The 285,352-nt window shown below is 51.9% G+C and overlaps 2 protein-coding genes and 3 long non-coding RNA genes across 9 annotated transcripts; 2 read left to right on the top strand and 3 right to left on the bottom strand.

The window, feature by feature from the left end:
* Positions 1 to 7,135: 7,135 nt before the first annotated feature.
* LOC106781429 (uncharacterized) lies at positions 7,136 to 8,348 on the bottom strand. The gene is made up of 2 exons (XR_001378039.3): positions 8,198 to 8,348; positions 7,136 to 7,954 (listed from the first exon to the last, which is right to left on the bottom strand). It is a non-coding gene; the product is annotated as an uncharacterized lncRNA (long non-coding RNA).
* A 34,604-nt stretch (positions 8,349 to 42,952) lies between these two features.
* Positions 42,953 to 45,532, top strand: LOC111776038 (uncharacterized). Its single transcript, XR_002812077.2, has 3 exons — positions 42,953 to 43,094; positions 43,435 to 43,663; positions 45,373 to 45,532. It is a non-coding gene; the product is annotated as an uncharacterized lncRNA (long non-coding RNA).
* Positions 45,533 to 74,778: 29,246 nt separating this feature from the next.
* On the top strand, positions 74,779 to 120,202 carry SYT13 (synaptotagmin 13). Its single transcript, XM_023653925.2, has 6 exons — positions 74,779 to 76,999; positions 105,655 to 105,877; positions 108,446 to 108,580; positions 110,324 to 110,625; positions 114,841 to 114,970; positions 116,625 to 120,202. The coding sequence occupies exons 1-6, from the start codon at positions 76,817 to 76,819 to the stop codon at positions 116,927 to 116,929; spliced, it is 1,278 nt and encodes a 425-aa protein (XP_023509693.1). The 5' UTR covers positions 74,779 to 76,816; the 3' UTR covers positions 116,930 to 120,202.
* A 4,755-nt stretch (positions 120,203 to 124,957) lies between these two features.
* Positions 124,958 to 205,763, bottom strand: PRDM11 (PR/SET domain 11). Of its 5 annotated transcripts, none has more exons than XM_023653923.2 (8): positions 205,547 to 205,763; positions 177,468 to 177,592; positions 177,046 to 177,149; positions 176,195 to 176,457; positions 154,492 to 154,559; positions 139,482 to 139,669; positions 134,972 to 135,598; positions 124,958 to 133,847 (listed from the first exon to the last, which is right to left on the bottom strand). In XM_023653923.2, exons 2-8 carry the CDS (start codon positions 177,584 to 177,586, stop codon positions 131,683 to 131,685), a joined length of 3,534 nt encoding a protein of 1,177 aa, XP_023509691.1. In that variant the 5' UTR covers positions 177,587 to 177,592; positions 205,547 to 205,763; the 3' UTR covers positions 124,958 to 131,682. The 5 variants fall into 5 exon arrangements, with proteins under 5 accessions (XP_023509691.1, XP_070085445.1, XP_005598114.1 ...); XM_070229344.1 differs by lacking the exon at positions 205,547 to 205,763 and adding an exon at positions 198,077 to 198,380; XM_005598057.4 differs by lacking the exon at positions 205,547 to 205,763 and adding an exon at positions 178,196 to 178,725.
* A 62,467-nt stretch (positions 205,764 to 268,230) lies between these two features.
* Positions 268,231 to 269,784, bottom strand: LOC111776037 (uncharacterized). The gene is made up of 2 exons (XR_002812076.2): positions 269,624 to 269,784; positions 268,231 to 269,056 (listed from the first exon to the last, which is right to left on the bottom strand). It is a non-coding gene; the product is annotated as an uncharacterized lncRNA (long non-coding RNA).
* Positions 269,785 to 285,352: the final 15,568 nt, after the last annotated feature.

Below are 285,352 nucleotides of genomic sequence, written 5' to 3'. Positions count from 1 at the left end.
TTATGCGATGATGTTAAGTAAAAAAAAGAGAGAGAAAATTATATGTGAAAACTATATGAAAGTATACATAGAAAACACTAGAAGGAAACACACCAACATGTTAACAGTGGTTTCTCTGGGGGGTAGAAGCAGTGTTATTTTCTTCCGCATCTCTTTTACTTTTCTGGAATTAATAGATTTTTCTACGAGGAGCCTGTATTATTTTTATAGTGGAGTAAGTGAAATCACCTTAAACTACACACGAAAGCTGGAACTGAGTCCACTTAGGCTATTTCTAGGATCATGGGATGGTGTGTCTGAGGCGGGATGGGTGTGGATAAGGCCAGAAATTTTCTCTTTGGTGGGGCGTGATGGAGAAAACCCCCTCACTCTTTGGCATCTTGAAGAGTGTGGGCCATATAACATGGCACCTTCTGCAGAACAACGAGCACACAAAGAAAGCTTAACAGCACCAAACAGATGACGCTGTCAATTCACTCAACAGTGAGTGAGCACGTATGTCGCACCAGGCACTGGGGGAGTGAGCACCCTTGCATTCTAGTTTACCGAACATAAGACTACACCTTGTCCCCATCATCATATACGACTTACATCACGTTGACACCTTGATTTTCCCTCTCTTGGTCTCAGAAAGGTGAACAAAAAGGAAAATGATCAAGCTGAGATCTGCCATGGATGTCGGGCAAGAACATATTGGAAGCAGCCCCAGGACCTTTGCCTGACTCTGCTAAGACTGTGTGTTCCACCTTAGAGCCAGCTCTGGGGAAAGATGCCGCCAGGCAGTTATCAAACTTAGGTTTGCAATTTCTGCTGTCTGAGAGTTCTTGACTGATGGGCACTCTCGGCACAAATGTTTATTGAATACCTACTATGTGTCGGTGCTGTTCTAGAAGCTGGGGGTAATGCACTTGACCAAACAAGGTCCTTGCACTGACGGCACTTGCATTCTAGCACAGGAAGAGGCAACAGATAACATGTAAACTAATAGGAGCCCCAGGTCACGGTCACTTCCATGGAAAAGATCAATAAAACACACTAAGGGAATGGATGACAAAAGGCTCTTTTCCTAGACAGAGAATTAAGAAAAGTCCTCCCTGAGGAGGTGATACTGAGCAGAGACCTGGTTGAGCGACACGAATATCTAGAGTAGTGTTCTACGTTGAAAGAACAGGTGCAAAGGTCCTGAGGCAGGAGTGTGGCAAGAAAACCAATGTGCCTGGAGCACTGTGAGCAAGGAGGACAGTGGACGGAGACCAAAGTCAAGGATGTAGCCGGGAACCAGATCAGGCAGGGCCTGTGAGGACACGGTAAGGGCTTCAGATTCTATTCTAAGGGTAATAAGAGGCCACTGGCTGGTTTTGAGATGGAGAGTAAAGCGATCTGATTTAGGTTTAAAAAGATGACTCTGACTACCATGTAGGGGTAAGATGAACAAGAATTCTGGCTAGAAAGCTGCTGCAGAAATCCACTACAGATAATGGTGGAGACGGCCAGAAGTAGGAGATTCAAGACAGATTCTGAAGATGGACTTCACACGGTGTGGGGATAGACAGAACGTGAGGCAAGAGCCAAAAAAACAAAGGTGTTGAGGAAAATTTCAAGAGAAACTGAGAAGATGGTGGTGCTATTTAATGATATGGGGAACCTGAGGGGGTGTGGCTGTTTTGTGTTGTTTTAAGGGCATGTAACAGACACTACTGGTGCCCAGCCCACCCCACCTCAGGCCTCTCCACATTAACACCCACGGGTTGACTTAACCGCCAGCATCTGCATCTCGGCCTGAGAGCTTTCTCCCAGCTCACCTCCTGGGAGCAGCCCCATCAGTGATGCTCAGAAGCTGGTGTATAAATACCCCAGCTCCCTCCCCCGGGTGGGATGAAACGCTGGATAATTCTGACATGTGACCTCCACCACTGTTCCCCAGGGTTCACCCGCGGGAGCAAGCTCCAGCCCCCATGGTAGTGGCTGGCTTGGTAATATCCTTTTCCTGCTTCTCACTCATTCTCCCCAATTCCCTTCTAACTCCCAAATAAATTACCTGCACTTGAATCCTTGACGCTGGGTCTGGTCTGGGGGAGTCCAAATTAACACAGGAAAACAAGAACATCTCCCTGCTCCTTATAGCCCACTGTCCCTCACAGCCACAGCTATTCTCACCGTGTCGTCCTTCTCGTTGCCTCTGCCGGGACAACACTAGCAGAGTCAAGATGATCGGTCATACAGGGTAGGGACAAAGCGGAGGAATTCTAATAAGCCAGATTGCCGATGGGTTTCCCCATCCTCCTCCCGGGCCTCTTAATGACCAGTTTGCCTTTTCTTTTCCAACCACTGAGTGCAGCTACCCCATCAAAACCAAGAAGGAATAGAAAGAGCAAAGATCAGAGAGCATCCAGGGAGATGTCAGAAGGGAGGAGGCAGGGGAATGACGGACCTTTCCTGTCCCCGCCTTCACTGGACAGGTCAGCAAATGCCCTGCGACACGAAGGCCACAGACTATCGGCAGCAGCACCAAATGCCATTTATTAAGCATTGAACTCACATCGAAAGCCAGGGGCAGGGTGACCTGACCTGCCGTGTGCCCTATCTCTCAGGGCAGGAAGCCCGCTTGTGTCTGCGGGAGCATTTTCTGTGTCACAAATGATTCAGAATCCTCACTTTCCACTTTCCTTCTGTTGACATGGATTGACTGCGAGGGAGAGACGGCTGAAAAAAAAAAACTGCACAAAGACCCTTTGGTTTGAGCAGAAAAAGCTTGCCACAAATGACCTGCTGTCGGCGTCTATCAGGCACGGTGTAAACACGATCGTCCTTTCTACAGACAAGAAGACAAGGGGCACACGGTCCCGTCGGCGGCCAGGATGCTGGAGTCTGTACGCTGTCATCTGGAGCATCCTGGAGGGCAGCTTCAGGCTCTGGAATCAGGCAGGTCTGGGATCCAGCTCCAGCTTAGAGAGTCAAGCCTCTTCCCCGGCCTCCTGTGCGGCAGCACGGGCTCGTCTCCAACACGTGTCTACGCTTCTGTATCCTCAGCGCTTATCGCAGTGCTTGGCGCGGAGTAGGAGAGCAGGCTTGGGGCCATGGAAACAGCACATGCTTCTGAGTTGGACAGGCCTGGGTTCAAGTCCCAGCCCTGCCACTCGCCTCTGAGCAACTTCCTTCCTCGAGCTTCAGGACCCTTATCTGTAAAATGGGTAAGACGACCCATTTTAAAGTGTCGTATAACTGAGATAACAGATGTGGAGCCTGGTCCGGTGCCTGGCAAACTGCGGACACTTGAAACGTGTTCTCCTTTTTGAATAAGCATTTGCTGAATGAACTCGCGGATAAAAAGCACTCCGTCCCATTCACAACGCGTGTGCCCTCCCCGACACGTAACAGAAACGTGCCATATCGGCACATTTTCCTCTCTGGGTCTCATGATGCGGCAGCAGTTCTCTCATCGCAGCAGAGGTTTCTCCAGCTCTGACTTCGTGCAGCATTATCACAAGCTCTGATCTGTTCTTGGAACGGGCACCGAACAAAACCCACAGCTGGCCCCACCTCCATCCCAACACACACACAGGAGGAACACTGGTTACAAATAACGCCGAGGGCGTCTCACAGCATCTCTCCCGGAACGTGTATTAATTACAAATGGAATTCTCCACTTTCCAGTGAAAAGCTTGACAGACACCACCTTAACCAAGTGATTTAGGTTATCATTTGCAGTAAGAATACATATCAGCACTGTGTGCCCCCACACATGGTGCACGAGCACATCGTTTCTGGGGTTTTCTTGCAGAAACCTCAAAACCCCAGTCTAACCATGAGAAAATATCAGACAAATCCAAATCGAGGGACCATCTACAAAATAACTGACCAGTATCTTCAAAAGTGTCAAAGCTGCAGGGGGCAGCCTGGTGGCGCAGTGGTTAAGTTCGTGCACTCCGCTTCAGCAGCCCGGGGTTCCCAGGTTCGGATCCTGGGCGTGGACCTAGGTACAGTATATCAAGCCACACTGTGGCAGGCGTCCCACATGTAAAGTAGGGGAAGACGGGCATGGATGTTAGCTCAGGGCCAGTCTTCCTCAGAAAAAAGAGGAGGATTGGTGGCAGATGTTCACTCAGGGCTAATCTTCCTCAAAAAAAAAAAAAAAGTGTCAAGGCTGTGAAAGGCAAGGAAATAATGATGGGCTGTCCCAGACTGGAGGAGACTAAGGAGACACGGAAACTAAATGCAATGTGGGGCCCTGGATCAGATCCAAACAAAGTTCACAGTTCAGTTTAAAAAAAAAACGTCAAGGGCAGCCTCACAGGGGAAAAGGATTGACAAAAGTCCAAGCAAAGGGCACAGGGAAGAGAGAGGGCTAAACCTGGGAACCTGACTGACCAGTGGGGGACGAGAAAGATTTATGAACGGACTGAAGTCTAAGCTCCTTTTTTTACCTTTTTTTTTAACCTGAGTACCAAAAGCAGAGTCACTCTCTCCTCTGTATCCCTCCAGTCCAACCCAGAGTAAGAGAATAAATCGGAGCAGCGTTTCACAGCAGCATAACTTGCTCCTACATTTTCATCCATTTTCAATATAAATATTAGATGACATAAAACGGTCAAGTGCTTTTTGGACAAAATATGTCAATTAGGTGGAATTGCCAAATTGGGACATAGCCTTAGGCTCATCTAAAAAACATGGTCCTGGCCCCTCAGGGAGGAGGGGACCCCACATGCAGTGGGGGTGGGGGGCCGGCCTGGTGCCGCAGTGGTTAAGTTCGCGCGTTCTGTTTCAGCAGCCCGGGGTTTGTGAATTCGGATCCCAGGCGTGGACCTACACACTGCTCATCAAGCCATGCTGTGGCGGCGTCCCACGTACAAAATAGAGGAAGACTGGCACAGATGTTAGCTCAGGGCCAATCTTCCTCAAGCAGAACAAAGAGGAAGACTGGCAGTGGATGTTAGCTCAGGGCCAAAAAACAAAGTTTGAGTTTTAAAATTACACAGCTGTCCAAGTAAGGTTTTCACTTTCTATTTGAGGAAAACTGGGGCCGTGGAGGGAAAGTTGCTGAGGCTCAGCCACGGGGGGTTTAACAGAATGACGGCAGGATGCTGTGCTGCCTTCCCCCAGCTGGTAGCATCCACTGCAGCCTTACTGTCCTGGCCGAGAATGACACCAGCTCACGCGTACCATGGCCCCACCTAGACCTCTGAATCAGAGCCTTTTGACACGGAAGCTTCAGCATCTCTCCAGGAAGTGTTCTGTAAGACTCAGGTAGAGAGCAAACACTCGGAGACACCGTTCTTCCGGCTGGACTGTGCGCGAGTGCCTGTGTGCGGGCGCAGGCCTGTGTTAGCTTCAGGGTTTCCAGACGTATCTGTAGAGTTGTACGGGATCATTTCCATTTTCCTTCACTGTCCCCTTGCCCCTGAACCCAAATGTTTCTCTTGCCTCTCTCCATTCCGTGTCCTTGCCCACGTCTCGTGTTTTAAGGTCCACTCTATGTGGTATTCGGTCCCCTGATCTTCCCCAGCCTTCCTGTTTCATCTTGAGATGAGGTGGTAACAGCCTTGGTGCCGACAGGATCCATTCGTTCACGGAATCATCCACTCATGCATTGGGACCATGTGGGGCCCTGGGGTCACGTAGCACACAAGGCAAGAGCTTCACTTTCATTGAGTTTACATATTAGCAGGGGGGGATGGTCAATAACCAAAGAAAGAAAGATACAAGAAAACAGCCATAATGAGGAGTGTTGTGATGAAACTGAACAAGGGTGGCGTGATAGGGCGTAATAAGGGGTGACTTTAGCCTGGGTGGTCAGCCAAGGAGGGACCCATTTGAGGAGGTGACATTTAAGCTTAGACCTAAACATGGGAGATCCAGCTCTGCCAACATTTGAGGGAAGAAAGCTTCCAGGCCAAGGGAAGAATCAGTGCAAGGGCCCTGAGGCAGGTCCAAACCTGGCAGATGGAAGACAGACAGACAGACAGTGTGGTGCCTCATAGTGAGTGGAGGGGAAGAGAGTGGTCCCAGAGGAATCCAGATCATGTAAGGTCTTGAAGGGTTCAGCAATTAGTGTAGAAAGACAATGAGTGGTTCTAGATAGAGTAAAAGAATCTAACTTACGTTTTAACCAATATTTTGGCTGTTGTGTGGAGAACGGACTGGAGTGGGGAGGGTGGAAATGGGTCACGAGATTACAAGTGGGGGGCCCAGACTAAGAGGGTGCTGCAGTTCACAGGTGAAGGATGACAGAGGCTGGGCTGGGGCAGTAGAGGTGAGAACAGGAGCTGGATTTGGGGAGAAAAGCTAATAGAACTTGTTGAAGGACAAGCTGCGGGGAATGAGAGAAAGAGGGACCAACATTGCTCCTGGGGTTTTGCCTTGAGCACACAGGCGAATGGTGGCGCCACTGGAAATAAGAACCCTAGGAGAGGAAGAGGTTGGGGCAGGAAATGGAGTTTTATTTTAGACATGTTAAGTTTGAGATATTAGTTAATGAAGTGACAGAAGCCCCCGTCTCATACTTTATATGTATCATCACACAAAGGACTATGAGATCCCAGACGTTGACTTCCTTTTCAATTCCTTGTTAGCCAGGAACAAAGAATAAAACATTCAGTCTTTCATAAAACACTTTTATGCTCAGAGGTTTGGTGGCGCAGCCACGTCTTTCCTGGGAGGCATAAGTAACCCATCAGTCACCGTGTCACACCGAGCAATTGTTCAGGGGGCAGACTAATTAAAAATGTAATCCATGATTTTCATCTTAATCTCTTTTTCCCATTATCTTTGATCAATGCTCACAAATACGATTTAGGAGAACTTTTCATTTAGATAAACGACTGAGTGGGGTACCTAATTAGTCTGTTTGTTATGAACCAATTGATAACTAAAATTATATGCTAATGATTAAAATCACATGCTAGGGGCTGGCCCCGTGGCTGAGTGGTTAAGTTCGCGCACTCCGCTGCAGGCGGCCCAGTGTTTCGTTAGTTCGAATCCTGGGCGTGGACATGGCACTGCTCATCAGACCACGCTGAGGCAGCGTCCCACATGCCACAACTAGAAAAACCCACAATGAAGAATACACAACTATGTACCGGGGGGCTTTGGGGAGAAAAAGGAAAAAATAAAATCTTTAAAAAAAAAAATCACACGCTAATTTTTAAAGCATTTTTATTAGCACAAAAGCTATGTTCCTGTTATCGAACGAAATGCCCTTTCTATGCGACACAAAACAGTTGTTCAAACCTGCTTCTCTCGACTTTCAGAAGTCAAGCTGCAGGGTGCTGTGTAGGTGACAGGGCGGCTGAGAAACGCCTGGTCACGCTCGCTCCACACTGTAACACAAGCCACAGTGAACGCTGTGCCAACAGGAAGATTCCATGAACTTCCCAGCTACCTGGGGGGCTTCTGCTGCACCCCCACAAAAAACAAAACAAAACAAAAAACAGACAAACAAGAAAAGGATCAGGCCAGAAACCACATAAAACAACTAAGCAAAACAATGTGGGGACATGAGGACTGGTTTGAGGAAGGGCGAGCTCTGCAGCCTGTTCCAGTGCCAAGGTGGCCACTGACGGTTATGGCTCTGGTCACCGGGCAAGCCAGGGGATATTCATTTGATGACCATCTTTCCTATCATCTCTGGCAAATTTTCCACTGCTTTCAAGTCCCACAGCGCCTCTTAGGATGCCAAAATCCTCAAGTTGCTTCAGGTACAAGAGATCGTCATGTTTGACCACCCGTCGACGACTCTGGTCTCCTGTAGCCTTTGCTGCCCCTTTATCAGTGCTTCCTCCACTTGAGTTTTCACTGCCATTTCAATAGAAGGGTGAGAAGCGTGAAGAATGGTGCCTGCCATCCATGAAAACCAATCAAGACTTCTTCCCACGCCGGACGTGGTCTCAGAAACAGGAGGGCAGGTTCCCAGACAGCAGGTGGGGGGATGGGGGGCCCAGTCAATGAATGAACACACCTTACACGAGAACAAAAGGGTCTCAGACCGCCTAGGCCCTCCGCACACACACACTTTCCGGCGGGGAAGTCCTGGCTGCGGAGCATCCCTGTGTCCGCCCACACGCTGCACGCGCCCCTTCCAACAGCCCAGTGACAACCGGGGGGGAGGGCAGACTCGACCTGCCTCCCGGCCACCTTCCCCCCGCGTCCCTCCCCGGGACACCCCTGCACCTGGAGCCGCCCACCCCCGGCCCCCTCTCACCGCCAAGCCGCCGGCGGCAGAGCCTCGGAGCCGCTCGCTCCGCGCCCCCCGGAGCAGAGGCGAGACTCGCGGAGAGCAAAGCAGCAGAGGAGGAAGGACGCTTAGCTTCCAAAGCGCTCCACGGCAACCGGAGAGGAAGTGACGTGTCCCCGAACCGGAAGCGGAAGTCGGGAGAGGGCGCAGGTCGCCGCCATGTTGTGTGTGGCGGATGGGGACGGTGGCCCAGAGCCTCCCATCCCTGAAGAGAAGGTCAAAGCGCGCTCTCGCTCTCGTTTTCTGGTTCTCAAGTTCCGACGAGTGTGGACTGACCTCGCTCGTCCCCAGGCTCGGTCTGTGCGCCAGAACCCAGGGACAGCGCTGCCCTGGCGCTCTTCCTCCTGACCTCAGACCTCCTAGGGGTGGACACCGGAGGAGTGACCGCGCTGCACCCGCGAGGGTGTGAAGCGGAGCACGCCGATTGCCCAGGCCCAGCTGGTCTGGGGGAGGCTTGGATGCTGGGTCGGCCTTGGGCCGGGGCTGCGGCATGAGCAGAGGAGGGGGTGTAGAGAGAGCTGGGGGGTGGGCTGGGGGACCGGGCGTGTGCAGGGGGCAGGGTCGGGGCCTGCCCGGCGTCTGGGCGGAGAGCCGGGTGAACGGGGATCCGCGGCGGGAAGGGATCCAGGAGCAGCCGCAGATCCGCGGGACCCGTGGGGTTTTGGACCCGTGGAGCCTGTGAGGGTCTCCCGTGGGGAAGCTTGGCGGGGGACGGGCCTGTTCAGATTGGAGGGGAGAGCCTGAGCCCAAGCTCGTGCGTGGGGATGGGGAGGGAGCAGAAGCCCGGGAGAGCTGGCCTGGAGGAGAGAATGCCATGCGGGAAAGAGGCCCAGGGTGGCTCCAGAGCTCCTCTCCTTCAAGGAGAGGACGAGGAGGGGCAGGTGGGCTTAGGGGAAAAGCCAGGAGAATATGGACTTCAGGAGGCCAGGGAGGAGAGCTCCTAGAAGGGTGTCAACCGGGTCAGTCTTGCGGAGAAACTAGAGAGGTGAAGGCTGAGCGGCGCCGTGACTAAGGAAGCGTTGCCATCAGCTGGAGCAGGTTCCCTGGGATGGAGGGCAGAGGCCAGCTGGGGGTGAGCTGAGGAGTAGGTGAGGACGATAGTGAGAAGATGGAGACAAACGAGCATAAACAGGCCTTCCAAGTAGGTGCCTATGAGGAAATGAGAAGATTATTGAAAGAAGGATGTTAGTGTGTTTTAATTATTATCTTTTAAAGATTAGAGAGACATAAGCTTGTTTAAATATTGATGAGGAGGAGCCAGGGCTTTTCAGTGTTCATCAGCGCATGGCCAAATTGGCCCATGCCCTGGCATAGTTTATGAGGACAGTTCTTAAGGAGGCAGGACGGGAGGAGACGGGGTACAGAGAGCACAGGTGGAGGGGCTGTCCTCAGCTAGTAACCCTGGGAAAGGAAGATGGGAGGGGGGCAGGCACAGGTCGATTTGTCAGATCTGTGCTGCTGAGCAGGTTGTGCATTTCACAAATCCAAAGGGTACTATTGATTGCAGTGTCATCCTAATTTTGAATAGTAACCATGACTGTTTCCTGGCAGATGGTAATAAGGAGCCTTGAGGGAAAGGCCTTCTTTTTAATTCACACAAAGTGGCCCTAGCAGACGTGGGTAGCAGAAGTTTGGTGCTGAAAGTTGAGGTACTTTCTGTCTCATGGTGTGTATTCTGCCTGGGAAAAGGAGGTGAATTTATTGAAAGAGGGGAACGGAGTCTCTGAGGCTTGTGCACAGTGGAGAAGGTGTGCATGGTTGTTGCAGTGGGGAAAAGGCAGAGAAGAACAGGCAGATTGTAGTCATGGAGATCCCAGATAAGTGAGGTCTGTATGGGCAATTGATGAAATTATCACTGTTCACATTATCTCATTTTCTTGCATTTCTAGCAAACAGAGGTAGCTTTTCGCCCATGGTGTAATGTTTTGGCAGGCAGTGTGGGATGGTCTAAACCTTGCTGATCTTCTCGTTTCTTACTGCAAACTTGTTTTCAGTTTTTTCTGATGGAGGCTGGGATGCTGCCCCGATTTCACATGGAAATGATTTTTGCGAAACTGGAGCCAGAGCCCAGCATTTAAAAAATGCATCAGGGCTTCTGCTTCAAGGAAAATGGAGCAGATGTACTTTCCCCTCTTTTTCCCACAAAGTACCACTAGAAACCCTAGACATTATACATAAAACAAATATGAGAAGACTCTGGAAGGTGAAGACACAATGACCAGAACCTTGGGGCCCAAGGAGCAGCATGGTGACAAGCTACCTGGGTTTTCTTTTTGCCTCTGGTATCCCAGATTTGGAGCTGAAGAAGCCTATGACCCCAAAATGTTAAGGGATACAGACTAAAAAAAGAAGAAACCCTGAGAAAAGCCTGCTCTGTAGCTAAAGGACCAGGAAAGGGACAGCCTGGGGAGGTGGAAAATGTTTTGACAACAGCTGCTCTACTCCATTGAAACACCACAAATCAAACAAACAAAAAACAATGCCACAGTCATGCATGCTGCTGACGTGTATCTAAATCATGTAAAGGAAATATACAAGACAATTATAATTGAGAGAGGGTAAAAGGGATGTAAAAGATGGGAAGATTTCCCCACTTAAACTGATAAAATGATGACACCAGTAGAATGTGATATGTGTATATAAAATGTAATACCTAGAGCAACCATTAAGACTATACAGAGACACTCAGGACTATACGTAAACACTATAGGTAAATCAAAATGGAATTATAAAAAAATATTCAAGTAACTCACTGAAAGGCAACAGAAATGAAAAACAGAGAACAAACAGAAAGCAACAAATAAAATGGCAGACTTAAGCCCTAACATGTCAATAATTACATTAAATGTAAATGGTCTAACTACACCGACTAAAACACATAGATTGGCAGAGTGGATTAAAAAACACGACCTAACTATATGCTGTCTGTAAGAAACTCACTTCAAATATAACAGTCTGGGCCAATTAAAAGTAAAATGATGGATAAAAGATATATCGTGCAAACAGTTAAAAGGAAGCAGGAGTGGTTATATTAACATCAGATAAAGTACATTTCAGAAGAAAGAAAATTACCAGAGATAGAGAAGGATACAGCAAAAAGGTCAAACTACCATTGCAATCTTAAATGTGTGTGCACCAAAACAGAGCTGCAAAATCCGTGGAGAAAAACTGAAACTGAAAAGAGAAATAGACAAATCCACAATTGTAGACGTCAACATACACCTCTAAACAATCAATAGGACAGCTAGACAATCAGCAAGGATATAGAACAACTCAACCACACCTTCAACTAACAATCTAGTTAGCATTTATAGAACACTCAACAGCAGCAGGATGTACTTTTTTTCAAATGCCCATGGGACAGGTACCAAAATAGACCATATCCTTGCCTATAAAACAAACTTCAACACATTTTAAAAAATTAAAATCATACAGAGTATGTTTTCTGGCCACAAAGGAATCAAACTAGAGATCAGTAGCAGAAAGATGACAGCAAAATCCCCAAACACTTGGAAACTAAGCAACACACTTCTAAATAATCCATGAGTCAAAGAGGAAGTCTCAAGGGGGGAAGAAAAGAATACATTGAACTGGAACTGGATGGAAATGAAAGTAAACATCAAAATTTGTGGGACACAGCTAAGCAGTATTGAGGGAAATTTATAGCACTAACTGTATACATTAAAAAGAGGAAAACTAGGGGGCTGGCCCCATGGCCGAGTGGTTAAGTTCGCATGCTCTGCTTTGGTGGCCAAGGGTTTCACCAGTTTGGATCCTGGGCACGGACGTGGCACCACTCATCAGGCCATGCTGAGGCGTCATCCCACATGCCACAGCTAGAAGGACCCACAACTAAAAATACACAACTATGTACCTGGAGGCTTTGGGAGAAAAAGGAAAAATAAAATCTTAAAAAAAAAAAAAAAGAGGAAAACTCTCCAGTCAATGATCTAAGCTCTCACCCCAAGAACCTAGAAAAAGAAGAGCAAAACCAGCCCATCGCAGGTAAAAAGAAGGAAATAAGGAGGAGCAAAAATTGATGAAGTACAAAACAGAAAAACAATAGAGAAAACAAACTTTAAAAAGCTGATTCTTTGAAAAGGTTTTTTGTTTGTTTGTTTTTAATGAACAACCCTCTAGCAAGATTGACAAAAGGCAGAGAGAGACAAAGAGAGAGAAGTTACAAATTCCCAATAGCAGAAATGAAAGAGGATATTACGACAGCTTCTGCAGACATAGAAGAGGTAATAGGGAAATACTACAAACACGACTACACACATAAATTTGACAACTTAAATGAAATGACCAGATTCCACAAGAAACACAAACTACCACAGCTCACACAATATGAAATAGATCATTTGAATGCCCTGTAACTATTAAGGAAATTGAATTTGTAATTTTAAATCTCGCAACAAGGAAATCTCCAGGCCCAAATGGTTCCACTGGAGAAGTCTAACCAAAACACAAACTTTTCCAGAAAATAGAAGAGGAGGGAACGCTTCCCAATTCATTTTGTGACTCTGCTATTGCTCTAATACCAAACCCAGACAAATAAAATACAAAAAGAACACCACAGACCAACCACGCTCATGGATATACAGGCAAAAATTCTTCAAGAAATAGTAGCAACTGGAGTTCAGCAATATGCGAGAAGAGTTGTATCCCACGACCAAGTGGGGCTTATTCCAGGGGTGCAAGCCTGGTTCAATATCGGAAAATCAATGGAATCTAACATATCGACAGGCTAAAGAAGAAAAGTCACACCAATCAATGTGGAAAAAACACTTGACAAAACTCAATAGCCATTCATGATAAAAACTCTCAGGAAAATAGGAATAGAGTGAATCTTCTTCCACTTGACAAACGCCATCTACAAAATCCTACAGCTAACATTGTACTTAATGGTGAAAGACTGAATGCTGTCCCTTCAGGTCAGAACAAGGCAAGCATGGCCACTCTCATCCCTCTTATTCAGCATAGTGCTGGAAGTTCTAGCCAGTGGAACGGGGCACAAAGAGGAAGCAAAAGGTACACAGATCAGAAAGGATGAAATACAGCTGTCACTATTTGCAGATGACATGATTGTCTACATAGAAAATCCCAAGGAATCTACAAAGAAAAGCCCTCTTAGAATTGATAAGTGAGTTCTGCAAGGTCAAAGGATACAAGGTAAACATACAAAACTCAACTGTAACTATATAGCAGCAATGAACACTTGGACGTTGAAATTAAAAATGTGATACTACTTGTAATCACTCAAAAAATATGACATACTTAGGTGTAAATCTAACAAAACCTGGAGGATTTTTACGCTGGAAACTACGAAATGCTGAAAGAAATCAAAGAAAATCCAAATAAATGGCAAGGCATATCACACTCATGGGTTGGAAGATTCGACCTGATACTAAAGAATCAGTTCTTCCCTAAATCGATAGACAGCTGTAACACAATTTCTATCAAAATGCCAGAAAGATTGTTTTGTAGATATGGACAAGGTTATTCTAAAAATTATATGAAGAAACAAACTAGAATAGCTGAAACAATTTTGAAAAAACATCAGTTTACTTGATTTGAAGACCATACTATCAAAACTGTGTGATACTGGCAGAGGGATAGACACCGAGATACCCAGAAATTAGCTCACACAAATATGCTTGACTGATTTTTCAGAGGTACAAAAGCATGTCAGTGGGAGCATAGCCTTTTCAACAAGTAATGCTGGAATAATTGGTCATCCATATGCAAAAAACCCCACAAAGAAAACCCAGGAAAAACACAAACAAAAACAAAACAAGACCAAAAAACCCTCAATTTAAGTCTCACACAAACATGAACTCAAAATGGATCATCAACTTAAATGTAAAACATAAAACTATAAAACTTTTAGGAAAAGATAGGAGAAAATCTTCAGGATCTAGGGTTTGGGAAAGAGTTCTTAGACTTGATACCAAAAGCCTGATCTATAAAAGGAAAAGTCCATAAATTGAACTTTGTCAAACTTAACTTTTTCTCTGCAAAAGACCCTGCAAAGAGGATGGAAACACAAGCTACAGACTGGGAGAAAATATTTGCAAAACCACATATCTGATAACTAGTATCTGGAATATATAAAGAAATCTCAAAATGGAACAGTAAAAAGAAAAAAATCCAACTAGAAAATAGGCAAAAGCAATGAGGAGACATTTCACCAGAGAGGATATACAGATGGCATGAGAAAAAAAATATTCAATGTCATTAACCATTAGGAAGGTGGAAATGAAAACTACAATGGTATAATCCTACACGTCTAGCAGAATGGTTAAAATAAAAAAGTGACAACTCCAAGTGTTGACGAGGATGCAGAGAAGCTGGGTCACTCGTCATGGCTGGTGGAATGTGAGATGGCACAGCAACTCCGGAAAACAGTTTAGCAGTTTCTTTAAAACCTAAACATGCAGCTCTCATAGGACCCAGTAACCACTCTCGGGTGTATGTCCCAGATCATTGAAAACTCATGTTCACACAAAAACCCGTCATGACTGTTTATAGTGTCTCTATTAGAAATAGCCCAAAACAGCCCAGACATCCTTTGACATATAGTTAAGCAAAGTGGGAATGGGTGGGGGATACATTCAAAGACCCCCAGTTGATGCCTGGAACTGTGGATAGAACCCTATATATACTATATTTTTTCCTACACATACATACCTATGATAAAGTTTAATTTATAAATTTGGCACAGAAAAAGACTAACAATAACTAATAATAAAGCTGGCTTTGGGGTCCTTATGAGGTAAAATAAGGGTTCCTTGAACACAAGCACTGCGGTACGGCCACAGTCGATCTGAGAACAGAGACGGCTGCTGAGTGACGAACAGGTGGGTGGTGTCCACAGCTGAGGACATGCTGAGGAAGGGGTCACTCACGTCCGGGTGGAGTGGAGCAGGGTGGATGAGATTTCATCACGCTACTCAGAATGGTATGTAATTTATAACTTACAAATTGCTTTCTCTTGGAATTTTCCATTTACTATTTTTGGACCTGGGTTGACTGCGAGTAACAAACTGCCGAAAGCAAAACCATGGATAAGGGGAGACCACTGTACATCCACACTGGGGAATACTAGTTATCCATAAAAAAGACCAAACTAGTGATACATGCCACAACCTGGAGGAACTCCAGAGAATTATGCCAAGTGGAAAAGCCAATCCCAAAAGGTTACATTCTGTGTGATTCCACTTGTCTAACATCTTCAAAATGACAAAAGTTAAAGAAATGGAGAACAGATCAGTGGTTGCTTGGGGTTAAGGAGGGTAAGGGTGGAATGGAAGTGGGTGTGTGGCTTTAAAGGGCAGCATAAGGGATCCTTGTGTTGACGGAAATGTTCTGTATCCTAACTGCATTGATGTCAGCATCCTGGTTGTGATATTGTACTATAATTTTGCAAGGTGTTATCACTGGGGGAAATTGAACACAGAGTACAGTGGATATCTTTGCATTATTTCTTAAAACTGTGTGAGAATCTATAATTATCCCAAAATAAAAATAAAGAGTTTAATTTTTAAAAGTGCATCATTGCCTTGCACACAGCGTGGCCTGGCGGTGTTGGGAACCACAGCTGGTATAGAATATGGGATTAATTTTGGCCTTAAGGTGGGGTGAAGGCACCGGCTCCGAGTCAGGCTCCCTGGGTTAAAATCCTGATTGTCATGCTCACCAGAGTGAGCCTGAGCGTCCTCATCTCTAAAATGGGGATTTTAATAACTCTTTAGTAATACCTCTAGGCTGATCGTGGGGAATGAATTAGTTAATACATTTAAAGTACTTAAAAGAGGGCCCGACTATAAGTGCTGGCTATTTTTATTATTTTACCATTGATCTCTTAGGAAGCTGGGACTGAGCACATGTAAATAGATCTCTATTCTCAGAACAAGGGTGAATGAAGTTCAACCTTGGCCTTTTGAGCATCTTATAGAGCTACAGTGATTAAGGCAGTGTGGTATTTGCATAGATATACACAAATAGATGAATGGAAAGAAGAGTGAATCCAGAAATAGACCCACACATATTTAGTGAATTCACAAAGATTACAAAGCAATTGAAAGGGAGAAGGTGTGATGTTTAACAAAAGGTGTTGGAACAATTGGACAACCATATGCACAAAAGAAAAAGAAAGAAAGAGAGAAAAACATTGACCCTTACCTCAACTATATGCAAAACTTCATTCAAAAAGAATCATAGGCCAAAATATAAGGGCTAAGATTGTAAAACTTCTAGAAGGAAACACAGGAGAAAGTTTTAGTGGCTTTGGGCTTGGTTATTATTTCTTAAATGCAACGCAAAAAGTATGAACGATCTTTAAAAGCCAATAAATTGTAGTTCATTAAAATCATTTGCTCTTCAGAAAACACTATTAACGAAATGAAAAATCAAGCCACAGATTGGGAGACAATAATTGCAGAACAAGGGACTGATAAGTAACTTCTTTCTAAAACATATAAAGAACTCTTACAACTCAATAATATTATTAAGACAAGTAACCCAATAAAAAAAGGGGGGCAAAATATTTGAACAGACACTTCACTAAAGAAGATATATGAATGGCAAATAAATACTTGCCAAGATGCTCAATATTTTTATTTGTTAGGGAAATGCAAATTAAAACCACAACGAGATATGACCACATACCCCCCAGCATGGCTAAAATTAAAATGACTGACCATACCAAGTGTTAGAAAAGATGTGGAACAATTAGAACTCTCACCCATTGCTGGTGGGGTTGTAAAATGGTACATTCCCAAAGATACAAAATGGAAAACATTTTGGCAGTGTCTTGAAAAGTTGAACACACACCTATCATTTAACCCAGCCATTCCATTCCTAGGTGTTTACTCAAGAAAAATGAAAGCGTGTGTCCACACAAAGACTTGTATGCAAATGTTGACAGCAGCTTTGTTTCAGTGGCTGAAAACTGGAAACGACCCAAATGACAGTCAACAGGCGAATGGATAAACCAATGATAGCACATCCATGCAAGGGAATACTACTCAGTCATAAAAAGGAATGGACTGTTGATTCACCCACCCACATGGATGGATCTCGAAATAGCTATGCTGAGTGAAAGAACCCAAAGAAAAAAAAAAAAGGGCACACCACATGATTCTACTTATATAAAATTCTGGAAACCTCAAACTAATCAATCATGACAGAAATCAGATCAGTGATCACACTGAATGGGGATGGGGAAAGGCAGGATGGAGAGATTACAAAGGGGCATGAGGGAAGTTTGGGGAGGATGTGCTCATTATCTTGAATGTGGTGATGGTTACATGAGCATATATATATATATATACGTCAAAACTTCTCAAATTGTGCATTTTTAACTGTTCAGTTTATTAAATGTCACTTAAATAAACCCACCCCTGAGCTTCATCAAATCTTAACCTTTGCCACATGTATTTGTTGTAGATTTTGCCCCTCAGCTGTACGCCTCCCAAATCTATTCTCCATTTCCCAGATGTAAGAACTAGGAAATTGAATTTAGTGCTTATCATTCTTATGCATGATTTTCTATTTTTCTACGTAAGTCTTTATCTATAAACATTATATAATATTGTTTTGCACCAGTTAACATTTTCCATAAATGGAATACCTATCATTCTATAACTTGCTCTGTTCAACATTAGATTTATGAATAAATATTTAACTTTAACAAAATGTTAAGGCCAACATCATCGTGACCATTTTACAGATGGAGAAACTGAGTTTCCCTGTGATCTGGCAAGTTGCCTAAGGTGAGTGATGAAGCCAGGATTGAACAGGGTCTGACGCGCGTCAAAGCCAGAGTTTCAGAAAATGACCACAGATCCCCTAAGGGCGGGCGCTTCCCTCGGGGCTCCCTGGCTTGTGCTTCCTGGTGTGGCTGGGAGCGGTGCCCTTCGGGGCTCTTTGTCCTTCTGGACCTCTCTGGGTTCCCGGGCCTTAAGATGGGGTGCCTCTTCTTGTCCTAATAGAAGTCCTTAACCTCTGTCATGCAGGGACCCCTCGGCAGCCTGATGAAGCCTGTGGCCACCTCAGGATAATACCTTTAAATGCTTACAATACATACAATTACAGTTACATAGAAATACTACTTTCAAAATATATATATTTTTAATTGTGATGGAGTAATACGCATGCTTCTTAACTCCTTAAGTTTGTTCTAGCAGTGGATTTACTAACCAAGTTCCAAGTCCAGATGAGCGTCGACTTTATTGCAGCATATGTGCAACAACTATAAAATGATATGAAAATATCTGTGATTTCTATTCACGACAATAGGGACCGATAATATTGCTATGATTTGTTGCCTACTTTCCAAACTAAAGTGCTCAATTTCGAAGTTAGTGAACATAAATACATATCTTTTTCCCCATCCAAGTTCACAGACCCCTTGAATTCCCTCCGTGAACGTGTTAGGGTCTGTGGCCCCCAGGATCAAAGTCCGTGAGAGCAGAATCGTGGAAGCAGCTGGGAGGCAGGCAGACAGAAAGCTGCTCCCAGGGCCCCGAGTTTCGTGTTAACGACAATCGACAATCGTCTCTCCATTTCCCTGATCAAGAGCCGTGGCGGGGCCTCCTGCCCTGCTCAGCATGCCTGGAACTTCAAAACCAGCTGCCTCGCAAGAAGCACGCTTCCCTCTTAGGTTTAGGGCACAGCGTGCTATCAAAGGCCTGAGCCAAGCTTTGCAAATTTCCCAGTTTTCAGTGATCTGGTCTAATTCTGTGGGCCATTTGTTACAGACATATTTTTTCCAAAGAAAATTATTTTATGATTTCATGAGAAAGCAACCAACCCCCCCCACCCCAGCAGATTCCTGCCTGCTTTTCCAGAGCCCGTAGCAGGGCCCCCCTTGCCCCGCCGCCGGCCTCGAAGCAAGCCCAGCAGTTTGCGAGGAGCCCACGGGGTCCGCTTTGAAAAGATCAGGCGCCGCCTTCTGTCATTTGTGAGTCTCCCCACGTCTGCGGTCCTGCTCTGGGTCCCCCGAAGCTCAATTAACTGCTGACGATCCCTCCCCGCATGGCAGGGCCCTGGGCTCCCTCTCTCTGCCTCATTATTTTATACATTTTGAAATGCTGGCTTTTTAAGTTCAAGATCAATTTTATGCTTTTTTGGAGAGGAAGAGGGGAGCACGCTTGCTCTTGGTAGGAAAATTAGAGAACACAGGTAAGGGAAAAAAACCCTCAGCGTGGTTGTACCAATTTCTACTCCACCTACGGTATATGAGAATTCCAGCTCCACACCTTAAGCATTCGGTACTTTTTGTCACTTTCATTTCAGCCATTATCTTTAAATTAGCGTTTTATGTGTTTATCGGTCATTTGGACACCCCATTTTTTAAATGCTTATTCAAATCTTTCAAACATTTTTCTATTAAGTTGTATTTCTCTTTCTTATTGATTTGCAGGAATTTGCTGTAATATCTTGGATAAATAACCATATAATAATATTCTTTATGAATATTCCTCGATAATATTCTTCAATATGAAGTGCAAATATCTTTTCCAAATCTGTGGTTTGCCTTTTCGCTCTCTTAACAGCATCTTTTAATGAGCAAAAGGTCTTAATTGAAATAAAGTCCAATTTACTTTTTTCCTCTGTGGTTGACGCCATTGTTAAGATTTTTCTGGAAAGAATTTGGGCAGCCTTGCTGAAATTAAGATGCATCAATGCAGTGTCTGTCCTGCGTAGCCCGTCCTGTGCAGGCCTGTGTACACAGGAGAGGCCTGTGTGTTGCAGGAAAGCACAATGGTTAGAGTAGCATTGCCCATTAATAACAGAATGCAGGCCACGTGTAATTTACACTTTTTCGTAGCCACATTTAAGAAAACCTTGTTTTTTTTTTTTTTTTTTTTTTTTAAAGATTTTATTTTTTCCTTTTTCTCCCCAAAGCCCCCCGGTACATAGTTGTGTATTCTTCGTTGTGGGTCCTTCTAGTTGTGGCATGTGGGACGCTGCCTCAGCGTGGTCTGATGAGCAGTGCCATGTCCGCGCCCAGGATTCGAACTAACGAAACACTGGGCCGCCTGCAGCGGAGCGCGCGAACTTAACCACTCGGCCACGGGGCCAGCCCCAGAAAACCTTGTTTTAAAAGCAAGTGAAATTAACTTTTTTTGATGGCATACCTTACTTAATCCAGTATTCTGGAACCTGGGTCTTTTCAATATTTAAAAATCTTCCCTGCTTTAGTTTTTCAGTGTAAATTTTAGTCACACTGGGCACATTACACGTGCTACCATAATGGACAACTCAGGTTTAGGGGTTGATGTGATCTCTGGAGGCCAATGACCCAGGTCCCAATAAGGCTGTGTCACTTAATGACAATAGCTGACGTTGGTGGGCCCTCGCTCCATACCAGGCTCTGTCCTAAGACGATACTGAGTGCTTAAGACACACCAAGTACTGCATCTGCATTATCTCATTTGATCCTCCCCAAACCTCAGGAGGGAGGTAATAGTCTTACCACTCGTGCTGGTTAATTTTACGTGTGAATCTGGCTAGCCTATAAGGCCCAGGTGCTTGGTGTAGATGCTGCTGTGAAGGTATTTTTAGATGTGTTTAACATTTAAATCAATAGAGTAAAGCAGATTACCTTCCATAATGTGGGTGGTCTTCATCTAATCAGGTGATGGCCTTCAGAGAAAAGATTGAAGTCCCCCAAAAAGGAGGGCATCCTGCCTCCAGACGGCCTTTTGGCTCAAGGCTGAAACATGGGCTCCTGCTGGAATTTCCAGGCTGCCAGCCAGTCCTGCAACTTTTGCATTTTCTAGTCCCCACAATCACATGAATCAATTCCTTAAAGTGAAATCTCTCCCCCCGACCTCTATCCACACATATAAGATATAAACATAGGATATATCTTATTGGTTCTGTTTCTTTGGAGAACCCTAATAAGCCACCCACCCTAATTACCCTCAGTGGGGAAACTGAGGCAGCCTTGCTCCACAGTCAATACTCTTAACCCCTCTGCCACTTTCAGCCATTTGGAAAACTGCTTACCATCTCCAGTTTTCCATTTTTCCATTGGCAAACAAAGATGAGTAATACTACCCGCCCAGTAGGGTTGTTGTGCAGACTGTTCAAGATAATACACCACAACTGGCACATGGCAAGTGCTCAATAAAAATTGTTTTTCTTTTTCTTTTTCTTTTTTTTTTTTTTTGCTGAGGAAGATTCACCCTGAGCTAACATCTGCTGCCAACCTTCTCTTTTTGTATGTGAGCCACTGGCACAGCATGGCCACTGACAGACGAGCGGTGTAGGTCCACACCCAGGAACCAAACCCGGGCCACTGAAGCAGAGTGTGCCAAGCGTAACCACTAGGCCACTGGGGCTGACCCTAAAAGTTGTTATTTACTGATGCCTTCCATCTTAAAGCTCTGAGCAGAGCTTACTACTGGTTGCACTGTAGACATCACAGAATTAAAAGGAAGGACAAAGTTGAGAAAAGTATATTTATTAGACATATTGATGATCTTTTTTACAGGCACTTTGAGAATAAATTTTTGCCATGCTCATGTCAATGAAAATCACCATTTTTCAGGGAGTCCCTAGGTGTGCCCAGCACCTGAATTCCACCATCTATCGAAATCCTCACATTAACCCTACGGGCAGGCGTCGTGGTCGTTCCCAGTTTACAGATAAGAAACTGAGGCTCCCAGCGATGGGGAAACTCACCCAGCTTCTGAGTGACAATCTCTCAGGGCAATAATTTCCACGCCCTTCATATCATCAGCCATCGGGTTCTTTGTTTTCTTTAATAATCCTTTACAAAGCAGCGTGTCAGTGAATTAAAATTAACATCAGGTCCTTGTGGGGAAATTGAAAACTTGCTTATTCCTTTCTCCCTCATTTGTATCTGCCGCCGGGTGCACACGTTTGTAATTCAGCTTTGAGGCTGTCACATAATCTTATAATGTTTTTTTCTTTGCAATTTTGTGCAGGTAATCCGAAAGAGGATTTTTCATATTATTGTATATGATCAAAATTGAATGTAGCTTGTAAAAAATTGAATTGTTAATAAACTGTGAGAGCCTTGTGTTCTTTGAAAAATACTTGTTGTTAAATGAAAAGAGACTTCAGAATGTCAAAACGTTTCATTTTGTTTGTTTTCCCCCCTTTATTCTTGTATTCTTCCCATACATTTCCAATTGCTGTAATCCGCAGATTAATTTTAATGTATTTCTTTGAGTTATGTTAATAAATGTCAGGTTTTAGAGAAAGATTATTTTTGCATGTTTTAATACATTTTTCTCCTTCATCCTCCTTTCTTTGATGTCAGGGCTGGGTAAATCCACTTTAAGATGACTTTCATTTATGAAGCTTAACACAGAAACCATCGTAAGGCTGAACCAAACGTCCTTCTGTTTTTCAATGATTATTTTTTTCTGTCAAAAGGAACCAAGCCCTCTACTCTGAGGCTTTGTAAAAAATGAGCCTAAAAAATAGAAATCAAAGCTTAGAGGGCGAGCTCATCTAAAGTGCCCCTTTATCTTTGCACGTACCCTTCTGTGAAGTGCTTGCCGTGGGCGAGGGGCGTCAGAGGTGGAAGGGAGTGTGTTTTCTCGAGCGCTAATTCTGCTGTGCTTTTTCTGAGGTTGGACATTGCAATAGTTCTTTCCTGTGTGGTCTTCAGCCTCTGAGCCCTGGTACTTTTATGCAAATGATTTTTGCCCAACTTAGTTACATTGGGCTGTTTTAAATAATTTAGACTCTGATTTATAATAGAATAGATACCTTCATAACGGGACCGTTAGTACCCATATTTCAATGAAAGTGCCGTGTAACGACCTATGTATTATTAAATGGCACACTCCCCGAGATACTGCCCCTCTTCCTTTTCACAATCTCTTACCTTTCTCTCATTTTTAGGAGCAAGTCTTTGCTCGGTCTCTGAGCTCCCAGAAAGTACAGCAGACCTGAAGATGGAGGACTCGGGGTTTATTATGCTCCAATTACAATCTGTGCACATTCATTAAGCTCCTGCTACGTGCAAGGCTTTGTTCTGGACCCTTTGCATAAAGATCAGCAGGGTCCCCTTAAATATCCATCTCCAGGGTATAATTTACTACTACTTCTCTGAGGTTAGTTAAGCAATGTACATCAAAGGCTTAAAAATGAGTGTATCGTTTGATCAGTTAACTCCATCTTTAGAAATGGAACTTAGGCAAGTAAATGAGGATGTGGGTAAATATGCAGCCCAAATGATGTCCATCCCTGTAGTTTAGAAAGTGAGAATTGGGAAGCAGCTTAAATGTCCGATAGCAAGGGACTGACCAATTAAATTACCTGTACGCCCATGCAGTGGGATATATTATACAGCCATTAAAAATGAGATTGTAGGGGCCGGCCCCATGGCCAAGTGGTTAAGTTCTCGAGCTCTGCTTCGGCAGCCCAGGGTTTCACTGGTTCGAATCCTGGGCGCAGATTATGGCACTGCTCATCAGGCCACGCTGAGGCGGCGTCCCTCATGCCACAACTAGAAGGACCCACAACTAAAATATACAACTAGGTACTGGGGGTCTTTAGGGAGAAAAAGCAGAAAAAAGAAAAAGATTGGCAACAGATGTTAGCTCAGGTGCCAATCTAAAAAAAAAGAATGAGATTGTAGATTATTGACATGGAAGGACATTAATTATGTTTTTCCACACGAGGAAAGGAAAGGTTATAGTGGGTATGTAGTGTGGGGTTCCATCGATGTCCATGGAAATATGAATATATTGCGCCCACAGGGAGAGGCCGGACGGCTGTGGAGCAAGTCTAAGAAGCGACTATCACTGCGGGGGAGAATAGCGGGTGCATTTTTATTTTCTTCTCTTTGTTATCTGCACTTTCTAACTTTTCTCCAGAAAAGAGGTGTTGCTTTTGAAATCAGAAAATTCTATAGAAGTTATTTTTAAATGGAAAATAAATTCAAGTCCATCCATGGGCCGTTATGGGGCAGCATGCTGCATGGGAGGATGGACTCGGGCCGACACTGTGTTCCCGGAGCAAAGCTGCCTGGGCTTTGCTGTGACCCTCTGGCCTCTGTCTTCTGGCCCTTCCTGCCCTGCCCGTGGCTTTATCTCCTGGCTTCAGAGAGCCGTACCCTCCTCCTTGCTCAGTGCACATGACAGCACAGCCGGCTCGACACCGGCTCAGACAAATCTGAGTTTGGTTTTCCTCCTGCAACAGGAAGTCTAGCACCTCGGTGTCTGACTCTGGCCTCCTGGACCTGGTCTTAGGGAACTTCCACTAGGCAGGATGTAAGATGAAAGGCCCCCTGGACCTTAGGGACTCCGAGCCCACAGGGGACACAGCCAACGTCCCATATCAGGTCTTGGCTCTCCGTCACCTGCAGGGCAACACGACTGTGGGCCCGGCCACGTGACTTTCTTCGGTCAGCGGACAAGACATGACACTAATTAGTAGACACGACATGATCACGCCCTTGAACTGTGCCCCTGTGATTGCCACGAGGAGAATGCCCCAGGTAGCCACCGGCCCTTCACTTGGGTGACACACGCAGAGTAGGCCACTCACACCAAGCAGCCACTGGCCCAAGGAAGATGAAAGACATATGGAGGGAGAAGATCGGAACCCAACCTGCCACCTGGACAAACTGGAGCCTGGAGCCAGGAGTCCAGTGCAGCCCAGCCAAGTGGCAGCTGACCTATAGACCATTAGTATGAGAATAAAGGATCTGGGTTGTAAGCCACTGAGTTTGGGGATGGTTGTTATGCAGCATTGATGTAGAAATAGCTGACTTATACAGTCTCTTTTCTTCCTTTCTCTTTTCCTTCCAAAAATATTTGAGCAGTGGCTATCTGCTAGGACCCGTGCTAGAGGATGGAAATACTGTAACAGTGCTCAGATCATCTGGTTTCACTAGCACCTGCATAATAGATTATATCACTGTCATCTGTGTTCTACAGATGAAGAAATACTGCACAGAGAAGTTAAGTTACCAGCATGAGGCCACAGAGCCAGTGAGTGGCAGGAAACCTGGCTCTGGAATCCCTGGTCACACCCATTCTACTCCTGGCCTCTCGTGGTCACTCTGAGTCAGCAACACCCTTGGGGAAGGACTCCCAGCCTGTATGCTGGCTGTGATGGTGGAAGGAGAAATATCCATAAAGATGGCTGTCAGGGAGCAGCTCCCTCCATTCCCCTCCATCTGTCCCCAAGTTCTCAGAGGAGATTGGTCTTTATCAACATGATTATATAGGCACAGGGGTTGGCAAAATGCCTCCTATCCACCTGCCATCTGTTTTTGTATGGTCCGCAAGCTAAAAATGGTTTTTACAATTTTTTTTGGTGTGGAAGATTGGTCCTGAGCTAACATTGGTGCCCACCTTCCTCTATTTTGTATATGGGACACAGCCACAGCATGGCTCGATGAGCAGTGCTAGGTCTGCGCCCAGAATCTGAACCTGCAAACCCTGGGCTGCCGAAGCAGAGCATGAGAACGTAACCACTGGGCCGGCCCTGGTTTTTACATTTTTAAATGGTTGGAAAACAATCAAAGGAAGCATAATTTTTTGACACATGAAAATCATATGAAATCCACATTTTTCTTTTCTTGTTTTTGTTTTGACTGGTTTTAAGTTTATAGAAAAATTGAGCAGAAAGTACAGAGTTTCTGTGTACCCCTTTCCTTCCACCACTCTCAAGTTTCTCCCGTCATTATTATCCCTTCTTAGTCGGGTACAGTTGCTGCCGTGGGTGAGCCAGTCCTGGCACTTTACTGTTAGCTAAAGTCTGCAGTTCTCACGAGCGCTCACTCTTGGTGTTGCACGACCGATGGGTTTGGACAAATGTCTAATGACAGGGACCCACGATTGCAGCATCACACCGAGTAGTTTCACTGCCCGAAAAATCAGAGCCTCCACTCACACATCCCTCTCTCTTCCCCCTAAAGTCCTGGCATCCATGGACCTTTTTCCTGTCTCCATAGTTTTGTCTTTTCTAGAATATCATGTAGATGGAATTATGCGGTAGGTCGAATTTTCAGATTGCCTTCTTTCACTGAGTAATCTGCATCTAAGCTTCCTCCATGTATTTTCATGGCTTGATAGCTTATCTCTTCATATTGCTGAATATCGTTCCATTGTCTGGAGGGACCACAGCTTGTCTATCCTTTCACCTATGGAGGGACATGTGGGTTGTTTCCACTTTTTGGCAATTATGAATAAGGCTGCGATAAACATTTGTGTGGGCATAAATTTTCAACTCCTTTGGGTAAATACCAAGGGGTGCATTTGCTGGATCCTATGGTAAAAGTATGTTTAGTTTTGTTAGAAACTGCCAAACTCTCTTTCCAAAGTGGCTGTACCATTTTGCATCCCCACCAGCAACGACTGAGAGTTCCTGTTGCTCCCCGTCCTCACCAGCGTTTGGTGATGTCAGTCTTTTGGGTTTTAGACACCATGGTCAGTTGACAGTGGTATCTCACTGTTGTTTTAATTTCCACTTCCATGATGACGTGTGGTGCTGAGCATCTTTTCCTGTGCTCCTCTGCCATCTGTGCATCCTCTTTAATGGAGCATCTGTCTAGATCTTCTGCTGATTTTTAAATAGGATTGTTTGTTCTCTTACTGTTGAGTTTTAAGAGTTCTTTGAATATTTTAGATACCAGTTCCTTCATCAGACATATTTTGCAAATATTTTCTCCCCATCTGTGGCTTATCTTTTTGTTCTCTTAACAGTGAAACACAAATTTTCACGTCCATAAATAAAATTTTATTGGAAAACTTACATGCTGATTCGTTTACACGTTGTCTATGTCTCATTTCACACTGCGTCAGCTCAGTTGCGACAGAGCCCGGCAGCCCGAAACCCTAAAATATTTTATTTAGATCAGAAACGTTTGTCGACCCCTGATTTAGGGTATCAGTTCCATTCCCTCCTCGCGAGCCTGTCATTCCCAGAAAGGCAACTCTCACGGCAACGATTATTGGAGTCCCTGACTTGAAATGCGTCAAATTCCGCCCAACTGACCACGTTCCTTTTATTTGTTTTTTTGTACATTTACTCTTTCATAGCTTGGTTTTGACTCCAGAAGCCCTCGCTGGAGGCCCTGTGAGGGGAGAGCGTGTGTCAGGCAGGCTGAGCTGTCCCGCCTCGGGGTGGTGCACATCCGTTCTCCATCTCCCCGGTGGGCGCAGCCCAGCGCCTCTCGCTGTCTGTGTCCTGCCATGTAACCACATCTTCCGGGCACACAGAGTCGATCTCCCCCTGGAGGCGAATCCTTATTCCTACAGGGACATCAACCCTGGGGGCAGGAATGCCTGTCCGCCCCTCCCTCCCAAAGGAGTTCCCACTGTCCCCACCTCCCAACCTGCCCCGGGGGCTCACTTTTGTGTATGGGGTTCATTTCCCTCCTGGATTTGGAGGGTCGCCCCCTGCAGCTTCCTGTCACTCCATTCTCTCCTCCTGACAGCAGGAGTTAATTCCAGCACGGTGGTGTCACATCGCTGAAGCCCGCTCCCTGTCATTTCCATTTTTCAGTTTCCACGCAGCTGCCAGTCTGATTTCTCCCCCTCCATATCTCTTGCCTTTTGATTTTTTCATGCCTTAAACATTTGGTCTTATTTTTTTTTTCCTTTTCCAATAAGTGAAAAGAATGTAAATCTAGAAAAATGTAGGCAGACGTATGCTCTTTTTCTTACTAAGTTTTCCCTCTTTAGCTATAGTAGTGTGACAACAAGTGAAGAGAAACAGACAGACTTACATATTCTGTCTGGCCTCCCCTCTCCTGCCAGTTACTTTTGACGGCTTGGCATCGGATGGAAATCAGTTTCTTCCCAACTTGCATCTCCTGCCTCCCGCAGAGCAGGGAGCTAGGAGGGCCCCAGCCTGCCTGGTTCCTGGGTGTTAATAAAAATAATAGTTGATATGATTATAATTTGTTGAGCACTTACTCAGGGCCGGCACTTTGCTCAGGGCCTTTCCATTTAGATGCATTAAGAGGAAGACAAGCTTCGCGGCTCTCTGCCCCGCTCGGCCTTTCCTTACCGGAGCTGAAATGGGTGCTTGATCAGCCTAGACTTTGAAATCAGGTGGCGTGAGTTCAGATCCTGGCTCTACTACCCACCAGCTGGTGACCTTGGGAGAGTCACCTCACCTTTCTGAACCTCAGTTTCCCCATCCATAGATGAGGATTCATAATAACACATCTCATGGGGCGGCTCTAAGGATCGCATCCCTTGACGTGGGTGGAGCTATATGCTGTGCCAGCACGTGGTGAGCATGCCGTGAGGCAGGTATTCATTAGCAGGTGGCTGCAGTGGGCCAGCCTGTGCCCATCTGGCCGGTGGTGAGTGCTCTCCATCCCTTTGGTCCTTGCCCAGCCTGCTGGGCACGGCAGCATCCTAGTGAGAGAAGAGAGATCCACTAACTAAAGCCAACACACACGTGCACACACACACACACGCATGCACACACGCATGCACACACACACACAGAGCTCTTGTACAAGAAGTGCATTTGGGTTAATTCCTAAGTGTTGCCTTTTCTGTAAAACTGGTCCAGTTGTCCCAGGGGCTAACCAGAGGTTGAAGCCAAATATGTGGACGTCGTCTTTGGTCCCCTCTTTTCTGCATGTCCCCCCCTCAGCAGCCCAACAGCAACTCTTTCAGTCCTTTCCTTTACTCCTTCCCTTAGAATGTATCCAGAATCCGTCCACATCTCGCCATCTTCATCCTCTGAGTCCAGCCCACTCCCATCACTCACTCAGCTTCTTACAGATGCCTCCTCCCTGCTCCCATGCTCTCTCCTCCTCTTATAATTAGCAATTAGAATGATCTTCTTAAAATGCAAATCACTTCTCTACTTAAAAACTGCAAGCTTTAAGAGAACAATGCACAGCTTCCAAGCGGCCTAAAAGGGTCTCAGAGGACCTATTCTGATCTTCTTCCCCCACTGTTTTCAGCATTTGATATATGGCCTTCTTTCTTATCCTTGACCATGACCAAGCTCATTCCTGCCTCAGGGCCTTTGCACCTGTTGTCTGTCCTTCCATTTGGGGACCTCAACTTGACCCCTCTCTTCTGGAGGGATTCCTCTTGGCATTTAGGTCCCAGTGAAGTACCCACCAGGCCTTCCTGGACATCCTACTCAGTGTAGCACCACCACCTCCCCACTCTGTCTTGTAGTCTCTTTTTGCCTTCTGCAAGGCATTGTCACCGCCAAAAACAAATAAGCAATTGACTTATGCTTGTGTTCACTGCTCATCTCCCCACTGGAATGCAAGCCATCTGTCTGTCCACGGCTGCTTTCCCGTGCCCGCAGAGCGCCTGCCCCCGGTGAATGTTGCAGAGAAATTCAGTGAAGAAATTCTTGAATACATTTTGAAAAAGCCAGGCCTTTTCATGTGAGGAGCAAACCTTTTAAAGCTACACAAAGTTAAGCGTCTGGAGGACTCAGCATGGATTCTGTAGTATAAAGCACGGAGTGGGAAAGGACGTTCAATGGCAAAAGGGCAACGGTCCTGCTCAAAAGGAGGCAGGAGCTCAAACTGAGGAGGTGTGTGGAGGAGGATCAGAGGGTGCCGGGGACTGCGACAGGCCAGGGTGGGGGAAGGCTGGAGACTCCAGAGCAGAGGAGACCTGCACCCCCTGCCCAGACGGAGCCTCAGCGGGCACTGTGCCCGGTGAAGTCCCCCAATGACAGAGATGCCTCCCTCCCCAGACCCTGGCCCTAGAGTGGCAGGGACGAGGGTCTGAGGTCTGAGAGGGTTCCAGGACCCCAAGGAGGGACACAAACAGGCAGCTGGCTGAGGAAGCTGGAGAGGCCTGGCGACAGGGGGGAGGGGATGTGGAGTGATATTTGGGGACCTGACAAAGGGAGCAGAGCGGCAGCCGGTGTCAGCGCAGTGAACGCAGAAGAATGACATGTCAGGGATCAGCACACAGGCCAGGCCGACTCCACCAGCCCTGGATGCCCCGTGGGATGGGACGGGATGAGGAGGGGAAACGGGCGCCCCCAGGCCACTGATGCCAGGAGGGCACGTCCGAGGGGAAAGGGGAAGAAGCCTTCACTGACTGGGCTTGAGCCCAGCTGACCTTGACGGTTTGCCTCCGAATGGCAAGGTCAAGTTTCCATCCTCCGGGAGAGGGGCTTTGAGAGTTCAGTTCCGCGGGTGAGAAGCCGACGGCCTCTTAAACTCATGCTTGCTGAACCAGGGCAGAGGTGTCATTCTCTCGGTAGAATATTCAGATAATACAGACCGTTCGCTGATGTCCGGAGAGGCTTTGCCACATGCCTGGCGCTGGTCTAACGTTTTGCACGTGGTTCAGGGAAGGGTCGTTAGTCTCAGGCAACAGAATCCACATGAGCAAGTTGGCGCCGAAGACAGTTATAAACTTTACGTATTAGGTCCCTCATGGGCTCTCTGACACAACCAAAGGATGAAGCCCGAATGCTGCCCAGCCCCAGACAGTCCTGGACAAGCCTTGGTTCCAGAGAGCCCTAAAAATGCCCCCATTCACCGCAAGACCAGCAGACGCCCTCTGCGGCTGCCACCTGCCAGACACCACCCTGGTGTTTGCAGCTGAACGTGCAAAATTCCTCCGCGTTTTCCCAGAAGGCTCAAGGCCTCTGCCTTGGCGCTTTCCAGAAAGTCCGGTCTCCCAGCCTGCAGCTGCCTTCTTGCTTTGCTCGCTTCCACATCTGAGTCCTGAGGCAGTGCCACTGATCAGGCAAACCAGGTCACGTGCCTGTACCCTGGCGGCAAAGCAGTCTGACAAATCGGGTTCCCAGCTTTGATGGTACCGGAAGGCAGCCTGGAAGGGGATGGAATAGGTGCTGAGTCGGCCACGCAGACGCTAAAATTTCCGTTTTCCAAAGGAAGAAATCAAGGTGCAGAGGACTTGCATCTTTTGATTCTCTTTGGTTCTTGATGGTCAGGGATGAGCCCCGTGCCTCCTGTTGGCGGAACTTGGACCCCGTCCCTCTTTTCCCTTAGCACATGAAAGACCTCAGGTACGGACGTTCGGACGGCATGCTCCGTCAAGAAACCCACCCCAAATCCAAGACGAGGTCATAGTTCAAGGACAGTCCTCCTTCCCAGGAGCACTGGGGCCTGCCGTCTCTCTTCTGCGTTTTCTCTCTAAGCCCCTGTCTGCCTTCTGGATGGAGGGGGCGCCTTAGGACTTAGCTCCTCTCTTGGGGCCTCTGACCCCGTTTTTTATTTGCTGCGTGAGTTCTTTCAGCTTTCTTCCCATTTCTGCGATGTCTTCCTTTGCGTCTGTATGTGCAATTCCCGATCTTTGTAACAACAAGGAGCCTTTGGTTTCAGCTTGAAGTCCTCAGGAAATGGCTTCTCGATTCACCTGTGAAATGTTCCCATTTGACGCTTGAAGCCACGCTTCCTCATCCACCAGCTCTAGAGAGCTGTAGCATCTTGCAGGATGCCTTTCCACAGACACACTTCAGGAGGTTGGCCCTTCTTGCAGAGGCCGCGCTGGCTTCAGGCTAACCATCCTGGGGAACTCGCCATCTGTTTTGACTCAGCCACAAGCAGGCTCGCCTGTGACCGCGCCCTGGGAAATGTTCCCATCTCCGGTCTACAACTCAACCTTCTCATACATGGGGGTGGAGGTGGGGCCTAAATTAAGGATTGGTGTCAAGAAACAACATTAATAGCAATGTCTTCAACCAAGCAAAATGCAAAGAAGGGAAGATTGAAAAATCTTAAATGAAGAAAATCACTCACAAATACATCCTGAGCCCAGAGTGTGGATTCAAGTCAACAGAGAGTATTCAAATGTAAGTTCTAAAATGGGTCGTGCAGCTGGAAACTAGCGATGCCCAGATCCCCTCCTCTCAGGAGAGGTGGGTCCTTAGCAGCCTCCTTGGGCTAAGGCAGTTTTATCCCTTCTGAGTGATTGGTCCAGAGTTTGTCATGTGACCTAGTTCTGGCCAATGGGATGGGGGAGCCTCCTGTAGGGCCTCTGGCAAATATCTTCTTCCCGGATAAAGGAGCCATGGCAGGAGAAAGCCTTTCTCCCTGCTCCTTACTTCCTGTCTTGAATGTAGATTGTGACTCACGGAACTGAGGCCGCCATCTTGTGACCAGGAGGAAAGACCAAGAGAACTGCAGGGACCCAGACCCAGAACCCTGTCATCTTGAGCTGTGAGTCCTGCGAGATAATGAAATATCTTTATTGGTTAAGTCAGGCGTTGGCAAACTTTTTCTGTCCATGGCCAGATAGTAAATGTTTCCAGCTTTCCAAGTCAACCGCTCGACCCTGCCATTATAGTGTGAAAGCAGCAACAGACACGCAAATGATGGTGTGTGGCAGGGTTCCGATAGAAATTGATTTATAGACACCGAAATGTGAATTTTGTATAATTTTCACATCACAAAATATTATTTCTTTTGATTTGTTTCAACTGTTCAGACTGTAAAAATTATTTTTAGCTCACTGGCTGCACAAAAGCAGGTGGCAAGCTGAGTTTGGCCCGTGGGCTGTACTTTGCTGGCCCCTGGGTGAAGTCACTGCCAATGGGTTTTCAGTTACTGGAAGCCAAGTGCCTTCTAGATGATTCTGCCATCCAACCTTCCCTTTCACAGATGACAAAGCTGAGGTCCAGAAGACGACACACATCCTCTGTGAGTCAGGGCTAATAAATCTGGATCCCAAAGCTCTTGATCACAGTCCAGGATTTTCCCAGGATACAGCACGGCTTCCTACACCTTCACACGCCATTTATGCTGCTTTCTCCTGGGCTGTGGCTCGTTGCCTTATGTATGTGATTGCATTTCACTCACACCAAATACGTCGAGGGCCAAGAGGGCGCTCACCTTCGCTGAGGACCTACCCCATGCCAGGCACTTTGGGTCATTTAATCCCACAAGTGTGAGGCAGATATTGTTATACTCACGTCACAGAGGAGGAAACAGAGGTTCCGAGAGGGCTGCCCGGTGCCCAGGTTCAGAGCCCCTCCCGCCGCATCGCACCTGCTCCCACGCTCCAGGGCCCAGCGCCGGGGGCACCCTAATGAAGAAGACGTGGACCATTTTCTTCGGCCGCTGAATATGTCCAAGGAGACCCTGGCGGAGCACGCAGACAGTTCTTTTCCTTTCCGAAGTTTTATTCTGCTAAAGACAGCCGCTTTCTCCCGGTTCTCGGTGGAGCTGGGACGAGACCAGGGGAAACGATGAGGGGACATTCACCGTCTTGGCCGCTAGAGGGCAGCAAGAGGCCGCGTCCGAGAAGCCGCTCCAGGCCTTCGCTCCCCGGTTCCTTGAGTCCAGTCACAAGTTCATGGGAAACGGGGGGAGAAGATGCTTCAGCCTTTTGCTCCCAAATCCTCATTTTTATGATGGAAAAAATGGGATCCCACAGGGGTCAGGTTGCTGCCCTGGGATCAGACGTCGGTTATCATGAAGTCAGCAAGTCTTAATTGACTGTTCCTTAGGCGGCACGTTGCTCCACCCGCGCGCTCAGGCCGCCGCGGTCCAGCAGTGGGCGGGGCTGGCCGTCCAGCGAGCATGTGGACGAGAAGTCATCGAATCAACCAAATTATCAGAGATTGTGGGGACGGGCCTGGCGGGGAGGGTCGGGAGCCAGAGCTGCGCGGAGGAGGCATTTCCATCTGAAGATGAAAAGCAGCCGGGCTTTCAAGGAGCTGGGGGACGGGAATTCCAGGGACAGGGGCTGCGACAGGGCGAGGGCCTGACGTGCTGGGAACTGGGAGTCCAGCAGGGTGGCCGTGTGACCGGGTGGAGCTGGGGAAGGAAGGAGAGGGGACAATTCAGTGATGTGATGATGACGTGGACTGAACATTGCCTGGGACGAAGCACGGTGTGGGGTGCCTTCTCTCACTGCATCGCCACCACCATCTATGGCCTGCACGCTATGATTATCCCCATTTTACAGCCTCCGAGGGGTTAAGCCACTTGGCCAAGGCCGCACAGCCTGGAAGGGGCCTGGCTGGGATTTGAACCGGGGTCTGCCTGACCCCAGCACCCACGCTCATCCTCACCGTCCCAAACAAAGGCAGAGGAAGACTGGAACTGAGGTCCTGTCTCCCGGCCGGGACTCTCCCCGTGACCTTCTCTTCCCCTTGCCTTTTAGGAAAGCATCCTTTCTCCTCAGCTCCTGGGCATGGGGCAGGGGGTAAGGCAGAAGTCAAATGATAGAAAGAAAAAACTTTTCTAGAAAGAGTTTATCAAAGGGCAGGAGGAACATCCCCCAGACACACATCAGTGTTGTCCCCTTTCACAAACAGTGCTCACCAGAGCTCAGCTCTCTGACCACAAAGACAGACTCCTGGGAGCCAGAGAAAGGATGCTTCCAGCTCCAGAACACGCCTCCAGCCTAGAGGAGTGAGACAGCTGGTTTTGAAACTGGGCCAATGTCCCAGGGCTCCCGGGACGTGTATAAATTGTGCCACTACGTGACACACCCCAGAGCAGATCCACCTTGCGGAGGGAGTTCCCTTCTGACTCTTGGTGAACGAGGAAGGACCTGAACCACAGGCCTGTCTTTGACGGCTCAGGCCCGCGCGGTGTCGGCTGGGGGCGGGCTTCAAGAGGAGGGAAGCTGCTGGGCAGACCTGGGCCTCCTGCCCCAGCCCTGGCTCCCAGCCTCCTGCCCGCCCCAGGCCCTGGCAACACCAGCCCGGGGGCCGGTTCACCTCTTCGGCCTCATCTCCAGCTGTCTAAACTCTTCCAACCTTCAAGGCCCAGCCGCGTCGGCCCAAAGCTGCCGCCAACAGCTTCTCCGGAGCTCACGATGTCTTTTTGCCCTGCGCTCGTTCTCTCCTATAATCTCTTAGCGTCTGTTCCGCAGGACAAAGACACAGCAGTTGGAGTTAGGAAATCCAGGCCCGAGTCCCTGGTCCCACACTGGCAGGCCCTGTGACCTCGGGCATGTCACCACACATCCCCCAGGTACTCTCAGCCAGGCCCGGGCCAGCTCAGAGGAGCGATGGTGAACAGTCCCTACGCTCGAGAGCTCCCATTCCAATGTTTGCATCTGGAAAACAGGCACTGTAGCAGCCACCCCTCCAGCCGGCTGAGAGCAGGGAGCAAGAACAAGGCGTGAGGGGCCGCTTGTGCGCTCGAACGCGCCGGCCGAGTTCTGTTCCCTAATAATTCCTCCACGGACGCCTCGTCTTCCCCGTCTGCACACGGGGGTATGAAGGCAGATTTATCTCAGCCCTTTCTAGCAGCCAGCAGAGCGCGAGGCAGCGCAGGCAGCAGCCAGGAGCTTGGTCTCCCGGCCATTCTGTCTGATTTGCATCTTGGTGCTGTCTTTTCCCACCTTTGGGACCCTGGACAAGTTATTCAGCTCTGTGCCTCAGTTTCCTCATCTACAAAATGGGAGACGACAGCGCCTATCTCCCTTTCATGTCCTAGGGCTGCTCTAACACGTTAAGTATGCTCTCGCGGTTCTGGAGCCCAGGAGTCCCAGCTCGAGGTCTCGGCAGGCGGGCCGTGCTCCCTCCGAAGGCTGGAGAGGAGAATCCTTCCCTGTCTTTCCAGCTCCTGGTGGTTCCAGGCACTCCTTGGCTTGGGCCGCATGGCTCCCATCTCTGCCCTGTCTTCACGGGGCTTCTCCTCCGTCTGTCTCTCCTCCGTGTGTCTTCTCTAAGGACTCCTGGCTTTGGCTGGAGGGCCCATCCGGATAACCCAGGATGGTCTTGAGATCCTTAATTCCACCCGCAAAGGTCCTTTTCCCAAACATGGTCATATTCACAGGCTCTGGAGATTAGCACGCGGACGTCTTTTGGGGTCACCAGTCACCCCACGACAGTCGACTCAAGAGGACGCGTTCCAGGCTCAGTGCACAGCTGGGATCGTTGTGAGCACTCGGCTGATAGGAGCTACTGCCATTCTGCATCCAGAGGCTGTGTGTGAGGTTCAGCTGTGGAGACGCCCCCGACCAGCCTCACTGGGTCACAGGGAACAGAACCCGAAGAGTAGAATGATCGGGCACCCTTTCTCCCCAGTCTCCAGGGCTGGCAGCCTGACTTGCCAGGCTGCATTTTCCAACTTGACCAAACTCGCTTTAGCCTTGAGACTCCGCCATTCTCTCTGTTCTAAACCAGCTTTTTGCAGAAACCACCAATTATTGCAAAGTCTGCATTTTGCTTCACTACAATTAGGGGACCCCTGGCCGGGGGCTGAGGAGAACAAGTCATGAAACAGCCCCATGCAGGAGGGGAGAAACGGCCAGCAAAGGCGGTCTCGATGGGGCATCATCTTGTTTAGTCTCAGGTGGAAGCCAGTTTGGCCTCATCAGGTGATGCCAGGGGCACATCTGGTCAAAGGAAGAGTAGAAAAAAAAAAAAAAAAGGAATAGGCTGGGCCTGAGTTGGGCGGGAGGCCTGTGGAGGGGAGTCTGGGGCTCTGACTCTGCCAGGGTGCGGTGGAAAAAGAAAGGACAGCTACACTGGTCCCAACCCTGATGGGCCATGTGACCGCCAGAGCCTCAGTGCTCTCAGCTGTCAAACGGGATCATGGCAGGAAGCACCCCACAGGGACTGAGTGCCGGGTGGAGACACAGGCCGTGCTAAGTGGCGCCCTGTTATTGTTATTCCAGGACCAGACGAAGACCAGTGCGGGACAGAGGTGCTTCTGAGGTGGCTGGCTCGGTTCCAGGCCAGTGGAAGGACCCAAGCTCAGAGCCAGACCTGCTGTGACCTGGGGTGGAGGTGAAGCAGAAGGGGTGCCCTCAGAGAATGCAGAAGGCACAGGGGCCCTGTGCCGGCAGAGAGGGTGAGTCTTTGAGCCCATAAAGCCCCTTCTGGCCCAGAACGAATTTGAAGACTGGATGTAACAACAGAAAAGTAATATTTCATGACTGTTGTGTGATCATAGTTTCACCCCTAGAGACCCCACAGCAATAGCTAGTGGTTCCAGAAACTTCCAGGTCATTGCTGGAAGTGCTGTTCAGGTAGTGACGTCCCTATGGTGTCATTGTCTTGGTGGAGCTGGGGTTCACCCTGTGATGAAGCACATTGACCCCGAACTCCCCAGCTCTGCACAAAACTGCACGGCAGAGAGCAAGGTCCACACCCGCCTCCTCACGCCAGCTTCTGGACCCCCATCCTCCGAGACCAACCTCGGCAGATCCGGGCCTAGAGGAAGCTGTTTGCTCATCTGACTGAAGGGAGAATCTTGAGTTAAGAAGAAGTATAATTTTAGCAAGTCCTTCTTTTGTTCCAGGGTTCAGAGTGACTGGGGGAGTTCTCTTTTCTGGAAAACTGCCCACTGGCCCTGGTGTAATTATTTTCTTTGAAAGTCGAGAATCACAGACCACCCTCATAATCACCCCTTAGCTCTCTGCACCTGCAGAACATCCAGCACAAAGAGAATATCGTGAACCAACCAGGGAGAAAAGAAGACCATTACACAATAAAGACCATTAGGCAACCTGTCCACAACCTAATGGAAGTCAGAAGACAGTAGAACCGTGTCTTAAAATGGCTGGGAGAACCCATCAATCCAGGGTTCTACAATCGTTCAAGCAAAAAGCAAAGAGAACACTTGCTACTAACAGACTCCCCAAACAAAAGAATGCAGATACTTTCACTTCCTCCTTTCCATTTTGGATGCCTTTTATTTCTTTTTCTTGACGAATTGCTCTGGCTAGGATTTCCAGTACAATATTGAATAGCAGTGGTGAGAGCGAGCATCCTTTTCTTGTACCTGATCTTAAGGGGAAAACTCGCAGTCTTTCACTGTGGAATATGATGTTGGCTGTGAGTTTTTCATAAATGCCCTTCATCGGGTTGAGGAATTCCATTCCTAGTTGTTGAGTGTTTTTATTACAAAAGTTGTGTTGGATTTTATCAAATCCTTTTCGGCATTAATTCACGTGGTTTTCCCCTTCATTCTATTAATGTGCTGTATGTATTACATTGACTGGTTTTCGTATGTTGAACCATCCTTGAATTGCTGGGATAAATCGCATGTAGTCATGGTGTACATTCCTTTAACATGCTATTGGATTTGGTTTGCTGTTTTGTTGAGGATTTTTGCATCTCTATTCATAAAGGCCGTTGATTGGTAGTTTCTTTTCTCGTATGTTTTTGTCTGCCTTTGATATCAGGATAATGTTGGCCTCGTGCAATGAGTTAAAAAGGCTCCCTCCTTTTCTACTTTTTGGGAAGACTTGTACACTGAAAATGAAACAAACACTGCTGACAGATATTAAAGGAGATTGAAATAAATGGAAAGACATCTTGTGTTCATGGATGGGAAGACTTGATATCGTTAAGATGGTAATAATCCCAAGTGATCCACAGATTCAATGCAATCCCTGTGGAAATCCCACTTGCTCTCTTGGCAGAACTGGAAAAGCTCATCCTAAGATTCATATGGAATTGTGAGGGCCCCCAAACAGTCAAACAATTTTGACGGAGAACAAAGTTGGAGGACTCACACTTCTTGGTTGCAAAACTTACTACAAAGCTACATTAATAAATGCAGTGTGGGACTGACAGAAGGATCAACATAGAGATGTAATGGAATAGAACAGAGGCTCTATAAATAAACTAATGCACATATGGTGAATTTATTTTCCATGAGGGTGCTAAGACTATTCAATGAGGGAAAGAATGGTGGTTTCAACAAATGATGCTGTAACAACTGGACAACTGGATATCCCCATGCAAAAGTGAGGTTGGACTCCTGCCTCACACCATATACACAAATGAACTCAAAACGATCAAACCTAACTATAAGAGCTAAAACGATAAAACTCTTGGAAGAAAACAAAGGAGTAAATTTTCACAGCCTTTTACTTTGCAATAGTTTCTTAGATACGACACCAAAAGCATAAGTAACAAAAGGAAAAATAAATTGAACTTTATCGGAATTAAGAACTTTTTGTGCATCAAAGAACACTATCAAGACAGTGAAAAGACAACCTCCAGAATGGGAGAAATATTTAAAAATCATATATCGGAGAGGATTTAACAACCAGAGTATAAGAATCCTTACAACTCAACCAAAAAAGACAACCTAATTAAGAAATGGGCAAAGGCCTTGAACATACGTTTCTCCAAACAAGATCTACAGAGGGCCAACAAGCACATGGAAAGATGCACGTCATTGGTTATTCAGGAAATGTAAGTCAAAACCACAATAAGATATCACTTTATACCCACTAGGATGGCTAAAATCAACAAAACAGAAAACAGTAAGTACTGGGGAGGATGTGGCAAAATGGGAACCCTCATATGTCGCTGGTTGGGTTATTAAATGGCACAGCCACTGTGGAAGGTAGGTTAGCAGCCCCTCACTAAGTGAAACACAGGCTTGCCATATGACTCAGCAGTCTCCCCGCAGGTGTGTACCCCACAAGAATTAACAGGTGTGCAAACAAAACCTGTACACAAATTTCACAGCGGCACTATTCGCAATAGCAAAAAGCTGGAGACAACCCAAACATGCATCAACTGATGAATGAATGCAATTATGGGATTATTCGGACAATGGAAAATCACTCAACCATAAGAAGGAATGGAGTGCTGACACAGGCTACACCATGGATGAACCCTGAAGACATCACGCTAAGTGAGAGACGCCAAACACTAACAGTCATGTATTTTATAATTCCCTTTATATGAAGTATGCAGACTAGGCAAATCCATGGAGATGGAAAGCAGATTATTGGAGTCAGGTGCTGGGTTGGGGGGAGGGGAGGAATAAGGAGTGACTGCTTACTGGGTGTAGAGTTTCCTTTTAGGGAAAAGCAAATGTTCTGGAACTAGGCAGTTGTGATGGCCGCACACGCTGTGAATGTACTAATGCCACTGAACTCTACACTCTAAAATGGTTAAAAGGGGAAAAATTTGTTATATTTATGTAACCACCCCCAAAAATGTTTCCAATAATTGAATCGAGCACTTAAAAGAGCTTTCCTTTAATGTATCCATCCGTGTTGACATAACTGGTTCATGTCTTTCAGTGGAATTACGTGCCTTTGAAATAAAAGCAAAATGGTTTCGAAACCATGTCCAAGTTGAGTAAATTCACTACCTCTTGTGTCAACTCCATAGAATTAACACTGAATTCCAAGAACTATTGCATACTCTAAATTTACCAACACCAATAGAGTACACTTCAGATTTTTCTTGTGCAACCTTCCACACCCCTCCAGCTGTACGGTCTCAGAGAGGTCGGACTGGGTGAGTCAGTCTTGGGGTTGGTCTACTGGATTTTCTCACTCTGTCATGCCTGTGAGTGTCTTTATATTAGTTTTCTCTTTTGTCTTTCTTGCAATGACGGTACTATGAAAAAATGAAGTATTTTAAAAATAAGACAAAGGAAGGAACCCAGGATGGTGGGAGGTGTTCATGCTCCGTCCGTGACCTTGGCCATTTTTTAGAAGCCAAAGCAGGTCCTCTTAAGAGCTGAAGCTGCATCCTGAACTTCTCTAAGCCCAAGTTTCTGGGATGTTGTAAACTTATATCCCAAATAGGGCACAAATGGAAGACACCGTTCTCGTATGAGAAGAAAATAACTGTGTATGAGAAAATGCGTCCTTCGCACTGAGAAACAGAGACGACTCTGTGCGATAGCAGGAGACTAGCAGATTTCCTCTAAGTGAATTAACACTGTTTTCTTGGAACCCTTCCACCTGGGAGAGGACGGAGAGCTTTCTGGCTGAGGAGAGGGAACACCCCTCGGAAGACCGAGGCCAGGCTGCATTGGGAAAGGTTGGGAGTTGGAGGGCTACGAGTTTGCTGAACTCCTGTGATCGCAGAGGGTGAGCCCCGCAGACTTTCCAGCCGCGTCTCCACCCAGTACCATTGCAGGTACTGAATTTCAGTCAAGATGAGAGCTTGTACCTCCTTCTGGGCTCTAGAGAAAGACCACTCCACTGGCCCGGATCTGGGGGGCAGGAGAGGGTGGTCGGAGTGGGCGAGAGGACTGAAGGTGGCCCTGGGCTGGCGCGGGCCTGAAGTAGGGCTGTAATCGGCACAGGGTTCCAGACAAGGGCGGGGGCTGGGCCTCGGGCTGAGGCAGAGGCTGGGGCCGAAGACCCTTTAGCCTGAAATCGCATGATGAAGAATCAGGGAAGATTCTGGTGGGGAACCGCTCCCAGAAACCATGACAGTAGCCACCAGGGACCCACTGTGCAGAGAGCGGAGGCCCCAGGAGAGCGGGTCCGTTCTGTTGCCAATGGTCCCATGAGGTCGTGGGATTAGGGAGCAGCTGAGGACACTGCAGCTTCTCTGGTTTGCCCTCGGTGTTCCAGAAGCATTAAAAGGACTCACTGTTGTCCAGCTCGTCTGCGAGTGACTCTGAGGTAGTCCCAGAATTCAGTCTGTAGTCTGGCCTCAGTGTTTTGGGAAAATGGTCCTGCCCTTTTTCCTTTCTTCCCCCACATCTGAAAATCCACTCTCTTTGCGACTCGTGTCTTCTGGACATCAGGTCTCAGCTGCCTGGTTCCAGAGGCTCCCCAAAGAGAGGCCTCTCAGGGACAGAGAGAAAGAAGCGTGCGGGAAGGTACAAGGAATGTGTCCTTGGCAGATGCCCGCCACCAGGAGAAGGCCAACATGGGCACATGTTTTAAAATGTGCCAGAGATCAGACACATGGACACGAAAAGGACTGTTATTAAGGAAGGAGTTTTATCCTCACAGATCCCGAGAAACAGGAGGCCCGGCACACCGCGTGGGGCCCCATGGGAAAGAACCAGCATTGGTCAGGAGCCAGAGGAGCGAGAGGAAAGCGTGGGCGAGAGCCTTGGTTGCTTTCATGGGAAAGGATGGGTGAGGCTGGGTAATCAGGCCAAGCAGGTTTAAGATTGACTAGTTTGAATATTTCCAGCCGGCTCCAGGGTATAGGGGCCGTCCCCCGTTGTCTGGTACCCGGCCCTCAGGGAGTCAGGACGGGGGAATATCGGCTCCTCCCGTGAGAGCTCCATAAAGGAGGTTGGCAGGCGTGGGCTCTGGATTGGGGGGTCTGCCTATGAAGGTCGCCCTCCCAGGCAAGAGATTTGCTGTCTCTAAGAATTGGGTAGCCCTCGGAGGGGCAGTCTTTCCCTTCAACGAGGCCCCAGGTGCCAGAGCATCAAGAATCCAGAAAATAAGAAACTATAATTAATAACGGCAGACGTGAGAGGTCCCTGCTGGGATTGTGGGACGGAGGGGCCAGCCTGGGGGGCTGTTTGGGGCTGGGCTCCCGGGGACAGTGTGCGGAAGGGTGGAGTCGGGTCTGCCTGAGTGGGACAAAGTGGGGTCTCGTGGTGGGGAGCAGAGAGGGTTGGGGGTGGGCGATGACAGGGAAATGAATCAGGCAGATTCAGCCTGCGCAACCCCAGCTGTTTCCAGGCAAGCTCTGCACAGTGGAGCCCGGGTGGGACCAGATGAAGGCAGGAACAAAGGCGGCTTATGGGAGGCCCAGAATGTCCCTTTCACATTGGACCCTGGGAGCCCCAGGAATTAGCACAAACAGTGAAATGGTCCACGATGGTAACAGTAAGGCTCGCGTGTGCAGCGCCGTGTCATTTACAAAATGCTGGCACAGGCAGCACCCCCGGGAGCCTCACAACTTCCGGTGAGGGATGCAGACCGGATGCCGTCTCTCATGGGGTGTCCCGGAGTGGTCCTCCAGCATCCACCTCTGCGGCTCACAGCGCCACCCAGTGGTCAGACCCGTGGCCCGGCTCCATGGCTCCCTCGGGCCCCTGGCTGGGCAGAGCCCGGAATCTAAGGTGCTCTTCCCGTGAGCCCCTCCTCTGGGGCGTTGCTAGGACGTCTGATCAGAGGCGTTCGGAGGCCCAGCACTGGCCCCAGATCAGCCCCAACGCCAAGGGAAGGCTGTGCCCTGGGACACCTGAGATGCAAAGATGACTGATGCACACGGTTCACTGACGACCATCCGACTGTTCCGAGTAAGGGTCCCAGACTCTCTCGGGAGCCCGATCCACGGCTACTGACTCACCCCATCTGAGTTTCTACCCTGTGTCTCTCTGCCAGCCTCAGTCTGTGAGCCATGGATGGAAGCCCCGGTCCCTCCTCCAACCCCCGCCCCACCCTGCCTGTTCCCAGCAGGATGCTGGTTAGTCTTTCCTGAGAGTTCTGGCCCCAGGCAGCTCTCTACCCCCAGTAACCGCCTTAGAAAGGCAGGGAGAGAAGCATCACGCAGTCTTCCTGGGACTGGGCCTTGCCTTTCCTTACCTGATCTGTGTTTCCAGTTTTCTTCCACATTAATAGAAATGGATTCCTCTTTAGGAAATGGAGAAACCAGAAGGAAGAGCCTGGCCCCACAGGAAGCAGAAGACAGACCTGATCCTCCAAGAAGCCAGGCTTGAGCTCCGCCAGGGGCCACTCACCCCATTCAGGAGAAGAGAGAGATTCGCCCATCAAGCGGGTGCAGCTGGCCGCTGAGACGCGGCGCCTAGGAGCTGAGTTCCGGGCCCGCATCGCATCGCATCGCAGAGTCATGGCGCCGTCACAGAAGGTTCTGAAGCGTGGGGGGGAGGACACAGAGAGGATGTGAACCCTCTGCCCGAGCCCCACCATCCAGCCTCGCAGATCCCCCACCTTTCCTCAGCTTGGTATCTCCCTCCATTCTTCTCTGGACTGCCCTATTTTGCAAAGTCATCAGAATATTCTCATTTATTTCACATATAACCGAGATATTAACTATGTCCACCTTTCAACCCGCCGGGCCTCAGACAGGATGGTCTGTTTAATTGAGAGAGCCCCAGATTCAGGGCCAGGATTCCAGAACTGGCCTCCAGTCAACACGGAACCTGGAGCAGCAGTCTTTCCTTGCTCTGAGGCTCAGATCTTTCCTCTATGAATGAGAAGTTTGGACTGGATTGGGGTCTCCCAAACTGGGTCCCGTGGAACACTATATCCCAAGAAGATGGTGAAATTTGGGCCCATGGCGGAGGGGGTGGATTTCAGGGTCAAATACGGAAATTCTGACTGTGGCCCCCTCTTTGCAGTTCGAATGCACATTAGGGTGCCAAGACCCCTCAAAGATCCACAGCGAAGAAATCTCTTCAATTTTCTTCAATTTGGCATTTCCAAACGTTACTGATCACAGAACATTCTCATCCCTTTTTTTCTGAAAATCAATTAAGATCTTCAGGAATATAATCTTTGATAAATTAGTTGGGGAAATTATGAATGAGGTGATTGCTAAATTCGCTTTAAGCTATCAATGTGTCATATTTTTGGAAAATAGGAGTCCTAAATTAGGAGACACTATCTAAGTTAAAAATGAAATCATTGGGGCTGGCCCCATGGCAGAGTGGTTAAGTGCGCGCGCTCTGCTGCGGCAGCCCAAGGTTCGGATCCTGGGCGCGGTCATGGCACTGCTCGTCAGGCCACGTTGAGGCAGCGTCCCACATGCCACAGCTAGAAGGACCCACAACTAAGATATACAACTATGTACGGGGGTGGGGTTTGGGGAGATAAAGTAGAACAAAAAAAAAAAAAGATTGGCAACAGTTATTAGCTCAGGTGCCAATCTTTAAAAAAAAAAATGAACTCATCAGGGCCAGCCCGATGGTGCAGCAGTTAAGTGCAAACGTTCTGCTTGGGCGGCTGGGGGTTTGCAGGTTCGGATCCCGGGTGCAGACATGGCACCACTTATCAAGCCATGCTGTGGTAGGCGTCCCACATATAAAGTAGAGGAAGATGTGCACGGATGTTAGCTCAGGGCCAGTCTGGAGGATTGGCGGCAGATGTTAGCTCAGGGCTAATCTTCCTCAAAAATAAAGAAAGAAAGAAAAAATAAAAAAAGTGAACTCCTAAGACAAGGGGGCCACTTGGTCGAGCACAATAAACATTGGTGCAGCCCACAGCAGACTCCTCCAGCAGGTGGAAGAAGAAATCCTGCCCAGATGGGAGCACATAGACCAGCTGCCTCGTCCCAGCCCTTCCCCTGGGATCCTGGCCCACAGCCGTGTCCTCTTCTCAGGCAGGAAGGTAAACGAGAGAGAAAGAGCTGCCTTTGTTCCTGCCCAGGGCCCAGAAGGTCCCCTCCTTTCATCTTCATGAGAACATTGTCATAAAAGGCCTCTCCTTTATTTCAAAGCTGATGTTACAGTGCTGACCGCAGCGGGTGTGTTCCTAATTGCGTTTCTGTTTCCCCTTGAGAGGATTGTTTCACACTGACGTGTGAAATAGACTCAGTTCTTCCCTTTCCCCCCTCAGCATCCTGTGTTGCTGATTTCGTTGGTTCCTTCGTTCTCCAAGGAGATGTTATACCTGCCAGGGGCTGGACCTGAGGACTCAGCGGGAACCACAGAGGCCACCCTCACTGCTCTGTGTGTGCTCATGGCTCCTCAAATACACTGTAATTCACTGGGGCAAAGCCTGGGTCTGCCTCTCTGATGTCTGATGGGCCCACAACAGTGACATATGAAGACGGATGCTTGCACACACTGGGGACCCCCCACATAGCTGCTGGGTGGGTGAGAGAAAGAACGAACGATCGACCGCACCCAGCAGGCAGGTGGTCAGGCTTTGAGATGAAGCTGTGCCCCAAGAGGGGGCAAAGCGGATCTTTCATTCCATAGAAAGTGGGTTTTTCACTGCTCCGCATTTACAAACACAGGCATTCAAACAAGAAAACGTGGGCCTGAGAATGGATCCAAATCTTTGGGAATGAATTCTCAGAGGCCCACATCACCTTGTGAGCATGTTCCGAAGAACATCAGGGCTGAAACCTCTGCCCACTCTCACTGGTGATCTCAGGCCCGCAACTTCTTTTCTCCGACCTTCTCTTTCTCAGCCTAGAATGGGGATTTCATTAATTCTTTCACAGAGATCGTCGTGAGAATTAAATGAAATGATGTGCAGAGGAGTCAGCATGTTACATGTACAGAAGCATATTGATTCTGCAATTTCAACTATGTATGTGTGGCAAAACAAATTTTAAAGGAAGGCATGGAAAGGAAAGTGCTTCCCTGGGGCCGGCCTGGTGGCGTAGTGGTTAAGTTCCCACGCTCCACTTTAGCGGCCCAGGGTTCACAGGTTCAGATCCTGGGCAAGGACCTAGCACCTCTCGTCAAGCCACGCTGTGGCAGCATCCCACATAAAATAGAGGAAGGTTGGCACAGATGTTAGCTCAGGGCCAATCTTCCTCACAAAAAAAGAAGAGAAAAGAAAAGAAAAATTGCTTCCTAAATTAATGTAAATATAAGGCAAAAATATAATAATAGAATTCTTCTTTGGGGCAGGAAAAATAATTTAAAATTCAGATAGAAGAATAAATATTCAAGACCTGCCACGAAAAAGTTTGAAAAGTAATAGTGGAGGAAATTGCCTTAGGAAATATTAGGTCTGAACTTGAGTCTAAAGGTAAAAAGAAGTATGGTTTTGGCACCGAAATACACAAATATGTCATTAGCCAAGAACAGAGAGTCAAAAAAGAGACTCAAGCCTATGTGAGAGCGTAAAGTCGGATAAAGGCGACATTTCGGTTCAGTGGGTTGACTGGTTTATTTACTAAGAGGGGCCAGCGTAATTAACTCTGCGCCTGGGCTGAATTAAGTAAAGTCCTTTCTGTACACTGTCTACAATAATAAATTCCAGATGGATTAAAAACTTCACAACAACTAAAACTTTGAAAAATTAAAAAAAAATGTAGGTGCTGGGAAATGTCTTATCAGGTAAGGTTTGAGGCCCGGAAGCCGTGAAGAAAAGGGTGGACAGATTTAATTTCCTAAGTGTTCGATTTTTCTCTATAAATAATGATACCACAAATAAAGTCGAAAGACAAAGACGATGAGGACACAGAGACTGCCAGGACGTGTTTATAACACATATACCAGATAAAAGGGTAATTTGTAGAGGTTTCCTACAAATTGTAGGAAAATAAATAGCTCAGTTAAGAAACAGAGGAAGAAGAGACTTCCATTTTCAGATGTTTTAGAATAAGTATTCAGAGGAACCCTTCTCAGTACACAAAGATTTAAAAATGCTTGAGAGTATAAGTAAAATATATATATGTTTTTGGAGGAAGGCTGGCCCTGAGCTAACATCCGTGCCCATCTTCCTCTACTTTATATGTGGGACGCCTGCCACAGCAGTGCTTAATAAGCAGTGTGTAGGTCCACGCCCAGGATCCGAACCAGTGAACCCTGGGCTGCTGAAGCAGAGCACACGAACTTAACTGCTACACCACTGGGCTGGCCCCTACAAGTGAAACATTTTTAAAAGCATGACTGAGCTGGCAGTGAAGTCAGAGAAACAATGAGAGGGCAAGAACTACAAGAAAATGCTAGCCAGACGGTAAGCATGTGCTGGAGTCAGTGTTTGCTCAAGGGATCATCAAAAAATGAAAGAGAGAACTGCCATATGATCCAGCAATCCTACTTCTGGGAAAACATCCAAAGGAACAGAAACCAGGATCTCAAAGAGATATCTACACTCCGTGTTCATTGCAGCCTTATTCACAACAGCCAAGACCTGGAAACACCTGAATGTCTACAGATGGATGAAGAGATAAAGAAAATATGGTATATACGTACAATGGAGTATTATTCAGCCATAAAAAAGAGGGAAGTCCTGCCATTTACAACAACCTGGATGAACCTGGAGCACGCTATTCTACGTGAAATAAGCAAGACTCAGAAGGACGATGAATACATGATACCACATAGACGAGGAATCGAAAATAGTGAAACTCACAGAAACAGGGTAGAATGGTGGTTGCCAGCGGCTGGTGGGCGGGAGAAACGCATGTATTACCCAAAGGGTACTATGTTTCAGTTACACAAGATGAATGGTCCTGGAGAACTCCCACACAGCTTAGTGCTTCCAGCTAGCAATATTGTACACTGAAAAATTTGCTGAGAGGGTGGATCTCATCAGAAAGAAAAAAATAATATTAAATGAAGAGGGTGGGAGGAAACTTTCGGAGGTGGTGGGTGTGTTTGCGCATTGATTGTGGTGACGGTTTCACAGATGTCTACTTATCGCCGAGCTCATCAAGTTTTAGACGTTAAATACGTGCGGCTTTTCGTCAGTTATACCTCAATAAAGCAGTTTTAGAAAATAAAATTTAAATCATTTTTGAATGGAAGATGACACAATATGCATATTTGAGCCAGCTAAAAACTCATGTGACTAGGCATCAAAGATTGCATGTCAGAAAAAATATACTTTATGACAAGAAGCATTATCAGAGAAAAGGATGTCGCCTAAGGATGATACGAGGAAGGTACTGCGGTCCTAAGTCTGCATGTCCCCAGTATCAGAACTTTAAAATGTAGAAAGCACAAACTGATAGAGCTTAAAAAATAAAAGATGGGCGGGCCTGGTGGTGCAGTGGTTGAGTTCATGCACTCCACTTCTGTGGCCCCGGGGTTCGCTGGTTCAGGCCCTGGGGGCAGCCATATGCACCGCTTATCAAGCCATGCTGTGGCAGGCATCCCACGTATAAAGTAGAGGAAGATGGGCACAGATGTTAGCTCAGGGCCAGTCTTCCTCAGCAAAAAAGAGGAGGATTGATGGCAGATATTAGCTCAGGGCTAATCTTCCTCAAACAGAATAAAATAAAGGTACAAATCCAAATTCATAGCAGGAGACTTTAATGTAACCTGCTTGGTTGCTGACAGAAAGTAAGGAAAAAAATCAAGACTATAGAAGATCTAAAAAAACCACAACAAACTTGACCCAATTAATATATAGAGAACACTGCAACTGATGATGGCTGAATCCACACGTTTTTCAAGTGCATGTGGAATATTTACCATATACTGGTCCCTTAAAAAAAGCCTCTATTCATTGCAGCATTCTTCACAATTGCCAAGGTTGGAAACAACACAAGTGCCCTTCAATGGATGAATGGATAAAGAAGATGTGGTATATAAATACAAGGGAATACTACTCAGCCATGAAGATGAAATCTTGCCATTTGCAGCAACGTGGATGGACCTGGAGGGTATTAGGCTAAGGCAAATAAGTCAGATGGAAAAAGGCAAATACCGTATGATTTCACTCTTATGTGGAAGATAAACAAACAAACAGATACAGAGAACAGATTAGTGGTTACCAGAGGGGAAGGGGGTGGGGGGACGGCAAAAGGGGTGAAGGAGCATGTGTTTGCGGTGATGGATGGAAACTAGACTTTTGGTGTTGAACACAATGTGTCTATACAGAAGACGGAATAGAATGATGTCACTTGAAATTTATGCAATGTTATAAACCCATGTTATCTCAATAAAATAAATAAATAAAAATAAAATTTTTTAAAAGCTTCAAAAATGTGGAAAGCTTGGAATTATTGAGTACATTCTCTGATAATTGTAGAGTTAAGCTACTCATCAAGAACAAAAAGATAACTAGAAGATTGCCAGTTGCCTGGCAATTAAAGAATACACTTTTTAAAATCCATAGGTCAAAAAAGAAATTACAAAGGAAATTAGAAAACACTTTGAAATGAATGGTGTGATGGTTAGTTTTATACGTCAACTTCCCTGGGCCATGGTGCCCAGATATTTGGTCAAACATGGTTCTGGATGTTTCTGTGAGGACTTTTTTGGGATGAAATTTCCATTTGAATTAGTGGATTTTGAGTAAAGCAAGTTTCTCTCCATAATGTGGGTTCATTGCGGCATTATAATGAGACCTCATTGTGTGGGTCTTACCCAATCAGTTGAAGGCTTTGACAGAACAAAAACTGACCTCCCCCCAGCAAGAGGGAATTCTGCCCGCAAACAGTCTTAGGACTCGAACCACAACATCCTCTCTTCCCTGGGTCTCTGTAATCACTGAGCCAATTCCTTACAATAAATCCTATATATATATACACACACACACGCATATACATATACATGCGTGCATACACACACATCCCATCAATTCTGTTTCTCTGGAGAAGCCTGGCTAACACAAATGGCAATAAAGATAAGGCATGTAAAGTGTGTGAGGGAGAGCCAGAGAAATGCTTACAGGAAAATGGATAGCCTTCAATACGTATATTAGAAATGAGAGTGACATCAGTGATCTAAGTTCCTGCCTCAAGAAGACAGACAAAACAGCTCATTAAACCAACGGAAGTAGGAAGGAAATAAAGAGAAAACCAGAAATCAATGCAATAGAAAGTACATGAATCGATTAAGCCCAAAGCTGGTTCTTTGAAAAGATTTATAAAATATATAAACATCTAGTAAAACTGATCAAGAACAAAGAGAGAAAACACGAATGACTGATGGAAGACACGCAAAGGAAGATGTCATTACAGATTTCACAGACCTTAAAGATACATAAGAAGACATTATAAGCAATTTTACTTGAATCAATTTTTAAGATTTTGATGAAATGGATATTTCTATTAAAAAAAATAAACTTGCCAAAGGACTGAAGGAACAAGCAGAAAATTTGAATTGTCCTATATCTCTTGAGTAAACGGAATCTGTTCATTAAAATATTCCCAGAAAGATAAATACTGGCCCAAATGGCTTCCTGGGAGACTTCTTTCATACATTTAGGAAGAAATAACACCAATCTTACATAATTTCTTCCAGAGAATAGAAAAAGAAGGGACATTTCCCACCTCATTTTATGAGAACAGCAAAACTTGGATACCAAAACCTGGAAAGGATGTTATGGAAAAAAAGAAGAAAAAAATCCCCAATTAATCCCTTTTTATAAACATACATACAAAAATCTTAAAATGTTAAACAATCAAATACAGCAACATATAAAAAGGACAACACGTCATAGATAAGAGAGGTTGATTCCAGGTATGCAAGGTTGCTTTGACATATAAAAGTTGATCACTATAATCCGCCACATCGATGGATCAAAGGAAAAAAATCATATGTCCACCTGATAGGTGCATTAAAAACCATTTGATAAAAGTTAATAACCATTCATAATAAAAAATAAAACTCTTAGCAAAAGAGGATTGGAAAGGAACTTCCGTGATCCGATAAAGCATAGGTACAGAAAACCTACAGACAAGGTTATGCTTAATGGTTAATTATTGAAAGCTGTCCCCTCGGAGGTCGGGTTTAAGACCAGGGTGTCTGCTGAAACAGTCACTTTTATTCAACATCGCACTGTGTTCAACATTATGCTAATGATATAAGGCAAGGAAACAAAATAAATGAGACAAATAACGGAGAGGAAGAAATCAAGCTGTCATTATGTGTGAAGGATACGATTGCATATGGAGCTAATTCTAAAGAATCTCTAGATAAACTATTCGAATTAATAAGTAAGTTTAGCAAGATCACTGGATTCAAAGCCAATAGGAAAACTCAATTATAGTCCTATGTACCCACAGCTACACAAAGAAGACAAAAATTTTAAAGTGAAAACTTTTACAGGAGCGCCCCAGAGCATCAAATACCTAGGAATAAATATAATAAGAGAGGTGCAAGGCCTTCTCATTGAAATCCATAAAACACTGTTGAAATGAAAAAAAAATCTAAATATTGCAAAGATGTCAATTTTTCCCAACTTGATCCACAGACATGTGAGAAGATGCTGAACTCCATGAGTTCTCAGGGAACGCATGAGAAAAGCACAATGAGGGACGATAGCTCACTTATCAGAACGACCGACATTAAAAAGAGACAATACCCACTGGAACGACCAGAACATTTATACTTTGCTCGGGGGAGAATAAATTGGTAGAACTACTTTGGAAAACTGGCAATTGCTACTGAAGCTGCACGTGGACCTATCCAAAGACCCACAGTTCCCTTCCAGTGTCACCAAGGGCGTATATGTACATGTCACCAAGGGTCATGTACAAGGATATCATTAGCAGCTCTATGAATGAAAGCAAAATATAAAACTGCCCCAGGGCCCACCATTAAAATGGGAAAGTTGTGGAGGATTCATTACGGAATATCACACAGCAATAAGAATCAGTGAACCCTTGCTATGCGCAATGGCATGGAGGATGCTCATGGCAAGACGCTCGGTGAAAGAAGCCAAATGAAGAACCGGGCAAAACTGTTCTAGATTTGGGGAGACTGAAGAGAGGTAACAGCCAAATGCAGTGGATGAAATTGGATTGAATTCCAGATTTTTTAAAGAGCGGTATAATATGTTTTGAGGATAATTGGAGAAGTTTGAATATGCACAGTGTGTTGGATGAAGTTATCGAATTAACATCGATGGTCTCAGGTGTGGAATAGTGCTGAGGCTGTACAGGAAAATGACCTATTCTTGGCAGATGCGTGCTGAAGTGTTTAGGGGTGAACACCATGATGTTCGCAGCTAACTATGGAGTGTTTTGGTCAAAAGGAAGAGAGAGAGAGAGAGAGAGTGTGTGTGTGTGTTTATATACAGAGAGATGGAACTGGTGTGGCAAAATGTTAACATGGTGACACGATGGCACGTGGCTCCTCACTGGGTTATTCTTTTAACTCTTCTAGGAGCTTGAATTTTTTCTAAAGAAAATAAAAGGAAAAATGAATGTAATGCCTACCAATTACAGAAAATGTGTAGTATAAAACATAAAGAGAGAAAAAAGGAATAGAAAACCCAAATTGGCTTTTTATGATTATAACCTGAAAAGAAATTACATCAGTGGAGAAGACTAACTATTTTCTCTGTCTTTATTCAATATTGACTTGGAGATCCTAGTTACGCAGTAATAAAAGAAAAAGAAATGAAATAGAGATGAACAGGAAGAAACAAAATTATCTACGGAGAAAACCCCAGAGAATCTACAGACAGGTTATTAGAACAAAGGGAGTTTGGCCATGATTGCTGGATGTAAGATCAATAAGAAAAAAATAAAATGAATTTCTAAATCCTAGCACCATAGAGCTAGAAAAAGTAATTTTAAAAAGATTCCATTTATAATAGCAACATAAATAAGTAAGCAAAAAATAAATTTTGCAAAAGATTTCCAAGTTGCTTTATGTAGCAACAGCAAGACTTTATTAAAAAAACATTTAAGAAGGCTGCAATAATGGAGAGAGAAGTCACGTTCATTGATGGCAAGATTCAAGATCATAAATATGTCAATTTCCTCCAAGTTAATTTCTCAATTCAATTCAATTTCAATCAAAATCTCCAAAACCTTTTTCATCGTACTCAACAAATGGATTCTAAAAATATATATATGGAAGAGTGAGAACAGCCAAGGCAATTTTGAAGTTAGTGGCGTTTGTCCTAGCAAGTATTCAGACTTACTATGATGTCAATTTAATTAAGACAGTGTGGTGTGGTGCAAGGATAGAAGCACGGATCAATGGGACAGAAGAACAGTGAGGCCAGAAGCATATATGGAAGCTTTACATTCCCACATGAATATGGAAACTTTATGCTCGCCAGAGGCAACATCGCAAATCAATACGAAAGTCAATCAGTTGATATCTTAACGGAAAAAATAAAATTAGATGTCCACCTTCAACCAAACACATACATAGATCTCAGGTGGATTAATGACTTAAATGTGAAAAAAAAAAGAGTTTAAATCTTCTGGAATAAAAAAGAGGAGAATATCTTTATTACTTCAGAGCCGGAAAGATTTTCTTAGACAAAACACAAAACATATGAGCCATGAAAGAAAAAAATTTATGTAAATGACTATTTTAACATTAAAAATGTTTGTGTACCAAAAGTCACCATAGACTTTACTGGTTACTAATTGAGAAAGGAGGTGATTACTAACTGAGAAAGGAGGTGATTACTAATTGAGAAAGGAGGTGATCACTAACTGAGAAAGGAGGTGATCACTAATTGAGAAAGGAGGTGATTACTAACTGAGAAAGGAGGTGATCACTAACTGAGAAAGGAGGTGATCACTAATTGAGAAAGGAGGTGATCACTAACTGAGAAAGGAGGTGATCACTAACTGAGAAAGGAGGGCTGCCGTATGGATGGCAGACACAGAGTCAGGATCAGTGATATATAAATAACTCCTATGAAGCAGTAAGGAAAATACGAATTAAACCTCACTGTGAGTTTCCGTTTTACTCCCATTATTGATAAAAATGAAGAGTGAGACAACACCAAGTGGTGGCAAAGATGAAGAGCAAAGGAAATTCATTCACTGCTGGTGGGGCCACCTCACACCGCGCTTCTCAGTAACTCAAGTAACTTGCGGACATCTTACGACACTGCCGTCCTCTCTTGGGCACATTCTAGAGAAACCCTTGTGCAGAAGGAAGACACACGTGAATGCTCAATTCCACGTTATTTGTTATACCAAAAATTGGAAACAACTTCCCTGCTCATCACAGGAGAACAAATAACTACTTATGATATATTCGAGCAAGCACAACTTACACACCAACGAAAATAAATGAACCAAAGCTGTGTGTACAACATGGATGAATCTCACAGACATAAAACTGGGGAATAGACTGAGTTAATAAAAAGTGCATACAATATAATCATATTCATATAGAATTTAAAAATATGAAAAACACTGCAAATGGTTTATGGATACTCACATATTTAGCAAAGATACAAAAACACGCATGGCAGTGATAATCATCAAATTCCAGACTTTCTAGATTATCTCTAGAGAGAAGGAATGCGAGAGCAGACAGCTTTAAGCGCTTTCTGTGATGGTTTCGCTCTTATCCTGGGGGAAGGAACACAGACGCTCATTATGTCATCCTCAGTGTGATTTTTCGCCATGTCAAAATTTTTCCTGATAAAAAATACGAGGAAGATAAAATAAGACACAAAACCTGATAGAAAATGAGCAAAGCTACTTGTAAATGCCAGAGAGTCGGCCCACCATGAAGGGCGTGGAAAGGATGCTGCTGGGGGCTGGTGCCCCCTGAGGCAGGGCGGGGCCCTGGAAAGGAGAATGAAGCACACACTTTCCATCTGGTTTAGGGGTCTGATGCCCACGACGGTGGTTGGCGAGAGCCCTGGGAATGTGGGAAACTCGTCCTACATCGCAAAGCTCAGACATCGGCCAGAAGTCCTGGAAGGTTTGAGGTCCTTTCCTGGCCCGTTCCAGCTACAGGGAACCTCACCAGTCATTTTATTCATAATTATGACAAATATTTATTGGCTACTCACTCTGTGCCCAAGAAAGTGGAGAAACAATAGCAAGTGAAATGGACACAGATCCTACCATCAGGATGGAAGGCTGGAAGGGAAAGTGGCCTTAATCTAATGATCGCAGAAATAAAAATGTGTTTCCAAATTGCGGTAAGTTCTATGAAGGAAAGTCACGGGGCACCATGAGAAGAACGCGAAGTCACCCAGATCTAGTTTGGGGGTCAGGAAAGTTTGCCGAGGGAGGGACATTAGAGCTGAGATGTGACAGTTGAGGAGGCGTTAACCCAGCAGAGAGCAGGGTGAATGACCCCAGGCAGAGGGCTCCAGGCAGGAGAGAGCGCCCTGGAGATGCTGGGGGAAGGTGGGGGGCCTGCAACACCCCACAAAAGGGGCAGAGGTGAGAGGAAGCTGGGGTGGAGAGAGAGCAAGACGGTGCCAGACCTCCTAGGACGCGTAGAGATCTTGAGCCCAAAAGCAATGAAAAGACATTAAACCATTGACGTAATCAGATTTGCATCTTTTAAGTTCACGCTGTTGACAACACCAAGGGCTGCCCAGGATGCCGAGCTCCTGGAGTCCTCCTCCAGGGATGGCAGGAGTGCAAAACGGGACAGCCACTCTGGAAAACAGCATGGCGGTTTCATATAAAGTTAAACATAGACTTCCCATATGACCCAAGAGAAATGAAAGCTCGTGTTTACACAAAAACCTGTACAGGAGTGTTTTATCCACAATCATGAAGAACTGAAAACAACCCAAATGTCCTTCAACCGGGGAATGGATAGTGAATCTGTGGTGCGTTGTACAAGAAATAAAACAAAGGAACAATCCTGCTGTCTGCGACAACACGGATAGTCACAGAGGCCTTTTGCTAAATGAAAGAAGCCAGAGGCAAAGGGTCTCATTCTGTAGGAGTCCATCCATGTGACATCCTGGAAAAGGCAAAACTACAGGTCAGGAAATAGACTGGTGGTTGCCAGGGGCTGGGGATGGGGGAAAGGGTTGAGTATGAATCAGCATGGGACGGGGGGTGGGGGGCATTTGACGGAGATGGTCTCTGTCTTCTTTTTTTTTTTAAAGATTTTATTTTTTTCCTTTTTCTCCCCAAAGCCCCCCCCCCCCCCCCGGTACATAGTTGTATATTCTTCGTTGTGGGTCCTTCTAGTTGTGGCATGTGGGACGCTGCCTCAGCGTGGTTTGATGAGCAGTGCGATGTCCCCGCCCAGGATTTGAACCAATGGCACACTGGGCCGCCTTCAGCGGAGCGCGCGAGCTTAACCACTCGGCCACAGGGCCAGCCCGGGGATGGTCTCTGTCTTGATCGTGATAATGGCTACACGATTTTATGCATTTATCAAAACTTATAGAATTATACGCTAAAAAGGATGAATTTTACTGTAAGCAAAGTGCGCCTCTGGCTGCCCTCGGGAAGTGATGGGAGAAACTTCTGGTCGACATGGTGGCCGGAACTCCCGCTGGAGCTCCCTCCCGCTCCAAACACAGAATGCTGGATTCCCACCTCCGGGGGCTGCAGAGTTGAACTCGAGTCCAGAAAGGGAAAGCGTCAGGTGCTGGCGTGAAAGGAGGTCCCGGAAGTTGGGAGGTTAGCAGGAGCTGAGGCTGCGGGGCTCACCGGGCATCTACAGCCCCCAGCCGTTCTCACTGCCGGCGCCAGCCCTGCAGAAGCTACCGGTGTTATTTAAGCCCACCTGAGAGGCAGAGGTTTAAGTGGTCCTAGCGTCACTCTGGGATCTATGCTTGGGGAAAGCGTGTGTGCAAAGAAAGCCTGTCCCGAGCAGCTCGCCATCCTGTTGGGACAGGCCGTATGGACTCCTTGGTGAGGGGCCACGAGGTACCCTCCACGTGCGTCACATCCAGGTAGCAGGAACAACCACCCATCAGTTCCCAAGACTCACAAACGCAGCTTACCGGTTTGGGTGTGTGACATGCTCTTTTTCACAAGGACAGGAGATGTCCTGGGATGACCACCTGCCTGTCTGTAGATGTAAGCTTTCCATCTACCCGCCTCAGCCGGGTAAAAAGTCCATCCATCGCCAGCATGAGGATGGCGAGCCAGAGAAAGAGAATGACAGAGAATGAATTCATTTATTTGCTACTGTTGGCTCTAGAGCATACGTGAGGCCCCTCGGGTACCCCTAGGAGGGCCCCTTGGGTGGCCTCAGAGTGAAACCAAAAGGCTGGGGGCTCTCTTGAGCAGGGCTTTTGCACCAAGTGGAGCAGGCTTTGCGCTTCAGCACCGCTCCCAGACACCATCCCTGCGCTCCACGATGGGGGCGGTGACCCCAGAGCCGTGCAGGGAGGTGATCCTGCGTCTCACGGAGCAGATGATGGAGTCAGGGCTCGTGGTTCCTTTGGACTGGGTGTGACCTGGGGCAGGACAGACTAACCACCGAGGACCACTGCAGTCTCATTGCTGTGAAAACTCTGAGGCTTTTACGGTAGACGGCAATAGATCTACCCCCAGGCCCCGTCCTGCCCTCACTGCCGTTGCCCGTAAGGTCTCTAGAATGACAGGGCGGATGCAGGGAGCAGGGCAGTGCACCCATCAGCAGAGCATGACGTAGTCAGGAGGGCAGGACTGCACTCCACCCAGGACCCCTAGATGCTGAGAGCTGAAAGGGGCTCACAGCGCGTCTAGGCCAACCTCCCCCCGCAGAAGTCCCCTGGCAGCATCCTCCAGAGGCGCTTGGAGGACTCGCCTAGTGCTTTGGGCCCCTCTTGTCTCACAAGGACTTGCAGCCTTTCCTTTGTGTTCACCTCTGTCACCGCTCCACGTGTCTCTCACGAAGAGACCAATCACCACGCTCGGCCTCCCTCAGGCCCCTGTGATTGGTCCAAGGGGCGGGCACACCACCCAAACTGGCCAATCAGGCACCTTGCCTAGGATTTCCTACATGGATGTTGGAAAAGAGAACTTTCTTTCGTGGTAAATCACTGGCTTCAGGACGGGCCTCCAGAGCTGCCGGAGGATTTTGAAGGAATGGGAAGTCGAGATGAAATAGGGAGAGACCAAGAGAAAGGATCTTGGTTCTGCCTGAATCCTCCTGTCCAACAGACCCTCAGGGTAATTCTGCTCCAGCCGTTCCTTGAATCCGGGGGGTGAGTAACAGTTTTCCTGTTTTGCTGAAACTACGTTCAGATGGGTTTCTTTCCCTTGTCTGTTAAAATGACAGGGAACTCACTGCTCACAAAGCAGAACACTGTCCTGTGGGATGGTGCGCAGGTTGTGGGAAATTTCCTCCTCAGGCTGGAATGAGCCAGAATCAGCCTCCCCCATGACTTCCTCCCAATCCCGAATGGGACAAGTATCCTCCTGCACTTGGGAAGGGCCTGCAGACGTCAGACTGCCACGCTGGTGGACAGTGACCTTGCAGGTCCCTCTGGCTTGTCTGGACCCTCCGCCACCTCTTCTTGCATTATAGCCCAGTTCTCAGGGCTCCCCATAGACTGGGCTTCCACTGCCTGCCTGTCATTTCTGTTCCAATACGGCCTGGCACCACGTGTGCAAAAAGACACTGTTGGGAGGTCTCTGTTGGTGTGCTCACACCAGCAGTCCCCTTTAAGAGGCGCCGCCGGAGAATTGCACATCTGCCGCCCCATTCCCCACTGCGACCACGTCTGGTTATCACCAAGATTGGTATTCCCAGCCACCATGTTTTTGAGCGCTAACCATGCTCCAAGCCACATGCTAAGAGCTTGTCATACATTATCTCCCTTGATCCTGACATCAATCTTGAGAAGTAAACACTATTCATCCATTCTACAGTTGAGGAAACTGAGGCTCAGAGAAAAGCCTCTGGCTGGGACTCCCAGTGTTAGTAAAACTTGGAGCTCGGCTTGACCCCAGTCCGCCTGACTCCCAGCCCGAGCTCCAACAGCTCCGCTGGACTGTGAGCGGCCGTGGGTGGGAGCCGCTTGCACCCAGTTCCTGGGCCAGTTTCTCCGGGCCAGGAGACGGGGCAAATACTTACCTTGGCCAGATGATGGCGCTCACAGCTCTGAGCTCTTGAAAAGAAAGATGCTTCATAACCTAACATTAGCTCAAACGTGAACAAATAAAGACCAGCCTCGTTGGTCACAGTTTATTCCTAGAGAAGACTCTAGAGGGAAACTCTCCAACTTCCTCCTTGACGGGCAGGGAATCTGAGGCCCTAAAGAGAGAGTGGCTTGCCCAAGGTCATGCGGAGACTCCCGGCTCCATGTCCAGTGTGCCCTCCACTGCACACCTGCTTTATCGCTACTGTAGCCCCAGAGAAGTATATTCCAGGAAATGAACAGTATTCAAGTCAGCTGTCTGTCTGAGAAACCCAGCGGGTTCTCTCTGGCTCAGGCTCCTTCTTGTTTCTACTCTGTCTATGTGTTTCTCCATCTCTTTCTTCCTCAAGAGGCACTGAGCACCCAGCCCAGGCCAGGCACCGTGTTAGGGGTCTGGAGGTACAGGGATGAATAAGACATGCTTGATGCCCTTAGGGTGCCCTCTGCCCAGCAGAGGAAGACGGGGAAGCCACAATGAGCACCTACGCCAGTCCCCTTGTTTGAGGTAGGGGGCCAGCTTCCCCTCTGTTGGGAAAGCTCAAAATACAATAGAGTCCCGTGGAGGCCATGGAAGCTGCAGGGGGGAGGGGAATGTGTGCAGGGACCCAGGGCCTGCCACAGGGGGCTTCCCGGACCTTCCATCCTAAAGGGGATTCCCAGAGTGAGGCCGAGGGGCGCAGCCTGAGCAAGGCCAAGTCAACGCGTGAGGCTTTACCGGGATTGTGGCTCCTACTATCCTTTGCCTGAGATGGGCCCACCTGAGCCTTGTAGGGTGAGGCGAGGGGCTTGATACTCCACTTTCAAGGCCAGATCCCCTGGGCCCTGGAGACCCCTGGCTCCAGCACTGAGCCCCGGCCTGTCCCAGGGGGCAAGGCTGCCACTCCAGCTGGTCAGTGGAGAAGCCTGTCAAGGCCACAACGGGGGAGCTGGTGAGAGGAGCCAGCAGGGGAGAATGGAGGGAGGCAAATGCTGTCCAGAAGGCCTTTGCTTTGTGCTCGTTAACCAGCCTCACAGGCACTGGGAGTGGGGCTGCGGCCCATGGGGTGTTTACAGGCTGCAGTAAACTGCTATTTTATGGCTGGGGGTGCAGGCAGGAAATTGAGGCTTTATGGCTCAATAAACATCAATAACAAACTCAGTTAGAAACTCCGCTTCCATTGGCCCAAAGCGCTAAACAAACACGCAGTGAGAAAGTCGTCCGTCCCACCCCTCTCCTGGAGAGTTGGCCCAAATGCTCTGACCTCAGCCGTCTTCCCCACAGTGGGGGAGGGAATCAGTTTAATTTGGTCTAGTTAGTTTTTGCTTTCCAAAGGAACAAGATGCAGCAATTCTGTTGCCTAGAAAAAAATTTTTTTAAAAACCTATCCGACCAAGGCTTTGAATGAAAGGATGAATCATTATGACATCAATTGCTTACATTTTATGGCATTTTACAGATTTTAAAGGGTGATGGCACTCAGTCTCTCACTGGCCCTCATCCCAGTCCTCCCGGGAGGCAGGAATCATCAGCCTCCTTATGAGATGAGGAAACTGAGCGTCACAGGGAGGGACTTGCTGAAGGTCATTAGGTAATTGGTTAGTTATGTTACTTGGGACTCTTTCTGTTACAAGTAACAGACATTTTTTTCTAACTGGATAAGACAAAGAAAGAAAATGAGTGGCTCGTGCAACCAAACATTGGGCTCGCTTCAGGCATAGCTGAATCCAGGAACTGGCTCCTCTGTGGGCTTGTGGCTCAGGCAGACCCCCTCTATATAACGGCCTCTGGCAAGTACAGATTTGCATTATTCTTACATTCTTACATTCTTTTCCCCTGTGGTTCCAACAGAAGTCCCAGAACTGAGTCTCTTTGGACCAAGTGCCAATCTGGAACCAACCATGGTGGCCAGGAGGGTGGAACAGGCTGACTGCCAGGCTGGTGCTGTGGCCACTCACAAAGCTGGTGAGCTCTGTGACCTGGCATTCGGAGTCTCCCAGTGGAAAGACGAGCTCCTTGCCCCAAGACCACCGAGACCAGGTTCACCAGTCAATAAGTTATGTAGATGGCTCTCCATCCACTTCTTATCGCTTCGTCCTAAAAAATGAGTGAGCCCCCAGGGAAAAAAGAGAAAAATTTGCAACACGGAAGAGAAAGCACAAGATAAATAAATGGTAGAACTGACACTGAAGGAAATGAAGGTAATTCGGGTAACAGGCAGGAGTTTTCAAAACTTCTGAAGAAGCTTCGAGAAGATGTTGCAACCAAGAAAACCGAGAATCACTGTGAAGGTAGAACAAAGAGTGTTTGAAAAGTAAAAGAGGATTGCCAGAATTAAAGATTCGGTGAAAAGGTTGCAATTCAAAGTCAGGGGAATCTCCCAGAAGGTGGAACAAAAGAGACAAAGAGATGGGAAATACGAGAAAAGTAAGATATGAAAGGTTGATCCAGGAGGTGCAACATCTGACCAACAGCAGTTCCAGAAACAGAACTGGAGAAGGAAGGGTCAAAGGACACGAGCATTTAGGCTGAAAGGGCCCACAGCACACCTGCCACAACGAGCGGAAAGAGACCCACACACACCGCAGTGAAACTTCCAAACACCGAGTATTCAGAGTAGATGTTGGAAACTTCCAGAAAAACAGAGAAGGTTTCTATCAAAAGAATGAAAGGCTGGCATCAGACACACTGGACAGTAGGGAAAAAATGGAGCACCTTTAAAATTGTGAGAGAATGTAATTTTCAATCTAGAATTCCATGTCCAAGTGGCCAATAGAGTTTAATAGAGTCTGAAGGTCAGAAAATGACATTCTCTGATTTGCCTGGACTCAGACTGTTTTTCCCACACACACATTTTTCTGAGAAAGTTGCTTGAGGATGTGCTCCAGCAAATAGTCCTCTTTCTTGGACTAAACAAAGGAAGAGAACAATGTGGTGCACAACCCAAGAGAATGATTGAGAGAAGCTCCGGGATTCCAGCTGTCAGGGTTGGTAGGGAGAGCAAGTAGTGCAGCTGGAAAGAAAGAGATGGAAGATTCCAAGAGGAAGATAGCTGGAAAAATAGAGATTTGAAAGATTTTATACATTCGGAGGATCCGGCACCACATAAAGGAAATTACAAGCAGTCCGTGCACAGTGGAGGTAAGACAATGAGCCATGCAGGAACGCAAGGAATATAAACCCCGGAGAGGTGTCAGCTAAAAGGGAAGAGAATGAGCTCAGAGTCAGACTGTCTGACCTTGAACTCCAGCTCCGAGACTCACCAGCTGAGAGACCTTACATGACACCTCTGTGCCTCTGTTTGCTCATCCATATAATGGGGATGATAATAATACATCATAGGACTATTTAAAAAAATTACATGAACTAATACACATAAAGTAATTAGCGCAGTGTCTGTCACATAGAAAAAAACCTCGGTAAATTTTTGCCATTATCATTGTGGACTTTCCTGGAAGAATCTACTTATGAATACATCCAAGCAATCAAAAGAAATGAAAACAAAAAACACAGAACTGGAGAAACTATGGTGATCCTGGTGTCCATTTAATTGGTTAAGGTCGTCTTAATGACCTTAACACATTCAAAATATAAAAGTGTTCAGACAGAATAGAGGTTTGTTCCTGGATCACGTAAATTCCAGAATAGTTGCTTCCTGGCTGGTGGGCAGCTCTCCTCTGATTGGTGATTCCGGGCTCCTGGTGTCTGCCTGGCTGGTGGGCAGCTCTCCTCTGATTGGTGATTCCGGGCTCCTGGTGTCTGCCACCTGTGGCCCCTCAGAGGTCAGTACGGACGTCCAGATGTGCTGGGTTCTCACGCCTCCAGACAAAGGGACAGGAAGGAGCATGGAGCCACTCGCCGTGGCTTTCACGGGCTAGGCCGGCAAGTGGTACCCAGCCTTCTGTCCATCAACCAGAGCTCAGGAGCATCCGATGGCAAAGGACGGTGGGGAGTGCAGTCCACCGCGTGCGGGAAGAAAGGATGAGGATTTGCTGAACAACTTCTGTCACAAAAGCCCTTCTCGTGTTGGAACAGAATGTCAATGCTATAAACTTGAACAAAGTAAAAATAATAATATTCAGAAGTGGTGAGGGAAGGTGGGAGCATTAGCAAGGGTCCTAAATTCCTCCTCTTTCTTGCTGGACATTAATCTATCCTGCTTCGAATTGCAAAATGGAGTTAGGGACTCTAATCCCCTAATTTTGCCACACTCTGTTTTCTAACCTTAAAACAATCTTTCAAATTAATATCTTACGGAGAAGAGCAATTATCTGCAATTCAGAAATTCATTTAGTATAACCTCAATTTCTTTTTCTTCTGTTAAATTCAAGTGAAATTAAATTTAGCACTTAAAAATTATTTAAATGTGTACGTATCTTGACCCCAAGCTTACTTCCCACGTCCCAGAGCCTGAAGGCACCAACTCAGACCTGCACCGCTGGAAAAGCTCGAGTGAGACCCCGTTACCAGCACGGAAATCCCTCAGCCATCGCCTGGCTGGACGGTGCTCTGGGCCCCACTTCCAAGGCCTCTCCATCAGCCGCGATGACCGGACTTGTGAGAAGGCTCACGAAGGTGTGGTGTCCAAGGACAGCACCCCTCGTCTCTGCCTTGCGCCCTCACAGTGTTCTGGGTGTCACTGCTCCCGGAGAAGGAGCAGAGAATGAGAGCAGGAGACGTGGGGTCTGGGAGGACCCAGGCCTCTGCCTGCCTGGATCCACGAAAGGGATCCTGGGCCGGAGTGAGGAGGTTGCGGGAATTTGCTGATGTGGATTCTCTTCTTCTCAAACTTGCAGAAGTGCTGGGAGGCAGCACCTCCAGGGGCCGGAAGTGACGAAAGAAAACGGAACCAGGGGAACTGCTGGAATCAGCAGACTCTGGGGGTGGGGGGTGGTTGCTGTACGTGCGTTGCAAAGCAACCCTAGCGCCACCTCGGGCCCCGGACCATGACGATTCGAACTGCTGATGACACAGCAGCCTGGCTGATGTCTCCCGGGGGCAGGCTGTCCAGAGGGCTCCCATGGACCCTGCTTCTGGGAGACACTGAGGGGAATCTCAGCTCTTGATGGCTGCTGCGTGAGAGTTTCCTGGTGGCTTTCCTGGAACGAGATGCTCGGTGAGGACTGCACGAACCTTCGATCCACCATCCAGCCCGCAGAGACACCCTGCCTCACGTGACTCACCCTAGCCCATCCCCTACCCCCAAACCAGGCTCAGGACCCTTTCTCCCAGGTTTGATGATGACTCAGGGAGAGGAACAGGTCCGAAGCCAAAGCGTAACTCACCCGGCTCCACAGACATCTCTCCCACCCCGAGAACCTCGATTGTCACTCATTCACGTCAACCATCCCTTCGGCAAGTACTCACCGAGGACCAAGTGCTCTGCCAGGGTCTGGGGACGCAGCAGTGAACAGAGGCAGCCGCCCCTCCCTCACGGGCCTTATATTCTGACCAGGACAGGGTTTCTCTACCTTGCCACTATCGACATGGGGGTGGGTAGTTTTTCTTGGCGAGTGAGGACTGCGCTGTGCCTTGTAGGGTGTTGAGCAGCATCTCTACCCTTTACCAATTAGACGCCAGGAGCAAATTCCCCTCTCCCAGTGGTGACCACCAGAAACATCTCCAGCATTGCCAAGTGTCCCCTGTAGGGCAAATTGGTCCCAGTTGAGAACCACGGGACTTAGGAGACACAGACACAGAGACATGACCCCCCACAAACACACGCCTCTACAATACATTTAGCATGAGGCTCCCCATAGAGAGGGTCTCAGACAAGCTCTAGGTCCCCGTACTTGCCATCAGGACTCCAGCTACCCAGAGCTAACGTTATTTTGTTGCCAGGCACTATACATAGATTACCTAACCTATTCCTTACAACATGACAATCCCAATAGTGACCATCCTCACCCATGTTACAGATGAGGAAACTGAGGCTTAAAAGAAGTTAAGTAACCAGCCACAGCCGTTAGGTGGAGTAGCCGAGATTTGAACGCAGGCAGCCTGACTCCAGACCTGACCCTCGTAACAATCACGCACTCTGTAAACAGCAGCGTGTTGGCCTGACCTGCAGCCCTAGGATGCTCAGAAGCTGCAAGGAGGGTCTGGCCCTGTGGCCGAGTGGTTGAGTTTGCAAGCTCCACTTTAGCAGCCCGAGGTTTGGTAGTTTGGATCCTGGGAACCGACCTACACACCTCTCATCAAACCAGGTTGAGGTGGGGTCCCATGTACAAAATAGAGGAAGATTGGCACAGATGTTAGCTCAGCAACAATCTTCCTCAAGCAAAACGGGGAAGATCAGCAACAGGTGTTAGCTCAGGGCCAATCTTCCTCACCAAAAAAAAAAAAAAAAAAAAAGAAAAGAAAAAACCTATGGTGGACAAGAATGCAAAATGACATCATTTTTTATGATAAAATTATAAAGACTTCCAAGAAAATGTGTGTTTACTGTTACCATTTCAGGGCCTTACTAGGTATGGTGGGAAAACTGGAGAAACTCTGATTAATAATAATAATGACAACAATAATTATAACAACTAGTATTGATGAGACCCTTCACATGCAGGGGCTGCCCTTTACTTTGTTAACTCATTTAATCCTTACAAAAGCCCATTAAATATGTGCAGGGTTTGTAAAATACCAATTATACCTCAATAAAGCTGAAAAAAAAAAGAAAAGAAATGAGGATTAAGAAATTGTGCAGTGCCCAACAGGTGCACATTTCTCATTACTGAGTAATTGTAGTTAGTTAACTATAAAGTAAAATATGATTTTTCTTTTAAAAAAAAGGCCCTATGGGGTTGATTGAGGCAATCTGGGGCCCGGAGAGGGGAAATGACTTTGCCAGAGGTCCCGCAGTGAGGCTGACCGGCAGAGACCCGGCTGGTTCAGGTTCCCGCTGCATAGCTCTCAGCCTCTGAGTTCAGCGGGAGGAGTTCCCAGGGAGCAGGTGATGGATGGATGGAGGCACACCGAGATGCCCAGCGTTGAGCCTAGGGCGGTAGCAGCTGCCGGCACTGGAGGGAGGGCAAAGCTTTTGGGATGGGGTGTGAGGTGGGTCACTGACCCCCCAGGTCAGTGGAGGGAGTCTCGTCCTTGATTCACTCCTGAATCCAGGTGACTTTCTTTGGGGGCAGGTAGGAAAAGGCTGGAGAGAGATGCAGACAGCTAGAGGATGGTGCGCAAAGAGCAGAGGGACGTAGAAAGTTGGTGGGATGTACGGAGACAACAAAAAACCCCAGGCCCTGCTCTGCCCTCAAGGCACGGCCAAGTTACCGGGTTTCTCAAACTGTGGCCCATGGACCACCCACAGCGGCACCACCGAGGAGCTTGTTGGAAAATGTGTATTTCCCATGTTAATTTAAATCAGAAAAACTCTTCATTTAGTTGTTAAAGTGAGAAATCTAACAGAGTCATGGGCGCTTTTTTCCCAGATTATATATGTGGGAGAAGAAGAAAGGTCAGCAGTCTTATCCTGACTCAACAGAGCATCTTACAAGTATTTATGCTCTGTACAAATACAGCGATGTCCGTTACAACATCACCCCTGGAGAAATGGCCGGTCCAATTGGAAGTTTCTGCTTGAAGGTTCTTTTCGCAGGACACGGCGACCATCTCACGTCTCAGGAGTTTGACCAGATCCTTTTGTTCACTTTACACTTCTGTGGGTAGATTTATGTCAACAGGAAACAGAATACGCTGGCAATAGGGTCACAGCTATTGACATGCTCTGGTTATCTATTGCTGTGAAACGAACCACCCCACAACTTAGTGGCTTAAAAGGATACTTTATACTCTTTCTCCCGCCTCTGTGGCTGACTGGGCTCAGGGGGCAGATCTTACTTAGAGTCTCTCAGATGGTTACATTCAGATGGCAGCCGTGGCTGGTGTCACCTGAAGGCTTGTCCGGGCTGGACACCCCACGAGGCTCACTCATGCAGCCACTGGTGTGGGCTGTCGGCTGGGAGCTGAGCCGGGCTGTCAACCGGAGTTTCCATGCATAGCTTCTCCAGGCGCTTTGGTCTGCCCAGAACCTGGGTGCTGGGTTCCTAGAGGGAGCAGCACACGTTCCGAGAGGCCCTGGCAGAAGCTGAGAGGTTTCCCATGACTTCGTCTTGGAAGTCTCAGCACGTCATTTCTATTGTCAAGCAAATCACCAAGCCAGCCTACATCAAAAGTGAGGAGGTGAGGCTCCCCCTCTCAAAGCGGGGGGCTGCGTGCACTTACAGGGAGGGGAGGCATTGGTGGTCATCTCTGGAGATTATCCACCACATGCCACCAGCCTCCACGTTACACGGAAACCAAGACCGATATGCTCACGACCTCAATTTGACATCGTATGAAATCAGATTATTCGCAAAAGAAAGACCTTGCTCCCGCTGTAGCTATAAAAAAGAGGGGACATCACCTTCATTCATTTCTGAGATACTTTTGTTAATTATGAACGTTCACATTTTGAGGGCGAGACCTGGAATGTAATTAACCAGTGTTGTAAGTAATCAATAAACGACTCTCAGTTCTTGACAGAAATGGAGCAGAGGGTGAAAGAGACTTTACTTACAAGCAGAGACATAAGGCACAGATCTCATTAATCTTTAATGCCAGGCCACCAGGGACCCCGAACCAGCCTCGCCAGAGGTGGGGCCCAGAAATTGGCATTTTGTAGTTTTTATTCATGGCACTAATTCTTCTCTTCCTATTCGGAATCACTTCCAAGCCTGTCGATACCAGATTGGCGCTGGCTTTGCCTCCAGAGCTCCTCAAATTCACCAACTTGATTCGCCCCCAAGATTTCTTCTTCAACTGATTTTGCCTCCTTCAAAACATCTCCCCAATTCCTCCTGCTCCTCCTAGAAGCCCCCCCTGATTTGAGTGTGGAGAAAGGAGATTCTGTCTCATGAGGACCTCTCCAGCCCTTCACTAACCAGCCAAGAAATAACCATGAAAGGTTTGGGGTGGCGGAGACCCTGGAGGGAGCCTTGGGCTTGGAGTCAGAGGGTCTGGGAGCCAGCTCAGCCTGGCGGCAATGTTGGTCGGTGTGAGCTGGGCAAAGCTGTGCTCCTCTCTGGACCTCGGGGTCCCCACCTGTGAAATGAGGGTGTCGACCACCATCCGGGGCTCCACAGGGAGAGACTTTGAAGCTCCTCAGAGGTTCACGGTGTGTAAGGTGGGCAGAGGGGGCCTTGGCGATGGGGGGGGCTCCAGCGCATTCTTCTCCCCACTCCCTCTGCCCCGAGCATCTTGGCTTTTGTTCCCAAGTCCAATTTCCACATAAAGCTGGGGGTGGGAAGATGTGTTTCAATGACAACAACAACAAACGTTTCTCCTGGACCCTACGACCCCTGGTTTTCTCTTCAAGCCTTACATTTCAAAACAATGGTACTAGTCCCCAAAGTCCAGCACTAACACCTTGCCAGGCATGGGAGTGAGCCCCTCATGCCCATTATATCACTTAATTCTGTCCAATGATGGATGTCAAAATGGAGCCTCCCCAAGATAAAGTGCTTTACCAGAGGCCACCCAGCCCATTCACCAGGGGAACCCGGGGTCACCCCGGGGTCGGCTCGTGCCTCAGCGCTCCGACTTGGTCACTGCAAGGATCTCCTTTCCACCCCTCCTGACCACATAGACCAGGGTGTCGAGGGGCTCCGGCCACGGTCCTCCCACTCTCCCCAGCCCTGGAGCCGTTTCAACAGTGCCAGGGTTCTCCAGGGCCTCCCTTGGGTGGGAATGGAGGGTGACAGTGACGGGGGAACTTACAAAGGGGCTGTGCACCGGGGTGCAGCAAACCTCAGGTCGGGTTGAGGCCCCCAGGGCAGGGCTGGGGGACAGGAACAAGGCGCCTGTCTGTCCACTCCACATAATTATTATGGTGCCACTCTGTGCCAGGCACTGTTCTAGAACTGGAGACACATCAGTGGGTGACAGGGACCCAGATCCCTGCCTTCCTAGGGCCGGATCCCAAAAGGGAGACTCAGGCCATCAACGAGCAAACCAGATAGGCAACGAAAAGTATATGGACTATTAAATAGTGTTGAAAATAAGGTAGGAAAGGAGAACAGGGCGCGAGGAGCTGAAGGGCGGAGGGCTGGTCATTTTCCGTAAGGTGGGCAGAGGCGGCCTCGCAGGAAGGGGATGCAGGGAGAAAGACGGGGAGGGTAGGGTCCACTTCCCAGTGCGTCCTCTAGGTGGCAGCATCCTCCCATCCACTGGGCAGGCAGGGGGTCCTCCCCCAGCAGGAGAGGAAGATCCCCAGGGAAGTTGGCTTAAGGGGCACCACGGGAACCAGGCTGTTTTGGTCCATCTATAAATACTGACTACAAATGGAGAATCCTAGAAAACAATGCTCGAGGAAGCCTTGAGGTGTGAGCATTGTTCTGTTTCTTTATCTACGTGCTGGCTAGATAGGTGTGTCCACCTTGTAAAAATCCACTAAGTTATAATCTGGGCACTTATTGCCCATAGGTTGCACTTCAATAAAAAGTTAAAAATGACACACACACCCCTTAAGCATTTTCTTTTCACCTAAATCATAGTTTTCATTATTTTGCCCACCTCTTGCTGACAAGAGCTCTGTGCCGTCTTTCCTAGAGTTTATGAAATACATTATTACAGACGAAGTGCTTGGAGCCGTGCCTGACGTGAAGGACGCTCTTCACAAACGTCCACACCACCTCCTTCTGTCCACACCACCGTGCGCCACCTGCGTTCTCAGTCTCTCTTCACGCGGAGGAAGAACTCAGAGACGCTTGCGAGCAATCTGATGGCAGAATCCGAGAATTGTGTGACTTCTCCCAACTTTTCACAGATAACTCGCTCATATCTATTTTAACGGACCCTCTCAAAGCAACTGGCCTTTATGAGTCTTTCCAAAATATACTCGTTAGTTTTCACAGAACCAGCTCTCCTTCACACTTCTACTCATTGACATGTTCATTAATTAAAGTGGGTAATTCAATAATGAGGTCAACTGGCATAAAAAGATTCGGAGACAAACACAACTAACCCTAACAAAACTAACTACTACTCATAACTAACCCTAACCCCAAGTGAGCACACAGCTCAACCGGAAGGGGAGAAGGGCGGAGGGCATGGAGAGAGGGGCCCGCTGGCCTCGAGGCTTCATTGGGCTGTGGGCACCAGGCAGTAAGCTCTCCAGAAGGAGTGGAGAGCTCAGGCCAGGCTGGAAAGTTGACTCAGTGGAGGTTGGGTCGGAGAGGTCCTACGTCCCCCTCTTAAGTGTCAGGGTGTGCAAGACTGATCCTTACACGGTTGTTAATGGGCTGGCATTCCCAGCAGGCACTGCCGGAAGTGCAGGGTAGGGTGTCTTTGGGAACCTGGAATAATAATAAAGCCGCTTATTGTTGGACTTCTGCGTCCCGGGCCCTAGCTCGGTGCCTTGCGCACCCTCACAGTACCCCTGTGCGGGCCGGAATATCGTTAGCATTTGAAGCTGTTCATTTCTTAGCTCTCCATGGGTAACAAACACTCCAGAGCTTGGGGGCTTAAAATGACCCATGATTTTAATTTAGTTCGTAACTCTGTGGTTGGCAATTTGGGGGTCTCTGCTCAGCGGCTCTTCCAGTTTTAGCTGGAGGCTTGATCGTGTCTGGGGCGAGCTGCCAGCCGTGCTCAGCTCAGCTGCTGGAAATTGGCTAGCTGTAGGCTGGGGTGATGGAGACGGGGCCCACTTGATCGCTCGTCCTCCAGCAGGCTGGCCTGAGCTTCTTCACGTGGTGGCTGGGCACGAGTCCACGGGAGAGAGCGGAAGCATCGGGTGTCTTCCTCAGCATCACATCCCCCAAAGTCTACCAGCCAGATCAAGTCGCAAGACCAGCCCAGACTGAGGAGGGAAGCAACAGACCCCCAGCTCTTTGCAGAGTCATATTGCAAAGGGGGTGAAGGCAGGAAGGGGGATCATTGCAGCCATCTTTGCAAACAACATACACACCCTTTGTACAAAGGAAGAAACTAAAGCTCAGGCAGGTTAATCTCTCCAGGGTCACCCGGCAAATAAGCACCAAAGCTAGGATGACACATACCTGGGGGGCTTGGATACCCACCCCTCTCCCCGGGCTGAGCTGCTTTATTAAGAAATTAAAGGGTCTGGAGCAAATGGGATCATTTTAATTCTTCGTTAGCATAAGCTGAGCATCCTCTGTTAGCTACACAGCACGGTGCTGTGGGTCATCCTCACATCTCCACGAAGTAGAGGTGATCGTCTGCATTTGACAGATGGGGAAATTGAGGCTCCGAAAAATTAAGGTCGCTTGCCAATAGATCACCCAGCCTCACACACATAAAGGCAAGGGATTTGAACCTATTTCTTAACTGATTTCAAGTCCAATATCCAGTTGTGCCAAAGACTCCTTATCTGGGGTCCATGAACTTCTAGAAGGCGTCACACGGTCCTTGAACAATTTAGCGTTACGTACAAAATTCCTTATATATTGCATTCAAGCGTTTTTCTGAAAAAGGAAATAGCTTTTGTTAGATTCTCAGAGGGGTCTATGCCCCCCACAAAGTTAGGCACCAGGTCCCTCCACAAGTGCTGATCTTGCCCCCACCAGGCAGGTGAACCCTCTAGACAAACGCCCATCACCTTTGTATGTTCCGGAAACCCAGAGAGAAAGGAGCCTTTAGACTGGCTCTGAGAGAAACTGGATGGAATGGAGGCGCTCTGCCTGTGAGAATCAGAACGTGTTCCTTCATCTCATCTCGGCTGAGATGGAATCAGGCGTTTGAAAGAACACTGGTTTGTTGAAAAGGACCCACCAGGGCAGGTGGCGATCATAAAGGATGCTGCCATTTGCTCAACTCCAAAATATTATTCTATCTTTCACACACTTGGATTTCTGATTCGGGGGCCCCCAGACCCAACCCCATTCTCCTTTCTGCCATAAGACGTGGCCCCAGAATTGCTCAGAGTCCTGGGAGTGGGCCTCACTCCTGGGCCTCGACTGAGCCCCTTACCCTTGTGCCCCCCCATCAGTGTCTCCACTCTCCGGGGTCTGCATCTCCCTGTGGCGCCCAGATCGCACCCCCTCATCCCAGGCAGGTTCCTCCTGCACAGCCCCCCTTTGGCAGGGCCCAGGCCTTAGGGAACCTCCAGTTCGCAGAGGTCCAGCTTGGAGAACCACAAAGTCATGAAACGAGAGAGTTAACAGCACAGACCAAAAAGAGGGCGCCAGCAGAGAGAGAAGGTGACCTGCCGATCACACCTGCCCTCTGCTCGTGCCATCAACAATTTCAGCCTGCCATACGACGACATGTGTCTTCAAGGAAGCTTGGCATCCCTCTCTCAGATGCCTGCAGTAACATCTTCCCTCGTCCGCCAGGGTCCACTTTGTCCCTCTCCGATCTGTTCTCAATACAGCAGCCAAAAGGGTCTTTTCAAAACACAGATCTGATCACATCGTGCTCCCCAGGCGAAACACAGCCAGGGGCCCTCCATTTCGGCCTGCAGGCCCTGTCGTTGGCCCTGCCTCTCCCTTCGGGCTCATCTTACACGGAGCTTCTCCCAGCCGTGTGCTGGAGCCGGCTCCTACCAGCTCAGAGAGCCAATAGGTAAATATTCAGGATTTGTTGGCACCTGGAAACCAACCTTGGTGGGAGTATTTATACCAGAGAAGTCAACGAATGCCAGAAATCAACTTTTTTTCCTCTGGGGAGCTGGTTGACCAGCACTCTGCTGTCCCATGCCCACGGTCTGGCTCCATCACAGGGCCCTTCCGTACTGTTTCTCGGCCTAGAACATTCTTCCTTGTCTGTTGAGTTAACTTTACTCTTTCAGACCTCAATTCAACTGCAGCTTCATCTGGGAAGGCTTCCTCAGGACCTCAGAATAAGTCAACTCCCAACCTGGCACGGCTCCTCCCCAGCTCGTGTCACAGTTGTAATTTCACATGCCTTTGTGTGATGAACGATGGCTGCCCATCTGCCCCACGGGAGTGTGAACTCCACAACGAGAAGGACCAAGCCTGGTTCTGCTCACTGTCTTTGTTCCATCACCCAGCATAGTGCCTGGCACGTGGCAGAAACTCAGACAGTGTGATGAATTAATGACACAGTTAGAAAAATACGCACAAGACAAGAAGTCCTAAGCTTTGGCTTCGGTGGCGGGCTTCTTCTGCTCATGTGAGTCCACCATCGCGTCTGTATTTCCAAGTCTCCTTCATTGTTGGATTTGTCTTGTTACCAAATTCTGGCCAAGGCACTGGGGTGACAGTTACGTACTCTGTCTCCAGCCATAGCCTCTGAAATGTCACAAGTGGTCTTCATTCAATGCTCTCTCTCTTCCCCATCTGCGTGGCTGGCAACCAAGGACTGGCAAGACAGAAAAAGGCCTGATTTCTGAGTCACCAACTGGACACGAGTCCCCTGATCCTCCTTGAACTGTGGGAGGAGCAAGATCCACTTTTATTGAGTTAATCTCTGAGATTTTGAGGTGATTTGTTACTGCAGCAGAACCTAACATGCCCTGAGTTAAAACACCTTCCCAGCTCTCTCATGCACCCTTCCTCCCCTCTACTTTTGGCAAACCACCATCTCTCTGTGCCTCAGTTTCCCTATTGGTCAAATGAAAGGATTTCACAAGGTAATCTCCGAAATCCTTCCAATGTTAAAATTGGGTTGTTCTGCTTATATATTTGTTTCTCTCCAGCACTACGTGCAGACACTAAATATTGGCTCAACAAGAGAATCTGCCATATTTGAAATTCTTTCTGCCAGATAAAAGCATTTTAAAACCTGAGAAATTCGGAGTGGTTACTCAGAATATTTAAACAACACCCAACATCGAACGAGTAAAATATCCATCAAAACATGATGACGACGTTTCATCAAGAGGCTGGGGACGCTTCAGAGATCTACCCCGCAGCCTTCCAGAAGCTCCCCGAAGCACCCTGCTTTGTCCGCCCACAGCCGTCCGGCAGCCCCAGCATTTCCAGGTTTTTGCAGGCATCATCCTCAGACTGTCTCAACTAGTCCACTTGGCTGATTGTCACCCGCCTTTCTCCATAGAGATGATCTCGTTTTCCAAAGGAACTCAGTAATGCCTTTTCTTAGAGAGTTGTCGTTCAAGGCTACTGCCTGGATAACAGTAACCAAAAAAGCAAAAAGGCAAAAGTCGCATCTTTGATGAGACGTAGCCAGGGTGACCCAGAGTGCTGATGACCCAACGGGGTTTCAGATCTCCTGAGGTCCCTCCCAGCTCTGCCATGGGTACACTGTGTGTGACAGAGGCAAGAGGCAAGCTGTTCTCGGGCTGGGGTCCCTCTTCCTGTTAAGAAGGAAGGTCCCTGCAGCTGCTGCCATCCCAGTAACCATGGTAACAACGGGCCACATGACAGATGTCTGATCCCCATCAGACAATGCCCGACATTAAGCGTTCTTTGTCCTTCCCCTCACCCCCACCCCAGACCCCATTAGGTGACATCGAGGGTCTCCCTAGGGAGCAGCTCAGGCATGGGGATCTGGACTGACAGCACTAATTAAACCTCTTATTTCCCCAGGACATTTTGCATTGCCAGGCCCGGGAGCCAAGAAATCCTCCCAGGCAAGCTCTTATGAGCGAGAACGCTGACTCTCCCAACAGGGACTAAGCGGCTTTGTCTCCACAGTTGGCAGCAATGGGGCTCAGCAGGAAAATGTGCCTGGCATACAGCAGGCACAAAATAAATATTTGTGGAAGAGTCGCTTTAATCAAATGGAGCTCATATAGCAAATGGGATTCTTTCCAAGCCACTGGAAGCCCTGCGGGAGATGATCACGTGAGCCATTCACCCTTCAACGGTTACTGAGTGCCTGCTGTATGCACTCATGGGTGATGGTGTGCAGGCTGTAAGGATGTCAGCTTGCTGAATGGATCCCAAGTCCCTTGGAGTGGCGGGGGCTCAAAGGCGTGCTGGGAGGCGTGTAAAGGGGAGCCTGAAGGAATTGGCAAGAACCACATCACAAAGGGTTTTGCATCCAAGTGAAAGCTCTTGGGTTTATCCCTGGAGAAACTTGGAAGACTTTCAAGCATGTGAGCGACAGAGTCAGCTCTGCATTTCAGAAATATCCTTTTTGATGCCCCCGAGGGAAAGGATTAGAAACTTGCTTTGACCAAAAAAAACCCTGATGTGTCAGAACTTCTGAAGCCAGGCCTTAAGAGAACTAGTAACTTCTTCTTCCTTCCTCTTGGAATCTAGCCGCCATGCTGTGGGAAGCTCCAGCCACGTGGAGGAGAACCAAAGGACACCAGCTGACCGCCCAGTGGTGCACCCAGGGAAAGCCAAAACCAACTGCTCGCCATGTGGTGCGCCATCTTGGACATTCCAGCCCAGCTGACTGCAGTTCCAGAAGACAGCACACTGAGCAGGAAAACTGTCCTAGCCCAGTCAACCCACAAAATCATGAGAAATCACAAAATAATTGTTCTAAGCCCCTACATCATGGGTGGTTTGTTAGGCGGGGCTGGATACTGGAAACAGTAGGAGGTACCAGCTGGTGGTCACGCCTGCAGCTCAGAAGAAAGGTCTGGCTGGAACATCACAGACTTGGGAGTCACCAGCTTCACGGGAATTTGAAAGCTCTGTTGTGGATGAAATCGCCTACACCTCTTCTGACATGTGCCCAGCTCGCCCAGAGCACAGCCAAACCACAGCAAATGCCTGCTCGATTCCATTAAACGCTCACATAATGAAAAACACTGATAACTACTGTTTTCTGATCTAAGACAGTCCTCATGCCTGGAATTCTAATTTCCCCTCCCTCTAAGCATCCTTCTTTAACTTTCCGCATCTCTCAATCCAGTGGTAACTCCTGGCTGCTGCATTCCATACTCTATATCCTAAGACACTCCTTTCTCTGAGTGGGACGTGTGGACTTGGAATCTGCAAACCTGAGTTCCGGTTCAGAATGACTGGATTTTTCTAGCTGCCCCACATCCCCTCTGAGACTCAACCTCCTCAGCTGGAAATGGGAATACCCACAGATCATGAACGACTGGGTCCACACTAAAGGATAGGTAGATGTAAACAGAATCCTTGCGAGCATCTTCCCCAGGACACGGTCCCGCAGACACATCATCAATTGCCTCCACCCCTACCCCTCTCCCGGTAATGAACACCATCGGAGATGGGAAATCTCCAGCTTTGTGTGTCTGAAAAACGCCTGGAGGACCCAATTTGACAGTCTCCTAGCCAAAGAGGGTGAACAAAGGGTCAGAAGTCTGGGGTCTGGGAAGAGGACCCCCTATGCAGACGGAGCCCGCAGGCTCGGGTCGAGTCCTGGTTTGCCCGCTAACGCACAGCGTGACCTCGGCGAGCTCCTGCCCTTCTTGGGTCTGAGTGTCCTCGTGTGCAAAGCGGGAAGGATGGCCTAAGATCACCCTAAGGCTCCTTCCACCCGAGCGGCTGCGGCTCCCGATGGGGTGGGGTCACGTGCTGGCGGGGAGGGGATGCTGGTTGACGCGGTACCGAGCGCGGGCGCACAGCCGGCTCCGGCCGCCTCCTCCTCTGACGTCCTCCAGCCGCCCTCCCTCCTGCCCTCCCCGCCCTCCGGCGGCGGGAGAGCTGCTGGCACGCTCGGACCCGGAGCTGCCGGGGGGCCGGCCCGGGAGGCGCGAGCCCCGCGCGGGGAGAGGGCACCATGGTGCTGTCGGTGCCCGTGATCGCGCTGGGCGCCACGCTGGGCACGGCCACCAGCATCCTCGCGCTCTGCGGGGTCACCTGCCTGTGCCGGCACATGCACCCCAAGAAGGGGCTGCTGCAGCGGGACCCGGACCCCGACCCGGAGAAGGCGAGGGGCGGCGTGCTGCGACCAGCCCAACAGGTGAGCGGGGGCGGCGCCTCGGGCCCGGGGCGAGGTGGGGGTCTCGCGGGCTGGGCGGCCGGGGAGCTGGTGGGAGGCAGCGGTCCTTTCTCCTTTACGCGACAGAGCGTGGCGGGAGGGGGGATGGGGGATGTGCTCGAGGACCCGCTGAGGGGCCCGGAAGGCCTTGGAGGGTGGGGGAGGGTTCGGGGAGGATAATTAGGGAGAGGGAGGCTGGGGGGGGGGGGCGGGACAGGAGAGGAACGGGGACAGCGGGGACAGCGAGCGCTAAAGGGGAGGGTATGGGAGGGAATGGGAAAGGAGCCTTGGACAGGAATAGGGGCTGGGAGTGCGGGGGGGGGGGGCCTGGGGAGGAGTCGGGGGCTGAGGGTGCAGTGCGGGGGGCTCGGGGGGAGTCGGGGGACTCGGGGTGCAGTGCGGGGGATTGTGGGTGTCAGGGTACTGGCGGTACAGTGCGGGGGGCTGGGGGGGAGTCGGGGGACTCGGGGTGCAGTGCGGGGGATTGGGGGTGTCAGGGTACTGGAGGTACAGTTCGGGGGGCTGGGGGAGAGTCGGGGACTGGTGCTGCAGTGCGGGGGCTGGGGAAGAGTCGGGGACTGAGGGTGCAGTGCAGGGAGCTGGGGGGAGTCGAGGACTGGGGGTGCCGTACGGGGGGCTGGGGAGTAGTCGGGGACTGAGGGTGCAGTGCGGGGGGGACTGGGGGGGAGTCAGGGGGCTGGGGGGGAGTCGGGGACTGAGGGTGCAGTGCGGGGGACTGGGGGGGAGTCAGGGGGCTGGGGGGAAGTCGGGGACTGAGGGTGCAGTGCAGGGAGCTGGGGGGGAGTCCCAGGAGTGGGCGTGCAGTGCGGTGGGGGGGGCTTGGGAGAGTCCCGGGACTCGGGGTGCAGTGCGGGGGGCTGGGAGGAGTAAGAGGGAGGCTGAGGGCAATGTGACAGGAGGGTGGGGGGGGATGTGGGGGTGCTGTGCGGATGTGGGGGAGGGGACTGTGAGAGGAATCCTGCAGGAGGAGAAGCTTGCAGAATTGGGGCAAGGAGGAAGGGGACTGTGAGAGCCAAGGGACGAGGGGGACTGTGGCTGGTGTGGAGAAAGCACTGACACAGCTGAGAAGGGGGAGCCCACCGAAACCCAGAGGGCAGGCGCATGCTGTGCCCGTAGGTGGGGGGGCGGAGAGCAGGTGCATCCGGAGGGGTCTGAAGGACTCTCCCGGGTCCCAGCAGCCAGAGGGGCTTGCCGTGGCCTCCCCCACGATGTCTCTAAAGATGTGCCTGGCGGCTGGAAGGCTTTTATTCCCTTACTTGCTTATCCCCAGAGCGGCTCAGAGCAGGAAATGGGTGGTGTCCCCATTGTGCGGCGCAGCAGAAGGGTCTGGGGACGAGAGTGAGAAGGACTTCCCTCCAGGGGCTGTGAACTCCAGGATGAGCCCAGGTGGGACGTGCACAGTGTCCTCTGGAGCATGCGGAGGACTCGAGTCTTGCTGGAGTGGTTTGAGGAAGGCTGGCCCCGGGGGAGGCCCTCTCTGTTCCTTACGGAGCTCAGGGTTCCGGGGAGTGAGGAGCTAAAATCCTGTGATTCCATCTTCCTTCTTCCAGCCGCTTACTCAAAAGCTCTGAGACCCAGTAGCAGGCGGCTGGGGTCGGTCACTGTAGAGTGACAGTGGGAGGAAATGGCTGCTGTCCTTGAGGCACTTGCAATCCAAGAAAAGTGACATTGACCCTGGCGGGAGTAGGCACCAGCTTGGCAGCGGGAGGTGGGACACCCAGAACCGTCTGAAATGGGCGTGGCTTAGGTGAGCCCTTCTCCAGAGGTTGTGGCCTGCCGCCTCTCAACCTGCGCCTCTTAAGGGCCCACCATCCTTCTGCCTTTGGCAGTGGTGCCTCTTGAGGGGCTGTCCCCTGCCCTTCCCAGAGAGAACCCCTGGGGAAGGAGTCGGTGTAAATGACCTCCAGGATCCCTTCCAACTCTCTTCTTATTGACGACCGCTTGCCCACACAATGGCCAAGAATCTGCTCAAGGCAAACTTGTCGGTGCTTCTCCCTGGCTTAAAATCATCCACAACTTCTCATTTGGCACGAGTCATAGCAAACCGCTACGTGGCATGTAGCCTGTTCCAGGCTCCGTTCTAAGCACTTTACACTCAATGCATTTAGCAACTGGATGAAGGACTTAAGTGATGATCCCAACTAAAAGATGAAAAAGCTGCGACTCAGAGAGGGTGAGTGACTTGCCCAAGGCCGCACAGCTAGGCAAGTCGTAGAGCTGGATTCTAGCCAAGCTGGCTTGATTCTAGAGTCCGTGCTGTTAGCTACTCCACTCCGCTCCCTCACCTCCTCATCTGGCAGGTGTCCACCTCTCCAGCCACTCTCATGCCAGCTCTCCCCTTCCTCGGCAGTCTTGTCTTCCTGGACTTAACATCCTTCTTAAGGATGCCAGCCTTCCCGTTTTCCTCTGGCTTTCCGCATAGATGGCTACGTCTCATCCTTCAGGTCTCTTTCCATTTAAATTTCTCTTTCTTGGAAAGCATTTTGTCTGCCGCTGTGTGTAATAAAGACCTCCTCCCCGTTACCTTCTCCTATATCGTTTCTTCCACATTCTGTTATACACTTGTGCCAACTGGATGTGACCCGTCTTATCTGCTTACTTGTCTAAGATTTATCCCCAGTGTCCACTCGGAGCCTGGAACCTAGTCGGCGCCCATAAGAAATTGTCGACACAAAGGCATTCGGCCACGTGGGATGGTTGTCTCCAGCCGTGGCTGCATGCATCCTGCCCTTGCAACCCAGGGCCAGCTCGGTAGGGGCGCCGTAAGCAGTTTTGAGACGTGAGACCCACCCATCCAGATTCCCTTACTTGGTTCCCTCGGTGACAAGGATATGGGCTCCTGGGGCGGAGTCTGCAGGCAGGAACCAGGGGAAGCTGGGGTCTCACAGCGTTGGCTCTGTGGCCGTGTGCTCAGACTGTTCCAGCCTCTGACCCAGAGAAAGGAAACAGAGAAAAGACAACGCAACTGACATTTCAAAACGTAAAGGAGGTGGGGTCGGGAGGTGGCGGGTGACAGCAGGGTGAGGGACATGGCGCCTGATGACGAGGAGATGAAGAGTCGGGAAGGCCCTTTGAAGATGTTCCTTGAAGAGCAGGCACAGGGTGGGGAACAGGCTTCCAGATTCCCTGAGCCACTAAGAACTACCGGGATGTCCGTAGGACACAGCGGCCGCCCGGGTCTCCGTGAGTCACTGGTTGTGGTTGCTGGAAAAATTGCTCAGATTTGCAGGCCACACCTGGGAATCTGATTTCTGGACCCAAATGGTTGCATGAGGTTGAAGTTTGTAGTGGTTTTGAAAAGAACTTCAAAATTTTCCCTGGCATTCTTAACCTAACGTCTACAGACCACCCCACCTCCCCCCAACAAAGGGTCTATAGATAAAATTTAAGGGGTTCATGGTCTTGGAGAGGAAAAAAATTAGATCTTTATTTTCACTGACTTCTAACTGACACTTTGCCTTTCCTGTAAGTGGGAACATAAACAACACACCACAGGAGTGTTAATATCTGGGACTTTGTCATGGGTCGTTTCAGAGCACACTACAGCTGTGGCAGCGACTTCACAATGTCGTTTATGCTCATCTCTAATTCTAAATCAGGGTCCTTATTCAAGCTCCTGCACGATCCTCTTATTTAATGAATGAATGAAGACACACACAGATAGCCGTTTCACAAACTGATTTTATCAGCTGCCCCTCTGTAAGCCTGTGTCTTTCATCTCCCACGTTTTCAAACATTCGAAGGAAGCCTCAGACAGCGAAAGGAATCCGTGGAACAGAAAGGTCCAGAATCTCTGCTGAGCGGGAGGTGGCAGAGGGTGGAAGCCCGTCAGTCATCGCCTGGCATGCTTCAAGTCAACCTTCTTCTTTGCTTTCCCGAAACACACACTGTGGACCCTTTTTCCTGCCTTCTTACAATCTCTCACCCTCATCCCAGGATGAAGGGATCCAGTGTCACCACGCCACCCGCTCATGGTCCGGCAGGGACACAGGGCCGTCCCTCGCTGTTGTCAGCCCGGCTTTCAAAGCTGGGTTATTATGCAGTGACCTGGCAGCTGGAGCAAGGAGACAGAGCAGAGAGGCAGAGCGGGGTGTGTGTGTGTGTGTGTATGTGTGATCATCTCCCTTCACGGCTGCTTCTGAATCTATTAGTGCGAGGCAGCTGGTCCCGTTGGTTCCCTCCCCCTGAATTTCCTTTCCACGCTTATCTGCGCTCACCCCATTTCAGGATCTTTTCAGAGGAAGCCCTCTTTTTGGTTAACCTAAGTAACTATAGATGAGAGGGAGAACCACCCTTTCCCACTGCTCTAGACCCCTGACAGCTGCCACTTAGCAGGCGTTGGGGTCCTGTCTTCAGAAAGCTTAAGTTTCAGTGTTCGACTTTTCTCTCCGCATGGTGCTTACCTTGTTGTGCCCTTAAATGAATCTTCTCAAATGTGTCTCAGAGGCCCCCAGGGTGGTCAAAAGCTTTAGCCAAGTTGCCTGGCCCCTCAGCTGTGGTCCTCACACCTATTCATGTCCCCAGCCTCCCAGTGCCACTTACCACCGGGCTCTAAAACCCTACCTCCTTCCAGCAGAGTTGAGAAGCCCCAGGTGGCTTTCCTGGAATGCTGGCACGGTCCATTCAGGATGCTGTGACAAGATACCACAGACGGGGTAGCCTGGAAATGACAGAAATTGATTTCTCGTGGTCCTGGAGGCTGGGAAGTCCAGGGTCCAGGCTCCGGCAGGTTCAGTGTCTGGTGAGAGCCTGCTTCCCGGACTTTCCGCTGCAACCTCACATGGGGGAAAAAGCCAGAGAGCTCCCCAGGCCCTTTGGTAAGGGCACTAATCTCATTTATGAAGGCCCCACCCTCAGGAGCTGACGACCTCCCAGGGGCCCACCTCCTGACAGCGTCAGCATCACCCTGGGGTTAAGTTTCAATAAATAAATTTGGAGGGAACACAAACATTCAGACTGAAGCAAACACTAATAGGTTGATTGCAGGTTTTTATGAAATAATATAAAGAATTTTACGCAGTAATATACGTGTAGAGGAGTCTTCCCCACCCCCAAGATCGAGGAGAGCTTCGTCATTTTTCTCGTGTCCCTGACAACATCCAGGCTGACAGTGGGCACGTGATAACCCTTTGCTGTGTATTTTGAGTCGAATCGTCATGTTGCAACACACACTGAATAAGAGAGGGAAGACACAACGGAGCACACGGTCTTCAGGTTCCATTTCCACCAGATTTGAAACCAAGCCGAGTTTATTTGAAGTATGTCACTCGGGACAGGTGATGACCGGGGTGGGGCCGAGCTTCTGGGCCCTTGTTTAGAAGCTCTGCCTCTTGACAAGGGTGTTGGTGACACAGGTGCATTCCCTTTATGAAAGAAAATCCATCTGGCTCTACGTCATGATTTGTGTACTTTTCTGTATGTGGTTATACCTGAGTCAAGCTTTTATTAAAATCTGGCATATTGTGGCATAACGTTTGTGAACATTAATTTAGGACCAAGCCAGTGTTTTAATGGCCAGGAAGACTCTGGGGCCACCATCAAGAGACGTGGTCCTTTTTGTGGTCCTTTGTGCACTACCTCCTGGCCTGGTCTGCCCTCTGCTGTTACTCCCGTGGCTCCCTCTTCCTTGGGACGGGGGTCTCGAGACCGTCCGTGTGGCCTTGTGGACACTCCCATCTGTTCTCCCCCCCCTTAGACCTCTAGAGCAACATCTTCTCAGATCTCTTGTCTGAACTCCTGCTTGTAGGAGTGAGGGTGGATCAGAGCCCAGATACTACATTTCATTAGCTAATAGGTTCATTCATCAAAGGTTAATGAGCACTGAAAAGACAGGCGTAGGCTCTTCCTGGTAAGTGGGGAGGCAGACAATGAAGCCAACAACGGCCATGCAGCGTGTTACGGTGCTGCCATGACGGGGGAGGGACGTGGGCCATGGGGAGCCCTTAGCAGGGGCGCCCACCTTCAGCCCAAAGTAGAACTTTCTCCAGTTCCGGCTGGCTGCTCTGCTGAGGTCTGCCCTGTACCTCAGTGACCACGGGAGGCCCCACGAATGGCTAACCCTGCTCCTGGAACTGACTTGATGTTGGGCTGCTGTAAGGTCTGGCCTCCACAGATTGTCACCCTTTAAGAGGATTCATTTCTCAGCTGGTCTCCTGGCTGGTAAACTCTCCTGTTCGTATAAACAAACAAACAAACAAAAGTAGATCCATTTCCATAGAGTAATAAATAAAAGTGATGGTCTAGCTAACGTTTATTGGTCTCTTTATATGTGCCAGGCTGTTCCAAGCACATTAACCGTGTTATTTATATCCTCTCAGTAGCCCTATGCGACATGCCTAATTGTTATTTCCATTTTACCGATGGGAAAAGTAAAACACAGAACGCTTGACTAACTTACTCAGTGGCAGAGCTGAGAATCAAGTTTAGCAAGCCTGGCTCAAGAGCCCACGCTTCTGACCGCTAGGCTGCAGATTAGCAGAAAAAACTCGCCCAAATTTTCTCGGAGCCACTGTTTCCCCAGATGTGGCATAAATGCGTCTACACACGTGCAGGTCAGCTTCGGAAACGTTTCTCAAAGCTTTGGATTGCTTCCCCACCTCTTACATCCACCACGCTTCAGGCGCTGGGTGCAGCCCAGGGCCCTCTGGAGAGATTTACACGGTAAATATGTTTGGGCTGGTTGCTTAGCAACATGGAAGATAGTATGAATTTTTCATCAAGAAATTAGCATAGATTATTTTAGGGAGATGAGCCCACACCCGCTGGAAAGCACTCAGCTCTTTGAAACGCAGCGTGGACCTACGTCTGTGTCCATCAGTGTCTTTCCAGTGGCAGGTCCCAGACCCGGCACACCTCCGTCCCTTCCTAGTCTCACCTTGGGTACAGGTGCCTGGCTCTTCTCTTCACGAGACTGATGGTTCCTTCGTGCCTTTTGTTAACTCCAACAGAAAGCATTGCTGCATCCTTGGACATTTTCACATTTTCAGACGCAGGGCCAGGTTGCCATCAAGCAGCTGGGATACAAGAAAGGGAGTGGAGAGGCCGTAGGAGCATGGTGGAAGTAGCACCGGAAAGGGAAATCTGAGGGGCTTAACGCAAAGGGTGGAGGAAGGGGAGAGACCAGCAGACTGGGGAAACAGCTGACCCAGAAGACAAAGAGGAGACAAGAGAAACAGCGACTGAGCATCCCAGAGACAGACAGGGGAGAAATCAGAATAAACACAGACACTCCCTGTACCGTCCACGCTGCTGGACCCACAGCCTCGCAGTAACCAGTTCATCTCCCACCTCTACCTGAGCGTCGCTGCATTCACCACCCCCCGAGCCTGTTTCTCGCTCACAAACACTGTGAAACCCTGCTTTGAGGACGGAGGAGAAAGGCTTCATGGGGACGGGTTTCAAGAACTGAAGGATTCTATATACACTGTCAGAATCAATGCGCATGTGCATCCCAAGGCCCTCCCACAACCATTTGGTAAGAAATAACGGGCTGGTAGATTTCTAAAGGAAAACAGGAGATATCCTCCTGCCTCCCACTTCTCTCCCTCCCTCCCTTCCATCCTTGCTTATATTCAATGAGGACATACTGTGTGCCAGGGTCTGCGCTTGGGGTGGGGATACAGTGGTAACTGCCACCTCCTCAACAACACAAGGACCCCTTCTCAGCCCTTATGAAACTTACAGTGTAATGGGGGAGAGCAGAGTGAATAGAAGAAGAGCACAAATAGATGAAAATGTGTGATGGTGGTAAATGAACTGAAGAGAAAGTTCTGGTGCTAAGAGAGTGTAAGGTGGGACTGACCCCATCAGGGGGGCTGGGCAGGCTTTCCTGGAGAGAGTGACGGCCAAACTGAGAGCCGCAGTGGGAGGGAAGTCAGTTGATCAGGGCAATGGGGAGGTGTGTGCAGGGCTCCTGAGAGGAATGAGGCTGTGCAAAGGTCCGGTGGCAGAAGGAAGCCCAATACTTCGGAGGGCAGAGAAAGGCCAGCGTGCCTGAAGTGCAGAGTGTAAGGGGGAGCCCAGTGTACGATGGCCTGGGGAGATGAACAGGAGCCTGGGCCAGCAGAGCATTGCACACTGTGGACAGGGTCATTCCTTCATTCATTCATTCATGTATACGACGTTTATTAATATCTATGTGAGGGGCACTGTTGTAGGTACTAATAATATGACGGTTAGTTATTTTCAAAGCTTTTTGTTGTTGAAGTGAAATTCACATAAAATTAACTATTTTAAAATGTACAAATCAGTGGCATTTAGTGCATTCACAGTGTTGTGCAACCATCACCACCAACTTTTTTTTAAATTATTCTTTCTTCTTCTTTTTTTTAAAGTATGCTTTTTGTTTGGTGAGGAAGATTGGCCCTGAGCTAACATCTGTTGCCAATTTTCCTTTTTTTCTTTTCTCCCCAAAGCCCCAGTACATATTTGTGTATCCTAGTTGTAAATCCTTTTAGTCCCTCCATGTGGGACGCCACCACAGCATGGCTTGATGAGCGGTGCTGGGTCTGTGCCCAGGATCCAAACTGGCGAACCCCGGGCTGCCGAAGCAGAGTGCATGAGCTTAACTGCTCAACCACCAGCCCCCTAATGTGGACATTTCCTATGTTATAATTATAAAATATGTGACCTTTTTTGTCTGATTTCTTTCACTTAGCATAAGGTTTTCAAGGTTCATCCATGTCGTAGCATGTATTAGTAATTTATTTCTTTTTCAGCCTGAATAATGTTCCATTGTCTTCTACGCCTTATTTTGTTTACCCATTCATCAGTTGAAGGTCACGTGAATGAGTCTAACTTTTGGTTACTGCGGATAGTGCTGCTGTACGTTCTCTACGAGTATTTCAGGCCCTGTTTTTAGTTCTTTCAAGTATCTACCTAAGAGTGGAATTGCTGTGTCGTATGGTAATTCTATGTTTAACTTTTTGAGGAAGTGCCAACTGCTTTCCACAGCGGCTGCGCCATTTGACATCCCCACCAGCACCGGGCGAGGGTTCCAGTTTCTTGACATCTTTGCCCGCAGTTGTTATTTTCCTCTTGTTTGGTTCTGTTGTAGTCGTCCTTGTGGGTGTGAAGTGGGATCTCATTGTGGTATTTTCTAAGCTTTTAATTAAAAAAAAAAATCCAAACTCTCGTTTCTAAACTATCCCTCAGTATCCAGCAAGTTTTTAACAAACTCCTCCTCTCTGTGCTGAATGCCCCTTACAAGGGATGCACGTGGGCACGCGCGTGAAAACTCTCCTTGCTCACAGGTCTCACAACGGGCAGAGTGTGTGGCAGCCCCAGTACCCTGACCTCCCAGCAAATCCGCGCCTGCTGCTCCGTATTTTAAACGTGTTGCACGTCATCACTGTCACCCTCCCCGCCCTTTCCCCCCAAGCTTAGCCCCTCATGGGTCCCAATCTTCTTCACCCAGGTCCCTGGGGGCCCTACAAACCTGGGTCCCATTGAAGTGGTATTTATTCTCTTTCAATATCATTTCCTTGTCATTGACATTATCGGACCAGCGTGATGCCAGCAGGAGCCTTGATCCCCCACGATGTCAGTTTGCTGTGCAGACATGTGCGCTCCTTCCCCCGGGAGGAGTTTCCTCGGTTCTAATTAAGTGAAGGGTATTTGAATTGATTCATATTATAGAAAACTCCTGGGGGGTTTTTACATGGTGTTTAAGCGTGTTACAGTGATACACAGTGACATTTGGGGAAGTTGGTTGGGGTTTTTGGGCGAACTTGGAATGCATTTTACTCTTTTCCATTTAAAATAATGGGATACAGGTGACCGGCGTCTGACATTCGCTAGCCAGCAGGTTTCCATGAACAAATTAGAGTCACAAACAAGGAGGAGGGGTTGCATATGTAAATATATGTATATGCACGTGCGTATGCATATATAAATATGAATAAGAAAAAAGGGGAGGAGCCTCCTACGGGAATTCTGTGAAACTGAGTCTTGGTCCACCCGGCATAGACCCTTCGGTATTTTGACATACTTCATTGGCTCTTCCCACCCTTCATTACTCACAGACATGCCTTCCCTTCCTAGAAAAACTGAGCAGGGCTTGGCAGATAGCAAGAGAAGTGACAAGTGTTGAATGACTGCCTGAGTCAGTGAATGGATGGGTAGATGAATGGGGAGGAGGGGTTCACGGGGCTGCCGCCTCTGCTTGCACCAAAATAACAACTCCCAGCACTGGAATGCAGAGGAAGATGCTGAGCTGCCTGAAGCGTCTCTGTGCTTGCCTTTAGTGACGCAGCCGGGAACCAGGACAAGCCCGGAGGACACGGCAGCCCCACTTTCTATTGATTTCCCCTCCTTTGAGTCTCCGATCGCTTGGCTAACGTTGGAGACAGTTTAAAAAATCTTCAGCTGCAAGACCAATGAGATAACACCCCCGGAGTCCACATTTGACTCAGAAAAGCATTATAACCCACACAGTTTGGGACTTGCTGCTAAGAATGGCATGATGCGGGCGACGTAGGTTATTGAGGCCGGAGAGTGCAGACTTTGCTTTTCAACTAGAATTAAGAATAAGGTTTTGGAGAGGACGGCATTTGAAGATGAAGGTGAGGTGGGGGAAGAGAAATTTGGTGGACAAATAGAAGTTGATAGAAATGGCTGGAAGCGAAGAATCCCTTCACTCAGCTCCAAGGGCATCGGAGCTTCTGATCCCCTCCTCCCTTCTCACGGGGCACGCCACCAGGTGTCTTCAATTGCGTTTCTTTTCCAGCACGATTGCTTCACATAGAAGAAAGGGCAAGGCTATCAGAGAGAAATCAAGCAAGTGGAGGGATGGTATGGCAAGTGTCAAAATTGCATAGGAAAACATCAACAGGATCTGGAGGGCTTTGGGGCACATTTCCTGCAAATGTGTCATCTAATGAGCCCAGATCTTACTACGCAATTAGAATGGATTCTTTAAGCAGCAACATGACAGTCGCCTTTGCTGTCAGCCTCATTAGAAAACACGCAGATGCGACAAGGGCTGGAGAGCAATGAGCATGAGCTGAGGGCACCTGCACGTAACCACTGCATCGTAGTCTTGCGTTTGAGTTTGGAGACCCGCTAGAATTAGTTCTAGCTAATAGGAATCTAGTTTTTTGAGACCGCTTAAAAGAAGAAATTGCCTCTTAGAACGCTAATGTTCATTTTATGATCAAGATACTGAGATACAATGGGATGCAGACTGGACTTAGACCGCGAACCTGAATTTGAATACAGACGCCACCATTTTCCAGCTTAATAACCTTGACCACTCTGAATCCCACTTTTCTGTTATGAAACAGAGATGATCATAAGGTTGGTGAGAATTAACACTTATGAAAGCACCCAGCAGACTCAGCACCCGGCCACTATGCAAAGCAGAGTCTAGACGTCTCTGAATTATTTCTTTATTTCTCCTGGACCAAAGCAATGATGTGTCTGATGTTCACTGTGTAGGAAAGAGAGAGGGCCCATTAAAAGCATTCTGGAAGTGGAAGATGAAAGGCTCCCGTTAGGATGGGAAGGGGAGCACGAACGTTCCACTTCAAGGATATTAATTCATTCAGTGAACATTTCTTGACCACCTACTAGGTACAAGGCACCGGGGACAGCACAGGGACCAGGTGGACACCATCTCTGACTCCTCCCAGTCTAGGGGTAGAGACGTTCATCACAGTCAAACAAATGAATATAAATGGACACCATGTAGGTGTGCAAGAGACGGAAGGATCCTCCTGCAAAAATGATAACTGATTCGTGCTCTGATCTTCAACACTTTTGGAAACTCCTCTCAGTAAAAGAATTTTGAGCATGTACCCCTTATCCATGTACATTTAATTCTTTGTAAAGCGTACATGTGCTTATGTGTTATAGATATAACTCCACTAATATATCGTGTACCTAATAAAACACGCCCAAGAATGGACCTTTTAAAACAATAAGATAAAAGTAAATTATACAATGAAATTCTGTTGGTTTTGTCCCATTCCCCAATTAGACTGTCTTGCATACCCCCGGGGCATACAGTTAGTGGTACTTACTAGGTAAAGGTGGGGATGAGAGTTCGAAGTCTCCTAGGCATAGGGCATGTGCAAAAGCCCTGGGGAAAGAAGAAATATCACTTAGGAGGGACTGAAAGAAGGTCAAAGTGGGCAGAGCACAGAGAGCACGGAGGAAGTGATGAGAACTGAGGGGGGTGGGTCAGGCCAGGGCACACGGGGCCGCCCAGGGCCTCCTGGGCTGCCTTAAGAATTTGGGTTTTATCCCAAGAGCAGTGGAAGCGACTGCCAGGTCTTCAGTGAGATGGAACAGGGGTGGATTTGTGTTGTGGAAAGACCGTTTTGGGTTGGGTAAGAATGGGAGTGAGGAAACCAGAAGGAAGACAGGGAGAAAGACTATGATGGCTCGGGCCGGGGTAGTGGTGGTGGTTTGGAACAGTGTTTAGGGAATAAATTGACTGGCTCTGCCTGTGGGTTGGGTGTAGGCTTCAGGAAGAAGCAGGAGTTGGGGGTGATGCCTGAGTCTTTTCTTACCCAGCTGGAGGGTGGTAGCATTTAGTGAAACAGGGGGCCATGAGGAGGTCTTGGGTTTTAAGCCATGAGTTCACTTTTGTGCAGCGAGAGTGTGAAGAGTCCTTGAAAGATCCCCATGAAGATGTCAACTGTGCTGGTCGGTCAGAGGTCTGGAGCTCACGGATGGCTGTGGTGCATATGGGGGAGCTGGAGATGTACACTGGAGAGGCATCCGTAGGAAAGCGTGACCATGGCCATGAGCATGGCTGAGACGGCCCAGGACGAGAGCAGAGGAGACGGGGGAGGACCTGGGAGCAAGTCCTGATGGACGCCAGCGTTTAACGAGACAAAGAGGAGTGGCCAGAGAGGAAGGAGGAAAACCTGGAGGATGGAAGGTCAAAACAATAATAACAATAATGAGAGAAAAAGCTTTTTAAGAGGAAGAGGATCATCAACTGGGAAGCCCAATGCTAGATCAGACTGAAGGAATCCACAGGAATTAGACGGTGAAGGTCATCGGTGACCTTGGAGACCAGTAGTGACTTCACTGGGCTGACGGGGCCTTTGGGATGGGATGCGGAGGGGGTGGCAAATGAGGAAATGAAGGCAGCACCAAGTATAGGCAATTCTGTCGAGATGTGTGGCTGCAGACGGGTCAAGAGGGTTAGGGCAGTGGCTGAGCTGGGAACAAGCAGTCGAAGAATGTTGAGCACATTTAAAAGCTGATGGCAAAGAGCTGGTTGAAAGAAAAAGATGAACATTCAAGAGAGGAAAGAATGTTCATAGCCAAGACGTGGAAGCAGCCCAAGTGCCCATCAACGGATGAATGGAAAAAGAAGATGTGGTATATATATATATATATATATATATATATACACACACAATGGAATACTACTCAGCCATAAAAAAGACAAAATCGTGCCATTTGCAACAACATAGATGGACCTTGAGGATATTATGTTAAGCAAAACAAGCCAGACAGAGAAAGACAAACACTGTATGATTTCACTCACGTGTGGAAGATAAACACATAGATACAGAGAACAGATTAGTGGTTACTAGAGGGGAAGGGGGTGGGGGGTGAGCAAAAGGGGTAAAGGGGTATGTACATCTGGTGATGGATAAAAACTAGAGTGTTGGGGGTGAGCACGATGCAGTCTACACAGAAACTGAAATATAATAATGTACACCTGAAATTACACAATGTTATAATCCAATATGACCTCAATAAAATAATTAAATTTTTAAAAAAGATCAGAAACTAGCTGGTGGAAGGCTGCTACAAATGCTGTGGGGTGGGCTGCGTGGCTCGGATGGAAAAACTGGTCCTGGAGGGCGGGAGCGAGGATGCACGGCCCCCCTGCCGTGTAACAGGACAACAGGACGGGGATGGGCCACCCCATCCACACGGATAAATGAGAGCAGGTTTATACGTCTGTCAGCAGGAAGCTAAGGGCCTCCGTCCTCTTGGCTTCCTTTTTGTCTGTGGAGGAAATCTGAGAAGATGGAGAAATTCCAGAACGTGGGCTTGAGGGGGGAGTCAGGGAAACAGCAGGATTGCTGGGCAGGACTGAGAGCCTGTCCGAGGTTGGCGACCACGCATTTGTCAGGAAACCATCCTGCCTGTGGAGCGGCTCACCATTCCGTGTTGGTTTCCTTAGCCCCCGCGCACCTTTGTAAATATCTGTTTATGAAACTCTCCTCAGTGGCTTTGTCTGAATGTGCCGTCTGCTCCTGCCAAAACCCTTATTGATAGGGTACTCTATCAACATGAGCTATTATTACCAACCCTAATAATGAAGAATAATAAAGAGAGGGCTGGCCCCGTGGCCGAGTGGTTAAGTCCGTGCGCTCCGCTGCAGGCGGCCCAGTGTTTCGTTGGTTCGAATCCTGGGCGCGGACATGGCACTGCTCATCAAACCACGCTGAGGCAGCGTCCCACATGCCACAACTAGAAGGACCCACAACGAAGAATATACAACTATGTACTGGGGGGCTTTGGAGAGAAAAAGGAAAAAATAAAATCTTTAAAAAAAAAAAAAGAATAATAAAGAGAGTCTGTGCATCAGAGGGAGTGTGTACAGATTGGCACAGGTCAGGGCCAACGACGGTAAAGCCTTCTGTTTGCACAAGGCTTGCTTGTTTAGAAGCCGCTTTCATTTTCCCATGTGACCCAGCCTCTGGCGTGGTGCTCTGCGCATCTCCAAGCTTTAGGTACTTGCCAAGCAGACACACCTGCTGTGGGACGGTTCAATCGTTATTCTCATTTCAGAAAGCTTGAAGTGAGCTGAGGGAAAATACTTGACATTTATGGTAACTTGGAGCATACTGTGACATTACTGACCGTCTGTGGTCCAGTTGTATTTTTGTGACAGCGTTTGGTAGGCCGTTGGAATGTTGGCCCATGCGATGCAGAAAGGAAATCCAATAAGTTTGCATCCTGTTTAAAAGAAGGACCAGCTCCTTCCCTGGGTGGCACCCCCCGCGTTGAGTCTGCCAAAATGGCAGCTGGGAGGAGAGCTCGAGGGGAGCCCTTAGTGGCCGTCCCTTGAAATCCCCTTGCTGACTATCGTGAAGATCACACAGAAGAATCGACCTGTGGCCCAAACGTTGCTGTGGTGTGGACATCCCACGGCTCTCAGGGATTACGCTTTTTTGGAAAGGAGACGTGAGAGGCGATAGTGGAAGTATTTTTCCTTGATACGTTTCTCTGGATTCCTCCGTCTCCTGCGCGTCGCTCCGCCCTGGGCGCTGTGGAATCTTCCTCGGACAAGCCTCGGGCGTGGCTGCTTTCGTTTTCCCATCTTTCGGGGGACGTCCTGGCCTGGTCCCTCACTTCCGCTCCCCTGGGTTACTCCCGCCATGTCTCCGGTGGTCTTCCAGCCTCGAGTTTCCTCCACTTCAGTCCCCCTGCACGCCCCTGCTGGTTTGATTTACTGAAAATACTGTTTGAGCCTGTCATTCTCCTATTCACAAACTATCAAGTCTCTGTACTGCTCATAAAATAGAATTCAAAATCTTTTGCAGGGCGGTCGAGGCCCGTCACGGCATGGCCTCACCATTCCTTTGCAGATCCATTTCTCCAACTGCAACCTGCCTCTTCAGCTGGTTTGCCATACTCCCCGTGGCCCGAGTGTGCTCCCCTCTGCACGCTGCTGCCATTCGCGCCGTTCCAGATGCCTCCACCTCTCCTATCCGTAGTTATCCTTGAAGGTTGGGCTGAAGCCCCTCCTCCAGGAAGCCTTCTCTGATCTCACTGACAATGAGGAGCTCCTCCTAAAGTTTTCTGTAGCAGAAGTCCAGACCCCTGGCCTTTTAAGATTACCTTCTCTATTTACTTCTCTTTTTATAAGAATGCATCAGGAAGAACCAATAGCTTTCATCTTGCGTATCAATTCTTGTGCTTTCATTGATTAGTCATGTCTGCCACGGGCACAGGGTACGAGAGTTGCGGCATGAGCGATTCCTACTTCCCTTTAATGGAATAGCTCACCTCCACCACCGGATGGTAAACCTTCTGAGGTCAGGGACGTCTTCCACGCTGTGTGGGGTGGGTATCCACATAGTCAGCAGGCAACAAGTGTGCGCCGGTTTCTGTTTGGGTAGAAATCTGAGGGTTGCTTAATTGGAGGGTTTTGGCTTAAAACCAAAATATAAGGAGAATCTGGTAGAACAGTCACTGTCTTGTTTTGAAGCTGCTCTTTACAACTTGGCTGTTTTTTGAGCCGCCAGTTTGGAAATTGATGCGCTTTCCAAGTGTCTGCGCATCCGTGGATGGATGTCTTCGATCAGTGGTTCTCTGTGCTTTTCTCCACGCCGCACGCCCTTTGGTGATGGTTTTCACACGCTGGAAGGATTCTGCAAGATTCACCTCCTTTCTCTCCCACTGTCGGAATGCAAATGTGGGAAAGGGGTATTGTTGTAAGAATAACCTTGAACGTACTCTTGTCAATTTTTTTAAATGGGTAAAAGTATCAAATTTCAGCCCGTTAGTATCATTTGTAATATATTGGCATAATAACAAGGTTGAAAATTGTTGCCTTCATCAGTGGTTTCATCAGTTATTGAAACATCATAGAATCAAAAAATGTTATAGCTCTTCTGAGGTCAAGGAAGCTGGCATATAATCAGATTTTTCAGCCTTTAACACCAAAAAGACATTTTTACATTAAAAACACAGCCCCCACAAATGAGAAACTGAGGGAAAAAGATGTCTAAAGTGTTCAAATGGACACTGTTGGTTAAGACCAGAGACTGATATTAAACATGTGTGCTCCATCTTATAGAAGTTACTGATGACACAGGGCTGAGATCTCCCCCTGAACGTGGACTCAGTTTAACGGAGAGACTTTCAAAGCCCTAATAAACCAATAGAGAGGGAGGGGCCAAGTGGAAATCTTGGAAGTTAAAGGCTGGCTGAGAGATTCTGCTCTGAGTCAAACCCGTTGCCAACAGCCCCGTAATTGCGGCTGGAGATGGGAGGATAAGGATGGGGGGGGGGTTGGAAAGGCTGTGTTTGAGCCACAGATGACCGGCCAGAGGGGTTTCTGTGACCTTTAAAAATATTCCAGCTTTGAAACAATGCTTATGAAGAGTGTTGATACGATTACAACATAGCCTTGATGTTGTTGTGGCTCAAGTCATCAGTGAAACACATTTTTGCCACAAAGGATGTTAAGTCCAGATTCAGAACTGAGATAGAAACAAAGTTGATGCCCAAACATCCAGGCAGTTCATTAAAACAACCAGACAATGGGGTGGGGAGGGTAATGGGGTCTTCAGTCTAACGATGTAGCACCTGCCAGCCAATCAAAAACGATGATTTGGATGTTTCCTTTTTTACCTGTTTATGGTTGGTATCCAGAGTCAAAGCCCCAGAGAACCACGTGGTGCAGTGTCCTGGTCAGCAGCACTGGCTGTGGGGTGGACTTGGGTTCCAAGCCCAGACTGTCATCCATTAGCTGTGGGACCTCGGGCAAGTTTCAAACTCTCTGAGTCTCTGTGTCCTCCTCTGCAAAGGAGAGAAAAGAATTATATTATTTTTATTCATTGTTATTAAGGTACAGAACAGAGAAAATATTAGGCACTCATCTATGGGGTTGTAAGAAGATTAAACACGATAAAGTCTGTAGCACTTCCCAGAGCTTCTGGGCCACAGGAAGTGGTCACGAGACGGCGGCCATCTTGCCCTTTCAGACTGTGTGACGTGACTGATGGAGTCAGCGCAGGGACCAGCTACGAGAAGTAAGTCTTTAGGATCTTGCCATTTTGTGGTTTCCAGTCCTGTGGAGGTCTTTATTTTCTTATTCTGTTCTTAAATTCTGTTTCCTCCGGAAATGTAGGGATTACGGCAACGCTCATTGTCCCTCCCCTTCTCATGGGGCTTTAAGCTGTGCTTGTACCCACTCTTCTCTGGATGCACCGAAGACTTCTATGCGGCTGCCTTGGCCCAGCATGCCCATTCCCCTTCTCCAGCCGCCAGACTGCTGTCTGGGCTTCGGGGGGCACCCAACCAAAAGTCAGAGCTTCAGAATCTTCTTGGAAATCTCCTCCCTCCACACACATCCCACGCCGCCCCCTTCACAGGCGAAGTTTCATTTGCTCCGACATTCTCTGTCTCACGTTTTGCTGGTCTCCATCTTAGCGGTTGTTATTTCTACCCGTCCCCCCACCGCCCATTCCTCCCCGCACTACAGACTGTGTGTGACAGCAGGGACCGGTGTCTGCCGCGACCTCCCTCGTGTAACCCCTTCTCACTGTTGAATGAAGATTGATGGGATGGATGGGTGGATGGCTGGGTACCAGGGTGGCAGTGGGACCTCCCTCCCCCACCCCCAGAACGCTTCTCCTGAGGTCTACCCAAGACCTTAGAAAGACAAGACACCACGTCGCGTTGGGTCTTGTCCAGGCAGGAAGTGTGTGGCCGAGCCATAAAGCCTGCAGGGTCCACAGTCACGGGCCTGGGTTCGAATCCCAGCTCTGCGTCCAGTTAACCTCGTGACCTCAGACCTAAGTCCTCTGTGCCTCCGTGTCCTCCTCTGTAGGCAGTACCGCCTCCCTCGTGGAAGGTGTAAGGTTTAACGGGAACCCTAGGAGTAAGATGCTTATACCCGTATCTGACATAGGATTAATGCTAGATATGGTTTTCCCCTCAAATTTTAGCTCAGGAAGCCTTTCCGGACCCTGAGATTCTTAGTGGACACAACCTGCCCTCCGACTCATCCCCATTACCATCTGCCCTGTCTTGATGGGACTTCTTCCTACCCGAAATTGCCTTTTGCTTCTGCTGGTTTCTTGCCCTCTCCACCGCTGGCAATGCCCAGTCCACGAGGAAAACAGGGCAGTTTGTTCCTGCAGCTGACCAGCATCTGGAGGCTTAAGAAATGTTGAGCGAATGATTGAATGAATGACTACCAGCAGAGAAGGGGTTTGCCCTGGGGAGAGCCGTTACTCCCAGTCACGTCTCATTCTTGCCAGGTTGGGAGAGGCACATTGATCTGATTGACAGGAGGGCTAACCCCCCAGCAAATGTCCTAGTCTGTTGCGTTTGGTACCAGCTAGGGGGCAGGGAGTGGGCTGGGTGGACCACGTACTAGCCTTTGTAGATTTTAAAATAACCCCAGAGGAGAAAGACACCAGCACGAGGCAAGTCCCAAGGGGAGGGGATTTGAGAAGGGACTGAGGGCACAGACTTGTAATAAACCAAAGAGAAGGTGTCGGAAAGGATAACAAAAGATGCGCGATGGCTGGGTCGCCATGGAAACACCACATGGCGCCTGGACCGGAAGACGAGCTGCTTCTTCAAAGTGAATTTCAACTCTGCAGCTTGAAATCCTCCATCCCTCTGTGACCTGATCCGTGGATTTGCCCATAAGCAGCTGAGAAGTAGAGGTCCTGGCACCAGCAGCCCCCAGGAGCTGGAGGTCTGCCAGACAAACAAACGTCTGTGGGAGCGATAGGACTTGACCGAGATGGGAAGCTTGCGCCGGTGAGCCGCTCACCGCGAGAGGACCTTTCTACATCTACCCCACCTGGCGTTCCGGGGCTCCCCCAAACCAGGGTGTTCCCACATGCTCTGCAGGGACCTCGCACGTCAGGGTCACCCTAGGGAGCTTCATAGAATTGCAGAATTTCCAGCCTCCCCCCAAGACCCCTGGGTCAGACGGCAGGGGTGGGGTCTGGGGAATCTGAATTTTCCGTTTCCCCTGGTGAAATTTATGCACACGGGAGTGTGGCAACCAGCTCTTACAGCCCTGCTCCTCTGACTACAGGCGGCCAGGGACGGAGTAAAGGGCGGTGGGCGAGGCAGGGGCCGGAGCATCAGTCTCAGCAGCACAGAAACACGGGTGAGGGGTGAACTGTGAGTAGAAACGTGAGGAGGTGGGTGAAGGGGCTGCAGGCTCTCTGAAGTGAGTCAGCCTGGGTTTGAATTGAGCCCCTATGGCTCTGGAGCTGGCCATGCGGCCTCATCTGTAAAATGAGATGGATTATAAGAGCGCCTCCTGACAGGGCCATGGTGAGGGTTCAGTGGGCTCATATCTGAACAGAGCAGGGCGTGGGCGGGCAGGGCCACAAGGTGGAAGAGGCTGGGTCTCCAGGTTTGGAGAGGAACAGGAAGACCCTTTCGGACTTCGAGAATTCAACTTTTATGGTGTTCAGCCACTGAGGATTGGGGGCTGTTTGTTACGGAGCAGCTGGCCTTCCCTGACTAACACCAGGCTGTTAACAAGTGGCCTGCGACCCGGGAGGTTCAGCTCCTTGTGAGTCTGTGCAAGGATGTTCTGTGGAAGGAATGGGCAAAGGGGATCCAGCCTTCAGCTTGGTTAAAAGCTTCTATGGCTGCTCCCCAAATTCTCTCCAGGAGCCTTATCTATATGGTTGGAAGGGAAACTTGGAAAGAGGGCGGCTCCCCCCCACAGACTCAGCCTCCAGGAGTCGATCTTTCCCCAGAGGCAAAACGACTCTCTCAGTTAACTTCCATCAGATCTGGCGGACTTGATGCCTGCTGTCCACACATCAGAGAGAGAGGGTTTTGCTTCTCCGCTAGGAGAGTGTGTGTGTGTGTGAGTGTGAGCGTGTGTGTGTGCATGTGTGTGTTGTGAGACTGTGTGCTCGTGTGTGTGTGTGCTTGAGGAGGGGTGGTGGGAGTGTGGTACCAGCCAGCGTCCTGGGAAATATCCCAAGTCACAAAATAAACAAGGAAGCTTTTCCTTCCTGGTGGTAATGTAAAACAGTTTAACAGTAAAACAAACAACACTTTGACATCAAACACAAAACGTCACATGAATTTTAAAGATAGAGCTGGAGATTTCAAGAAAGATTCCCCATTGCTCCAGAAGATGGCCCATCCCCTGGGGAAGGGGTTATCCTCCTCCTTCTCCAGAGCCGCCCCTTGGAAGGAAAGTTTGAGAAACATCGATCCAGAGACCAGCGGATCCTAAATACAGCTCCATAGACGGGCTTGGGGCTGGCTGTGTGTAGGACTCACTTTGGACACTTGCTGGGCGTTCAGATTCTCACGCCCACCCCAGAAAGCCTAATTCAGCAGGGTGGATAAAGGGTGTGTGTGTGTGTGTGTGTGTGTGTGTGTGTGTGTGTATGTATCTCTCTATCTTGCTAAATTGTTTTTCTTTTCTTCTTTTTTTTTTTTTGGTGAGGAAGATTGTCACTGAACCAACATCTGTGCCAATCTTCTCTATTTTGTGTGTGAGACGCCACCACAGCATGGCTTGATGAGCGGTGCATGGGTTCACACCCAGGATCCGAACCTGCAAACCCTGGGCAGAACACACTAACTTAACCACTACTCTACTGGGCTGGCCCCTCTCGCTAAATTTTTTAGAGGTACAGTTCACATACAGTGAAATGCACACATTCTAAGTTTATAGTTTGATCAATTTTGACAAATATTTATCCCCAAGGCTGTCACCCATGTCTCTAACGTGCCTCTTACCACTCAGTTCTCCCCAGCAACCACTGTTCTGATTTCTGTCACCATCGAGTAGTCTCATCTGTTCTAGAACTTGACATCAATCCGTGTTTCTCAACCTCGGCACGCCTGACGTTTTGAGTCAGATAATTCTTTGCTGTGGGGAGCTGTCCTGTGTGTGGTGGGACGGTTGGCCGAACTCCTGGCCTCCCCTCGTAACAGCTTCTACCCACCAGCTGTGACAGCCGGAATCATCTGCAGACATCGCAGATGTCCCGTGAGCTGAGAACCACGGATATAAATGAAATCATGCAGTACATCTTGTTATGTCTCATGCCTTCTTTCACTCGGTATGTTTTTGTGATTTTTCCCTGCTGTTGAGTGTCCCATAATTTGTTCCTTCTTATTTTCGAGGGGGATTCATTGTAAGAATATGCCACAATTTATCCATTCTCCTGTTGGTGGACACCGGGGCTGCTTTCCTTGTTTGGTTTGTATAAGTAAAGTTACTATCAATATTCACGTACGTCTTTTTGTGACCATATATTTTCATTTTCCTTGGATAAATACCTCAGAGTGGAATTGCCAGGTCATAGGGTGGATGTAAGTTGAACATTTAAGAAGCTACCAGTTGTCCGACATGGGTTACCATTTTCCCTTCCACCAGCAAATGTGAGCCTCTCTGTTGTTTCACACCCTTGCCAACACTTGGCATTGCCCTTCTTTTTCATTTTAGCCATCCTAATAGATACACCATGGGATCTATATTTTTTACACCATCTTGGATAAGTCTCATGAACAGATGTATTAGTTATCTATTGCCGCATAGCAAATTATCCCAAAACTAGTGGCTTAAAGTAGCACTTACCGTGTCACAGTTTCTGAGGGTCAGGGTTGTGGTCATGGCGCCGCTGGTCCTCTGGCTCAGGGTCTCTCACAGGCTGCCGGGTTGTCCTCATCTGAAGGCTCGATCGGGGAAGGATCCGAGTTCGCTCCCGCGGCTGTTGCAGGATTCAGTTCCCCCCGGGCGCCCTCAGGTCCTCCCCGAGTGGGCCTCTCCCTGGAGCAGCTCTCTGCGTTGCAGCCTGTTCAACAGAGGGGCGGGCGACATGGAATCTGATTCTTCTGTCACCTAATCTCAGAAGTGACCTCCCATCCCGTTTGCCGTTTCTGTTCATCAGATGCAAGTCACGAGGGCCGGCCCACGCTCAAGGGACAGGGGTCACACAGGTGAGCAGACAGGGGATGAGGGGCCCCGGGAGCCATTGTAGAAGCATCTGCCACAGCAGCTCTGGTGTGAGAGGAAGCTTGGTCTAGACCAGAGCTTCTCAAACCCTCTGTGGGGAAAGGACCTATTTGTTTTGTTTTCACATCTACTTATTTAATCACAAATGAGTAAAAGAGCGTTCATGTGCTGGCCACAATGCACAAACCCCACTTTGCATAGCACTGGTCTACGCCCCAAGTCAAAAAAGTCTTTCCCACACTTATTGAGGGTTTGCTGTGCCAGCCTCTGAGCTAAGAGCTCTCTACCTGTTGGCTCATCTGCTCCTCCATCCAACCCCAGGAGATAGGTGCTATTGTTAGCATGCTCATTTACAGATGAAGAAACAGAGAGGTTAATTAATCAGACCCAAGATCACACAGCAAGTAATTGGCAGAACCTGGACTCCAACCAGGCTGTCTTGTTTTAGAGCTTGGACACTGACCACCAGGCTGTATGTCAAACTCTTATACACACGTTGGCATGCGTGAGTACCAGTGTTAGGACCCGGAGGGGCAGAAGCTGGCAGGCCCCTCTCCCCTGGCCCAGCTCCCGTCTGAGGGGGGCTTCCCTGTGCTCAGCTGCAGACCCCAGGCGCAGTGGCCTGTGTGTGTCATCGTCCAAATATTCTATGTCCAGCTCTCCTCTCTGCTCTCTCTTCTTTAAAGTTCGAGTATGAGGGGCAGAGCTGTCTGTCCTCTTCTGCAGCCGAGTCTGCTTGCCCACCCGTAACTTCCTGGGTACTGTGATGCTTTAAGATGGATGCCCCAGCATGAAAACTCAAATTAATAGGCAGTCTTTCCGTGAAAAAATTAATCATGTCGCAAAAGGGGTCGTCTAGGTCTCTGGTAAGGTGAGCATTCGTTTACAGATCATTAACTACGTGATTAATTTCTCTTTTTTCCAACATAAACCCCATAAGGAAAGGCCAGCATCTGTCTTGTTCACGTCTGTGTTCCTAACATGTAGCATAGGACCCGCCTGTAGTCGGCTCAATAAATATTTGTTCATTAAATGAAGGTTCAGGTCCCTCCCCAACCCCCCGCCCCAAGCCATCTGTCTTAGCCCAGATGTTGGGGAAGCTGAGCCCTCCCGAGGCCTCCAGCCGCTCTGCATCAGGAAATGCATCAGGGATGCAGGAGGGGGTGGGGGAGGGAGGGCACGTCACCGAGCCCGGCTGGTGTCAAGACCGACTGCTGCATCTCGAGATGTCATCTTCTAAAAGGCCAGGGAAGACACTGTTGGGAGGAGTAGTGAGGAAGAAGGGAGAAGAATTCAGTGTCTGACCTCCAGCTCACCGTGGTCCAGTTGGGACTCTTGGCACATCTGGGCTGCCCTTGGGTAGACACAGAGCATCCCTGGGGGTCTCACACCTGAGGGGCCACTGAGAAGCCCCAGGGCAGGTGGCAGGAGGGGCGGGCATGGGATTGAAGCGAGGCACTGTGGAGCTGTGCCCACGTGAAGCTGCTCGGCGTCTGAGGAAGTGGTCTGAGCCCCGGAGACGGGTGAGGCAGGACGATCCCGGGAGACGTGTCAGAGGGGCTGATGCGCCATCTGAGAGCTTCTCCTGTCTCTGCACCTGCGATGCCAGGAACCACTGGGCATTCTGGAAACTTCCCTGATTCATCCTGCACCTGTATTTCTGGGCCCTCTCCCCTGGATTCAAGGGACGTTTGGAGAGAGAATCCCTGTTTCCAAGCTCGCCCCTCCCACATGGCTGTAAGGCTTGTGCGCAGGTCCTTCTAGAGGGACTGCTCCCCGGGGCGTTGCTTCCTCCCAGGCATTCTTGCGCTCCACCTGTAATCCTTGCCCGGGCCCCTCCCTCAAGTCCCGAGCCTCTTTTCTGCCTTTTGGGCGCTGAAGTTGAAGCTATTTAAGTGGAAACGGATGCAATTGAAAGATGTGGCGGAACCAGGATTTTGAAATGTAATAAATAAGATTGTACAAGAGAACGAGATAGGTTTCTATCTCACTGCTGCCTTCACTGCTTGGAGAGGCTCATGTAGCAGTGATCAGACGGCTCTCCGCCTGGTCAACGGCTAGAAGTCACTCTCCACTAAAGGCAGCCATTGCCGCACAGGATGGTGCCAAGACAGGCAGGAATAAACAGCGAGTGTGGATGCTTTGGGTGGACTCAGAGAGGTCGGGTAGGGGGTTGGTGTTACCCTAGGCAGAATTTCTCTGCACAGGGTCGTGATCTCCTGGGATGCTCATTAAAGATGTAGTGCATCCATATAGGATGCTCTTGGCTGCAAGTCACAAAGACCCCAATTCAAACCATCGTGAACAATAACAGTACTGTTCGTTAAAGGGCAGAGGTAAGACAAATTTCAGGTTTGCTTGACTCGGTGGCTTAATGACACTGTCACCAGAGACGCAGCTTCCTTCTGTCTCTCCACCTGGCTGGCCATCACATCGGCTTTGTCCTACAGCTGACTGTCCTTGCAGTCACCAGCCGGGGCCACATGCTTCCTGCCCAGCGGGGGAGACAATCTCTTCTGCTACTATGGGATGCAAGTCCTTCTGTTCTGTCTGGGTTGGCTTCCCCAGGACAGGTGCCAACTCCTGGGCCAGAAACAGTCCCCAAGATAATGCCAAGAACTGACGGGATCAGGCCAAAGGGAAGCGGAGGCTGGAGTGGGACCCAGAAAACCAGGTGACCTGGAGGCAAGGCAGAGGGGAGGGGGCATGGATACTGATGGACGAGCAAGACAAGTCCAGCCTCCTGCTCTGGGGGTGCATTTTAAGCCCTGGTCACAGGCTCCTGAGCTCATCAGGGGCCCACAAACTGAGACCCATGGACCCGGGAGGAACAGGGACCCAGGCTCTGCGGAGCCTAAGGCAACACAGGGTGAGCCTCACTCAGAACTGAGCCAGATGACAAGTTCTGCAGGAAACATGCCAAATTGGCCAGATTGGATCAAATTGGGAATTCATCAACGGCTCTTTTGTAAAATGATTGAACTGGGATGAAACCAAATACAAATACAAAAGTGTTCCCCAAACCAGCCAAACGGCCTTCTTTCTGCCCCAACAAGTGGCAGGATGGGACGACACCAAGAAGCGGGCGCGTGGTCCGGCGGCCCGCGGGAAGCTGAGCGCTTTTGTGCTGGAGAACAGGAGGGAGTGGCTGTGGATCGAAGCCCGGGAGGCTCTGATCTCCACTTAGCATCCAGCATCCAAGGCAACAGGGACGTTTTTGAGAAGCAGCTGCAGGACAGTGGGAATGACACAAATGTGAAGCCAAAATCTCTGGAGGCTTGATTATACAGCACTTGTCAATCGTCTGACCTTGAACTTCCTCGAGCCTCCGTGTCCTCCCGGTGAAATGAATAATAAATGGAACTCAGGCTTGGATGACATGTTAGAAGTGGACACGTCTTTGTGGAGGATCAAAGGACGTGGGGACGTCAGTCACTGCTCTGTGCGTCTCCTCCCGGGGCCCTGGGCCGCAGCCATTCCCCACCCTTCCCTCTGCTTTCCGATCCCCGTTCCTTCAAGGTCCAGCTCTCCGCCGGCTCCTCCGTGGCCTCCCGGACCCTTCCGCTTCCTGCTCCTGTATCGTCTGCTCTCCCATCGGTTCTTTCCAAGACTGCCGGCTGCCTGCTTTGGCGCTGCCGTCCGGGACTGCCCAACACCCCTGTCACTCGCTCTCCTGTTTGCGATTCTCTCCCCGACTCACCTGTACCTGCAAATAAAGAACTGTGTCCCCACCTCTTTGTAGCTCAGAGTGGGAATGGAACAAACCTTGAAATCCATCCCCTGCCCCTTGGTGACAACTCAGAGGTGAAGTCACCTGCCAAAGTTACTGGCTCTGGCGTAGGCTCCGTGCTAGAAGCCAGGCCTCTCGGCCGAAGCCCAGTGACACTCTCAACGAGCTGGAGGTGCCAAGGGGACCTGATTTTGCAAATCACTCCAGTCTCTTCCCAGGCGACTAGTCGCTCTGTGTGTCAATGACAAACGTTTCTGCTGGGGGGATGCTGTGCCTGGCACAGGCTCAAAGGCAGCAAAAGGGTTGGGATCCACGGATGCTGTGGGCCCGGGAGCCAGACTGACGTCGGTTTAATCCTCTGCCACTCTCACTGTGTGCCCCCGGGCGGCTTCACCCCGTCTCTGTCAGCAATGCTCTGGAGCCCGTGGGCACCGGGCACGCCCTGCACACATCAGGAGAGCCGTGTCCTTGCTGGGGTGGCATCCTCGCCTGCTGGGCGGTGTTTCCGAGAGAGGAGTGGAGTGTTCTAGCCCATCGAGGCCCCTTAGGGAGTTCTGGGGAATATGGGAGCAGTGCAGGGGCAGCAGCCACAGGCGGCCTGCAGGAGAGGCTGGCTCCAGCCTCTCGCCCCGCTGAGCCCTGCTGCGCCTCCTCATGCGTGCTGCATCTGTTGTCCAGTCGATGAGGAGAATTAGGAGTGCCCCTGTCACCAAGGTCCAGCCTCCCTCGGGAATGGTTGGGCACAGAGTGTCAGCAGGGCAGACGTGCAGGATTTATCCCTCTGTACTGAAATGCTGAGGGTGCAAGTACTGTCGACATGAGCTTTGAAACAGTGTAAACTTTTAAACACACTTCCCAACTCCCGGGCGGAACAGCCTTGACCCCTAGCCAGCCCTCCAGTGGCCACAGGGAGCGGAGGGCAGGACAACGAGCGTGGAGGGCAGGAGGCTTCTGGGGGGACCCTGCCGAGGGTCAGTACCTGCCTTAAGCTGGGGGTCTTTGTGGGCGCCCACTCAGGGGGCCAGCATTTCAAGCTCTAGACCTTCTCGTCAATCCCCGATTTCCTGGGGACTGGGCAGGCCGCTGGTGTTTCTGCTTGTCACACGACTTTGAATTCCTCGAGTAGGAGATATTTCAGCCTAACGGAGGCAAAGATAGAAGATCCAGCTCCCGTGGGACAAAGCCTTGTGTCCTTAAGCCTTGACAAACAGGTGGGTCTTTAAGTAAAGAAAAAGATGCCCTTTCCTCCAGGCGAACTAAGCCCTACCCCAGGGCACACAGCTGGGCAAAAGGTGCACATACTGCATTTCACAGCACTGTCAACCAGGCACCTTGGTGCAGTGCACAAACCAGACAACTGAACATGGCAGCCCTAGCCACAGGTACATATTGCATGCTCCCCATGAGTAGACACCAGGGACACAGGAGGACAAGACATAACCCCTGTGCCTATGGAGCTCACACACTGGTGGGAGAGACTGGGTACAAACAGGCCAACCTCTGATGAAAATAATATAGGGTGAGCTCAATGCTGTAAAGCAAAGAGCAGGTTGTGGGGGTAGGGAGGGACAGGCTCGGGCAAGGGACTTAATCAGAGAGGTGGAGTTGGGTGGGTGGTTTAAGGGGTGGGCTCGGGGGCCAGAAGCCAGATCCGGAAAGACTTCAGCCTGTTTGAGAAGCAGGGGCTCGGCAGCTGGAGGGGAGCAGACGGAGAGGGGCTGGGGACAATGCCAGGGAGGCGAGCAGGGCCAGGCAAGCCCTGAGAGGTCACCGCAAGGAGTTTGGGTTTTGTTCTAAGTGTGGTGGGACCACTGGCGTTTCCGAGCCATTGGTTGCAGAAGGAGAAGGAGAGAAGGAGTAAGAGATTGAGACAAGGAGGGGAGAAAACAAAGAGACAAGTGGCACAGATGAGAGCGGAGGGGGAGAGCGGCGGGGGAGGGCCAGGTAACACCCCCGGGGATGGCAGACGCACGGACAGCGGGGGGATGGACGGACCGGGAGATGGACGAACAGAGCCGGCATCTGGCGGGCTCAGGATGCTGTGGATTCTGGTGGGCTCGGAGACAATCTGTTGCTTTCCCAGGTGCTGCTCCTCAGAGCAGCAAGGAGCCACACCCTCCCTCTGCCTCCTGGGAAAGCGCAGGTCGTCGCTTCTCCCTGCGGGTGGACAACAGGCGGGACGTCCTCTTGTGGGCTAATCACAGTGATTTGTGTTTGCAGTTCAACGTCCAAAAATCCGCGGAGCCCGTGCAGCCCCGAGCGCTCCTCAAGTTCCCAGACATCTACGGCCCCCGGCCGGCCGTGACGGCCCCAGAGGTCATCAACTACACGGACTACACGCTGAGGCCCACGGAGGAGCCGGCGCCCGCCAGCCCCCAGGCCCCGAGGGACAGCCGCCTCAAGAGGCAGGTCACCGAGGAGCTGTTCATCCTTCCTCAGAATGGTAGGGGTCCTCAGCCACTCGCTGTCCCCTGGGCGACTCTCCTGGGGGCCAGGGCTGGGAGGAGTGTTGAGAGCATCTCTATAGATGCTGGGCGTGGCCAGCCCCGGCATCCGCGGCATTTAACACCGGGCAAGCAGATGGACCCAGGGCCTCGGAGTCACAGTCCTTTATTCCTGCTGCCGTGGGGCCACGTCGCATCCCCTCGAGGCCTCCAGCTTCCCACTGGGAACTGGAGAGTCCCTTTCAAGCCGTGTGTGCAACTGTGGAGAGGGGATAAACAGCCGGGATTAAACCACGGGCTTCAGAGTCCTAGGATTAATTCTCTGACCTTTTATATGCTCACTGTGTGGCCTTGGTGATGTTGCTAACTTCTCTGGGTCTCAGTTTCTTCATCTATCAAACGGGATCATACTATTACCTGCCTGGTAGGGTTGTTGTAAAGTGTAAATAAAATAATGCATATAAAGTGCTCAACTTAGGGCTTCATGCAAAGGACGTAATCGAGACATATTATTATTACTCTTTCTTTTCTCATCAGCATCAGCATCAAGAATGGCACCCCTTCAGGGCTGCAGGGCTGTGCTGGACACGGGGACGGATTTGTGAAGCAGAGACACAGTCCCTAACCCAAGGAGAATGGAGGGTTGTCTTAGGGAGGCAAAAAATACAGCCAGGAGAATGGCTTGCTGTGTGGCTCGGGGTTTTGTTTTGGTTGGAGAGGGAGACGGTGGGAACAGAGGCAGCGCAGCCAGTTGTGACATTGACCTCCCTCGGCCTGACACATCTAGCCTGGATACAGCTGTACCTGATGCCAGCAACTGAGTGGGTGACCCCCAACTCAGCCCAGAACACAGTGATCAGCCTGGGGTTGCTTCAAGAACAGATTTACGTAGTGCCTGTGGCATGAACGAATCCTGGTGGGCTTTTTGCCTCCAGGTTTGCAGCCCACGTTTAGATAGATGTAAAATAGACTCATGGAGGACTCAAGAGCTTAAACTTGGAGGGCGGGGGGCAAGGTGCACGAGGGCCCCTGGGGGTGGTCATCATAATCGTAATCCCAGAAGGGCTCCCCTTCCTTGGGAAACCCAGTTTTCTCAAAGATGAAGCCAGAGTGGACACTCTCCACCAAGGAGGGCAGGAGAGCACATCAGAGTCCGGGACTTTGAAGAATTCAGAACACGTTCGTTCGTTTTCTCCATTTCATGGTTCCTCATTCCTTTCCTCCCCCTAGAAGGCAACGACTGAGTCCTGAGTCCACAGCAATCCATCAAGAGCTGATTAGTTCAGCAACATTGACCAGAGGCGAGGGAGCGGGGGGAGGAGGACGCCAGGTGGAACAGACACCGCCCCCACGATGTGCCCCCCACCCCAGCGTTGATGCTCAGTGGCTCCTTGCTGGCTTGAAGTGCTGTTTCTTGACGCTGAGTCCCCTCTTGCGTTTCCAGCTGGTGCTGCCTTTGGTTTGATCTCCCCTTGGTCTTGATTCTGAAGGCTCAGGTGGTCTCTGCTCTGAGAGCTCTCGAGGCTGCCACCAAGCTCCTTCTGACACCGATCTTGCTGCGGTTGTCCCCGTGGTGTCCTTGGAAGTCACAAGCATTCTGCTTCTCTTTATGACCATTGCTCACATCCTGGTCCATCTCTTCTTCTCTCACACCCTCCAGGGAGCGTTTCCACTACTTGCAGGGACCCAATAATGAACCGTTTTGGAAATTAAATGCTCCTTTATATTTCTGCCCTTGAAATTCATTCTGAAAATCGAAAATCTTTTAAATTTCCATATGCTTAAAGTGGAGGCTGCAGTAGCCGCTGGATCCTTTAATTCTTGTAAAACATCTGCTAAAGGGAATCTCCCAGATGTTTGGCTCCTCTTCAAGTGAGGGGCAGAGTGAGCAATATTTGTGGTTTTGGGAACTTCTGAATTAAAGATAAGGTCATCCCTCATCCAGCAAGTATTTATTGAACATTCGCTAACGTCAAATCCACTCTTCCTGACCTTGTCCCCCAGCGTCTGCTCCTGCCTCGTTCTGCGACATTCGTCTCCAGCCATGAGCTCCTGGGGAGCAGGACCTGGGCGCTGTGGGAGAGGTGGAGCTGCAGATGGGCTGGGGCTGGTTTCGCGGAAGCAGGGTGACCAGAACGAGTGACACAGGCTGTGACAGTTCCCCTTACTGAAAGCTCGCCTTGGGCTTTTTTCCCCGCTTTACGTGAGTTTAATGCTCACAGTAACTCTAGGAAGAAGGACCATCTGTCATTCCCATTGTAAAGATGAGAAAACTGAGGTTCGAAGAAGTCAAGGATCTTCTCCAAGGTCACGTGACTGTTGTGCAACAGCTGGTGTCTGACACCGAGCCCGTGTCTTGCCGACTGGGTGGGCTGCCGCGGCCTCTGGAAATGTAATGCCCGGGACACCGGCATGGCTCTGGTGCAGCCACCACGAGTTCACCCCCTCCCCCCCGCACCAGGAAGCTCCGGTTTAGATTTGTGCCACAGGTGGCAGAGACGGGAAAGGTGTGATGCGGGGACAGGACCGCGGCGCGGGTGGCAGTGACGGCTTGCCCCTCTTTGCAGGTGTGGTGGAGGATGTCTGTGTCATGGAGACCTGGAACCCTGAGAAGGCTGCCAGCTGGAACCAAGCGCCCAAACTCCAGTACCGCCTGGATTACGACCGGCAGAAGGCGGAGCTGTTTGTCACTCGCCTGGAAGGTAGGCGTTTAGCTGACTTTCTCGGACTTCCGTGTGTCCGTCTCCGCCGGAGGGGCTGTGCGGGCGGGACGGGGGCGCCTGTGGCTGGCGGGAGCGCGGCTGCTGGGTTCGCACTCTGTCACAAACAGACCCGGAAATGCGGGATGCCTAGAACAGGGGTTTTTCTCTCTCTAAGTGACAGTCCAAAGGGGAGATCCCGGGTTGGTGGACGTCCTTCCTCTGGATGGTGATTCAGGGACCATGCTCCGTGGCTCCATAACCCCCTCAGGCCCCCTTGTCATTTACTGGGGATACTCGGAGAGGGCACAACCGGGCCTTAAAAGCCACAACCCGCACACGCATGCATCACTCCTGCTCACAGCCCATTGGCTGGAGCCCAGTCACATGGCCACGGACTGCAAAGCAGCCTGGGAAATGTGGCCTAATGGGTACCAACAGGAAAAGGAAGTGGGTTTTTGGTGAATCGCTAGCCATCTCTGCCCCAGGTGCCTTCCCGTTGGACAGGGCTTCATGCCAGACACAGAGGGTGTTCTGAATGGTCAGCAAAGCATCTGGATTCCTAGAGCCAGGTGGTCTTTCCCATGGGGGTCAGGGTGTCCCTGGTCTACCTACTCTGACAATTCACTTTACCAACAGCAAACAAAGCTACGAGTTTGCAAAGAAATAGAGCTAACCATGGGCAACTCTGGCTCCTAAAAGCTGGAAGCCGTGGGCAGGATAAATCTGACTTCCATACTTAATTTAATTTTTTTGAGGAAGTGTTTTTATTTTTTCTTTCCTTTGTGGTGAGGAAGACTGGCCCTGAGCTAACATCCGTGTCCATCTTCCTCTACTCTATATGTGGGATGCTGCCACAGCATGGCTTGATGAGCAGTGTGTAGGTCCGTGCCTGGGATCCAAACCCGTAAAACGCAGGCCGCCAAAGCAGAGCATGTGAACTTAACCACTATGCCACTGGGCCAGCCCCACCTTTTTACTTTCTTTCAAGATTTTTTAGTGTGTTCGTCTACTTTATTACTTGTGGTCTTCACAATCGTCCCATTGCACAGATGGGAAATTGAGGCCTAACAACATCAGGTGACCTGTCCAAGATCACTCTGACTATTGGTGCCAGAGCCAGGGCTGAGCCCAGGGCCCCTGAAGCTCCGTGCGGAGCTCTTCCTATCAGGACTCAAGGCCCAGCTCCTCCTCTTCCCTTCCTGGGAGGCGCCGGCTGCCCCTTCTAACTGATAGCTGAGGCACCAGTCGATAAGCACGATAAGCACCCGGGTGCAAATTTCCATCCTGTGAAGCATTAAAGACACCAGAGTTCAGAATACAAAACACCATTCCTGAGGTAGCCCAAGGGGTTCACGCCACAAGTGGTTGGGTGGTAAATACGTAAAGTACAGAACAATTACCTTTTCAGTAGCAACACTAGTGAAAGTCAGGGGGCAGTTGGCGGGCCCTGGCCCCCTGGGGACATCTCAGGGTCAGGAGGTCGGGAGGGCTCCAGGAAGCGAGTCTTGTCCCTGTTCTCTGGGAAGACCAGCGTGTGTGACGTTGGTCCCCTTGGAGGATCTGTGGTTTCTCAGTGTCTTGCTGAAAGGTGAGTCCACAAAGCCAGGCGGTCAGTCTGGGGTCTTCCAGACCCCGAGGCCATGACCTTTCAGCCGCATTCGGCAGCTCAGAGCAGGGCCACGCCCATCCCTCCGCTGATGCTTCAGAAGCCGCCTGTCTGTGCTGCTCTCTCCTTGCCTGCAGCCGTGACCAGCGACCACGACGGGGGCTGTGACTGCTACATCCAGGGCAGCGTGGCCAACAGGACGGGCTCTGTGGAGGCCCAGACGGCCCTGAAGAAGCGGCAGCTGCACACCACGTGGGAGGAGGGCCTGGTGCTGCCCCTGGCCGAGGAGGAGCTCCCCGCCGCGACCCTGACGCTGACCCTGAGGACCTGCGACCGCTTCTCCCGCCACAGCGTGGCCGGGGAGCTCCGTCTGGGCCTGGATGGGGCGTCCGTGCCCCTGGGGGCTGCCCAGTGGGGCGAGCTGAAGACCGCACTGAAGGTAGGGTGTCCTCTCCCAGGACAGATGAAACCTGCGGGTGGGGGTGGAGCCTGGGAGGGCAGGACTGGGCCAGCGCTCGGGGCACACACTGCCGAGACCCTCACAGCCCGGGTCAGGGTGTGAAAGTCAAGCTGGAGGCTTGAGAAGGGCGGAGGACTGGAGTAGACCCACAGCCCAGGATTCGGGACTCCTGGTGGCTTTGCTTCTCACCTGCCATGAAAGACACACACACCCAACCCCACTGCCACCACGGAAAACATCCTGTTCGGAGTGTATTGGCTCTGATGGCGACAGCAGTATCCCCATCTAAATTCATTTATGCTCCTTGTGCGCCTACTATGTGCCAGGCACTGCTGGGGAGATGAACACTGGGTACAGCCCCCTCTGTTCATAGAACAAACCGACTGGAGGGACAAATCGGGACAGACAAATGATGAGGGCAGTGGTGATGGTGATTGTGATGAGGATGATGATATCTGACCTGTGCTGAATCCTAAGACGGCCAAGAGAGGCCTACCCAAAGTGTTCTGATGGAAAGTTCTAGAAGGCCTGGTGCACAGTGGTGTTTGGGCTGGACTTTGAAGAAGGGACTGGGGCTCAGGGCAGCCCCAGAGACCCGTGTCCTATGTGGTCACCAGCCCGGGATGGTTCTCCCCACCCCGCTGCTGCTGGGGAGCCATCAGTGGGAAAGAAGCGTTTACTGGGATGCCACACTGTGTGGAGAGGGGTTCCCTGGAAAGCTGACCGTTGTCCCCACAGGCCAGGGAGTGAGGGGTCGGGGAAGGTCAGGGCTGCAGGACCACGTGTGGTCACTCAGGCCCGTGGGTCCAGACCTCATCCAGGGGCCTGCTGTGATGGTGCCTGGAGAGAACTTTCTGGATGACCCATCTCTCAACCAGCTGGTCAGCGCCTTATCTGGAGACTGCACAGCCCACGAAATCTAAAATAGTTACGATCTGGCCCCTCACAGAGAAGTTTGCCTCCGCCTGAGCTAGGGTAATAAAAATACCAAGAAGAGGACAGATTCTTGAGCGGTTTCCAGGCTTCAGTGGCTGCGCTTAGAGCTTTACCCAAGTTCTGTCCCCAACGGACCAGGCAAGAGCGACGCCGTGACAACCCCATTTCCAGACAAGGCAACTGAGGCTGAGGGTAGTTCAGTATCCCTCCCAGGGTCGCCCAGCTGGGACACGGCAAGCTCGACCTCGGGGCTGGGATGGTCCGGATGTGAGTCCCGTGTTGTCCTCCCGCCACCGTGCCACCACGTGTGAGGCCTAATGAGCAGGCGCCTTCCTGTGGACGCTGCAGGAGGGGCAGGGGCCGCCTCACGCCCACCTGCTCCCCTTCTTCCTACGATCTCGTCCTTGCCTTCTTTTTGTCTCTTTCTCAGGCTCAGAAAATTGATGAAAATTGACAGCCACTCTCAGCGGGAACCTGGCTGTTGCCAGGCGCCCTCTCTAATTAGGGCGTGCTTTGGGACGGCTGTGGAATCGCAGCGGGGGGCCCTGGGAAGAGGCGCCGAGACGGGTTTACTCGGCTGGCAGAGCAGCTTTCTGTGGAGACGGAGGGGCTCCTCCAGGCCTTTGGAGGGTGTGGTACCACCTCCCAAAGGGCTGAAATCCAGCCCATCCTGGCAGACGTCTCGGAGACCTACCCCCTTCCATCCCTCCCCTAGAAGGACAAAAATCATTCATTCATTCCACAGATTCCTTGCTGGCTTTCCACCACACGCCAGGCACCGTGCTGGGAGCCAGGACACAGCATTGATTCAGACAAAGCCTGGCGCTCAGGGCTCATCCCCACCATCCTCCTCGTAGTGGTCACTGTTCCGCAGATATGGTCTCACACCCGCCTGGACCACATCACCATGAACGTGAACAATCTCAGAGCGCAGCACGGAGTCAGGAGTAGGAGGTGGCGCTCTCAGTGTCTGAGGCAGGAGAGAGTCGCAAGGCCAGGCTAGGGAGCCCCTCGCCCCAGCTGGAGGGGGCAGGTCATTTGTACAAGGCGGGTGGAGCCCTCAGTCGCCGCAGCCCAGGAGACTTGCTTCTCTCGGTCGGAACGGGTTAACAGAGGTGTCAGCAGTGGCCCAGTTCTCCTGGAGGACACTCAGCCCAAAGTGGCGTGTGCGTCACCGGGAACCACAGAGCGACCCAGACCGGGGGCAGCTTGAATGATTCATTGAGAGCCCAGGAGAAAGATGGGGGGGGGGCGGGAAAAACCAGGGAGAGGATGGAGAAAGAAAGAGGGTTATTTTTGTCGGCAGGTGCTTAAGTTAAGGGCAGATGCTGTTCAAATTCTCTGGCTTTGGTGCAGCTGGCTGGGCTTGTCCCCGGCTCTTGGGAGCCGACACCAAGGGAACGAGCCCTTCACGGGCTCATGGGTCCAGGCTCCTCTCACCCGGTCTGGGGGAAGCAGAGGGCTCAAGCCCGGTCACCTTGTGGCCACAGCCCAGGCCCACCGTCGACCCCCAATAAGTGCCCTTGAATCAGGAGGCTGGTGCCCCTCCCAGCTCCACTGCCCCTCTCTGAGCTCCTAGGCAAGTCTCGGGGCCTCATTTCTCTACCGTGAAGTGAGAGGTCTGTCCACCGAGGGCGCCGGAGAGCCACGGGTTTAGATCTTCGGCTTTGCTGTTGGACCAGACCTCGGTCCAAGGCTCGGTTTTGCTACGTACTGTCTACATGACCTCAGGAGGCAGTGACATGCCCTCTCTGAGCATCAGGGTCTTATGCTTCAAAAGGCAACAATCAGCGTCCCTCCCACTCTTGTGGTTAAGATGAAAGGGACGTCTCACCCTTCTTTCTCACAGCTATTTATTGTGGGTCAACTCTGTGCTGGGTGCTGGGTGCTGGGGACGCCCCTCCGGAGCTTACAGCCTAGTGGGATAGATACATGATTGCATCCAGCACTAAGTAGGTGTTGAATTAACGTTAGCTGCTATTAGTCACGCCATGGCCAACGTTGCTGGCAGTTCCCAAATCATTTTATCATATGGCTAGTGGAGTTGTTGGGGTCACGCTGACATTTTTCCTGGATGAAAGGTGTGTGGCCTGGGCAGAGGGCCAGCCAGCTCCTCCATCCAGCCCGGCTCCCATTCACCCAGAAACAATGTTCCCACTTAATAACCTCGAGAAGTACTGGTTGACCTTCTTGGATAACGAACGGTCACGATCAAAGCAAACAGTTTCATGGTGCATGGAATGTGCCAGGCACTATTCGAAACCATGAAATATTAACTCATTTAATTTCCACCACAACCCTGTTGGGTGGAGATATTATTATTCCCATTTTCCAGATGAAGAAATGGAGGTTTGGGAAAGTTAAGTGACTCACCCAAGGTCACACAGCTGGCAAGTGGCAGGATTGGCGCTGAGACCCGCACAGGCTGGTTCTGGAGTCTTAGCTCTGTCCTTGGACTGTGACAGCCACGGGCCTCCTGTGGGGACTCTTTTGGTCATTTTTGACACTCAGTGGATTTGTCGGAATTCCTAACAAAGCCTTGTAGAAATGTCGGTGGAGACGCCCTGTAAAGCTGTAGACAGGGGGTGGGCGTTCTGGGTGCTTCACAGGGGCGTCAGCACCTCCTGCAAAGCACAGAGACTGCCAGCCGTTTCTGGGGCCCGGCCCTCCCTTGTCTGACTGGCCTTTCGTTGACGCAGTTGGTCATTCTGTTGACCAAGCCAGGCCCCGCTGAGCATTCGTACAGCGCATTATTGACTCTCTCAGCCCTGCAGGGGCTGGAGGAATTATCTTTTAAACAGAGTAATGAATCACAGCCCCCCACTGCCCCAGGAACCTGACAGGTCAAGGCAGTGGTTCTCAAACGGCATTCTCCAGAATCCCAGAGATCTACAGAGATGCCTCAGGAGCCTGGGGGTGGTGAGGAAGGGTGAGGGGGATTCTGGCCCTCTGCCCCCGCCGCATCCTGAGTGGCATCTCCTCGATCTGTTTTATACGTTGGGTGTGAATCCAAGATACGTGGATAATCACAAGAGTCTGTTTGCAAATGAAACAGACTCGTATTGAAACATACACCGCATGTAATTCCTCTGCGCCGCCCTCCCTTCCGCAGGGGTGGAGAACCCGGCGTTGGTGGGTACATGGTTTCCAGGATGCTGTTGGATACGGTCCCGTGTGACCCCAGCCTCGGCATTCGTTAACGTGGCAGATGCCATCTCTAAGCGAGGCACCCATTCCGTGTCCCGTCTTCTGTTCCAGGAGCCGTCTGCAGGAACGGGAGAGGTACTCCTGTCCATCAGCTACCTCCCGGCCGCCAACCGCCTCCTGGTCGTGCTGATTAAGGCCAAGAACCTCCACTCCAACCAGGCCAAGGAGCTCCTGGGGAAGGGTGAGTGGGGTGTGAGAGGGGACAGCCAGGGCGCCTCCCGCCTCCAGGGATGTTCTCAGGGGGAGGTGGCACCTGGGAGGGGTGGGGACCAGTGAGCAGGGAGGCAGAGCTCGAGTCCATCTGTGCCCTCGGCCTCAGGTGTGTCCTCCACCCCGAACTCACAAACTGATTCTGAAGGACACGCTCGATTCTTTAAACTCACGTCCTGGGTCAATGCCATCCATGCAGGCCCATGTGGGAGCCGCCTGGGGGTCCCCACCTTGCAGATCCACCAGAAGAAGCATCAGCCGTCCCCAAGCACACTCCAGCCTCTTGTGTCTTCCAGCCTTTGCCACCCTGCCATCCTCACACCAGCTGAACGTGGGTGATGGCAGAAGGTGTGTGGGTGCCAGGCTGGGCGGCCTGGAGTTTAGGGCATCTGTGCCCTATATCCCCAAAGAAGCATCTCTTCAACATTCTGGAAGCCTCAGTTTTTCCTTCTGGATACCCCAGCTCAGGCCTCAAGTCTTGGGGACCAGACAGGCGCTCTTGTCAGGGCAGGACAGCAGCGGTGGTTAGCCATATGATAGTGGCCCAGGAGCCAAGTGCTCCTGGCAGGATATAAATAAATAGACATTTATAGCAGCATACATGTAAAGAATTGCCAGTGTGATCAGAATCTTTGAGCACAAGATCTTGGGTGAATGAAATCAGAAGAGCTGGTCTCGCTCACAGACTCCTGAGCCAAAGGTCAGAGTTCGCTGTTTTTTCTTCATCCCCTCCAGGCAATTCTTTGCTTCCTGCTCTTTTTTTTTTATAGCTCCTTTCAGGACAATTACAGCTCAACACTCTGTCTCTTAAATATCTCCACTAAAATAACAAACTAACCACCTAGGGGTGATAATTATAGCAATAAATACAGAGTAACAATTATTCTCACGTTAGCTTCGGGAACCTTGACTAATGAAAACGGAAGCCGGTCCCGAGCCTTGTGATGTTCCACGAAAGGTCGCCTGGTGCCCTGTGGGCGGATTTCCTGGGGGGGCAGCTCTGTTGGTGGGGTTCCCGTGGGGGCCAAGGCAGTCTGCCCTCACCCTCCATGTGAGCTCGGGCTCCTCAAGTCAAACTTCCAAAAGAACAGAGGAGAAGAACTCAACCAACCAGCAGGAGACCTGCTGTCCTAAGACAAAAATGCGTGAGTGGAGAACCGAGGGGATGAAGAGACGGGACAGCTTAGTTTTTCTGGTCTGAGTTTGAAATCAAGCTGCAGGACGTTTGAGCCGTTGTCCTGGGCCTGGTGTGATGTGGGACATGAAGCACTGAGAGGCTCATGCAAGGATGTTTCCGTGACTACTCTGGCATGACCCCATCAAGGGCCACCCAGTGTCTAGCCTTGTATATTACCTATCATCTGTTTTCCACACTTGGGTGTAAGTTCATCTCCTTGTCTAGATCAGTTTCTGCCGTATGGTGGGCATGCAATAATTTTTGAATGAATACATGGCTCATGGGGAGGGGGAGAGGGAGGGGGAGGGAGCCTCGATGAGGATCTTGAGCCGGAGTTCGTGTCTCTCCATCCCCGAGAGGAACCATCCTCCCCGGGCCCCACCACACCCCAGCAGCTCACTCCTGGCCCTTCTCTCCGTCTCTCTCTCTCCTCTCTGTCCTTCCCCAGACGTCTCTGTCAAGGTGACCTTAAAGCATCAGGCTCAGAAGCTGAAGAAGAAGCAGACGAAACGAGCCAAGCACAAGATCAACCCCGTGTGGAACGAGATGATCATGTTCGAGCTCCCAGATGACCTGCTGCGGGCCTCCAGCGTGGAGCTGGAGGTGCTGGGCCAGAGCGCGGAGGGCCAGAGCTGCACCCTTGGGCACTGCAGCCTCGGCCTGCACGCCTCGGGCTCCGAGCGCAGCCACTGGGAGGAGATGCTCAAAAACCCCCGCCGGCAGATCGCCATGTGGCACCAGCTGCACCTGTAGCAGGCCTCCCGGGTCACCTCCCTGCTTGGGTGCCGCCCCGCCCCTCCAGCCCCAGCCGTCCTCTGCGACCTCCTCTTTCTGCCCCATCCTCATGCCGACACCCAGAAGACAGACGCGTTTGCAAAGGCCAGGACCCTATTCCTCTTTCTTCACACTCTCGTTTCCAGAACACGAGCCGGGCAGGGCAGTGTGCGGAAACGAGACATCCAGGTCACACTGAGGCACACAGCTTGCTCATCTGTGTTACTGAAGAGACACTTACCAAATACACATGATTCTGTGTTCAGAATTGCAGGTGGGGTCAGCTCAGATGTGAAGACAGCTTAATTCGGGGAATAATGGGTGCCAAGAATGTGGCTTTTTAAAAGTAAGCATTTCACAAATGATGAAGGAAATAAAAGTATCCTGGGACGAAATCTTAGCCAGCATTAAATCACGCTTCCAACTCAAGGCAGTCACCCTGCCGTTCTCAAACCTTAGTGTGTGCACGATCACCAGCAAATTCCCAGGCCCCCCTGTAGACGTCGCAGATTGGTATTCCCAGCCGAGACCCGGGAGCCGGCCTTCTTAGCAAGCCCTGAGTCGTTTTGATGCAGCGGTTGGGGCACTGTTCGTGGAGAAACCCCCTCCACAATATTCCAGACAGGTTTTCACAGCCCTTGTGGGGGCCCCAACACCCTGGGCAGCTGTTCCAACGCCGGACACCTCAACTGTGGGTGTGAAATTTGGGAGCTGTTGTTTTCCATTTCATTATTTTAATTCTTGATATTTTCGTCTGTGCTTTTCAGATCCTGCTCTTGGACTGAATTTTGTGCTTTTTGTTGAATAACTTTCTTGTTTTGTCTCAGAGTCAGTTTCTATTATATCCGGGAAGACCTTCCCTGACAAGGTACTTGTGGGGATCGTGTGTTGGGTATGTGGCACCGGTTGTCACATCCGCCAGCAACGCCAAGTGACCCTCCGAGACAGACCTGTCCCTTCGCAGCATTCCAGCCACTTCATGAGGAACTGAGCTGGGGCCACATATTAAGTTAGTTTATTACATCTGGCCACGTGCGGGCAGAGAAGGAAGACAATTTTAGCCAGGAAATGAAGTTTTTTGCCAATGGGCCTCCTTCCCTCAGTGTTCAGGATCTATCACTTAATCAGCAAATAACCAGCAGCTAGGTTTCAAATAGTTACCTAATTATTCCAAAGAGCTGTGCTGAGTGAATATGATATTTTCCCGTGAACCGGGATTCCTGGGTTCTGTTGTTGGCTGTGTGTACCACAGGACGAGTGTCATGGCGGCTCTATCTGTGTGAAAGATGTACAGATGAAACAGTGCTCAAAAGCTGTAGGCGCTCCCTCGCTGAAGACACTCTGAGGCCATCAGCAGGTCATCTTTATACTTCACGTAGGCAGCTGACAACGTCTGGAAAGTGCCAGAACCATCCCAGGCATTTCCAGAAACGTGGATTCTGCATTCGGACTCCTTTGCCCTGACGCCCAGACTCTGCCAACGTCACCGCAGCCCCTGATCTAAAGGAGAATTCCTAGACGAGATGGATACAGACGGTCCTTCGTTCCTTCCACTGGTCAAGTCCTTCTCAGCCTTTCCCTGAGAATCTGACGTTTGTCATCATTTCCCTTTTCTGTACAGAAGTAGAAAAGCATTAGACCACTGCTCTGAAGAAACAGGAAAAATTTCTCACCCCTCTTTAATGGGAAAGCCTTTGAGATCATTGGAGATCTTCACCATTGATGTTGACTATCTCCTGCCGAGTTTTTTTTTTTTACAAAAAGCGTTTCTTCCTGATTTCCTCTATCATGTTTTTGAGACCACCCTCACCTTTCTGATCTCCTTTTTTGGTTGGCATGGCTCAAATAGAGCAAAACATTCTGGATCTAAGTTGACCAGGATTCTCTTCTCCGTAGCATCTGCTCCTCCATTCTAGAAAAGTCTGATTCTGGACTTAAAAGCGGGACACATGGGTTCTACTTTCTTATAAATCTATGCATCGGCCTTACGGTCACACCAAAGGACGTTTGAGGCTGGCTGGCCAGGGCCTCTGATCCCAGAATGACCACTTCCACCCACGGTCATCCATCACGGGGCGTTCATTTCTGCATTTCCAAGGTTTAGTTTTCCAGAATCCAAGGCAAAGGTTGCCCCTGAGAGGGGTCAGATGCCACCACAGAACGTCTTAGGTATCAGCCGTCACCTCACTTAGCGGGCAGGCCAGAAACGAGCTGGCTTTTGCAGAGGCTTGTGTCTGTTGTGTTCACACAGTGTGTTCCAACCGCCTAGAATAAAGCTGGATCCTGGTCCTCAATAAATATCTATTGAATGAATTCATGAAGGAAGGATGGATGGGGAGTGGGCAGAAAAAGACGTGGCACATGGTGAAGACACCAGACATCTCAACATTTGCCCTAGAAATTCATGACACTGAACATTACTGTTCACCTAATGACCATTCCCAGCCCTCCACGTCAATGCAATTAACGACAGAAGAGAAGATAATCACTGTACTTTTCCACCAACACTCCGTCTTGGTGAATTTTAAGTTATCTGGAGATTTCAGACTGCCGCATTTTAAAACTTCAGTGATCTTCGCATCAGCTTACCTTGTACCAGATACGTTTGCAATTTACTATCGAATTCGAGTAATTGTGTCTGTGTGTCGCATCTGATCATTTTTGAAAGGAACACCTGGTAATTTTCCAGGGAGCATTTTCTAAGAAGGGCGTGAAGCAGAGGTGAACCTAAAGGGAGAGACCGTCTCAGATTGGGCTGCTGCCCACAGGTGACCGGGTTCTTTCACAGACACAGCGATGGGGATAGAGAATTGGGGGCCACCCTCATTACTCTGTGACTCCACTTCTGGCAACAAATCAATATTTTTGGTTGAATGCCTGTTGATCAAGACCTTGCCCGTGTCTGTCCATTTCAAGTGGAGATGTGACTCGGTGGGTTGAGTGACAAATTACCCCAAACAACGCCATGTAGAGAGAGCAAGGTGGGACAAATCCTTTGGGATTTACGGGAGTCCTGGGTGGCAGGTGGCTGCAGCCGGGGCCAAATCGAGGGGAGGGCCATTCAAAGGGAGACCTGGTCCTTGTGATTAGTTTCTGCTGCCCGTGTTCCCTGTTGTCAATGCTAAGTGTCTGTCTGTTTTACCATCATGAACCGAAGCACAAAAAAGACGCATGAGACATTGTTGTCCTATGTCTGGTGTCACACTTTGGAGCAAAACCCTTTCAGTGGTAAATAAATACTTTCAAACTGGGTCATCTGCCTGGTGTTTTCTTTTTTCCTTAATATTTTAGACCTATAAAATGCAGGACAAATAATTGGGTTGACACTCATGAACCACTGCCAAGTTTTATGAAACTTGACAAATACAGTCGAAGTCCCCCAGCCACCACCATCAGGAGACCACCATCCTGAATTTGGGGTTTCTCACCCCAAGCATTCTATCCTTTTATCCTTTACTACATGTATGTGAAAAATCTGAGCCCTATGGAGTATTTCTGTGTGTTTTAAACTTTATTAAAATTGTATCACACTCTTTTTTGCTCCACATTAAAATTTGAGCTTTATTCATGCAGATCTACATAGTTCATTTATTTTTAACGGCTGTATAGTATTCCATTGTATGGATATACCACAATCCCATTCTCCTAATGTACATTTAGATGTTTTCTTTTTGTTTGTTTGCTGTTAGAGGAAATGCTGCTATGAACATTCAAATATGCACGTCTGCTTGTGCACGTGGGCAAGTTTCTCAAAGATATCTACCTAGGAGTGAGTAGAATTGTGAGATCATATGGTGCTGTGTGTGTGTCCCCGTGTGTGTGTGTGCATGCATACCTTGATGGCCTCGCTTGAGCACTGAGTCAAAGGGGCTTCATACAAGCACTGGGGGTGCAAGCACCGGGCAAGGCATCTCGGGACCTTGACATCATTCTTGAGAAGAAAAGTTAGAAACTAGAGATTCCTCTTCACCCTAAAAATACTCCCATCACTGGCAGAGTCAGTGCAGCAGCCAGTGATCCCCTCTGCTCCAGATGGTGGGCAGGGACAAGGGGACTCCTGGGATCCTGGCACCGTAGGTCCTCTTGGTACCTACTGCAGCCCTGGCCTCTGGAGGAAGTAGGAAATCAGCCAGGGTACATGAAATTAAAATCAAAGATTCTTAGAAAGGATAAATGATCCACAAAGAAAGCTATGAAGTGGCTTCACTTTCTAAGTCTGTGCATATAATTCTTTATTTAATTTAATTTTTTTTTTTTTTTTTTTGGTGAGGAAGAGTAGCCCTGAGCTAACATCTGTTGCCAATCTTCCTCTTTTTGCTTGAGGAAGATTGGCCCTGAGCTAACACCTGTTGCCAATCTTCCTCTTTTTGCTTGAGGAAGATTGGCCCTGAGCTAACATCTGTGCCAGTCTTCCTCTATTTTGTATGTGGGACACCACCACAGCATAGCCTGATGAGCGGTATGTAGGTCCACGCCCAGGATCCCAACCTGCGAACCCTGGGCCACCAAAGCAGAGTGCGTGAACTTAACTACTACACCACCTGGCTGGCCCCAATTCCTTCATTTATATTATATATATATACATATTATATTTTAATGACAACCAGGATTTTTATTTTCATAATAAAACAGGAGAAGCGGGTCTTATCCCACGTAGCCAAATGTCCTGTAGACTGTGTTTTACAGATAACCATGGATGTGGCGCACCGGAGCCCAAAACTAATCCGTGAGAGCCTGGACTCACATAGCAGAAATGAAAGAGGGAAGACGAGTGCACTAATTGCTTTATCCAGACCTTTCCACTGAGCTGCCTTACACACACTTGGCGCCTGTGTAGAAAGTTGACTCCGGTCCAGAGCCCTGCATTTAGGAGCTGGGACCCTGAAACCCAGGGGGCTTGTCACTGGCCACCTCACGGCCCTGGGCAAGACACTTGCCTCCGGGCCTCAGATTCCACACCTGTAAAGTGAATTTGGACCAAATCATCACAAAGGCCCCTTCTAGCTTTAACATTTGTCATGCTGTGACCTAGACTGGCAACAATGTACTTTTCACACCCGTCCTTGGCCTCCATTCATGTGCGTAAAAGAGACTAAACCCACAGACTTGTGCCTGCCCTCGCTGCCCCATGCCTGGCGGTGCCCCCTGGCATCTTAGCAGTCCCCTCCTGGCAGCCACCCCTCCTCCAGACAATATGCACCGTCACCTGAGGCTCTGAGTCAGCCTTTCCTCATTTGCTTAATTGCTAATGGAGCCGGTGGTAATTTTCCACCCCAGAGCTGCCCTTTTTTTAGAAGCAGTTGGAAGCACTACCATTTCAGGAGCCTGGAACCCTAGCATCTGTTCTGTCTCCCTCCCAGGGCGGACGCCTGGCAAGGAGAGAGCCCTGGGATGTGGCTGCGCATGGATGTAGAGGGTGGGGCATTTTCTTGGTGACAGTGTTGGAAAGCTGCCCCGTGCTCTCCTCCTTCGTCCCCTGCAGGTGAGCCAGCACAGATGGTCCCTGGCAGGGACCTCAGCAGTTTTCCCAAGCCAGCGATGGAGGCAGGCGCCTACCTGGGGCAAGGGGGGAGGAAGCCAGTCTTGGGGCTGGAAGCCAGACATCACCATGGAAACGGGTCTAGTGGTGGCCACTGTGTGATCAGAGCTCCGTGGTGGCTCGTCTTCAGCCGGGTGTGGTCTCCTCTCAAAGTGGCCCAGGCTGGAGTGCGGCTGCCCATCTGAATTTCCCCATCTGAAAGCTCCTTCTAGGTGTTTCTGGGCAGCCTGTTTGCAAATGGGTGATGGCAGAAATCCTGTTTCAGAAACCCAGGGATTCAAACCAGGGAGAATCAAGGAGAAACCTGTTTTTCCTGCCCAAACAAACAAGCAAAACCTCTACACAGTCCCTTTTCCCTGTGAGCCAGGTGAGACAAGGTGTCGAAGCAGAAGGTGCCCTGAGCATCTCTCTCTGGGCTGAGACAGAAAAGGGGATCCCCATGCAGGCAGAGGCGTCCAAGCTGACTGTCGGTGTAGGTGTTGGTGGCTCTGAATTAAAAGTCACACATATCCCCTCACCCAGGAGAGCCCCAGGAATTCTGGGTGAAAGAAGGGATCCCCAACCCTTCCTAGCATCTGCCCTGTCCTGATCTAAGGCGCAACAGTAACAATAATGATGACAAGTAGTCAGCATGTGACAAACTAGTGCTCTGTGCTAAGCTCTGAAGACAGACCCGGATAAGCGACTTGTCCAAGATCTCACAGCTTGTAAGAGGCAGAGGGGGGATTTGAATGAGGTACAGCTCTAACCCCGAAGCCCGGGCTCTGACGTACAACCAGTGGCCAGCACCTGCACAAACAGATGCATAGGCAATAACCTCAAAATGCTATCTGGAACCACGGAACAGCCAGGCTGGAACGAGCTGGAACATCTCTCTTGCCTGGGGGACTTAGGCGTGCCTGACTGCCTTGGGTGGATGTTATCCAAGGGATGGAGCCAGCCTGCGTGGAGGGGAGCTCAAGGAAGCACCTTGGGCGACCTCCAGCTTTGTATAGAGAAGTGGCTGGGTCAAGGCCAGATGTAGCCAGGGGTCAGGTGCAGGGTCATCCTGATCAAATGAAGAACTCGAGACGGAGACAGGAGAAGTGCAAGAACCCAGGACTCCCGCTGCGAACAAGACAGCATTGCTGGGCTTGCAATTTTACCATTAAAGTCATTCATTCCTTCACCCCTTCAGTCAACAGTGATTAAGTGCCTACTATGTGATAGGAACTGCACACAGTGGGATTAAAAAGTCTCCACTTGTGCGCGTTACATTCTAGAAGGGGGAGACCAGACACAGAACGATCACACGCATACACACGCACGTACACACATTCACATAGGATACTTACACAGTTGCACACAGAGCTAAGTGCTGTGAAGTTCCGGGTTGAGCTCAGCTCGTCCTTTGAACCTTGGAGACGGAAGCTGGGGAGCAGCTGGGGAGAAAAGGTGTGGAAGGGAGTGGACTGGACCTACCCCCCTTACCACAGCCTCCAAGCCCAGCCTTGGGGAGACCAAACTCACGGCCAAGTGCAGATGGAGGATCTTTCGTTTCCTTGCTTCCCAGCGAAGCACTCCTCAGCACGTCCCAGACAGGGCTGCAAATGTGGGTGAAATCCGGATGGCCACAGGGGCAGTGGCTGACCCTGGTCCACCTGGGCTGGTTAGACATGGACAGCTACACCCTTTGCTCCTTCCTCCCCGACTCCCCTTCCTCTGGGGAAAGCAGAGAACCAGAACATTCCATGGGTACTTGGAGTGGCTTTCACAACACGAAACCTCTGAGTGACCAGCTGAGGCGGCCTCTGGGGTGAGAGGGACACAGGCTGGGAGGGAGATGGCGGGTACTAAGAAGGCGGAGGTGAGGAAAAGAGAAGCAGGGAGGCCTGAAAGGAAGCTGGACTGGAGGGTGCTGGGAGCAGGAGGGCTTAGCTTCTGGGGAGGAAGAATTAAAAACACTTCCCCAGGTCTTTAGTGAATCGATGCCCGTCTTCTTTCTGAAACAATTTGGGCAAATTATCACTTATCACCCACCCCCATAACAGCCACATCAGCCCCCTTAGCAAACTATGGGGGAAAGACCCCTCCCCAGGGACGGGGCCAGCAAGTGGAGAACCAAGCACGGCAGTTGGTGGGAAAACCAGCACAACTACTTGTCCAGCACAGCTCTGTGCGCTTCCTCAGAGATGCCTGTGGGACAAATGCGCGTGGGGCCAGATCGGTTTATTTTGAACGGTTTCCGTTACACCTCCTTTTGGCCTGATGGGTGGGCGGGGCATCGAGGTTACCTGCTGGAAGTGGACTTGACTGAATGGGGACAAAGTGAGAGCAGCAGGAAGGGACGTGGAAGACCTCTTCTAGTTTCTTCCAACCTGGCAGGCTCCTAACTTGACGCCGGAGCCCTTGCGAGGGCACCCATCCTGAGTGGCCCTGAGCACAGGCCTGGGGTAGAGGCAAGGAGGCAGAGATTCGACCTTGGTGAGTAAATTTAAATGCTTTTATTAACAATCTTCTTACATTACAAGGATAATATGACAAAAGGAAAGTTTCTGCGTACATATTATGATAAACCAACATAGCTCTATCTGTATCCAGTGTCCCAGGTCCCACACAGGTACTATAAAGCGTAGTCTGCAAAGTAATAACATCAAGAGGTTGTTTTTTAAGAAAGAAAGTATTAACATATTAATATGCATGTGATAATAGACTCCTAAGTATTTCCCCCCACCCCCACTTTATTTTTCCTTTGTGATTGAAATGAGACGGTTCAGCAGCGTGGGGGTGGAGAGAAGGAGAGAGACAGGGGCTAAAAAACCCAGTCAGACTGCTGGCTCTTCCGGAGAGACAAAACTGAAGACTGAGGGGTGCCCGAGGGCAGCCCGGCCCTTGTCCTTTTGTGAGCAGTGTTGTAACCGGCTGTCCTCTGGACGGAGGGCCGGGTGTCCTTGATGCCCCATGGCGAGCTCTCTCTCTGAGGTACAGTGCATTGTGGGATTGCTACCCGGGGATGCCCATCCCCTAGCCACCCGCCGGGCCTGGTCTCCTTTGAGCCGGGCACTGGAGGGTGTCTGGAGACCCGGCGGGCAGCTAGCTGTGGCTCAAGGAGACCCAGGCCGGTGTGGAGGAGAGGCGGTGGGCATTGGCAGAACAGACCCGCCCCGGACTGTGGGTGTAGGGTGGGTCTGCTGGGGACTGAGGTCCGTTGGTAGGATGTGGGGGAGAGTAGGACAGGAGGTCAGAGGAGGCTCAGGGATGGGAGCTCAGTGCCTCTGGAGAGCCGGAAGGCAGAGGCTGGCCTGGAGGGCCGAGGGTGCGGCTACCCCGGCGTCTCCCATCGTCTGCAGCTCCCTGAGCCCCTCCTCGCCTGCCTACCTCCAGGGGAAAGAAACTGCGGAGAAACCTGGACGTGAAACGGGCTTCTGACTCTGTCAGGGCTGCACACGCCCTCCGTCGTGCTGCCAGCTGCACCAGCGCCCCCTCGGGCCCCAGACATCCCTGCCCGGCTTGCGGAGGGAGCAGGGACAGGCGGAGGAAGGCGCCCCCCACCCCCACAGCGGAAGTGGACAAGCTTGGGCGTCGGGCTCGGCCTCCGCCTCGAGTCACAGAATCAGAACAGTGTACATGAACTAAACCTGCCTGTTAGGGTGGCGGTGGGGTGAAGTGCAGGAGAGGGAAGCGCGTTGTCCTGAGTACAGCCAGCAGCAGCAGCTGTGCAAAGCGGGCCGGGCCGAAGCCCTGCTTCTGAACTGGAGTTGCCACTGAATTTGAGTGTGAGGATTTGTCTCTCCCCGCCTTCCCCGTTAGCTGATGCCCCGCGCCCGCTTCGCTTCTGCGCCCTGGCCGCCCGGGGCGGCGCGGTCAGCGAGGCCAGGACGGCTGCACTTCAGAGGTTCGCCTCCAGGGGGCGGCGGACGCACCGAGAGTGGGGACCGCGCGCGGTCCAGCTCGCACCTTTCCTATTGCCACCAATGCTGCTCATTCCCGGCGGGGGAGGGTATTTGGAGAAATTGTGCAGTGGTCTCTCCACCAGGGGGTCAGAGACCGTGTCCCACTGCCGAGCAGCAGTGACCGCTAAGCGTTGGCTTGTGGGGGGGATGTGGGGGGCACTTCAGCTGGAGCTCAGGGGGTGTCTCCTTCCAACCTCAGACCAGGCCTGCGGCAGAGGAGAGAAAGTGCGCGGAGAGGGCCGGGACGCACGTCCTCTCCTCTCCATCGCTCCGGGGCGGGCGGCCCCCATCCCAGCAAGCCCCGCCTGCTCAGCTCCCGTCCCCGCCCCGCACAGGCTCTGCCTCCTCCCTCTTCGCACGACACAGCGACAGGCTTTCCCGTTACTGTCCCAGCTCTCTATAGACTCTGTTTTTATATCTATTTAAAACATAGAAATGTATAAATATATAGGATATTATTTATAGATATATAGACGTGATTTCTCTCTTACTCTGTGTGTATACGTACTGTCTATGTCCATATATACAATATAGATGCTGTAGCGTCTCTATTATACACTGCACATACCCCTGCTTCCACGCAGTCTCCTAGGAGTCGGGATTGCATAGGTATTTCCAGGGCGATACCACTCAAAGGGATGGGAAGGGGGGAGCCAGATGGAAGAGGAGGGTCGTACCATTTTCCTCCCAAAAGGGCACTTTTTCTCCTTCTGGCTAACACACGAAGATCGCCTCAAAGGCCCCTGAAAACATCACAGCTCCATCCACCCAGCTAACGCACCCTGTCAACAGAGACCAAGAGAGGGCCTCCCTGCAGGCCGGAGAAGGGCCCTGCACATCTCTTGACACAGTCTCCCCGCCTCAAGATGCAGGAGGAAACCGGACCAGAGCCGTGACCCAGCACTGCCTCCCCAGGAGGCTGGCGTCCGGAATCGGGCTCTCCCAAGCACACCTGCCCTGCAAACACGCCTTTCTTGACCACTGGGCCTGGCCTCCCCTCCGGCTTCGGCTGTCCCAGGCTGGCCTGGCTGGCCGGCTGCTCTAAGGGGCGGGGTCCAGTGTGACAGGCGCCTCCTGCCCAAACTGGGCGTGGGGACCTAAAAAAAGCACCAATTCTACTTGGAAATCAACCCGGACCGTAAGCCCGAACCAGCTCTAGACACGAAATTCCCATTCCTCGACGGGGTGGGAGGAAAAATGAAAGAGGAAGAGTCTAGAAGAGCAGTTGGCGTTCAGCCCCAGCCCACGTCCTGGACCCCGGGAGGCTCCAGGTGAACAGCCGGAAGGATGCCGGCCGCACAGCCCAGGGAGGGCCACGTCCAGAGCCCATTCCAGGCTCTCCGCGATCATGCTTAGCCTTCAACATGCTTTGCCTGTTTTCTCCTTCTTGGTGTCACTTCCAAACAAATGGAAAAGATTTCAGCATTACCTTAAACAATCACAAGGTCCTTCCTCCCAATGAGAGGGTGGATCCCAGCAAGTCAAGAAGAGGGAACCCAGCAAGACAACTCAACACGAAACCTGTAGTGGGGGCTGGGGCTGCTGCCCACCCGCCCTGGACTCGGGGCCCAGCACCCCCTGGCCACGCAGGGAGCCCGGAGCTCCAGATCACTCTCACGCTCAGGCGACAGTGAGGAGCTGCCCAGCATGACAGGATGTCACAGGCGTCATCAAAAAGAGAAAGCTGGGGTCCAGAAGCCCGGACTCTGGCATTCAACCAGGCCGGCAAACCTTGGGGATTCTGACGCCGCAAGTGTTACAGATGAGGCTGGGCTGTCCTCAGGTGGTGCACACACTGGATGGCAATGGGGCTCTTTTTCCTCCATCGAGGAGAAGCAGACCATTGGGATGCCAAGGGCTCCTGGCTGCCAAGCTCTGCAGTGTGTCTGCTTGGCACAACTGGCCACAAATCTGATGTCACTTCCCACCCCTCCAGGAACGGAAGAAAGTCACTCGTCAGCCAGCCTGATCAGGACAAGTCTCAACCCCAGAGATGCAAACACGTCATCCTAAGCCAACGGTTGCCCCTCCGAAGCCAGGGGCTGGGTCTCCTCTGAAGCAACCACATTCAGGATGCAAGGAGCGCCCGGCCACGGCTTTTTATACCCATCAAAGGAAGCTTAGGCCAGCCCGGCCTGTGGTTCCCTGGGCTGGACCCCGAGGGTCTCATCACCCAAGGGTCCTTCTCAAGGTGGCAGAAGAGTGGAAACACCTCTGACAGAAGTCACGGGCCATCACAGGCACAATCACAGCCGAGAGGCACAGAGCCCCCGGGAGCATCAGGGTAGAGAAAAGACCCTGATTAAATTGCAGTGGTGTGTCACCCCAATTGTTCCCTGCTTACGCCCTGTCCCAAGGCAAAAAGGCTCTCGGTGTGTCTGACACGACCCAGGCCTGGCTGAAGCCAGCAGAAGCCGTGAGCGCCCAGCGTTTGGAGGTGCTGTGCCCAACTTCAAGACCCTTCTCACCTAGGTGTGGAGCCTGTTGGCAGGGGACCACCCACAGCCACGTGCTGCTAGCAGCCACTCATGCTTCCAGCCCAGAGGCAGGTCACTACCTCCTAGCTCTCTCAGGAGATACAGGGACACACTCGCATTGGCTCAAAGCATTTTTTGTCCCCTCTGCATCAAAATTTGAGCTAATTTTGGCCACGGCCTCTTGCGAGCAAACAGTTGCAGCCCTGACGAAGCGCTCAGGCATCAACGATTCTCTCTTCCTGGTTTCCAAATGACTGGTCTAGGGGATGACCCCCGATGGAGTGGTGGGAGGAGCAGAGGGAGGAAGGAGGAGTAAGGCAACTGTTGGCGAGAACATAGAATCCCAACCCACTATTTCTGGCCCCCACCTTACCAGCCCTCTCCGCCCACAGCCCGTCCCAGCCTGTGCGATGTTCCCAGAAAGCTCCCACAGACACAGTAGCTGGTGTGTGCGGTGGAGAGGAAGCCGGGGATGGACAGGCGGACGCCTGCGCTTTGCGACAGCATCCCACTTGACCACAGTTCCTGTTCCAAAAGTGGCGAGCCAGCGGGGAGCAGAGACACCAGCTTCAAGTGGGGAAGCGGAACAAGGCTGGGAATTTCAACACGTCACAAAGCGCTCTGGGTCTTTCCTCGCTAGTTCCTGCAAACTTTCTCCTTGTTCAGAGGCGGGTGGGGAAGTATGTGCGACTGGGGGGGGGGGGCGAATGTCACCAGGCAGGGGTGCATTGATTTGTTGAAGAAGGCAGCATATGAGGCCTGGCAGTGGGACAGTCAGAGAAAACCAGTTTTTGTGTTTTTTGTTTTTTTTAACATGCTACATCACTGTTGGAAACAAACAAAAAAATTTCAAAAATAATATATAATATATATAATATATTTATATAATGAAAAGCTATTGACTAGCAGCAATGATTCTAAAGTTATCTTAGCACCAAGACCATGGGGGTGGGGGAGGGGATTTGTGGGGGGTGAAGGGACTGGCAGGACAGGAAGGGTGAGTGACATGTTCAGTGTTGATGACATTTCCACTATGGTTCTCAACGGTGGCATGAGGCCTCAGAGACAAGATAAACCAAGAAGGAAGGAAGCCACCACAGTTTTAGAATGTCTGAGCCAAGCAGGTTGGGGACACTGGGGCCTCGCCTGTGGCCAGATCACGCCATCCTTTGCCCACCCTCTGCCAGCCGAGAGGGGTGGCTCCCAGCATAACTGACCACGGACAGCGCACGTCTTCCTCCCTCCCCCCAGATGACCTGCATCCACGATACAGGATCTCTGCGTGTCAAATACGCATCAATCAGACGTGGAAATATGAACAGAAGTTCTTAACAGCTCACGCACATTTGTTTTTTAAAACTCCCTTGCGAGGTATACTGGTCGTTAAATGAATGAAAGAGTATTCATCAGACTCCTCCAGCTTAAACCACTACTTGCCCCAGGGAATAGGCAAGTGGCTATTTCTAAAGCTTATATTGTGGTTGTGTGTGTATGTGTGTGTGTGTGTGTGTGTGTAGGCTGATGCCTTGAGAGTCCTGTCTTACATCTCATTCCTGCCTGTTCTTTAGGACATCTCTACCCTGTTCAAAAAAGGAAGTGTTCACAGGCATGGACGCACGACTCAGTGTCCCCCTGCCTTCCCGCCAGGCTGTGCTTTTTATCAGCCTGTTGCAAAAGAAGGACTCTCGTTGGAGTTACGTGTAACCCAGGACACAACTTGCATTGACTTCTCCTGCCACTGAACTATAGCAGGCGTTTCTTGATTATTAAAGGAAAACAAAAACACCCCCAACACATTACATGATTATAAAGACAGAGTATAAATAATTCATGTAAATTGAATATAGACTTTCTGTTTTTCTTGTTTTTAGCCAAAAACTGCCTCCCTATGGGGGTCTAAACTTCTTGGCTCTTCATTCCCACCCCACCCCCCAGCCCTGGATCTGAATGGAATTATATTATTTCATCCCACAGCATGTGAAAACAGGAATGCAGAAAGCTAACCCCCTCCCCTCCCCGGGATTTCAAGCTCGGTTGTAAGGCAATTTTGCCTTCAGTATAACAAGTAATACCTTTAGTATCCGGGGGCTGGAAGGAAGGAATCAATAACCCGGGGACGGGAGAGGTGACCGGGGAAGGGAGAGGTGGGGCGGGGGGGGGTCACAGTTTGACTGACACCTTGTTTCTGAGACAGTGAAGGAACGCTTGTCAGGAAATGAATAGAAATCTCTCAAGCTGAAGTCAGGTGGGAGAGGAAGCGAGTCAAGCCCCCAATCCATGCACACGACCCCATCCAAAACCACAGCTCTGACTCAGCTGGACCAGCGTGGCCACGAGGAGCCCGAAAAACCCCCATCAGAAAACCAAACAAGAAAAGAAAAGGGAAGAACATAAACCTCAAGCCCCGGAGGAAAATATAAACAAAAATTAGCTACCTAAAGGGCGACGACAGAGACCCGTCATTTTAGCTTATGCTGTTGGTTGACTGTCAGGTGGGGACACGTGTGACCCAGCACATGCTTCTGTGAGTGGAAATGAGTCGCCACATACGTTGCAGCTGCCAAATTTTGTAGACAAGAGTCAGTTTCCGACATTATTCCTTTCTGAAAGCTCCCAGTAGCTTCTGGTGGACATGTCACCGTGGTTTTTAAAAATTTTCAGTGTGGGTTTATATATATATATATATATATATAATATAATATATATTTATATAATATATCAAAGCTTATGAGTATAGATTAAAAAAATATTCAACAGCTTAGTGAACTCTGTGATGCCAGTGCCCTAAATATCCGGGTAAAACTCGGACCCGTGGTCCACGGTCTGCGTTACCGGCTTCTGTTCCAGCGCAGACATCCTGCTGAGGACCTCGGCCGACAGTGTGTAGCTGTTGCCGGACTTCTCCTCGAACCAGCTGTCCAGGGCTCGCTTGGCATCAAAGTTGGCAATGGGCGGGCCGTTGACCGCGATGGTCAGCAGGTCGCTGAGCTGCTCCAGGGTGAGGCGGGAGCGGTGGTTTTTGCGAACCCGCTGCAGCGCATTCCGGCCCTTCTCGCAGCACGCAGTGGACGTGGGGAGCACTTTGAGGACCTGCATGATCTTGTTCAAGAGCGGAAACCTCTGTTTGTACTTGCAAATGTGGCCGATCAGGTCTTTGAAGCCATTTTTGGTATAGTAATCAGCCTTGAGTTCTCGCCACTCCATCAAGAGACTCCCGCGGGGGTCCAGCCCCTCCCGGCAGACATCCCGGGAGAAGGCTGGGATGGCCTCCAGGTGATCGAATATCTGGACCATATCCTCCTTGCCGTAGCTCAGGAGCTCCTCGCTGTTCCTCGGCCAGGAGGCCAGGTCGAACACCTGGCAGGCCTTCACAAAGATACGGCTGCGGGAATCGAACCTCTGAGCCAGGATCACCTGCGTCTTCTGGCAGATCTTCTCCCTGATGGACTGGAACTTGGCTTCGGCCACCCTGAGGTTCTTCATCGCGATCCCGTTGAAGCTTTCGCGGAAGTTCTCCTCGAACTCCTGCAGGTACTCCCCCGGGGAGTCGGCCAGCCGGCTGATCTCCTGGATGGCCTCCTCGATCTTGTCGTCCACCTGCGACACCAGGAGGTACTCGCCCTGGAAGACGTAGGCCAGGCGCGAGAGCACGGCGGTCACGTCCAGGAGGAAGTAGATGAGCTTGATGGACTGGTAATCCATGAGGAATTGCAGCAGGGCCAGCGCGATGGCCGAGGCGTCCGCCCGCTGCGTCTGGCTGCTGACGTCCTTGAGGTGGGCCACCACCTCCAGGTAGTCCTTGATGAGGGCGTTGAGGACGTTCTGCTCCCCGATGATCCACCTCACGGCCCGGATGTCCCCCAGGAACTCCGTCTCCTCGCAGAGGGTGGAGGCGGTGGACCGCAGCTCGCACATGAGGCGCGGCGAGTAGCGGTAGAAACTCAGCAGCTGCTTCAGGTTGTTCTCCAGCTCCTCTAGGCAGGGGAGCTCCTTCCCGCTGATGGCGTCCAGGATTTCCAGGTGAGGCCGGTGCACCATGAAGGGCAGGCAGAGCAGCCAGGGCAGCGTCTTGCGGATAGTCATGAACATGCTGGCGCGCAGGCTGGCCGTGACGTTGGCCCCGTCTATGCCCAGGCCAACGGTCGGCTTCTCATCCTGCAACCGGATGCCCAAGGCAGAAAAGGCCCGGTCCAGGGCCTGGAGATAGCTCTCTGTGCTGGAGAAGCCCAGTTCCTGAAGGGACAGGAACTCCGTGGCTGGGGGCCCGTCGCTGCTGGTGTACTGGACGTAGACGGCCACCGTGTCGGCCAGCAGGTCATCGCTCTGCCCATCCAGGATGATGCTGAGGCAAGGTGACTGGCGGATGCGCTCCACCAGGTCTTCCCGCAGGGCGCGGGCGATGTGATGGATGAGGATTTGGCAGTCTCCCTCGTTCATGTACTGGTCCACCACCTTCAGCTCACACTTCCTCAGCAGCTCTGCCAGCGGCCGGAAGTCCAGGTAGGGCCGGCCCTCGAGGGCCAGGTGGTAGGCGGTGTTGAAGAGCAGGGTCATGTTGCGACACATTTCCTCCGTCTTCTCGGGGTGCATGCGCAGCTTGTACAGCTGCAGGCACTTCTTGTGCAGGTTGCTCTGGCTGTGCAGTTTGATGGTGTGGATCTTGAACTGCTTGGAGCCGATGATGAAGGCCGACGTGCGTGAGGACTGCACCGTGTACTGGCGGCAGACGTGACACCACATCTCGTTGAGGGTCGGGGAGTACCGCAGGAACCAGAACTTCTTCAGCCACTCCTGCTTAAAGCGCCGGATTCGCCGCCCGCTGGCCGACGACATCTTGGAGGGCTCGTCGGTCGCAGTCATCATATCGTTGGAGACGGATTCATCTGCCGAATCGACCTCCTGGTCATCGTCCTCCATGATGGCGGGGCCGGAGACCATGCTCTCTGAGGCTGGAAGACAAATGGGAAAGAAATATTTATTCCTGATGGAAAAAAACACAGACTTTTCAAAAAAAAAAAACAAAAAACAAAAAACAGGAAATACTGCCCCAAAGGTAGGTGCCACGCTATGTGAAACAGAAGCCAGTTCCTATGACAGACTGAATCCCAGCCTGGAATTTATTTATAAGCACTCAACAACAGCGTGTGGCTTTTCCTCTGTGGATTGTCCGTGGTGGGGACCATGCTCCAGGGGTCCTGCCCTCGCCCTCCGCTAGCAGCGCTCAAGGAGCTGCCAGGTCCCATGTCCACTGAACAGCCCACGGGGAGAGCAGATCCGATGGGGCAACAAGGCACACCCAACACGGAAAGTCACAGAGCGAGGATGTGGGACTCGTTTGTCCCACCACGAATGTCGTCAGGGGAGGTGGGCTCCCCTGGAACGGATGCAGCTCCGACACAGCCCAGGTTATTTCAAATGAGAATGTGGTCTAGCTAAGATGTGCGCCTTGAATATCTAAAACACCTCATTCTGAGCTCAGGGATGTGGCTAAAACAGCAAGTGCTATGCAAATACTCTAACTCAGGGGCTGGTGGGCCCTGAAAAACCTTCCTCATTGTCGAGCCACCCCGAAAGATCCACGTAGCCACAGCAAAGGGCAAAGGGATGCAGCTAAGTGCCCTGGTCCCCATCCCGAAACTCCAGCCCGGGGAGCTAAGACCATGTGTGGGGAGAGAAGAATGAGGCTGTTTTCCTGGACTGAGTTGGGGGAGCTCTCCCCAACCCGACACCCTGCTGGGGACTGGAGAAGAGAAAGATTGGGGTTGGAAGGTGGGCTTTGGGGGAAGACACCATCAGGACCACCAGAAAAGGCAACGGGTCAAGAACACAGCACACAGCTCTCCAGCAGCGGAACTTCCTTTATTGAGGAGGATACAGGAACAGACGGGAGCGCCCCCCCACCCCCGCCCGGAGCTGCCAACCCCCGGCAGAGGCACCTGAGGACGCGAGCCGCGGCCGGGGCCCACCTCCGCCTGCCACGCCTCAGGTCTCCCCGCGGGTGGCTCCCCGCGAGGGCGCTCGGCCACCCTCCACTCTGCCCACCGACAGCAATAGCTCATCCACACCAACTTACCTGCCGGGTCTGAGAACTCGGGGACCTCCAGTACCTGTGCTGGCAGTATGGGGGCCTCCGGAAGCTTCCCAGACTTCAGCATGTCTAGTTCCGCCTGGAGTTCTCGCACCTTCTTCTTCAGGCGGATACAATTAGGGCAGAAGGAGGTGGTGGGGAGCTCGTGAGGGTCGGACGCGAGGGAGGCCTCGGCGGGGCTGTGGGCCTTGAACGACGAGCGCTCCTCCTCCTCGTCCTCCAGCGCGCCCGGCTCCTTGGAAGCCCCTTGGGAGAGCTCCCAGTCCCCCTCCCCCTGGGTCCGGCTGGCATTCTGCACGCCGTGCGACATGGTCATTGCACACCGGCTGTAGGCGTCGTCCTGGTACTTGGGCACTTTTCTGATGACCAGCGAGGTGCTCAGGGCCAGCTGGTGGGCTTCTACTTTAGCAGATTCCAACGAGGCCTCCAGCACATCCTTGAAAATGAGGTCAATTTTCTTCTTCTTGGCCTGGGGGTGCACGTCCCCCTCGTCGAAGCCACGCTTGTAGGGACTTTTGCCCTGTCTCAACACGGGGAGCGGGAGGGGACCCCTCAGGTCTTCTGGGTTATCCAGAGCCTGCTCAGACTTCTCCCTCGGCAACCTCTTCTCTCCTAGGAAGGAAAACCAGGTGTGAGGAAGAGGGGAAAAGCCCCGAAGTGGAGAAACCCACAGAAAACGCGGTACGGCTGCTGTGGGGAGGTCGTCTGACACATCCCTCTGGGTCTGGCTTTGGGGGGGCAGGTGTGATGACAAGTGAGAGGCGGATCCCTCAGTGGATCATGGGGTCTAGAGTCATAGGCCCCAAAAAAGTGGAAAGAACTCTTTTTAAAGAGGCCATTTCAGTGGAACTTTCTGGACACAAGCCCTACGTTTCTAAGTTGAGAGAATGCTACAGGGCGGGTCGTTGGAAGTCTTTTGAAGGGACTTGCCATCCAATCCTCTGAGAAAATGACATCCCACTGGATCAAACTGATCCAACCAGAGCTAAGGGGTGCATTCCCCCACCCGCCAGCCTTCCGCTCCAGTCCCAGCAATGACAAGGTGGCTGCTTCGACTTGGTAAAAGGTACACACCAAACGCGAGTTCCAGGCCTTCAGCTCCAGCGAGTCCAAACTACGGCAACTGTCCTTTCTGGTTCTCCCCGTACTCAGAAGGCCAGGACTATGTGACAAAGCATGACGGGAGCCTCTGTGTTGTCACTGAGGACCGAGGCTGGGGGACCTACCGTTGCTATGGGGCGTCAAGATCACAGCCTCAGAAAAGACACCACATGACCACATTGACCCAAAGCCTTCTCAGAATAGAGCTGGCTTCCCTCACCTGACAATGCAAAGGATGTTCTCTTTTCTATTTCTTTCTATCTCATGAATGACTTCAAAGACTTTGGTGAGCTCCCCAAATAAATTGTTCCAGCCTGATTCTTTACAATGGCCAAGACAGTTTCATAAATTGCTACAGAAGTGCCGATGCTACCCTTCTAAGGGGGCAGGTGCTAAGGGGGACCCTCGGAAGGTCGTGGCAGCAGCCTGTGGAGCTTGGAAATCTCTGAGGCTTCCCAGCTCAGAGGCGGGGCCCTGGGAGATGCAACTCTGAGCAATGACTTGACCTGAATATATGTCATCCTCAGGCTTCCGATAGCTGCAGTTGCTAAAGGCCTCTGAGAGAAGGCCCAGGGACCTCCACGGGCAACGCAGATGTCCCATGCTGTGACCAAGCCTCGGCTTCCCATGGCTGGCATGGGGTGCCGTGCCCTGGCCTGTGTGTGACTCCAGGTTTCCCACAGGTGACAGCACAAATGGGAGTAACCTCTTCCAAATGCCCCTTTTTTTCTGTGCTCACATGAATGCTTCAGGAACCGCCTTATTTCCAAGGCTCCTGAGAGTCAGGCGGCTCCCAGCATTTCTCTAACAGCTGAGGGACAGAAAGGGTGGGGCTGAAGAGAGCTCCCACAGAATGCTACATGTTTGTGTTACAGACCAGAGAGGACACTTGCCCCTTCAGCATCTCTAAACATCGAGGGCCACCTTCTCACTTTCTTGGGGACCAACCGAGCAGCAACAGCTGAGGATGTTGGAAGTTCAAGGCCACAAAGTGCCAGGGATTCCCCAGGCCTCTCTGCTCTAAGACAAGGTTGCTCAAATTTCCTAGGATGAGCGGGAGACCTCTTGGGATGCAAAGGCTTCCAGAAAAATCTATGGACCAAAAAAGACCTTTCAGCATTATGAAATTGACTCCAAAGCCTCCATAAACCAGAAGGGGAAACATCACACAGTAAATCCACGACGCAAAGTCGATCATGTAACATAAATTCTTTGAATACAGCATCAGATGCAGCCTGTTCTTAAAACATAACCATGAAGGAGTAATTTATACTCTCTTCAGGAAGCACCTCTGGGCTCCAACTCATGCCCCTACTTAATAAGGACTCATAACTCATGCTCTGCCTTTATGAAGGCCCCAGCCTCCAACTACAAAGAAACCTCCTTCCACGTAAGACCTGAAGTGACTGCGTACGGGGGCTCCCCCTTCCAGAGCAGGCGGCACCCCCATCTAGGACACCACTAACCTCATCCAGAGTCCGCCAAAGCTACAGGCTACAGAGACACACGTCTAGAGGCCACGGAGCTCACGACTGCTCCCAAGGGCTTTAGGACCAAGGCCACCCACTGCTCTGGCCCTGCCCCGCGGTGACTTTCAGCTTCCTTCCTGCTTCCTACTGCCCAGCCTAGCCAGGAACAGATACGCCTTCCTCCTGTATCTTCACACGTCTCCGTGTATCTCGTTTCAAGTCCCTCTGCCATGCCTCCTTTGAACCACTCCTAAAGGCTCGCTGCCTTCTCTGAGCATTCCCCTTAGGTCTCAAGGCTCTCGGAAGATAATGCAGCTTGAGGTGCTTTGGAGAAGGCACCGGGGAAAAAAAGGACATTACAAATCCAGAAGAATTCAAGATTACGGCCAAGGGATGGAACCTGTGTCCTCAGCTATGACTTCTCCTGATTTTCTTTTCTTCTCGTGGCATGATGCTTTTGGAGACTTCTTGGCTGTCTTCATTCATTTCTTCTTTTATCCATTCACCAAAGATTTATTCAGCACCTGCTCTGTATCAGACACTTTTACTTGAGGCATCTCCAGAGGCCAAATGGAAACCATTGCAATGTCATCACGGAAGCATGCCTTCCCAGGTGAAATCAGCATGTGCCCAACCCCCAGATCCGAAGAAGACAAGAGATGAGTACGTCTGTTGGGTCTCCTCTCACGGCCCATGCAATCTCCGGATACCTTTTACCAAGTCAGGCAGCAGCTGTGCACCCAGTGTCCACAACCTGCTTTGCTCTGTTTTGTTTTTAAAGATAGCTTGATTTCAATAGGTCCCTCCCACCCTCTCTTCATCGCCTCCACTCATAGTCCAAGTCAAGCTTTGTTTCCAGTGAGGAGTTGGTCAAGAGCACGATATGGCGGGGCTGGGGCACAGCCTTGGTTCTGGGACCAGACGGACTCTGGGGCTCTGGATGTTGGTTTTGATGCAGGAAGGTCCCACTGAAAGAAAGACCTGGACTCACCAGTTTGCCCTGGCTGCACTGAGGATGGCATAAAGAGGCAAAGGGCTAGGGGTTGGGGAGGATTTGAAACCGCTTTCAAATGTCTCAGTTAAATGGAGCCTGGATGGACACCCAGCCACCAGGCCACTAGCAAAACCTCAGGTCACCTCGCCACCTCCCTCCAACCTGCTCGTTCTAGTACATCGATCTTTCACAACACGCCATTAGGACTGCCGGTAATGGAGCAGGAGGAGGAAGAACGTAGTTCGTCTGGGTGTCCGTATAACACCGTAGGTTAGAGCGTAGACCCTGGCCTCACACAGATGGGGGTTAGAGAGCCAGCTTGGCCCTCGCAGCCCCGTGCCCCTGGATCATTCATCTGATGCTCAGTTTTGACATTTGTAAGATGGGGATAACGAGCCACGTGGGATCACAGTATTGAAAGCTTACAACTGAGGGCTGACAGTGATCGAGGCAGACATTGTTCTAAATGTGTTACGTCCGTCGCCCCGTCTAATTCTCAGAGTGCACTTAGGGGTGGGCACTGCCATTGTGGTGGTTACATGAGACACTGTGGAAAACCCGCTTGGCACGAATTAAGTGCCTAGTAAGTGTCACCTCTGATTGCTATTATTATCGAGGCACTGACAGTTTCTCATCTTCCCATCAATTTGAGTTGGGGCATCGGGATCCATTTTGACTAAATTTACACGCGTGGCTTCGCGGCCTCGTCTCCCTCCCTGAGACTCTGAACTGTCTGTAACGGGGTTTCTGAGACCGTTTCTGAGGGAGGAGAACAAAGCGGGGTGGCCACGGCCCGGCCCAGAGCTGTTGTTCAGACCTGGAGCATCGTTCCCCGAGCCCCTCTGGGTCCCCCCGCCTTGCTGGTGCGCCGTATTCCCCGTCGGCTTCCTAAGGCAGCTCCTAGAGGAGCATCTGGAGTGTGGACACTCACCTCGGGCCAGATTGCGGTGGATGGTCTCCTGGGACATGCTGTGCAGCCGCTTCATGTAGTCCTCACTGTACCAGACCCGCAGCCGCTCCCCGGGCCGGATGTCCCTGCAGGCCCGGAAGTAGATGCGCTCGCTGTGCTGGAAGGCCAGCAGGTTCTGCTCCCTCTCCTCCCGGGAGATGACCACGTACCTGGGGGCGAGGGGGAGAGGTGAGAACGCGCTGGCCACGCCCGGGGGGAGGGCCTGCCTGCCACGCCGGGCAGGGGCGGGTGGTCAGGAGTCCCAGCGCACGGACGTGTGCAGAAGTCGACAGGGCAGCTGCTCTGTCGAGGAAAGGAACGGTAGCGAGAGCCAGGCCCTCGTCTCAATGTCACTGTTTAGTGTGACCTCGAGTAAATCTCTGAACCTCCAGAATCTCTGTTTTCTGAGACTGGAAATGACCCCTGTCCTGCCTACCTCCCAGGCAAATAGAAAATTCAACGCCAGATATAAAGGCTATTGGAAAACTGAAGCATCATCTTGTATAGTCTTCCCTAACTTTGAACCATAGGAGTCCCCAGACCCCGGCAGGCCTCTGATAGTGCCAAGGCGGGTATTTGAACTGTGAGAAGGGTGCCCAAGAGATCAATTAATAGATGCTAAAGATCAAAGTCTTTAAAATACGGGGTCCAACAGGGACAGAGAAGGAAGGTAAATAAGAGGCCATGAAAAGTTGGCAGCCACTGGTTAATCTAAGTCATTTTAAGGTAAGGAAACCGAGGCTCAGAGAGGCTAAGTGACTTGCCCAAGGTCACACAGCTAATAAATAGGAGGCGAGATTTGAGGTCTGAGCGTTTCCCACTAGAACTCATGGCTCCTATGTTGGCACAGAAAGTACCACGACAGCGAGGCCCAGATAACCTCCAAGTTCCATCAAACCCTCAGAATCAGCCATTCTCCCTGAAATGACATCTACACCATCCAACCTGCCACCTCGCTCACCTCCAGAAGGGGAGATGACCCTTCCTCTGCAGAGGAGTGGGAGTGCGCAGATCAAAAGGGCAAGAGGAAATTATTCGGAGTTTCAGGTTCTGTGCTACACGAGTGTCTAGGAAATTTGCAGTCAAAAATAAACTTCTCCTTGTGCTGTGATTTGTCGTAAAAGTCAGGGGAGAAGTCAGTCTCTCCCACTGACATAGCCCAAAGCATCGTATTGGGAGCCGTCAGAGGAAGCAATAACTCAGAGAAAAGATCCAAATGGTAACAGACAACGAAAAGTCTTCAGCATCACTAATACGAAAAGAATTCCAAAGTGGCACGTTATCTCATTGGCACAGATTTTTGTTAGTGATAATAGCTGTATTGGTAAAGGGGGGGAGAAAAAGGTCTCCCATACCAATGGTGGAGAATAAACTGCCAGAACGCTTTGAAAAGCAAATCGGCACAAACACTTGAACAAGTCTTTGCACACCCATGTTCACAGCAGCATGATCCATGACAGCCCAAAGGTGGAAGCGACCCAAGTGTCCATGGACGGATGGATGGACAAGCACACAGTGGTCTAGCCACACAACGGAATATTACTGAGCCTTAAAAAGGAAGGGAATTCTGACACCTGCTACAGCATGGATGAAGCGTGAAGACACACACTAAGTGAGATAAGCCAGTCACAAAACAAGAAGAACTGTACGATTCCACGCACACGAGGTCCTTGTGTGAAGAGTCAAGTTCATAGAGACAGAAAGTAGCATGGCATGGCCAGGGGCCGGGGGGCGGAGGGAAGGGAGGGTTAGTGTGGGACGGGTACAAAGTTTCCACTGGGGAAGATGAAAGGAGCTCTGGAGAAGGATGGCGGTGATGGTTTCGCAACAATGTGCGTGTACTTAATGCCACTGAAGTGTGCACTTAAAAATGGTTAAAATGGTAAATCTTGTTGTGTGTATTTTGCCACAATTTTTTAAAAGCTAAAAAAAAAAAAAGAAGATGTGAACCAAGCGAACAAAATCTGCTTCCCCCCCCACGCTGCCTGTAACATTGTTTATAACAGCACAAAAGCAAAAACACCTAAACGTCTAACGCTGGAGGCACGATTTCACAAGCCGTGGCATATTCGTACCATGGAATGTTACTCATCTGTGGAAAAGTGTTTGCGGAGACTGTTCCATGACACGGAAAATGGTCCTGAGATGAGCAGAGTGAGACCAATAGAACTGAACGCTATTTATACCGTGGTTCCGATCACGCTTTAAAAACAACCCTCGGCAAACTACTTGCAGGAAATATCCCAATGTTTTAACAGCAAGTGTCCCTGTTGGTGGGTCTACTTCTTTGTAATTTTCTGCATTTTCCAAGTTTCCCTAAATAAGCGATTATTATTGATATCTCCACTCCCACCCCCTAATCCACACATTGCCAGTTCCTGTACGGGGTGGCCATCATGGCGGCCAGCAGCGTGGCGCATCTACATTCAAGGTGCCTGGTAGAACGCCTCTTGCCTCCATCCTGCTCCCTTCTGGACAGTCTCCTGTGCACTCTGTTCTACTCGGCCCTGGAGGAAGTGGTGACCTTACGAGGGGGACCACTCAAGTCCAGGGAACAATGCATTGTGGCACCAGGCTGTAGCAGAGACCCCGGCAGGCATAAGAACCGGGAGGATGGGAACGCACACACTAGCTTTGGCTGCGTCCCCCTGTTGTGGGGAGCGAGCCACAAGCTCCACCCTGTGGAGGCGGGACTTGTAAGATCTACAGCGCTCAGAGCCCAGAACTTACTTTTGTCCAGGATCTTAGCCCCAACGCACCTATGTACGTGTCAGCACCCAACGTGAGTGCTGGTCTCCCTGAGCTTGAAGACTATCTGATCTGCGTGACGCCCAGCCAGGATGTTATTAACGAAAAACTCGGAGGAAAGGAGAGGAGGACCCCTAGCCCAGAGAATTCTCTCCAAATTAACATTTCCCACTCTCAGCTCTCCGGTTGTGGGAGCCTGCCCTTTCTCTGTATCTGAGATTTCTTCTGAACGCGAGGAACATTTTCCAGTCCCCAGTGTAGCACGAGTCTGGGGTTTGACACCCAAAGTGAATAAAGCTCGTGGTTAGCACAGGATAGAACTGAGCTACATGCAAACTTTCCTACTTCCTCATACGGAAGGCAAACCATTCATTCATCTTTTTTCTCACAAGAACCGCTCGGATCACAGAATACGAGGGAAGGCTACCGTCCGCTCTTCCTTCGGCTTCTAAAGAGCCGTCGAGCTCTAGGCTGGAATGAGTTTCTCTGGCGCTCGACTTTGAGAGCAAAAGAGATGAGGAAGATTTATGCAAAAGAACAACGTCTAGAGTACGTCAGAGGTTTAGAAAGATTCAAGTCAGTTTCCCTTTCCACCCCCTGGTGTTTTCCTACCCAGCTAGCATCAACATTTAGGCAGAGAACCCCAAATCTTTGGATGGATCACAAAGTATCTTCAAAGACCGATCAAAATTTGTTCAGCATCTGGTTGCATTCGGTTGTTTGGAAACTTGGCATTTGAAACATGATATATATGGCAAGTCTCAGTGACTCAGAACAACCCAGTTCCCCGAGAAGATGTTTACGCTATAGCATTTTTGAGGTGAAACGATGTGGAGCCAGCTAAGTCCTGGCACCAAGTGCCTCGAATCAGGTCTGCCCCTTTGAAATACTTAGCAGCACCACCCAAAGGCTGGACCCGTTCCCAGAATCCTCCTGTCCCCACAGGGCAAGCCCTTTATGAAGGACCATGCCTGCCCCATCGCACGGCTGCCGGTGAGCGAGAGCCCTCCCTGGAACAGATGGCCGCCAGCGAGTGGCATCTTCTATTTGTTGAGTTTCGGTCACTACCTCCTTAGAGAGAAGACACAGAGTATATCAGAGGGGCTAGAAAATGCTAGCTCTCATTTGATAGCATTTCAAGTCAGACCCACGGAGTTGGGGACCTTGGAAGCACTCAAGGGGGCGGGAGTAGAGGTGGGGGCATGTTCTGAACTGAACCTTCCACGATGATAATGGATGGACGCAGCTGACTTTGGGTCCTGGATAGATAAGCGCTAAGACCATGCTTCTCAAGCCTCACCCACTGCATCTTATCAAGTGCACCATATTTTCTAGCTGTGCCAGTAAATGGCTATCAGTTCCAAGTCAAGAGAGAAAGTAACTCACGGGGCATCTATGTTGTCGGAGGAAACAGACAAAGGCCAGACTCAGATTCCCCTGCTCGGTGGGGATGGCTCCGATGGAAAGGAGGCTGTCCTGGAGGCAGAAATGGGAAAAGACTGGCCAAGAAGAGGCAGTTCTGTGTTTTCACATGCATTTAGGTCTCCAGGATGGGAGGGTCTTTGGATCAGGCACCCACCCACCAGGCGGTCACCCGGCCTCCAGCAGAACAACACCCAGCCAGTCCTTGGCACGGCTGGAGGCCCCAGACCCCTAGGAGGGACTTCCCTATCAAGCTGAAACTGGCTGCCCCTTCATTTCCATCCACTGGCCCCAGGTTCACCTTCCCGCGTTGACATGCTTTCCCCATCACCCGCGCGGAAGCCAAGAAAAACAAACTCAAGTCTTTTCGATTCAAAGTCGGTAAGTCCCTTCATCTCTCTATCTCCTTTGCTTCCAGTTTGAACGCCCCCACCCACCCCGCATCCCCAGGACCAAAGGGAGAGGCCAGCCAGTCCCTGCTTAGCACTTGACCTTGGTGGGGAAGACCTGGGGCCCCGTTTCCCAGCATCTTTGCATCTCCTGGAAATCGGGTAATCTTGATTTCCATGGCCATGTTTTTTGGCCAAGAATGGCAGAAGATGACCTGGATTCCAAGAGGTCAAAGGCAGGCTAGAACCTTCCAGAAACGCAAGGGGGTTTGGGGACATCCTGCCTGGGAGAGCGTCTCCCTGTCGCGGTGAACAAGCCAGGGCAATGCAGAGGGTGGACGGACCGCCGTGCTGAGGAGACGCCCCGCTGGAGCCAGAGGAAGCCGCTTCCTTGACTTTGGGAAGCCTCAGATCTCGATGGGCAGGGCCTTGCCTGTGACAGACAGACACCAGGGTCCATGGGGAGCTGTCCAAGAAAAGTTCACACCTCGGGGAGGGGTCCCTAAGATCCACTGGCAGATGGACGGCCCCTGCCCCTTCTGGTGTCTCCTGCCAGAGACAGTGATGTTCTTTCCAGGACCCCTAACTCCTTTCAGGGAACAAAAGCTATAATCCACTTAGCAGCATCTCACTTTTGATGTGTCGAGAATTTCACTGCAGCTAAACGGGTAGGAGGGTGCTTCGACTCCCTCAGCCCCTCAGTTGCTTTCCTCTCCTCTAAGGGCTGGCACGGTGTTGAATACAGGGCACCAGAGCGCTTCTGGGATCTGAAAAACGCCAGCCCCGGAGCCTGTCTCTATAGCATGGCTTTCCTCCATCATAACCCCTGCTCTAGGGGCCTCGAGGTTTGCACAGGAAGCGAAGAAAGAGAATACACTCCAAAGAAAGATCCTGGAGACTGGGTGTGTTCCAAGTGAGAGATCAATTTCTTTTTATTGCCATCTTAACAAAAATACTTGGGAAGGCAATCTTTGATTCCAGCATCGGAGGGCAGGGCAATGTCAGGCAAGGATCAAGCCTTTGGGCTATCCGACAGGGGCATGTTCAGTTTGGGGTAGCTGGGACCCCTAAAGAACCACAGAATGGGGAGATGGAGCCAAGGACACAGGGACATTGCAAGTGCCCTCCATTCTCCCTGCATGGGACAAAGCTTGGTCTAGGCTTAGAAGCAGCCCTCCAGGAGCCACCCCAGCAGGCACAGGGTATTGGGGTCCTCCCAGCTCCCACTAAGGCTCAGGGTGGCAGGCGTGGGAGGGTGGAGGGCCAGGGTATGACAGTTTCTCCTACGGTCAGCCTCAGGCCAGGGAGCAACGAGGGCACGGAGCTGAGCTGCGCCCATGTCAGAGCCAAGCTGGCATCTGCACCCCCACCTCCCCCCCTCCTTCTGGGAATCAGCCTCTCTCCCCACACTCCAGAACGAAACAGGAAGCTAGAGATGTGTGTAGCTAATGCATATGCAGCCCAAGCAAGCAGGGGCAAGGCATGCTGAACTTGGAACAGATAGGAGCCCTCCTGGGCTCTGGGTTCTTCTAGAAGCCAGAGGAGGGGTTGCCTTGTGGACCCCAAGACTTGGGCCCTTTGTCTCCCCCAGCCACTGGCCATCAGCCTTAGTGCCGGGGCCGGGTGGACAGACTCACCTCCTAATGCAGCTGTTGCCTCCCCTGGCACCAGGATTGTGGTGAGGCGGGGCAGGCAAGAAGCAACACCCCTCCCCACTCCAGATCTGGCCCCTGATGGGGAGCTGGAGACATCCCCAGACCTGGCTTCCAGTCCTGGCCCCCCCACTAACTGCGGTGTCATTTGTCATCTGTGGAATGCAGATGATGATGGTTATAATGATGATGATAATACCGGACGTGGCTGCCTCTCCAGCTGTCCCGAAAACCCACTGAGGTCACACATCTGCAAATGCAGGCACGAGTGCACAGGGCCCTCTGAGAACACCAGGTCGTCTTCTCTTTCCTCCGACGTCATCCCATTCTTCTCCCCATGCCACAGAAGGCAAGCACAGCAGCTGAGCGCACGCACATGGCAAGCGGAAGGCGGAGGCTGGGGCGCCACCCGCCGGGGCTCCGAGCCCTGGGGGAGGGACGGACAGACCCCTCCTGGGAGGGCTGAGCCCCACGTGCCCATCCTCAGGCCTCACCCCCTTCAGAAGCTGCAGAATCGGGGCCTGGGAGGCTGGCGCAGCAGCCCTGAGGTTGGCAAGCAGGATTCCATCCAGATGCTCCCCCTTCCCCGTAAGCCTGGTACCACGGGGTGCAGATCAGAGGCGGCGAGCCCTCCAGGCCGAGCAAGCCTCAAGCGGGTGGCCTCTCCTGAATCTAGAACATCTGCCAAAAATGAGGGAGTGGGGCTGAATACATGCTGTTAGAGCACAGGGCAGCCAGCCTGCGCTTGGCGAGATGACAGCCCCCAGCACCCCCAAGTGTCCTGGACACGAGAGACTAGCCCCCGTCTCTTGGCCAGACACCCCTTCTCCATCCCTCTTCCTCCTCAGGGAGACTGGCGGGGTCAGAAATTGTGCTTTCTCTTCCGAGACCTGGTAGTCCGTGCGGGGGCTGGTGCCGGGGGAGGCTGTGAGGTCTCTGCCGGTGGCTCTTCGGTCTGAGGGGTGGAGCCCGTGGGGGCGGCCCCAGCCGGCCCCTGAGGAGAGGCCTGGACCCCATCCCGGATCTCTGTCAGCGTCTGGAACAGCTGACCGACGCGGCTGGTCAGCTCGGCCATGGCCTGGCTGAGGACGTGCATGCTGCTGGCCATGTCCCGGTGCACGGTCACCAGCTCCTGGCAGAACTGACGGAGCGCCTCCGTCTGCTGGGCGTGGGCCTGGAGGAGCTGCCAGTCAAGGCCCGTGCTGGCCGCGCTGGGGTGTGGCCGAGGGGTCCTGCAGGCGGCCTGGGCCTGGGGCGAGGGCCGGGCCGGGGCCTCTGGCTTGGCGCCCATGGGCTCGGACTGGTCTGAGGAGGAGGAGGAGCGGAGCAGGCTGGGCCTGGCCAGACAGGCCTCTTCCTCTGGTGACCGCGGCCGGGGCCCCCGCAGAGGCTGCCGGGAGGGCCCGGGTGCCTCCTCGTCTTCGTCATCTTGGGGGATAGAAACAAAGAAGGGCAATTACAACAGGGAGGAAGCGGGCAGCCCACGGCTTGGATCCACCCCCAGAATCACCTTAGCATCCCCCTCCGCTGCCACCCCTCAGCCCGGTTCAGCACATGCCCGCTCCCCACCCCACCGGGGAGAAACACCTGCTCCCCAAACCCCAAGATACGGGCACCAGGCGTCCCTGGGGAGAAGGATGAGCCTGAGCAGGGCACAGGTCGGGGGACTTGGAGACCCCAGCCCCAGTGACGGCATATCTCAGTGACAGCGTGCCAACCCATCGCTCTCTTCCTCTCTCTGCGACTCAGTTTCTGCAAAACCAACAGCTGCTCTAGCTACCTCCCCAGCCACCTGCGCCCCGAGCAGGGCTGTTAGGAGACTACGCGGGAGAGGAAGATGAAGGCATTCTGCCAAGCTGGGAGAGCGACACCTGCCAACAGGTGCTCTGATGCTCTGGGCCGCTCTGAGTTCCAGCCTCCAGGAGGCCATTCCTGAGTGGCCGGGGGCCCCCTTGCGGCCCTGCTGGAATCTGCAACTTCAAGTCGCGGCAGGGGGATGCCTAAAGGCGGGAGGCGGGAGAGGATGGCGCCAGGACAGACAAGGCCTGCCAGTGCAGAGCAGGCAAGCCGCCTCTGCAACCAGCCCTGACGTCCCCTCAGTCCCCCAAGGCGGGCAGCCCAGGCAGACACGTCGCTCCCACCCAGGAGCGCCTGGCGGCACGCAGGGACCATCAGACAGACTGCTCCTTGCAGCCAGACCCAGGGAGGGGCCCAGCCCCTCACACGTGGGCCTCGGCTTTGCCATGATCAAGGCTATGAGCTCCTTGCCATGGCAGGAATAAAAAACACACAGGCTGCCCCTACGGACAGGCACACCCTCCCTGCCTGTACCCGAGGGGCTGAATTCCAACCCCCCCCCCGCCCCCACCCAAGGGGAGGTGATGGGGAAGACAGACGGATTGTTCGTGCCCCTAGCCGCATGCCTCCTGCAAGAGTCCTGGGGCCTCATTTGGGCCGGCTCAGTAAGAGAGTCTGGTGCCTGGGGACCCCTCTTGGTGGGACAGCGGCCACCCCCAGGATCCCGACACCCCTCTGGCGTGGCAGGGTTGGAAGGAGCAGGGCGGGCTGAGGTGAAGCTGTTCCCCTCTTCCAGGGCCTCATTCCACTGAGCCCCGGGCCAAGTTCTGGAACAGCTGGTCCACCGCCGGCGGAGGGAGGGCTGGCCGAGCCCGCGGCGGAGGGGTCCCGGGCCCCCTGCCCAGCCTGGGTCACACTTGGTAACCTCGTTACTTCGCTCCCAGGGAGACAGAGAGTGAGCAGGGCAGGGTTTAGAGAACGGACTTCACTGGGGGCAGGGTCCCCTGCTCTTCCTCTTAATTGGGAAGAATCATCACAGGGAGCTGGCAGACCAGGGTTCAAGTTCTGATTCTAAATTGGGCTCTTGGGGTCATTTCTGTCTCTGGAGCTTCACTGCGTGGTCTGGAAAACGAGGAAGTCAGGGATGGTCTTCACGTCTGTCCCCTCCCAGTCCTGAAAACCTGACTCTGAATGGCCACCAGTCAGGAGCCCCAGCCAGAAGGGAAATGAGCAGGATGGCCAGGCACAGGGCCTGGGATGGGAAGGCCGGGTCTCTGAACCCCCGTCCCCAGGCTGGCCAGTGGCCGGCACCCCTGGACCCTCTTGCCTTGCTCTGTCTCTCTGAGGCCCCCAAGTTGGGACTGTGGCCTGAGGGTGGGGGCGTGTGTGTGCAGAAGCAGAGCTGAAGGGGGTGCACCCCCAGCCCCGAAGGGCCTCAATTGCTCCCCCTTCTGGTGAGCCCCGACTCCAACTACAGCCCCTCAGGATGCCCACCCCAGCGGGCTGGGCCAGGAGGTTCCACACCCAAGTCTGTCCTGAGACACGGCAAGCAGAGGGGAAAGAAACAGACAGATGCTGAGGGAGGAGGGGGTGGAGGGGGACCTGGGACGGGGAGGGGACCCGGTGAGCACAGAGAGAGGGATCTGGGAGCCGTAGGGCCCGAGCAGGAAGAGGCAGAGTAAGGAGAGAGGTGAAGAGTAAGGGAGAAGGCAGCGTGGCACAGAAAGCAGAAAGTCACACGGAAATACAGACATCGGGAACAGACGGAGGAAGAGGACAGAGCTTTCCAGGGCCCGGGCCTGAAGACTTGGCTGCCTTCCTCCAGCACCCCCTCCCCCTGGCCTCTGCTCTGCGCTTCCCTGGCTGCTCTCTGTTCCTGGAACGTGCCAAGCGCCTTCCTGATGTGGGGCCTCGTACATGCTGTTCTCCTGCGAGGCTCTGCTCTCCCCTCCCCTCCCCTCTGCTGCGCCCCACGCCGCCCGGCCCCTTAACTCTTGCTCGACCTCCCGGCTCAGTTCCACGGTCCCTCCCGGGAGCCTCCCCCAGGCCCGAGAAGAGCCACCTCCACCCCCTCCCCACCCCCCGCCCTCCGAATGGCTGCACACAATTCACAGGGCCAAAGGCAGAATGAAAATGCATGAATATTCTGAGTCTCCGCAAGGCAAGAGCAGAGCCCGGAACCCAGCAGAGCCCGCGTGACACAGGGCCCCGAGGGAGGGCACCGGTCGCACGCCCACGAGGTCAGCCCTGCTCTGAGGACTTCCTGTGTCCATCCTTCATTCCTTCCCTCCAAATTCCCTCGTGCAATCGTTTAATTAAAGTTGGAAGTCCCCAAGAGCAGGGCCAGCATAGGTTTTACATACGACTCCGTCTTCCCAGCTCCTGGCACAGTGCTCAGGAAATATGCTAAATAAATGAACGGAAAGGGGTGGAGGAGACAGAGGAGGGAGAAGGAGGGAGGACTGGACCAGACAGAGAGGGACGGAAGAGAGGAGAAGGCAGGTGCATGGGAAATCGCCAGGGAGCCGGCGGGGGCTCGGGGCAGGGAACAGGGCGGTACTCACTGCTGGTCGAGGGGCTGTCCGTGCCGTCCAGCTCCACCCTGGGGAAGCTGCGCCGGGAACGGGCCGTGAGCAGCGCAGACTCGATGGCCCTCTCGTGGGCGGTGAGCACGACGGTGGGGGCCCGGCCCCCGGCCCCGGGGCCAGACAGCGACTGCTGCATGAAGGCCAGCTTGTCCTTGGTCCTCCGTTTCATGTCATCCCATCTGTGCTTAATGTCCTTGACGGAGCGGGGGACCTGGCTGACGGAGGTGATTTTCCGAGCTATGCCTTCCCAAATCTTGTCCCTGTCGGCATGGGACAGCCGCATGGTCTCCCTCCCAAACAGAACCGCTTCGTGACGGGTCACCTCCGTGACCAGAATGTCCAGCTCCTCCTTCGAGAACTTGGGCTTCCTCTTGCGCTCGGCCAGGGGCGCCACATTCCTTGGGTTGAATATCCCACAAAGCACAATTGGGTAAATGACCGTCAACGCGGGTGGTCCTCCTCCTTCCTACTTGCCGGCCACCAGTTGGGGAGCCGGGAGGGACCAGGGCGCCCTCGTCCGCTCACCACCACCACACCCTCCTCCTACCGAGAGGTCCCTTCCAGCACCCCTCAGAGGGCGGGAAGCGGCACGGTGCACGTGGGTGGGAGCGCTGGCCCGAGTCACACGCCTTCGGATTCGGGCCCTGCCTGACCTCTGAGCGGCTGGGCGAGCAGGGCAGCTCACTCAACCTCTCCCACTGCCTGGACCGGGAATAACGACCACACCAACCTGGTCGGGGGGGGCAGGGGGAGCATAGTGATGTCAAGGAGCTTTAAAGCCCTAAACAGGAACAAAGGATCCTTATTAGGGTTAGGATCCCACGCGGCCTCTATAAATGGCTCGGAGGAAGGACATTTAAACAGGGAGACTATTTACACTGGGCCTCTGTGGTGTGTGGCCTCTGGTGACGCCCATCACAGTGTATTCACAGAAAGCTTATTTGGTCCCGCGGCTCTCTTCTCCTTCCTGGTCCCCCAGTCCCTGCCCAGTCCCCACATCTGGGCATGTGCAGGCTCCCCTCTAACTGGAGCGCTGGCTGGCGGCAGCTCCTGTTGAGGTGGGCATCTGCGGATTTGGGGCAGCTCATGGGTGCAATGTGAGGAGCCCACGAGCTCCCTCCTGGAGACGAGTTCCCCTGGGCTGGAGGCCAGGAGTGACCTCGGCTTCCATCTGCACAGAACAGCCAGGGGCCCCGGGCAAGGGGACAGCGTGGCCCTTCCCACATGTGACCTGGCTTTGGAAGTCACTTTCTCCACAGCGTGGCTCTGTCCACCCTTTGTCTAATGCCAAAATGTCCCGAAGATCCACGCAAGAGAGAAACCGGGTAGGGAGGGGAACCTGGAGCCCAACTTGTGCCTCTGGCTGCCGCGGAAACCACAATGAGGCCAGGGGCACAAAGATCCTTCAGCCCTCACCTCCCACCCCACCCAACAGGATACCACGGCCCAGGAAGCGGGAGAGGAAGGCTGGGGCTCTGTTCCCCGGGCAGACAGCGTAGGGCCCCATCCTTGCACTCACAGGCCTGGGACTAGAAGCTGCGTCTCCTGTGCGAATCCCGCGTCCCCCTCTGTAAGAAGAGGGTGGTAACTACTGCCACCTCCCAGGGCTGCTGCCAGGGGCTCATGGGGGATTCTCCGTCTGGCCACTGTTGGCGTTTGGGGCTGGAAAAATTCTGTTAGTGGGGTAGGGGCGTCCTGGGCAATGGAGGATGCTGATCAGCACCCTTGGCTTCTGTCTGCTAGAAACCAGCAGCATTCACCCGCAGAGTTGCGACTCCAAGAACGTCCCGGGGCACGGCCAAATGCCCCCAGCCAGCAGAACGGCCCCTGGTTTCCGCCCACTGATTGCATGAACACGGAACATCCAGCACAGGGATGTCACAAAGTCAACACTCATTATGTGGGTACCAGCTCTCTTCCCGCCCACCACTTGTTCTTTGAAGAAACTGACTATCATTCGGTCACCCTCAAGACCCTAAGCTGGGACAGTCCGAGCGAAGGTGTCTGCAAATAAGAAGGAGCTATGGAAAGTGTACCTTAAGAGACAAGGAGGTTCCCAGCGTGAACTGGCTTCCCCCCAACAACACCGGAGGGCATCTCCATGGCAACACACCACACACCCAACCCCAACCCACTCAACCATCTCCTTGAGTCTTTAGTGAGATGAGGGCCCACCGGCTGTGACTACCCTGGCGCCATCTTGGATCAGAACAGGGCTGGGAGCAGGAGCAGGTCAGATCCCACGCCAGCGACGTCGTGGCCCCACAACCCACCCCACACAAGGCCCGGGAAGCCACACTCCTCCCGGTCCCTTGTGCACAAGCAGAAGGAAGGCTAGCCCGGAAGTCCAGAGGCGGGTTCACATCCTGCCTCTGCCACGGACCGCATGACGGCGAGTCAGACCTTGCTCTGCTCTGGGCCTCAGTTTGACCACTGTGACCTGAAGAGCGGTACAGAGCAGGGGTTCTCAGAATCACCGTGGAGAGCTTTACGAAATACCAACGCCCCGGGCTCAGCCCGGCCCAGGGAAGTCAGAAACTCTGGGGTGCCAGAGGACCACTCAGTCAGTCCAGAGGAGGGATGTCTTTCTTTGGGGTTGCAGAAAGCCTCGTCCCCAAGCTGAGATCAGAGACGGGTGGAAGAGCGACACAGAATCGGCTGTACCGGCCAAAGCTTGGGGAGCCTTGAAGGCAACAGGAGGAAGCCCTGATGCCAGCCGACACTCAGACACACTCTCCTCCGCTTGCGAGAGCCAGACGGGGGCCATCGGGACCGCGAGCACAGGCCCGGGCTCTGGGCCATGCAGCCCACCCAACGGCCTGGGGACGCCTGGTCCTCGTTTCTGTGTCTCTGCTCACAGCGCCCTCAAACGTACTCCTGGCCCCTTGAAGGCCCAGCTCAAAGGCCCCCTCCTCGTTCTGCTGGGCCTTGCAGCACCTCAGCTGTGCCCTCATTCAACAACTGTGTTAGAAAAGGCATCTTCCTCAGTGGGAGCTGTGAGACCCGGGAGGGCCAGGCCGCTGACCCACCGAGGGCACCCGTTACAGGGTCTGCCCTGTAAATGGGTGGTGGGGTGTACGTGCTGATCCCCACCCAGCGGTCAGGGAGAAGAGGAAGGCTATTGGGAGTGTCGATCGCCGTCCTGAGCCACTGTCAGGGCACGGCTGATGGGATGACGTGAAAGGGACCTGAGGCGCCCTGGGTGCCTCTGCTTTTGCACCTGTTCAGTGGCAGTGAGAAGAGCTGCCCCAGCAAATGAAAGCATGAATCCTAAGGTGCTCTGGAGAGTGTAGACTGAGGCCCGCCCCTCAGCGGATCTCAGCTGGGAACACAGGTGGGCAGGGAGGCCGTGCGGAAGGGGACAGGACACCTGGTCATGGATGCCCCACCTCCAGCCAATTTCTCCTCCTGTGCTTGGAATAGTCTCAGAGTTTACAGGCAGCAAGCTCCCTCCGAAAAGCCCCTCCCCGCCCTCCTTCAAGCACAATCTCTCCTGCCTCCGCCCCCTCCAGCCCCATGAATCAGGGAGCTGCATAGATGCCGACGGGTGGCCCGATTCACAGCGTGGTTGTGCCCCTGGGTCCAGCCACCCGGGGCTCCTTTCTCTCCCAACCCAGACTCAACCCTCCCTCCAATGCTCCAGGGTCCCAGACAGAGGCCACCAAGCAGGCCACAAGGTAAGTCCAACCTCCCCACAGCCCAGAGACCCCTCCAGGCAGGGTCCTGGCACAGCACACAGGCCAGAGGCCAGAACTAAGAGCAGAGCCCCACGCTCAGCCCATGGTTCCAGGCTCAGCTCAGCTGCTTCCAGGCAGCCCTGGGCCAGGCTCCCGCTCCCTCTGGCTGGCCATGAAGCATCCTGCTAGTGCAGACTTCTGTCCCAAACACCAGACCACGCCAAAACCACTCTTGAAAGCACTTATGCCTGGACAGCAAGCACCCATCGAAAACCGAGCTAGAGAATGTGCCGGAAGCCTCCTTCTCCATGGGGGCCATTTAGACCACTGCTGGTGGCTGCCCTGGGACGCGCTGTGCCCCACCCCAGTAGGAGTCTGCCCTGCGAGAGGTGTCCCAGTCCTGGGTGGAGGGACAGCCCTCCTCGGCGGGGATGCTGTCAGGAGCCAGGGGCCTGGGGATTTCAGACACTGGCAAGTGTGCAGTCTCTAGGGGTCCCTGGAGCCCACTGACCTGGCCTCAGGCCTCCTCGAGCTCCCTGATAGAAGGCCGGGGGAGCAAGAGGGACCCCAGAGCTAGACACGTCCCAAACCCTGCAATGGGCAGTCCCGGGCCTTTGGGCCTCCACCACTGGAGACCCCACAGGCCCAGCACGCTCCCTCGGCCTCCTTTCCAGAGTTCGGGCAGGGCTCCCGGGAAATCTGCAGAGAGCAGGACTCACCTCATCCAATTGGCTTTAGTCTCGTCGGACCCGTCTATGGACTTGTAGCGGTTGTTCTTGTCCACAATCTGGAAGACAGAGAGACAGTCTAGAATGGGCCATCCGAGAGGGGGCTCGTGTCCTCGGGCTCCTCCCCAAACCAGGGCCCCGGGCCTGGCCCCATCTGCGACCGCACAGAACCTGCCCTATGCCCCCCAGCCACGATGCCCCCACCGCAGCGGGACTGAAACCTGGGCCCGGCCAGGAATCACACCTCCCAGCTCTGTCTGGAGGGAACAGCAGCACGCGGCTGAGGAGCAGCATGTCCTCCAGCCTCCTGTGGTGGCGTCCGCCCGCCTCTCTCACTGTCTCTGTGGAGACCGGCAGGCACGTGTGATGGAGAGGCCTCTCCGTCTCCCCAGTCTCTGAACGTTCCAGAGCCGCGGGGTTTGGGCTGGTCCTTCTGTCTTCTGTAACACTGTCTTTATTTCATCACCTCTCTTGAATCAGAATTCAGCTGGGTGTGGGCTTCCAAGCAGATGAAGCTTTATTTTCTTCGAGCGCTTTGAAGATTTCCAAAAAGGTTGCATAGGGGCTTAAGCAACCTCGTGCTACTCTAACGTTGTTCATTTGTGGATAATAATCTCCCTACAGTAAATTTGCAGACTTGCCCTTGATTCCTGATTTTTCTGCAGTTTCTCTATGTGGTTTTGAGGTGGAGATTTCCTTTTGAAAAATTCTCCTCATGACTTGATGAGCACTTCCATTTCTTTTTCAATTCTGGAAAATTCTCAGCTTTTATGCTAGTGAGTATGGCTTCTCAGGCATCTTCTCCAGCTTCTTCTTGTAGAATTTCTATTAAACATATATGAGAACAGCCCACTCTATTCCCCACGTCCTGTAACTATCCTTCCCTATTTTTCTCTTTATCTTTTTGGGCAATGCTCTGGGAAAATTCCTCAAAACTCTCTTCCAATTCACTAATTCTCTCTTTGACTGTGTCCAGTCCAGAATTTATCCATCCATTGAAGTTCTTCCTTTCTTTTTTTCCGTCCTTTTTTAACAAGTACTTTTAATGCAATGAATCTTTTTCATTCCCAGAATTTTTAATTCGTTCTTTTTCACATCCATCTTTTTTTTTTTTTTCAATCATCCTCCCTGTTTTTGTTTCATGACATGGTCCTTCTTTTTCCTTTTCTAACAGTTTTATTGAAGTATAACTGACATATAATGTACCATTTGATAAATTCTGACAAATGGGTACACTCATCCTCACAATCAAGATAACAAACGATTCCATCACCCCCAAGAGCTTCTTCGTGCCCCCGTTATCTCTGCTTCCTTCCTCTCTCTGTGCCTCCTGTCCCCATCCACAGGCAACCAGTGAGCTACTTTCTGTCACTATAAATTACTTTTCATTTTCTATAATTTTATATAAATGGAATCAAATGGAAGCTGTGTCTGGTTTCTTTCACTTAGCACAATCATTGTGAGATTTGTCCATATCGCTGTGGGCATCAGAGTTCACTGCTTTGTATCAGTGAGTAGTATTTCATTGTTTGGGTGTGCCACGATTTGGTTTTCTATCTATTTATTGATGGACATCTGATTGTGTCTAGTTTTTGGCTACAAATACAGCCGCAGAGAAAATTCCCTTACAAGTCTTTGTATAGACACACACACTTTAATTTCCCTTGGCAAATACCTAGTAGTCAAATGGCTGGGTCACAGCATGTGACCAAAGTATAGGCTTGATTCTCAAGAAACAGCTCAACTGTTTGTCAAAGCAGTTGCACCATTTCACACGCCCACCAGCAGTGTCTGGACCCACCAGTTGGTCCACATCCTTGCCAATACTTGGTATGCACAGTCTTTTATTTTCGCCATCCCAGCAGGTATGAAGCAGTGTCTCATTGTGGTTTTAATTTGCATTGCTCTGATTACTAATGATACTGAGCATCTTTTTTATGCACTTATTTGTCAGCTGCATATCTTCTTTGGTGAAGCGTCTGTTCAAATTTTTTGCCCAGTTTTTTAAGTTGGGTTTTTGCCTTATTGTTGGGTTTTGAGAGTTTTTAAAAAATATAAATTGGAGGGGCCAGCCCTGTGGCCTCGTGGTTAAGTTCAGCACGCTCTGCTCCAGTGGCCTGGGTTCTGTTCCCAGGCACAGACCTACTCCACTCATCGGCGGCTGTGCTGTGGTGGGGACCCGCAAACAAAATAGAGGAAGATTGGTGCAGATGTTAGCTCAGGGCCAATCTTCTTCAGAATAACATATATATATAAAGTGATACAAGTCCCTTATCAGACATATCATTTGCAAATATTTTCTCCTAGTCTGTAAGTTATTTATTCCTTCTCTTAATGGTGTCTTTCTAAGAGCAAAGGTTTTAAATTCACACAAACAAACAAAACTCACTGTCTTGCTTTTTTTTAACAGATGTTATCCTTCCTTTATTTCTGTGAGGATCCTAAGGCTGAGACTGCTAATTAGCCCTCATTATCTATTATCCCCTTCATCCACAGAAACAGAACCCCCGATTATAACTGGGCACCTGGCTACCTGTAGTAACAGAATACATGTCTTGGCTTCTCCTCTAGCTAAGTTCTGGCCAATAGGATGTAGGTGGAAGTGTCATGTGTCAGCTTCCTGAAAACTTCTTCAAAAGACAGCAGATACATACCCTTCCACCATCCTGCTGCCTGGAATGCAGATGTGATGGCTGGAGCACTAGCTATCAACTTGGATTATGAGGATAATCCAAGCATTGAGACAGTGAAGTGACAAGCTGGATCAAGCTTGGTTTCCTGGGGACTTTGTGGAGCAGAGGCAACTCATCAGGCCTAGAATGTGTTCATAAAAGAAAACTAAACTCCTGTGTTGCTTGAGCTACTGTTATTTCGAATCTCCATTACTCACAGTCAAAACTACTCCTGATACAGACCCTAAACAGTTATTTTAAATTCATTTTCAGAATACACTACAATTTTTATTCTAATTAGAGTGAATTCATTTGTCATCGATTTTTGGAAGCTGTCTTTGTAACCTTAATTTTCTTCATTAGTCTCGGAGATTTCGTGTGGGGCTTATCTTGAGTGGGCGTCTCTCTGCCTGTCTGTCTCTCTTTTTCTCTCCTGCTTTTCCTCACTTCGAGCAGTCCACGTGGCTTCGCTCTCCACCTCACGTGGGACACTTTGACTTCATATTGCCCTCAGCAGCTGCCACTGACCGTCACCTCTGCCTGCTCTAGACGGAGCCGTGGGCCTTCGCTTTCAGCTCTGTGATCACCTCCTCTTTCTTTCCTTCTTCTCCTCCCCTCCCCTCCCTTCTCTTCTCTTCCCTTCTCTCCTTCCTCTCTCCTTCCTTCTCTCCCTCTCCTTTCCTTTCCTCTCCACACACACCTTCTTGGCCGGTACTCTGTGGAGAGTCACATCCACTCCCACACTCCGGATTTATTTATCCCTCCCAAACTTTCACCTCCAGCCCCAGACGTCAATACCTAACTGCCCCCCTGACTCCCGCGCCACCCCCCGACGTCTCAGGAGCAGCTCAAACCTACCTCAGGCCCCGCCCCCGAGCCCGTTCCTCCATTTATCCCATCACAGTATTTGATACACCATCCACTCAGGTTAAAAAAAAAAGTCATTCTTTACCCAAAACCAGTGAATTGTGCACTAGAAACGAGTGAAGTGTATGGCGTGTGAGCTATAGCTCCACAAAGCTGTTGAAAAGGCGGAAAGCCATCCTCCATTCTTCGCCCTCTCAGCCCCCATTTCCAATCCCTGGGATGGTCCTCCAGTGAGGTTTGAACTTGTCTCTCCCCCGCTTCCTGCTTCACCCTCGGCTCTCTTCGCGGCACAAGAGATGCTAACTAGCCTCCCTGAGGCCATTCCCAACTCTCCTCATTCTCCCCGTGCAGCCAGAGGACGCCTTCATCAGCATAAGTCAGATCTCATCTCGTCACTCTCCCGCTGAAGAGTGGACCCACCGCACTTATGAGAACATTCGCACTCGTGCGCAGGCCCTCAAGGCCGTAGGACCTGGTCCCCACCTGGTCCCCGCATGACCTGGTGCCTCCCTGCTTCTCGGGGGCCTCGGTCTCCCCCTTCACTTTTCTGCAGCCACGATGATCTGAGACGGCCCTTCACCCTGGGCGGGTCTGCTGCCTACAACCTCTTTTCCTCACTCTCAAAAAAACAATAATCAGGAAATATTTCAAGCATTCAGAAATTATAAAGAATAATACAGCTGACAACCCCACACCTATCAACTGGAGCCAACAAAAATTCCCACCAGCCATATTTGTCCCAGACCTCTCTCTCCTCCGGCTCCAAGAAAATGCCCAGATGTAGTTGAAGACCGGCCTGCCCCTCCCGGGTACCCACCATCCCGAGGCGGTAGGGGGCCTTCTCGCTTTTACTGTAAAGGACGGCTGGATAAACAGCGCGCACATGTAAAGTTTCAGAAATGGTACCCAAGCGAACACAGGGTTTTGCACTTTTTTCCCATTCAGTTTTATATGGCTGGTCCCTTCTCATCTCTTGGGTCTCGTTTCCATCACCTCCTCAGAGGAAGCCTTTCCTGACCTGAACCTAAAGTGGCTTCTCCCCCGCCATCACCCTGACCTCCACACGCCTGCCCCCCGTCAGCATTACCCTATGACGTCATCCCGTTACATCTTTTAGAGACCTAATTAAGGGCTGCATTTTGGTTGTTGATGGTGCTTATCTATTTGTTGATTTGGTAAGTGACTATTTCCCTCATTAGACCTTAAGCTAATGAGGGCAAAGCACAGGGCTAGCCCATTCACGATGGTGGCCTGGCCCCGGTTCCTTTTTTTTCAAAAGATTGGTACCTGAGCTAACATCTGTTGCCAATCTTCTCTTTTTTTTCCTTCTTCTTCTTCTCCCCAAAGCCCCCCACTACATAGTCGTATATTCTAGTTGCGAGGGCCTCTGGTTGTGGCATGTGGGATGCCACCTCAGCGTGGCCTGATGAGCAGTGCCATGTCCGTGCCCAGGATCCAAACCGGTGAAACCCTGGGCCCTTGAAGCAGAGCACATGAGCTTAACCACTCGGCCACGGGGCCGGCCCCTGGCCCCGGTCCCTGACACAGCACATGGCACTGGGTAGAATATTGGTGGTTGAATGAATGAATGATTAAAGGAAGAATGTCTTAAGTAAAAAGGGAGCTAACAAAAAAAATTTATACAGTGTTACTATTTAGTAAAAAGGAAATGAGTGGTGTGTTGGAGCTGGCTCATACTGGCCCAGGAGAGCTGAGTGTTAAATTTTCTGGAATTTCATGAACCAGTTAAACACAGCCGTTATTAAAAGTTAAACTATATAAACTTACAATTCCATAAGTTATATTTTTTCAAAAGGTAATGGATATTCAAAGCTTACTGCTTCCGGATCATCTTACTGCACTTTACTGTTATCTACGTTCTTGAGGATGCTGGCATCTTGTGTGTCTGTACAGCAGAAACATAATGGTTGTTCCTGCCCATCACGCCCACCTCCTCGCTCCATGACGTCATGCCGGCAGCTTGAAATCAGCCCCGGGGGTCGGGGGCGTCTACTCCCTGGAAATCGGCACACGCGGCGCACTACCGTGCGCATCTTTATACGTGTGTGGAGTCTGAGAGCTTCGTTCACTCTCAGCTCTGGTTCCCTCTAGAGGCGAGGGAAGAGGGAAGGCAATGAAGCTCCTCCTTCATTCGTCTACTTAGGAGACTAGGCTGCCTTTGCTGTTCAAACCTCTCAGCCAGACAAAAAGAGAAAACACGCAGCCCGGGCCCCCCGACCCCAACAGCATCCCCAGAGATGCCCCATTTTCAGCCGCCCCTGGAACCCCATGTACTTTATCATAGAGCTCATCCCCTGACACGAGCATCTTCTGATTGCTCCTCTCCCTCCTGGGGGAAGAGAGCAGCATCAATAGCCCCCGGGGCCAGTAGCAGGAGCAGCAGGAGGGGCGGGGAGTGGGTAGGAAGAGCGACGACGGAGCCAGAGGAGTCGGCTAGCATTAGCATCTCAGCTGCATCACTTACAAATGAGTGGCCTTGGGCAGGTGGCTTTACTGGCTATGCCTCAGTTTCCTCATCCGTGAAATGGGGTAAAAACCAACCTTGAGCACTGCCATGCTGACCTATGAGGAGGGCACTCGTCAACGGTCACTATCGGCACTGTGATCATGCTTGTGAATGTTAATGAAGGGGCCAAATGTTAGTTATGACTCATCTGGGCGGTGGGACGTCTGCGGGTCAACGCTGACTGGTTGTAATGATTCAACTGGGCAGAGAGGCCTGGAAGGAAGCCGGGGGGACAGGGAGCCGCCTAAGACCTCTGCCACTGGGTCCAGATCCGGAGGTCAGCTGAAGGAGGTTTCCTGGCTTATCTTTCCTGCCAATCAGGATTTTCTTAAATCAAACATTCATTCAACAAATGTCACCGGGGGAGCGGCTTTCATTCATTCAACAAATATCACCGGGAGAGCGGCTACAGGGACAGGCTCTGGGGATAAACTGGTGACCTGGGTAGACAATGTCTTTGCTCTCACAAATCTCACAGTCCAGGGGAGACAGAAGAGAGGCCACCGGGACAGCCTGTGGTCAGGAACGTGGTGGGGAATTCTGTGCTATGCGGGACTCAGAGCTGGAGCCTGTACCTGAAAGTCAGTCATGGACCTTCTTGGGGGATGCGGAATCTAAGCTGAGGTCTTAGAGAAGAGGAGGGCAAGGGGAGGCCAGGTGGAGGGAGCAGGACAGGCGGGACCACACAGGGCATGCAGACCACGCCGACGTCACGGATGAGCCCAGACAACCCTAAGCAGAGAGCGGGGTACGGCCTCCAGTCCTGGGAGTGAGACGGTCCAGGAGCTGTCAGATGCTCGGAATCAAGACCACAGAAAGCTGGTCTCCCTTGCCCCATCTCTTGAGGTCAAGTCCTTGGCCCCCCTGAACCTGGCACTTCCGGGACCAGCCCTGGCTCTGAACCCTGTGACCTGAAAAGGACTCTGATAACCTGGACCTAACGAGAGAAGGGCGACCAGCATGGCAAGGAGCTCCCTTAGCCTGGGGAAGCAGAGGCCGGAGAACGCAAGGCCGTCATCAGACACAGGAAGTACTGCCACACGGGGTCGCAGGAGCAGGACCAGCGTGCACTCAGAGGGCCACAGCCCGGAACTCAGCACCAGGAAAATGCGTGCAGAAGAGCCCTACAGCAGGACGCGTGGCCCCATGCGGTGGTGAGCTGCTTGTTACCGGGAGTATTTAAGCAGGAGCTGGACGCCGCGCTGTCAGGGAGGCTGAAGAAAGGATTCCCCGCTGAGCGGCAGCATGTCCTAAATGACGCTGAACGTCTGTCTAAAACTAAGATACATGATTCTATGCTGCCAGATCCTTAGGAAATAATATAAAAGCATGAGTTTTGGCCCCCAGGGTGGAGCACGGTCCATGTGGATCAGAAGGCTGTTTCCGACCGTGGTAATAATTAATAAAGGTGTCAACCATAAAGCATCAACAGCTGCCATTCGTGGAGCGAGTTCCCTGTGCCGAGGACCCCGATACACGGTCCCAGAAACTCTCACAACTCTACGAAGTACCGACTATTGTCATGCCCATTTTATAGATGGGGAAACTGAGGCTCAGGCTGTTAGGTTACCTGCCCGAGGCCACAGAGGAAACGCGTGGGGAAGCCAGAGTTCGCACTCAGGTCTTGCTGGCGCGGCCCCTGCTCCTAAGCACTCGGCAGTGACGGGTGGACGCCCAGGCTCCCCCTAATGACCTCGTCAGAGCTGACCAGGAGCGTCCTGGAGCCTCTCCAAGCCTCCAGCTTTGCTCCTGCTCTGAGCGAAGTTGCTCTGAGGATCAGCGTGTTAACAGGGTGGAACGTTCCGCTTTGCGGCAGGTCGGCCGTGGTGATGGAGGATTCGTTGGGGGGCTCCTCCAGACAGGTCGTAACCCCAGGCTGCAGAAGCCGCGTTTTCAAAAATCTAACCTGCCGGTAACTTTGCAGGAACCCGGCGAGTCCATGAAGCATTTCAGCCCTGCGCCTCCCCTCAGGGCAAAGCGGTCCCAAAAAGGATCTGTGATGCTGTTCCCAGTTGAGGAGGCGCTTTCACACGTCTCAGATGCTCCGCCCGGAACCTCTGTTCTCCAGCCACTTGCCACTCCAGCAAATGGAACCGGCAAAGAGAGAGACAGAGCCTGGCTGAACTTGAACTTGAACTCTGGCCTCTGTTACGCCCAGAAACATAGAGTGAAGAACCCTTAAGCTGGCAGGGAACCTCTGAGATTATTCAGGCCGGGGGTTCCCAGCCTGGTGTCCATGGACGGACGTCAGTCAGTAAGGGGACGCGGGGTCCCTTAAAATATGCACAGCAATTTGTGAATATTGCTCTATAAGTATAACTTCTTAGGTGGCTCAAAAATGCCCCCAAACCATGATCTAACCCATCCCCAGCATCCTCCTCCATGTAACTGATAATGCAACTAGTTCTTCATTATATTGGTCTAAAATTATCTTCTATCGAATTTCAGAAAAGCCCTGGAGACCTGGTAAATGGGGCTTGGACAGCTCTTTCCTTCTGAAGACCGCCTGCTCCGCCTGTTAAAGGCGCTCGGCTCTGGGACCGGACTGAGGACCAGCCACCCTCCACTGCCTCCGAACACACTTGGCCTCACTCTTCCGAGTGATGAACCGGGCTGCTGGCGAAGCCGGTGGAAGGGGCCCTGCAGCAAGAACCTGAGGAGCAGCCATCAGCACACTGGCCTGAATCCTTCGTTATGGCTGAGATGAAAGATCTTGGGGCAAGAGAGAGAGAGAGCCAAGAGAATCTGCCCACCTGGGAGGCAGCAAAAAGGCAAATTCAAATGGACCTGTGGCTGGAGAGAAATTAGAAAGAAACAAATCTTCAGTGTCATGCTGCAGATCTGAAGGGTCTTCCAGGTGAACATGGCAGAGGGAAGCAGCTGGCAGGGCTGATGCGAAAAAGCCCTCCACGGAGTTGTTCAGTAGACAACCTGCACATCCATCATGGGCAGCTCTTCCCCCTCAAGCAGTGAAATGAACAAGAGATAGTCAGGGAAAATGCAGAGAAAAAACCCAACGCTCCACAGTGAGATGCCACGAGGATGGCTAGAATCAGAAAGTCAGACAACGAGTGTGGGCGAGTATGTGAGAAATCAGAAAGCTCACGTACTGTTGGTGGGAATGTAAAATGGTCTAGCTGGTCCGGCAAACAGTTGGGTAGTTCCTCAAATGATGAAACACAGTTACCTTGAGACCCAGCAACTCCACTCCTAGGTAGATACCCCAGAGAAGGGAAAACAGACGTCCACACAGAAACTTGTACCCAAATGTTTATAGCAGCATCATTCGCGACAGCCAAAGAGTGGAAACAACCCAAGTATCTATCAGCAGATGAATCCATCAACAAAATGTGGTACATCCTACGGTGGAATATTATTCCGCCATAAAAGGAACAATGCGACAATGGACACACGCCACGACAAGGATGCGCCTTGAAACCACGAAGCTATGTGGAAGAAGCCAGTCCCAGAAGACCGCACACCACGTGATCTCGTTCCGATCAAGGTCCAGAAGAGGAAACTGCAGAGATACAAAGTTGACTAGTAGTTGCCTGGGGGGACGGGGAGAGGAGGGGGGAAGGGGTGGGGTGACAGCTCAAGGACACAGTTTCTTCCCGAGGTGATGAAAATGATCTAAAATCGTCTGTGGTGATGGTGGCGCGTATCTGTGAGTCTACTAAAGAGCATTGAATTCTACACTTTAAACCGGTGAATTGTAGGCTATGTGACCTACATGTCAATCAAGCTGTTAAAAAAATAAAATCTGCCAAATAGTCATCAACAGCAATGAGACACGGCAAAGGAGGCAAGCTTATAGCTCATGCTGGAAAGTGTTCCCGGAAGAAGCAAGGTCTCCGTGTGAGCGGGGAAGACCAAGGGGATGCCACGCGGACGGCCAGATACTCACACGGGGGGCTTAGAGATTAGGAGCCCGGATTCCGGGTTGAAGTCCAGGCCCCATGATTAGCTGTGCAGCCTTGGACGAGTAACCTGCCTCTTTAAGCCTCAGTTTCCCCATCTGTAAAAGGGGACAACACCTGTCCCACAGTGTGGTTGTGAGGACACAAAGGGTCAAGACACACAAAGCCTTTAGTGCCCAATAAACGGCAGCTATTGTCGAGGCTATTATTATTACTGTTATTGTTGCCCACCAACCCTCACCAGCATTTGCTGAGAACCCACTGTGGCTTACGGGATGCTGAACTGGGCACCGGGGGTGTCGATCAGACAAGATCTCTCCTGGAGGAATCTTCAAACCCCAGGAACTCCAAATCTCTGACTATTAAAACCAAGAAGTTTATTAGAAATTAGCGTTTCTCAAACCAGGCTCTGTGGGTATTTTCTCAAGATCCGAAAGTTCTCTCTCAGAATTTTTAATTCAATGTTTTCATTGAAAAACTCAATACACGGGCATCATCATGAGATTTCAGGCCCCACGAGAGGACTGAGTTGGCACCCGTGGTGGACGCCAGTCCTCGCCGTCCCCGTCATCCTGGGCCGGTGCGCTCGGCACTGGGCACTGTGTCATGGTGGCTGAACCTCCTCCCTCCTTGACCTGGGGTTCAGCCACGTGACTTGTTTGGCCCAATGGGATGTTAACACCCAGGATGCAACACAGGCTTGAAATGTGCTTGGGAGGGTGGGCTTGCCTCTGAGGCCTCTGCCTTCGCCATGAGAAGAGTTCCCCAAGGGCCCCTGCTCCTTCAGTCTGGGCCCACAACGCACGCACATGGAGCAGACCTGGCTCACAAGGGGGAGCCCAGCTCACCCCACAGCTTGAAACAAAGCAAGCCAGCCAAGTCAAGTTACGTCAGCCGAACTGCAGTCCAGCAGCAGATACATGAGCAAGAATAAGTGATTGTTGCTCTACACCAGGGGTCAGCAAACTCAGGGCTGCAAGCTAAATCCAATTTACCACCTGCTTTGGTACGGCCCACCAGCTAAAAATGATTTGTATTTTTTTTTGAGGAAAATTAGCTCTCAGCTAACATCCCCTGCCAATCCTCCTCCTTTTTTTTTTTTTTTTTTTGCTGAGGAAGATTGGCCCTGAGCTAACATCTGTGCCCATCTTCCTCTATTTTATATGTGGGATGACGGCCACAGCATGGCTTGATGAGCAATACATAGGTCCACACTCAGGATCAAAACCAGTGAACCCTGGGCTGCCGAAGCAGAGAGCATGAACTTAACTGCTGTGCCACCAAGCCGGCCTCCTGTACATTTTTCAGTAGTTCAAAACAAATCAAACGAAGAAGATTTCATCATGTGAAAATGACACAGAATTCGAATGTCAGTGTGCATAAAACAACTTTTACTAGAACACTCTAGGGCTGCTCTGGCATGTCAGAGGCAGAATTGAGTAGCTGTGACACTGTATGGTCCACGAAGTCAGATATTTCCTACCTGGCTCTTTACCCAAGAAGTCTGTCCACCCCTGTTCCAGGTGACTGAATGTGGAGGCAGCTTGCTACACAGAAACAGCTAACGATACAACACCAGTTGTTACTATTTGCCATGAGCCAATGAAAAAGAACAGATGCAAACTTAATCCATGATGATGCATTCTGGCAAAAAAAAAGACTGAGAAACATCATGGCATTTGCACTAACCAAAGATTTCCCAGTGTTTCAAACAGAGACAAACAAATAAAGATCGCATGACACAAAAGCACAGGTGTGCCACCGCCAAAGATCTGTGTCTTAGAAGTCACTACCACGTTCCCCAAATACAGCAGCTTAGTTTCAGGAAAGCATCATCTAACACAGCACACTCATTTCATTATTTGAATTATGTTGGATTCTGTAGTTCTGCTCAATATTTTATATTTGTAAGTCTGTCTTGGTTTTTTGGTTGTTTAAAAGCCATAAGAAATGTTGTGTCTATCGAGCTTTATAGCTTTTTAATTTACAGCAGAATAAAGTAATGTAAGATTGGGACTCCGGGAACATTAAAAGTGATGACCTGGCCCACAGGAATATGAAAAGGTCTCAACATCACTTATCATCAGGGCAAGGCAAATCAAGCCCACAGGAAGATATCCCATTACACCTGTTAGGAGGGCTACTATCAAAAAGATGAGAGAGACGTGCTGGCCGGGGTGTGCAGAAAGGAGAACTTTGAGTACTGCTTTGGGGACGTAAACTATGGAAAACAGCATGGAGGGTCCTCAAAAAATTAAAGAGAGAACCATCGTATGATCCAGCTGTTCCACTTCTGGGTGTTTATCAGCAGGAAACAAAGACCCTTAACTTGAAAAGATAGCCACACCCCCACACTCACTGCAGCGTTATTCACAACAGCCAAGACACGGAAACAACCTACGGGTCCATTGATAGATGAATGGATGAAGAAAATGTGGTGTATACACACAAAGGAATATTATTCAGCCATAAAAATGAAGGAAATCCTGCCATTTGCAACAGCCTGGATGGACCTCGAGGGCATTATGCTGAGTCAAATAAGTCAAAGATAAATACTATATGATCGCACTTATATGTGGAACCCGAAAAAAAAAGAACCAACTCATAAATACGGAGAACGGACCGGCGGTTGCCGGAGGTGGGGGATCGGAAGTGGGAAAATGGGTGAAAGTGGCCAAAATAAAATAAATAAGCCCTGGGTATGTAATATACAGCATGGTGACTATAGCTATATATAAAAAAAGGTCACCTGAGTATGATACAGTGAGAAACGCGGCTGCAGCTGAGGCCACAAGGACGGCTGAAGGTCAAGTTAGGACCTGGTTCACATAGAAAATACTGGACCAGTTCAGAATAGCTCTTCACGCTCTACTTTTGCTCCAATATAATAGATTTTCAGAATTACAGACTCAGTTGCAGCCAAAACTGGTTCCCCAGCATATTATATTTTTAGGAGGAAATCTTTGTTTTGGTTTATGACTCAATAACCAAACTACCAGCATTTATAGAACAGGGATACAAGCCAAGGCCATTTAATGCTTCTGATGCTAAGAGGAATCTTAGGGTTGAGGTACATATTTTCATTCCTGGAAAAGCTAATATGGAATCAACAGTGTTTTAAGATCCGTAACAGTTTAGAACACAAGAAAAGCGACCTTTTCAAAGCATCTCTGCCCCTTTTCCTTCTAAGCATACTTGGTGCTTCTGCTATACCAGCCCCCTCCCCCCCAACACTACACATGTGCCCCTGGGCCTTTGTACATGCTGTGCTCACTGCCTGCGATTCACGTTCCCTCAGTTCCTGACTCTGCAGACCACTCACTTCAATTCATCTCTCAAAAGCCAGACCAGGCCTAGGAGCCAGGACCCCTGGCAGCAACGCGCACACCCAGTGCCTGCAGGTCTTCACTTCTAAACACCGTTCCCACTAAAACACATCTGACCTCCTAGGAGAGATGGCTGGAACGTCTTTTTGCACCAGAAAGCAAGAAAGTGCTAAAATAAGGACAAAAAGCCGGTCTGGGCGGGCTCCCGCTGGCCAAATCTAGGGCAATTTAAACATCAAAACGAAACAAATAATGACATGAATGGACGGGAACACATCGAAGAAAAAAGAATTCAGAGTCCACACTGATACTAAAAGCCACTTTTAAATGGGGGATTTGGTGGGGGAGAAATTCGAGCACTTCTTTTTACAGAAGAATGTCAAATAATAAATGTAGAAGGAATGGTTAAAAATCATTCTGGTTAATAATCGACATGGGCAAGAATCATCCATAATTGCTAAAACCATTTGGAAACAGACCAGGGAAACTGCCAGCACGTGCTGCCTGCTACCGTCACTGAGAAAGACACAAGATCGCTGCACCAAAAATCTATAATCTGAATCTATCGTGAGGAAGCAACCAGACAAACCTAAGCTGCAGAACATTCTGGAAACAACTGGCCTGAACTCTTCCAAAGTGTTGATCTCATGAAAGAGAAAAAATAATGCAGGGGAACGTTCTAGAATAAAGGAGACGAGACAGGACAACTAAATGCAATGAGTGACGCTCGAGTGAGTCTTGAACTGGGGACAATCTCTAAAGGACATTACTCGGGGCAACTGGGAAAATGTGGATATGGATTTAGTTGAGACAATATTGCATCCACGGTTAAGTTTCCTGAGTGTCATCACCATATTGTGGTTAACAGGACCGGGGTCGGCGAACTCCGGCCTGGACGCCAAATGCAGCCCCCCAACCTGTTTCTATACAGCCTGTGGGCTAGGGATGGATTTTGCATTTTTTTAATGATTGAAAATTTTTTTTTTTCATATTTCCTTTATACGATTTTCAAATTTACAGGAAATTCAAATTTCATTTGAAATTATACGAAATGCACATTTCAGTGTTTATAAATAAAGTTTTATTGGAACATGGCCACGCTCCTTGGTTCACGCGATGTCCATTCCATGGCTGCTCTCGCCCTGCGATGGCAGAGTCGAGCAGGTGTGATAGAGACTGTAGGCCCATCAGGCCTGATGTCTGTAACCAAGTCTCAAGCGGTTCAAAAAAAAGCACAAAGGAATGCGTAAAAAAAAAAAAAGACTGTGTGTGCACCACGTGCCTGTAGGAATACATATAGAGAGATACATAAGGCAATTGTTATAAAATGTTAGCAATAGGTGAGTTTAGAGGCAGGATGTGCGGGTGTTCATCATACCATTGTTACAACTCTTCTTCAGTTTGAAAGTCCCAAACTAAAGAGTTAATAGAAATTAACAACCAAACCAGCACGAAAGCACTTGCTGGCACACGCAGGCGCACACACGGCCAATCTGTTTCAAATATGCCTTCTTTTCTTCCTGGACAAGCCCATTATTCTTCCCTTCTCGGAGCCACCCAAAGCTTGGTAAGATCGCCCACTCCTGCTGACATCTCATGGCTTTGCGCTGTCTGCTCACACTTCCATCTCTCCCGGTTACTCAGCGTTTCTCAGACTCTGTTCCGGAGGGCGTGCCACCAACTTCTGCTTGTCCAAGTTCACGTTTTAAAATAAATCCCCATTTTACGATGGGAGCCGAAATGGAAAACAGGGAAATACCATTTCACGTCTGTTTCCCCCAGAATAGTAGGAGGCTGGCAGGCGGGGCGGTTGCCCGACAGCAGGGGAGCAATGCCATCCCACAGCATCCTTTATGGGGAGCCTGGGAAATCTGTCCAGGATCAGTACCCAGAAGGGCTGACCTCCTCAGGAGCTACCTGGAACGGTTCACGTTACGCACAGAATGTGCTGGTAGCTGACCAGACTCGCCTCTGCCCAGTGACTGCCAGATTTGGACCCCCTGTAGCTAAAAGTGCATACACAGATCATTATGGTATGCATTTGTAGCCTCATTCCTGGCTCCATGTAGGGTCTCCACCATTATTTTTCTTTCTTCTCTCTCTCCCAGTTTTAATACGCTATCACATTATATTTTACGTATCCTGCTTGGCAGCCCTAAATCCCTTCTGGAACGAGACCGGGTGTAGGTGAGAAACTTAAACAGAAACCCTGGGCTGGCCTCCTCTTTCTCCCGCCTCTTCACCAAACCACACGGCTGCATGACACTCCGCAGGCGCGTCTTGCCTGCAGCATCGTCTCCAGCCCGCAGCGTCTGAGGGCAGCCTGGGCAACCCTGGCACCGATCTACAGAGTTTATAACTTCCAAGGAGGTGAGAAAGCAGAGGAAGGGGTATTTCTTTTCTGAACAGCCAGAAGTAAGTGCAAAACTCTGCCAAGGGGGAGATGAAGCTGAGACACAGAGTGGAAACGGCCATTTGGTGCATCTAAAGTCAGGCCCGGTCGCTGCATCACACTGAAGGCAGTGGGACCAGCTTTCCTCCGGGTTGAGGGGAGATGGAAGGGGGACTTGGGCAGGGCAGGAAGGATGAGTGGAACAGAGGCAACCGGGGCCGGGAGGTAGGAACAGACTCGACAAGGAAGGGAGGCAGAGAGGACTAGGAGGCAGGATGAGAGGGTGGGTGCTGGAGTCAGACTGCGCCAGCTCAGCTCCTCCGCAGCTGCTTAGCTTTGTGCAGAATGACTCACCCTGTCCAGGCCTCAGTTCTCCCAGCTGTGCAATGGGTAGAATAATATCTACTCCACACGGGCATCATTAGGATCAAATGAGATCCTGCTATAAAGTGCCGAGCACAGACCCAGACACACAGTAAGTGCTCAATAAACACTCATGGCTTTCTTATCACTAACATCACCATCATTTCTGCCGGAGTCGAGTGCACACACTGAGCAATTGTGGGAGGAAATGGATTTCGTTGGATGGGGGCCAGGGCTTTTGAAGGCGGACAGAGGTCAAGAAAGGACAACATCAAATATGGCTTTGGGACAGGATTTGACAAGTGAATGTGGTTTACTTAGGATGTGGGACTTCCGGATCCTGGTCCAAAATCAGCGCTGTGGTTCAGCCCACTTGCCCCCTCTCCCATCCTCCGGCCAACCCACTGCCTGGGCGGCCAGAGCGGCTCCTGAGCCCCGCTCGTCCCCAGCGGAGGCCCAAACACACACCCGCAGCACACACACCCCCACACTCACACGGGAGCCGCTTTCTTGAGCCATTTTGTGCATCTGTTCTCTCCCAGCCTTCAACGTCTCTCTCGCTTCTCTGGATCACAAAGGTGGAAGCCCCATGGTCCCGTGACCTCCAGCCATGCCCTGCCTGCACCCAGCCACACGCCACAGCTCAGAGGCCCTGGGAAGGAGAAATGGCACCCCACCCCGAGCCACGGGCCACGCCCACTCGACTGGTGGAGCTGGTCTATGGCCAGGCTGCAAACTCTGGGGCTTCCTATTCTGCCTTTTCTCTGGACCACAGACCCACACCAGGCTGCAAACCTGGGAAAGCCGCCCGCCTCAGAGACCCCACGCTTGCCTGGTTGGGTGGTCCCAAGGTCTAGGCTCTCATGTGGGGAGGAGCGATCCTAACAGCCTTTCCCTGGGCACGGCCCCAGATTTTCTCCCCTGAGACTTTCCCACAGGTTGAGAAGCCGTCACCTCCTCTGTGGAACTTCTACCCATCTCTCAAAATCCTACTCCAACGTGCCCAGTTAAAATCAATTCCCGTTCTGCCTGTCCTAAAGCTTCTGCAGCACTGGCCTCCAGGTCACTGGGTTGGGAACAAGCCTGCTCCCCATCCATTTGCCTTGGCCCCTGCCGCTGTCACTGGACCACAGGCTCCATTAAGAATGGGGGGTGAACCTCATGCATTCTGTTGCCCCAGAGCTCCCCGCTCAGGGCCTAGTGCTTGGGGGTCGCTCTGTCTCTGTGAGGTTGGGCTGAGTTTGAACACATAACCACCGCTCCCCCCTTAGCCACGTCTCCCATGACGGACTCCCCGAAGCCCCCTGGCATCGTGGAAGGGAGCTCTGCGCGAAGCCACCCACGGTCTACTGTGTACCAGCTGTGGGACCCAGGCTGCTGATTCAACCTCTTCAGTCTTGTGTTTCCTCATCTGACCCCGAGGAACAGCAACCTCCATCTGCAGGACCGTGGAGAGGAAGAATGTGGTATGCACCTGGCATATAATAATTGCTCCATGAGCAGCCAGACTTTTCAAACAAGCCAGCCACCCTTGCTGGCTCCCTCTCCTCACCTCCTACTCATGCCTCCATCCACAGCCATGTGGCTTCTGCCCGTGAAACTGGCCCCGTCAAGGACACCAAGAACCAGGTGCTGCCCGAGCCAAGCAGATTCTCTGTCCTCCAGCTTCTCAGCCTCTGTGGCACCGACCCCACGGCCCATCCCTCGCCAGGGCTTCACCTGCATATTTTCATCCGCGCCATCCTCCCCATCTCCAGGCATCTCCCCGCGGCTGCAGATCCACACACGTCAACGAGCGGCTGTCTGGACCTCGCCCTCTGCGTATCTCAGGCGCACGTCCATGTCTGCTCACCCCAACCTGAACTGGCCGTCTCCGTTCTCCTGGGTCTCAGGCCACCTCTCTCCAGCTCTCCGCACATTTTCTCAGATGTCCCCCCAAACACGGAAGCCTGCTGCCCTAGCTCCCTACGGCTGCCGGAACAAACTTACCACAAACACAGCCGCTTAAAGCAACACGTTTATTGTCTTACAGTTCTGGAGCGAAAGTCCTAAAATCAAGGCGTCAGCTGGGCTGGGTTCTTTCTGGAAGCTCTATGGAATGATCCGTTTCCTGGCCTTTTCCAGCTTCTAGAGGCTGCCCGCACTCCTTGGCTCCCGGCTCCTTCCTCTACCTTCAAGGCCAGCGGAAGAGCATCTTCCAGTCTTTTCTCTCTGACTCTCTTGCCTCGCTCTTATAAAGATGCTCGTCCTTACATCGGGCCCACCCTGATAAACCAATTTCTTCATCTCAAAATCCTCCATTTGACCACATCTGCGAAGTCCCTTTTGCCCTGTCACATGACCTATTCACAGCTCTCGGGGCCCAGGGTGGGGGTATCTGTGGGAGTCATTATTTGGTCTACTGTACTCAGCTCCCTCCATCCACTCCAAACCTCTAGGATAACCCTCCAGGGACAGAAAAAATGTTGACCCACCTCCTTTCCACGGCCAACGTCTCTGTCTGAACCTTCTCAGGCAACGTGGAATCTTATCTGTCCTGCCTCATCTCTACTCTATATTCAACAGTTTCTTTGGCGGGAGTCCTCCTTTTTAGGACGTTAACGTGTCTTTTACTAACAGACTCCCTTGACCCCATGTCTACCCCTAGCCATCACCTTCCTACTCCTCTCTCTCTTCCACTTCTCATCTCTAATGGATCTTCTGAGAAGTGACTATCCTGCTCACCTCCATTCTAATAAGCTTTCCGTCTCATCATCTTCTGCAGGGTTTTTTCACCACGGTCCTGTTGACAATCGAGGCCAGACCATTCTTTGCTGTAAGAGGCTGCTCTGTGCATCGTAAAAGGTTTAGCAGCACCCCTGGCCTCTGCCTCCTGGATGCCAGCAGCATACTCCCCATCCTCAGCTGTGACAACCAAAACTGTCTCCAGACACGGCCGATGTCCCGGGGGCGGGGGGGGGGGACGGGGAGCAAGTCGCCCCAGGTCGAGACCCAGTGTCTTATGGGAACCTTTCTCGCCAAAGTCACCAAGGACTTCCTGGCACTAGATCCAGTGGACGACATGAACCCTTGTTCCCTCGGCTTCTCAGCAGAATTTGACACTCTTGGTCACTCCGGCCTTCCAACCTCGCAGGCGAGCCCCCCTTCCGGGCCACTGACTGTTGAGTTTGCTGAAGCCTCAGCCCCAGACGGTCTCCACCTCTCGCCCAGCCCGTCCTCCCTGGGGGCCGCCCTCCACAGCGCCGGCCCACGGACCACCTGCGCACAGGGTGACATCTCCGAACCTGCTTTCTGAGCTCCAAATCCATGGATCTAACTGCCTACTTGACATCACCACTTGGATGTCTTGACGCCACTCCAAGCTCGACAAGTCCAAAACCCAAATCAGGATCTTCTATCACCCCCGTCCCCTTCCCGCAGCCCCCATTTCTCAGAGAAAAGCACATTCCCGGCCGGTTGGGAGGCAAAGACTGCAGGCGTGTTCTTGGCATTTCCCTCTCCCTTGCTTAGGCCAATTAGCCTATTTCCAAATCAAACCTCTTTCATCTCTGAAATGGTTCACAATCCAGTTGGCTTGTCTTCACGTCTCGGCCTAGAGAACAACCCCAGCTCCCTAACTGGGGCGTGGGGAGTGGCCATCCCTTCTTGACCAAGGCCCCCTCCCCCCGCAGTTCTCCAGCCTGCAGTCAAAGTTAGCCTTTTACAACATAAATGAAAGCTTCTCATTGTTCTTAAAATAAAGAACACAAGTCCCAATTTGGCCCACTGGGCCCTATATAGCCAAGCCGCCGTCTCCTCCAGGCCTCTGTTTGCTGCATTCCAGGCACACTGACCTTCCTCCAGTTGCTCAAACACACTGTGCTCTCTCCTGCCACAGGGCCTTTGCACACGCTGTCCCATCCATCTGAATGCCCCTCATCAATCTTCACCCGGTGGGCATTCTCTTTCTTCAATAACAGCTCAACCATTAGGAAGCCTTCCCCGACCTCTGGCCACACCACTCCCCCTGCTTGTTCACCTTGCTCCTGGCCTCGCCATCTCTCCATCGCCTTTCAGTCATAATATCATTTATTTATCTTATTCTTTGATTCATTCCATCTCCCCCACAGTAAACTCTAGGAGGGCAGGACTGACATCTGATCTGGCCCACCCTCGTATCCCCAGGGCCACCCCAGGGCCTGGCACAAGGGGACCCTGAAGAAGTGTTTACTTAATGAAGAGCAATGATTTTCCTACCCCCTCAGCCTGCCTTTCAATATTGTCCCACGTTCCCCCATCTCTGTTCAAACTGGATCCTTGAGAGTCGTCTTTGCTCTTCCTTCTTCTTCATATCTTTGAAACCCCTCTTTCTCTCTCCACAGCCCATCCACGAATGCATCCTGGAGATTCTCTCTCCTACGTCTCTCCCAGATATGCCCCCTCTAGCACCTGAGTTTAAGCCATCACGTGTTCTTACCTGAACCCCCATCCCAGCTCCCGCCTGGAATCCGGATTCTCTGCTGTGCAACCTCTGCTCAGAAGCTCAGAGGCGTCCCCTGGCCGGCGGACGGGGGACGCATGGACCCTGGCTTATGAAACGCAGTGCGATCCGGCCCCACCTCCCCCTCCTGCCAATTCCTCGTCACTCTGCCGCTCCGGCCCATCGCTGTTGCCCCACGAAGCTTCTCAGGGTTCCTCTCTCAGCTGTTCTGTCTGCACAGAGCATCTTCCCACCCTGTCCCACGACCGCTACTCACTCATCAGTTCTCAGGCTAAAGGAAATCTTGCCCAAACCCCTCACGGGGGCCAAGAACAATGACGATCGCTGATGGTCACTGTGTGCTTACGAAGGCCAAGTGCGATGCTAAGAACTTTACAGTACGGACTCATCTAATCTTCACCAAGCAGCTGTGCCTATCCTGTTACGGAACAGCCACAGAGACGTTAAATGACTCGTCCAAGGTCACATTAGATAGTAAAGAGCAAAGCTGACTGACATAACCAACTTGGGCTGTGGGCCCCAAATTCCGGAGCACTACGCACGCTGCCTTCTCTGGCTGTTCCCAGAGCATCCTCTACGCCCCCTTCAGTAGCAGTTATCACACGTGTATGACTTGTTCAACGCCTGGTTCCCACCAGGCCGCCCGCGCCCTCAGAGCAAGGACCGCGTCTGTCTGGTGGAAGTCTTTCCCTCCGGCAGGCACCAAGCTCAGTCACCTGGTGTTACCACTGTGTGAGCTGAATGTCACGCTCTGCACCCCCCGGTCCCCAGCTCCAAGTCCCGGGCTCCAGAGGGGGGCTGGGGGAAACCCTTGGTCCATGCCACTGCCTGGCCCGCCAGACACTCACGCAAGGATGCATGGGAAAATCGCCCTGACTTCTGCCTGGCTGGCTGCAGGGGCTCCCTGAGCCCCACCACTGATTCTGCCGACCGCCGCCTGGTGGGCTCTTCAGCATGGCCCTCAGCCACCAAGGGTCGCAGCCCCTCGGCGGGGCCAGGGGCTAGAGCAGGACCCATCCTTCACGTGCCCGGGAATGATGGCAGAAAAGCTCTTTGTCCCGGCTGGGCCAGCGCACGGCTCCCCCTGCTGGTTTCCATGCACATTCCTCGGCACCCTCTCCCACGGAACAGCCCAGGGAACACTCACCAGCCACGAGAAGAAGCCAGTCGATTTGTCCTGGGTGGAGATCTGCCCCTCGTAGGGGCCGAAGATGTGGCCTTTGGGGATGACCTCATTGATGCATCGCACATCATTCTCCCCACTGGCTTCCTTGACCACCTCCATGCCCTGCGGGATGGTGAGGGCGGCCCGGTCTGGGATGCCCACGGGCACCGGCGTGTCGGACACAAACACTGGGGGACCGTGGTTCGGGCACTCATCCACAAAGTACTCCTGGCAGGACTCACAGACTGGGGGGACGGAAAGAGGAAAGAGAGCCTCAGAGGTGGCGAGGGGGCAGGACCTGCATGGAGGAGGCTGAGGGGCTGACGGAAGCCCACCCTGAGGACAGAGTGGGGCAGGGCAAACACCCTGCACGGGACTCTGGAGTCCCAGACCTGGATCCACCTTATCCAGCCGCGGGCCCCTGAATCCTCAGCGGCAATCGCCCATTCCCCTCCCTGGGGGCTCAAAGGCCACGTCTGCCACTGCTAAGCACACCAGCGCTCCCTTTGTCTCAAGTTTGAAAAAGCAGAAGAAAGAGCACAGCTTTGGGCTCAGAAGGGTCTGGGTTTGAATTGCGACCGCGCATCTGTGGGCCGCGGGACCCGAGGCGGCGTCCTTCACCCTCCCGCAGCCTCAGCGTCCTCACCTGGGAAATGGGACCAGTAATAGGCACCTCAGTGGCTAACGGTAAGGATTAACTGAGGCCTGGACCTGGGCAAGGAGCTGTGTGACCGGCAGCACCCATCATCCGTCTTATCGCAGAGTCCCTAAGCAGAGGCGGGGAGGGGGTGGGGAGCGGGGAGGACCCAGGCGGAGCCCCAAGCTCCACTTACACCAGAAGTCCACTTGCTGGAAGCTTTTGGGCATGATGAGGTCACGCTTCCCCTTCAGTTTCTTGGGCTCCACTTCCATGGCTGAGGGGTCTGGTCTCCTGGAGCTGCCAGGACACGGGCCCGTAGAGAAAGCAAAGAAGCCATCAGAGAGAGCCCGGTGGGCAGAGAAGCCGAAGACGTGGCCAGGAGGCCGCGGGGACGTGGGGCAGGTGGAGCGGTAGCAGTCCTGAGGCCGGAGCCCCGGCCTTCCGGGGCCACTCTGCTTGAGTTTTTCAAGAGCCTGTGCTCGCCTCTGGTCTCAGGAGCTGCTCAGGGCAGGGCAAGGGAGGCGGGCAGAGCGGGAATGCTCCCCAGGGTCGCCAGCCAACCCAGCCCAGGGAGTCCCCCCTTCTCCCTCTCCTGTCCCCACACAGGGGCCTCACCAGGGCTGGCCATACTCCTGGTCACGGAGTGGCGAGCACACCTCCGTCTTCACCACTGTCACCATGTCCCCCACGGCCGCCTTGGTCTGCGCCAGGCACTCCTTCATGTTCTCAGTCATTCTGTCCTGGGGACGCGAAGGCGGGACCAGCACAGGAAGAGGATCAAAGAGACAGGGGAAGAGGGGTGAGTGGCGGAGAGGGCAAGCAGGGGTCCCGCGGAGTCTGCTTACCCTCCCTGCCATCCCCAGAGGAAGCTCTTGAGAACACAGACAACAAAAACAGCTGTAGCCTGGCCAAGAGGAAATGCCATTTCTATCCCGGGCTGGTCCTGGGGACGACTGGAGCCACCAGCCCCGTAGGGTCAGGGGTCCGGGGCAGCTCAGGCCAGGAGGCAGGGCTGGGTGGCACAGCCTGGACTCCAGGAGCAAAGCGCAAACGGGATGGGGAACCCACAGGAGCCACAGCCCAAAACTCTGCAATGGGGAGCAGGGCCCCGATCGAGTCAAGCCCAGCTGGGGCCAAGGGGGGCGGGCGGATGAAATGGAGCCCTCAGCGCCCGGCTGCGCAGCCCCTCACCAGGAGGCTGCCAGGGAATGCAGCCAGGCCCGCTTTGCCAGCTCAGAGCAGGTACAGGCGGGGCCTGGGGGTCCTGGTGTGGGCCGGCGCGCCAGCCCTGACTCCCAGCCCCACCCCGCTCTCTAGGGGAGTCCTCCCCGCCCGCCGCTTACCGCCCTCCTCCACCACCGCGCAGGGCTTCAGCCCCTCCCTCGGCACCCCTGGGTCCTCATGCCAAGCCCGGGGACACTCTTCGGGCCAGGGCAGCGCCCAGCTCGGGCTGGGATCGCGCTCGGCCCCTGGACTGGGCGAGCAGCATGTGTGACTCACTACCCAGGGCCCCGCTGGCCACACCCCTGCTCCTCGGCTAATCAGCCCCCTGCTCCCCACCGGGGCCCCAAAGCCGGCGGCGGCTGGGAGGGGTGTGGGGAAACAGGACGGCCTGCCCCCTCCTCCGAGCCGGCGGGGACGGGGGCGCGCGGAGGGGGGCGCGGGCTGCCCGGGCCGGCCGAGCCGCTCCGCCCCAGCCCCCGGGCGCCCCCGGCCCCCGGAGCCCGCGGGTCGTCCCGGCCGGGGTCCGGCGGCGAAAGTGTGAGCTCGTGCGATCGGGCCAGGGCGGCGCACCGGCCGCGCGCAGGGGCGGCGCTGGGGGCCGGGGAGGGCGCGGGCTCGCTCTCTCCCTCTCACCAACCTTCCCGGCGGGGAGCTCCCTGCCCTGCCCTGCCCGCCCGGCCCTGCCCAGCGCCCGCCCCCCGCCCGCCAGGCCCGGCATTCCTTGCGGGGGCATGTGGCTTCTTGCCGGCCCCGGGGGCACGCAGTTGGCTGGCGGCCGGGAGGGGGGCGCGCGGGGAGCGGGAGGGAGCGAGCGGCCGGGAGGGGGCCCCGCCGGGGAGGCATTCCAGCCCCTCCCGCGGGGCTCGGCCCTCACGCGGGCCGGGGGGCGCCGGGCGGGCGTCTGGGGTGGGCGATAGCGCCGGGAGGCGGGGGTCGGAGCAGGTCTGCGAAATGCGCGAGCGGCCCCCGCGCGCCCTCCCGGCCTCTGCAGCCCGCTCGGCACGGCTGCAGCGCGGCCTGCGGCGCGAGCGGAGCGGCACCGGAGCCTCCGGCTGCGCCCCGCGCGCGCCCCCTGCCCCATCGGCGCGGCCCGGGCTGCGGAGCCGGCGGCGGCAGCTCGCCTGCGCCCTGGCCACGGGGTGCGAGCAGGGGCTCCGCGCGCGGTGCCTGGCCGACCTCATGGCCAATGGGATGGCCCCCAGCCACCCGTGAGGGCGCAGGGCTTGGGGGTCACCTAGGCAGGAACCTAGGGCTGGCAGATGTCAAGTGACTTGCTCAAGGTCACGCGGTCCATTCCTGGGGAGGTGTGCACTGGAGCCTGGGCCCCCTCTGAGTCAGCTGGAAACGGGAGAACCCCCAACTTCAAGCGTTGTGTTTCTGGCTGGTTTACCTCCTTGTCACACCCTCAGCGCAGTCCTTTTCCAGAAGGATCACCGCCACAGTCACGCTGGGGGGAGTTCAGGCCTCAGCCCACATGTCCAGCTGCCAGATGGGGGCCAGACCCAGTGGATCTGCTGTACCTTTGTCCTGAGAAGCGCTTCTCACTTGGATGGGCGACATCACACACAACACATCCCGAGGCAGTTAGGTCTAGTGGTTAGGGGCCTGGGCCCTGGAGTCGCACTGACTGCAGTCAAGTCCCACTAGTTAGCCATGTGACCCTGAGCAGGTGTTCAGGACTGAAAGTTTGTGTCCCCCGTCCCCCACCCCCACCCCCCCCAATTCATATGCTGATGCCCTGACCCCCAGTGTGCCTGTATTTGGAGAAGGGCCTGTGAGAGGTGTTAAAGGTTAAGTGAGGTCATAAGGGTGGGGCCCTCAGCCAATAGGGCTGGTGCCCTTTTAAGAAGGCGAAGAGACAGAACCAGCCAGCACCTTGATCTTGGACCTCCCAGCCTCCAGAGCTGAGAGAAATCACTGTCTGTGCTTGAAGCCCCCGTCTGTGGCCTTTTGTGGTGGCAGCCTGAGCTCGCTGACTAAGACAGCAGGTTATATAACTTCTCTGTGCTCCCGTTTCTCCATCCGGAAAATGCGGCAAATGTTAGATCCTATCGCAGACTTTGCTATATGAAAGCGACAGCGATGACTTTGGAGGGGCTGCACATCCCCCCAAGGAAGCTGATAGGACGGGGCTGTGAGGGACCTCATTAAGGAGTGGCTTTGCATTCTCTCAGTTAGACTGCATTTATTTTTTAAAAGTCAATCATTGGCAGGCTCTGGCACTGTATTAGAAACAGCCTGGGACCATTTTGCACCGGGCTCCCTGATCTGGCCCCTCTGCCCTCCGCCAGCCCTGCCTGTCTGCCACGCTCCACCCTGACTTGGGGCTCTGCACTTGCTGTGCCCTCTGCCAGCAGCACACCTGGAAAACTCCTACCCATCCCTCGGCGCCCCCTATGCGCCACTCCAAAATGCTCCCTCCAGCCCCCTGTCTCTTTCCTCATGGCACTTGTCACTCTTGAAACAGTCTGTTGTTAGCTTAACTGTTTGATTAATATCTGTTTCCCATAATAGATTATAACTCCCGAAGGCCAGGGGGCTGGTGCTTTTGCTCAATATTAAATTGCTGGCACTTGAAACAGTGCCTGGCACCAGGGCAGAATGTTAGAAAGACAAGCAAGGCGCCAGGCACGAAGCTTAAGGAGGCACCCACTCTCAGGGTCGTGCATGCGCAGAAGTGGCACCTGGGAGTGAGCGCCTCCTTAAATTTTGCACCCGCGGTGCCTTCCCTGCCTTTCCCTGGCCTCAGTCTTGCCTAGCACCTAGTATATGCTCAATAAATATTTGCCAAATGAATTTGTGACCAAATGACACAGGTCTGAATTCTCTGGCCCCTCTGATATGTCCTGCTGGCACGTTGAGAATCTGCACTCTAAGAGAAACCTCAGAAGGGGAGAACGGGTGGCGGGGCTGAGCGCTCCTGGGGGCCCGGTGATCTCTGCCAAGCAAGGCGAGTGGCCAGGTGGGTGAGGCTGGCACAAGGGCAGAGGGGGGGCCGTGGGGAGCAGGGTAGAATCAGACTCTTGAGGTGGCATCCGATAGTAAGGTGAATACGGTGTAACATACAAGCTGTGTGACCACGGGCACGTCGAACAACCTCTCTAGGCCTCCATGTCTTCCTGGGTAACAAAGAAATCATCGTAATTGCCAGGTTAACCCCACAAGGAATAAATGAGATAAAGGCTGTGGCAAGGCCCTTCGAAGAGCCACGTTCTGTGGGTTTACGAGGGATATTAATGTTAAACTGGCTGCCCGGAGGCAAGGGGGTGAGCAAGAAGAGGGGAGAGGGGAGAGAGGATGGAGGGAACAACGACTAAAAAGTGGGGACGGGAAGGAGGGCAAAGCAGGCAATAGAAACAGAATAAAGGATGGAAGGGAAGAGGGAGAGAAGAGAGGAAAGGGCACAGAAAAAAGCAGATGAGAAGGAAAAGGGAGACAGAGAGAGGGAGAGATGGAGGGAAAAAGGAACCCAGACATTTTTCTAAGTTCTTAAATGGTCCCAGGAAAACCATCCCCTTCTGGGAAAAGCATTCACTTGCATCCCGGAGCAGAGGTGTCTCCAGGCCACTTCCTTTCACATCTTATTTTTTCAGTTACATTCCACCTTCATCGCATAAAAGAATGGAGATGATTTATAACAGACGCGTACTCAACAGGGCAGTTGAACAACCAGAGACCAGATGGAGAAAGAGTGACGCCAATTATACCATGCATCTGTTGCAAGATGGCTAGTGGTTTAGCTTTTCATTCAGTTCCGAGCCTCCTGGCAGCCAAAGCAAAAAGGGAAACATGATGGGTTACAGAATTCCCATTATTTGACAGCTGTTTATTGACTGTCTGCACAATTAAGTCCTCTCCATTCCTGGAGGAGTCCAGCTGCCTGGAGAACCAGGACAAGCCTCACTTACACGGCTGATGTGCTTACAACTCCTTTCTGTATCTGCAGTGAAGGCTGCAGGGGCAAAGAGGGAGAAGATAGGATGGGGCAGGACCAAATGAACTTCCGTTTGGGAAGAAAGAGAGAACACGGGCCTATGTCCTTCCTGCGGTCCATCTCGGCGGGCACTGAAAGGCCTCAGCCAGGGGAAGCTCCAGCCACCGCCTCTGCAGACTGCTCGGGCCCTGCTTGCCCAGTGAGGGACATGGGGGAGGGGTGGGCAGCAGGCCTCCTGGAGGGCTACAAGCTGCTGGCAATGCTCCCTCTCAGCTGGCTCCTCCGAGTCTGCACATGCAGAGATTAGGCATGTTGCGAACCCAGCAATGAGATGCAAACCCAAGAGGAGGGGCAGCATGCAGCTCAGGAGCCTGCAGCTCTGTTTTCACCCTTGGCAGCGTGCCAGGGGCCTGGAATGCCCAGCAGCCACCGTGGCCAGGGGACTGCCAGTCTGTGCCCACTCGGTTTCCCAAGAGGCTGGCACCGTGAGAGTGTGGCAGGTCTGCTCCGGGACCACCGCAGCATCCTCTGCCGTCCCCTCTGATAACAAAGGCACAGGGGATGAGGGGGCAGACCCAAGTCACACGGTGACCTGGGCTGGGTATCCTCAGCCCTGGCTCTCAGTCCTGGCAGGGCCACAAACTTTTTAGATGACCCTGAGCAGGTGCTTGCTTTGCTCGGAGCCTCAGTTTCCCCTTCCTGAAAAAGAAAAGATCCAACATGGTTCTTAACAGTAAACCATGAGGGTAATGAGGAGAGCGCTTGGAATTATGACGGGAAGCTGCTGAATTTACATGCCCAGCACCACTGCTCAGAGAGAGAATGAACTGCACGCCTTGAGATTGATGAACTTATGTAGATACTTTAGTGATGAACGAAAGATACATTTATAAAAAGTGTCCTGAATTCATAGAAGCCCTATGTCACCGTGTGTTTTGTTAATCGGCTGATACCAGCACAGCCACTTACAAGCTATGTAACCTTGGGAAAATTAACAGACCACTCCCACCTCAGTTTCCCCATCCGTCCAATGGGCGTCATATCAGAACCCGCCTCACAGGGCTGTTTTGCATGGCATAAGTCCTGGCATATAACAAGCACTCTATAAATATTAGTTATTATCATTCATTGTATTTATTATTTTAAAAGTCCAGCAGACGTCATGCTGGCCGGGGCGAGGAGCACATTCTCCCAAGGTGCTTCCTCCCGCAGAACCTTTGAAAGCGAACGCGCTGACTCCACCATCGAGAGACGTCGATAAGACGCTGGAGGCAAGCGAGTAAAGGCTCGAAAGTCGAGTGAGCATCCTTTTGACGTGCAGCTTCTCACAGTGGACACTGCTGGTCGCTTGGCTGGATCCTGTTCCCCTTTCCTCCCCACGAACAGAACTGGCCTTTGCTCGGGTGCCAACCTCCCTCCTAGGACCCCTCCCCCGGCCCCCCGAGATTCAGGGAAAGCGGGGCCACCCTCGGGAGAAAGCACGCAGCCACTGTTGCAAATGGCGGCCGTGTCCTGAAGAGGAAGAGGCTAGGAGAGCGGAGCAGAAGGAAGGTGTGGTACAGCGACAAATATATTTGGTCTTTGTCCCCGGTTCCTGGCACGGAGCTCCTTAAACCCTTGGAATTTCCCAAGAAATAGGAGTGCCTTTCGCTATTCACAGGAGCCCCTTCCATCACACCTGGGTTTACGCTAAGGAGCTGGCTGAGGATGGGCCCCACATAGGTCAGGATGGGGCTGCTCGCCAGACAGACTGCGGGATTAGGAGCTCGGAAGTTTCATCCTCACCCTCTGATCTCCGGGGAGCGGAGGGGCCTGGAGCTGAGCTCTAGAAGAATTCTTAGCTTCCCAGCTGGTGGACACATCGAGGTGCCAGGAGGGTGGCGCACGAGGAGACAGCTGAGGGCCCTGACCCCTCTCTCCACACCTTGTCCAGGGGCCTCTTCATAGGCTGTTCCTGGGGGTCCCGATGGTGTATCCTTGATGCTAAACCAATCACAGCAAGGAAAGCATCTTCCTGAGTTCCATGAGTCATTCTAGCAGATTCTAGAACCCGAGGAGGGGCTGGCGGGAATTCCTGATTTGTGTGGGTCGGAAGTACGGGTGGCCCAGGACTTGCGACTGGCGTCTGAAGTGGGGACGGTGCTGTGGAACCAAGTCCTTCCTGTTACTCTTCTTTTGACTCCAGCCGGCCCAGGACGGGGTTTCTGCTACGTGCGGCCATGGTCATCCTCCCTGGTGCCACCCACCGCGGGTCCACTCCGTGGGTCCAGAACTCTGGTGGTGCCTCCATAAACCGTCCACCTCGATGGCACCTTGGCCTACAAAGGGACAAATCGGGTAGGCCGGCAGCATCTCCCCGAGGCCACCCCTCTCCCCTAAGCGGGAGACCTGACCGGAAGCTAGCACCTGAGCACACCCTCTCCCACGCTGCTGGGGGGCCGCACGCTGGTGCGCATGTGCAGAGCCGTTGTGCCCTGGGAACCTTCCAAAAATGCAGGTGCCCTTCAATCCTGCCACTTCACTTCCAGGAATTCCTCCACGACACGTGTGTGAGCGTATGCAATTCCAGCAGTCTGCAACGGCCAGACTGGAAACAACCCGCGTGTCCATCCGGAGGCGTGGCCACACCACAGGTGGCTGTTTCAGAGAAGGAGGCGAGGGAAGAAAGCCCCCACCTCCTCCTCGGCCAGCGCCCTGGAGCCACCTCTCCCTCTGGCGTGGAGGGCTGCGGGGGTGGCCGAGGGGGCTGTGGGGGCAGCCTGGCCCGCGCTCCCTGCTCGCGCTCTGTCCTGCTGCCCAGTCTGCGCCCCGCAGGCAGGGGGACCCGTCACAACCTAAGTCAGAGCAAACGGAGCCCCATCTCACGCGGAGCAAAGAGCAAAGCTCTCCAGGGGCGCAGCAGCCCACGCCTGCCCCCTTTGCTCCGAGCCCTCATCTCCCATTGCCCCCTCACTCCCAACGACCCACAGCGGCTGCCGGGCTCAGCCTGCAACATGGCACGCTCCGTCTCGAGCCTTTGCACTGGCTGTTCCTCTGCCTGGAATGCTGTTCCCCCAGACACCCGCAGGGCCTTCCCCCAAGGTCACGTTCTCTGGCCTCCTCTATAAAATTGCAACGCCCTTCCGCTTTCTCCCCCACCTTCCTTGCTTTATTTTCCCTCCTGGGCACCACTCACCATCAAATTGAGGTAGCACTCATTTGTGTCCTTGGCTGGCTGTCTCCCCAGCTAGAACATAAACTCCAGAAGACAGAGCGGTTTACCTGTTTGGTCCGTGGCTGTACCCTCTGCCGCCAGAACCATGCCTGGCACACAGTTGGCACACAATCCACATTTGCTAAATGGATTATGTGATTAGTGGCGAAAACAAAATCGAGGTAAAGAACAGTATCTGTAACTTGAGAGGCGGCAGAAAATGGGGCTGAGAGCATGGATACCGGGGCAGGGCTGCCTACATTCAACTTCCAACTGTATCACTTAGCGCTGTGTGATGTCGGGGGAGTTCCCTAACTTCTCTGTGCCTGGGGATATTAACAGCACCTACCTGGTAAGGCTGCTATGAGGATTAAATGAGTTAATATTTGTAATATACCTAGAATGGCGTCCGACACAAAAGCGAGTAAGCTATGTAAACATGCCACATTTTAATGAAATAAAGAGGACACACACACTTGTCTGTGCTCATGTATGCACAGAACAGCTCCGGGCTGTGACAGCTGCTGCTCCCAGGATTGACGGCTGGGGGAGGAGAGGGGCTTCCTTCTCATGGAATTTTATGCCAGATGCATGCTTTTCTGATTTTACAAATATATTGGTAAAGCCCAGGAGTTCTGAATTGTTTTGGCTGGGCGCTGGCTCCATGGAAGTTTTATACTCCTCTATCTAGCTTTTCTGCATAATAAAAAGTAAAAAAAAATACGTCTTCAAATTACTAGATGAAAACATAAGACCCCCCCCACACCCCCCCCCCCCCCCCCCCCGCTGCCCTGACACCTCCCCGCCCCCAGGATGCCAGGGAGCGGAGCAGGAGGCTAGGAGACAGCAGGGGTGGGGAAGGGCTCCCCCCAAGCACCTGCTGTCCCCGTGGCAGGGGCCCCTGAGGTCCAAATAAATTCCCCAAGGCCAACCTGGCTCCAGGATTCCAGGCACCAAGCTGAGCAGAGCCAAATAAGGCCTGGGGAGCAGGGGTGTGCACCCGTGGGGGGCAGGGGCGGGCTGCCAGCCGTGTGGGCTCTCTGGGCACAGGGTACCGGGGCACAGGGAGGGCACTGTTGCAGACGACCAAGGGGGCGGGTGGGAAGGTGGTGAGTGCAACAGGCCTGGATGAGTAGATTCTTCTCAGGAAAGCTGCCATCCTGCACTGACCGCTCACGGGAGCCTGGGGGCCCCCACACAGCCTCCGGTCGCCTCGGCTCCTGATGCTGATGCAGAAGGTGGGAATTTGAACCGTCTGCCCCCACGTCACGCCCGTGGCTCTGCAGCGGTAGGGCTGGGTGAAGTGTGCTCGCCCCTCTTACTGCCTCTTCCAGGCAGTCAGAGCTGAAAGGGTGTGCCCAGAACGCCTGGTCCAAGGCCCTGCTTTCTAGCTGAGGAAACAGGCCCAGAGGGGCAGTCCCTTGCTCAAGGCCTCCCAGAGGAAGGCGGTGGGAGATGCGAACCCCGCCAGCAGTCTGTGCTCGGCAGCCCCTCCCCCAGTGCCTGGTCTGCTGCCCCGCTCCAGGATGCTCAGCACATTCTCACCCCCACACACCTCCTGACCCACAGAGCTGGAGCCTCTGTGGAGGGAGGTAGGACCTGGGGAAACACCACGTGGTGTTTTAGCTACAAGGAAAGGGGTCTCGCCGTCTACACCACGAGTCCAGAGGGGAAGGACTGTGGAGGGAGGGCCGCAGCATGGGCCTGGGGCCAGCTCAGCAGCCCCAGCCCCTGGCCTGCCCTCTGTGGTCCGCTTCTCCTCCCTGCCTCGCTGTTCCATCCTGCCCCTGCCACTCCCACTGGCTGTTTACTCGCCCAGAATCTCGGGATTCAGAGAAATCTCAAAAGTCACCCACATCCTTGCTTCTCGAGGCATGGGCCATGCACCGGCAGGGTCAGCATCCCACGGTGAACTCCACCCTACACCTCCCAAATCAGTCTCCCTAAGAAAAGGAGAGCCCAGGTGATTTGCATGCATGGGAGAGTTTGAGAAGCACGTGGCTAAACGGCAGGATGCTTGAAGCCCCAGTAAATATCACCACCAAGCGTGCCTGGATGCCTCCAACAGGGGACTCACGACCAGGCAGCCTGGCCACCACTCCGTCTTTGGACAAGGAAGGTGCCTGCGCATGTGAGCACGTGTGTGTGTGTGTGTCGCTGTGCCTGCATGTCTGTGTGTATCCACGGTGGCCATTTATGAAGAATTCATTAAGCATTTTGCCGCATACTCAAGGAAAGGCTCTGCACGTGGGCTCATGCTAAGACCTGGATCTGAAGGGATCCAAGAGAACCTGGCTTTCCCGGGCAGCCCCTGGGTACCGGGCCTCGTGCCAGGCGGTCCACTTTTGTTATTACTCACTTAATCCTCCCCACAGCCCTGCGGGGCGGACTATGTCCCCTTTTCACACGCGATGACATCAAGGATCTACCTGCAGCTCAACCTCAAAAGACTAACAGGCACAAATTCTCGGGACGCAGGCGATAAGGAAGTCAACATGAACGGGATGACTTCGGACAGCTGTGCGCACAGGGCGGCGGGGGCCCGTTATTGCAACACCCGGCTGTCGAGCTGGCCAAACAAATGGGGCTTTCAGGGCTTCTGCGGCCAAGCTGACAGGTCCCCACTGAGGAGGCACCACAGGACCGTGTCGCTCCACCCGGGAGGCAAGCTGGCCAGGACGGAAGCCCCCCATCCCGGTCCTCCAGGAGGGAGGCAGGAGCGGCACAGATGTGGCCGATGCCAGGCCGTGTGCCAGGTGCTACATGCACGTGGAGGACATCCATTCATCCTGAGACGCGTCTGCATGCTGCGGAGCACCAGGCACTGTCACAGGTCCCCGCCCTCGCGAGGCCTGCAGCCGGGGCAGAACGTCTGTCAGTTTTCCCGCTGGCATCCATTCCTCCTTCTGGCACCAAGCTCCCTGGTGTCCCTGGGGAGCCCCTTCTCCAGATGCTCCACGCTGGGACAGGAGTGTGACCAAGGACCAACCAAGCAGGGTGCACGTCTGGCCTTCAGAGTGGACGGTGCAGGAAAGGAAAAGAGCCCAGGCAATCGTGAGCGGCAGTTTGGGGCTCTTGAGGAATCCGCTGGGAATAGAGGCTGCGGAAGAATAGAAGGTGAGTATGGAGCTGCTGGTGGCCAGCCACTGTGCCACCATGGATGACAGCCTGCCTCTGAACGGAGCCAGCACAGAAGAAAGCTGAGGAAGATGGACAGACTGGTCCTGATGACACAGTGTGAGCCCCTGGATCCAACTGTGCCTGAAGCTGTAGATGCTCCTGGACTTCTCACTTTGCTGAGCCCATAATTCCATTTTTGTCTAATCCTGCTTGACTTGAGTTTCTGTCTGGTTGTATTTAGTCCTTTCAACAACCTGGTGAGTCCAGTTTTGCTTGATTTGTTTTTCAGATAGAAAATGGAGGCTCAGAGAGGTTAAGTGCTTTGAACAAGGCTGCACAGCCGCTGTCTGGAGTATATCCAAGTCAAAGCCCATGCCATTCCAAGGTGGCAGTCTAGTGTGGGGGGTGACAAACTGCAATCAGGGGTGGGGTCAGGTCTTCCACAGCAGGGAGCGAAGGGCCCTACCGGGAGAGGTGGCCCCTGAGGGACAATGAGAACGAGACCTTGCTCCACCCAGACAGGCCTGTGGCAGAGGCCACAGAAGAAAGGACCCACAGTTACAAACTGGCGGCTGGGTTACTTCTTTTCGATTTTTATTTTTGCTTTCCTTGCCAACTTTGAAGAAACAGAAGATTTCGTGTAAAAACGTGGATTTTTGGCTTCTCTGGAAAATCAGAAGCACTAGCAACACCAGGCGGGCGGACCCATGTGGCAACAACCTGCCTGAGCTGGGTGGTGGTGGCCCCGCTGGAAGGGGCGAGCGCTTACTCTGCGGATCTCCGGCCGGCCCGTGTCACCGAGGGACCTCCCCCCTGGGCTGGCATCTGAGTTTGCGGCCTGCGAGGCCGAGATCACAGTGCTGTGTGGACGTGGTCCTGCGAGAACCCAGCCTCCGATGAGAGGGGCACTGGGTTGGGGCCTCGCCAGCCTCCCAGGCTCTGCCCGGTCTGGCTGCTCCCGAGTGTCCAGGGCCCAGACGGGTCCGCCACACACACTCGGTGAACAGAAGAAAGGAGAGGGTACGTGCGAGCTGGAAGCTTCCGGGACGACCTCGCAGCGACCCCGTACACCCTCTCCGCGGGGAAGCCCAGCGTGTGGCTGCGCAGGGAGACGGCTTGGAGGCGAACGTGGCTCCGCGCTGCCAGCGGAGCATCTGGGGAAGTGACTCCTCCTTCCACGCCCTCACTCACCCCTCCATAAAATGGGCACAATAATCGTCAAATAGGGTTTTCATGAGCAAAGCGATAAGCAGTCAGTAAACGACCATTAGCTCGACCTCTTCCCCCAATCCACCGACCTCAGATAAATTCCTGCCCCTCCCTGGGCCTCAGTTTACCTAAGGAGGAGGGGTTTGACTTCCTGCAGGACCTGCTGGCTCTGGCATTCCGTGACTACGAAAATTCAGCATTTGTGCAAACCCCCGGAGCTGGGCCACGGAGAAGCCCCCACAGGTCACAGGGGTCTCTGCTGAGCTGCTCCACCATTGAGGTGGAAACAGACCCCAAGGACCATGAGGGGAAAACCATTCGATTCCAAATTCCTTTATATTTAGCCCAAGTTCCAGCCTCAGCAGCCGCTGGGGCTCCTTCACCCCAAAACATGATTACCCAAAGGCACAGGGACCCGGCTGGAAGGAACAGGCCCCCGATGCCCTTTCTGGGGTCCCTGGGGTGTCCTGTTCTGGGAGGGGCCCCCAAGCAGGGCCCACACGGGAGCGTCGCTGCGGCTGGCGCCCGGGCACCAGGCGAGGGCCGTCTCCACAGCTCTCACACACCCCCGGAGGGGAAATGATTCATGAAAACCAAGAGGTAAAATTAGCCCAAAGGCTGCCGAGTACTGTACGCAGCCAGCAGCCCGGAGGGAGGGGAGGCCCTGGCCGCCCCCTCTGCGCGGCCTCTCGCGGGCTGGCGGAGGCCAGCCTGGCCACCAGGAGCCTCTGGCTCTGGGCCTTCTATTTCTGGACTCAGCCTCCAGGGCTGTTGGCAAGGCTTCTAGAACTGTCTCTGACGCCTTCCCCCACCACACTCCGCAGACCCCTGCACGCCATGGGGGACCTGCTGAGTGTCAGTGGGTTGCTAGGGAGTCATACACATCAACCCATTTCATCCTCATCTCCACCTTAGGAGGAAAGTTTCACCTCCTCTGTCTTACAGGTGAGGAAACTGAGGCTCAGAGAGGTCAAGCGGGCAGCCAAGGGTCAGGGGCAAAGCCAGAATCCAAGCCCGGATGGCGTGAAGTCCCAAAGCTGTGCTCTCCCCGACGGCCGGCATCATCCGCCAAACTTCGGGTTCTCGGGGTGGGCCGAGGGGAGTGGACCCAGCGGGCACCCCCGGCAAGCCCCCTCATACACTGCTTTCCACAGTCTCAGGACCAGTCGATGCCAGAACCTGGTGCTCAGCTCCAAGTGCAGTTGTCCCAGCGGGCAGGGTGGAAGGTCTCCAATATCCTAGTATCTTAAAAAGGGGCTGAGATAATGCCAGTCTGGGTCCTGACGCACAAATCGTACCCCTAAACGAGGGACAGAACAGCAGGTGTCAGCCAGCCCCATGGTCTCCTTTCACGGGGCCATGCACCAAGGCCCAGAGAGGGGAGGGCACTTACTCAAGGAAGCACAGCAAATCTGTGGCAGAGCCTAGGATGGAATCGTGTGTCCTGAGAGACATCGTCTCCGAGAGGCTGCTGCCAGAACAACTTACAAAGAGAGGAAGTGGGAGTGGGATGGGATTCCCTACAGGGAGGGCAGCTGAGGGGGGAGCCACCCCGAGACTCCCAGGGGCCCCCCATCTGGTTCTGCCCCAGGCATCTATCTGCCCCTATTTTTGGAACCCACAGGGGAGGCAGCAGCCGAGTGGGACTGGAGTCCTGCCAGACCCGTGGGGCCTTGGGCAAGTCACCCACCTGCCTGGGCGTCAGGGAAGGATGCTCCGGAAGCTGGCGAGAACGTGTGTGTGCGAACACGAGGGCCCGGCGCCCTGGAGTCACGGGGCTCTCCCTCAGGCCCTCGGCCCCTCGGCCCCTCGGCCCCCCACTTTGCCCAGAGGAAGCCCAAGGCCAGTCATGGGGCACACCATCACCACCATGCTGAGAGAACTTGCCTCCGTCCCCAGGGGCGGGCAGCCCAGCACCAGGGCGAAGCTCGGAGCAGCCCCGCCCACTCCCAGGATGCGGTCGAGAGCAGCTCGGTGGCACTGTCTTCCCAGAGTGACCACGGCGGCCACGGCCAGAGCCCTGGGCTAGGTGCTTTCAAGTATAGCCGCGCTGGACCCTTGCCATCGATGCGGGGGGGAGAGGTGACTGGGTCCTCACTTTACATTCAGAGACGCTGAGCCGCTGGTCCAAAGCCTGACATTCATTCACACAATATTCACTCAACAAACGAATCAGGAGGGCCTGCCGTGCCTCAGGCACCGTGCCAGGCAGAGGACAGGTGTGTCCTGCCCTCTGGTCCTAGGGGCTGGTTCCCACTAACTGGAGCCCCCCTGCCAGGGTCCAAACCCCAGCTTCACCCTTAGGACGTCGGGAAGCCGCTTAGCGTCTCTGTGCCTCAGTTTCCTCAGCTGTAAGTGGAGAATAACAATGGTATCTACTATGTGGGGTTATTCTGAGGATTAAGTGAAATATCGCGGGTCCAGATCAGAAGAGCTCCTGGCACGCAGGAAGTGTGCAGTGAATATGAACAGTTATGACCGAGCCAGGACCCGGGCCCACATCCCTTGGACACCCACGGCCACGTTCTTAACTCAAAGGTGGGCCAGGTCTGCGTCTTTGCTGTGCCCCTGCGCATGACTATGTCTGCACTCAGAGGTGGGTTCCAGGGTCCCCTCTGCCAGCCGCCAGCTCGGATCGGCCGCTGGGCCTCTCTGAGCCTTGCTCTCTCCAGTCTTAGAACGGGCCCAGTGATGCTGCCCTCCTGCTCCCTGGGAGAAGCACCCAGAGTCCCCAGGGTCGCTGTAGCCCCTGCCCACCGCACGGGACAGGCTCAGAGGGCCAGCTCTCCCCCCGCAGGGCTGATGGCTCAGCTAGGGCAGCCACACTCTGTGCCCTGCCACCTCTGGCTGCCGAGAGGGTTTGTGGCTGGTGCCGGGGAAGGGCTGGGCTCCCGGCCAGCCAAGGTTCTTCTCGCCTCTCAGGAAATAATTCCAACCCTCTGTGCTCACTGACCACACATGCCACTGACCAGAGGGCAGGAGGTCAAGCTGGACTGCCCGGTTGGGCACCTCCTGCCAGGACTATTACATTGGGTGGCCTCGTGAAAAAGAACTGAACAAGGAGCCAGACGGCCTGGGTAGATTCCCAGCCCTGCCAGCGGCTAACTGTGTGGCTTTGGGAAAGTCACTTAACCTCTCTGAGTCTCGGTTTCCATATCCATGAAATGGCGTGGGCCAGGCTGCCTATTAGGAGCTGGTTGGCTGGTGGTATAAATGTGGTTTAGAACCTGAAAGTGGGCAGGGGGGTGAGGAAAAGATCAAAAGAGCCACCTTTCCAGCACTAAATACATAATGACTTGCAGAGATTCGCCCAGGGGCTGAAAGGCAAACCGAAGACTGGACTTGCCAGTGTGGCCCAGAGAGGCCCGGGGCTCCCAGGGGAGAGGCTTGCCCCAGGCTGCTTTCTTCTCCTGCCCACCCTGCAGGCCAACTGGGATCAAATCCGCAGCCACAACGGTCCCCATTGTGGCCGGTAAATCTGCCCAAGGTGTGGGGTTACGTTACCAGGCTCCGGGCCACCACCGCCAAGCAAAGGGTCAGGCTGACCTCCTTCCCGCCCCGTGGGCCCCGCTCCAGAAGCTGCAGGGCCAAGCCGGGCAGCAATCCGATCGCCCGCTGCATTCCCAGGCAGGCAGCTTCTCTGGGAAACCAATGGACAGGGGCATGAAGGGGTTGCAAAGGCTGGAGCCATCCCAGGCTGCCCGCGGGGACGCAGGCCCTCTGCCCACAGGAGCGGGGCTGCAGCTGCCGCAGAGCGGAGACCCCAGGATGACAACTTCACCTGACATTTACCACGTGCCCGGCACAGCGTGCTGTACCTTACATGCGTTCACCTACTCGGTGCCCCCGCAGCTCTGTCACGTAGATGCTATTGTCATCTCTGTTTCACAGACGGTGCAACAGGCACAGACAGGTTAAGCGGATTTCCCCAAACACCGGGATCTGAACCAAGGCATCAAGCCCAGAGGCCACTTCCCACAACGGCTTCCCAAAGAGTGGTCACTCAAAGCTGCGTTTTGAGCAAGGGCACAAAAACCCGAGTGCGAAGAAAAAGAGGGTCTGGGGGCCACGGCCACTGTTTCCAGCTCTCTGGGGCCTGGCAGGGGAGCAGACTTTCTCTCTGGCTCTAAGGAAGAGACCCACAGGCCGGCCCCATGGCCGAGTGGTTAAGTTCACGCGCTCCACTTCGGCGGCCCAGGGTTTTGCCGGTTTGGATCCTGGGCGCAGACATGGCACCGCTCATCAGGCCATGCTGAGGTGGCATCCCTCAAGCCACAACTAGAAGGACCCACAGCTAAAAATATACAACTATGTACTGGGGGGCTTTGGGGAGAGAAAGGAAAAATAAAATTTAAAAATAAACAGAGAAGAGACCCAGGAACAGAGGGGACCCGCAGGGAGACATTTGTTTTTGTGCAAAATCTCAGTGGACGGATTTTAAATATTACACCATAATTTTTTTTTATGCCGCAGGCTCCCGTAACCCAGCAGTTGGTCCCCTGAATCGGCCCAAGGGGGCACAAGAACAAAATCAGAATTAACCTAGATGTCCACCAGCAGGGGAGCGCGGCTAAATAAACGATGATCCTCTCCAAAATCTACGGTGTATCAGTAAAGGAAAGAAAAAAGATTAATGGAAGCTCGCTGCGTAAAACCACGAAAGGATTTCCAAGATCCAATGTCAAACAGGGCAAGCAATTTGCAGAATGATGTATGACAAAACAATGTGCGCAACACACGCACGCACACTACAATGGTCCCCATTCCTATCGCTTGTGTGTGCCAATGAATAGAGAAAGATCTAGAAGGATATCTCCTAAAGCAATGGCAGTGACGATCAACTCTGCGGAGGAGGCTGGCTGTGGTTATCAAAAGGGCTTTAGCTTTTTTATAATATTTGGATTTTTTTTACAGCACAATGTATTGGTATATTCCTTACATAATTAAAACTTAGTAAAACAACATAAAAAAGACACAGTGGGCTGCCTTGGGAACCAGTGAGCTACTGGTCCCCGGAGGGATGCAAGCATCTGAGTTGGGGAGGAGGATGTGTGCATCACAGGAGAGGTGGGGCAGCTGGTCCTTCTGAACCTTGGAGCCTCATGGTGGGGGGACCGCAAAGCCCTTACTCTCCCCACAGCAGGAGTGGCTTTAGGAAGCACAGAGCGTCAGGCCCTCAAGGAGGCAGAGGCCTCGGTGTGGCCCAGTCAGAGGCCCACAGGCCAGCCACTGAGAGTCCGCCTCCTGCTGTCCAGCCCCCCCACCACCCTCCTTGGTCCTCTTAGCCCCAGCCCCTCTGTCCTGCAGCCCCCAGCCCCTGGCCAGCACACCCAGCATCGGCCTCAGACTCCCAGGGGTAGAGGCTGTGTCTCTGGGGGGGCCTCATATTCGGGGCGAGAGTTCAGGAGGGAAGGAGGAGAGACAGTGGACATGAAAAGCTCAGGCGGCTCTTGCCCAGGCCGGGGGAGTCTCCCGGCGGAGGGAGGGAGCAGGAGGAGACAGCAGAGAGTCCAAAAGGGCAGTGGAGCCTTTCTTGGCCACTGTCCTGGGCTGTGGGCCAGGTGCTCGGGGAGCGCAGGGAGCCACCGGCAGGTGCCAGGGAGGAATCTGGTTTCTACCTGAAACTGGGGGAGGGGGCCCCCGGGGGCCTGGCCAGAGAGTCCTCGCCTCACAGGCAGCCCAGGGAACGGGACAGGGGCAGGGGACAGACCACGGCGGGGAGTCAAGGAGAGGGAGAGTGAGCTTAGTCACCCAGGAAGCAGAGACAGGGGCCAGGAGCAAAGGGCCAGACTGGGAGGGGTCCACCCGGGAGGTAAAGGGCAGGGGCATGCAGAACAGGCACAGGGGGTCCCGTGAGGACAGGGGTCACCTGGGACACACAGTGACAAGCACTGGCCCTGGGAGAGGGTGGGGCAGCAGCCCCAGAGCTGCCCTACCCCCCTGGGAGATCTTCGAGCCATGGCAAGTCCTGAGTCCAGCAGGGGCCCAGCTGAAGGCAGAGAGCCAGAGAGGCCCCCGGACTCAGGCTGTGAGGCTCCAAGCACGACCAAGGCCACTGCCACAAGGAAAGCCCCTCAGTGGCCCCTGGCCCTGAAGCCCGAGCCCAGCTCCAGCCTGCAGGATCCCAGCAGCTGGACTCCCCGAAGGCTGGCAGCTAGACAGCCCGGCCTGCAGCTTGGGGCCCGGCGGGCGGGGCTGCAGGACGGAGGGCAGGCTGGGCCATCCGCACAGGGGCCCCGGGAGGGGGTGTGGGCAGGGCTGCGGGAGACGGGCTCCCAGCACCCCCTCCCAGCGGGCTGGCCCTCTCAGCGGGCTCGCAACCACAGGCAGGGCCTGCAACCCTGGGCTCCTCCCAGCAGCCCCGGACAGGGCAGGGCGGCTCCCCTCGCGACAGGAGGCTGTGCCAGAGCTGAGCAGCACGGCAGCAGCCCCCTGACACTGAGCCATCTGCTCCCCCGAGCTGGCCCAGCTTGGGACGTTTACCGTCCCTTGCAACCTGAACCGAGGGTCCGCTCCTCAGGCCACGAATGGGGCTCAGCCTTGGCCCAGCATAGGGCTGCTGCAGGACGCGACTTCAGGCCATGGTCCACCGCTCACCTCCTCAACGGACCCCACGCTGTCACACATCAGCCTCCCGGTGCCTGGCCAGCCCCCAGCCGCAGCCTCAAACCTCAGCCCTCCCCGCTCTGGCCCCCACTCAGAGCCTGGCTCTGGCCTCCCAGGGAGCAGCCGGCAGGCCTGCTTTGACAGCTCACAACACCGTAGCATCAGGAAGGGGGGACAAGAGCATTCTGCCATGGCCAGCCGACGACAGCAGGTGCTGACCCACGGACCAGGATGGCCTGGGAAGCCTGCCCCTCATGCCGGAGGCCTGCCTGCCTGTCCAGCCAGGACTGATTCCCGGGGCAGCCGACGTACGGGCTGGCCGCCTCGGAGAGGACAAGGAGAGTCCTGCTTTCCAGCAACTTAGCCCCTGGGCCCCAGAAACACCTTCCTGAAGGCTGAGGACCAAAGAACACACCACCTGGATGGCCCTTCGGTCCTTGAGAGCACGTACTCGGCCATGATCTCTCCCACCTCAGGACCCCGGCCTCCAGGACACTCTTTAAGTCACAGCTCCTCAGCCTGGCATTCAAGGCCCTCCCAGGCTGGCCCTGACGCGCCTCTCCAGGCCGTCTCTGCCACCTCTCCTCCAGACACCCGGGACCACTTGCCATTCCCTGAACCACCGGGTCCTCACGTCGCTTGCCTTTGTGCATGCTGTTCCCAGTGTCTAAAATGTCCTTCCCGCCTCGTCCACCCCGCCAACTCCTACTCGCCCTTCAAGGTCCGCTCAACGTCAATCCGGGGAAGCGGAACCCTCCTCTTCCTCCTCACCCCGTCCCTGAGCAAGTAGGCCACTCCCTACCTTCAACCACAGTTAGGATCCGGGCCAGGGCTGCTCACACTATTTGTGGCACAGACATTTTTTTTTAAGTTTTCCAATCTGTTGCCAACCGATGCTCGTGTCAATGACAATAAGAACGGCGCGGCAATGTCAAGTGCGACATGAGTTTCCCAATACCTGCTCTCCTGTCTGGACGCGGGGCGCTGCAGACGAGCCACACCCAGGACGGCCTCTCGCTGGCCCTCGCAGGGCCCTGCACCTGGCCTTCCCAGAGGACCCGCGCGCTGGCCCGTCCAATTCAGGGCTCCACGCGCATCCACTGACCAAAGGTCGGAGGGGAAGGTCCCAACCAGCCTGTGACAGGGCAGTACCTGCGCCAGGTGAGCGCGGAGACACACAGAGAGGGTGACCAGCCTGAGGCCACAGCTGGCCCACACTGTGCTTTCTCCGTACTTCCTGGCATGGCGGGGGCGGACACTTGGAGCCTGCCAGTCTCCCAGGCCACCCTCCCTCCCAGCGCAGGCTCCCGACAGCATTTCCGCCGCAGTCACGGTGAGGCAGTCCCAGGTAGCGGTTAAGAGCCCGACTCCGGACTCGGACAGACCTGGGTTCAAATCCTGGCTCGGCCTTTCAGAGCTGTGCGACCTTGGGTAAGTCACCTCACTTCTCTGGGCCTCAATTTCTCCTCTGGAAACTGAGTCTAATAACAGCGGCGTGATGGGGCAGCATCGTGCATCAGGCAGGGCCCAGACACACCTACAAGCCTAGAAAGGTTTGGCCGCTGTGGACGTTTATAAAGGGCCTGGGACTGCCCAGCCAGAAACTGCCCTGTGTCCTCTCTTTCTGCTCATCCTCCCCCAAAACCTCAGTCTTCTTTTCAGGGCAAATCCCTCCCTGGCCATGTTTGGCGATTTCCTATGAAGACAGCACCTCCCTGCCCCCTCCTACCCTAGACGAAGGGGCTTCTCCTTTCTCACCCTCCCCTCTCCCTGGGACACCCTGAACCTCGGATCTTCTTCGCCTGGTCTCCAAGTACCAGCCCCCTCTGGCTGGTCTGGCTTTCCCTCTGGAACACAGCTGTCTAAGGAGGGGCCACCCTGTTTGGGATGGGGCCTGCAACCACCCCCTCCCCCGCCCAGAGCCCACCCTCCCTGTACCTTGGACAACGCTGAGTCCACCCCGGCTGGGTCCCAGTCGGCTGGCCCCATGAGAGGCTCCCTCCCCGCTGGGGCCGAGCGTACCGTGGGCTGCTCCCCGTGCCCCTCGGCGGTCCCGGAGCCTCCCAAGCCGGCCATCTCCATCCCCTGGGCATTGGGCGGCAGGATCCCTCCCTGGCCCTCACCCCCTTCTCTTGGGGAAAGTGTGAGAGTCGAGCAGCCACTCTGGGAAAGCTGACATTGTGGGGGTGGTTCCATATTTACTTGCTCGCTGACGTCCACAGCAGCCCAGCCCGGTGCCCGAGTCAAACGCGTCTTCCTGCCTGCCGGTCCCACTCTCGCCCCCCGCCTGGCCCTGGGCCCAGGAGACGGAGCCCCCGGTCACGCCCCTCCTCACCCCAAGTCCCTTCAGCCACGTTCCCCGGGGACGCCACCTCTGTCCCCTCAGGACAGGAGAGCTCTGCGCCACCGTAGATATCCATGCGGTGGCCGGACAGCCTCTCCTGTTGGGGGACAGGGCACAGACACCGGGCCATTCCGCTCTGATTCCAGGAGTGGGCGCAGAGGAAAGGCTGCTAGATTCGGGGTTAGAATTTTAGCTCGGTCGCTCCCTAAACTGTGTGACCTCCAGCAAGTCACCTCCCCTCTCTGAGCCGCTCTCAGCTATCAAATGGGGTCGTGACAGCTGGCTGCCTGCCTTCTGGGCTAATGATAAGGGACGGGGAGAAGGTGAAGTTGGGAAGAGAGTCCTGGGTGACCCCAGGGGTGGAGGGGAAAGCCCTAGAAGGCACTGGCAGGCTCCAGAGGCCCAAGGGTGCCTCATTTGGCAGACACGTCCCCACCCTCAGCGCCCATCCTGATCGGAGACTGATGCGGGGGAGCAGGACTGCCAGCAGCCTCCCGCCAGCTCCACCTGCACCTCCCTCACCCAGTGTCACTTCATCCGAGGCTCCAGGTCTGTCCAAACAGACCCATGAGGTCCCTGGGTCGGGAGAGGGTCCTGAAGCCGGCTAAGGGCACTAAGAGCTTACAAATCAAATCTTTTTTCCAAGCGCCCAGGGGACCTGCGGGAATTGTTACGTAACACAAGTAGGCGACCCCTAAGGCTTCCTTTATAAATGTCATTTCTCGAGGGGACTGGAGAAATTAGACTATGGCTGTGTGATCTGGAGCTAGTCACTTAACCTCTCTGAACCCAAGTTCCCTCATCCATACAGAGACGTGGAAGCGACCACATGGGGCTCAAGATGTGCTCCTCTTAACTGTGCCTCTGAGAATACGGAGAAAAAAGTTTTCTTCCACGGAAGGTAGTACAGGATTGAAATTACTGTCTCCATTTACAGAAAGGGAAACTGAGGCCCAGGCATGTTTGGCCTTGAACACAAGCCTGTGGGGGTGAGGGTCTGACGGTGTGGGCAGGTCATCTTTAAGGAGAAAGACCGCCATCATGCAGTCACTGTCACGTCTGACACTGCTGTCCCCATCAAGGGGCACGAGACCTGCTCGGGGGTCATGACCTTACACCGGGAGGTGGCCCCAGAGCTGGCCTGTGCCACATGCCAGTGCCCCGCTTGGGGCTTCTTCCTCAGGGGCCTCCCTGAGGCTGACTCTGTTGTCACGCCCACTTTCAGGGGAGGAACAGACCACCCCAGAGGGCAGCCTCCCGCCCAGGGCTCCCGCAGCCAAGTGGCAGGGGCAGGACGGACCCCGAGGCCACACCCTCCCCAGGGCACTGCGCTGTCCCCACCCGCTGCTCCCTGGCCTCCCCTCAGTTCCCTCTCTTGCCAAGAGGCCAGTCCCAGACTCTTGTGGGGTCTCGCCTGCACACACTAGGAAACCTGTGCCCCCAGAACTGTGCCCCACCGTGCCCCCTCTGAGCCCCAGAGCCGAGGGCCAGACCCTCCCCCGTCCCCTTTGGAACTGCCACCACCAGGCCCTCCCCCTCCACCCCCTCCTGCCGAGATTCCTGCGACAGCCCCTGGGCAGCCTCCCGCCCAGGCTGACCTCCGGGACCCGGATCTGACCTCCGTGTCAGGTTCCTCCTCTTAAAACCCTCGTGGCTCCCGTGGCCCCAGGACAGAGTGTAAACTGCTCGGCCAGCGGTCGCGACCTTCCACAGCCTGGCCGGGGCAAAGCCTCGGGGTCAGGCGGCCTGGGTTCAAATCTCAGCCGCGCTGACCAGCTGGGACACCTCGGGCAGGTCTCTCCACCTCTCTGAGCCTCTGTTTCCCGTTTCTCCTACAGAATGGGGAGATAATCGTCCTGGTCGCAGGGCGCTGCTGGGAAAGTGTCAGAGAGAAAGTGCACGTGGAGCACTTTGCACGTAGTGAGTGCTCAATTCATTTGCTCGGTCCACAAATACCCGAGGCCCTACTGTGTGCTATGCATCGTCACAGGGAACGAAACTGACAAAAATCCCAGCTCCTTGGGAACGGACATTATAATGAAGGGAGGCAGCCAAAAACAAAAGAAAGAAAGAAAACAGAGGGCATGTCATAGTACTAAGGAGAAAAGGAGGAGGGAAGCAGCGGGTGGCGGTAGGGAGGGTGTAATTTTAAAGAGGAAAAGTGCCCACGAGAAGGTGATATTTGAGCAAATCCTGATGGAGGTGAGGAAGTCTGCCATGGAGATCTAGGGAAAGGGAACAGCCAGTGCAAAGGCCCTGAGGCAGGATCAGGACTGATGTGTTGGTATTATTATTATTATTCTCTTTCCAGCCTCATCTCCCTCCACCTCCTCTCTCACACACACTCTCCAGCCAGATGCACCACAGAGGCCTCCAAGCCCTTGCGTGTGCCCACGCCTTTGTACAAGCCGTACCCCAGGCTGGAATTCCTCACCCTTCTTTGCTCTCCAGATCCTACTCATCCTTCAAAACCCAGCTGAGAAGCCTCCTCCGCCAGGAAGCTCTCCTTGATGTGGAGTCATGGCCATCCCCCTTACACCCTTCTGGCGTACCTGCAGCTGCTTGCCTCCCACGCTGGGGTGTGGTTTCTGTAGGGGCAAGGACAGGGTCCCCACTGCCTAGCACCGTGCCTGGCACAGGGACAGCAGTGTGCACCAGAGGCACGACGGAAGGACTGGAGGACACCCAGACCACACGTCCCCCGCAGCCCCTCTTCCAGAGCCTTAGCGGGGCCGCCTCCCCACCCCCACCGAGGGCGGCCGCACCGTGTGAACACCGGCCTTTCTAACGCAGATACAAATCTGCAATCGGAAACAGGCTTTTTAAAAATAACAGCAGAGTTCTCTTTCTTCCTCGTTGTTTTTTTTCTTTCTGCATGGCTTATTTTTCCGGTGCAGCCCCTGGGCCAGCTGTGGGGAAGCCCCTCCCGGGCCCCACTCTGAGCACACGGGGCCGGGGCCTCCCAGGACTCCCAGGCCCCAGCAGGGGTGGAGATGCCCCTGATGGTCTAACCAGCCCTGGCACCAAGGCCAGAAACGCCTCGATATTAGGCGGGTGCTGCCTCCTGGAAACTTGTTCCCGAAAACCTCAGGTGACGTTTCCAAAGGAGCCTCTCCTTGGTGGCTCTGGGGTCCTCTGCCCTCACTCTAAGAGGGCGTCCCTAAGGAGGCGGCCTCAGACCGCCGGGGTTCCAATCCTGGCCACGCCACTGCAGACCCCTCCATCTCTTATTTCACTTCCTGGGGCTCAGGCTCCCCATCTGTGAAATGGAAATAATAATATCAACCCTGTGCAGCTGTTTTCTGCATAGGGTACGTGCCGTGCTTAGTACCACGTCTGGCACACAACAAGCCCTCAGTAAGCATCAGCGGCCATCATCATCATCATCTTCATCTTCATCGACCCTGGATCTCCTGGTCTGCGGCCCCATCACTGGATCCTGTACTTTCCAGGTCAGCAGAGACCTCGAGGGGCTGTGAAACCTCACAGTCTTGCCCTCCCAGAATTTCCTCTCGTACATCCCAGGAAGGCGGCCCTTCTGGGGCAGGCACACCCGTAGGACGGGGAGCTTGGGGTCCATACTCTGCAGGCCAGTCACTTTCCCTGCCATGCTGGACCTCCCTGCCCACACCCCAGGGAAGCAGCGTTCCTGAAGGCTGCCCTTAGCACCCAGCATACGGGCAGTCTGCAGCCGACGCTCAGGGATTCATGAGAAGGTATTTACCGAGCGGCTCTTGTGCGCAAATGTACAAGCCACCCCAGGCCCCGCCCTTGCAGAGCCTGTGATCTGATGAAAGAAGGAGACTGCAATCAATAATGACACCAATAAATGCAAAATTGCTCCCGAGACCAGTGCTACCAAGGAGAGACACGTGGGGCCATGAGACCTTGTCGTGGGGGGTTGGAGCTAATCAGGGAGGGCTTCCCTGAAGAGGTGATGCTGAAGCTGAAAGAGGAAGGATGAGGAGGCCTAAGCAGGAGTGGAACGCACGACCAGAGCAGAGGGACAACAGGAGGAAACCGCCACGTTAGGTGGAACACGGCAAATGGGGCCCCATGGGGTCTGGAGGGCTTCCTGTCTTTCTCCTAACAGCAGGGGGGAGTCTCTGAAGGTTTTTCCCAAATACGTCCCCTGGCTGCCGAGGAGGAGCCCCCCCAAGTCTGCGTGTGGGTGCCTGTCTCAGCCTGGAATGCTCCTCGAGTCCCTACTCCAGTCAGGACAGGCCAGGTCGTGTGGCAGTAACAAACAGCCCTGCCACCTCAGGGTTTAGTTATCACTCACGCTGCACGTCCATCGTGGGGCTCCACTCACACAGTGACACAGGGACCCAGGCTGGCAGACGCAGCCACCATCCCGCCTGCCACCACCACCTGCCACGCACAGGAGTAGGGCACGCTGGAGGGTCTCACACCAGCAACACAGTGCTTTGGCCCAGAAGGGACACGCATGGCTGAAGTTCACACCTCAGCGGCCGGCCACAGGGCCCCGCCCAAGCACAAGGGGACCTTGATTCCATCCTACCGTGTGCCTGGACGAACTGGAAATATTTAGGGGGTGGCATGAGGACCACCAGGTGCTTTTCCACCCCTTCGCATCCTCCGCCACCCTTCACTCATTCATTAGATGGCAACCGCTTCGGCATTCCAGAAGGAGGGGCGGCACGTGCAGGACACAGCAAAGCAGGGAGCACGGAGCGCAGAGAGACCCAGGGAGGGTGGGAGATGAGGACGGGGCCGGGCCACTCAGGGCCTTTCAGGTCATGGTGACAGGTGGGTTCGTTATCCTAAAAGCACTGGGAAGACTTTTGGGTGTCATCAGCAGGAAATGGGAGGCCTGACGCCACCCTCTGTGAACAATCTGAGTGCGATGCTGAGATTGGTGCGAGGGGGCACTGCGGGTGGACAGCTAAGGGCCTCCTGCTGTTGTCCCCAGGAAAGTGGTGGCTTGATGAGGATGCTGGGGAGAAGCGGATGGCTTCAATATAGAGGCTGATCTGGACCTGGAGATGGTTTGGACTGGGGCGAGGGATCAGAGACACCGAGGCTTCTGCCTTAAGGCCCAGCAGGAGGGTGGCAGCCTTGGCCGAGGTCAGAGCCCCGGAGCAGGTTTAGGGAGGAAGGTTATGGGCCAGCCTTGGACCGCATGTTGGCCATCACTACGAGATAGCCAGAGGGCAGGCCAAGGAGGCGGCTGAAGAAACAGCTATGACACCTGACTCCTAGTTCAGTGCTCCCTACTTCCTTCCTCCTCGGCAACAACCTAGAACCAGGGAGACCCTGCTTCCCCATGAAAGTCCCGGAGAGGAGAGATTCAGAGGGCAGAGGTCTTGCTTGACACGAAGGAGAACAAAGTTACGGAGCTCATCGAGCCCAGGGGTCTAGAGGACAGCACCGTAACTCAGGTCAAAATCGTACCACAGTGTGGAGGTGGATCAAGGGCTCCTGGGACATGCGAGGGGAGCCCCTCATCTGTCACCAGGGAAGGGAACGAGACCCCGCCCAGCTGCTGCTTGGGGGCCCTGTGGGTTTGGGACTGGATGGACCTGGGTGGGGCCGATATTCACGGGAGAGAGAACAATACGTCTTAAACCATCATCAGCCCTGGGCCAGGCGTTCCATCTCTGCTATCTTATTTGATCTCACAGCTACCTTGCCAGACAGGCTTCGTTGGCGTGGTTTTGGGGACGGAGAACCAAGGTTCGGAGAGGTCAAAGGTAACCGTGCCAAGTCCAAAGTGGAAGTTCCCGGCGGGAGGGCGGGGGGCAGGACTCCGATGGAAAGGCCCCTTTTCATTAAACGAAGCAACCAGCCTGGGCTCCATGCCCACGAGAGGTTTTCAAGCACGTGCTCACACGGAATTCTGCTTGCCCACCTCTCAGAGCTGGTGGGCAAAGGCCACACTCCACTCCCCAGGCAAGGAGCCTGCAGCCGTTACTTAGAGCCCGCGGACCCCACACCTCCGCCACCTTCCTTCGCCAGGGGGACTGTGGCAAAGGCAAGCTGGCGGGCCCCAGGCATCACGCTCCACGGAAAATTCTTTTGCTCCAGCACAGACAAAAACCCCAAAGTTTATAGCGTTTCCGGGCCTCCAGAGCCGTCTCTCATGATCGCCTCCCGTCCCCGCGCACAAAGAACTGGGTGTTTCCTTCTAGCCGCTCTAAATTATAGACCACAGCCTTTCTCCACATGAAGCAAACGTCTAAGAAAGAAGAGAGGCTTAACATCCTCCTCCCCGAAGTCCCGGCCCGTCCGGGGGTCTAAGCCCCCTATGGCCCACGCCGGTTCGAGACCCAAGCAACTTTTCAATAGCCAGCGTCGCCCATCGCCCAAGACATTCGGATTCTCTTTGCACCAACTTGCCTAGGGCGTGCCGGCCTTGACCGCAGAAAGGTCACCGGCCGCTAAGTTCCTGCAGTTTCTGCCTCTGAGAGCACCTTGGGGATTGCGAGTGGGGGATGGAGAGAGTCCCCGAAGTCCGCACAGCCGCTAAGATTTAAAATAGATTCCAGAAGCGGGCTCGGGCTCGGCCGCCTGGGGCGGGAAACCGAGCCCCGCATTGGAAGACACCCCCACCGCAGCCCGGAGCCCCCGATCCCCCAGCTCGGCCCCAAGCACCGAGCCCAAAGCGCCCCCGAAAACTAGGCCAGCGGCTGCGGCCGGCCCTGCAGCCCGCGGCGCCCCGCCCCGCCCGAGTCACCGCGCTCCCATTGGTCGGCGGCCACGTCCGTCAGCGGGCGGCACCGCGGCGCCGAGAAAAGGCTACATTGTAACAAGGCGAGCGAGCAGGAGCTAGCGGGGCGGAAGGAGGCGGAGGGGCGGCCCCCGGAGCCCGCGGCGGCGGCGGCGGCGGCGGCGGCGGCGGCGGCGGCGGCTACCTGCCGAGGGTTAACCCCCCTCGGACCCGGGGCGAGCCGGCCCCCGGCCCGCGCCCCCCGATCGCCCGCCCGGGCCCCCGATCGGCCGGCCCCGGGTCCCCGCCGCGCGCCGCCCCCGCTCGCTGGCCAGCTGCCGAGCGCTCTCCGAAGCCATTTTCAATGGCCACATTGGCTACCGGGCTGACTCACCTTCCCGGGAACGCTGCGGCAGCCGCGGGGCCCGGGCGGCGCGGGCGGCCCGGAGGGCGGCTCGGCGGAGGCGGCGCGGCCCCGGCTGGCGGCCCCGCGGCGGGAGCGGCCGCGCGGCGGGCGCGCGGGTCCCCAAAGTTTCAGCGCCAGCCTCGGCGCGGCGGCGGCGGCGGCGACTCGCTGCTGCTCTCCTCCCCTGCTTTGACCACCATCTTATTAGTACAGGAAATGACATGGAAAACGGAAGAAAGCGGCGTTTGGGGCAGACGCGGACCCCCCAATTCAGGGGCCGGAGCCGGGACTCACCAGCCGCGTCCCCACCCGGTCCCGGAGCCACCGCCCGGGGCCCCCTCGGCCCCCGCCCCGCGCCCTGCCCGGAGGGGGGCACCGGCTCCTCGCACCCGAAAGGCCGGGGCGACTTCGCTCCTCCAGCCCGCGGAGAAATCGAGAAAAAAATAAATAAATGAAAAAAGAGAAGGTTAAAAGAACTTTCGAACTGGGACACTTTTTTGTGGTGGGAATTAAAAGTTCTACAATTTCAAAAAGCCACTCCGGGCGGGGAGACGACTCCTGGGCTCCCGCGGTCCCCTGGCCGCCCACCTGGAACCCAGCAGTCGCGGGGGGGGCGGAATAAGTGCGTTTATATTTTTAACCCTTTCGGGTTCCCACGCCCGCGGCGGGCCCCCGCCAGGCCCGGTTAACCCTTTGCGCGCCCAGCAGTTTGGAGACACGAACTGAAGCGGTGACGCGTGGGCGTCTCGCTGAAAGCGGGGGGCGAGGGGCCGGGGGTCGTCGAAGACGTTCACACTTGAGGTGCGACTGCAGTCTTCAGGTTGCGAGCCGCACGTGTTCCTCAAATCGAAATTTGTTCCAGGGGTTGAGATTCCCGGGCCTTGGCTGGCTTGGAAAAAATGTCGAAGGCGGGCTCGCTCGCTCGGTTCCTCAGTTTCTCCATCCGTGAAGTGGGACGCACCGTCACAGAGAGACTGAAGGAAGCGAGGGAAAGACGGGGAGGAATTTGCACGGAGGCAAAGTGTTTAGAAGTCGAAAAGGCTTCCCTCGGCGTCTAGAAAACCGACGGGCTGTGATGGGCAGAGGACGCGGTGGGCGGGATGGCGTAACCAAGACAACCGTTCCCAAAATAGCTCCTTTCTCCCTGGCGTTGTCTGCGAGGCGTGCGCGGGACGGCGAGGTCTGCCCGGCCCGGGAGGGCTGTGCTGCGCTGGCTCCAAAGCCCGGGCCACACCCCCAGGCGGAGGTGACCCGGAGGGATTCGATCCCAGGATGGCGCTCGGGTGGGGCGCTGCACAGTGAGGGGCGGCCCGCCCCCCGAACGTCCCCTGAAGCTCTGCAAGGGTTGGCACCGGCGGCCTCCGGCGGTACCACTCCAGGGAGGCCTCCTCCCGAGGGGATGGGGTTGCACATCAGCCTCACAGCTGGCTGGGAGCCTGGCCCCGGGTCAGCGTCCCTGGTCAGGCCCCAAGACTGCTGTGTGCCGCTTGGAATCTGGGTGTTGGAGGGAGAAGCCCTGTCTGCTTCAGAGCATCATCCGTTTCTCTTGACTCTGACATCACGAATGCAGACGTTTGAAATCCCAGTCTGTTACTTGCTGTGTGATCCGGAGTAAGTGACCGCCCTTCTCTGAGCCTCGGTATCTGCGAAGTGGAGCACACTAATAACTCACATGGCCAGCTCTGTGTGAGCGGCTATGAGTGTATTTAAAGGGCCCAGCACCGGCTGCTCTCAGTAGGTGCTCAAGTAACAGTCACTAAGGCCAGAATGATGGGACATTCGATACAAGTCTAAAAGTTTCCTGAGTGTGTCCGCTCTGTGCCAGGCAGAGTAGTGGGTGCTGCTGAGTACTGAGAAGAGTTGGACAGGTCCCTTCCAGGAGGTCTGGGTCTGGCCAGGAGATGGAGGCGCTGGCTCCCAGCTCACTCGAATTAATTCAGGCGTGAACGCACAGCGGCCGCCCTAGCAGCGTCCGGAGGGCAGGAGAAGGACGCTGAGGAGGGAGCCACTTACCCCTTCTGAGCGGGAGGTCCCACCAAGGAAGTGATGTCAGAGCTGGGCCCTGAGACGGGGTTGGAACTTCCACCCGTGCTGGGATGATCCTCCGGGGAGGCGGACAGCGCCGGCAGACCTGCAGGTGTCCAAGGGCCCGGGTGAGGGTCTGGTCGAGGCGGCTGGAGTAGAGAGTGGATGCAGCAGACGGACAGGAGACGAGACCAGGAAGCCGAGTGGACAGAGAGAGTGTGGTCATAGCCTCCAAAAAGCAAAAGGGCTTTGAGAGAATGAGCTGGTAGGAGAGGCTAGGCGGGAGTTTTGCCTCGTGGGGCTGGTTTTCTATTTCGGTCTCCTGTCCATTTGGCCCCATCTGCTTCTCTGCCGGGAGCGGTTGGTCCTGGGCTGCGACCGTGGAGTGTGGGGCTGTGCCTCGGCGTTCTAGGCTCCAGGACTCACACTCGGGGAGCACAGAGACTCTGCGAGGTCCAGAGACCCAAGTCTGAGGCCCAGCCTGCAGGCCCCTGCTGTGCAACCCAGGGCACATGATGCTTCCCTTCTGGACATCGGTTTCTTCCTGCGTGACACACAAAGTTTAGACCAAGGGTCCTACATGCCTCCCTCAAGAAGCTGCCCCAGAGCCAGGTAATCAAGCAGGGGATGGGATGAATAGAGCACGTGGCACCCACTTTCTGGGCCATTACCGTGTGACTCTTAATAATCCAAGGCAGAGATCATCGTCACTATTTTTACAGGCAGAGAAAGCACGCTCAGAGAGGTTAAGAAACCACCCCGAGGCCACACAGCTAGTTAGAGGCTGGGTAGATTCAAACCCAGGTCTGCCTGCCCTCCCTTGCTCAGTGTCTTCCCATCTTGCACATTTCTAGTCTGTTGTCCTTTTCCGTAACGCAGCTTTTCAGCCTAAAGATTGGTAAAAGATTTCCCTAATTTCTCCCCCAGGCGTATCACACAAAAGGAGCTGACCAGAACTTTGAGATGTGAGGCCAGGTACTTCATGACCTCCCCCTGCAAGAAATGTGACAATCGCAGTCACCTCCAGGTCCCCACAAGGACGTCGAGATCTTCTAAGACAATAAAGCTCAGCCCTTTGGAAGGCAAAGCTGATCTGAGACCTTTTTCATCTGCTAATAATAGTGATACCCAAGCAAAACGTACATCCAATGAGCTGCAAGTTAAACGCCCCGTCCATCACTGGAGATTCACTTCCATATTTGCTATAAATAAGGACACTGTTTATTGCGTCAGTTAATGACCCCTCCTAAAGCCTCAAGGGAGAAATTTCACTCAGGATTTAGTCCCTGGAAAAAACTAAAACTGAAAACCAACCGCATTTCCCCCAAGGAACTGGCAACCGTCTCCCTTGCTAATAAGAAGAGCTCCGTAACTGATCAAGTTTCCCTTTTTGCACAGGCTGCCAGGAAGCTCGGAGCCAAATTCCACCCTCATTCCCAACCACTTTGGCAGTTGCTTTCTCCTCGTTCCTGCTGTCCCGCTTCTAATCCTACCGACTCTGCCTTGTTTGTTCTGCCTTGTATTAAAGATAGCCCCCTTTTTAATGGCAAGAAATAAATTTAAAATGAATCCACATTTGGAAGAGTTGCTGATGGGTCCTGGATTCCATGCGCCTTGTGTTAAGCCAGGCATGGTTCTCTCCTGGTCTTGTGCACTCGCCCAACAGCTGAGGGATCCCTCTCTTGGAAGGAAGGAGGGGCTGGCTTAGCACCAAGGGATTCCGCACCCAGCTGTCCACGGCACTAAATTCATGTGCCCCGGGGCAGATCTTCATTGCTGTTTTTCCACTCTGGACAAGCAGCTTGCGGCCCTCCTGCCAGCTCCCCAGGAAGCACAAACCATTGTCCCCTACCGTCCCCCCAAAGGTGTCCCCCCTTAGTCCGTCCTATCGAGGCATGACGGGGAACAGACTCCTCATTTCTACGGAAGCCACTGCCACTTACGGACTGCTTACCATGTACCCGACAAGGTGAGGGGTTGGGGTGGGGGGATAGCGGGGTGGGGGTGAAGGGGCAGCTTTAGGTCGCGAGTACAGGGAAGGCCACTCTGAGAGGTGGCATTTCAGGGGGAGTCTTGACACATAAAGGAGCCGGCGCAACCCAGAGCTGAGTAGAAGAGGTCCTCGGCAGGGGACACAGCCCTTGCAAAGGTCCTGAGGCAGGACTTGGCTAGGCTTGTCTACAAGGTAGTGGAAGGCCGGCATGCCCAGAGCGTCGTGTGGAAGGGGCGCCCGGGGAGGAGACGAGGGGGACAGTGGACGTGCCCTTCCACGGTCTGGTTTATTTCAAGCGCAGTGGAAGCCGCTGGCGACTTTGCAGCTGGGGAGATGCAGGACCTGAAGGATGTTTCGCCTCGTCTCCTCGGCTGCCCTGTGGCTCCTGACATCCACCGATGGCCAGGTGAGGAGGCAGGCAGGCCCCTCCCACGGAGACCACCCTCCTACATAGACCATCTCATTTAATTGTCCCCACGTTAGAGCGGAGGGCGATGTGGCCTCGTCTCCTCCCGGCTGCCCAGCATCTGACGTCCCTCCAGGGACTGGGGACTTCTCCCCTGCTGAGCCCCGGGGAGGAGCAGCATGCGCCCTGTCCCCCCCTGCCCACTAGAGAGGCTGAAAACACCACAAACGCCCTCTCCCAGGGCTAAAGTCTGAACGTTTGAGTTCCCCTAGGTTCACGTGTTGAAACTGACCCACAACGGGATGGTGTTAGGAGGCGGGGCCTTGGGGAGTGGGCGGTCTTGAGGGTGGGGCCCTCGTGAGTGGGATTAGCGCACTTGTGAAAGACATCCCTCGCCCGGTCCGCTGGGTGAGGACGGAGCAAGAAGACGGCCGTCTTTGAACCAGGAAGTGGGTTCTCACCAGACACTGAATCTGCCTGCACCTTGATCTTGGACTTCCAGCCTCCAGAACGGTGAGAAGTAACTTCCTGTGGTTTACAAGCCGCCCACCAGGCTCTGGTACTTTGTGAGAGCAGCCTGAACAGATGAAGACGCCCAGCATCCCTGATGGGAAGACGGGTCCGTGATCAACGCTCAGCCAATCAGATGCGTACCCTGCCCTAGAGCTGGGAGCTGGTGACACACAGAGGGTGGACCGTGGACAGTCCTTTCTGGTGAGAGGGCAATGCTGTGCAGTCAGCTCTCAGGGGCGGGTGCCAGGGGCCGGATCCAGCTGACCCAGGGGGCTGGGGGTGCAAGCTGCAGTACCCGTTGGGCAGCGGTGGGTAGCATCCCCGCCACACTGGTTCTGCGGCGTGATGGGCTCTGTGCGTCCCACGCTGGTTCTCCATCCTTCCCGAGGGTCGTGAGCCCCCTGACCTCCTTTCACCGTGCCCCTCTGCTGCTTCCATCAGTGTACTAGCTACTTATGGCTGCGTCGCAAATGGCCCCCAAACTTGGCAGCTGAAGACGGTACACGTCTGTTATCTCGCAGTTTCTGAGTCAGGAATTCTGGGAGCTGCTTGGCCGGGTGGTTCTGTCTCAGACTCTCTCGTGAGGTTACGGTCCAGCCGTCAGCTGGGGCCGCAGCCATCTGAAGGCTGGACTGGGGCTGGAGGACCCGCTTCCAGCTCCCTCACGCGTAGGGTGACCAACCATCCCAGTTTGCCCAGGATGGAGCAGGGCCTCCAAGGACATGGGACGTTCAACTTTAGAACCACGTTGGTCCCAGGCAAACCACTGTGAGTTGGCTGCCCTTTCATGGGGCTGTTGGCAAGAGGCCCAGATCCTTGACGTGGGCGTCTCAGTAGGGCTGCTCGTGACATGGCCGCTGGTCTCCCCGGAGTCAATGACCTGAGAGAGAGAGAGCAAGAAGAAAGCCACCGACCGTCTTTTGTGACCTGATGTCAGAGTGACAGAGTGACGTACCGTCCCTCCTGCCATATTCTCTTGGTCACACAGACCCCCCCCCCCGGTACAGTGTTGGGGACCACGCAACTGTGTGAATACCAACAGGAAGAATCCTTGGGGTCATCTGGGAGGCGGGGGACCAAAATCAGCCAGAGTGATTTCTGTTGCTTGCAACAGGAAGACCTAAGAAATTGTGTAACTTGCAGCCGGTCCCACAGCTCTTCTCCAGAATTCTTAGCAGTCGATGTGGCCAGGAGAGTACGCAAAGCCCCGGCCCGCAGGTGAGTGCCGGGTGTGGAGCTGGCCTCGTGAGCCCCCAGGGCCGTAGTCAGGGCCTCGGCAGCCGGGTAAGTCGGAGACATCGGGCACGCGGATCTGAGGGCTGGTTGTGGAACGCTGCTCCAAACTTGCGAGTCTGGGCCACTCCCTCCCTTTCGGGGACCTCAGCTGTGCAGGGGTTTGGGACTGAGGGCTTCCAGAGCCCTCTGGGTCTCAGTCTCCTCATCTGTAAGCTGGGCTGGGAATGTTGGATTCCATCATCGTGCAAAAGATGAGATGTCTTCCTCTCGCCGTTTTTCTCTTCTTGTCCACTCAGGCACAGACAGGCTCACTTCCGGTACGGGGGCGCTCCAGGATCAGACTCCTGCATGCCGTTCATTCGTAAACCCGCAGGACCCCAGACAGATGGGGGAGCAGAGGCAGGACTGTGGGGGAACCACACGGAGGCAGATTTCTGCTCCGGGGAAAGAACAGCTGCCTTAAAAGGAGCGCTCCTGGCCGCTGCCAACAAGAGGGGCTGCTACTGCAAGTGGTGAGTTTCCTGTTACCGAAGGTATGTAAGCCAGGCTGGGGGCTCTTCTGGGGGTCATTCATGCCCAGGTCAGAGGTTAGCTTTGATGAGCTCCAAAGTCCGCATCACAGGGGCATGCTCTGCATTCCAGGAAGATAGCAGCCACATTGCTAGGTTGTGGGCACTGTCACCATGAAGACAGAGCTCTGAGCCAGGAGTCCAGAGATGTGGGTTCTGGCCCTTCCTCAGCTGCTGGGGGACCGCAGTCAGGTCCTCCATCTGCTCAGAGCCCCAGTCTCACCATCTGTAAAATGAGGGACCAGTTTCCAGATGTCAGTCCTGGAGCAGCCTCTATCGGAGAGCTTTTCCCTGGTCCTCGAGAAAACGAAAACCACGAAGCGATGCGTGTCGTTTTCATGAAGCTAACTCTATTCAACTTAAAGGACGAGCTTTTATTCTGAGATTATGTGCTCCCCGTTACTTTGGTGTTTAAATGTTCTTTCTCTTGTGAACTGATGGTAATAGCATGTGTAAAAGATGGAAGTGGTTTTGGGGTTTTTTTCCCCCAGTGACCTTACTTGGCAAAATAAGAAGTTGGCAAATGTATAGTGGTTTCCTCAATTATTTTGGAACGTGTCTGAGTAATGAAATTAAGAAATACGGGAATCAGTAGATTAGATGAACCCAAATAACCTCCAACATTGTTTCCTCCTCTTTCCCTCCCTCCTTTCGTCACTCGCTCAGCCGTCCATCCCCAAAACATTTATTGAAGACCCCCCCGCACCCCAGATCCTGGAGCCACTTTCCACGTGAAGTTCACGGGTTCCCAGGGAAGACCAACACGAAGCCATATAAACAAGTGGATATTATTCAGGTCAGTTTATGTTTTTCTATCATAAAAGCGCTGAAGTAGACGTCCTTAGATGTACTGTGTGCTTCTCTCATTATTCCCGTGGAATAAGTTCCAGAAGTGGAATTTCAGGCTCAAAGCGTATGCCCAGCTTTACATCCTGAACCATTTTGTCAGATCGCGCTCCAGAAGGATGGTACCGATGTCATTCTCATTGACTTTGAATGAGTGTTCTTGTCGCTCTGCGCCCTTATGTGGAACTTCCCTCATTAGGTCTGCTTCATCTTCGTTAATTTGATGTACAACTGATGGATCTCTTTGTTGTTTAAAATTACATGATACTATTAGCAAGAAGAGCATATTTTCCTATGTTTATTAATCTTTTGTGCTTGTTTTGTGAATTGCTTGATTGTATCCTTTGTCCATTTTAAATTGGGGACCTGGCGTCTTTTTTATTGATTTATAAATGTAGTTTACATATTAAGGATAACAAAAGCCTTTGTTTGAAATAGATAATGCAATTTATTTTCTCAATTCAGAAGTTTTTTGTAAATTTCTTTATGATGTTATTTGCTATATGGAAATTTAAATGTTTTCTGATTTTCCTTTATGGTTTTGTGGGCATGATTAGAAACACCTTCTGCTTCAGAAAATTTTAACAGCATTCTCCTAGATTTTCTTCCAATTTACTTTTGTTTAAATCCACCTGAAATTTATTTTGGTGCAGAGAGTAAAGTAGAGATCTGACTTTATATTTTCCTTAATGGATAGCTAGTGGTTCTGATACCAATTCTAGGATAATTCATCCATTTCTCGCTGTTTTGCAGTTTTCCCATCTGTGTTGTGTGCTAAGTTTCCATTTCATACATAAGCCTCTTTCTTTCTCTGTTATGTGCTGTTGATCATGTCTCTCTTTGTACAGTTCCAAACTGTTTAAATTGGTGTAGCTTTTCAGTGCATTTTAATATTAGGCAGGACACAGCCCACACTTTCCCTTATCTTTTTATTTTGACTGCCTTGGTCTACTCCCTAGAGGCAGCAGTTTTAACTCTGGTGATATTTGCCTCCATATTCCTGAATGTTATGCTTGCATTGCTAGCTTTGGATTAATCAATTCCAGACATTAGCAGATTTTCTGACATGACAGATGCGTCTTTTAATTCATTTACGCTCTTTTCCCTGACGCCCCCTCCCCCCAGGGCCATGGGCTCAGTCTGGTCAGGTCTCCATCTGGGGTCGTGTCTCTACTCAGGGTTTTCATTACAATGGCCGTGTGACTATTGTGAACTGCGGAGCCAAAGACACACTTAAGTAAATGTCCTTTATTTACAGCTTTGTGTGTTTCCTGGAGTTTATAATGGCCTCATCTTTTTTCACTCACTTTATTTTTTTTTAACGTCTGAGATTTTATACACCCTCCCACACTGCAGAATACCTTTCACTACGATTTCAATGTCCTCAGACCTGTTAGATTATTTATCAGAACCTTTGGGTTTTTCCTAGAGACAGTGTCTCCTACAGCAGGATCAGCAAACTTTCTGAAAAGAGTCAGGTCGTGAGTGCTTAGGTTTTGTGGGCCACCTGTGGTCTCCGTCACATGTTCTTGTGTTTTTGTTTTCGTTTTTGTTACAACCCTTTGCTCAGAGTGCTGTCGCTGGAGCCAGCAGTTTGTCCATTTTTAGCGCTGAGTAGCTTTCCATTCCGTTGCTACACCACAATTTCTGCCTTTTTATTGTCCTTTCTAGGAGATTTCCATGACCTTATCTTTCAACACTTAAACTCTTTTTTAAAAAAACTGCAGCTCTCATATTTTAAATGTCCTTCAAGAAACAAGATTTCTTGTTCTCTGTTTCTTCTGGCTTCCTTGATTTCAAACGGATGCAATGTTTTCTCTTCTCTAGGAATATCTTTTTCCTCCCATTCTCTGTTTTATCTCCTTCCTTCAAGTTCTTTCTTTCTTTTTTTCTTTTTTTGAGGAAGATTGGCCATGAGCTAACATCTGCTGCCAATCCTCCTCTTTTTGCTGAGGAAGACTGGCCCTGAGCTCACATCCGTGCCCATCTTCCTCTACTTTATATGTGGGACGCCTACCACAGCATGGCGTACCAAGCAGTGCCATGTCCACACCCGGGATCCGAACTGGCGAACCCCGGGCCGCCGAGAGAAGCAGAGCGTGCAAATTTAACCGCTGCACCACCGGGCCGGCCCTCAAGTTCTTTCTTATTGTGCTCTCCTTCGAGTTGGGGTTTTCTTCAAATGTCCTGTGATCCTTGGCTGCCTTACCGCTTTTGAGAGTGAGGCCCTCATGGGCTGTGTGCCTGGGTGGGTGGGACTTGTATACGGGCTTACCGAGGCTGAAGCCGGCCAATTGCCCCGGGGGGGCATAGGGCTCCCCTTCTTTTACAGAGAATGAGCCTCCACTCTCTTACCAGGGGCTGTGTGTGTGGGGGACAGCGGGGGGAGTTGGGGTAATAAGTCTAGTCTTAGGCAGACTTCACAGTGATGCCAGATCAGAGGGACCTCTAATTTTGGACCTGCGTGGGGAGGTGGGGGTCTCTGACTTCTCCTTCGTCATCTTTTTTCAATCAAGCTCCATCCCGCCCTCCTCATGCCTGGCGGACCCAAGTTGGAAGACTCGCTTGCCCATTTCTCTGGGAGAGGAGTCCCTGGTGGTCTGGACAGGACAGGGCAGGAGCATCATAGCCCTTGACTGCCATGGGCGGGGTGGGGATGGACCATCTGGGGCTCTCACTGCTTCTTGTATAAGGTTTTGAAAAACGGTCCCTGTATTTTCAGCCACAGGCTTCCCCTCCACCTTCTGAGGGCCCCCGTTGCTTCTATTCCTAAGATTTCCTGCAGTTCTGGATGCGGAAACTGGCTTTCCCTTCCCCGTGGCCCCCGGGCACCCAGATGTGACTCCTTCTTCTCTGCTAAGCCGTCCCTTCCCTTCGCTGCCTTTCATCTGCCCCCACTGTGATCTGGGGTTTCCTGCCTCCCCCTTTCACCCAGGGGAATTTCATGTGGTGCATTCTCTTCCCCTTCTCGTTTGAGACTGATTTTCAAGAGGAGACAGAAACCTCCTGGCTTCACCTCCACTTGGTAGACACCCATTCATCTTAAAAGGAAAATTTTGTCCTCTTATCATCCACTTATTATTCCAGGTGACATTTAGAATAAGGTCGAAAGTTTCCCCTTCTTTCTACCCCCCTCAAAAATATCCCTTTGGGACTCTAAAAAAAATAGATTTTAGTTTTTAAAAACAGTTTTAGATTTCTAGAACAATTGTGAAGCTAATGCAGAGAATTCCCAGATACCCCTCCCCCCGTCTCCCCTACTGTTGGCGTCTTACGTTAGTACGGCACGTTAGTTACAACTAATGAACCAATGTGGTTACCTCATTACTAACTTCAGTCCGTGGTTTATTCAGATTTTCTTAGTTTTTACCTAAAATCTGTTCCAGAATTCCATACAAGATGTCACATTACATTTAATCCTCCTGTCTCCTTGGGCTCGTCTTGGCTATGACAGTTTCTCAGACGTCCCTTCTTTTTGATGACCTCAGTTTTGAGGAGTCTAGGGTAGGTATTTTGAAGGCTGCCTCTCTGTTGGAGTTTATCTGATGTATTTTCATGGTTAGATGGGGGTGATGGGTTTGGGGGAGGAAGCCGTCAGGATTTTGATAAAATGCCATAAATTTATAGGATACTGTGCGGAAAGTTGGCATTTCCACAATATTGGGTCTTCCTTCAGGGATGCGGTATGTTTCTCTGTGTGTTCATGTCTTCTTTTATGATCTTCAGCAAAGTTTCATAGTTTGCTTCTTATGAACTTAACATATTTCTTGTTAGGTTTCTTTCTAGATATTTTATTGCGTTTGTTGCCATTGTGAATAGGATCTTTCTCAATTACATTTATTTTCTAAGTTGTCCTGCTGTTATATTGGAAGGCCATTGATTTTCATAAATGTGTATTCTGAGGCAGATAGCTGTCTTCCTAAATTCACACATTATTTATAACAGTTCCGAGTTGATTCTCTTGCACGTTTTTGATAGACAAGAATGTCTCATGCAAATGATTATTTTGCCTCTTCCTTTTAAATACTTATGAATCTTAGTTGATTTTCCTCTATTATTCAATTGGGTAGAAACTCCCAAACAATGGTGGTTACGAGTGGAGACAGAAGGCCAGAAGACAGAAGATCAAGAGAGCAGAGTGCTCAGAAAGAGGGGTAACCGGGGTAAATGCAAGAGGGACGTCTAGTAAGATAAGTCTTAAGGATGTCCCCAGATTTGGTGGCAGGAATCACTGGTGTCCTTAGCAAGAGAGATTTCAGTGGAATACCGGGGACGATAGCCGAGTGGAATGAGCGGAGGAGAATATAGGAGGTGAGGAATTAGGAAAAGGAAGTGTGGATTTTTTTTTTTTTTTCTGAGCTATTTGGATGAAAAGCAGAGGAGAGAGAAGGCAGCTTTTCAAAGGGTTTTGTTTTTCAAAGGATGAGAGAAAACTGGGTGTGTTTTCAGCCCATGGGAATGGAGCCGGTGGAGAAGGCGAGGTCAAAGGTGCAGCAGAGAGGTGACACTAGAAAGAGAACTTCCGCTTTAATGGGGGGGCGGGGTGGGGTGAGTGACACGCTCCTGACAGGCCTCGCTCCTCTCTCCCCGGCAGGATGGCGGAGCCAGTCGTGTCTACCCGGCTGCTGCCCAGGCTTGGCTGCCTCCGGCTGACTTCAGGGCTGGAGAAGTGGATCCATCAGTGAAGCTCCCATCGCTGGATTCGGGTCCTTCTCCTTAGTCAGCTGTGGGGTAAGTTGCTGTCTTTCCGGGTTTCCCGTAAGAGGTGGACCTCAATGTTCTCAGAAGTCCCGTCCATCCCTGCGTCACCTCGAAGTCAGACTTTGAGTAGCTCAGGGGCAGATGGAGAGAGGATCGAGGAATAGAACAGAAATAGAAACAAAGGAAATGCGTGCAGCTTCATGAACATCACCCTACCTTTTAGGAACGTATCTTTCCAATCTAGGGATGTTCTCAAGGATTCTCAAGGTCACTTTATTAATCATTGTTTTAAAGATAACATTTGGACTTTCTTTTTTAATTACAAAAATAAAATATATTCAATGAAAAAAACAAGAGCAAAACACTAAAATAAAATGACCAGAGTCTTGTCACGCAGAGGTAAGGGTTCATGCCCAAGTTCAGAGTTTGGTTTGCGCCATTTGGTGTGGACGCTGGGGGAGGGACGCTGTGAGTGAGTGACCTCTCTGCTCACTGCCACTCACTTCTTCCCCTTGGCCGGCACAGCCCTGGCTTTGTAGGTGTTCACCCTCCTTGTGGCCACAGGCTCAGGGCACGTGCCACTCCACAGCTCAGCTCCGGGGGCTCTGGTCATGATTGGTCAAAGAAAATGACAGAGGAATCATTTCCTCTCCTCTGATGGGTTTACACACAGACACGTGAAACAATTTTGGCCCGTGAGATGCCCTGGAGCAACTTTGAGGAAATGCCTCTCTTGTTCAAGAGATCCACAGGAGGTGGTGGTCCTCTCGCCCCGCCTCCGCGAAGGGGAGACTCTGGAAGCTGCTGTAACCGTCTAGCAAGCAAGGAGGGACTAGGCTGAGAATAAAAACCAACACGGAGGAAGAAACCCAGGTCCGAGATAACATCACTGAGCAATTTAATTAGCCAACCCTGGAACTGCCCCGTCTTTGGACTCCTGTAATGTGAGATAATAAACTGTTATTTGAGTTAGAACCATTCTAACTGTTGCAAATAGGATCATATTGCACGTATTTTTAAAACATGCTCTTTTCATCTAGCAATATACCATGAGCATTTTCACAAGTCAATAACTTTTTGTCTATAATAGGATTTTTAATAGCTGCATTATATTCAACGTATTGTGGGACATTTAGATGTCGTCAATTTTTTTGCCGTTGTAAATAACGGGGTGACGACATCCTTGTGCACACATCTTTGCATATCTGTCTGGCTCTTGGGATAATTTTCTAGGAATGAAATCACTGGGTAGATAGTATTTATATTATTAAGGCTTTTTCTTAAGTTTTGCTCTAAAATTTTGGGCTATTTATAATTATACCCATAAGATATGAGTATGCCCTTTCCCCTCCCATCTTCATCAACTTTCTCTATTAGCATTCTATTTTTTAACTTTTCACTGAAGTATAACATACATGCAGAAAATTGCACAAATCATGTTTATTGCTCACAAATCATACACTCCCAGATAGCCAACTCCAAATCAGGAAACAGAGCGATTCCAGCCCTAGAATGCCCCTCGTGCATCCACCCAGCCAATGCCCCGTGGAGGCAACTGCCACTCAGATTCTGTCGCCCAACTTAGTTTTGCCAATTTTTGAACTGCGTGTGAATGGAATCACACAGTGCATAGATTTTTATGTCTACTCCTTTTGATCATCATCATGTCCGTGAGAGTCACCCATATTGTTAAGAATAGCAAAACTTTGCCCCTTTCATTGCTGTGGAGCATTCCATTGTACGAATATACCAGTGGACAATTTTACTGTTGATGGACACGTAAATTTTGTCCAATCCTTCGCTATTTTGAACAAAGATGCTATAAACATTTTTGTGTATTTTTTGATAGACGTGTGTATACTGGTATCTCTTGGGCAGTTAGCTAGGATTCAAACTGCTCAGTGATGGGGTGGGTGTATGTTTAACTTTATACAAAATTTTCCAACAGTTATCCAAAGTAGTCATATCAATTTACACTCCCCAAAACAGGAGGAGAGAGTTCCACGTGCTCCACATAACTGACAACACTTAGTATTTTCAATCTTCTTATTTTTGCTCATTTTAGAGGGTGTGTATTAAGACTCTTTGTGCTTCTAGTTGGCTTTTTCCTGGTGAATAATGGTGTTGAGCACCTTTCCATGTGCTTACTGGCCATTTGAACGTCCCCTTTTGTGAAACGCTTACGTTTTTTGCCCAATGTTTAAATGAGTTCTTTGTCTTTATGGATTCTTTTAGGTGTTTGTGTTCAGAATATCTTCTCCCAGTATACGGCTTGCCTTTTTACCCTCCTGACGTCTTTTAATAAATAGAAGTTCTTAATGTTAATGAAGTCTACTTTATGATTTGTGGTTTTGGTATCCCGTTTAAGATTTTGTGGGCTATCTCAAGTTCATAAAGTTACTCTATGTTTTTATCTAAAAGCTTTATTGTTTTGTCTTTCACATTTAGATCTATATCTCTTTCAAATTAATTTTGCGTATGGTGTGAGGTAGGGATCAATGTTCACTGACTGCCAATTGACGTGAGAACATTAGAACGTTTATTTGGAAAGGACCCTTCACCACCTGGATTGCAGTGGCCCGTTGTCAGAAATCAGGTGACTGTGTGAGTGTGGGCCTGTTGCTGGGCTCCAGCCTACTTCCTTCTTCTCTCTGTTTATCCAGCACCAAAACTATACAGTCTTGTCGATCTTTGTAGCTTTGTGTTTTAAATATTAACATCTGGTGGTGTGAGGCCCCCAGCTTTGTTCTTCCTCAAGGTCATCTTGGCTCTTCTGGTTTCTCTGTGTTTCCATGTATATTTTAGAATCAGCTTTTTAACTTCCTGTGGGGGTTTTGACTGAGATGGCACCGAGTCTATAAATCAGCCAGGAGAGAGATTGATATTTGGAGAGAGACACTGTTGAGTCTTCCGATCAATGAATATGGAACGTCTAGCCATTTCTGTAAGTCTTATTTAATTTCTCTCAACAACATGTTATAGTTTTCAGTGTGGATAACTTACCATTTTTCATTGTCTTTTTTGAGTTCATTATAGTTTACATCACTGTGAAATTTCAGTTGTACGTTATTATTTGTCGTCACCAGGTAAGTACTCCCCTTCACCCGTTGTGCCCACCCCCGTCGTCTTCCTCTGGTAACCACTGAACTGTTCTGTTTGTCCGTGTGTTAGTTTGTGTTTCACGTATGAGTGAAATTATCCAGTGTTCGTCTTTTTCTGTCTGGCTTATTTCTCTTAACATAATACCCTCAAGGTCCATCCACGTTGTGGCAGATGGGACGATTTTGTCTTTTTTCTGGCTGAGTAGTATTCCATTGTATATATATATATATAGATATATATATACCACATCATCTTTATCTAATCATCAGTCAGTGGGCACTTGGGTTGCTTCCATGTCTTGGCTACTGTGAGTAATGCTGCTTGAACATAGGGGTGCATGAGGCTCTTTGAATTGTTGATTTCAAGTTATTTGGATCAATACCCAGTAGTGGGATAGCTGGGTCATATGGTATTTCTATTTTTAATTTTTTGAGAAATCTGCATACTCTTCCATAGTGGCTGCAACAGTTTGCATTCCCACCAGCAGTGTGTGAGGGTTCCTTTTTCTCCACAACCTCTCCAACATTTGTTATTCATTGTTTTGGTGATGATAGCCATTCTAATGGCTGTAAGGTGGTATCTTAGCATAGTTTTGATTTGCATTTCCCTGATGATTAGTGATGTTGAGCATCTTTTCATGTGCCTGTTGGTCATCTGTAAATCTTCGTTGGAGAAATGTCTGTTCATATCCCCTGCCCAATTTTTGATTGGGTTGTTTGTTTTCTTGTTGTTGAGTTGTGTGAGTTCTTTATATATTATGGAGATTAACCCTTTGTCGGATATATGATTTGCAAATATTTTCTCCCAGTGGGTAGGTTGTCTTTTTGTTTTGATCCTGGTTTCCTTTGCCTTGTAGAAGCTCTTTAGCCTGATTAAGTCCCAGTTGTTTATTTTTTCTTTTGTTTCCCTTGTCCAAGAAGACACGGTATTCGAAAATAACCTTTTAAGACCGATGTCAAAGAGTGTAACATCTATATTTTCTTCTAGAGGTTTTATGGTTTCAGGTCTTACCTTCAAGTCTTTGATCCACTTTGAATTTATTTTTGTGTATTGAGAAAGATAATGGTCTACTTTAATTCTTTTGCATGTGGCTGTCCAGTCTTCCCAGCACCATTTACTGAAGGGACTTTCCTTTCTCCATTGTATGTTCTTAGTTCCTGTGTCAAAGATTAGCTGTCTTTAGAGGTGTGGGTTTATTTCTGGGCTTTCAATTCTATTCCATTGATTTGTGCATCTGTTTTTGTAACAGCACCATGTTGTTGTGATCACTGTGGCTGTGTAGGACATTTTGAAGTCAGGGATTGTGACACCTCCAGCTTTGTTCTTTTTTCTCAGGATTGCTTTAGCTATTCATGGTCTTCTGTTGCCCCATATGAATTTTAGGGTTCTTTGTTCTATTTCTGTGAATAATGTCATTGGGATTCTGGCTGAGATTGCATTGAATCTGTAGATTGCTTTAGGTAGTATGGACATTTTAACTATGTTTATTCTTCTGATCCATGTGCATGGAATATCTTTCCATTTCTGTTTGTCATCATTGATTTCTTTCAGTAATGTCTCCTAAGTTTTATTGTGTAGGTCTTTCAACTCCTTGGTTAAATTTATTCCTAGATATTTTATTCTTTTTGCCGTGATTGTGAATGAGATTGTATTCTTGAGTTCTCTTTCTGTTGGTTCATTACTAGAGTATAGAAATGCCACTGATTTTCGTTAGTTGATTTTGTACCCTGCAACTTTGCTGTAGTTGTTGATTATTTCTAATAGTTTCTTTAGGGTTTTCTATATATAAAATCATGTTGTCTGCAAAAGGGAGAGTTTCACTTCTTCGTTTCCTATTTAGATTCCTTTTATTTCATTTTCTTCACTAATTGCTCTGGCCAAAACCTCCAGTGCTATGTTGAATAAGAGTGGTGAGAGTGGACACCCTTGTCTTTTTCATGTTCTCAGAGGAATGGCATTCAGTTTTTCCCCATTGCGTATGATGTTGGCTGTGGGTTTGTCATATATGGCCTTAATTATGTTGAGGTACTTTCCTTCTATACCCATTTTATGAGAGTTTTTATCATAAATGCATGTTGGATCTTGTCAAATGCTTTCTCTGAACCTACTGAGATAATCATGTGGTTTTTATTCTTCATTTTGTTAATGTGGTGTATCACGTTCATTGATTTGTGGATGTTGATCCATCCCTTTGTCCCTGGTATAATTCCCACTTGATTATGATGTTTGATCTTTTTAATGGATTGTTGTATTCGGGTTGCCAATATTTTGTTCAGGATCTTTGCATCTATGTCCATCAGTGGTTTTGGACTGTAGTTTGTCTTCTTTGTGTTGTCCTTGTCAGGCTTTGGGAACAGGGTGATGTTGGCCTTGTAGAATGTGTTGGGAAGTATTCCATCTTCCCTAATTTTTTGGAATAGTTTGAGAAGGATAGGCATTAAATATTCTTTGAATGTTTGGTAGAATTCTCCAGAGAAACCACCTGGTTCTGAACTTTTATTTTTGGGGAGGGGTTTGATTAGTGTTTCAATCTCTTGTGATTGGTCTATTCAGATTCTTTAATTTCTTCTTGATTCAGCTTTGGGAGTTTGTAAGAGTCTAAGAATTTATCCATTTCTTCTAGATTGTCCAGTTTGTTGGCATATAGCTTTTCATAGTATTCTCTTATAATCCTTTGTATTTTTGTGGGACCTGTTGTAATTTCTCCTCTTTTGTTTCTAATTTTATTTATTTGAGATTTCTCTCTTTTTTCTTTGTGAGTCTGGCTAAGGGTTTGTCAATTTTGCTTCTCTTCTCAAAGAACCAGCTCTTTGTTTCATTGATCCTTTCTACTGTATTTTTTGTTTCAATTGCATTTATTTTTGCTCTGGTTTTTATTATTTCCTTTCTTCTGCTGACTTTTGGCTTTGTTTGTTCTTCTTTTTCTAATTCTGTTAGGTGTAGTTTGAGATTGCTTATTTTCGATTTTTCGTGTTTGTTAAGGTGAGCCCATATTGTGATGAATTTCCCTCTTAACATGGCTTTTGCTGCATCGCATATGGGTTGGTATGGTATGTTTTCATTTTCATTTGTCTCCAGATATTTTTTGATTTTTCCTTTAATTTCTTCAGTGATCCATTGGTTCTTCAGTAGCATGTTGTTTAGTCTCCACATCTTTGTCGTCCCTTTCTCAGTCTTTTTCTTGTAGTTGATTTCTCATTTCATAGCATTACATTTGGAAAAGACACCTGTCATTATTTCAGTCTTCTTAAATTTCTTGAGGCTTGCCTTGTTTCCCAACATATGGTCTGTCCTTGAGAATGTTCCATGCGTGCTTGAGAAGAATGTGTATTCTGCTGTTTTGGGATGGAATGTTCTATATATATATATCTACTAAGTCCATCTGGTCTAGTTTTTCCTTTTAATTTCACTGTTTCCTTGTTGACGTTTTGTCTGGATGATCTACCCATTGATGTATGTGGAGTGTTAAGGTCCCCTACTATTATTGTGTTGTTGTTAATGTCTCTTTTTAGGTTTGTTAATAATTGCTTTATATACTTTGGTGCTCCTGTGTTGGGTGCATAGATATTTATAAGTGTTGTGTTTTCTTGGTGGAGTGTCCCTTTGATCATTATACACTGCCCCTCTTTGTCTCTCTTTATCTGTTTTATCTTGAAGTCTACTTCATCTGATATAAGTATGGCAACACCTGCTTTCTTTTGTTTGCCATTAGCTTGGAGTATCATCTTCCGTCCCTTCACTCTGAGCCTGTGTTTGTCGTTGGAGCTGAGATGTGTTTCCTGGAGGCAGCATATTGTTGGTCTTATTTTTCACTCCATCCTACCGCTCTGTGTCTTATTATTGAATTCAGTCCATTTACGTTTAGAGTGATTACTGAAATATTGGGGCTCAATGCTGCCGTTTTATCACTCGTTCTCTGTTTCTTCTGCATTTCCTTTGTTTCTCATCCCATGTATTTTGAACCAGCAATTCAGGTAGTTTTCTCTGCTGGTTTTCTTAGTTTTCTCTTTACTTATGATTTGTGTCTCTGTACTACTTATGTGTTTAGTGGTTACCATGAGGTTTGTGTGAAAAAATCTCATAGATGAGATAGTACATTTGTGATAACCTCTTATTTCCTTAGACTCAGCCAATTCCATGCCTCTCCTCTTCCCCTCCTAAGCTGTTTTTGTCACATCTTATCGTATCTTGTGTTGTGAGTTTGTGGTTAAAAATGACAAGATTATTTTTGTTTTTAGTGTTTTCCTTCCCTTTATCTTTAAAGTTATACTTCAGTGTTTGCTAACCTGTTCTGATGAATAGCTACAATTTGTTAAATTTTGTCTGCCTATTTATCTACTTACTCAGGCTTTATAACCCCTTTCTTCTTTATTTTTCAGGTATGAGTGCCTTCTTGAGGATTTCTTGCAGGGGGGCATCTTGTGGTGATGAACTCCCTTAGCTTTTGTTTATCTGGGAAAGTTTTTATTTCTCCATCATATCTGAAGGATATTTTCACTGGATAGAGTATTCTTGGCTGAAAGCTTTTGTGTTTCCAAGATTTGAATGTATCATCCCACTCTCTCCTAGCCTGTAAGTTTTCTGCAGAGAAATCCACTGAAAGCTCGATAGAGGTTCCTTTGTAGCTTATTTTCTTCTGCCTTCCTGCCCTCCCTATTTTTTCTTTGTCATTGACTTTTGCCAGTTTCACTACTACACGCCTTGCAGTAGCTCTTTTTACACTGACATAGTTAGGAGATCTGTTGGCGTCTTTCACATGGATTTCCAGCTTCTTCCCCAGGTTTGGGAAGTTCTCTGCTATTATTTCTTTGAACAAGCTGTCAGCTCCATTCTCCTTCTCTTCTCCCTCTTGAATACCTATAATCCTTATGTTGCATTTCCTAATTGAGTCAGATATTTCTTGGAGAATTTCTTCATTTCTTTTTAGTCTTAATCCTCCCTCCTCCTCCATCTGGAGCATTTTATATTTCTGTCCTCAATACTGCTGGTTTGTTCCTCTGTATTATCAGCTCTATTCTTCAGGGAATCTGTATTCTTCTGTATCTCATCCATTGTGTTTTTCATCTCCAATATTTCTGATTGGTTCTTCTTTATAATTTCAATCTCTTTTGTGAAGTAGGTCCTGAATTCATTGAACTGTCTATCTGCATTTTCTTGTACTTGTTGATTTTTTTATGATAGCTGTTTTGAATTCTCTATCATTTAGATTATAGATTTCTGTGCCTTCAGGATTGATTTCTGGGTACTTGCCATTTTCTTTCTGGTCTGGAGATTTAATATATTTTTTCAAACTGCTAGGTGGCGTGGATTTGTGCTTCCACATTGTGGCAGTATTTGATCGCCACTTCCACTTGTTGCCTCTTGGTGGGGGCCAAGAGCTGCGTATTCTGAGCCCTCTGTGATCCATGGGACGGCTCTCAGGTGCTGGGCTGGGACGCTGGGTGGGGCGGAGGGACACGTTCTTTCTCCTGCATGATCTCAGGGGCTTCTTGCTCTACCTTTGCTGTCTGCTCTCCTTGGATGTTGGCTTGATTAAGACAACTGCACGATAGCTAATTGCCTCTGTGAGGGGCTTTCCCCAGGGCTGTGAGGAACCTTGGAGATTGATGGCATCCCCACGGAGGGCTGCCACCCCTCCCCCTTTTCCTCCTGGAGCCATGTGCAATCCCTGGGTCACTGCTCTTTGGGGAGGAAGAGAAATTTTCTCTAACCTCATTCCGCCTGCTCAGAGGGGGCTCCAGCACCTCCACCTTCAGATGCACAGCTGTGCGGGTCTCTCGGATGTCTTCTGTGTTGTGGGTGTGTCCTCTGTTGGAGGTGAATGTCCTTTTCGTTGTATCATGGAGCGAGAGTTTGTGGAGAGAGCTCACTCTGCCATGAGGCTGGCATCACTCCTCTGGGGGAGTTTTAATCCAGGCCCTTCCATTACGTTTATTCTCAGGCATTCGACTTTTAAAATCCACTTGTAAATGGTGGTTTTAAGTTCTGTTTCCAATTTGGTTTAATATTATATAGAAATACAATTGATTTATGAAAACCCACCTTGTTTGAATAACTTTTCCAAATTTGCTTGTTAATTCTATTAGTTTGTTCGTAGATCCTTTTGAAGTTTTGACATACGCCATCTCATGCCTTATGTGAATAGATGGTAGTTTTACTTTTTGCTTTCTGATATTATACCTGTTAATTATTTTCTTGCCTTATTTCACTGGCTAGGCTCTTCAGTACAATGCTGAATAGTGATAGTAGCCTTCCCTATTCCTAATCTCAGGGGGAAAGCATTGACTATTTCCCCATTAAAAGATGTTAGCCAAGGGTTTTGGTAGGTACTATTTATTAGATTAAGGAAGTTCCTTTCTATTTTTAGTTTTCTGGTAGTTTATTATGAACAATTGTTAAATTTTGTCAAATAATATTTCTGCATCTATTGAGATGATTATATCATTTTTCTCCATTATTCTGTTAAGTGGTAAATTGCATGAGGAGAATATTAAAGTAAACTTGCATTCTTAGAATAAAATACCACTTACTCATGCTATAGTACCCTTTTTTATGTGTCACCAGATTTGATTTGCTACTATTTTACGTACAATTTTTACATTTAGATTTATGAGAGACATTGGCCTGTAATTTTCCTTTCCTCTCTTGTAATATGTAATTATAAAAATGCCAGATTTGTTATCAAAGTTATGTTGGCCTTATAAAACAAGTTTGGAAGTGCTTTCTCTTTCTCTATTTCCTAAAAGAATTTGTATAAGATTATTTCTTCCTTAGATGTTTGGAAGAATTCACCAGTGAACATATCTGGCTCTGGGGGTTTCTTTGCAGGAAGATTTTACATTACAGATTCAAAATTTTTAAGATGAATATCAGACTACAGTATTTTTTACTTCTTGTATGGTAAGTTATGTTTTCAAAGAATTTGTTCATCTAATCTAAAACTGTCAAATTTACTGGCACAAAATTGTTCTTAATCTCACCATGTCTTTTTAATGTCTCAGGTATTTGTAATAATTATTCTTTTCTTAGCTGATAAAATCTGTGTTTTCTCTCTCTTTTTTTTTGTTCTGTCTTTCTAAGGGGTTAGACATTTTATTCATTTCTTTAAAGGCCTCACTTTTTTTATTGAGGTCACAGTAGTTTATAACGTTGTGAAATTTCAGTTGTGCATTATTTTTTGTCAATCACCATATAAATGTGCCCCTTCACCCCTTGTGCCCACCCTGAAGCCCTTTCCCCTGGTACCCACTAAACTATCCTCTTTATGTGTGTGTTAGTTTATCTTCCACATATGAGTGAAATCATATGGTGTTTGTCTTTCTCTGTCTGGCTTATTTTGTTCAACGTAATATCCTCCAGGTCATCCATGTTGTTGCAAAGGGGATGATTTTGTCTTTTTATATGATTGAGTCGTATTCCATTGTATATATATATACACACACCATATATTCTTTATCCATTAATCAGTTGATGGGCACTTGGGTTGCTTCCACATCTTGGTTATTGTGAATAATGCTGCAGTGAACATTGGGGTGCATGAGTCTCTTTGAATTGTTGATGTCAAGTTCTTTGGATAAATACCCAGAAGTGGGCTAGCTGGGTCGTATGGTATTTCTATTTTTAATCATTTGATAAATCTTCATACTCTCTTCCATAATGGCTGCACCAGTTTGCATTCCCACCAGCAGTGTATGAGGGTTTCCTTTTCTCCACATCCTCTCCAACATTTGATATTTTTTGTCTTGGTGATCATAGCCATTTTAACTGGTGTAAGGTCATGTCATAGTGTAGTTTTGATTTGTATTTCCCTGATGATTAGTGATGTTGAACATCTTTGCATGTGCCTATTGGCCGTCTGTATATCTTCTTTGGAAGAATGTCTGTTCATATCCTCTGCCCATTTTTTTGATCAGCTTATTTGTTTTCTTGTTGAGTTGTGTGACTTCTTTACATATTATGGAGATTAACCCCTTGTCAAATATATGATTTATGAGTACTTTCTCTCAGTTGGTGGGTTGTCTTTCTATCTTGTTCCTGGTTTCCTTTGCCTTGTAGAAGCTCTTTAGTCTGACGAAGACCCACTTGTTTATTTTTCCTTTTGTTTCCCTTGTCTGAGTAGACATGGTATTAGAAAAGATCCTTCTAAAAAAGATTGGCAAGAGTTGTTAGCTCAGGCGCCAATTAAAAAAAAAAACCAGTCTTTTGACTGGTGTCAAAGAGTGTACTGCCTATATTTTCTTTTAGGGGTTTTATGGTTTCAGGTCTTACCTTCAAGTTTTTAATCCATTATGAGTTCATTTCTGTGTATGGCAAGAGATAATGGCCTACTTTTGCATGTGGCTGTCCAGTTTTCCCAACACCGTTTATTGAAGGGACTTTCCTTTCTCCATTGTATGTTCTTAGCTCCTGTGTTGAAGATTAGCTGTCCATAGATGTGTGGTTTTATTTCTGGGCCTTCAATCCTTATCCATTGATCTATGTGTCTGTTTTTGTACCAGTACCATGCTGTTGTGATTACTGTAGCTTTGTAGTACATTTTGAAGTCAGGGATTGTGATGCCTCCAGCTTTGTTCTTTTCTCTTAGGATTACCTTAACTATTTGGGATCTCTTGTTGACCCACATGAATTTTAGGATTCTTTGTTCTATTTCCATGAAGAATGTCATTGGGATTCTGACTGAGATTGCTTTGAATCTGTAGAATGTTTTGGGTACTATGGACATTTTAGCTATATTTATTCTTCCAGTCCATGTGCATGGAATATTGTTATGTCATCTTTGATTTCTTTCAGTAATGTCTTTTTTTTTTAATTGGTGCCTGAGCTAACAACTCTTGCCAATCTTATTTTTTTCTGCTTTATCTCCCCAAATCCCCCAGGTACATAGTTGTATATCTTAGTTGCAGGTCCTTCTAGTTGTGGCATGTGGGACACTGCCTCGATGTGGGCCTGATGAGCGGTGCCATGTCCACATCCAGGATCCGAACTGGCAAAACCGGCAGAACCCTGGGCCACCATAGTGGAGCACGCTAACTTAACCACTTGGCCATGGGGCCAGCCCCTGTAATGTCTTATAGTTTTCATTGTAAAGGTCTTTCACCTCTTTGGTTAAATTTATTCCTAGATATTTTATTCTTTTTCTGTGATTGTAAATGGGATTGTATTCTTGAGTTCTCTTCTGTTTGCTATTAGGGTATAGAAAGGAAACTGATTTTCATAAGTTGATTTTGTACCCTGCAACTTTCCTGTAGTTGTTGATTATTTCTAATAGTTTTCCAGTGGATTCTTTAGGGTTTTCTATGTATAAAATCATGTCATCTGCAAACAACATGAGTTTCGCTTCTTCATTTCCTATCTGGACTCCTTTTATTTCTTTCTTTTTTTTTATTGCCTGATTGCTCTGGCCAAAACCTCCAGTGCTATGTCGAATAAGAGTGGTGACACTGGGCACCCTAGTCTTGTTCCTGTTCTCAGAGGGATGACTTTCAATTTTTCACCATTGAGTATGATGTTGGCTGTGGGTTTGTCATATATGGTCTTTATTATGTTGAGGTACTTTCTGTCTATACTCATTTTATTGAGAGTTTTTATCATAAATGCATGTTGGATCTTGTCAAATGCTTTCTCTGCACCTATTGAGGTGATCCTGTGATTTTTATTCCTCATTTTGTTATTGTGGTATATCACATTGATTGATATGTGGATGCTGACCCATCCCTGTGTCCCTGGTATAATTCCCACTTGATCATGGTGTATGAACTTTTTAATGGATTTCTGTATTCGATTTGCCAATATTTTGTTCAGGATTTTTGCATCTACATTCATCAGTGTATTGGGCTGTAATTTTCCTTGTTTCTGTTGTCCCTGTCAGGCTTTGGTATCTGAGTGATGTTGGCCTCATAGAGTGTGTTGGGAAGTGTTCTGCCTTCCACAATTTTTTGGAGTAGTTTGTGAAGGATAGGCATTAAATCTTTGAATGTTTGGAGAATGAAGAATTCTCCAGGGAAGCCATCTACTCCTGGGCTCTGATTTTTTGGGGGGTTTTGATTAATGTTTCACTGTCTTTCCTTGTGATTGGTCCATTCAGATTCTCTATTTCTTCTTGGTTCAGTATTGGGAGGCTGTATGAGTCAAAGAATTTATCCGTTTATTCTAGATTATCCAATTTGTTGGCATATACTTTTTCATAGTTTTCTCTTATAATCCGTTGTATCTCTGTGGTATCTGTTGTAATTTCTTATGTTTCATCTCTAATTTTACTTATTTGAGCCTTCTCTCTTTTATCTTAGTCTGTCTGGCTAAGAGTTTGTCAATTTTGTTTATCTTCTCAAAGTACCATCTCTTTGTTTCATTGATCCTTTCTATTATTGTTTTTTTTTTCTTTTTTGGCTTCAATTTCATTTATTTCTGCTTTGATTTTTATCATTTCCTTCCTTTTACTGACTTTGGGCTTTGTTTTTTCTTCTTTTTCTAATTCTGTTAGGTATAGTTTAAGATTGCTTATTTGAGGTTTTTCTTGTTTGTTAAGATGTGCCTGTATTGCTATGAATTTCCCTCTTATGACCACTTTTGCTGTATCCCATATGAGTTGGTGTTATGTATTTTCATTCTCATTTGTCTCCAGATATTTTTTGATTTCTCCTTTAATGTCTTCAATGATCGATTGGTTGTTCAGTAGCATGTTGTTTAGTCTCCAGATGTTTGTCACTTTCCCAGCTTTTTTCTTGTAGTTGATTTCTAGTTATGGTCATAAAAGCTACTTGATATTATTTCAATCTTCTTAAGTTTATTGAGGCTTTCCTTTTTTCCCAGCATATGGTTTATCCTTGAGAATGTCCCATGTGCACTTGAAAAGAATGTGTCTTCTGTTGTTTTTGGATGGAGTGTTCTATATATATCTGTTAAGTCCATCTGGTCCAGTTTTTCATTTAAATGGGCTATTTCCTTGTCGACTTTCTGTCTGAATGAACCATCCATTGATGTATGTGGTGTATTAAAGTCCCCTACTATTATTGTGCTGTTGTTAATGTCTCAGTTTAGGTTTGTTAGTAGTTGCTTTATGTACTTTGGTGCTCCTGTGTGAGGCTCATAGATATTTATAAGTGTTATGTCTTCTTGGTAGAGTGTCCCTTTTATCATTGTATACTGCCCCTCTTTGTCTCTCATTGTCATTCTAAACTTGAAATCTGCTTTTTCTGATATGAGTGTGGCAACATCTGCTTTAGTTTTGTTTGCCATGAGTTTGGCGTATTGTCTTCTGTCCCTTCACTCTGAGCCTGTGTTTGTCTTTAGAGCTGAGATGTGTTTCCGGAGGCAGCATATTATTGGGTCTTGTTTTTTAACCAATCCTGTTAAGCCCTACTTTTATCTTTGTTTATTTTCTCCATTGTGTATTTTTCCCCTCTATATTTGATTTCTGCTTTCACCTTTATTATTTCTTTCCTTTTACCTCCTCTGCTTTAATTTGCTGTTGTTTTTCTAGCTTACTGAGATGGAAGCTTAGAATCGTTGATTTTTCGTATGCCTTTTCTCTAATGATTGCATTTAAGGCTGTAAATATTTCTGTAACCAACACTTTTGCATGCATCTCAAAAGCTTTCATTAGCCTTTAGTTTAAAATATTTCCTAATTGCTATTGTGATTTCTCCTCTGACCTATGAACTATTTAACAGCATAATGCTCAGTTTCCAAACATTTGGGGATTTTCTGGTTACCTTTCTGTATGGATTTCTAAATTAATTCCACTCCAGTTAGAGAGCATATTCTATATAATTTCAGTTCTTCAAAAAGTTTTGTTAATTGCTTTATGGCCCATAATGTAGTCTATTTTGGTAAGTGTTCCAGAAGCACTTAAAAAGAATATTCATTCTGCTGTAAATGAACATGATGGTCTATATATGTTAACTAGGTTAAGTTGGTTAATCTTCTTGCTTAAATATTCAATATTTGACTGGTTTTCTTTGTTTGTTTGCTTTTTCAGTCCTTTACCAAATGTCTGTTAAAATATGTAACTCCGGTTTTGGATTTTTCTATTTCTTTTTTAAAATTTTGTTATTTTTACTTTGCATATTTGAAGCTTTGAAACTGAGAGCATAGAAATTTCAGAAAGTTGCTTCTGCCTTTTTGCATTTAATAATACTTCTTGGAAAAATAAAATCTTAAAAAAAGAAAAAAGGGGGCTGGCCCTGTGGCGGAGTGGTTAAGTTCATGCACTCTGCTTCGGTGGCCCAGGGTTTCACCGGTTCGAATCCTGGGTACGGTCATGGCACCGCTCATGAGGCCATGCTGAGGTGGCATCCCACACGCCACAACTAGAAGGAGCCACAACTAAAAATACACAACCATGTACTGGGGGGCTTTGGGGAGAAAAAGGAAAAATAAAATCTTAAATAAATAAATAAATAAATAAATAATACTTCTTGTCTTTAAATCTACTTTGTCTGATAAATTATTATCACAAATATAACCACACCAGCTTTTTATTAATAATTTCATGTAACATCTCTTTTCATTCTCTTACTTTCAACCTGTGTCCTCATATGTCACACGTGCCTCTCAAAAACAACTAATAATTGGGTATTATACTTTTAGTGCAATTTGATGACTTTTATTTTTTAATTAGACTGTTTATCCATTTATAATTAATGCAACTGCTGATATAGTTGAGTTTAATACTCCCATCCTGCAATTCGATTTTTATTTGGACCATCTATTCTTTGTTCCTTAATTCTTTCATTTTTGCCTTTCTTGATTTATCAACTATTTTTATATCATACCTTTACATCTGGAGCACTGTGAGAACCTGCAATGCAAGACGCTTGCAACAGTTTGTCTAAGGGTTATCCCCTCTTGTCCTTTGTGTGATTATTGTCATACATTTGTACTCATATATATTATGAACTGAAGATCCATTATCATTATTGCTGGTGTAAGTGATTGATATCGTTCTATATTTACCTATGTATTTATCCTTTTTGGTACCATTCATTCCTTCTTTCAGCTCTGTCCTTCCCTCTGGGGTAATTTTCTTTCACCCTAAAGGTCTTCCTTTTGATTTCTTGTCATCCTGGTTTGCTGGTGATGATTCTTTGTTTTTGTTTGTGTGAAAACATGTTTATTTCACCTTTAATTTTATAGGACATTTTTGGTGGATATAGAATTCCAAATTGATAATTAGCACCTTAAATATGTTATTCCATTGTCTTCTAGCTTCTATAGATTCCAGTGAAAGTCACTTGTCAGCCTTAACCATCACTTCTTTTAAGGTGATGGTTGCTTTTTTTCTGGCTGCTTTTATGGTTTCCCTTTGTCACTGACTTTCAGCAGTTTGCTTGTGAGCCTCCATGTGGATTTCTTTGTATTTATCCTGCTTTGGCTTTGCTGCTTTATATACCTGAATCTGTAGTGTTTGGAAGATTCTCAAGCATTATTTCTTCCAATGTTGCTCATGCCCCATTCCCGTCTCCTCTCTTCCTGGCACTCCCATTGCATGCATCTTAGAACTTTAGAATATGCCTCATATGCTTTTATGCTCTGTTCAGTTTTTCCCCCTTATTTTTTCTCTGTGTGCTTCATTTTGGATATTTTCCATTCAATCCATTTGCATTTAACATAATTATTGATATAGTTGAATGTAGGTCTATAAATTTTGCTATATATTTCCCATTTGTCTTTTGCTCCTGTTTCTACTTTCCTATCTTACTTTGAATGATTTAAACATTAAAAAAATAATCTTTTATTTTCTCCATTGACCTTTTAGCTAAACCTCTTTGCATTATCTTGTAGTATGTGCTCTAAGGATTCCAATATGCATCCTTAGTTTATCAGATATTGTATCCTTCATATCAAAGGTAAGAACTTTGTAACAATTTCTTTGTGTTATTTCTTTGTGTTACTTTTACCATCTATATTATAACTATTTACCTCGTTAACTCCAGAATACAGTGTTACAATCTTTGCTTCAATTATATGTCTTCTAAATAAATCAAAAGAATAGATATGTTTTTTCTTCAATAATGACTCACCTGTTTACCATTTGAGGAGTTCATTCCTGCCTGTCAGTGTGGGTTTCCCTTAGGTGTAATTTCCCTTCAGCCCGAAGAGCTTCTTTTAGTATTTCTTATAGGGCAGGTCTGCTGGAAATGAGTTCTCTCAGTTTCCATTTATTTGAAATGTCTATTTCCCACGTTGGAGGATAGTTTTTTCTAGATCTGCAGTTCTGGATTCGTTTTTTTTCACTCTTTAGCACCTTAAAATAGTTCTATAAAATATTTTGTTCAGAATATATCATTGTTATCTGAAGGCATGTTTAATTCAGTGAAAGCCATTTCGCCATTACTGGACATGTAAGCAAGTCACACTGGTTTAACAGCTGTATTTGTGTAATGAATTTTAAGAATTGCCACACAGATTCCCTTCCCTTTCAATATTTTATTGACTAGTGATGGTTCATTCCTCCTTAGGCTTATTTTGTTGTGCTTCAGAAAAAAGCCCTGAGAGATATTGAGTGGAATTTCATTACATTCGTAGCTTTATATGGGCAGTTATGGGTATCTTAATAACACTGTATTTTCTTCCTATAATGGCGTGTGTCTCTATTGGTTTGGGTTATATTTTATGTTGCTCACTAACATTTTGTAGTTTTCTTGCTCCAGATCCTGTTTACCTCTTGTAAAATTTATTACAAAGTGTTTGGTAATTTTAAAATATTTTTATAAGAATTTGAGCATAGTCTTTTTTCTTCTTCTTTTTTTTTTCAAGGACTAAAAATCAAATTAACCACATTTGCCCACTCCTGGGCTCATGGCTGTATCGGTTGGGATCCAGTCATGAAAACAGAAACCACATAGTTTACTACAGAGAGAGAAACACGGAGAGAATTGGTTAATCGGGGGCCAGAGGACCAAAAGGGTGGACGCTGTGGAAACGCACATAGTAACTTTAGGAAACATCTACCCCACTCAGGGCCAGGGGGACAGGGGAAGAGAGCTTCTGGAGGAGGTGTCCACAGGGCTGGAATTCAGACCTCTTTGGAGGGGATGCTGCCCGGCCAGTCCTGGCATCTCCAGAGCTCAAACGAGGGGCTCTGCACCTCTTCACTGTGAGAGGAGAGGATGCTGGGGAGAGGATGCTGAGGAGAGGATGCTGGTTGGCTGCTGACAGCACCTCAGGAGCTCAGAGGAGATTCTCATATGGTTGGGACTCTGACCTCTAAGGAAGGGGCACTGCCCAGCTGGTGCTAGCCCTCCAAGGAGATGCGATGGGGCTGGGTCCAGGACGGTTGAAAGAAGCTGGGAACAGGAATCGACATCCAATGGAACCAACTATCCCTGTCAAGGTCAAGAGCCATCCAGGAGTGGACGTAAGCAGGAAGGGTCACGTCCCTCCCTCTCTGCTCATGCCTTCTGCTCTCTTGCTAGTCAGCCTCAGATGGCAGAGAGCCAGCTGGCAAATGGGAAATGAAATTTTCAGATTGAGCCCCGCATCACAGAGAAGAGTGGGTGTGCAAGTGTCTCAACAGAGGAGACACAAAGTCCTAACGCTCATTGTTTCCAGCTCTGGGATCACAGTCACGGTGTTCACCTGTGGGTGATACTAATTACTTCCCAAGGTGAATCAGTCTCATGTGACCGTTCGGTGACCTGAAGACTAAATTGTCACATTAACCAGCATCCACAACCCTTTAACAAAATAAGAAGGGGAAAGGAGGAGATAGAGAAAAAGAAATTAGTAATACATACACACAAAATAAGCTAGAAGAAAATATGCACGTTGGCAATAGTCCTTGCCTCCGTCACTCAGCACCAGCCCAGAGCTGATTTTTATCATTCCCTTCTTCTACAAGCAAGGCCATGTTCCATTTTCCCTCAGCCAAAGCCTTGGTTGGTGGAGATGACCCAAAGCTTCACTTCCCAGCAGGCTGATTTTTCCATGGTCCTGCCTTTTTTGCTGGCTGTAGCTTTACGTTCACTTCCGTTATTGGACACGACAGAATTAAGAGGTGCCCCCAAAAAGTCCTCTGGGTTTTAGACATAGTCCATCCATGGCAGAGCAGCATCCATCCACCGCACAGTAGAGTGACCTCCTTGCGCCCATTGGTTCAATGGCAGGAGGAACCCAGAGTTTCCAGACTCGTCAGCTAACCGAATGGACCCATTGTTAGTCCCACAGTGGAAGCGTTTCTCCCTTGGGCACGAATGCTTCCAAACCAGCGGGGTGCAAAGTTGTGGGGACAAGAAGCAAACCTTCAGCAAGTGGCTATGAGGTAGGATAGTGAGAGAAGGGATGCCCGTTCTGGCCCTGTCATTGTGAGGGGCGGAGGACACGCCTATGTCGGTTGCTGAACGAAAGTATACTCTGCATCCTGTAAGACAGAACGTCCGCTCTCCAGGGGGCTGTCTCCCAAGTAGCATTTGACTGAGTCTTCCGAAGCCCATTCCGCTTTCCAGTTAGGCCACCGGCTTCCAGATGACGGGGCAGGTGGTAGGACTGGCGACTTCCATGGGCTCAAGCCCACTGTCGCTCTTTTGCTATGAAATGAGTATCTTGGTGAGAAGCAACGTCGGGTGGAAAATCATGATGGCAAATAAGGCATTCCATCCGTCCAGAGACCGCAGAAATATCGTGGGTAAGAAGGCAAGGGCGTATCCAGAATGTTGGCTTAATCAGAAATAGTGAGATAATGACGGTGGCAGAGAGAGGGGAGAGAAGCCTGTGTGTGTTTGGGGTGGGGGCGGGGGATGGGATAAATTATAAGGAAGATAAATCTTCATCTTCCATCACAAGAAGTCAAAGGTGATGTCTAAAACGAAGAAATCCAGAGCTGGCACTTCAGCAGGTTATTTAGAAAAACAGAGATGAAACAGCAGGGGGAACGCCCACAGCGGTCACTGTGGCCGCATGCGGGGAGCAGATGAGAAGATGCTGGAGGGGAGACCTCTGGGTTGGTTATAAGTCCTAGAGACCCATTGCACATTTCTTACAAAGTGATGTATTACTCAGATTAAAATTAAAGTTATGTAAATAAGATAAAAACCTTCCTTTGAGTCTGGAGAGTTTTCTAGATTCCTGCTGCCTCAGAAGGAGAAACAGTTTCTGTGCTGATCCGAAAAAGGCGCCTCTTCCCTGGGGCTCTTGACTGCCCTCTGCTGGAAACGGAAGTCAGACCTCTGCCCGCTGGGTGGGGAGGGTGCGTCCCGCGTGGAGGACCCTGGGTCTGAAGCCGCCGCCACCCGTCTGGGGCGCTCTGATGGCCCCTGTCTTCAAGCTGTCCGGTGGGGTCATTGCGCTGGAGCAGCCAGAGCAGCGTGGCCTGTCCTCCATCCGGGCGCTGTCGCCCACAGGTCACGGGAGAGCCCCTTGGCAGTACCCGCCCCCCAGATGCTCAGGGTCCGGCGGAGCATCTCTTTCAGGAGCTTTCTCCAGCTGGCCTCGGCTATGATGTGTCTAGAAACTCCTCAAGAGCCATGGCGTGCACTTGACTCTTCCTTACCCAATGCGCCCGCTCCCCCACCGTTGTCTATTTTCTGGGTGATTTCAGTCAGGGATGGAGTGAGATGTGGGGACGTCCGTTTTCTCCGGAGCCTGCGCTTTCCCAACTCCAAGACTCCGCTCATCTTCCCCGCGGGAGAAGTTGCCCGCTAGAAAGGGGGTGGGAAATTCTTCACGCCAAACTCAGCCTTGACCAGATCGTGAGCACTGCCCCCGAGGGGTGTTCGCACCTCAGCAGCTGTGGAGATCCAACAAGGGGCTCCCTGGGTCTCTGAAAGTTCCCATCTCTGGAACCCGGGCATGTGGGTGGCCACTTTCCACACCTGCCCTGACAGCCGTCTTATGGGCACAGCCGCCCACCCGACGACCCCACGCTGCCTCCAGCTGAGAGAGGAGTGGTGACTTTGGGGAGGCCTGGTCCCTGGAGCGGGAGGTGACATCTTTGGACAAGGACAGGGCTTGGAGAGAGTCATACAATTGGAGACTCAGAAAGGGAAGCCACTTTGTGACCCACCCCTCCCTGTCTAGTGCCTTAATCCCTCTACCCTTTCCCTACCAGAGGGTCATCAGCTATGCTTACATGCCCCCACTGACAGGGAGCTCACTACCTGCTGAAGCAGGTACTGCTGTCTCTGGAAGGATCTGACTCAGAAAATACCTCTTTCTCCCATCCTTCATCTGCCTCATCCCGTCTCCCACGTCTCGGTCTTGGTTCTGGCGCATGCTCCCTCCTCCCCGTGGTGCCTCCAAGTATTTGAGGGGAAGAAGCAGGTCCCCCCGAGCGGTCTCCTCTCTAGGGAGGGTTGATGAATCAGGACTCTTGGCTGCAAGGAGAAAGCACAGCTCTTACCAGCGTAGGGAAAACCAGAGGGATTCACGGGCGCCACTCTTGGGATGGCCAAGGTGCTGCTGTAGTTTCAGAGGGACCGAAATTGGAGGTGGCTCAAGGAGGGTGTCTGTGCACAGGTCAGAGGTGAAAGGTCAGAAACCCAGTCTCCCTGAGGGGATGTCCAGCTGTGAGTACCCAGGTCCGTGCCTGTGAGCCCAGTGTCTACGAGGCCACAGTGGAGCCTGTCATCTTCCTGGAGAGTCGACTTTCTTCCGTGGAAGTAGTTCAAAGCAGTATTTTTAGATTTAAACAAAAACAGAAACATCACGGAGAAGAATGTAGATTCTGTATGTAATTTTGAGACAAAAGCCAAGACCTTGAAGAAATGTCACACTTGTGTCCGCCGCTCTGGGCGGGTCGCCTGGCTGCCAGGTAAGCTTGCTCCTTCTCGCATCAGTAGGTGTTTCAGGGCGTGGTTGAGAAAGTGCTGGAGGAGAGGCCCTGGGACCCACAGCCTGCGGCCACCGGGCCTGGGTCTCCACATCGCTGCAGGGCGGGCCTGTGAGGAGGTGGGTCCGAGGACTCTGAAGGCAGCTGCCCCCGGCCCTGGCTGTGCACGGCCCCGCCCTCCGCTCAGCGTCAGCCCATCCTCACGCCCACCTCCCCAGGTGTGCAGACCCACCAGGAGGACGTGACAGCCTCTAGAACCCGGCCCCGAGGGCAGGAGCCAGAGCCCAGGCGGAGCGTGGGATCCGAGGCCCCAGCAGGACGCGCCACCTGGGAGGTGTAGGGGCAGGTGCCACTCCGCCTCACACTCTGCAGTGTGTGGCAGGCTGGTCCCTGAAGGGCTGAACCCAGAAGCTCCCGGGACCCACCAGTCGGAACAGACTGCAGCCTAGTGCCTGAGCAGGGTCCTGGGGGCCCTACAGGACCAGGTGCACCCCTCAAGGTGCTGGATCGGGGGTTCCAGGGCGGAGGCCAGGCAGCGGGGGCAGTGGGGCGCATCCTGGGGCAACGGGGGCGGCAGATCTTTACAATTGCCATGGACACGTCTTGATGTCTCAACAACTGGGACGGCTGTCCTGGCTGAAAACTGGCCTCATATGTGACTTTGATCAAGCGAGATTAAGACCTACGTCCACCCACTTTTATTGAGTATCTATGATGCGCCAGGAACCGTGCTAGGAGCCTTCACGTGAATTATCCAGCCTGACGTTCACAGGAGCTCACAAATCTGCTAATGAGTATGGAGATTATAGAGGACTCAGGAGGAAACAGGAGAGGGAGGAGCCAGTTGACAAACTGGACAGGGAGAACCCCGTGCCCCCTCCCCCCCGTCCCCCTCAGCTCGGGGCTGGGTATTTTCTTCCAGGCAGATGGTAGGAGAGCCCGCTGTTCGCTCCCGGCTTCCCCTCTGCCCGTCTCTGTTCTAGCTCGTCAGCTTCCAAGTTTAGTTTTGGGTAGAATGTCTCCGCATGGCTGTCCGAACAAAACCACGTGTGTACACTGGGTCAACTAGGGAGCTTTCAAGTTCTACCAGTTTAGAACCTCCCCTAAGATAGGTCGTGGCTCCATGAACTATAATTATCTCCATTTTGCAGGTGAAAAAGGGGCGCTTGGAGATGTCATCTGCCCAAGGTCACACAGATCGTGGAGGCTGGCGTCAGGCCATGGAGTCTGACCTCATGACCTCGTGCCCAGCTGCCTCGGTGGTGCCTGGACTCTGAGCTCCATCATCCGCCCAGAGGTTCATCTGTGTCCTGAGTGACCCGGGCCTGGCCACCCCGGTGCAGATGTGATGGAGCGCCACAATCCTAATCTGGCACTTACATGTCACATGCTCGGCTGAGGCTCCTGGGCCCTCCAATCCCGGGTGGGAGCCCACGTGGGACCACCTGCAGCCAGCCGGCGCTTACCTAGTTGGCCAGCCCAGGGATGGCGAGCCAGCCACACTCAGTGACCCGGCTTTTCTGCTCTGGGACAGAAACCGCTCTCTTTTGGGTTTAACCGACCTGCTCCATTTCTCCTCCCCTGGACCTCACTCCCAGAGCCTGACCCTGCCCTGCAGACTCCCCTGCTTGCCGTCAAGCTTTCCCACTCAGAGCCCCGTCTTCCGTCTCTCAGTGGGGCGTTTGCCCCTCCGCGGGATCAGTGGTACCCAGCTCCGAGCCGCCTTGCTCCTGGGAGCTCGAGGTTGCGCGTTGGAGAGCACCGTCGGCTTGCTCTCTGAAATCGCCGGCTCTGGGTGAGGTGGCGTGGCAGGTGGACTTTCCAAAGACAACCACAACAACGTCTCCCACCCACATGTTCCTCTTACAGTGGGATCCTGACACCACTGCCATCGGCAGCGGGGCCTATGTCTCCTCCCTTTGACCCAGACAGACCTTTGTGACTGCCTCACTCAGGAGAGTATGTGGAAGATGCTGTGTGACTTCCGAGGCCAGGTCTGAAAAATGCCACACGCTTCTGCCTCGCTCTCTGGGGACAGTTGTCTTGGAATCCAGCTGCCACGCTGTGGGGAAGCCCAGACTAACCTGGGCAGAAAGACCTCACAGAGACGGCGCCCCACTGTTCCGGCCAGCAGCCAGTGCCTGAGCTGATCCTGGGGCCCGGGGTCGGGGTCCTTTCGGCCACCAGATCTGTGAGTGAAGATGCCCCCATTGCGTCCCACCTCTGCCATCGAGTTGCCCCCAGCCGAGGCCCCAGGCACTACGGAGCAGACAGAAACTGTCCCCTGGGCCCTGTCCAGATTTCTGACCCATGGAATCCACGATCAGGATTAAATGGCTGTCTGACACACTCAGTTTGGGGTTGGTTAGCAATACTAACTGGCACTGATGGATAGTGACAGAAGCAACAAAGAAAAGAGGAACTCGCCCAGCCTGCTAATGGGTGAGGGGCAGCAGGACAATCCTTGCATCCCGGGGCACCCCGAGAGATGCCAGGGCCTCCAAGGGGAATGACTTCACGGCTCACGGAGGAGGGGTGGCCCCCAAGCTGGGCTGCCAACCTGGGCAGAAACTCCTTGAGCCTGGACACGCATGGGAGCATGGGACCCCCCTGTTCCCACACACCAGGAGCTCTTGGGCCTGCGATGGCCCCCAGCACCCTTTCCCCATCTTGGGGCTGCAGAAACCACCTCTGTTCTGTGCAATCCTACAGGGGAAACATTCAAGCACGGGTAATCCCAGGAGGAGGAGGAACTCAGGAAAATGTGGAGGAAAACTTGGGATGGGCAATTTCTGGCACAGCCAGGTTTGTGGGGGAGGATCCTGCCCAGTGCCCTGGGCTCTGTGTGGCCCAAAGGGGACGATGCTAGAATGTCCTGTCCCCAGCCCACCCGACCTCATGGTCTCAGAGACGCCCGACGCTGACCCGGGAGAGACCTCACTCCTGCTCACTCTGTAGCCCTGGGGCTTAGCGACGGGCACCTTGTAGGGGGCTCAGGGATGCTGCCCACCGGAGCCGAGGGCTTCTGGGGACAGCCACGAGCTCCCCGGTCCCCTTCAAGCAGAGGCTGGCACAGCCCTGAGGGAGGGGAAGGCAAGATCAGACTGGTGCCTCGTCCTGGCGATTCTCACTGTGGCCTCTAGATGGTGGGCCAGGGCCACACTGGGCTGTCAGGACAGGCCATCCTAGAGGGGACCTGGGACTGGCAAGCCCACTGTCCTCCAGGGGCCATGGTGTCACCATAGCTGGGCCTCGGGGCCAGCTGCAGCTGTGGAGGCCGAGGCTGTGACTGTCAAGTGTTCCAGGGGGCTCTGCCCGCCCACCTTTTGGCCCCATACATCGTCCCGTTTAGTCTGCAGCACCCCAGTTTCTGGTCAAGCTGAGGGGCCCACACCCCCAGAGCTTCCTTTCTTTCCCCCGCTGTGTTGACGCCACGGCTCCCCTTGGGGCTGAGGTCTAAGGTGGCAGCTGGGCAGGGTCTGCAGCTTGTAAGCCTCAGTTTCTTCATCTGTAAAATGGAGATGCTCTTGGCCGCCCTGCCAGGTCAGTGGGAGGACCCGCGTCCTCACCGAGACAGCGTCACTCAGCTCTGGTGACAACCCCGGGCAGTAGGAAGGGCACGTAGCCTCATCCCCATTTGGCGGACAAGGAAACTGATGTCCGTGGGTGAGAAGCGACTTGTCCCCATCACCCAGCAGAGCCCGGATTTAGACGCGTTTCTGCCCTGGTTCTCTCCCCTCCCCCACACTCCCGCGCTGCCCTCCTCCACCCCGCCTTCGGTGGACCGCTTGGCCCTTTCTCACCCGCTCTGCTTGAGAGGGGCCCCTCTGCTGCCTTGGGACCCAGAAGATCCAGGTCTCCCGGGAAGCCATGGCCACCACCTTGACCTGGCGCTGTGCTGGGCACGGTGGCCCCCGGGCCTGCCCGGACGGCTCTGTGACCCGGCCCTGCTCAGCCCGTGCTGGCTTGAGGGCAAGGCGCGGGAGAAAAAGTCTAGAGTACGGAATTCGACAATCTGGGGCACTTTGTCGCCCAGCCTCCGTTCCTCAGTGATAAAATGTAGGTCACCCAGCAGGACTGTTGCAAAACGGACAGCGCAGTCGTATTGGAAAGGGCTCGCTGACAACTGCGGTGCCCGCGGCCCTCCCTGCAGCCTCACTGTGTGCCGGGCCCGGCGCCAAGCCCTGCCCGACACGCTCTCACCCCGTTCTCACAAAAACCTCGCAAGGCCCGTGCTAGGATTGTTTCCTGCACAAACTCGAGCGCACAGCTCGGTGAGTTTTCACAACTGTGTACCCACCACCACGACAGAGGCCATTTCCAGCCCCCTCGCAGGCCCCCTCCGTGGATGCCTCCCCAAAGGAAACACCTGAGGAAACACCGTAAGTTACGGAAGAGGCAACTGAGGCTCGGCGAGGGGTCGCGCGCAGCTGCTGAGGGCTGGGACCAAGGTCAGCGTGCCTCCCACAGAAGCACTCGGTGATCCCATAGGCTGTAAAACCGCTGTGTCTTCGTCCCCTTCTCACCCCACCTGTCGCTTCCCTCCTCTTCCTCCTCCACCCGCTTCTCCATCGCTTCCTCCCTCAGCCTCTTAGGGGCCCGCTGTTGTCATTTTATAGATTGACCACCAGATGGAGCCAAAGGACCGACTGCAGAATCGAGTCTCGGCTCCAAGAACCTGGAGGCGCTGAGTGGTCTGAGCTTGAGGAGGGGAGGCTGGGTGGTCATCCTGGGACCCGCCCAGCAAACGCTGCAGAAGTGACCCTGTCCCAGGCCCTGGTCCCTTGACACCTGGACAGTCAAGAGGGTAGAAATGCAGGCTGGGGCTCAGACTGAGATGAACGCTGGGCTGGGAGCAAAGAAACCCGGGCTCTGGCGTCACCTTGTCCCACGCTCTCCGAGTCACCGACCTGCCTGCCCTCAGTGGGTGGGCTTCCCCACCTACGAGGTAAACTCGGTCCAACCTCTGTCTCTTTCCGTTCATGGGTCTCTTCACCAGACATGCTCTCCCCTCTGAAGTCTGCCCATTTAATCAGCCAGCCTATGAAGCCCAGCTCGATTACCACCACCCCCAGGAAGCCTTCCCTGACTGCACAGTGTGCGTGATGGCTCAGTGAGAGGGAGACCCCTGGAGGCTGTTGGTGGTCTTCTGTCCCTCTTCCTGGGAGTGGCTGGGTTGTCGAGGGTGGTGGGCATGCCCGGGCCCCAGCTGGGGTGCTGCCCCCTGTGCCAGGAAAGGGGAAGTGCCGAGAGGCTGGGCGTGTGTCTTCCCTCGTCTGTGTCCAGCTGGCATCTCCCATCTCCAGCCCCTAGAAAGTCAGCCTCGCAGGAGGCAGGTCAGGAACAGCCCTCCGGGCTCCTTGATGGCACGTCAGCCCGGGTCACGCAGCATCTTGGCAATGAGGCCTCGGCTCATGCCTGCCTCAGGCCCCCAGCTCAGGGGTCCCCAGGAGGCCCTCAGCTCCATGCCCCCTCCCTGGCTGGAAGTCCAGCACAGTCCCCTCCTCTGATGGAGCAGACACACCAAAGACCCCTCTCAGCCAGCAAGGACACGTGGGGTGTGGGGAAGGGGTCTGGAGAAGCCGTCTTCCCAGGCTGAAGTCCTGGGGCCCCTCCCAATGGGGGTGCAAAGGCTCCCTTGGACCCCTGCTGGAAGGTGGTAGGGCTGTTGAGAGTCCGGCATCTGGAGTCAGACACTCCTGGCCTCGAATTCCTTCTCTGCCACTTAGCATCTGCACGACCTTGGCCAAATCCTTGAACACTGGAAGTTTCTTAATCTAAGAAATGGGCATGAAAACAATTCCCACCCCGGTTGTTGTGCCCATTCAGTGAGTGAACACGTGCCAAACTCTCAGTGCGGGCCTGGTCACAGAAAGTGTTCGATAAAGGCAGCCACGTCACGCTTGTCATGAATGCTGCTCCGTGAGAGGGCTTGGCCCACAAAGAGAGGGACTGTGGCTGGAGGGCGGGGTGTTGATTGGCTGATGGCATGCAAATGAACTCTGTGAGGTCAGCACGCAGAGACCCCTGGAGGAGGGTCTGGTGCAAGGACCATCTGCAGGAGGTGGGGCCTGTCCTGGAAGGGGAGGGAGGGAAGGGAGACAGACGGGCAGGACAGAGAGCTCAGGAGCCCTGGGCTGTAAGCCTTACTTGAAGGAGAAGAGCTGTTGGGCAGGCTGTAAAGACTGAGCGTGAGTTTCTTCCTCTGTGACATCGGGGTGGCCTTCCTGCCTATTTTCCTGGTGGCGTGGGTGTGAGGATCGTGTGAGCCGACGGACAGGACAGCGTTCTGACAATGCAAGGCATGCACAGGTCTCCATCCACTGGATCCCAGGGGCAACTAGCCAATCCGCATAGCCGAGGGTTTGCCCTTTGAACTACCCAAACTTTCAAATCCCATCGAGTCTTCGGATGGAAATATTTTTAAAACTATGACCTGTTTCCCAGCTTCATGAAATGGAGCATCCTTGAAGGTAGGTTGTGTTGATGCTTTTGAAATCTACCAAAGGATGCCATGTTATTGTGCTTTTAAAAACCTTTTTGGTCTCTCGAGGTCAGCTATGGTTCCTCACTGCTGTCAGTTACAGTTCTTCTCCCGTAAAACTTCCTTCTCCTAATCGGCTGTGGATTTGGGAAGCAACCCCTCCACTCTGTCAGAGCTGCGTGGAGAGTAAGCGTGACAGGCTCCTGAGCCAGCGGTCTCGTGAGTCAAGGGCAGGAGGTTCAGAGGAGGCAGCTGCTTCCTCGCTCCTGGTCTTGGCCGTGAACGCAGGTGATGTGCGGCCGGGGCACGTGGTCTTAACTCAAGGTCACGCCTTCCTCAAGGGCTCTTGCAGTCATACCCTCCACTCCGTTGCTCCACCCCAGCCTCCCCTTGCCCTCCGTCACCTGGCGTTCTGCAGCAGCCCCCTGGCTGGACATCTCACCCACTGATGGACCCTCCCAGTCCGTCCTCGCAATACACTGTCAGCCATTTTCCAGAAGACAGATCTGATCACCTTCCTTCGATGCTTGAAACCCTTTGCTGTCTCTGCAGAGCCTCAGAATCAAGCCCACTCTCTGGCTCAGTACACTGCTCCCCAAGGTCCCCCTGTGGGGACCCCTCTAGCCTCTCCTTCCAGCAACCCTGCTCCCATGCCCTTCGCTGTGGCTACAAGGAACCAACATGGGATGCTGCATTCTCTGGCTTCACGTGAGTTATCCTGTCTGCCCTTCCCCACTTCCCCACCTGGGAAAATTCAGCGCAGGTGTCACCTCCTCTGAGAATCCTCCATTACCCCCTTCTAGGCTTATTCAAGTGGCTCCTCCACCACTACCTCATGGGCTGTGGGGATGGTTTAAGTCAGAGATTCTGGAGCCTAACCACCTGGGCGCAGATCCCAGCCCTGCCCCTTCATCGCCGTGTGACCTTGGGCAAGTCACCTGACGCGGTTCCCCCACATGAAAAATGCGACTGAAAGAGGTGGCCAGCTCGTTCACACCACCACGTGTCAAGCGCCTCGTGCCACGCCTGCTGCATCGTAAGCACGCCGTTAGTGCGAGCTATTTTGCTGATCTGTCTTGTAACTACTGGTTTGCAGCGTCCCCCACTAACCCCAAGCTGTTCAAAGGCAGGCCCGGTCTTCATGCGTGTGTTCTTCCTCCCTGGCGTCTGGTGCTGGACCAGGCACACAGCAGCTGCTCCATAACAGCCAAATGCATGAATGGAAGTCAAGCGCAGTGTTGGCTGGGAGGGTCCTTCCGCAGCACGAGTGAACGCCCGGCACTGTGTGAGTGAGTGTTCCTGGCATGCCAGTCTTCTCCCTTGAGCCAGATGGTGAGCTCCCGGGGGTGAGCGAGCAGGGCCGTCCCCTCCCTCGGCCGTGGTGCCAGTCGCTGCCTGGCCCGCTGGGGCCCGGTGAGCACCCGGAGGGGAGCCCGGTGCTGTCCGTGGTGCTGAAGAGGGCTGCCAAGTGACTGATCCTCTGCCCGAGGTGGGAGGTGGAGGGCTTTGCCTCAGGGAAGCCAGGAGCGGGTTCTCCATCTCAGATCCCCGCCAGCACATTTTGTTCTGACATCTCCCTGGCACCTTTGCCAGTGACGTGATGGTGCCTGCACAGCTTGCTCTCTGCTTGCAGAATTTCCTGGAGAACTGTCATATCCCGCCATCCCCTCCCACCACGGCAGGCGCCTCCAAACTTGGGTGTGTTACCCAGAGACCTGGGTTAGGGCCTGGAACACCAGCTGTGGCCCCACCTGCCAGCCAGCCAGCTCCACACTTTCTCCAACCTGCTGGTCCTCAGCCCAGGCAACCTCTTGACAGCCCTGTCCTCAGGGCAAGCAAAGCAGGGAAATACTGGCCACAAAGTGGGGGTGAAGATAAATTCAGATCCGGTGCACACGGGGGAGCTAGATGGTCCAAGCTTTTAGACAGACACCTGAGTTGGAATGCCGCCACCCTGTGTGACCTTGGGTGGTTTCTTTCATCCCTGAGCCTCAGCTTCCTCATCTGTTAAGTGGGAATAATTCCTTTCTCAAGGGTTATCATGAGGACAAGATTAGACAATACAGGTAAAAGTGCTGACAATTGGGCCTGGCGCATAATAAATGCTCACTAAATGGTAGCTATTATCCCTCAGACTTCCCTTGATGAAGGAGCCTTAGAATTTCAGAGTGGAAGAGAATCTAGTCCAACTTCTTCAGTTCACTTACAAGGAAACTGAGGCTCAGCCAGGTGACAGGATTTGTCTAAGGTCACAGGGCCAGGAAGGGAGAGGACTCAGGATAAAGGGGAGCTTCAGATTCATTGTGACACCAGGACGCCATAGTCAGGGCCCGGGGGTCACCCACAGGCTAAGGGTCAAGGTGTTTTCCATTTAACTCCAGGAAATGTCCTTGGTTCAAACCTTAAAACTGAGTCCCTGCCCCACCTTCGTCCCGGTTACCTCTCAACCACACCGCCAGGCTGGTGGCACCATCATCCCCATCTTCCAGAGGAGAGGACGGAGCCGCAGAGGGCGCAGGAGACGGGCCACACAGCGCCTCCCTGCCGGGGTCGCGTGAAGGTCATGCGAGGCGAGCAGGTGGGAGGTCCCGGGCAGGCCTGCAGAGGATGTACTTGGAGACAGCACCCTCCTGTCCCTCCTGAAGGAGCTGGTCCTCAGGTTTCCGAGCGGCAAGGAGCATCCCGGTTCACGCCCCCAGAGCCTCTGCGAGTTAGCAGGTTGGAGCACAATCTCCTCAGAAGATCACGGGAGAGACGCCGGCAATTCGAGCCAGCAGAGCAGCTGCCTGGAGGCCGACGGGGAGCTGCTGAGCACGCGGATGCGAGGACACAGACCGCGGGCATTAGAGGCCTCTGAGGATGCCTTTGATCTCCTGGAGCACGTGGCCGGGCCCAGCCAGAAGGAGGAAAACCCACTGGCCTCCGTCCAGGGCACCTGGGCTCAAATTCCAGCCCCGGAGCTCATTCTGAGATCTAACATTGAGTCGCCCGTGAGCTCAGAAGCTCCGTTCCCAGATTTTAAAAACGGGAATCACAACTCCTACCTGAGCCTGTGGGGAGGGCAAATGGGATGGTCCATGGAATGCACCCAGCACGGTGCCCCCCCATCGTGGGTGCTCGGTACACGTCAGTGCCCTTCTTGTCCTTCCATCCTCACCTGTATTTACCCATCGAGCATTTATTGAGCACTTACTATGTACCAAGTGCTATTCCAAGGCCCGGTGAGCTGGCGGCTAACATGGCAGTGACCTGCTCTCATGCAGTTTACGTTTTACTGGAGAAAGTCAGAAAGAAAGAAGCAAGTAATAAACAAGAAAATGTTAGCCGTCAGTGAGTGCTTTAAAGAACATTCAACTCTATCGTGATCAGGACTGGAGGCAACATTACATAGGAGACTTGGGGCCTTTCTGAAGAGAAGATAATGAGTAGAGGTCTGAACAAAGATCTGGAGGGAAGAACATTCCAGGTGGAGGGAACAGCAAGTGCAAAGGTCCTGAGGTAGGCACAAGCTTGGTGTCCTGGAAAGGAGCCCAGTGTGGCTGGGTGTAGGGAGTAATGGGGGGTCACTGGAGATGGGGTGGTAGATATGGGCAGGGCCCCATCAGGCAGGGCCTTGTGGGCCCTGGTGAGACACTAATTTGTATTACCTTCTCCAGCTCTTGGTGACTTTCCTGTTTTCCAGGGTCTCTTGTTAGTCTGTAAAGTCAGTTCACTAGGCGGGGCCTTTAACCCCAGCAATGAACTTCTGCCCTGGGTTCTGACCTTAAAATGCCTGAACAGGAAGGAAGGGTCCTTGGAGATGCTCTGTGAGTCCAAGACTGTCATTCAAATGGATCAACTGAGGCCCAGAGACTTGCCCAGGAATGTGACTTGCCCAAGGTCCTACCACAAGTTAGAGACTCCACCAACCAGGATGATGTACCTCTGCAAGTGACACAAAAGCCCAACATCAGTGGCTTAAACAAGTTTGTTTCTCTCTCCAAAAACGAAGAGAGGTCAGCATCCCAGGCTGGTACAGCAGCTCCACAATCCGCAGGGACCCAGGCTGCTCCTCATTTACTCTGCCATCCTCAGCATGTGACTTCCACCTCATGACCCAGGGTGGCTGCCCCAGCTGCAGCCATCATGTCTGCATTCCAGAGCAGAAAAGCAGAAGGCTCGAAAAAGAACACGTCCTTCCCAAAAAGGACACGCCCCAGTGGTTGCAGTTATATTGCGTTGGCCAGAACTTAGTCATGTGACTGCATCTAACTGCAAAGGAGGCTGGGAAATGTAGTCTTTACTCAGGACAGCCATGCGCTCAGCTCAAAATTAGGGGTGCCGTTCATCGGGAAGAAGAGGAGAACAGATAAGGAGGGACAGCTGGCCCTCTCTGCCACAAGGACAAAGTCAAGACTGGAACCCACATGTCCTGACTCCCCTAGTGCTCTCTGCACTGCCCTCTCCCCCTCTCGTCCCCCTCACAATGAGCAAATAGCAGCCAAATGCAGGGGAACCCCTGGGAGAAGGGCCTGGAGGATGTAGAAGGAGGAGGGGCACACCAAGGGGGAGGAGCCGTGACGGAGGGAGGCCCAGCTGCCGAGCCTTCCCCCATGCCCATTGCTCTCACCGGTAGGGCAGCTGGCCCTGAGGCCCAGGGCAAGGAGACGTTGCTGTCACCTCCTTCTGGGGAGGCAGCTGGTGACACAGCTCCCGCAGTTCCCCATTGTTCCCAGGGGACAGAGTGGCAGGTCGGTGGGATCCCACAGTGGCAGCATTTGAGGGCAAGGGAGGTGGTTAAGCAGCTGGCACATGCAGCCTGCCCACCCCCCCCAGCCTCCCTCTCCCGCCCCTCCTGGGTGGCTGTGTGGGTGGCGGGCAGGGCTTCCCCGTGGGCCTCGCTGCGGGACTCTCTCTCCTGCCTGACACTGAGCACTGAGTGCCTCCTGCTTCCTTCCTCCTCCCGCTGCCCCCTCCTCTCTCCCTGCCCCCTCTTCTCCGTCACTTACTCCTTCCCGCCCCTCACCTGTATCTTTCCTCTCCCCCTTCCTCCTCTTCACTCCTCTTTCCCTCTCTCCTTCCAGCATTTTCCTGTTTCCTGCCTTTTTTCCTTCTTCCCTTTTGGGACTCCTCCTCTCTCTTGCCCTCTCGGCCTCCCCCAGCCCTTCACTGCCCGTGGCCCACTCTCCAGGGGCCCTCGTCGCAGCTGGGGACAGGGCTGGGTCAGAGGTCACTCATGAGCAGCCTAGGTGGAAGGTCACGTCTGCTCCGGACCTTCCCAGAAGTCTCCTGCTCCCTGTCCAGCATCAGGGAGCTACCTGCCGACCTGTGGCTCCAGCCCCCCCACCGCGTGGGGACAGGAGAGTCGTGCACATTGAGCCAACTACACGCTAGCCACCGGCACAGCACTTTACCCTTGCCACGGCCCACTGAGGCTGTTCGCATTGTTCCCATTTTATAGATGAGGAGACCGAGGCCCCCAGAGGCAGAGTTGTTAGAAACCATCCCTTAAAGGGGTGGGAGCCAGAATAGGTGCCTGAGAGGCTCCCTGGCGGGTCCCTGCCAGCCCCAGCCCTGGTCCGACGCTCAGTCCCCATGCTCACTGGCAGCCCAGCCCATCAGCCTTCACAGAGATCGAGCGAGGAGGGGAGGAGCACGGTAGGTGCCCCACAAGGAGGTCTCGGGTCTTTGCGGCCAACTTCTTGGCTCCTCAGGGCTGCTCAGCCTCAAACTTCAAATAGCCTCCCTTCCCTCTCCCCCAGCAACCACCTGTCAGACACATAGAGATGCACCCACACGTGGGACATCCACAGCAGATGTTGCCTCCCACTCAGACTGCCTGTGCGGGTGAGAGGGTGTACACATAACGGTGGTGTTGGTGGTGGTGATGCTGGTGGTGGTGGTGGTGATTGTGGTGGTGGTGGGGTTATTATAGTGGAGGTGGTGATGGTGGTGATATTGGTAGTGATGGAGGTAATGATGATGGTTGTGGTGATGGAGTTGGTGGTGGGGTTATTATAGTGAGGGTGATGGCAGAGATGGTGGTGGTGGTGATATTGGTAGTGATGGAGGTGATGTGGTTGTAGTGGTGATGGTGGTGATGTTGGTAGTGATGTAGGTAATGATGGTGGTTGTGGTGATGGTAGTGATGGTGGTGGTGGTGGGGTTATTATAGTGGAGGTGATGGAGGTGATGATGATGATGGTGATGGTGGTGATATTGGTAGTGATGGAGGTGACGTGGTTGTGGTGGTGATGGTGGTGATTTTGGTAGTGATGTAGGTAATGATGGTGGTTGTGGTGATGGTGGTGGGGTTATTATAGTAGAGGTGGTGATGGTGATATTGGTAGTGATGGTAGTGATGGAGGTGATGATGATGGTTGGGGTGATGGTGGTGATGGATTTGGTGGTGAGGTTATTATAGTGGAGGTGATGGAGGTGATGATGGTGGTGGTGGTGATGGTGGTGATATTGGTAGTGATGGAGGTGATGATGGTGGTTGTAGTGATGGTAGTAATGATGGTGGTGGTGGGGTTATTATAGTGGAGGTGATGATGGAGGTGGTGATGGTGGTGGTTGTTCTTGTGGTGGCGGTGGTGATAAACTACCTCTGTTTAGTCGCACATCAATGCACAATATACCTACTACCCATACATACAATAAAGAAAAACCAGGGCGTGATTAGCACTGAGTAACGAGAGTCTGTTGCTGACAGATGACAATGTTCCCAAAAAATCATAAATCGTGTTCAGAATAAGACATAGACCAGGCCATTCTGTGCCCCCACAAATGACATGGCTCCCCTCCTCTCCTCCGCCTTTCCCGATGAGTGCGGCTCCCTTACCAGCGACAGCTGCCGCCCAGCCTTCCCCCTCCGGCCTCCTGGATCGAGATGACATGTGCCCACTCTGGACTGGACTCACTTCCCTAGTCCTCGTTGAAATCATCCAGCACCCAAGGGGCTTTCTCAGATCCCCTCACCGAGACAGCCCCGAGGTGTCCCTGGGCTGTGCGCTCCCTGGCAGCCACAGCCTAACAAACCTGTCATTTTCTTACTACACGGGTCTTTGGTGGGTGCGCTTCATGAGCACAACATGCTGGTTGTTAACCTGGGGAGGGCGGGGGCGGGGGGGGGGGGGGCGTGCGCAGGGGCTCAGAAGATGCCGGCAATGTGGTTTCTTAGGCTGGTGGCAAGGAACAGATTTAATTTGTTTATTTTTTAATGAGCATATTAGTCTTTGTGCATATGTTATATACATTTTTTTATGTGTATAATATGTTTCGCAATAAAAGTACAAATGAAAAAGTTAATATGAGAAAGAAACAGAAGCCGAGACCGTGAACGCCCAGGGAACGCCTCCGGCCTGACTCAGGGCACCAGTTGGCCTGAGACCAGCACAACAACCCCAGGCCCCATCAGCCATGATGCTGGTCCTCAGGGCCTGGGGGCAAGACCTCCGGGGGGGTTCTGGACAAGCATACTGCCTGCCCCCATTCAGGGCCCTCCCCGCCTCCCACCCCTCCTGGGAATCCCTGGCCCAGGCCGCCACCTCCCTTGGGGAGAAGAGGAGAGTCTTCGAGTGTTTATTTAGAGACGAGATGTCCTTAAATGGCTGGGTTTTTAAAATATGTCTGTGCCTACAGCCAAGTCATCTCCCCAACAGCCAGAGGGCAGGCTGCAGAGGAGGTGGGGGAGGACGGGTGGGCCAGAAACCCGAGGAGGCAGGTCCTGAGCAGGCTTGGGACCCCCTCTCCCCCACTTCAGGCAGGAAGAGACAAGGCACAGAGGGGGGAGGCGAGGAGCACATGGGGAGCAGGCATTCCTCCAGCACATCAGTGACAGCGTGGGAACTCCAACCTGCTGTCTGCTTTTATCTCCATTGAGTCTTTTCTGCCCCCGGGCCTTGGCACCTGCTATTCCTCCACCTGGACCACATTTTCTTTGACTCTTTTAATGACAAGCACCTTCTCATCCTTCGGGTCTGAAAACAACCTCCTGATCAAGGCTTTCCCTCCCCATGGCGACCCAAGGAGGCTCCCCCGCCACCGTCCCACACACCTGGTTGTCATTTGCCACACTCTCCTGCTGAATGAATGAAGCATGCTGACGGCAAGATAGATTGGTGTAGGTGTCCTTCGCCAGGCACCTGCTATGGCTTCAAACAGCAATTTCTTTTCTGTTTGCTGTTTATTTTTGCAACTACATCAGAAAATCAAATGGTCCTTTAAAAATTGTATTTACCTAAGCTATTCGAAGCAATCATTTATTCAGCGTGCGAACTATTCTTCCTTCAATAGGTTAATCATAGCCATTGGGAACCCTCGAGAATGATTTCTGAAATGTATCCAAGCCACAAAATGTATTATTTAACCAAAAGAATAAGCTTTGACAATCTGGTTATTTTTCTTCAATGAAGCTTGGTACTAATTTAACAGGCAAAAGCCTTGATTTCTGAACTTCTAACCTTCGGCGCTAGAAATATAAAACAGCATCGTTTTTAGAAAATGTTGAAAGAGAACAATTTCAGCTCGGTCAAGGAGAAGCTTGAAGCTTGGGAGTAAGAGGTTAAGTCAGCTTTCATTTTCTTGGTTTTTCCTCGCCAAGAAAAGCAGGACAAGATTTCCTGCTTTTTAATTTCCCAGATGATTTATAGATTTAGCACAATGTTATTTGTGGGAAAACATCAGAAGAAAACCTTTTTGAGTTAACAGAAGGAATTTCGAAAGATATTATTCAATGACAGTCTTCCTGCGTCCGTGGTGCGGTCTTCCCCCGCTTGGAACAACTCAAGAGATGCCCTGCTCTTAAGGACAGAGCCCGAACCCCTCAGGAGCCCACAGCCCTTAAAGACCTGGCTCCTGGCTCCATCTTTGCTCGTCTGCTGCCCCCAGCACTCTATGCTCCAATCCAATTGACCTTCTCTAGCTCCCCCCAAAAATCTGCCCTGTGCTCTCTCCCTCCTGGCCCTTTGCACCCACGGTTTCCTCTGCCAGTGCCACTCACCCTCCCTTCCTCGAACTCATCAGTCTCCTTGCACAGCTTAGATGCCTCTTCTTCCAGGAAGCCTTCCTGGCACTCCTGAATGAGTGACTGATGCGTGCAGGTTCTCTTCGCTCGGGCAGCTTCCTCGTGTTCTCTATCATGATGCTTATCCTGCTACATTCTCTTGGCAGTCCCTCAGTTTCTTGTCTGTCTCCTTCACCAGACTATAAGCTCTGTGAGGGCAGCACCATCCTTGTTTGGTCACTGCTAGATCCCTAGGGTCTTCCGTGATGTTTGACACACGGGAGGTGCTCAGTTAGTGCCAGCCGAATGAATGAAGACATGGCCAGATTGGCTTGATAGCTACCATATGCTGCTATCATATCACTTACAGTTTATCAGTAATAGTTCCTGGATGGTCTCCTCTTAGTCTTTAATTTGGTCATTCACTCCATCCATCCACTCGGTTATCCCTCCATCCATCCCTCCCTCCATCCATCCCTCTATCCATCCATCCATCCATCCATCCCTCCATCCATCCATCCATCCCTCCATTTATCCATCCATCCCTCCATTTATCCATCCATCCATCCATCCCTCCATTTATCCATCCATCCATCCCTCCAGCCATCCATCCCTCCCTCCATCCATCCATCCATCCATCCCTCCATCCATCCATCCATCCATCCCTCCCTCCATCCATCCCTCCCTCCATCCATCCCTCCCTCCATCCATCCATCCCTCCATCCATCCATCCCTCCATCCATCCCTCCCTCCATCCATCCCTCTATCCCTCCATCCATCCATCCATCCCTCCATTTATCCATCATCCATCCATCCCTCCATCCATCCATCCCTCCATCCATCCATCCCTCCATCCATCCATCCCTCCATCCATCCCTCTATCCCTCCATCCATCCATCCATCCCTCCATCCATCCCTCCCTCCATCCATCCCTCTATCCCTCCATCCATCCATCCATCCCTCCATTTATCCATCATCCATCCATCCCTCCATCCATCCATCCCTCCATCCATCCATCCATCCATCCATCCATCCCTCCCTCCATCCCTCCCTCCCTCCATCCCTCCCTCCCTCCATCCATCCATCCTTCCATTCATCCCTCCATCCATCCACCTTCCATCCATCCCTCCCTCCATCCATCCCTCTATCCATCCATCCATCCATCCATCCATCCATCCATCTATCCATCCATCCATCCACCCCTCCATTTATCCATCCCTCCCTCCATCCATCCCTCCCTGCATCCATCCATCCCTCCCTCCATCCATCCATTCCTCCATCCATCCATCCATCCACCGCTCCATTTATCCATTCATCCCTCCGTCCTTCCATTTATCCCTCCATCCATCCACCATCTGTCCATCCATCCGTCCACCCTCTATCCATCCATCTATCCATTCATATATTTCTGTGGTTAGGCGAAAACAATGCGGTGGAAGTTGTAGTAAGTCTTACGGAAAGAAGAGAATCAGGATCTCTGATGTTAATGTCAGAATATAGATCAGACTCAGCAAATCAGAACCACACTGTGGGCACACCGAGGCAGGGAGTGAAGGAGACAGTGGAGAAACGGCTCCTCCGGCAGAAGCTACAGCAATGTGAGACACATACACACACACACACACACACACACACACACACACACACACACACACGGTGAGCCCACAAATGCGGACTCTCACCTCCGCTCCCTCCCTCCCTCTCTTCTCCCCTCACCAAGCCTTCAGGGAGACCTTCCTCTGGGCCAGGCCCTGTCCCAAGGACTGTTGAGTCTGACTCAGATTTCAGCCCTGAAGATGCTCTGAGTTCACGGGGACACTAGGTCGGCACGAAGAACAATACAGAAGGTGCAAAGTGGCCTGTGCCCTAGGAGAGGCCCAGATCCTATCTCCTGAGCACCCAGAGGGAAGAGAAGGAGGGGAGGCAGCATGGAGGAGGGGGCATTTGAACTGGATCTTGAAGGATGGGTAGGATTTAGAGAAGTGAGAACTGAGGGGAGAACCTTCCAGAAGGCAGCAATCAAATGTGCAGTGGCACAGAGGTGGGATAAATCTGGGCAGGTCCAGGGAATCCAGCAGGCTGGGGGAAGGCAGTGGGAAGAGGAGGAGGAGGAGTGGGGGGGAGAAGGTTAGGGAGGGGGCTTGGGCCGGGTCACAGCTGGCCTTGGAGGTGGCCCAGCAACGACAGATTGAGTAACTCGGTCATCTAACAAGCATTTTTTTAGCACTCAGGTTTCCCCTCATTTAGGGCCTCTTGCCTCTTCCCTGATGGCCGCTCCACCTGCCTCAGCCTTGTCTGTCCTCCCCTCCCCCGAACACAGGAGAATAAAGGAGCAGGCCCTGGGGCCCCTCCCTGCCTATAGCCCTGCATGGCTCCCAGCGCCCTGAGCAGAATTCCAAGCCCCTTGTCCCAGGGTACCAGCACCCCCAGAACACACACCCTTATCCCCCAACTCCTCCCAGGCCCCATGGGGTTTCTTTCCATCCTTGAACGGCCCCTGCATTTCCCTCTGCTGGGGACAGTCCTGGCCCCCACTGCTCCACTCTGTGGGAGCAGAAAGCAATTCCCTGTGGGCCCTTTCTGACTTCCCAGGCTGGGATAAGGGCCCCTCCTGCGTGACCACACAGGTTGACATGTCTGGCTCCCCCGGGGACCTCTGAGCTCCCGGGAGAGACTGTGTGCTCACCATCCTATGGCCACACCCTCCCCGCTCAGGAGGGCCCGGCGGGGGCGGGGGGGGGGGGGGGGCAGGCCTGGACTTCTGGGGATCAAAGGGCGGAAGAGAGAAGGCCTTAGGTGGGGTGGGGCGGGGGGTGCCTCCATGTCCTGGCCCCGCTCCTGGCCTGTAAGGGAGGGTCCAGGAAAGGTAGAGAAAGAGGCAGGGACGCCCCGCCCAGCGGCAGCCGAGTCCCACCCCCAGGGCTGGATGGGCAGGAGCGGCCCGTGGTGGCCCTGGTCTGGCCTGAAGCACCTTGACTGTGGCCTCTGATTCCGTCCCCCTGCCTCCCTGGTCCTCTCTTTGTCTTTCCAGCTAGACCCGCCGGGGGCTATTTCTGCTTCCTCCTTGTTCTCTGCCTGAGCAGCCTTGTGGCTTTAATTGGCCCATTTTCTGCCTGCTGACAAGCTATTTCCCTCCCGTCCTGCTGCTCCGCCATCCCCCAGGGGGCCCGGGAGTGGAAGCTAGAAGTGAGGCTAATTATGGCGAGAAAGGCCACCGGAGACAGCTCCGGAGAAAGGGAAAGGCGGGCGAACAGTGACTGGGAGACAGACAGACAGACAGAGAGAAAGAAAGGAGAGACAGGCAGGGTCAGCAACACAGAGGAAGAGTGGGAGCCTGGAGAAATAAAGACAGAAATAAAGAATTGAGGTAGGAGAGAGAGAAACTCAGAAAGGCACAGAGAGACACCAGGAAGCGAACAGATGGACTTACATTGAGCGACAGGAGAAAGACAGCAAAGCAGCCGCCCCAGAGAAGGCAGGCAGCCCGGGCCAGACGGGAGGGAGCGGGTCTCCAGGGAGGCCGGGCTGGGGCAGCAAGGTCTTGAGCAAGCGTCCCGCTTCTTGGAACCTAACAGAAACACGGGTGACACAGGGGTGATGGATGGCAGACTCACAGCGTTTGCAGGAGACTATTGGCAAGGATTGCAAAGCGCTTTGCAAATGCAGGGTCTTTACAAACGGGGGGGGGGGGGGGGGGGAGGGAGGGAGCCCTTATTCGGGGTGTGGGGCTTCATAAGTGTCCATCTTCCTGCCCCTTGCCTAGGGCGGCCAAGGGCAACACTTACCACCGCATTTGCTGCAGCCCAGGGTCTCCAGAGGAGGGAGTCCACCTGGGTGCAGTCAGGGACAGCTTCCCAGAGGAGGCAACATGGGAGAAGGCCTTGAAGGCTGTCTCAAGTGGACAAGGCAGGGAAGGGTTCTGGGCAGAGGGATCAGCCTGTGCGAAGTGTGGGGATGTGGAAGCATAGGGGAGGGCTCTCAGGAAAGGGAGAGTGAGGTGGGGGGACAGAGGCATGAGGTTGGGGAGGACGGCAGGGCCTGCATGGTGGGGCCCTTGAAGGCCAGACAAGGAGTTGGGGCAAATCCGTAGTGACGTCCAGCAAAACGTAACCTGATTGAGTCTGGTTTTTTTCAGAGAAATCCCACTGATGGGAGCAGGAGGGCCCCGGGGCTGGGCGGGCGTGGGAAGGCTGTGCAGAGGCCCAGGGGAGAGAAGGTGGGTCTGGGCGGCGGCAGGAAGGCCCGTGGACGAGGGGTCCTGAACCGGCCGGCTGGCTGGCTGGGGCATCCAGCCTCTTGTGCCCGCCCAGCTGTCTCTCCTGCCGCCCCACATTCCGCGGCCACAGAAACCTAGACAGGAGCTCCGGGGAAACTGAGACCAGCTGGACCAGGGTCTCAAACTCAGTGCCTTCAGGGGCCATGGGAGGTAGCTGGGGAGAGACAGAGGAAATGGGGGGCTCGGACCCAACTGGGGTGCACCTTTGAATTGCAAGTTTTTGAAAACAAGACGTTGGTCTGAAGAAATGGCTGGCCACGTCTGTCCCTCAGGCATCGCTCGTTTTTGACCTCTGGCTTCACTCCTCCCCTACATTTCAGAAGGGGGGAAACTGAGGCTCAGAGTGGGCAAGAGACTTGTCCAAGTGTGAGCCCCTATACTCATAATCGAGCTGGATTAACACCCCACTGAGATGAGGAAACTGAGGCTCAGAGAGGGGAAGTGATTTGCCTGAGATCACACAGCTACTACGGGGGGGTGGGGGGGTGGGGAGGAGGTGAGCCACTTCCTCAGGCAAAGCATCTCTCAGGAAAATGACTCAGCCCCTTCCCCCACCGAGGGAGGGAAGGAGAAACTGGGAGGAGCTGGGACCACTAATTGCCTGATGAGAAATAATTGGTGGTGGGAGGGGAGGGCGGCTGGGGGCAGACTCTTCATGCTAGGAAGCCTCGAGGAGGGGGGGCCGGGGAGCAGGAGGTGGCAGAGGGGAGATGCTCAGGCTCCTGGATGCAGCTCACCCAGGCCTACAGCCACCCACCAGCTGCTGGGCAGGGGCGGGGGCAGGGCTGGGGGCGGCTCAGCCTCAAAGGCTCCAACACCCCAGCCTGGGGCCTGCTGAGCTGCTGATTATCTGCCAGGCTGGACTCCAGAGGAGAATGATCTCAACCGATAATAACGCCTCCCACCTGCTCTGAGTCTTTAACTCGCTCAGCACCAGGCAGCGGGCTCATTTGCAGAGAACGGCAGTGGGGTTTGCTGCTGGACAGCTGCTCACCTCCCTGAGCCTCAGTTTCCTCAGCTGTAAAATCAGCTGTTCATCTTTGCAGCCTCATCTTTGACCTCAGACCTCCCCCATCCCCTCACCCGACCCCAAACACACACACTCATTATAATCCAGACCCACAGAACTGTTGTTCCACTCGCTGAGGGCTCTGCCTTGTTCTGCATCAAATGCCAACCCACTCCAGGCTCAGTCTTCACAGTGAACTCCTCTTCATCCTACAAAGCCCAATGCCACCTTCTCCGTGAAGCCCTCCCTGATTCTCTCCCAACAGAGTTAATCACTCCCTTCTCTGGGATGCCACTGTTCTGTGTAAATTATAACAAGATATTAGACTTATATTTTTGCTAGTCTCTTTCCACCCCAGTCTGGACCTTCTGTTACCAAGCCAGGTTTATTTCTGCCTCTCACTCAGGAAGCCAATCACCAAGACGATGAGATTGCAGCAAGAGAGAGTTTTAATCACAAGGCGGCCAAGCGAGGAGATGGGGATCAATCTCAGATCCACCTCCTGAATGTGGGGAGGGGGTCTGAGTGTGGGACTAGGTGATTGGAGGAGAGGAGAGGTGAGGTCATCAATGATCTGCCTGAGCACGGTCCAGCTTCACGGCTCTTCATAGGACGCGTGTTCACAAAATGGCGGCTGCCTCGTGACCCGAGGGTGGAGTTTTAGCTCCTTGATGTCAAAAATTTCAAAAAGGTCTCTTGTTGGCATTTGCACAGGCCCAGTTGAGGGGTTGGTGGTCTCAACCGGCCTGAACTGGACAGGGGGTCTCAGTTCCTGAAAAACGCTCTCAATCACTCTGTCGATAAGACGGGTCAGTTGAACTGGCCCTGGACAGCCCGTGGCTACACCTCCTTGAGGCCCAGGAGACTGACCTTGCTCACCTCCGTATTCCCAGAGCCCAGCATGAGTCCATGCCCAGGAAGAACTCGAGAGACAGTTCTGGAATCGAATGATCACCCCAGCTTTCCTTTGTCACTTCCTGGGTCTGTTTCCTCCACTGGGCTGGGGGCCTTGAGGGCGGGTCCCAGCCCTATTCATCTTTATGCCTATTTCCCGGTGCAGAGGGGGGGGTCCTCCACCTGGGCTGGCAGGTGGGCGATCAAAGGAAAGCTCTCTGTTCATTGTAAAGCAAGATTTATAGGAAAAGAAAGACAAAGAAACAAATCCCTAGATGGAAGAGAAGACGGACACATTATTCAGACTGTGCGTCCTTAAGGTGGTGGGTCTGTCTGTCTGCGTGTCCGTGAATATACATCTGCGTGTGTGGATCTGGGTGGCATTTGTGGGGTTGTGTGTGCAAGTGTGCAAGGATGCAGGCATTCTTTGCTCTGTGGGTGCGAGCGTCTCACTGTGTGTAGTGTACGAGTATTGTCGTGTTACTGTGTGTAAGCGTTATCTGTCTGGAGGCCGTGGGTGAGTCTGCGTGTGTGACTGCACTGTCTGTGGTTTGGGTGGAGGTGTGCGCCTGCCTGTGTGCGTGTGTGTAGGCGTAGTGTTACATCAGGACTTGAAAGACGAAGTAGGAGGGAGAAGGAAAGAGAGCTCATGGTTGTCAAACGCTGTGCAAAGAGCGGGAGCGTGCAGGTGCTCCCTGCAGAGCCCCACGCCCCGCACAGCCCATCCGTGCCAGCCCCATTCATGCCTCCTTCACTCCTATGCGGACTCCGCTGGGCCCTCTGCCGGCCGCTCAGAGTCTGACCAGTCTCTTCCCTCCAGGAGCGCCCGATAAACCGTCAGGAAACTGTGCACTCAGCACTGCGACAGAGGGACACGGGGGAGGTGGGAGCGCAAAGGAGGAGCCCCTCCTGCAGTCGGGGCGTCAGAGCAGGCTCCCCAGAGGAGGTGCCATCCTGGCCGGGCCCCTGGACAATCGCCTTGCTGGGAGGGCTTCCTGGGCAGCCAGGCATGCGGAGGCTGCCGTGGGCGCCGCCTGGGCTCCCCGCCCTGGAGGGCCTCTAGGTGCCAGCTCAGCCTGGCAGAATCCTTGCCTTTGCCACGTCCCTGCCCGCTCCCCTGTCTACCCTCCCCTCGACGCCCTGCTGAGAAGAGGCCTCTTCTAACTCAGGAGAAGAGAGAGGAAAGCCAGCGATGAGAAACTGGGGGAGGCTCCTGGTGCTTTGACGAGGTCCACCCCAGGCATTTCTCTGCAGGGTCCCTGGGCCACGGGTCCCTCTGCCACAGAGCGTTGGGGGGCCTGCAGGTGCAGACTTATGTGCCCACCCAGCCCGCTGTTAGCCTGGAGGTTCCCAGAGGCCAGGGGAACATTTTTCATGGTCTCTCCCTCGCCCCGCCGATGGGGTCGGGGTGGCAGGAGGCTCAGACCTACGTGGCTGGACGGACCTGCAAATGCTACAGCCAAGCGTGGACGAACACACCAAATTTGGCTGGCAAAGGAAGCTGGTCAGCAGACCAGACCCCAGGAGAGAAAAGATGGGACTCTTACAACGAACACGATCCTGAATCCTTATTCATAAGATTTAATTCAAATTCATTTCATTTTCTTTTTCATTTAAGAAAAAGCTGGATAGAATGAGATGGTGAATGAGCCAGAATTCTGAAGGCTTTCAATTCCATTGAGTGCCTGTGTCCCTTCTGAAGCATTTATTGTGCACCAGGATGTGTGCTGCACGTGCAGAGCTGGGAAGCCATCGCCCATGGAGAGACACAGCCCTGGCCTGGGCCTGCAGAGGACAGAGGAGCTCTGTTTGGTTGGAGGGGAACCTGGGAGAGCTTCATGGAGAAGGCAATATTTGAGGTGCACTCTGAAGAAGGAATGAGGTTTTTTTGAGGAAGAGATCAGCGTGTGCAAAGGCCCAGAGGCAGAATGGGTGGTATGCTTCAAAGAGCAGTAAGCATTCTTTGGCTTTGGACCCACATGCTGGCCAGTCCAGGGAGACATGAAATGTGCAGAGAACTCCACTATGAGGCCCCAGTGCCAGTCCTGGGCTCCAGTCCTTCACGACACACTGTGTGGTCTCACTCCATCTACTTCTCCTCCATGCAGGCTTGTTCATGGGTGATAGAGCCACAGGCTGCAAGTGTGGCAGCAAAGACCTACGAGACAAGCGCGTGCCCTCACGTCCCGGCCGCGCCCAGGCAGACGCAGTCATTCACTGTCACCAGGAGCTCCCGTGTTGTCGTTTTTGAGGACCCATGAGGTGGGGAGGGGCTGGAGCTGTAGAATCGGACGACGCAGGTCCAGTCTCAGCTGGGCCACACACTCCTGGGTCCCGGGACACAGTCCCCGACCTTTCTGTGCCTCAGCGTCCTGCTCTGTAGAGTGGAGAGAATACAATACCTACGACACAGTGTTGCTGGGGGGACCGAGTGAGCTCACAGACATAGAACGCTCCGGACAGCACGGGGCCCGCACTGCAGGCCTGCGACGGTCTCCCCTAAGCCCTCCCCACCTCTCTCCCAGTGTTTCTGGGGACGGTGCTCCAGGCAGCCACTGCCCGTCAATGGCCGCTTCCCTGCATTTAACCCCATCTGCTCGCTGTCCTTGGGGAAGTGATGCTGCGATGCCAGTCCTCACCCGGGGGCTCAGTGGCCTAGCAGAACTGGCTGCTGTTCCCTGAGTCAGAGCCCGGAGCTTGTTGCACGACAGCAAGTTACGGGGACCTGCTTACAGAAAGAATCCTGGAAGTGCTCGAGATGGGAGCTCCTGGAACCTCAGTCTCCTGGCTCTGAAGGGGCTGGCTGACCTCCAGGCGCCCCCCCAGCTCTGCCGGCCGTGACCACTACCCGCAGGGCCGGCCCAGGGGAGTCGGTGCTGGGAGGGGTCCGGCCAGTCCCCCTGCTCCCCACATGGTGTCCCCTGCCTGGGGGCACAGCGCATCCCGGGCCTCTGCTGCTGGGCTCCACCCCGGCTCTCTGGGTCCCTTTCTTTCCTCTGTCCCTTCCCGGGACCCCCAGCTCCAGCCTGGGGTCGGGGCCTCTCAGGGAAGAATGCAGCCTGCGCAGCTTTCAGAGACACTCTGGACCCGCTGAGCTGGGCCTGGGGGCCCCGGGCGAGAGGATGGGGCCTCCAGCATTGCCACCAGAATCTCTTGCAGGTAAACACAGGCGCTTCCAGCCCTTGGGCAAAAACCCAGAGAAGAGCTTCCAAGGTGTGGTTCAAGGACCACCAGCGTGGTGGGGGCAGAGGGGGCTCCTTAACAACTCAAGTTCCTGGGCCTCCCCCAGTTCCTACTCGATCAGCCTCAGGGGCTGGGGGCCCAGGAACCCGCGTTTCAGCCAGCCCCCCAGGCGACTCCAGCCCACTCCAGTCAAAGAACCGAAGAACCTCGGGCCCAGGGACAACAGAGGTGGGGAAGCCCTTAGCACCCGGAATCCTCTGTGCCGTGCGCCCATCTCCACGCTCCCTGGGGGCCGCCAGGGAGGCGGCGTGTCCCAGCGAGCACGCTCGAGCCTCAGCTTTCCCCTCTTCTTTTTCTCCAGCTGCCCACACTGCTCACACGTTCCCCGCAGTTTCTAAATTCAAAACGGGGCGGTTTCAGCTGTGGATCCACTCCCCTCCCCAGGCACGTGCCTCGGGAGGCTGCCACCGGGCAGGGGCCGGGCTCCCTTCTTCTGCGACTTGCAGGCACGGACAGGACGGCGCCTGAGGGCCCTGGTGCAGGCTGGGGGTGGGGGGGGGTGGAGCCGGGGTGGGGGCTCCCGGACCTAGAGCACCCCTCTGACTTTCTGGACTCAGCCAGACCTGCCAGCTCCTCCCTTTCCGAAGTGCCAGCTTCTCCATCCATCCCCGGTGGCAGCTTGGGGGCATCAGGCTCACCTGCAGAGGGACACCCATGCAGGCCCCAGAGCTGGCGCTGGGGTGCGGGCGGGAGAGTCTGACACCCACTACGGCCCCTGCGATGGCCGCCTGCCTCATTCGCTCACAAGCCTTCGCTGAGCACCTGCTGAGTATGGCTTGCCGTGCTGGGTGCTGGGGGGAGAGGGATGGGGGGCTGTTTGGGGGCGTAGAAAGAAATAGAAGACGGGGGAGTGGAGAAGCCCACACACAGGTTAGAACAATCGCTAAACAGCATGCCAGGCAAAGCGGAACACATCATCTAAATCTAGTCTGCCCGCGCTCGCTCAGCAGGCCCTGGGCTGGGTGTCTCAGAAGCACGGGGTGTGTGCTGGGGCCTAGGCGGGGCAGGAAAGAGGCAGGGCGAACGGGACTTGGGTTCTAGTCCTGAGGCCACTACAGACTTGCTGTGTGGCCTTGGGGAAGTTGCTTACCCTCTCTGAGTCTCCGGCTCCCCACGCCACCCTTGCTCTCCCCAGTATATACACCCTGGAAAATGGCAGACCTAAACCAAATCTGCCTGACACTGAGTAAGGGATGGTGGCTTCTTGGTCATCTGAGTAGACTCAGCTGGAGGTCTGAGATCCCCCCATCAGGCAATATAGGGCAATGGTTAGAAGCCCACTCCATCACTGACACATCGAAGTCCCATCTCCAGGATGGGCACAGCTCTCCCGTGATTGGGAGGAGGACCCCAGGAGATAATGCGGCTTGGGCGGGGGCGCCCAGATGGGCTCTCAAGGATGTGGTGGGGGATGTGTCGCCCATAAACGGGCACTGGTTCCCCCTTGCTGTTGTTCATCTTGAACGGCAGTAGGGACTTTGCGGGGTTTCAGAGGGAACGAAAGCAGAGAGAGGTTTGCTTCTGTGAAAGCCCACAGGAGGGTCCGGGCACAGGGACACCGGGCGCAGGGCCTGCACGGTGCCTGGATGGCAGGAAGCGCTCGAGGCTCCCGGGGGGCCAGTAGGAGCCACGCTTCTTCCCTCCCGCCCCTCTCTTTCACATCACCCGCTGGCTGACTCTTCTCACCTTCCTCCTCTGCCAGTCTGCTCCCTGGAGAGAACCGGAGCCCTCCGTTTCGTCCACCTCCAGCTGGGCCTCTCCCCTCACAACTTGGTCCTGGGCTGGGCGTGGCCCCTCCCCTGACTGGGCAGCTTATGGTTTCGGAGTTACTGGGCAGGGTTTATGAATAGAGACCTGTGTTCTGATTCCACTTTGTTAGCTGCTGGCTGTGTGATCTGGGACAAATTACTTAGCCTCTCTGTGCTTCAGCTTCCTCCTCGATAAAAAGGACTAACTGACCCACCGACGTCGCAGGGCTCCTGTAGAGATGAAATGACAGAAGCATATGAAACCTTAGGAGGGCCGAGCACTCAGTCAACGTGTTGCTGTTCTTCAGGTTAAAGCCACGTGGGCTGTTGGCAGCCTTGTGTCTCCCCAATTTTAACAGGGCTGTCTGCCTGCATGGACCAGGCCTGGCGGAAATCGCAGGAGTAAATAACAGGAAGGATCCACGAGCATCGTGGTCAGCATCGAAGTTGCAGTGGAGAGGGGAAAGACAGGAGAGCCTGGCGGGGTGTCTCCGGCTGTGATGGGCCTGACGGCGTCAGGAAGGAGCCGCTCGCTGACGCCTGCTGGGCAGCCCTGCACGGCCAGGGCCCTGGCACATCCCACGAGCCTGTTGGGGGCTGGGTTCAGCAGCAAAGGCTCGCGGGAGGGAGGAAGTCTTGACGAGGGCCTCGCAGCAGCAACAGGAGGAGCAGAAGCTGAGTGAGGACCCGAGCTAACTGATCTGGGCCCTGGACGGTTAAAATTCTCCCCCGCTTCCTCCGCCAAAAGTGACCTTATCATGGCCAAACAGAAGAGGAAATTGGATGCGACCGCATCTTACGCATCTTACGTAAATGTCTTTGAGTTGTTACATCCTGAGTGCAAACGAGAGAAGATTCCAGCTACTTCAAAAATCTGAACTTGAAGGGCCAATCTATGGCCATACGGTCAGAACTGAAACAGGCAAATGTGCTCACGTGGCTGACCTGTGTCAGCATAGACCGAGGAATCAAGGAATGTGTACGTCAATAGTATCCAGACATCGGGCTTGGAGCTGGGCACACAAGCCCTTGTTTTTTTCTAAGCCGGTGACAGAGAGCCTGGAACGGTTCAGGGGGCCGTCCCTGGACACCAGCAAGAGCCAACAGCCCAGGAGAAATTTCCTGCCCCAAGCAACCCGGCTGGTAGCGGCCCAGGGCCGTTAACCCCGTTTCCCCCCCGGTAACGGCTTTCCTTCGTGGGTGCAGATCTTTTAACTCCAGGAGGACTGGGGGTTACATTCAGACAGGCTTATGAGCATCAAAACCATGGTGTTTTATTTTTCCCTTCTATGCTTCTTTGTACTGCTAAGATAATTTGGCCCATTAAAGCGCGAGTCTAGTCATTCTAATTTAAAGTGTAATCGAGTAATTAACTTTGATGTGTGAGTTTCAGTTGAAATCTTACGAAGCTTATGCTCAGTAATAGAATATTTAAGAGCATTTTAGGTTCACCCCACATACACATTTCACTTACTACATGTAAAAGGATTAAAGTACCCTGAGAGATTTTGTTAAAAGCAGTTAAATGAATTAAAAAGGACATCAAACAGATGACTTGAAGAATTTCTTTTGAGACATACATTCAGAAAAATCCCCAGATGTTAAAGAGAGCCAGCCCCAGATGAAGAAAGCTAACACTGCTGGAACCCCAGAAACAGCGCGCCGCCCCACCTCCTCCAGTCACCCCCTCGAGGGAGGGAAACTGCTCACGTTACATTTATAAACACCATATAAATTATTTGAGGCATGTTTCATTAATTACATTTGTAAACAGGCCCAAATATTATTCAAAGATCTCTTAGAAGCGGTTGCTAAAATCTGCAAGATATAAACAAGAAAAGATCTGGAAGCAGATTGAAAAGCTTAAGACTGGACTCCGGTTAAGAATTTGGCAGTTTAATAAATTGAACTCTAGTTATTTAAACTTGAAGTAAACTTCTGAACGGTCTTTTCTGGGCACAACAGCCACTTGTGGAATAGCCACAACACTTAGATGGACATGCGTGAAGTCTGGTGCAAAGTCATCGTCCCAGGTCCTGATGGAATTTTCTTTAGATCACGCCCCCTGCTTATGTACCTTCCTTGGGCTGGGGGTGGGGGGTGGGGGGGCGCATCCCCAATTCCCAAGGCTGCTTCTAAAGCCACAGGCTTTGCAAATCTAACGCTTTTCCTTAAATGACTAAGTGACCTCTGATCTGTTTCACAACTCTTCAGATAGACAATGTGACATATCTTGTTCATTACTTTTAATCTGTACTCTAGGATAGTCAGTTAATGCAAGCAGGAGTACGGGCACCATGGGGCGGGGGGTGGCGAGCATTTAAAGGACTCATCAGAAGCCCACGATTCATAGGGGCCACTGCTAGCATTTCGGTAGTCTTTATCCCCCATCAGCACCAGAGGGCTAGTTCATTTGCATAATGGGCGTAGACTGACTTTTCATTGGCGAAGGCAGGGGCGTGAGCAATGTGTCGATTGGCTGGAGACGCGACTGGGCGCTGTCACTCTTGCGGAGCAGCATCTTAGAACCCCGGGGTCCCGCAGCCCGCGGACCGCGCTCCAGGTTCAGAATTTCCGTCTGCTCCCGTGGCTGGTCATCCGTGCAGAATTTCGTTGCCTGCCTCCTTCTAGAATCTCGGTTGAATTCAGCACTAGGATACCGTTGCATCTGCCTTGGGTAAATTTTTCACGCAAGGAACATCTAAAGGAACAGAGACCTGGCACTGTGCAGAGTTCCAGAGCCGAGAGTTTTGGGGCCCACCTCCTAATATGTAATGTGTGCTTGCGAATAAATGTGTGCGTGTGTGGCCAAATGCGGGGTGAGCTGTGCTTTCGTTGTAACTTACCGCCGAGCAGCCAGGCTGTGGGGAGGAGAATGTGAGCCCTTCCCTCTCTTCCCATGTAAGAAGTTGTTAATACTTGCTGAGACGAGTCCAGTATTCCTGGATGACCCAGCTGGTTTAGCGGACAAGCCCAGCGGTGGAGGTAGATGGGGGGGGGGGGGGGGGGCGGGATGCTATGGAGGAGGCTGGGAGACATATCTTTGGGTGGGGATGCTCCTAGCCCTGTCTCCTCGCCACTGGCTGTCATCTGCTCCAGCTCTGGATGGGGGTATTTGGGGCTCAGCTTCCTCAGACGATGTGACAACCTGCCACAGGCTGTTGTCCTCACCCCTGGCCAACCCCACACCAGGACCTCAAAGTTGGGGGGGGCGAGACTTCTTCTTAGATTAGGGCCTGGGGCTCCTGTGGGATCCTGCTGTCCTCACCTCTCCTTGATGTCAAAGTGGCTGCTCGGTGCCCACTCTCACAGCATCCTACAGCCTAGCCACCTACGGGTGTGCATGTCAGGGACAGCATCCAGGCTGGCTGGAAGGGTCAGTGACTTCTCTTCAAAGTGCTTCCAGGAGGTCCACTTGAAAATGGCTCTCTTGAAAACAAGACAGCAAATACTAAGCACGATGCCTCCCGCTCCACCCCACCGTCCCCTCTTCCTTCCTCCTCCCTCCCGGCCTTCCTTTCTTTCATCCTGAGTCTGGAGCTCTCTGGGCCTGAGTACGAGCCAATCATGTGTACGTTTTATAACTCATTCTTCAGGACCCACACTCAATCTTAACGGACGCTGACTTTTTCTTCCTCTTCCTGCTTCTTCGCCGCTGCAGAACAGCTCAAAGCGGGGCCCTGAAGAAGAAAGACATCCCTTTTGGTCTAAACCCACAAGGTCGCTCCAGGCATCCCCGAGGCCACACCAACAGTAGGCCCCTACCCGCATCCCCACCAGCATCTCCAGGCACGTACCGTTCCCGGAGCTTCCAGAACTCTCCAGACCCTGGGCAGAAGCAGCCGCCCCCCCCCCCCCCCCCCCCCCACCGAGCCTGGGACGAGTCCCTCCACTTTGGCTCCCCCAGGCCTTCTAATGGCTGCCTTCCCCGCCTGAGCCAGGGTCCCCAGCCAGCAGGGAGCTCTGTATTGTCCTCACATCCGTGGCTGGTCTCCTTGTCCTCTGAGCCAGCCAGCCCATCCCAGTTCTCTGAGCGTGTGGCAACTTGGAGGAAAATAGCTCGAACAATGTGGGGAAGGCGGCTGGATGGGAGGGAGAAAGGTGGCTCAAAGGGGGCGGCGTTCGTGGAGCCATTTTTAAACGTCATGTATAAATACGCTGCTTGTTAGGATCCCGGGAGAAGACGTGGGAGGAAGCGGGATCGGAGGCCCTGATGGTCATGGCTGCCAGCTGGACTGGCCTGAGCTGGGGGCGAGGTGGTTAGAGGCCTTTTATTCATGTTCAGTGCCCCTCCAGCAAAGGAGCCAGTCCCCCCTCACCCACCTCTGCCCTCGTCCATGCTGTCCTTGATCTCAGAAGCTGGCTCTGCCTCTGGGAGGTGACAGTGGACCACGGCCCCTCCATTCCACCTCTCACGTGTGCACTTTGCCTAGTGACCGCCCTTCCTGGCAGTTACTTCCTCTCAGTAGGGGTCGCTTGGTCCAAACATCCACACTCTCCCATGTGTGATTAGGAGCTGAGCCATTTCAAACCATCCAGATGGGGCTCAGACTCTGCACTTTGACTTCTTTGCTCCTTCCAGGTACTATAAGCGTTTCTTAACCCTTAAGGATGTTGCAGAGTCTGGGATTCTGAGAAGAACATGGATTTGGAGTCAGAAAGACCTGGATTTGAATCTGGTCCCTTGGACTCACCAGCTGTGTGACTTCGGGCAAGTCACTTAACCTCTCTGTGCCTCTGTTTCCTCATCTGTAACGTGGAGATTTCTAAGTTGTCCTAGGGGTTAGCAAGCTTATGGACCAGATCAATTTCCTGGCACACCCTGAGTGCTCCAGAAGTGGCAGTACCCCCTGCTCCCCTCCCCTGCCTGGGTGTGGAGGGCGGGGAGGACCCCGGGGCTGCATGGTGAATCTGAGCCTGGCTGCCCAGCGGAGCAGGGCTGGGGGTGGTCCCTGCCGGCCATGCAGGGGGCTGTGTTTCCACAGCTGGAGAGGCCCCAGCCCCAGAGTGCACAGAGGCCTGGGAGTCCCTGCCCCGCCGCGGGGCCCGGCCCAGCCCAGGGGCCTCGGGTGGAGGTGGACGGGGCCATGAGAGTGGCAGTGGAGGCGGCCGCCCCTCTGAGCCGGGAACCGTCGTTAGTTGTTCTGGCCCATCAATGGGCTGTCCCCATCCTCTGGCCAGAGAGGAGTTTGGGGACCATAATTATCTGCGATTACTCTCTTTGTGCCTCAGAATGCTGATTCCACGCTGTCCCCCCCATCTGCCCAGCCCTTCCCGGGGGCCCTGCCAGAAATACGCAGGCAGGAGCTTCTTGCTCAGAGAGACGGGCACAGCGAGCTCCTCCCTCCACGTGGCTGTGCCTGTGGGAGCCACGGCCTGGCACCAGGAAGAGGACTCTGCTGAATGCTCCGGTCCTGAGCGGCAGGTGCCAGCTCCGTCCTCTCTAGCTGGTAAGGGAGGTAGGCTCATGAAAAATAAAATCCTTGGGCCGGCCCAGTGGCATAGCACTTAAGTTCACACACTCCACTTCAGTGGCCTGGGGTTTGCAGGTTCGGATCCCAGGCATGGATCTACGCACCACTCATCAAGCCACGCTGTGGCAGTGTCTCGCATACGAAATAGAGGAAGATTGGCACAGATGTTAGCTCAGGGCCAATCTTCCTCACCAAAAGATAAGAAAATAAAATAAAATCCAGCCCAGGGCAATGTGGCCAGGTGGTATAGGGCGTAGACTGAATCAGGACGGCCTGGGATCCCACACCTGCTCCCACTCACTTGCTGTTTGGCCTCAGGCAAGTTATGAAGCCCTTCTGGGCTTTTCTCTCCTGGGCCGTGGGGACCTCTGCCTCATGAGGCCTCCCACACTCGTATTGTTACAGGAACACCCACACTCCTGTTGTTTACAGGAACACCCACACTCCTATTGTTACAGGAATGCCCACACTCCTGTTGTTACAGGAATGCCCACACTCCTGTTTTTGGCAGGAACACCCACACTCCTGTTGTTACAGGAACAACTACATTCCTGTTGTTACAGGAACACCCACACTCCTATTGTTACAGGAACACCCACACTCCTGTTGTTACAGGAAGCCCACACTCCTGTTGTTACAGGAACGCCCACACTCCTGTTGTTACAGGAACACCCACATGCCTGTTGTTATAGGAACGCCCACACGCCTGTTGTTACAGGAACACCCACACGCCTGTTGTTACAGGAACGCCCACACTCCTGTTGTTGCTGGAACGCCCACACTCCTGTTGTTGCAGGAACAACCACACTCCTGTTGTTTGCAGGAACACCCACACTCCTGTTGTTGCAGGAACAACCACACTCCTGTTGTTTGCAGGAACACCCACACTCCTGTTGTTACAGGAACGCCCACACTCCTGTTGTTACAGGAACGCCCACACTCCTGTTTTTGGCAGGAACACCCACACTCCTGTTGTTTGCAGGAACACCCACACTCCTGTTGTTACAGGAACGCCCACACGCCTGTTGTTACAGTAAGGCCCACACTCCTATTGCTACAGGAACACCCACACTCCTGTTGTTACATGAACGCCCACACGCCTGTTGTTACAGGAACGCCCACACTCCTGTTGTTACAGGAACGCCCACACGCCTGTTGTTACAGGAACGCCCACACGCCTGTTGTTACAGGAACGCCCACACTCCTGTTGTTATGGAAACACCCACACTCCTGTTTTTGGCAGGAACACCCACACTCCTGTTGTTACAGGAACACCCACACTCCTGTTGTTACAGGAACGCCCACACTCCTGTTTTTGGCAGGAACACCCACACTCCTGTTGTTACAGGAACACCCACACGCCTGTTGTTACAGGAACAACCTCACTCCTGTTGTTACCAGAACACCCACACTCCTGTGGTTACAGGAACACCCACACTCCTGTTATTTGCAGGAACGCCCACACTCCTGTTGTTTGCAGGAACACCAGAATTCAAGTTCCAAGTTGGAACTTTTATTTGATATGTCTGCCTCCCTCCACTAGACTGACAGCCCTCCTAAGGTAGGATCTGCACCTTTTTTAAACACAACTGAATGCCTGCAGCCAACAGTTGTTGAGCACTTATTGTATGCCAAGTACCATTGACAGTACTGTAGATCAATGAACTCATTTAATCCCGGAAACAGCTCCATGGGGAGCAGACTGTTATCACCCTCTCCATTTGTGGAAACGCAGCAGGGCGGGGAGTTCACCCAGGCTGTCTGGGTCCAGAGCCTGTGCTCTAACCACCAGGCTGTGCTGCCTGGCACGTGGAGATACTCAACAGACAGTGCTCGTTCATTTATTCCCTCCATCCTTCTGTTACTCTCACTGAAGAGGGGTCCCTCCTGGCGAGTTCAATCAGTCTCCCCCAGAGTAGGTGTCTCACAAAGTGGGTACATTTGCAGCAAATAGGAGGCCACGCGGAATCATTTCCAGAGTCATGGCATCCCCGAACAAAGGGAGGCAGGGGTATTTACTCAGATGAGGAGTGAATATTCAAGAGGGAATGGTGGGTATTCGCTTTGCAGGCTCAGCTGGAAACATGCGTCCACATGCAGTGCAGGGTACGTCACGAGCCCTGAGCTCCTCCTGGAGAGAGCTCAGCATTAACAGCAAGGCCACGGCCACAGGCCTAGCTCTCATGCTGAGGCCTGGTCTGGTTCAGGGTGGTTGGTGACGGCATCTCCTTAACGTAACCAAAGGAAAAAGGACAATTGGGATCAACAGTTGAATGCAAACCGAGCCTTGAGTTCCCTGGGGTGACGCGTGGTGACCCCTCCTCCATTCAGCAGACATTGGTGAGCCCCACTAGCTATAGTGGGTGCCCTGTTTCAGCTGCTGGGGCTCAGCAGCAAAGAGACCCAGGTTCCTAGCATCTCGGAGGGGACATCCTGGTAGAGGCCAGACAATAAAAAACCAACATACTATGTCCGGTGGCGAAAGACCCCCAGAGGACGAGTACCGCCGGCTGAGGGGCAGGAGAGGCAGGGCAGCCCTTCTGGAAGGGGCCAGGGAAGGCCTCTCCAGCACAGACCTGAGCACAGTGAGGGAGACCTGCCTGGGGACGTCTCTGGAAAGCGCATTCCAGGCAGAGGGAACAGCACAGGCACAGACCCCGAGGGGGGAACGTGCATGCCATGCGGGAAGGGGGAGGGGAGAGAGCGGAGACGAGCTGGGCAGAGAGGGGGCTGCGAGGAGGCCGTGGGGTCTGGGGGACCGGCAGAAGGATGGGGTTTTACTTCAAAGGCTGGGAGCCGCTGGACGGCTGCACGCACGCGTGAACGAGAGAGCACGCTGGTGGCACTGGCCTGTGTCTGGACTCCGGGGGCGGGAACAGGGGGCAGGGACAAGGGACAGATCTTTTATGCCCTGTCCTCCCGCAGAGCCTCCGCAGGTGGAGTTGCAAGCCCGGGAGGGGTCTGGGTGCCCGGGGTGGGCGCTAGCACTGCCCGGCCTGGGTGCAGCTGGGCCTGAGGCCACCTCTGCCTCCCTGCCCTTCCACTCCCCTTCTGTGGCTCCCACCTTCGGCTTCGGAAAACAAGGTACCTGTCCCCTGTCTTGCACCGGCGCTGGCCAGGCCTCGCTCAGAGCTTCAGCCGCTTTGCTGACTTGGTGGGTGGGAGGTTGGAGGGGTCAGAATGATTCTCGAACCTCGGCGTCAGAAAGCCAGCGAGACCACCTGCTCCCCTGCTCTTCAATCCCCTTTTCAGCATCTCTGCTTACACACCTGAAAGGACAGGGAGCTCACCACCTTACAGGGCAGTGTGTCACCTGGATGGCATTCTGTCTCTTAGAAAGTTTTCCACAGGGAATTAAATTTTGCCCCCCACTAGCTCACACAGAGCTGACCAAGCCTTCCAGAGCTCAGAGATGCAAAGTGCTCAGCCCTGGGCTCCTCTCATAAGAGGAGGGGTCCCCAGGGGGCGCCTGTCTTTCTATCGACTCGTGACTGATGCTCTCCCTTCCAAGGGCTCAGGGTGCCCAAGCCCCTCCATTCTGGGCCTCTCCCGAGCTCCTTGGAGGGGGCTGAGGACCATAGGACAGGGCCTGCAGACTTTGAACCCACTGCCTCTACCGCCGACCTGGGCAGTCCTTGGCCATTGTCCCCAGTCTTCTGCTTCCCTTCTGCATAGTTTTCTCCCAGAGACTCCCAGGGCAATGCTCTCTCAGGGAGCTCCAGAAGAGTGGGTGCTCCTGAGGAACCAGCCTCTGGGCTGCCCGGGGGGAAGAGAAAAGCCAGAGCATATTTTCCCTCACTCTCTTCTGCCCATGGAGAGCGGTTCCCAGGAACTGAGAGCCCCCTTGCCTTGAACAGTCTCTCTTTGTCAGGCACCGTGCTGAGCAGGGCTGTCGAGTGCAGCTGCGGAAGTTGTGTACTGCTCAGCTCCCTGGAGTTGTGCAGTGGCCAACTTGAACTCCCGTACGTGGTGGTCCTGTAAACACTTGGCCTGCTTCGTTTCATTTGTTCCCACAATAGCCCTATGAGAGCAGTGCTATTAGGATGCCTATTTTATAGATAAGGAAATGGAGGCGGCTCAGAGAGTGTAATGAGTTGATTGTCAAAACAGCGAGGTAGGGACCAAGTTGGGATTCAAGAGCCAAAGTCGTCACCGTTGTGCTCTCATGGCCAGGAGTCCCACATCAGAGGGTTTGAGGATACGGACTTTGGAATTGGCCTGGCCTCAGAGCCTGGCTTCATCGTTACCACCTGCTCTGTCTGACTCGGGGAGAGCCACTCTGAACTTCTGTCTCCTTTTCTGTAAAAGAGAAGTGAATTTACCTCACAGAGCCGCGGGCAAGGCTCAAAGAGACGGCACACATCGGCATAGCTGGCACGGCCCAGCGCCTCCTAAGAGGGAAATGAACGGTGGCTTTAAAAACCCATACTGTCCGGAGGTCCCAGGCAGGGCCGGGGGCCATGTCGGGGCAGCACTGGGCCCCGGTACCCACCAGCCTGGTAGATCAGCGCAGCGGGCGGCTCTGGGGCTCAGCTTGACTTCGCGGGTCCGCCCTGGCCGGGGCCGACAAGTTTATTCTGGAAATGGCCAGGTTCGGGCCAGCAGCGGGGCGCCGAGATCCACCGCCAGCAAATTGCCTGCCTCGCAGCGAGATCCAGCGTCTTGTGAGCAAAGATGCAGTCGTCTGGCGTTTATCATCCTGAGAAGGGACGAGCTCGTCCGGCTCCCTGGGGCGTGAGCTGAAGAAGCCGAGGACGCGGTAATGGGTAACACGCAGTGGATTGGGGTTTCCTGCGGCCTTGGAATTGCCGCTCGAGGGACACGGCTGAAAACATCGGGTGCTGAGTGCGCCCACATGCAGGAGGCAGGGCCGCGTGGACGCGCTGGGAGGGGGCTGACAGCCCCCAGCACCCCACACACATACACAGACGGCACCTAGCCTCTATAAACGGAGGCCTTGGGATTCGGGGGGGATTATTTTTTAATCCTCTTATTAATCCTTTTATTTTTATCTTTTTAAATTATTTTATCGAGGTCATAATGGCTTATAACACTGTGTAAATTTCAGGGGCACATTATTATTTATCAGTTTCTACATAGACTGCATGGTGCTCACCACCGATAGTCCAAAGCGTATCCATCACTGGACATATGTGCCCCTTCACCCCTTGTGCCCCCCCCAGCCCCCTTCCCCCTGGTAACCACTGATCTGTTCTCTTTGTCCGTGTGTTAGTTTATCTTCCACAAATGAGTGAAATCCTATGGTGTTTGTCTTTCTCTGTCTGGCTTATTTCGCTTAACATCATACCCTCCAGGTCGATCCATGTTGTTGCAAATGGGACGGTTTTGTCTTTTTATATGGCTGAGTAGTATTCCATTGTATATCTATACCACATCTTCTTTATCTAATTGTCAGTCGATGGGCACTTGGGTTGCTTCCCGTCTGGGCTATTGTGAATAGTGCTGCTGTGAACATACGGGTGCATAAGTCTCTTTGAATTGTTAAAATTTCAAGTTCTTTGGAGAAATATCCAGTAGTGGGATAGCTGGGTCATATGGTACTTCTATTTTTAATCTTTTGAGAGTTCTTCAGTTGGGAGGAATTCTGAAAAACAAGTCTCCAGCCCGGGATGAGGGGGTGGGAGGTGATGTGGCTGTTCCTGTCCCCTCCCCTGGGTGGTTCCAGCAAGTCCAGTGAGGTGGCTCCAAGAGGCCTTCGTAGAGGACAGGGGTGCCTGCCACAGGCCCTCGGCATCCTGGCCTCCCTGGGAGTCTGTGGTGCCTGTTCTGTTCCAGGCAGAGAGCTGGAGAGAAGGCAGAGGGAGAGGGGTCAGTGGGGAGAGGGTTCGTGTGCACCCACCGTTGGTGTGGCAAGGACGCAGGGGCTGGGCCCTCGGCCTGAGCCATCCTCATGAACTGTGTGTGAAAGGCTGGTCCCCGTCAGGGGGTCCCCACGGCAAGAGGTGAGGAGGCACCCCTGGGGGGGAGGTAAAGGAAGTGTCTGACTTTTCTGTCCCCTGCACACCTCGTCCTGGCCCTGGGCGAGCCCGAGCTGGGCTGTCCCTTCAGTCCACATCAGGGTCCTAACCGGCCTCGCTCTGGAATGGGCCTTCCGTCTTCACTGGGCGTCTGGACTCTGTTCAAGCATCAGATGCACAGTGGAGAGCCACTGCGGGGGTAGGGACGGGGGACATCAGATGTGCTCCTGATGGCATGGACTTAGTTCAGACCGTGCAATAGAGCAAACACTGTCGGACTCTTTTTTTGGTCTGTGTTCTTTAAAAGAGGCTGTATGCGAAATCATATGAGTGCGTGAGAGAGACAGAGACAGAGACAGAGAGACAGATAGAGAGAGAGAGAGACACGGAGAGACACAGAAACAGAGAGAGTCTGGGTCCTAATACCCTCCGAGGGAGGCGGTGGTTCTTGTCCCCTGGGTCGTGGAACAAGCCCGTGGAAGACGTTGCTGAGCAAACAGGACCCAGTGGGATGGGCTAGAGGCAAAATCGAAAAATCGTGGATGAAGAAAGGAAGAGCCAGGCGGGCGGGATGTTCCGCAGTGTGGACCAGGGTCACGCCCCGCCGCCTGCAGGCTGTGTGGCCTTGGCCAGTCACCTCACCTCCTGGGTCACCTGGAGGCCTCCTTTGCAAAATGTGGAAAATAAAACTTACTTTTCAGAAGAGTTGCTGTGAGGATTGAGTAAGATAATCTAGGAAAGTACTTCTCTCGGTGCCCCGACAAGAAAATAGAAAAGACACAAAAACAAAGGGTGATACTTTGCCTGGTGAAAATATTGAGACTGAAGAAAAGCCCCGTGCACGTTCACAGCCCTTTGGGGAACATCCGTCTTGTGCACCGCAAGTCAGGCGGCTCTAACTTTGGCTCCCAAGCTCCTTTTCAGGAACGACAGAAATAGCGAGGCTGGATTGAGCCCTTGCGGAGCGCCAAATGCTGTTCCAAGTGCTCCACTTGGACCAACGCCACGCCCATTGCTTGGTGTGAGGCCCACCTGGTGGGGGAGGTTCTCTCGTCAGCCTGGACCCCCCCACTACAGCCTCACCCGGACTCCTGATGGGCGACCCGGAGGCCGAGGGTCATGGGGAATGCTGGGGGGTGTGCTGTGTGCCGGCTGGCATGGGTGCGCGAGTAGAGACGAGTGTGCGCCTGCACGTGGGGGCTGACGCACAGGGCCGCCACTGTGAGAGATGAGCACAGATGCTGGACGTTCTGGGCTCTCTCACTGAATCACCGATTGCCGTGTGACATTGCATCCTCTGCTGACTGCGATGGACAGACACTAAGGCGACCCTCAGTGACATCCTGCCCCCGGTGTCCATGCTTTTGTGGAACTCCTTCCCTGTGAGTTTGGGCAGGACCTCTGACTTGCCCCTAACAACAGACTATGACAAAGCAGAGGGGATGTCCCTCCTATGATTATATTTTACCCTGTAAAGCTCTGTCCTAGTGGCCTGAGAGGAGAAAAGGAGACTCTTCGGCTTTGAAGAAGTAAGCTGCAGTGTTGTGAGGGGGCTTCTGGAAAGGGCCACAGGGCAGAGAACTGTGGGAGCCTCTGGGAGCTGAAGGTGGCCCCCAGCTGAACCAGCAGAGAAATGGCCGTCTCGGTCCTTGAGCTGCAGAGAGAGGCCAACAACCTGAATGAGCTGGAAGCTGACTTTCCCCAGGCGAGCCCCTGATGAGACCGCAGCCCTGGCCGGCACCTGGACTGCAGCCCGCGAGACCCCAAGGCAGAGAACCCAGCTCAGCCACATCCAGACTTCCGAGCTCGAGAGCCCGGGAGGGGCTCGCCATGCAGTGTTAGGTCTGTGTGTGGGTGGCGGTTTGTCAGGTAGCAATGGAAGACAGAACCGCTTTGTGGGAGGGTAGAAAACACGGCTTCTTTCTTTCTCCCGAGACTCCCACCCACGAGCCTCACAGGGCTGCACGAGGTGAACCAGAAAAATAGCTGTAAATTGTTCCAATATCCTGGAGAAAAGCGCTAATACAAACTATAGTGATTATGTCATCAAAGTGGCTTTTAAATTCATCCAAAAGGCAAATCTAATGAATCGGATGAATAGAGGTTTGGGGGAAGTTTGCAAATGTAAAGTGCTTGGAAAATGCTGGTAATTAGGAGCGCATCCCTTAAAGGTGCCCGGTTCCCCAGGATGGCTAATTATCGAGGCAGAACAGGGCCTGCAGAACGGCCCCTTTCTGAGCCCTAACAATAGACAGAGGCGGAGAAGGTTAATAATCCCTCAGGAGGAAGATGACTGACGCCATGTCTCAAAGAGTAATTGTCATCCCCAAGGACAGCAAAGCCTCCTTATTAACGTTTCATCTTAGGACCAAAAGTTCAGACAGCACGTCTTTTGAAGGTGACGCAGCAAGAGGCAGCCATCTCATTGCTTCCACGGGAGGTGAGGACCCCCACCTCCTTAGGCTGGGGTTTTTCCACTTCGCCTCAAAGCTTCGAGTGTCAGCCGCATTTGCATGCCGTTGGTAGAGTGTGGTGGTTAAGAGCTCCGTCTTTGGAATCAGGGCTGCCAGATTAGGGTTCAAATCTTGCCTGTGTGTGTCTCACTCTATCAGTTAGCTCCTGCTGTGTGACAAACAGCCCCAAATTTAACAACTTAAAGCAAAAAGCATTCGTTTGGCTCACAAGTCCACAGCCTGGCTGGGAAGTTCTCTTGCTCTGGACCCTACTTGGCTCATCTTTGCTGGGCTTGCTCGTGCACCTGCCGTCAGGGGTGCGGCTGGGGTATGGCTCCTCTCAGATGGCCTCAGAGAACCAAGCTGACTTGGCTCTGCCCCTCATGCTCACTCACCCTCCAGCCGACCAGCTTGGGCTTATTCCCCTGGCAGCTGGCAGAGCTCATGTGAAACAGCAGGAACTTGCAAAGCCTCTTGAGGACCAGGCGTAGAACAGACACAACCTCACTTCTACTGCGTTCCATTGGCAAAGCCAGTCATAAAGGCGGCCCAGATTCCACTGGGGAATTGACTCCGCCTCTTGATGGGAGGGGCCTTGAGACCACGCGCAAAGGGTGTGGATACGGGGAGGCTATTAACTGGGCCTCAATGCTTCTTCCTAAGGCAGATCCGTTCCAAGAGCAGCAAGAACGGGCAAGCTCTGACGCACAAGCACTTTTCAAGTCTCTGCTCGAGTCCCGTTGGCTAAAGTCCATGGCCAACCAGAGCAAGGTGTGAAGATAGACTCCAGCTCTCCACGGGAGGGAAAGAATTTGTGGCCATTTTTGCCCTTCTAAGGGTTACCTGGCAAAATCTTAACCATCACTAAATAAATGAATCCCAGATGAGGCAAATGTGGAAAATCTTTTTTTATTTTCTTTTTTTGGTGAGGAAGATTGGCCCTGAGCTAACATCCATTGCCAGTCTTCCTTGTTTTGCTTGAGGAAGACTGTCACTGAGCTAACATCTGTGCCCATGTTCCTCTCTTCCTTATATGAGATGCTGCCACAGCGTGGCTTGATGAGCAGTGTGTAGGTCTGCACCCAGGATCCAAACCAGCAAACTCTGGGTCACGGAAGGGGAGCGTGTGAACCCAACCACTATGCCACTGGGCCAGCCCCAGAAAATCTTAACAGTCGAACCTGGGAGGATAGCGGTTGGCAGGTTGGTGAACACAGAGTCCAGCATCACTGCAAGAGTCTCGACACCCCATGTCTTAACCCCAACACCCTAGTCTTCTCCTCCCCTGCACACCCAAGGCCCCTGCCCCAGGCCTCACACTTTAGAGCAGCACCATGGGATAGAAATCGAGTGCAAGCCACATGTGTAGTTTTAAATTTTCTAATGGCCACGTTTTAAAAAAGGTAAAAAGAGACTGGTGAAATTAATTTTAACAATATATTTTATTTAACTTTATATATCTAAAATATTACTGTTTCAACAAGTAATCAGTATACAAATTATTGCTGAGGTGTGCTTTTTACATGTTAAGGCTTCAAAATCCAGCATGTTTCTTACTCTTACAGCCCATCTCAATGTGGACCAGCCACGTCGGAAGAGCTCAGTGGCCACATGTCTACTGAATTGGACAGTGCAGCGTTAGGGGGTCCTTCTCCAGCTCTCCTCCAGCTGCACCCCTCTCATGGGGTGAGGAGGTCGTGGATCCAAAAGGACATGCCCACTTGCAACTCACAACCCTATTTCTAGACCAGACTCTAGGTACCTAGGACCCCAGAATACCCTGAAGATCGGCCCCAAGCTGCCTTCCAGATCTGCTTCCCCAACCCCCCCCCCCCCAGACATCTGTCCTGTGCTGACCCCTAGGCCCAGGGTGGCCAAGGGATGGGTGTCTGCTGGTGAGATGTGTGGACATTGCTTGGATGTGCGTGTGTGTGAGCTCCTGGCAGTGAGGGACGGAGCCGGAGGTGGGAAGACAAAGGAGGGGGACCCTTGATCCAGGAGGTCCTTTGGTCTTCTTGCCTGAGGCCCCCAAATGTTGGTGGGCCCCCCCACGGCCTGGAGGCAGGGCAGGAGAGCGATTCCTCCCCTCCCTCCACTCTCATTCCATGGGCAAGTCCCATCGATTCTGCCTCCAAATACAGTCAATTCTCAATATTTGCAGTAGCCATGTTCTATAAAGTTGTGCAAACACCGAATTAGTGAATACTGCGCCATTGCTCCTAGGAGAAACACAGGGTTAGTGTCTGTGGGCCTCTGGGCACAACATTTTCGTGTACTCATCTATACACAAACTTGTTTTATGTGTGTTTCTCTTTAAAGACATCTCATTGACTATATATGGATTCCTTAACATTGAACCCGCGGCCGACAGCACCACGCCTGGGCCAAGCTCATCTAACGGGACCTCACAGCCTTCCTTTGCTTGGGACACTAGGCAGCACTTCAGCACGACAGCTGGGGACGATCTTAAAGAGCAAAATCACCAGCAAAAAGCACCAACATGCAAAGTGTGGTACTAAATAGACTCCAAAATGGACACTTGCTTACAATACGAGCTGAAACGAGAAGGCTGAGCGTCGCCCTGTTGGACCTCAGCTGGCAACATGCGAGTGGGCAGAGCCACGTTTTGCTGCTCTGCACGTGTCCACAAATGACCACAAAAGCACACGAGCATTGGTTTGGGGGTTACAAATACATTTTAGCGAGTAGGTGAATTCGCAGATACGGAACCCAGGACTAATGAGGATTGGCTGTGTGTCGTCTCTCGTCTCGTTCCCCAGGCCACTGCATCTCCAGCCTGGAGGAAGGTGGGGCCTCCCCCTGACTCGTCTCCCTGTTTCCAGGACTGACCCCCTCCTCCATCACAGGTTTTCCACTTTGCAGCCAGAGTCGTCTTTCCAAAAGACTAAATCTTCCAGTCTCCTTCTGTTCACTCCGGTCTAAGTCCAAACTCCCCCCCTCGGCCTTCCTCCGTGGACATCTCAGGCAGAAACCCTGGCCCCTTTGCCTCACTCGCCTCTCCCCAGCCACTCCCACCTCAGGGCGTTGTACCTGCATCTCTTCCCTCGAGTCTGAGTCTGAAAACTGGCCTTCTCAGAGAGGCCACCCTGGCCACCCCCCGAAGTGAGGCCCCCAGCCCCTCAATCGTTTCCCCAGCAGGCCGCCCTGGGAGTTGCCTGCCCCGTTCTCACGGTTCGCAGTGTAGCGATCCTTGGCTGTGTTACTTGGCAGGCACGGCTGTTGGCCTGCGGCCTTTGAGGGCGTGTCAGTGTTGGCTGCGCCCACGCCGGCCTCCATGTTAGGGACAGCGACACACAGCACAAGCTTGTCGAATAAGCGTGTGAGCGACCCACGGCCCAGTGGCCCGCTGGACTCAACTCCTCCACCCCCTTGGACACAGGAGACCGTGCGAACGTTCCAGGTCAAGGGCCAGAGTTCCTCCTGCTCATGTGGCTGCCTGTGTGTCCTGCAGACCCTGCTCCCACTGAGCGTGTCCCCTCCGAGCGGTCTTTGCACTGTCCCTGGTGTGGCAGACACCTCGTGCCTTCTCCAGGCCCCGGGGAGCCTTGTTTCTGATCAGAAATGCTGGACACGCCAGGACTTGGCAGCTTCAGGGTCTCGAGGTCTTGCCCAAGAAGCTGGCCTCTCCCTGTGGGAAAACACATTCCTAAATTTAGAAACCACAGGATTTTGGGATCTCAAATAGCACATCCCTATCATTTTGAAATCTCAGCATCTCCGGAGCTCCACCCAGGGAACTGAGGACCCCCTGATCTTGCCAAACCCTCTTTTAGGCAAGCCCCAGATTTTTATGATTATAAAGCTGCAGGATCTCGTGGTCCACCCATGGGTCGGACCACCCTTCTAAGACCCGCTTTTCCATAAACAACACATCCTTGTGTTAATGAGGCCAAAGACCCGCAAGGACCCCACCCATGGAGACGAGGCCCTTATTTTCCTGAGCCGCACTCCAGTCCTGGACTCGTGGGGTCCGTGGAGCAACATAAAGAGATGTTTTTGGCTTTATAAGCAATTTGAAATTAAAGCGCCAAAGAAAACAGCATATCCTTTGGCGTGCCCCCTGCGCCTGTAATTATAGGAAGACGGCCTGCACCCGGCCAAGTATGCAGAAATAAAAACAGGTCCAGGGGCCAGGATGGGGGACGTTTCATTCTCTACTTCCTAAACTTTCTGTAAGATCGCTGCCTTGATGATAAAAAGCCGTGACCAAAAAAAACCCCCTCTTTGTTCTAACCCTGCGCCACGGAGTGAGAAGGATGATTTACCAGAATTTAACAGCCGAGTTACCTCTCTGCCCCAAGCCTGCTGACCTTCTGGAAAATTACCGAGATTCATCATCGTTACCAAAATTGATGCCCCGGGTCCCTCCGTGGCGCGCGTTTGTTCTGCATGGTAATGGATGGGGGGGGGGGGAGCCTGGTGAGGACGGCGCGTCTATCTCATTAGGACTCCACAACTGGGCAATTATGGTGCATTTCCTAGTGGGGCCCGGCTCGGCCTGGACGATGATGGCAGTCCAGGGTGAGCGCTCCCGCTTGCTCCCTGGGGAGACCTCAGCGCCCCAGCAGCCACCAGAAGTGGGGAGGATGCTGATCCCGGGTTAGGGACCTAGGGGTCCTGCGCCTGGTGGGCCCAGGGAGGGAACGGAGGTTCTTAACTGGGGTGAGTTTGCCCCCCCGCCCTGGGACATTTGGTGATGTCTGGAGACATTTTTGGTTGTCACAGCTGGGGAAGGGGTGCTCCTGGCGGCTGGTGGGCAGAGGTCAGAGATGCTGGGAAACACCCTACAGTGCAGAGGACAGACAGCCCTCCACAGCAAACAAGTGTCCTCCCCCGGGGTCAGCAATGCCGGGCTGAGAAACCTGCCTAGAGCAACGGAGGGTTCGTCTCAGCGGGTCAGGACCCCGGGCGGCAGGCAAGGCCCTGATAAGGAAGTGGCCTGGCACTGACAGGTGCGGCAGTGACAGCTGACACTGAGCAGGGAGGGTGCTGCAGGGGCCTCTCCTAAGCTCGTTCTATTTAAGGCTTCGGGGGTCAGGGCCTGTTAGGGCCTCCTAGTTTCAAATGACTC

This window comes from Equus caballus, chromosome 12, assembly GCF_041296265.1.
Source record: "Equus caballus isolate H_3958 breed thoroughbred chromosome 12, TB-T2T, whole genome shotgun sequence".
NCBI lineage: Eukaryota > Metazoa > Chordata > Mammalia > Perissodactyla > Equidae > Equus > Equus caballus.
The sequence above is the reverse complement of the archived record's forward strand: the minus strand, read 5'-3'. Positions and strand labels throughout refer to the sequence as shown.

Bases quoted from the DNA above. Each gene is read 5' to 3' on its own strand.
- SYT13 (XM_023653925.2), top strand. From the start codon at position 76,817: ATGGTGCTGTCGGTGCCCGTGATCGCGCTGGGCGCCACGCTGGGCACG. The intron at 105,878-108,445 runs GTAGGGGTCCTC...CCCTCTTTGCAG, and splicing joins GTTCATCCTTCCTCAGAATG to GTGTGGTGGAGGATGTCTGT. The intron at 108,581-110,323 runs GTAGGCGTTTAG...CCTTGCCTGCAG, and splicing joins GTTTGTCACTCGCCTGGAAG to CCGTGACCAGCGACCACGAC.
- PRDM11 (XM_070229344.1), bottom strand. From the start codon at position 198,334: ATGGAACCACCCCCACAATGTCAGCTTTCCCAGAGTGGCTGCTCGACT. The intron at 177,593-198,076 runs GTACAGGGAGGG...TCGCGTCCCCAG, and splicing joins TGGACTCAGCGTTGTCCAAG to GACAGAATGACTGAGAACAT. The intron at 154,560-176,194 runs GTGAGTGTTCCC...TCTGTCTTCCAG, and splicing joins CTGGCTTCTTCTCGTGGCTG to ATTGTGGACAAGAACAACCG.